This window comes from Choloepus didactylus, chromosome 17 (genome assembly GCF_015220235.1).
Source record: "Choloepus didactylus isolate mChoDid1 chromosome 17, mChoDid1.pri, whole genome shotgun sequence".
Classification (NCBI taxonomy): Eukaryota; Metazoa; Chordata; class Mammalia; order Pilosa; family Megalonychidae; genus Choloepus; species Choloepus didactylus.
The window spans coordinates 42,853,750-43,142,107 of record NC_051323.1 but is presented as its reverse complement, the minus strand read 5'-3'; the positions used below and the strand labels follow the sequence as shown (position 1 = coordinate 43,142,107).

The following is a 288,358-nucleotide window of genomic DNA, read 5'->3' as shown; positions in this document are numbered from 1 at the left end:
AGGTCAGTGACTATGATTTGTCCTGGAAACCTTAATGCGGAGCTCAGCACCTGGCAAATAGAGGCATGGACACTTTGAATAGCATTAATGAATAAATAAATGAAAAAATATGTGCATGACACTGAATGTAGAGAGGAGAAATCAGAGGTGAGGAGCAGGTTCAAATACTTTTATACTGAGATAAATGACATGATAAATGATATGGAGAGAAAGAAATAATAAAAATCAATTCACAGTGTATTATTAAAACTTTAAAGAATGGGGAAACTAAGTCTTTAGAAATAGAGGAGTTATATAAAGGAGCTAGACTGAGGTGGTAAGGGGAGGGACCAACATTCGTTGCAGACATGTTGAGATCATGTTGATCCTGGGACATCTGGATGAACACACAGAGTAGAGAACTAGAGGCAGAGGATGGGAAATCAGGACAGGTCAGAGCTGGAAGTGGGAATGTGGGAGTTTTACAGTAGGTCGTAGTTGCTGTAGGTGTGAATTAGATATCTGAGGGAGATATTGCAGAGAAGATAGAGGAATGATGGAAAAATGTGACTTGGGAAACTATTTTCGTATATGTGGTTAGTACATTAGTCTAATTATGTTTCAGTGACATAGAAAGTTAAATTAGTTATGGTACCACTTCCAATGCCACACATCAGCTCCTAGTCATCACTGTTAAAAACTATTCCTGTTTGAAAGCAAAAATTGAGTTCTTATATGTGGTATAGAGATCCACCCATTCATTCATCCACTCATCCATTGAACCATCCATCTATCCACTGATACAGCTATCCATCCACCTTCCCATTGATCCTTTCATCTACCTACCCACCTACTTACCCATCCATAATCTTTCCAATATTTATGAAATGGCTATTCTAGGATAGGCCAAGGAACAGAGACTTTTAAAGCACTACTGATAAAGCTTAACACAGTTGATATTAAAGTGAAACTCAGAATTTTATTTAGAGCAAAATTGACAAACAGCCTTAAACCCTGAAAGTGATGTTTGAAATTTTTCCTTCTTACTTCTATAGGCCCTGGGCAAATAAAACTGAAGAGGGATTTCAGAGCCTTCAGAGCTCTCAAAATGTTTCATAAACCTCAGTGGTGAGCTTTAGGTACTCCCCTCCTTCTTCTGTCCCTCAGTAATTCCATCCTTCCTTCTTTGTCCCCTGAGTCTTGAACTTGTTCACTTCACTGTCCATGGAAAATATAGTGATCTATCTTTTTAATGTGGGTGGGTGACTGTGGGCAGACTGAGTCCTCTTTGGAAGGAGGAGCTGATTTGTGGGCAGAGTTTTCATTCCAGACCCCGGAAAGGGGAATATGGAAAATGTGTAGCCTATTAATTATGTCTGGAATGGTGAGAAGTCTCTCTATCTCTTTGTTCTTCCTCCTTTCTTTTCTCCTCTCTCTCCTTCTCTTGTCTCTCTTCCCCCATCTCCTACCCTCATTCTGCTGGAGTTAAATCACTGGCCCATTCTAGCTCATTGTACTTAAGCTTCTGGCCAGGTTTAGGGTCATCTATGTCCTCTATTTGGTGGGGTTGAGTGTTGGGCCAGCTCAGTCTTCATCTTACCTGTACCCTTAGCCTGTGTTCTGCCAGAGGTGGAAAAGTCATCTCTTCTCTTTTTACAAGTCATTTAAAGCAACCAACCATGTGGGGCAATTCTGAAAGGCCACATGTACAATAAATCTGCCAATATGTGTGTCCAGGAGCACCAACTCCTCACCATGTCCACCTTCTTTCACTTCTGCTGCAGACTTACAACACCTGCAGTGTGCACAAACCTGCAGTGCCCTTGTGGTAATTTTCCCTTCTGTAGCCATTTTTCCCTCTGGAGCCCTCCTCTTACCAGTTCAGTGTAGCTCATGCCCAAGCACTGGTTTCCAGTGAAACCCCCAAACAAAGCAAAACTTAGAATAAAATCAATAATCCCAGAATTCCATTCTCTGGAGATCCCTTCACAGTTGGCTATCAGCTCATTTAATGTTGTTCTTTAGTTAGGGGGATGCTTACTTACTAAGAGAAGCTTCGAGTGAGATGCTTTCCTTGAAGGGGTACTAGTAAAACAATGAAAGTCAGGCCCTGTGGTTGGCTGGTAAGGAGATAACGTGAGGTAGAGGCTCTTCCCAGAGCCCCTCCAGGCCCTGTGCGATGCCAATTCTGACAAGGCTGGTCTTTGAAAAGTTAGAGTGGTAAAGAGCGTAGACTTAGGAATTGAACATGCCTGGTTTTGATCTGGCTTTGACTTCTCTAAGACAACTTGTTTTATTTCTTTAAGTCTCAGTTTCTGCATTACCAAAATGCAAAATAGTGCTTGTCTCATAGAGTTAATGTGAGGGTTAAATGAGATGGCAACAATAGCTGTTTACCTATGGACACTTAGTGTATACCAGGAACCAGTCTAAGAGATCTCTTCAGGAATTATATAATTTAATTCTTACAGCTGCATTATCTCCATTTGGCAGCTGAGGAAGCTGAGATTCACAGAGGCTAAGTAACTTGCCCACAGTCACAATAATTAACAAGTGACAGAATTGGCTGTGACTCTGACCATATGATTCTGTGACCATGATGTCAACCAGTTTACCAGGCTGACTCCTGAAAAATGAGGCTAAAGCCCTTGGCATGTGGTTAGAACTCAGTAAATGTCAACTATTATGCACACACCCCTTCATGGAGCCTAAATTTATGGATCACTTTTGCTCACTTATTCATTCACTCATCCAGTTACTAGAATATAAGTTCCATGAGGGCAGGGATTTTTGCCTCTTTTATTTACTTCCCAGAACAGTGCTTGGTAAAGAAAGGTGCTTGATAAATTCATAAATGAATGCATCTACACAGTCACTCATTCATCCCTTCACTCTGTCAATAAGGTGTATTGAGCATCTATTATGTGCTAGGCTCTGTACCAGATGCTCAGATATGATACAGACTCTGACCTTGGGGAGCTTATAGTCTGGTGGGGGAAACAGACTTGTGAATCAGTAACTCAATTTCAACATGATGCATGCAAGGGTGCTACACAGTGCTGGGGTGAATGGAGGGGATGGCTCTCTTTTCTTTGGGTTGTTGCCTGCTTTTCATTTTGTGCTACTATCTGATAATCTCTCCAGACTGCAATTACCTGTACATTAGGATTCATTTGCATTCAGCTGGATTAGATACAATTTCCTGCAAAGAGAAGGAGGCAGAAGGGGTGAGGCTAGAAGTGTTTGGCTGTTGCACAACTCTCGCTCTGATGGGAATGGTGCCTCATAGTTGTGCAGTGTTGCAGCCCAGTGACAGCTGCCTTTAATGCTGACTGAATCATTTACCCAGGGCCTGGAAGGGTGCAGATGCTTTAGATAAAGCCTTTGAGGGCACCTCTCAGTGTATTTTCTGAGTCCCAGTGACCTGTGTGTGGACCCAGGGCAAGGTCCGGTAGGTAGTGAACATACTTCACTGATAAAGGAAGTGAGCCTCAGTGGGATCCTGCTGCTGCTTAAGCCTAATTGGACATAGGCCACACTAACATTGCTGACACTTCCAAGGACATAACTATAACCTCCAAGTTTCTCCGTATGCAACCTCAGGCCCCTTTTATGTGCCACATCCCCTCCACTCAGTACCATGTTGGGGTCTAAAAGGGCAGGCTGCAAGTCCAGCTCCTGGCAACCTTGTGGAATTGAAGTCGGCAGGTTTTTGCTTTTATTTATCTTTTTTTTTTTTTTTTAAACGTCTTCTTATGCTTTCCCAGGTCCCTCCTACTGGGGAGGGAGACTTGTGAAACTCATCACCCTGGGATGGCAGGGACGCAATGATGGGGGCCCTGGAGTTTTAGCAGAAGGCTTTGGTAGACAGCAGTGCTTGCCTGCCAAGGGATGGGGTGTGGTTTAAATCTTGCTGTCTAGACTGTGTCCATCCCGTCAGAGTTCGTAGACTGGTCCTGTTTCCAGGCATGAGGAATCTGCCTGATAAGCTCATGCTCCCCTTCTCCAGGATTTCATGACACCACACAGGGATTTGAGGCAAGCCCAGAGTTTGGCAAATGTTTTTCATCTGGCCCACTCCAATAGCAAATTGGTTCCTGACTTTTGTCTTGGGGGACTCAAAAGAACAGGTCAGAGCTTCAGGGTATACTATAAACAACACTGCCTTGGAAAATGAGAAAACTGAGTTCTAGACTTGGCTCTGCTACTCATTGGTCATGCAAGTTCTGGGCAAGTCCATTTTCCTTTCTGGACCACAGTTTCTTCGTCTGTAAGTCCTTATAAACCATCGCTTCTCACTTCTCTTCCTAGAGCTTTTAGGAGGCAGGTATTGAAGACGTATTTGTGTTATAGGAATGTGAAATGTGATTGCTTGTGGTTTCAGCACAGTTTGGCTTGAACATATGGTGCTCTAAATGCAGAAAGGATGTCTTTTAGTTCCTAGAGATCAAGGAATAAGCCCCATCCATGACAAAGCAGACAGTACTAGCAAATACCACCTTGAGTCTTCCTTGGATTAAAAAAGTAAAACCTTTCATTATGTCTGACTCTCTAGGGGGCCTTTCATTATGTCTGACTCTCTAGGGGGCTGTATTAGTTAGAGCAATACTGGCTGCTATAACAAATAAACTCCCAAAGTGTCCAGGACATAAAACATTAGAATTTTATTTCTTGCTCATTAACAGTCAAATGCAGTGTTTAGAGACCCAGGTTTCTTCCATCCTGTGGCTGTACCATCCCCCTCGGGCAGTGGGTCTCAATTCTGGCTGAACATTAGAGTCACTTGAGGAGCTTTAAAAACAGATACGTGGCTTCCATACCAGAGATTTGGATTTAATTGTTCTGTGATGTGGCCCTGGCAGGATTTTTAAAAGCTTTAAGTGATTCTAATGTGCGGCCGAGGTTGAGAACCACTACCATCATGTCTTGGACTCCTCTGCTTTTGGCCATCAGAAGAGGAAAGAAACAGTGAAGATCCTACATCTGCTTCTTAAAATCCCCAGCCCATAGGTGATGGACATCATTTCTGCTTATTTTCTGTTGGCAAGAACTAGTCACATGGGCACCCTGGGTGCAAGATAGGCTGTGAGATGTGGTCTGGATGCGTCGATGTTTCCCAGGAACGGCTCTATACTATAGAAGGGGAACATGCACTTTTGGTAGGTTATCCATCTGTGTCACAGGGGCTGACAGGTTGACTTCCCCTGATCCCAGGAGACCTGACCTGTGACATATAAGCTTGGAGCTACTGTCAGGGGAATCCTTGCTTTATAAGAGGAGCTTGGAGTGAAATGCTCTACCTTGAAGGGCTAATAGCAAACTGAAATTTCAGGCTCTATGGTTAGGTGATGGGGAGATATTTTGAGGTAGAGGCTCTTCTCCTTGTGTGTGTGTTTGGGAGGGAAGAGGTGCATATCTCCTGATTGTCCCGGATTTGGGAGCCATGGTTCCCCTACATTCTGTGTACATTCTCATAGAGCAGTGTGTTTTTTAGTTGTAATGAAGAGTTCAGACTTTGCAGGCAGGTGAACTCGGTTAAAATCCTCACATACTGCTTACTAAACTTGATTTGGGGCATGTTAATTAACATCTTTAACCTTCACTTTTCCTAAATGTAAAATATGTATAATTATGCCTATGTTGAAAGATTTTATAATAACATTACAATAATACCTACCTTGCCTTAAATAAGATAATGTCTATGGTGCTTGAAATGACAGGTGTGAGATCATCGTAGAATCTTCTCTCTCCACCAAAAGAAGGAGGGAAGGGCTTTCGTAGTGGGAGGGAATGAGGAGGTGAGGACGGAGGCCAAGGGGTCCTTACTGGTTGGGACCACACTCTCCTATCAGATTGGAACAATGGGACTGACCTCCTCCAACAGGCTGGGTGCTCTTGGAAAGGTAACTATCAGGAACCTCTGACAGTCCAAGGGATCCAAACAGGATACAAGCTGCCCTCTTTCTCCTCTGCAATTCCCCTTCCCCAACAGTGGAAGCAGACCCTTCTAGGGCCCTGAGCAGGTTGGGTAAGAGACCCCCTTCCAGGAAGAGGAAAGTTTGATGTTTAAATGTTTGATGCCTGGAGGCATCCTGCTGGGCTTGCTGAGGCTGCTCCTGGGGCTGTGGATAAGGGGTGATGGCAGAGATCGCAGGAAGCTTTCCTGTTAGTGCCGGCGAATGCATAGCTGGGCACAGATAACACAGCCTGTCAGTTCCTAGCCTGGAGTTTGACAAGTCTGGTTTCATGTGGCTCAGATTAATTCTGTGTATGTGCATGTGAGTGTGTGTGTAGGGGCAGGGTTTGGCATCGGGAGGAGGAAGAGGCTGAGAAGTAGGTGTGGGAAACTGACAGAGTCCTTTGGGACTTTTCCATTTCTTTTCTCCATGACTCTTTCCTCCTCAGCTACCCAGGACCTTTGGATTCCTCCACAACCAGAAGGGACCAGAAGCGAGATGGGGTTGGGGTCACCCCATGCTCTTCTGGAAGAGCATCTCCTGGGATCTCAAGACAGTAAAGGTGAAGCAGGCATCTGCTCACAGGTCCTGCCTGCCATGAAGCTGACAAGTCTGTCCAATGGCCCAGGCAAGACTACAGCATCATCAATACCACTGAGAACATTACTGCTGACCATATGTTCTACCTTTTGGTATCCTTAAGACTTTGTCTTTTTGTTTCTCCTTGTATGCAAGAGTCTGCATACAAGTCTGGTGTAGTTTCTGTAGTCCCTCACACAAGTTGCTAAAAATATCAAGCACCTAGTGTGTGCAAGGCACTGCACTTGAAACACATTATCATGTGAAGGTTCAAGCTTCACTATGGTCATTCAAGGAATGTATTTGTACCCCATTTTTACAGATGAGAAAATGAGCTGAGAGAAGGTAAGGAATGTGCCCAGGGCCATGTAGCTGGTTAAAAGAGGTGGCACTGAAGTTTCAAAGTTGCCTCCTCCCTGTGCTGATCCCCAGCTGGTTTTCTAAAATATCTTTGTAGATGAACAATGAATTATTATATATAAGACATGAGATGCTATTTTGTGAGGCTGAATTTTACAGTCCTGAATGCAAACATATCACACTCTGTCCTTCAGGAAAAATTATGGTTCTGTAGCAGTAGTTAAAAAAATTAAACCCTAACTTCCCAACATGCCTACTGTGTCTCCTTGGTCTAAGATTGCTGTTCCCAGATGACACCCCATTATTTTGGTACCATCCTTACTTAGCAGGTTTGCTCCACCCTCACCCTCCCTCTGACAACAAATACTGGGCAATTTCACTTCTTTGGTTCTCTGAACTGTGCTCTTAGCCAATTCTAAGATGGGATTCTCAACCTAGGGGATGGGGTGGTGGGAGTATGAGCCTTCTGAGATGGAAGGGTCAGAATTTCTGGAAAGCATGTTGTTTCGGTTTGCTAAAGCTGCCAGGATACAATATACAAGAAATGGATTGGCTTTTACAATGATAATTTACAAATTTACAGTACTAAGGCCATGAATATGTCCAAATTAAGGCATCAACAGGATGAAGAAAGGCCACTGGCATCCCGGGTTCCTCTGTCAGAGAGCAAGGCACATGGCTGGTGTCTGCTGGTCCTTCACTCCTGGGTTTCGTTGCTTTCAGCTCTTGCTTGAGTGGATCTCTCAGCTTCTCCGGGGGATTTCCTCTCAGCTTTTCTGGGTGTTTCTCTCTCTGAACTCTCTGAAGTTTTTCTGTCCTTTATCATTTCATAAAGGAATCCAATAAAGGATTAAGACCTTGAATTTAGTGGGTTACATCTCAATTGAAACAACCTAATCAAAAGGTCCCACCCACGATAGGTCTGCACCCACGGGAATGGATCAAAGGAACATGGCCTTTCCTGGGGCACATAACAGCTTCAAATCAGCACACAAGGTGTATTTTTAAAAAAACATATTCAGTATTATAATTACTTTGACTTGTTATGTCACTATAGTTGTAATAATTTTAAATAATATTAAAGGAATGCATAAAATGCCTATGTTTATCAAAAAGGAACAACCTTTTTTCCAAAGAAATCTCTTAGCCAACTTCTCTTAAAATCCTTTTCTGTTTTTTTTTTAATTAGAGAAGTTCTAAGTTTACGAAATGATCATGCATAAAATACAGGATTCCTGTATACCACCCCAGCACCAACACCTTGCATTGGTGTGGAACATTTGTTACAACTGATGATAGCACTTTAAAAATTAATTGTACTATTTTTTTTAACAGTAATTACCTGTGTTAAAGCTGATGAAAGATTATTACAATAGTTCTATCTATCATCCATTATTTACATTAGGTGTATTTTTTCACATATACCATCCTATTATTACCACCTTGTATTAGTATTGTATATTTGTTATAATTCATGAAAGAACCTTCTAATACCTGTACTATAAACTATAATCCATCATCTACAGTAGGGTTCCCTGTGTTGTTGTTCCAGTCTTGTATTTTATCCTTTAATTTTTTTTCTATTAATATGTACAACCTAAAGTTTTCCCTTTTAATTACATTCACCTCTATATTTCAGTGCTGTTGATTACATTCACAATAATGTGCTACCATCACCACCATCCTTTTCTAAACCTTTGCCATCAGCCTAAATAGAAATTCTGTACAAGTTAAGCATCAACTCCCCATTCTCTAACTCCAGTCTATCTCCTGGTAATCTATATTGTAGTTTCAAACTCTATGAGTTTGCTTATTATAATTAGGTCGTAACAGTGGGATCCTGCATTATCTGTCCTTTTGCATATACTTAATATAATATCCTCAAGGACAAAGTAGGTTGTTGGAATTTTGATTGGGATTGCATTGAATCTGTAAATCAATTTAGGTAGAATTGACATCTTAATGATATTTAGTCTTCCAGTCTGTGAACACAGACTGTCCTTCCATTTATTTAGGTCTTCTTTGATTTCTTTTAGCAATGTTTTGTAGTTTTTTGTGTACAAGTCCGTTATATCCTCAGGTAGGCTTATTCCTAAATATTTGATTCTTTTAGTTGCTATTGTAAATAGAATTTTTTCTTGATTACTCCTCATATTGTTCGTTACTAGTATTAGAAATACCACTGATCTTGTATCCTGCCACTTTGCTGAATTTGTTTATTAGCTCTAGTAGCTTTGTTGTAGATTTTTCAGGACTTTCTATATTCAGAATCATGTCATCTGCAAATAGTGAAAGTTTTACTTCTTCCTTTCCAATTTGGATGTCTTTTTTCACTTTTTCTTGCCTAAGTGCTCTGGCTAGAACTTTTAGTGCAATATTGAATAACAGTGGTGACAGTGGGCATCCTTGTCTTGTTCCAGATCTTGGAGGGAAAGCTTTCAGTCTTTCACCATTGAGTATGATGTTAGCTGTGGGCTTTTCATACATGACTTTTATTATGTTGAGGAAGTTTCTGTCTATCCCTGTCTTTCAAAGTGTTTTTATCAAGAGAGGATGCTGGATTTTGTCAAATGCCTTTTCTGTGTCAGCTGAGATGATCCTTTGGTTTTCCCCTTTGATTTGGTAATGTGGGGTATTACATTAATTGATTTTCTTGTGTCGGACCACCTGTGCATACCTGGGATAAAACTCACTTGATCCTGGTGTATAATTCTTTTAATGTGCAGTTGGATTTAATTTGCAAGTATTTTCTTGAGGATTTTTTCATCTATATTCATAAGAGAAATTGGTCTATAATTTTCTTTTCTTGTAGTATCTTTTTCTGGCTTTAGTATTAGGGAGAAGTTGGCTTCACAGAATGAGTTCAATATTTTGAGTGTTTGAGCAGGACTGGTATTAATTCTTCTTAGAATAATTGGTAGAATTCACCTATGAAGACTTCTGGTTGGGCTTTTCTTTGTTGGGAGGTTTTGGATGACTGGTTCAGTCTCTTTGCCTGTAATTAGTCTGTTGAGGTCTTCTATTTCTTTTAGAGTAAGTGTAGATTGTTCATGTGTTTCTAGGAATTTGCCCATTTCATCTAAGTTGAGTAATTTGTTGCATATGGTTGTCCATAGTATACACTTGATCCTTTTTATTTCTGTGGGGTCAGTAGTAATACGCCCCCCCCCCCATTTCTCATTTTATTTACATTTTCTCTCTTTTTTTTGTCAGTCCAGCTAAGGGTTTGTTGATTTCATTGATCTTCTCAAAGAACCAACTTTTCGTTTTGTTAATTCTCTCTACTTTCTTATTCTCAATTTCATTTATTTCTGCTCCAATCTTTGTTGTTTCTTTCCTTCTGCTTGCTTTGGAGTAGTTTGCTGTTCTTTTTCTAGCTCCTCCAGGCATGCAGTTAGGTCTTTGATTTTACCTCTTTCTTCTTTTTTAATGTAAGGGTTTAGGGCTCTAAATTTCCTCACAGCACTGCTTTTGCTGCATCCCATAAGTTTTAATATGTTGTGTTCTCATTTTCACCCATCTCGAGATATTTACTGACTTCTCTTGTAATTTCTTCTTTGGACAGAGAGATTGTTTAAGATTGTGATGTTTAATTTCCATATATTTGTGAATTTTCCAGTTCTCCACCTGTTATTGATTTCCAGGTTTATTCCATTATGGTCAGAGAAAGTGCTTTTTGTAATTTCAGTCTTTTTAAATTTATTGAGATTTGTTTTGTGACCCAATATGTGGTCTATTCTGGAGAATGAACTAGGAGCACTTGAGAAGAATGTATATCCTGCTGTTTTGGGGTATATCTGTTAGGTCTAGTTCATTTACCATCTTACTCAAGTTCTCTGATTCCTTATTAATCCTCTGTCTAGATGTTCTGTCTATTGATGAGAATGGTGTATTGAAGTCTCCTACTATTATTGTAGAGACATCTATTTCTCCCTTCAGTTCATGCCAGTGTTTGCCTCATATATTTTGGGGTACCATGGCTAGGTGCATCGATATTTATGATTGTTATTTCTTCTTGGTGGATTGTCTCTTTTATTAAAATATAGTGTCCTTTTTTTTCTCTTATAGCGGTTTTGCATTTAAAGTTTATTTTGTCTGATATTAGTATAGCTACCCCAGCTCTTTTTTGGTTGTTGTTTGTGTGGGATATCTTTTTCCAACCTTTCACTTTCAACCTATTTGTGTCTTTGGGTCTAAGGTGAATCTTTTGTCAACAGCGTAAAGATGGATCATACATTTTTTAAAATCCATTCCACCAGTCTGTGTCTTTTGATTGGGGAGTTTAGTTCATTGACTTTCAATATTATTACTGTAATGGCAGTACTTACTGCAACCATTTTATAGGACATATCTAATTTTTCATGTCTCTCTTTTTATCCTTTTAGTTACCCTTGCTGATAATCTTCATTTCTATGCTCTCCTCCAAGCCTCTTTCTCCTGTCTTTTCCTTTCAGCCACAGAACTCCCTTTAGAATTTCTTGTTAGGCAGGTCTCTTGTTGGTGAACTCTCTCAGTTTCTGTTTATCTGTGAATATTTTAAACTTTCCCCATTTTTGAAGGACAGTTTTGCCAGATAAAGAATTCTTGGCTCACAGTTTTTTTTTTTTTTTTTCTTTTTTCTTTCAATACCTTAAATATATGATACCACTGCCTTCTCTCCTCCATGGTTTCTGATGAGAAATCAGCACTTTAGTCTTATTGTGGATCCCTTGTATGTGACATATCACTTTTTTCTTGCTGCTTTCTGGATTCTCTCCTGATCTTTGGCATTTGACATTCTGAATGATATGTATCTTGGAGTAGGTCTATTAGGATTCATTCTGTTTGGAGCACATTGCGCTTTTTGGACATGTGTATTTATGTGTTTCATAATAGTTGGGAAAGTTTCAGCAATTATTTCCTCAAATATTCTTTCTGCACTTTTTCCTCCCTCTTCTCTTTCTGGGGCACCCATGACACATAATGCTTGTGTACTTCATGCTGTCATTCAAATCCCTGAGACCCTGCTCATTTTTTTCCCTTTCTTTTCTTGATCTTTTCTTCCATCTGTAAGGTTTCGATTGTCCTGTTGTCTTCTAGTTCTCTGATTCTTTCTTCTGCCTGTTCAAATCTGCTGTTGTATGCTGCTAGTGTATTTTAAATCTCCTCTATTGTGCCTCTCATCCCATAATTTATTTCTTCTTGTACTTTCAAATTCTTCTTTATGCTCCCACAGGGTCTTCTTAATATCCTTTATCTCTTTAGCTGTATTTTCCTTCGTCTTCTTGAAATGATTTAGGAGATTTGTTTGAACATCTTCAATTGTTCCAAATTCTGTGTCTCCTGTGGAGTTTTAATTTATTCCCTGGACTGGACCATATCTTCCCATTTCTTAGTATGGCTTGTGATTTTTTGCAGATGTTTAGGCATCTGATTATCTTGATGCGTTTACTCTGAAGGTCAGTTTCTCTCTCTTGCCTATGTTTTTATAGTTGATTTATGTTAAGGCTCTTCTTTGATGCTTGGTTCAACTCATTCTAGATCTTTGGAATAGCCCGAGTTTAACTAATCAGATCTTTTCAGCTCTTCTTCATCTATTTCTTGCTCTGGATATGCAGTACAATTTTTAAGATTGCACTTTTTGTGCAATTGTTTCACCTCCAGGAGAAAGCTTCCTTTCCTCTGTTCCTTCTCCAGGAATCTTGATCTCTTCTGTTTGGTTTTGTTTTGTCTCTATAGTTTTTTTATACTCTTTTTGTTGTCTGTAGCTGCTTTTGACTGGAGGGCAACTTCTGGCAGGAGGGTCACCCCAGAGAGGACTTCCCAAGTCATTATTTCCTAGTCAAAATAGAGCCAGGTACACATGGAGGGGTTGCAAACCGGCTCCAGAGTGCCCTGGTTAGAGGATCAGGAAGGATGCCAAAACCTCTTTGATGGCTTCTGAAAGCTGAGATTTCCTTACCTGCCCAGCAAATGTAGCACTTCAGTTAACTGTTCCCCTCAGCCCTGATGGAAGTGCTGCATTTAAAAATCACCACTGCCTCAGCCCCTGTGTAGAGTAGGGTTGAAACAATGACTGCCCGCCTTTGTCCGGGGTGGGTTGAAACAGTAGCTCAGAGCCAGGACCCAGTGATCTGACTTCACTAATCAAAAGCTGTAATTAGTGATCAGCTGTGTCCACCCTGTTCTTGGGGGAAAAAAGACTTTTATGTTCCTTTTCTGTCTCCAGTGAGCTAGCTAGGGACCGGACCCCAAGGTGGCCCACTGTGAGAATGGGGGATGGGCTCTGGCAGCTGCCAAACGGAGAGACCCCACCCCCACCCCCATCTCCACTGTAGTTTATCAGCCTCTTCCTCCTACTCTTGCATGGGTGCTGTGTAGTGTTCTTCTGGCCTCCAGAACCCCAGAACAGTTTACTCAGCACTTCTTCCCTGTTCAGCAGCCATTTTGGTGAAGGACTGAGTCCTGGAGCTCCCTACTCTGCCATATTCCCTGGAAGTGTCCTCTAATTATTTTATATCCTTGATCTTGCTGAGGGTTCCAAGTATCATGGAACAGATTCTCCTTTAATCGTTTTGTAAATTTTTATTCTGTGCAGGTCTGTGTGGGAGGTCTGCCTCTTACTTCCTTTGCTATCCTTATTTCTATATTTTTGATGCCTCCATTAAAAGTGAGGCCGGAGGCTCGGGCAAGATGGCGGCATACAGAGGAGTGGAAGCTAAGTAGTCCCCCTGGAACAACTACAAAAAACCAGAAACAACTAGTAAATAATCCAGAATAACTGCGGGGGGACAAACGAGACCATCCACTCATCACACACCAACCTGAATTGGGAGGACTGCCCAAGAACACAGCATAAAATCTGTAAGTAAAACCTGCGGAAGCAGGTCGGGAGACCCCCTCCCCCATAGCCCAAGCTGCGGAGCCTCATGGTGCCACAGAGAAGCTCTCTCCCAGCAAGCGAATACAGCTCAGCTGAGCTCCAACTGGGGTTTTAAGTAGCGAGTGTGAACTGCTCACTACAGGTACGCAGCCCCAAAAAACAGACAGAGGCTTTGGGTGACGACTGACCTGGGAGAGCCGGAGGGTCGCCTTGACTGGGTCTGAAGGGGACTATCTGTTTCTTTTTTGGCTCAGTGGAGAAAGCCCCAGTCATTTTAAGTTTCCAGGGCTGTGACTCGGGGAAGGGCGGAGACAGCACAAGCAGAGAGAGAGAGACCATTGAAATGCTAATGACCTCCACCTGGGGGGTCTGTCTTCTCTAGGAGGAAAGGGGTGGGGCCCTTTCCATTCAGAACCAGACCCCAGAGCCTGGGGGAACACAGCCATACCTCCTCATACCAGTCAAGAATTATAGGCTAACAGGTGTCACCTGCTGGGCAGAAAAGCACAGTGACCCGAGGTATCAAAGGGTGGAGCAATTTTCTAAGACACACCCACAGGGAAACCAGATACTGAATATTTCTTCCCTCTGGGACCTGAGCCTGTTCTGGTCTGGGAAAACCTGATTTGGATAACCAAGGAAACCATGCCTAGACAACAGAAAATTACAACCTACACTAAGAAAAACAAAGTTATGGCCCAGTCAAAGGAACAAACGTACACTTCAACTGAGATACAGGAATTTAAACAACTAATGCTAAATCAATTCAAAAAGTTTATAGAAGATATTGCAAAAGAGATAGAGGCTGTAAAGGAAGAACTGGACATGTATACGGCAGAAATCAAAAGTTCAAAAAACTTACTAGTAGAATCTATGGAAATGAAAGGCACAACACAAGAGATGAAAGACACAATGGAAACATACAACAGCAGATCTCAAGAGGCAGAAGAAAACACTCAGGAACTGGAGAACAAAACACCTGAAAGCCTACATGCAAAGGAGCAGATGGAGAAAAGAATGAAAAAATATGAGCAACGTCTCCGGGAACTCAAGGATGAAACAAAGTACAATAATGTACGTATCATTGGTGTCCCAGAAGGAGAAGAGAAGGGAAAGGGGTCAGAAGCAATAATAGAGGAAATAATCAATGAAAATTTCCCATCTCTTATGAAAGACATAAAGTTACAGATCCAAGAAGCTCAGCGTACTCCAAACAGAAGAGGTATGAATAGGCCTACGCCAAGACACTTAATAATCAGATTATCAAATGTCAAAGACAAAGAGAGAATCCTGAAAGCAGCAAGAGAAAAGCAATCCATTACATACAAAGGAAGCTTCATAAGACTATGTGCGGATCTCTCAGCAGAAACCATGGAGGCAAGAAGGAAGTGGTGTGATGTATTTAAGATACTGAAAGAGAAAAACCACCAACCAAGAATCCTGTATCCAGCAAAGCTGTCCTTCGAATATGAGGGAGAGTTCAAAATATTTTCTGACAAACAGACAATGAGAGACTTTGTGAACAAGACACCTGCCCTACAGGAAATACTAAAGGGAGCACTACAGGGTGATAGAAGACAGGAGTGTGTGGTTTGGAACACAATTTTGGGAGATGGTAGCACAACAATGTAAGTACACTGAACAAAGGTAACTATGAATACGGTTGGGAGAGAAAGATGGGGAGCATGTGAGACACCACAAGAAAGGAGGAAAGATAACGACTGGGACTGTAACTTGGTGAAATCTAGAGTATTCAACAATTGTGATAAAATGTACAAATATGTTCTTTTACGAGGGAGAACAAGCAAATGTCAACCTTGCAAGGTGTTAAAAATGGGGAGGCACTGGGGGAGGGATGCAATCAGCATAAACTCTAGAGACTGTAACTAATAGAATCATTGTATTATGCTTCCTTTAATGTAACAAAGGTGATATACCAAGGTGAATGCAGATAAGAGGGGGGATAGGGGAGGCATGTTAGACACTTGACATTGGTGGTATTGTCTGATTCTCTATTCTACTTTGATTTAAGGTTATTTTTCCTTTTGCTGCTTCCTAGCTGTCATTTTTTTTGTTTCCTCTTTCTTTTGCCTCTCTGCCTTCTTTGACTCTCCCTCCTGCCTTGTGGAAGAAATGTAGATGCTCTTGCTTAGTATGAACAGAATGTTCAATTAGGATGAACTTAAAAGTTTGGAAATGAACAGGGGTGTTGGTAGCAAGATGTGAGAATAACTAACAGCGCCGAATGGTGTGTGAATGAGGTGGAAAGGGGAAGCTCAGAGTCATATATGTCACCAGAAGGAAAGTTGGAGGTCAAAAGATGGAAATGTATAAAACTGAATCCTATGGTGGGCAATGTCCATGATCAACTGTACAAATACTAGAAATCACTTCATGAACCAGAACAAATGTATGACAATACAATTAAAAGTTAATAATAGAGGGGCATATAGGGAAGAACTATATACCTATTACAAACTATATACTACGGTTAGTAGTATTTCAACATTTTTTCATAAACAGTAACAAACGTACTGTATCAATACTAGGAGTCAACAATTGAGGGGGGTTGGTTAGGGATGGGGAGGTTTAGAGTTTCCTTTTCTTTTTTTCTTTTTTCATCTTTCACTTTATTTCTTGTCTGGAGTAATGAAAAGTTTCTAAAGATTGAACAAAAATTAAGTGTGGTGATGGATGCACAGCTGTATGAGGGTACCCAGGGGCAAGTGATTGTACACTTTGGATCTTTGGATAAATGTATGGTATTTGAACAATCTCAATAAAAATGAAAAAAAAAAAAAAGTGAGGCCAAAATCTCTGTTCTAAAATGCTGTGCATGATGAATCTGAATTTGGCAATCATTCTTCCATTAGGCTGCTTTGTTAAGTGGAGACAGAGGAGACTTGATGGCAAGGGATGTGAGGGCACCCACCATGCCAAACACAAAGCAGAGTTGGTAAGGGCTAAGGGGAGCAGAGCAGGGTGGGTGGGTAAGTGGAAGGAGGGAAGGGTCCCCCAAGGTGATGGAATTGTTGGATGGGGTTTTAACCCTTTGAGCATCTCCTGTGAGCCAACTGGAGTCTTCTAGGGATGGGTATAATCATGGCTTTGGATCCCCATCAGCTTAAATTGCAGCCCACGGGCCTTTGGGAAAGATAAACTGCCCATGTAGAAGGAGCAAGCAGAAGCTTTCTGTATTGCTAACTTTGACCCACGTTGGAACCTCCAAAATATGTCCTCTTCCATGACCCCGATTTGGCCTTTTCTCAGCTCCTTGCTGAGTTACATCATGGTGCCCTACTGAAGCCAAGTATATAGATGGGCTGAGCTGTCTAGACTTAGGCAGTTCTTAAGGGCAGAGTCCAGGGAATAGTGCAGGTTGCTAGACTCCTGGGCCAGCAAATCCCAGATGTTCCCATTGCCAAAAATGCTTCCTGCATTGCAAGGCCTTCTGCCTGTCCCATTAGATGAGGGTCTCAGTTAGCGACATGCTCCAAGAACACTTATAAACTCCTTCAGAACCTCAGTGCTTTTGTCTCTTGGCTCCTTGTGGTGGAAATCAGCCTCATGCGGGGGTTAGGAATCCTGCCATTGGAGTAAGGGCCCCTAAGTTTGAATATCTACAGTTTGAATTACATGTTGTATAACTTTGAGCAAGTGACTTCTATTCTGGGCCTTAGTTTTCCCGGGTGTAATATGGGAATACTAACAACACGATTAAATGCGGTAATCCATGTAAACCAAGTGGTATATAACAGTCTCTCTATAACCATTACTGTTAGGAGGGCTCAGAAAAATACCTTTTGGCAATCAGCAAACAATCTGACATCTTCTTCTGAGACTCACTCTCTCTTCCTTCTTGCCTCCCTACATCGTTTTTCACTGTGGCATGTAAAACTATTGCCAAATTAGTTAGTTACATTGAAAACACTAAACTATTTGAATTCTTAAAAAACTAATATTAAAAAAAAGGTGCCTGTGATATTCACCAACACAAACCAACCAAAACATGAAACAGCAACAACCAAACACACACACACACACACACACACACACACACACACACACACACACGCACGCGCGCACGCGCACTACACAGGTGACTGGGTAGTGGGAGAATCTGGCTTGTGGACAGAATAATCTCCATGTGCATGTGGCTTTAGCACCAAGGGATACTTTCCCATTCAATGGGAGTGCAGATTGTCCTGTCTTGCTTGGAATTGCTTTTCCCCACAAGCAGCCTGGATTGGCAAAGGGCAGTGAGAAGGAGTCCCGCTGAACTGGGCAATCTTGCTTAGAAACCATGTCTGGTTCCCGGTATCTTTGTCCCCCAACCCTGTCTACTGTCTTGTTAATATTTACAGTCCCAGTTTGCTGCTCCAGTTGAAAAAGCCAGAAGTGCTCACAAATTGCCTCGTAAAAGAAACTCAATTTAGAAAGTCTTATTCACTAAGGATTTATGAGCTAGCTCTTCACACTCTGGAAGCCTGGAGTTTTATTTTAACTCAGAGTTAGCTGTGAACCCAAACCAGCTGAATAATTCCACCCTTGAGATAGTAGGCCAGTTGGAGGGAAGAGCTTTTCAGCTGCCAGCAATTTCCCCTTTGGTTTACCGTCTCCAGGAGGGTGTTTGTGTGTGGGAGGTGGGGGCTGTATTGTGTGTGTGTGTGTGTGGTTCTCTCTTTTTTTTTTTTTCCTGTTTATTTATTTATTTATTTATTTTGAGATAAATTCAAAGTTACATGAATAGTTGCAAAAACAATACTAGCCCCATACACAGAATTCCATCATACCCTGACCCCCCTCCCCCGATAGCTCAAGCCACCAACTTTAACATGCTGTCACATCACTATTTCTTTCCCTCCCTCCCGCCCTCCCTATCTATGATCCATCATATATTTCTCTGTCTTCTGAACATATGAGAGTTAGCTGCACACATCCTTGAACATACATTATAATTCACGTATGTACTTCCCATGAACAAGAACATTCTTTTATGTGATTCCATTAAGCACAACTAAGTATAAAAGATTCAGCAATGATACAATGCTTACATTCTATATTTCCTTTTCCTTATGTCTCAACTGTGTCCCTTCGAGCCACCTGTCCTCCACCCTCCAATCCCATCCAAGTTCATCCTTAGCATTCAATTGTCTAGTTAGACTGTCTTTCTTTTTTTTTTTTTCTTTTTTCAATTGTGGAAACATATATACAGCCTAAATCTTCCCATTCCACCCCCTCCCTAGACTTCCATTAGTGGGATTAATCACATTTAGAATGATGTTATGCTCTTTCCCACCATCCATTACTGGAAATTTCCCTTCACCTCAAACAGCAACCCTATACTCATTTCTTAACTCCTCATTGCCCCTTCCCCCATTTCTCTTAACCCAAGCTCTACTTTTCATCTCTATGGTTATACTCTCTGATAATTTCTTTGTGTTTACTGTGGGGCTTAAAATTAACCTCTTAAATCCCTATCAATCTTGTTTTTCTTTGATACCACCTTCACTTCAATAGGGCACATAAACTATGTTCCTATACTCCTTCATTCCCCCACCTTTATATAGTTGTCTAAAATTACATATTTTACATTGAGTTCAAAACCACTGATTTGTCCTTAGAGTTTGTGTATTTTTTATCATGTAGGAAGTAAATAGTGGAGTTATAGTTCAAAAATTATTGACTTCTATTTGTATTCCATTGTGTTTGGAGAATGTCCTTTGAGTATATTCAATTTTTTTTTTTTTTTTTTTTAAATTTCTTGAGGCTTGTTTTATGTCCCAGTTTATGGTCCCTTCTGGAGAAAGATCTGTGATCACTAGAGAAAAATGAGTGTCCTGGTGATTTGGGATGTAAGGTTCTATATATGTCTGTTAAAATTCTCTATATCTCTTTCTCCTTTCTTTGTCTCTCTGTTGGTAGGGCTTCCTTTAGAATCTGAAGTAGGGCAGGTCTTTTATTGGCAAAGTCTCTCAGCATTTGTTTGTCTGTGAAAAATTTAAGCTCTCCCTCAAATTTGAAGGAGAGTTTTGCTGGATAAAGTACTCTTGGCTGGAAATTTTTCTCTCTCAGAATTTTAAATATGTCATGCCACTGCCTTCTCGCCTCCATAGTGGCCACTGAGTAGTCACTACTTAGTCTTATATTGTTTCCTTTGTATGTGGTGAATTGCTTTTCTCTTGCTGCTTTCAGAACTTGCTCCTTCTCTTCAGTATTTGAGAGTCTGATCAGAATATGTCTTGGGGTGGGTTTATTTGGATTTATTCTATTTGGAGTTCGCTGGGCATTTATGCTTCGTGTGTTTATATTGTGTAGAAGGTTGGGGAAGTTTTCCCCAGCAATTTCTTTGAATACTCTTTCTAGGCCTTTACCCTTCTCTTCCCATTCTGGGACACCAATGAGTCTTAAGTTTGGACGTTTTATTTTATCTATCATATCCCTGAGATCCATTTTGATTTTTTTGATTTTTTTCCCCATTCTTTCTTTTGTTCTTTCATTTTCTGTTCTGTGGATTTCTAGGACACTGAGATGTTGTTCAGTTTCCTCTAGTCTTGTATTGTGAATATCCAGAGTCTTTTTAATTTGGCCAACAGTTTCTTTGATTTCCATAAGATCTTCTATTTTTTTTTATTTACTCTTGAAATGTCTTCTTTATGCTCTTCTAGGGTCTTCTTTATGGCACTTATATCCTGGGCCATGGTCCTCTTGATGTCCTTTAAATCCTTTGCCATGTTTTCATCCTTTGATTGTAGTCCTTTAATTAATTTTGCGAGGTATAATGTTTCTTCCAAAATCTTGATTTGTGTGTTTGGAGCTGGAGTCTCCATATCGTCTGGTTTTATCATATGCGTTAAGATTTTCTGTTGTTTTTGGCCTCTTGGCATTTGTTTTGCTTGATAGGGTTCTTTCAAGTTGTATCAAAAAAAAAAAAGGGATATCGATCTAATTTTTCAGAGACACAGTTTGGTGACGTACACTTTCTCTTACTAACCAGCAGATGGCATCTGTGAGTCTTTAATTTGTTAGAATTGCAGCTTGGTCACAGACACTTTCTCTAACCAGCAGATGGCGTTGGTGAGTCACTTATTCCCCTCAAGTCAGTTCTCTCCAACTTTGTGGTATGTGGGGATCTGATTCTTTTGGGGTCCAATTGGTGCACTTAATTTGGGTGTGTTGTTGGTGCTGTCTGCCCCCAATGAGGGGCGTGTGCCTGAGTGCTTAGGGAGGAAGGGCAGGTTTAACAATCGAATCTCCCAGGTGTTCCCGGAGATTTAAGGCTGTTCTCTGCCGCTGACACAAAAGTCCTTGGTATTGGCGTAGGTTCCCTGGGATTTCCGAGCAGTTCCCCGCTCCCTGCTGTGTTTTTCCAGGACCTCTGTTGAGGGGAGGGGGTGGGCCATGTCACCTCACAAGTGAGCGCCGGCCTCCAGGGAAGCCCTGGGCCACCGGGCTGTGTAGGGGCGTTCCCAGCCCGCTTCAAAGATGGTTGAATGGGACGCGTTAACTTCCCCCTTTCCGCACACCTCCGCTCTCCCAGCTGGGGGCCAATCAGCCGTGGGTGTATTCAAGGCCACTGCCCATGGCTGATATTGTGTCGTGTGAGTGATGCTGCAGGAAAGACTCCCTGTCAAGCTGGGTTTCTTGGCTGGGCTCCGCGCTGTGTGCACGGCCCCGGGCAGGAGCAGCCCTGCCCGCCAGGGTGACGGCTACGAGGCTGGGCCTCTTGGCTGGGCTCTACGCCGTGTGCTCGCCCTGGGCAGGAGCAGCCCCGCCCGCTGGGGAGACCGCTGCAAGCCGCGCATCCCCCCTTTGTTTCCCTGGACCCGAGACAATCAGCAGTGGGTGTGGGAAGGGGTATCCTCCACCCCAGACACTGAGGTGTTAGTCCAGACCATTCCCGTCTTATCTGCAGCTGTTCTTCTTTTACATATATATATATATATATATATATATATATATATATATATATATATATATATATTTTTTTTTTTTTTTTTTTTAAGTCCAGCCCACCGTTTCCCCCCAATGCAGCGTGGCCGAGGGATTCAGCCTACTCACTCACTCATTTCAGAATGCAGACTCCTGGTTTCACCAAAAGCACGTTCCCTGTGGCTTTAGCAGAACTTGTCCAGCTGGTGCTACTTTGGAAGTGGTGTTCTGGGTCCTTTCTGGTTTTTTGTCTAGTGTTTTCCACGCTGGTGTTTTTTCCTTTGTCTCACCTAGTCACCATCTTAGGTTCCTCTCCTCTGGTGGTTCTCTTTTCCCAGGGTGCGGCCACCCAGGTATACCCAAAAATAAGGGCTGAGCCAGAAAGCTGTAAGATTCAACTACTTGAAAAGAGATGTTGGGGGTGGGGTGGGACAGACATTTCTCAAATTCAATGCCCAAGGAAATTTACCATAAGATTTGCAGGTAGTGCAAACTCTACACATGGCCCAAGGGATGGTGGAGTAATGAGAAAAGGTCATACTTGAAGAATTAAATACCAGCAGGAGGCAACCTTCCAAGGTGATCTTGAGGCGGGGGCAGAGGAGTAACCACCAGGTGGATGGCATAAAGACTAAGTGTGAGGAGTTCAGAGGAGGCCAGTTCAGGCATGTGGGATGGTCAAGGACAGTTTTATGAAGAGAGAGGATTTTAACTGGGCCTGCAAGCATGGATGTTACTTTGACAGGCAAAGAGGAAAGAGCAGCTCTGCAAGTGAGGAGTATTTAAAATCTTTTGCTTTGGATTTCATGTCTGTCACTGAAGGAAGAATGGTTACAGATTTCAGATCTGTGCTCAGTTTTAGCTGCATGTCCCCATGCCAACTATTTGGGAACATAAGAAAAAAGCTTATCAGAAAGCTGTGTCTACCTCCTCCTCCTTTCTACTCTACCACCTAAAGCCTTAAGAACTAAGTAACCAATGCAGGCCCAAGGGAAAAAGAAAAGTTTCAAGTTATTTATGTATTTAGTATCAAACACTTAACATGTCCCCTGAATTGTGTGTTGGGGGGAGGGGAGGACTTCAGTAATCTTGAAAACATCCATAAATCTGGAAAATCAGATCCAAAGACCTTGGAGGACAAAGGAGAGTAGCTGGCACAAAGCTTGTGAACATTCCCGTGTGGGGGATAGCTTTGTGAAAATTGAGGTTGCTGATGAGGCAAAGCTAGGGAAAGGGGGCATAGGGATGGAGGGAGGGAGAGCTGCTTGAAGCTAGTGCTCTGAACAGTTCCCGAAAACAGAAAGGAGATAGAATTAACAGTCTGTGGCCACTCGGGGTAGAAACAACAGCCTTGCACCTTGAATTTGACCCTGGGATAATGAGAAAAGGCTAAAAGATGTACACTTTGTTCTGTTTAGTAAGTTAGGGAAGAATTTTAGAAAGGTTTCTCTAAAAGCTGGTCAGGCATGGAAAGGGGTAAGCTTTGGTTATTCACAGGGGAGGGGGTAGGGAGCAGACGGGCCTTCCCTGAGGGTTCTCTGTGTTGGGAGCTCTGGACCATTCCACCCTTGCATGACCTCCGCCCTGAGGAGGCACTGCTACTCCATTTTCCTTTGGGGAAATGAGGCTCGGAGAGATTAAGAACTTGCTTTTAGTCACAAAGCTAGTCAGTGGCTGAGGAAGAATTTGAACCCACATCTTAAGCCATTCTGAATCACACCTGCACTTATGCAGAAACCTTGTTTCTCATTAATGTTGTGTAACAGAAGTTTTATTATTCCATTTTATTTGGGTCCTTTGCCAGATTGTCTGAATTAAAACCCTCTGAGGACAGGCACTAGCTTGGTTTAATTTGAAGAATCTGTGCCTTGTGCGGCCAATGTATTCCAGCGATAGAGGGAGGATAAAATGGTGTAATTCATATACGGCACCTTGCACATAATAAAAATTCAATAGTTATTATCTATCATGATGATGATGATGAAGATGATTAAACAGTCTCTGTCCAAAAGAATTTCTTCTGACAGACTATTGATTTCTGTAAGTCAGCCTAATAGGATAGGGACTGTCATCTCTGCATCATTAATTATGAAACATTTATAAAATGAAGATGAGGAAGCAGGCTCTGGAGCCCAGAGCTTAATTCCCGTGTTCTACTGCCTCCTAATGCTGCTATAGGGCTATTGTCGTAAGTATTGTAGGACAATGTATGTTTTGCTGTTTTGTTTTTTGTGTCAATGAGAAGAGGTTCCTCTCCTGTTAGAGCTGAGAGAACTTGATGAATGATCTTGTAGAGATTTTCTTTAGGAGTACACCCGGGCTCTTCTGTTGAGTGACAAGTGTTTTCTTAGCCAGCAACCCAGACCCATCTTCTCTTGACCCACCACCCCTTGGTGCCGAGGGCTGGCCTAACCCTCAGCAACGGGCAGGGTCCTGATAGGGGGGCTGGAGCTGGCGAAGAAATGAGACAGACACCTTGTTGTGTCCGGGTACGAAGATGAAATCTCCGACCAAGCAGAGCATCAGAGCTTTATTTCTATAATTGTCTGTAACATATGCACTAGCATTTAGGCAAGCAATACTAGAATAGTTTGGCTAAATTTCAGACATTATTTATTCTTACACAGTGATCAGTGGGCTAGCAGGGACAGACTCCCTGAAGTGTAGCAAGACACAGTGTTTGGGCACAGGCATAGCAGTTCCTATTATTTAGTACCAAGCAACCTATAACTATTTTTTGTGTTCATGTTTTAGAGTCTGCTAATCATTACCTTCTTGTTTCTTCTAGCTAACTCTTTCAAAGCTTGGGAAGGGGGATTTTGAGCAGAAAGGGTGACCTATTGTTTTCTAAGAAAGGAGCAGGCATTTTCACTACGCTGACGCTAATGCAGGGTAAGCTGCTGGCTCACTAATGTAGCTAGGTGTGGGAGCATTCCACCACCACAGAGCCCAAAAGACGTCAAATGAGAAAAAGAGGCAGTGTGAATATAAGAAACAGCAGCAAGAAACAAATTCCTTTTAGGCAGGAGTCATAGGTGCCACTCGACGCTCAGCCTTGCGGAACGGTTACCACGGCATGTGCTGAAGGCCCAGGGACCGTGCCACTAGGCCTACTGCCGGGTGCTGAGTTGGCTGCCCACACCTTGGTCCCTTTGTGAAGACAAAATACTATGCATGGGGAAGACTCTCTTCGGAGCTGAATGACAGAGAGAGGACAGCATCTTTTGGCCTTTCATAAAATAATGCCAGATGGGAAGTTAATAACCAAATAGATTGTACTGGAAATTATTGCTGGACGACTTCAGAGGACGTACAGAATTTATCCATGGCCTTGTGTGATCAGTAGGTTTTTTGGAGGACATTGGTCCTGACCTGGTGGGGCATGAACTGGTCCTCAAGGCAGATAAAAACCAGACTGTCTAGCTTTGAATCTCTGGTTTACCACTTTGCACCGTATGAACTTTGTAGGTTTCTTCATTTTCCTGTGCCTCAGTGTCCTTGTCTGTAAAATAGGGATAATATTGGTACCTACCTCACAGGCTTATTATGAGGATTGAATGAGTTGGTACATTCAAGTGCTTGAAATAGTTCCTGGTAACAAGTAAGAGCTCAATAGATATTTTTTGTTGAAGACTGGGGAAATTTGGGTAAAGAGAAACCAGATCTCAGAGGCAGGAAAGAGAATTCAGGCCAAATTTATGCTGCCTCCTAGCCAAGGCAGGAGGCCTAACTCATCCTATTTCACTAGTGACACAGTCAAGGGCAAAATGTTTTTCTGTAGACTTCCCTGAGGCGTGAGTGAGTGGCTCCCTGGGTGGCTGCCATCAGGAAAACAGTTTTCTGAAGAGCTTAATTTGCTCTCTGGGAATGTATTTGGACCTTGAGAAATGCTGACCCTGAGGGGGACACTCTTGTTTCTTTTAGAAAACATGGCTTGTTGGAAATTCAGAAGGCCTACCTGCTCCACTTCCCTAAAGGCAAACCAGAGCCCAGCTATTGGTTTATATATGACCTGGGTCCTAGCTGAGATCGCATCTGCCCTTGAGGCAACATCTGGGTTCTTTGCAATACTCAGTAGGCATTTACTGATCATCTTCAGGGTGCCATGATTCTGCCTTTACGGCACTCACAATTTATTGGGTGACATGGACAAGTATAGTGGCAATGACCATGTAGTGTGACAAATACTCTCATGGGGGCAGTGTAGGGCACCATGGGAACAAAGGGGTGGGGCAACTTATCCAGTCCCGGATGGTGAAAGAAGGGATGTGTAAACTAAGCCCTAAAGTATGAGAAGGAGGAATTAGCCTAGAGAAGGTGGGTCAGGGTGAGGGGTCGAGTGAGGGAAGACAAGGGGACAGCTGAGATACTGTGTGTACTGAGGTGCTGACATGGGTCAAGCTTTGAACTGTGTGTGTGTGTGTGTAAAGGGGGGAGAACAATGGGATGGGGTAAGGGCAATTTGGGATAGTAAAGAGAGATCTAACCTGGATTAAGGAGAAGAAGCCAGTTTTTGCAATGTCCTTACTGGCTGACGTGGGCGAGTTACTTTGCCTGTATGGGACTTAATTTCATCCCTAAAATGAAGATTATAATAATATAAACTTGCTTACAAGGCTATTTTATAACAGTATATATGAAAGGGCTTAAAAATGGACAGTGTTACACACATTTAAGAAGTGATCAGTGTCGTCTCATGATTTCATTTGGGAAGTCTGACAGTAACTTCTTTTGAAAATCCATAGTACTAGAGGTACATGAAAGTGAATGATTAGGAATCACCATCATGAACAATATCTCTACTGCTTCCTATCTTATTATTAGAAGGAGAGAAGAGCCTCTGTTTCTGGTGGTGGACATTGTCGGTCTATTAGCAGAGTAAGTAGTTATCTGCTGTCGCCTTCCCCTGCTTCACAGCCACCCCCACCCACTTAAACACACAAGGCAGTGACTGTGAGTATTACAGGGAAGACGGAGGCTGTCTCCCTTACAGAGCATCAATTCTTGCTGTTATTTTTCCGTTACTGGTTTACAGTGATTACTTGATCAGATGGGTCAGACAATGGTAGGAATGTTGTGGATGGGGAATGATGTGATACAGCAGAGGGACGTCTCCCTCAGCAACAAAGTGATGGGGAATAATCCAGACACTAGGGATTAGGTGTGCGAGAGGCAATCTGGTGTAGTCAGAAAAGCCGAGTAGTCTCTGGTCCCAATCCATTTCAAAGTCAATGTGTGACTTCCCTTCTCTAAGCCTTGTTTCCTTATCTTCAAACTGGGGATAATAATAGTACCAATTTCATAGGGCTGCTGTGAGAATTGTTAAAGGATAATTTAAAAAAGAAATAGATAAAATCATGACACACAAATATAAAATGAACAAGTGTCAAAGATAATATTCAGCTCATTAATTAATGAGGGAACTAGTAAGATATTACCGTCAGTTCTAAGAAGAATTCAAATAAGGAATGCCAAAATGAATTTACAAATAGATGCAAACTGTGTCTATCTGCAATGAATGATCAGTTGAATTCCACTGGACACATTTCATTTGCATTTCAGGGGAAAACTTATTTGCATTGTTATCAGGTTTCTCTAAGTTACGGAGTTGCAGTTGTGTATATGTAGAAAAGCTCCGAGACAATGAAGGGCTCCGAGGCCCCATTGAATCATAACCTGGCCTCTGCCTAGTTGATATTGAAGACACCCAGTAAGTTTTCGGTGCATATCACAGTCTTTCTTACAATTTCTTCCCACTAAATTAAATAGAGATAATACCTACAGAGGGCTTGACACAGAGTCAATAAATGCTAGCTATTACAAAAATCACTAGAATTAATATAATAAAAAAAAAAATCTACATTGCTGGCAGTTATCTCTCCAAAGTAAAGTTTGGTCATGATCTCCCCTTCTTGAAAAATTTTGGTGACTCATCATTGTCTCTAAAATAAATTCCACATTTCTTTATAGGCATTTAAGTTTCTCCAACTTGCCCCATCCAAACTAGCCAGTCTGTTTCCCACACATAACTCCCACAAGGTCTGTCATGATGTCTGGAATTCCACCATTAGAAATCAATCATTTCGGTTACTGAAAACTTTTGGGTAAGAGCTCCCTCAGAAAATGCAAATGCCACCAAGGGAGGATTTTGCCCAGCAATTATATGGCAGCAACATAGTTGTCCAGGTAAAACAAGGTACAAGGACAGAGAGATATTACAAGTAGAGACCGGAAAGGCCGTCTTCACTGTTATCTCACCAACCTATTTTGCTTGAATTTTCTTTGTGGTGAGATCATACAGCGTTCACCTGGAAGCCTGTGCACCTGATTCCCATATCCCAGGAGACCAGTCCTACCTTGGGAAGACATGGTGGGAGGGTGGGGGATGTGCGCTCTCCTGCACTCTTTCAGCCTGTAGCATAAGATAGCAAGTGGGTGTCTCACTGTGGGGGTTTGGAGCTGTATGTACCCCAGAAAAACATGTTCTTAAACTAATTCCACTCCTGTGGGTGTGAACCCATTATAAGTAGGACTTCTTGGTGAGGTTACTTCAGTTAAGGTGTGGCCTCCTCAATCAGGATGGGTTTTAATCTTCTTGCTGGGGTCCTTTATCAGCAGAATGAAATTCAGACAGTTTGAGAGAGAAAGCCATAGGAAGCAAGAAGCTGAACATCATCGGAATCTAGAAGAGAAGGGAGAGGCCACCATGTGCATTGCCATGGGACAATGGATCACAAGCAGCCAGCCCCGGAATGCCCATCTTTGGGATAAAGCATCGCCTTGATGATGTCTTGATTTGGACTTTTTCCCAGCCTCAAAACCATGAGCTAACAGTTCTCATTATTTAAGGTGACCCTCTGCATGGTATTGGCTTGAGCAGCCTGGGAAACTAAAACATTCACATAAGCTAAAAACCCGGGAAAGCTGCTTAGATTTGGCTGAGATTTTCCTTGGGAGAGAAAAACTCAGAAATGCTACCTGGTTACCTTTAAGGATTCTTAAGATTATGTTGTTTGCTCTTTGGGGGATAAAATGTGATTTTCTTTATTTATACATTAGAGTTTTATCCAGACATGTTCAATTTAAAGAAGACTTTCATTCATACTACTTTTAAGGGACATTGTAGGGCGTCATTTAGCATAATTACAATAATCCACTCCATCTTAATGCTATTGGTTTTTTTTTTAATTGCAAAATACACATAAAATGTTCGGGTAGTCAAATCCAGGGATTAGCTAATGAAGTTTTCATTTTGGGAAAAGTATTTCTTTTTCAAAATGTGTTGTGTGCCAAACTCTATTACCAAGATTTGCAGGAAGACATTTGGGTAATTTCAGGAGCAATTTCAGAATATGTGCTATCATATGAAATCGTTTGCTGAGTGGAGAGATTTCACTTCCTATTATTATGGTTTATTTATTGGAAGCCAAGTGGATGAGAGTGTTAAGTGGTGTGAATGTAAGGTGAGGCAGTGTGATGCAGTAAAAAAAAAAAAAAAAAAAGTGACCCACTGGATTTGGAGCCTCACAGATCAGGGCTAGCTAGTCACTTACTAGCTCTGTGACATTGGGTAAGTCCCTTAATTTTCTAGACAACAGTTCCCTTATCTGTAAAATAAAGATTGATGACATCTAAGGTTCTTTGTGTGTTAGGATAGTTTTAGCTGCAGTGACCAACTCCACAATTCCAGTGGCTTAACACAATAAAAAAATATATACTTAAAAAATAATACTTTTGGCTGATGTTTTTATTTTCCTTTTTAAATTGAAATATAGCATATGTACTGAGAAATGAACAAATTAAAAACATGTTGCTCTATTAAGTTATCAAAATGTGAACACCTCATGTAATCATTAGCCAGGTCAAGAAATGGAATATTACCAGCACCCTAGGAGCACCTCCCATAACTTCTAAAGTCCTCAAAGTAGCCACCATCCAGACTTTTAATACCATAAATTAGATTTGCTTCTTTGTGTGTGTGTGCATTTTGTTTGTTTGTTTGTTGCAGTTTTATTGAGATATATTCACACATCATACAAACCATTTGAAGTACACAATCACTGACTCACAGTATCATCACATAGTTGTGCATACAACCCCACGATCAATTTTAGAACACTTCATTACTCCAGAAAAAAAATAAAAATAAAAAAGAAAACCCAAATCCTCCCATACCCCGTTTCCTTCCCCTATTATTGACCCATAGTATTGGTGTAGATTTGCTTGTGGTTTACATACATGGAATCAAATAATATGTATACATTTACATATTGATCTTTGGCTCAAGATTGTGTTCATATATATTGTTGCTTGTAGCAGTAATTCAATCATTTTCATTGCTCCATGGCATTCAACTGCATGAGTACACCAAAATTTATCATGTTATTTGATGCATAGACGTTCATACTGTTGTAACTTCATTGCTATTTGCACCCTTTAACATTATAAAATATACCTCCTTGCCTTGTTTAATACTTTTTGGCTTCAATTCCACTTCATATAATATTTAGATGCTTGTGACTTCTTTCTTTTTGTATGCATTTGCCTTATATATTTTTATCCACTCTATTATTTTCAGCTTTTCTGAGAATCTGTATTCAGCATGGGCTTGAATTTTATGTTGTGATCCAATCTGAATATGTTTTTAAGAGGTGAGTTTAGTACATCCACTTGTATTGGTATGACAAATATAATATCACAATCCTCTCTATCTTATATAGCATCTATTAATTTCCTCCTATGACCAGTTGATAGAATTTGTGTATTATCTTATTTTCCCTGTCTCCTGCTGTACCTCCTGATATTGCAATTATATTATCTTTCTTACTGTTCGCCTTTATAGTAATCCATAACATTAGGTCTTTGTTACTTGAATTTTATTTTTAGCTTAAATGACATCCTTTATCCACAGCAGAATCAGTCTGTCTATTCTACCTCTCATTTTCTTCCTTCCTTCCTCTATTAATTTTTGTTAGTTATGATAATTCTACATTGTCAGGACATATAACATTTACATTTTGTTCTGTCAGTTTATGCTCACATTTCCTTTAGTCTTGGGAATAAATTTAAGCAGAGGAGACTGAATTCTACCAGTGCCTTTTGCCATTATTGTTCCAACAATCTCTTAGTTAGGTGGAGCTTGGCTTCTAGTAGATTCTTCAATAAGGGCTCATGCAAATGATCCTATTTATCAGTTTTATTTAAAATCAGTGTTAAGCTAGTGTTTGGGGGAGAAAATAGGAAATAAAGTTCAGACTTTGGTAATGCTTAATTGGTAGCAAATGGAGGAGAAAGTATTTGTGATTTTTTTCCCCCTTGAATAAACTTTTCTTCTGAGATCATCCCAGAACTGGCCTTACAGGAAAGGTGAGGTGACCATATCTCTAAGGTATACTTTTGAGAGGCTCTGGAAAGCCACTTTCAGCTAAAAATGTATCTTCCACTGGCTTTCTTTCAGCCCTGACTTGCCAAAGATAGCAATCCCATGGAGCTTGCTCATGCAGTCCTTTGCCAAAATGCAGATTTTCACATGCACTAAGGACAAGTTTTAATCAGTACTGAGCTGATGATGAGCTGTTCTTTTTCACTTTTGATTCTCACAACAGTTCTTTAAACATGCACTCCCTGAGAATTTTCTAAATTTTCCCCCAAAAGTGAGAGACACATCGATAGGTGACATTAGACTTGGCTGTTAATCCAATGGATTAAAGTATAGCAATAAAGGTGAGGGGTAGAAATTTCTGCCTCTCTGATCTTGTCTGGCTGTGCTTTCAGGGTCAGCCTCTTCCTGCTATGGTGACTGGTTAGAGCCTGAGATCTTGAAGTGGGAGGCATCATTGTGCCTAAAAAGGTCAGAACCCAGTTTTTACCTTCTCTTTTAAAGTTATTTTCTGGCTTAGCCATTTCTCTCATTCCCAGTTGACATGCTTGAGCATCTTTGCTGCAAGGTTTAGAACTGGGAGGGAGGGAGTAAATAGGGGTCCCCATTCTGGCCTTGAATCTTGATCCAACTCATCCTTTAATCAGAACTATGCCCTGGGGTAAAGCATGCTTGTGCAGCTAGGAATAAAATGGCAGCCTGATTCCCATTCTGCTTTTTTCTTTGTGAATACTCTAGAACCTTGCTGAGAGAAGGTAGGGGGTGGTAATTGACAAGGCAAGGTTGAGTCATTCCTTAGTTCCTGGCCACAATACCATCATAATAGCACCAGGCACTCTCATTTTAACTGGTAAAGAAAGTAACCTCACTAGGATATTGTAAAGACCAGGGCAGGGAATACCCTATGGGGATGCAAGAAATCCCACCAGCTGGGAGAGAGGAAGCAGTTTGGGAACAAGGAGCAGTGGACTAGGAGGAGAGCCTTTGGGGAAGATGGATGTGTATGAGGGTGTGGGTGAGGTAGTCAATGGCAGCAAAGAATGCTCTTTTTGAAATCAGAAAATGATCTTGTGAAGATATAAATGTAATGGTGTCTGCAGTCCTTTAGTGCCTACCCACTGCATGCTCGGGGCATGAAGTCCACACTCTTTAGCCAGAAGCCTCTGCCTGACCTTCACCCTGCTTCAGGTCATGGCACATCCCCATTCTACTCAAGGTACAATGATGTTCTTTCATTCCTTAAACTAGTCAAATTCCTTCTTGACTCAGGGCCTCAGTGCATCATATGCCTATTCCCTTTAGAGTGTTTGATTTTGCCTGACAAATACCTACTCATCCCACAAGTCCCCATTTAAATTGTTACTTCTTCAACAGACTGTCACAGGTATACTATATTTCAGCCACAAAACTCGGGTGTACAGCATAGTTTGTTTTTCTACATCTCACCCATCTTACTTTTGAGGCTGTTTTGTCTAATAGTAGGGAAAACCCTAATTTTGTTCATTCCATTAAACCCACCAATTTCCAGGATTTTCTCTACAATTCCAGAATTAAACTTAGTCAATTCAGATATTTGTCCCACCTTTGGGTCTCCATGGGGCTGTCTCTAACTTGTGGGTGTGCCTGCAAGTTGTGAAGGCATTTGGGAGGGCATCAAGTCCTTGGTTCTTGGTCTCTAACCATGAAATATCTGTTTCTGTGACTGCTTTTTGGCTCCTCTCTGGTTATCAGTATCTGTCCTTCTTGCTTCTGTCAAGGTGTGCCCTCTGTCTGGCCATGGAAGGTGGTCATTATTCAGTGTTCTTATACTATCAGTGGCAGGGCCAGCCACGACACAACCTCTGTGAACATGTGGCTTCTCCTAGTCAGAAGATGTCCGCAGGTATTGTACTGGTTTGTATATATTGTGTCCCCCAGAAGAAGCCATGTTCTTTGATGCAGTCTTGTGGGGGCAGACATATTAGTGGGGATTAAGTTGGAACATTTGGATTAGGTTGTTTCCATGGAGGTGTGCCCCACTCAACTGTGGGTGATGACTGACTAGATAGTTTCCATGGAGGTGTGGTCCTGCCCATTCAGCATGGGCCTTGATTAGTTTACTGGAGCACTATATAAGCTCAGACAGAAGGAGCAAGCTTGCTACAGCCAAGAGGGACACTTTGAAGAATACACAGGAGCTGAGAGAGGAACTGCAGTTTGCGGAGACATTTTGGAAATGGCCTTTGAAAGCAGACTTTTGCTCCGGAGAAGCTGAGAGAGGACTAATGCCCCAAGAGCAACTGAGAATGACATTTTGGAGAGAAGCTGAAGCCTAGAGAGGGACATCCTGGGAGAAAGCCATTTTGAAACCAGAACTCTGGAGCAGATGCCAGCCACGTGCCTTCCCAGCTAAAGGTTTTCCGGACACCATTGGCCATCCTCCAGTGAAGGTACCAGATAGTTGATAGATTACCTTGGACACTTTATGGCCTTAATCCTATAACTGTGTAACCAAATAAACCCCCTTTTATAAAAGTGAATCCATTTCTGGTGTTTTGCATTCCAGCAGCATTAGCAAACTAGAATAGGTATGCTGACTTTCTTCCTCATGGCTAACCCCGGGGGACCCTGTACATGGACTCTTCAATCATCCTCTTTTTGAAGAACTGTCATGGAATAATCTGATACTCTGATTCCTTCAAGGTTTTGCTATTGAAACTCAAGGCTAGTTTTGGAACTTGTTTTTTTGGTGTACATAACTCCAAACCAGCATGACATCCTTACTGTAAAAATTATCTTCCTGTTTGAGAGCACTGGACACCTCTGCCTGTATGGGGAGGGTCACAAACAAGAAAATGTGGGATAGGGAAAGATTTTGTTTAAGCAATTAATCCACCACAGAAGCCTCCTTCACTGTCAGGACCAAATTAGGTCCCACTGTTACAGGCTGAAATTGCTTGTTGAAGTGACTGTGTCTCTGTCACTGGAAAGTGTATGTCCCATTAAACTCTGAGCTGCACCAGAAATCTGAGACTATTTCTATCTTTATCATCACCAAAACCCAAGCTTCTAGCATAAGACTTGGCAGAGAGTAGGTGTTCCATAAATTCTTGTTGAATAGTTGGGTAACTGGAGAGAGGGTGTCAGTCTGGCAACAGGAGGGTTTTGGTACTAAAGGGCAGAGGGAGACTGAATAGACAAAGGTGGGAAATGGCTCTAACTAGTTCCTCTTGATTGGAGCAGTGATGCTTGTAGGCCCAGTATAGGCTTGAATGTTTCATTGGTCCAGAATCTTTGTGCCCAGTGACTTCAAGAAGACATTGTATTTGGTTGGAAATGTCAAAGAAAAAAATGCACCAGACAGTGTTAAATAGGCAAAGCTGACTTTATTCAAGTCATTCAAGAGAGAGACTAGAGGACTATTATAATATGTATGGCGAGAGACCAGAAGGCTATCACAGTAGGGGAGTGAGAGAGGGCTCAACTCTGCTGATGCAGAGGGCAGGAGGGATTTTAAGGACTGGGATGAGCTAATGGAAGAGTACTGAAGGGTAAGGACAAGCAATGGGGTGTGTCCCTTACATGATGTTACTTCTTGAGTTTACAGTCAAAGGCAGGTGGAAGATATTCTTTCCGGATTCATAAGTGCCCAGGTGAGGGAGGTCAGGGGCCTGGAGACAAGGAGAAGTTTGTCTAAGGTTTATTCAAGCTAAGGAGAAGTTAAGGCATCTTTGATCAGTATTACAATGGGTGGGGGATTTCTTAACCTATGCTGTTTTCCAGGATTCAAGTAAAATTCAACATTTCAGAATGAATTCTGAGATAGTAGCAATGTGCATGTAATATAGGACAATGTATTGCATGTAATACAGGACAATGTATTGCATCCACCTGGAAGCCTCTTTACTTGGTTTATTCTCCCAACCCTCTTCCTCCCAACCCAAACAGGCTGAGTGTAGTTCTGACTCGCTAAGGAGGGTGCTCTGTGTTGTCATGGTGAGGACGGGGCTTTGTAGATGTCTCTATTCATATGTGCCACACTGGGGTCAAAGGTTCCCTGCAGAACAAACGGGATTGCATGAAGAAAACAAATAAGTTAAAAATAAGCTGGTAATTTGTTTTCTCATTTTATCAGGTTGTCAGGAAATTTGTGTGTCATATGTGTTTTCATAATTCAGAAAGCATATCTGAATCTTTCTTGTCAGAATTGATTATTTTGGGACTTTAAAAGCAATATGCTCAATCAGGGAACAAAACTGTGGAAATTCCTGACTTGAAAACAGATGGTGAGATTTCTTACTCATTTGGTTCTCAGGGAATCCTGGCCCATTGTTGGTGCTACAGAGGGAGCGTTAATGTCATTAGAGTCACTATGTCAATTTATCTTCCATAGAGAAGGACACAAGAGGCAAACTGAAACAGGATTAACTAAATCTCTGCATGACTCAAGGGAAGCTTCAGAGGTTGGAGGGATGGCATTGGCCTTGGAGCTCAGTATTGGAGAAAGCACCTTTGTTAAATGGAATCTGAGAGCAGGAGGGCCTCAGAGACCAGTGACCCAGACTTCTTATTTTACAGGTGAGGAAGTGAGATCCAGGAGGTGAATTGACTCGCTCAAGGTGGCACAGTTAATTACTGGTAGTGCTGTGAGGTGATTACCTAAATCGGTGCTTCTCAAACATTAATTTTCTTACGCATCACCTGGGGACCCTTCTGAAAACACAGATTCTGATTCAGGAGGTCAGAGGCATGGCCAGAGAATCTGTCTTTCTAACATGCCTCCGGTTGATACCGATGCTCCTGGGCCCTGGAGAACACTGTGTGGACAAGGACCTAAGCCTAAACCACTCCTGGTGCCTCCTTTAGAGAGGATTCTGGGTGAAGGCAGGGAAGGACGCTCAGGATCACGGACAGATGCAGTGGACTCTCACTGTGGCATGCTCAGGCAGTTCACTAAGAAGAGGGGTCCTGTAAGGTTAGAGAAGCAAGGTCTGGTTTACAGGGCTCTGACTGGTCAGATCACTTTTCCTTCTTTCATCTTTGACTTTGTCACTGTTTACTTGTTTCTCTTAAGGGAAAGGGTTTGGGGAAGATAGGATACCTGTTAGAGTAAGGAAAAATTATGAAAGACTTGACGAAACAAAACAATAACCACAGAGTTACTGGTTATCCTAGTCTTAGTTTGACAGAGCTGTTGGACCAAAGTCCCACAGACTGGTTGACTTAAACAGCAGGGATTTATTGTCTCACCATTTTGGAGGCCAGAAGTCCAAGATCAGGGTGTTGGCCAAATTGGGCTTTCTCTGAAATCTGTGGTGTTCTGGTGGTGGCTGGTTGGCAGTTGAAAACTCAGTCTCTGCCTCGCCTCATGGCCATCTCCCTCCCTGCCTGTCTGCTCCTGTTTCCAGATTTTCTCTGCTCATAAGGACGTTAGTCATAGTGGATTCAGACTCACCCTGATTCAGTTTGGCCTCACTATAACTAATATGGTCTTTGAAGATCCTATTTACAAATAAATGCACATTCATACTTCCTGGGGTTAGGACTTGAACATGTCTTTGTGAGAGCCGTGATCCAATTCATAACACCTATGGAAAACTGGGTGTGGTTTAGCATACCCTTCTGGATTATCTGATTCTTTAGTGGTCTACGCCTTTCACTGTCTGAGAGCTGTGTGGGTTTTGTTTTGTTTCGTTTTATTTTTAATTTATTAATCTCCTTGAGTTGTAGAAAACTAAGAGTAATGCAAATGATTCTTTTTTCTAGAAATGCAAATAAGGTTTTTCCCATGGGATTCAATTGCTCATTGCCATGTGGATATTGACCACATCTATATATATATGTAAATTCATTTCAGCATTCCTGATTGCCTATATAGGTATGCATTCTTTTAGTTCTCTTTTGAACTAATTGTAATATCTTATTAATTCCCTCATTAATATTAATGAGTTAAATAAAATATTTGGCACATGTTCATTTTATATTTGTAGAAGAGTTATAATTTTAGCTTTTAAAAAAACATCCTTTTAAAATTGCTTTGATTATCTGGTTAAATATCTTCTCCCAAAGAAGTAAGATTGAATTTTCTCTTTAATGTGAGAATTTAGGACCTTAATTTTAGACATTTATGTAACATATAAAGTCATCCTAAGTTGCGGAGTATCACAGATCATGAGCTGCTGAGAAGGTCACTAAAGCTCAGGTAAGTGAAAAGACTTATCCAGGGACATACAGCTAGGCTGTGGCAAGGCAAGGACTGCCACTATTTCTTTGTGTTACTTTTTAGTATCTGTGCAGTTTGATGATCCAGGCTGTCACTATTGCCCCAATCAGGGGGTTGGTCAAAGGTAGGAGGAGAAGTGACCTTTGGGAGGGGGCCTGTTGGAACTGGTGCTCTTTGCCTGTTTGATGGATCCTTCTGGATAGGGTTAAAGGAAAATGTGAAAATTTGTGCCTTGCCATTGCTAGGTTTGTTCTCTTGTTGTCTACCTCAGAACTGTGGCCTATAAAGATACAAAGAGTTTCTCTGCAGCTCACTGAGGGTGAGCATGGCTATGGTGATAATGACGGTGATGACAAGCATTAGAATGAACACTGATTTGGAGTCAGGCTGAACGGAGTTTAAATTCTACTTTGTCATTTACAAATTGTGTACCCTTGGCAGATAATTACTTAATCTGAAACTTAGGTTTTGTTTTTTTGTTGTTGTTTTTTAATCTGTGAAACGGGATGACATCTATCTATTAGAATGATTGTAAGAAATCCATAGATAACATATAAAAAGCACCTAGCACAGTGTAGCTCCTAGTCAGTATTCATCAAATGTTAATTCTTTACCTTCACCTTCCCTTCACTTTTGCCATGAAATGTGTTCATTTGCTTTCAACTCTCTTTACTTAGAAGTTTATTTATACATTTATTGAACACTTATTATGAACTCAGCTTTGTGGTAGGGACAATGGGATATACATAAATGTAAATATTCCCATCTCAGTTTTTAAAGAATGTACAAGCTGGTTAGAAAGAGGGTAATTAATGGACCCTGGAAAAATAAAGACATGAAGGTAATAAGGGTTTAGAGAAATGAGACACCAGTGAAGGTTGGCAGAGGTGATTGTGGGCATGGTGTGAACAAAGGCGAGGTGGTCGGAAGGAGCATCGCGTGGGGAAGGAACTGGCCTGACCAGCTGGGAGGGTGGCGCTGGGGAGCAGTGGAGCACAGATGAGAACGTAGGCAGGTGCTGGCCTGGAGAGGAACTTGGACGCCAAGGAAAGCAGTTAGGACGTGACAGAACAGGGAACAGCAGACCCCTGGTAGGTTTTGAGCAGAGGAATAACATGACGTGCTATGCAAATTCTGGCTGTTGCCTTCTAGAGCTTCTTTCGTGGGGTTTGTTTGTGGCTATTGAGCTTCCTGTATCTCTCCTGGAGGTTAGAGGCATCCCATGCTGCTCTGACCCTGATTCAGGGGCTGCCATGGAGGAATTGTGAAGATGAGGCTGACAATTTAAATGACCTGTGGAGGCAGCTTCTCCAGATTCCTGCACATCATGCTTCCTTCTCTGAGTGTCCGCACTTCTGATTACTTTGAACAGGCAGATGTTATCTGTAATTTTTCATTGTTAAGTCCATTTAATTATCTTTTTGGCTCTCTGGGCCTCAATTTAATGAAAAGGTATAATTCTGATTGCTGGAAAATTGAGCTTTTCTGCTCTAGTCAATATTTTTCATTACCATTGTCATTTCTAGACAAACCTCTTGATAATGGAATTGCATATGAGCCCTTTGTGAGGACTTTGACAAACCTCCATTCAAACCAAAGCAATTTCAGTGGCTCAAGGACTGGCTGCTCTGGGCCTTGGGCAAAAGGGATGGGGACAAGCTTCCTTTTTATTGATGCACCACTGGTGAGGGTTAGTGTCAGTGCAGGTATAGAGGGCAGAGCATCAGAAACAGGAGTATTCACCAGTGACTGAAGCTGGAGTCACTGAGCCTGGAGCAAGGGGAGATAGGAAACATGCAGGAGCCACCAGGGAGGGGAGATGAGAAGCCATTTATGGAGATGAGATACAGAACACAACATATACATTATATTAATGGGAGCATTGCCAGGCCAGCTACCAAGTTTGGGAACTTTGGGTTGGGAATCACAAAGAACAAAAACTAATAGAGCATGTAGGTCACTGGACACCTGGGGCTAAGAAAGGAGATGCCCCAGAGGGTGCAGAAAGAAGGCACACAGAGATGTCAAAGGCAAGCTTCTCTGGTCCTATGTTTTGCTGAGGAACCAATGACCCAGGACCTGTCTCAGTCTCTTCAGATCAGCTCTACTCACTTGAACTCTGGGGCAGGAGCAGCTCCTGGTCACCTCTCTTTTCCTTAAATAGGCAATCACCATCTATTCCTATGATCTGTGGTGGTCACTGAAAAATATCACCAAGGCTTTATAATGCATAAATGTTGTTTGAAAATTAATACTTATTTTCTGGTGATAAAGAATTGTCTTTCTTTAAGTATTGTTCCATCAACTCCAGTCACAAAAGGGCTTAGGTTTCGTAGAGCACTCACATAATTGTCTGCTCCAGTAATAAAGAGGTTATATTCTTTTCTGTTGTGATGGCAACAGAGCAGTTTAGGAATTTCAGCTCCCTTCTGGCCTCTCCATCTGCAGTGTGTTTATTGGGGGAGGAATTCTGGATGTGACTCACTGCCCATTTTCTAAAATTAAATTCCTCTGAAAATTTGCTTCAAATAATTTAGATGAAGGGTCAAAATCCTGTAATAGTAATCAAGTTGATAGTAATAAAGTTTCTCTCTGGTTCTGCCTGGAGGCACTTTTCAACCATTTTCTGGGAGAATCAGGGGATTAGTTGTTTGACTTGGTTCAGGCTTTCAGGCTTTCAAGACTTTCAGTCTTGCTTCCCTTCATTCTTACTTTCCCCTTTCGTTTCCAACTTGTAGGACCAGCCCCTACTTTGGCTTGCCACTCATCCTTCTGACCTGTCTACCCTTACAGAATACACTTGCTCTACAGACAGGTCCTGAAGACACAGGACAGAGTCCTTTTGCAGGGAAAGCAGGTAATTCGGGGTGGCCACTGCTTCTGTATTAGGTTTATTTTTTCTCCAAGTTCTGCAAGAGAATAGGGAGACTACATAATTTATCCAAAATGAAGATACTTTTTGAGAGTGTCTATTAATAATTAGTTATTGATAAATACACCTGAACACAAGAACAAACCAAGGCCATGCCAGGCAAACGGGTGTATGGCCCCCACGCTAGAGGATGAGGCCTTCTTTTGCCCTGGGCTTTTGTATATGCCATTCTGGTAGCCTGGAATGTTCTTCTCACATCTTCCCCTGGTAGCTCCTGTTATCCAATCTTCAGGTCTTGGTCTACATGATGATATGTCTTCTAGGAAGGATTCCTGAACCCCCCTTTTTGGGTTAGATGTCCCATCTTGCTGCTCCCCAGACTCGCCCAACTACATCACAGCTGTCACACCATATTGTAATTTCCTGTTTTAGACTCTCTCTGCCTCAGCAGTATGCATGTGGAGCTCAGATGCTGAGCACTGTTCACCTTGTCTCTGCAGCACTCTTCCTGACTCAGTGATGCAGCTCAGTAGATGTTAATTAAATATGACACTTGTTTTCCTTCCTACTTTCCTTCTTTCCTTCCTTCCTTCTTTCCTTCCTTCCTCTTTCCCTCCCTCCCTCCCTTCCTTCCTTCCTTTCCTCCTTCTTTCCTTCCTTCCATCTTAGATCTATTAGCCTATATTTACTTTGGTTCCTTTTTTTTTTTTAATTTTTAAAGCAGTTTTATTGAGATATATTTACATACTATACAGTCATCCACAGTGTATAATCAATTGTTCACAGTATCGTCATGTAGTTGTGCATTCATCACTACAGTCAGCCCTTGAACACATTCATTACTCCAAAAAGAAGAATAAAAACAAAAATAAAAGTAAAAAAGAACACCCAAAACATCCTATACCTCCCATCCCCTCCTATTATTCATTTACTTTTTGTCCCCATTTTTCTACTCATCTGTCCATACACTGGATAAAAGGTGTGTGAGCTGCAAGGTTTTCACAATCACATGGTCACACTGTATTAGCTATATAGTTATACAATCATCTTCAAGAATCCAGGCTACAGGTTTGCAGTTCAATGGTTTCAAGTATTTACTTCAAGCTGTTCTAATGCACAAAAGACTAAAAAGGGTTATCTATATAGTGCATATGAGTATCCTCCAGAATGACCTCTTGACCCCATTTGAAGTATCATAGCCACTGAAACTTTATTTTATTTCATTTCTCTTCCCCCTTTGGTCAAGAAGACTTTCTCAATCCCATGATGTCAGGTCCAGGCTCATCCCCGGGGACCATGTCCCACATTGCCAGAGAGATTTATTACCCCAGGGAGTCATGTCCCACATAGTGGGGAGGACAGCGAGTCCACCTGCCGAGATGACTTGGAGAGAGAGGCCACATCTGAACAACAAAAGAGGTTCTCCGGGAGTGACTCTTAGGCACAATTATAAGTAGGCTTAGCCTCTTCTTTGCAGCAACAAGCTTCATAAGGGCAAGCCCCAAGATTGAAGGCTCAGCTTACTAAATTGGTAGTCCCCAATGCTTGTGAGAATATCATTAATCCCCCAGGTGGGTTAGTTTAATATTTCCACATTTTCCCCCAGTCCCTCAAAGGGGGCTTTGCAAATACTTTTTTATTCTCTGCCCAAATTACTCTGGGATGTATCGGGGCTTCACACTAACCTGTACAAACCAACTAGGTCTCACTCCCCATTCAAGTTTCCATGTAGTTATGGTAGTTGAATAAACTGACCATACAAGTTATATTATATAGCACACTACAGAAAATACAGATTTTGCACTAAATAAATCTCTCTTCCTTTGGTCTCACACATAAGTTAAAGTTTTAAAACACAGTCAATATCATCCTTTACCCTTTAGTCTGATTTACCTTAGTGATAAACCAAGTTCGTTTCATTCATATCTCTAATTGAAGTCTGATCTCCCTTTCAGCTTCTCTAACTTTAGTTTGGTTTTGACTTCTTATTTATGATACTCTCTGTCCCCTGATTTTACTCCTCTTCCCTTGTACTTTCATCAAATACTCTTCTCTTTTTTCCTCCCTCTTATTGTGTCTTGTGCTAGACACCTCAATCTGTCTTCTCCCTCTTTCCCCATCTTAAAGCAGTGTGTAAGGTGATTGTGTAACTCATTTGGTGACAATGCATCCCAAAAATAAAAGTCTCCATGCTACAAGATTTTTGGAATAAGGGAAATAAAAAGTATAGGCCTTGCCAGCTTACACCTGTTTTGAGGGGTGACAAATTAATTTTAGCATGTGTAAATGTTTGTAAGCCTTCATCTCTGCTATTCTCCCTTTGCAATTTGGTCCTTTTAATGGACTAGGTTTGAAGCATGATGGCTGCTGGGCTGATTTCTATTCCTTACTAAATTTCTTTTTAATCTTCAATCATTCCATATTTGAGAAATGGGTGACACTGCTTCTTCTTGGTCTTCTTGGGAGCCAAGAAACCTAGACCCAAAGAAAGGTATCTTGCTTGCCACAGATATTCCTCAAAAATGATGAGGCTAAGTTGGAAGGAAACTCTTTTGTAGAAATGTAGCTTCTTTCCCTGTGCTGCCTTTTTAATATGCAGTTTTATTGAGATATAGTCACACATCGTATGTTCCATCCAAGGAATACAATCAATGGCTCACAGTATCACCACATAGCTGTGCATTCATCACCACAATCAATTTTAGAACATTTTCGTCTTCTAAATAAAAAAAGAAAAAAGAACACCCAAAGCATCCCACACCCCTTATCCCCCTATTATTTATTTATTTTTATTTAGTTGTCTACATTTTATTACTCATCTGCCCATACACTGGATAAAGGGAGTGTCAATCACAAGGTTTCACAATCAAACGGTCACCCCATAAAAGTTATATAGTTGTACTATTATCATCAAGAATCAAGGCTTCTGGATTACAGTTCAACTGTTTCAGATATTCCTTCTAGCTATTCTAATATACTAGAAACTAAAAAGGAATTTCTATATAATGCATAAGAATAACTCCAGAATGACCTCTTGACTCTATTTGATATCTCTTAGACACTGAAATTTATTTTGTTCCATTTCTTTTTCCCCTTTTGGTCAAGAAGGCATGCTCAATCCCATGATGCCAGGGCCAGGCTCATCCCTGGGAGTCATGTCCTACGTTACCCCAGAGACTTACACCCTGGAGTCATGTCCCATGTAGGGAGGAGGGTAGTGAGTTTATTTGTAGAGTTGGCTTAGAGAGAGAGGCCACATCTGAGCAATAAAAGAGGTTTTCTGGGGGTGACTCTTAGGCGTACTCGTAGGTAGCCTTAGTTTCTCCTTTGCAGGAATAAGTTTCATAAGGGTAAGCTCCCAGATCAAGGGCTTGGCTTATTAAATTGGAGTCCTTAATACTTGAGAGAATATCTGGAGTTCCCCAGTGGGGAAGTTTAATACTTCCACATTTTCCCCCAGTCCCTCAAAGGGACTTTGCAAATACTTTTTCATTTTCCATCCTAAATACTCTGGAATGTATAGGGGCATTTCATTAACTTGTACAGAATAACAGATGTCATTCCCTTTTCTGAGTTCCATGTAATTATGTTGTTTAAGTAAACTGACCTTACAGGTTAAATAAAAAATGTGCTACAGAAAATTTAAATTTTGTACCAAATAAGTGTCTCTTCCTTTGGTCTAACACAGAAGTTGAAATTTTAAAATATAGTCAATATAATCCTTTACCCTGTATTCTGATTTATCTGAGTCCTTACCAAGTCCTTTGTGCTGCCTTTTTTTAAATAACTATATTTTTTAAAATGTAATTTTATTGAGATATATTCACATATACAATTATACAGTCATCCAAAGTGTACAATCAGTTGTTCACAGTATCATCATATAGTTATACATTCATTACCACAATTTTTGAACATTTTCACTACTCCAAGAAATAAAAATGAAAATAAGAGTAAAAATAAAAATAAAAGTATGAAAGAACACCCAAAACATCTCCTACTCCCTGCCCCCCATTATTCATTTACTTTTTATCCCCCTTTTTTCTACTCACCTGTCCATACACTGGATAAGGGAAGTGTGAGCCACAGTGTTTTCACAATCACACAGTCACACCATATAAGCTATATATCCAATCGTCTTCAGGAATCAAGGATATTGGATTGCAGTTCAACAGTTTCAGGTATTTCCTTCCAGCTGTTCTAATACACTAATAACTGAAAAGGGATATCTATATAATGCATAAGAATAACTTCCAGAATGACCTCTTGACTCCATTTGAAATCTCTCAGCCACTGAAACTTTATTTTGTTTCATTTTTCTTCCCCCTTTTTGTCAAGAAGTCTTTCTCAATTCCATGATGCCGTGTCCAGGCTCATCCCTGGGAGTCATGTTCCACATTCCCAGGGAAATTTACACCCCTGGGAGTCATGTCCCAGATAGGGGGGAGGGCGATGAGTTTACTGTGTTGGCTTAGAGAGGCCACATCTGAGCAACAAAGAGGTTCTCTGGGGGTGACTCTTAGGCACCACTGTAAGTAAGCTTAGCTTCTTCTTTGCAGTAACGAGCTTCATAACGACAAGTCCCAAGATTGAGGGCATGGCCTACTACAATGGTAATCCCTAATGCTTGTAAGAATATCAGGAATTCCCCAGGTGGGGAAGTTTAATATTTCCTATCTTTCCCCAGTTCCTCAAGGGGGCTTTGCAAATACATCTTTATTCTCTGCCCATATTACTTTGGGATGTATCGGGGCTTCATGCTAACCTATACACACCAAACAGATCTCACTCTCTGTTCAAGTTTCCATGTAGTTATGGTAGTTGAATAAACTGACCATACAAGTTAAATTATATAGCGCGCTACAGAAAATACAGATTTTGCACCAAATAAACATGTCTTCCCTTGGGCTCACATAGGAGTTGAAGTTTTAAAATACAGTCAATATCATCCTTTACCCTGAGTTCTGATTTACCTGAGTCCTAACCAAGTCTTTTGTGCTGCATTTTTAGGATCCACTTTCTTCCTTAGTATGTGTCCCTATGTTTTGGAAGGTTTTGCTTTTTGTACTTGCTTCAATTCTGAGCCACAGATGAATTTTGTATCTGTGTTCACCCCTGTTATATCTGAGCTTCTTTGCTCCCTCGTATATTTTGTCACGTGTGGCTGTAGTCCAAAACTGAAGGCTAGCCATTGGTGTGCTGGAACCGGCTGGCACTGGCCATGGAGAGCCAGTTCTCTGCATCTCTTCTCAACTATGCACTTGGTGGCGTCACATTGGTTGTTTGAAACTTACCTCAGTGGGAGTCTTTATACTATGGAAGAAGGCAAGTTCAGCAAATGCTACAAATCAGGGTACGTGTGTGTAACAGTGCACCACTGGCTAAGGCATCAAAACTCTAGCTCTTTGCTGTCCAGTATGGTAGTCACTAGCCATATGTGGCTAATTAAATTTAAATTCATTACAATTAAATAAAATTAAAATTCAATTCCTCAGTTTCCCTAGCCACATTTTAGTTGTTCAACAGTCACATGTGGCTAGTGGCTACTTAATTGGTCAGCACAAATATAGAACATTTCCATCATCACACAGGGTTATATTGGACAGCCCTGACTAGCTGCTTTGTTCCAGTTGGACATTTGGTGTCATGATTTGGTCTTAGAATTTAGGATTAGAACTGGGTATTTGTAGTTCCCACAATACATATAAGCCAAAGGTAGCTTAAATCTGCAATCGATATATCAGAGGTCAGACAATGTTTTGTGTAAAGGCCAGACAGTAAATTTTTGGCTTTGCAAGCCTTGTGGTCTCTGTTGTAGCTACTCAACCCTGCCATTGTATTGCAAAAGCAGTCATAGATGAGACATGAAACAACAAACATGTTTGTGTTTAAGTAAAAATTTATTTATAAAAATAGGCAGAGTTGGCCCATGGGCCTTAGTTTGCCAACCCCCAGTCTAGTTCTTTTCATGGATCTTAGAAATATGATATATTTGGAAAACCCATTGTGGGTACATTATGGAGTAACCAAATCCATTCTATTTTTTAAACTTTAATTTGCAAAATTTCAAAGAGACATGAAAGTAAAGAGAATAGTATAGTGAATCCCCATGTACCCATCACCTAGGTTCAACAATTATCAATACAAGGCAAATATTATTTCAACCCCCCCATTATATTTTCAATGTCAACATTCAAACCCATTTCAAAATCACTTAATAAAACAGGATATCTTTTAATCTGTAAAAGCCAAATTTAGATATTTTCAAAAAGCAATCTTATTTTATGCTATTTGATTATCATCAGTGACTCCTGGGAACAGGCATTCTAAACTCACACTCTAAAAGCATCTCTGCTTCTCAAGGTGAATAGGTTTCCTCCTTGGCAGGGTAAGGTAGAATTGCATATCAAGGATTTGCTTAATATACTAAAAATGAAATAGGCAGTTTGTAGCATGCACAGAATGCTTCTGTATTCTCACAGCCCCTGGGCTATTCTTTAACAAGCCCAGTCCCTGTCACCAGGTTAGAGACACAGGCAGTTTACAAGGGTTGTATGAACTCAGCAGCTGTTCAGATGCAGAACCCTCCCTTGTTCTTTCTCCTTTGCCCCACTGTCCTTCCCTCTCCACCCACCCCTCCTTCTGCTGTGAGACGACTCAAGAACAGGCTTTCTTTTGGTAAAAAGAATCAAAGACTCAAAGAAAGTTAGAATGGAAAAGAGCTTTCATAAACATGTAGTTCAGGGTCCACAATTTATAGGAGATGAAGAAAAGGGCTCAGAGAAGGGAAGTGATTTACGCAAGGTCACACAGTGAGATTGTGACAGATCAGGGTCTAGAACTGGGTCTCCTGATTCCTGGGTCAGCATTGGAAAAAAAAAAAGATACAGAGGAGGGAAGGCCTGTACCAAATTAAAAGAGGTCTCTTTCCCCTGTTTGAGTTCTACTTACTTGGGCCCTGCTAACTTACACTTACATTGTTTTCAACAAACTGCTAACTAATCCCCAGCTAAGGCATTAGTTGGTCACAATGGGTAATATTACACCTCTCAGAGAAAATTGTGTAAAAATAGCAGGAGCTTGGGTGTAAAAAGAAATGTCCTGATGCTAAGGAAAGAACGTGGCATTTCAGTCCACCCTTTGTAATCACAGTAACTTTCTCCCCTGCTGGCTCCAGCCCTGCTCTATGAATGGAAAAACTAGCTCCCTCTGCCCACCGTAAACACACACAGATTCTGTCCCATTGACAGAGGGTTCAGAACCTTCTTGCTACTGCAGGATAAGTTCTGTTTCTTAATGAATGGCCCCCTGGACCAGCTGAAGCTTTTGGCTGAAGCCATACTTCAACTCCACCCGGAGAGGCTCCCTCATCTGGGGACTCCCATAACCATTTCACCAGAAAACAAAGCAGTGACTGCCATCAGCGAATTTCACGAGTGATTCACAGCATCTTACATTATTAAAACATAAAGCATTTCATGACATTTTCGTGCTTAAAACCCTTCAAAAGCTTCACATTTTCACTGGGAATAAAAGGCAAGCAGTTTAGGCTATACTCAAAGGCCTGCAGGCTGAGCCCTGCCCACTTCCCCATTCTCTTCTCATATATGCTCCCCTTTGCCATGGTGTCTTTCAGTGGAACTGAAAGCATTTTCCATCTCAGGGACTTTGCACATGTGGTTCCTCTGCCTAGTATACTGTTCTCCTGTTTTTTCAGCTGACTAGTATCTTGTTTGGGCTTGAATGTCACTTCTTCAGAAAAGCCTTCTATGCCAGATATTAAATTAAGCTGCTTTTGTTGGGCCATACCACATGTTCTCTTCCATGGCAGTTATCATTTACATCCTTATTTGTGTTTTTGTTGATATAATATTTTTCTCCCTACCTAGACTGTCAACTCCATGAGGAGAAGGACCCCAATCCATTGCCAAATACCTTAGTCTACCATCATGCCTGGCACATAGAATGTACCCAATAAATGTTAATATATTTTTCTAATTGTTTCATGCATATGTGTGTGTGTGTGTGTGTGTGTGTGTGTGTGTGTGTGTATGTATATATAATCACATGTCTATATATATAATCACATGTCTGTGTATATAACTTTCATCTATCATCTTTCTATCTACCTAAAATTTTTCCTTTTTCCAATCAGATAGCCGACTCTTTATACTGAAGGACTAAGATTTCTGCTTCTCCTTTTTTCACCACAGTGCCTAGTACAGGGCTCAGTCAATAATTGTTGATTGATAAATTTCCTTGTTTACCTGGAGCACTGTTTTCAACAGGAAGAGAGAAGGGGCCTTGGAGATCATGGCCCAGTGAGAGGATATTCCTCTAATTTTGTAGTTTTCCTATGTAAAATATATTATAGTTGTGTAAAGTGATGAGATTATCTGACTCAGCATTTTCTAACTGTATGTTCCATGGTGAAAAAGTGATCCATGGTCAAATAGGAAAACCTGTCTGTGCTGTCCTTCTTTAGGGGAGGTCAAGTTCACATTAGCATTGTTTGCATTGTTTAACCCCCTGTTTGCCTCAGAGACTTTCCAGTAAGAGCTGTCAATTACTTGCCAGAGGACATAGTATGTGAAACCCTTATCTAGCCTAGCTGCTTATTTTACCCCCTCTTCTGTTTTGTTACCTTCTCAGAGAGAGTGGCTAGTTACATTACCTTTAACTTCTCCTGTGGAAATCATACCAGAAAGAATCCCATACAGCAGTCTTTTAACAGTACCACATGTTCTGTGCCAAATTTAACTGTCCACATGTTGCTGTGGTAACAATACAAACAACCAAACGTTAGATAACACAAACCAGTAGGCAGAATTAAAGTCTCTTCATAAACTCATGGTTGCCTTGGAAAAGCTGATTACATTGATGTTATATTAATGTAAGGTCCTGGAGGAATTGTGAAATGGTTAAAGGCAGACTCAGGGATCGGGAAATTTATCAGTGATTTATGCTTTTGAAGTAGATTCATGAGCATTTATATCCATATTGCATGGTTATTGGTCATTTGAGTATATGTCAAAAAGGCTGAAGTCAGACACTGGCTAGTATCTGCTAATTTTGTGCAAGTATGACAATGCTCTGATATTTCTGGTCAAATTTGATAATTGGCTTATATCCTCCTCTGTTATTTAAAGTAGGGGCTCTTATCAAGTCATCTGTTGGCAGTTACCCGAATGGATAATGTCCTGCTGTGTGACACCTGGAGAACATCTTCATTCTGTCTGCAATATTCTTCTCCATCTTGACTGTAAAATACTCAGACTTTAAGACCCAGACCAAACATCTCTTTCTGGTGAAGCTTTGCTTGACTCCTATGTGTCCTCTTCCCATAGGACATTTCACACTGAACTTTGCCTGAATTTCTATTACAGCTCTCGTATCCTCACTTTTTCACAATTTTTCATCATACTAGAGTGTGAATTCTTTAAGGATAATTACAATGTCTTATTTGTCTACTCAGAATCCAGCCCCTCTCCTGGCATGCAGTTGGCATTTTATAATGTTTGTTAAATAGAAAAATGAACCAATCATGTAAGTATATAAGGCCTTAAAAATCAGCAATTAATATTGGGAATATGAACAAAAACAAGTCTCATTGACTACTTTTTAGGCTCAATAAACATCAGTTTGATAAGATAATACACCTCTCAGTAAGGACAATTAACATAATTTAGACTTTTAGGTTTCTAACCAAATGATCAAAACAGGCACACATTACTAATTCACCTTCTAGAAACAAAAAGGTGGTTGTTCCACAGTTTAGCTATGGCAAGGTTTATGTAGAATTTTTTTGCCTAATTAACTCCATCAACCCTCAGAAGTGTAGAAATTGTTTTTTAATTTATGAAAATGGTTTTAAAGTTAAGCAAGAGTTTGGGGTTAGAAAAATAATTCAGACCTTTGCTTTTTCCCTTTTTGCCATCAACTGTGTGTAACTTCATTGAACTTCTGTAAGTCTAATTACAAGTCACTTAATATGGGTAGCTCAGAATAATTAAACAAAAGATGGGTCGGATTAGACAATGGGAATTTATTAGCTAACAGTTTTGAGGCTAAGATATCAAGTCATCACCAAGCCTATGCCTCTTCGCGAACACTTCGGTGTTCTGGGGCTGGCTGCTAGTGATCCTCGGTCCTTGGCTTGTCACATGACAGGGCATATGGCAGTGTCTCCTGGTCTCTCCCTTCTCTTCCAAGTTCTGTTGATGTTCAGCTTCTGGCTGCTCCCTCTGTGGCTTTCTCTGTGTCTGAATTTCATTCCACTTATAAGGACTCCAGTAGTAGGATTAAGACCCATCCTGGGCCACACTTTAACTGAAGTAACCTCATCAAAAGGGCCTACTTACAATGGGTTTAGAAGCAGCTCTCTTTGCTTGAGGAGTACTTGCATGATTCCCAGGGAGTTGTTGAGATTGACTTGACCATGGAGCTCCTTCAGTGAAGGTAGAGTTGAGCCCTCTCCTCAAGTTATGGTTATCTATAATTATCTGCAATGTGGTTCATACTTAGTGCTCACATGCCTCTTTCAACGTCAAGCTCTAGGCTGCTAAGAGCCAGTTGCTGTCAGGGTAGGTGATACGTATGTAGAAGTCCAAGTCTATCAACTTAGTAGATGCCTAAATCTCAAAATGATTCTTGTATTACTTTATGTTTATGTTTTATATAACAGGATACTCCTGATTTCCTTCGTAAATTATTTCTGGAAGTTTGCTGAAAATAACTTGGTGGGAGTGGGGTTAGTGGTAGGAGCTAGCAGTGAAGAGAAGAATCTGTCTCAAGTTGTATGCGTCACCTGCAGTTAATTTTCTTCACCACTAGATGGGGATCTTGTGTTGGTCTGATGAATTGCTCTTGAACAAAGCGTGGCAGAAAGTCTACAATCGGTGGTTAAAGCCAAAGATGATATAGAAATAGAGAAGCTTTTTTGATATTATGAAATAAAATGACTGATGATATTTGAAGTAATGAAAGCCGAGGAATGCTAGTGTCCTCCCTACTCTGTTTGCGTAGACTATGAAAATTGAGAATACCTGACGATCTAGTTAAAAACCTATAGTATTGGGGATGGGAAGAGAGTACTGTTTTAGGAAGCACAACACCCGTGTACTTCTTATTCACCTGTTGCCACCTACTTGTGGTGTATTTGGCAAGTCACTTAACTTCTGGGGACTCAGTTGCTTCATCTGTAAAATGGAAGATATCTAACTTGCCAGAGGCTGGGCCAGTTTTCCTCAAGATCATCTCCCGCTTTAGGTATCTATTTATCAGTAATGGGAAAAAGAGGTTGAAGTTTAGTGTTTCTTTGGAAGAAGAAGAAGGAAGAATCTTGGCTGGTCATTGTTTACTTTTTTCTGATTTTAACTTTTTCTTCTGGCCAGGTGGAACCTTAGTAGAAGAGGCTTCTCTCTTTGGGAGATCCATGGGCATGATGAGTCTTTGCTGCAGTTGGAAATAAAAGAGGGACTGAAAGGGGAAAAGGCCCTAGTGGTGTGATAATGTGTGTCCAGGTGTGTCTACTTAGGTCTAGAACCATAGAAAGGAGGAGACACAGGAAATGTTCATGATTGCTGGGAAATATATTATTATTATTATTATTGATCAGTCAGGGCACTCTTTGTTATCATTGGATCCTCACGGTGACCTGTGGTGATAGTCTTGTTTCCCTATTTTAAATGCTGAGGGATTTAGGGAGGACTTACAATATCTCTCTAGTCAATATTAAGGGCATATTTTCAGTCTCATTATCAATATAATTAACAATGGCATTGTTTTTCTTTTCATGCTTGCTCATGAGGGACACCCTAGCCGTTTTTCCAGAAAATTTTTGGATTACAAATTGATACTATTTCAAATTTCCAGGAGGCTCAAGTCATGTTTTTTCAGTTCTCCATAGGATACCAGGCACAAATGCTGAGTTGCCTTTGGCAGAGAAAACTAACTTCATTCTGTTTGCTATCATCCAGCATTTCCATAATTGAGCCATAGGGAGAGTCTTGCTCAATCTCAGAGTAATTAGTGATTGCCCAGAACTCCTTGAGGGCACTGGATTTTAGCCTTTCTGCTATGAAAACCCAGGGCCATTATTCTAACCGTTGTCTAGATCTTCTTATTGGAGCAGCACAAATAAAATTAAGAGTAGATGAAGATTTGATATTTTAGGAGGGAAAGAAACAGAGAGCTATGGAAGTTTGACAAGATACATAGAGAGAGAAGAGGAATTAGATGAGATGAAGGCAGGGATGTGTCCTATGGGATATATTTCTGAGACTGTCTATTCAGTTCTATCAGGAGTTACTGCCCTTGAGCAACTGAAAGTAGTCAAATATTCTCTCCCTAGGGGCCCTGATAAATTTTGATCATGTTACATTGATTCTGAAAGTCTCTCTTTGGTTTGAGGATGGTCAGTAAAGCTGTGTAGCCTGAGTTCAGAACTAACATGTAACCTAGCTCTGAACTGAGCCTTCAGTACCTTCTGTCTTACAATGTATTTTTAAAAATTTCTCTTGACAAAGTTTTTATTGTTTCATCTTAATATAACTGGAGTCCCACGTGGCTAAGTCTTGCATAGTGTTGGCTTTCTTTTCTGAACCCAACCACAGAGATATCACAGGAAAAGTAAGATTAGTGGACCCCAGCCATTTTTCTTAACTAACACGAAACCGGTGAGGCACCCTCAGGGAGATGAATGTGTTTGGCTGCCACGGTGGGAGGAATGAGGGACTGGAGGGGAAGACGGCCTGGGGCATCTACTGGATTGGCTGGCAGAGAGCTTTCTAGTTGTGTCCTTTTCTCTTCCCCACATTACTCTGGGTGATCCAGTGCCTGTGTCTGTGGGCAGGGTAGCATCAGGGCAGCTTTGCAGCCAATGTGAGAAGCTGGTAGCCACAACACTCGAGCCCCCCAGGCATTGCCTTATCCCTGCCTCCTTCCACAACCCCAAGCATTGAGCTAGGCATTTATAACAGAGGATGTCTTCCCTTATGAGAACAACCCTGGACCTAAGGTGATGAGATGTTCCTTGGAGACCAGGGGATGCTTGATGTGTTGGTTAGGGATCAGGGGATGGATGAGTTAAGATTGCAACCTTGGAGACTTTCTACTTTGAAGATCATCCTCCTTCAACTCACCTAGAGAACAAGCAGGACCTAAGTTTTTGCCCTCTCCCAGGTAGACATTATTTTCAAAAACAGTTGATAGTCCTAAGGGAATAAAAAGTGAGATTACAGGGAAAAATGGTGAGAGATGTGGGGAGTAAATGTTCTATGAAAAAATTCAACAAAATAATCTAAATTGGAGGAAGCAAAATTGATGAAACCCAAAGACCAATCATTTAAAATAAGCACAGTAATTATTCTTAGAGAGATAAAGGAGGATATTGGAAAAATAAAGCAGGAAGAAGCAATATGAAGAAGAAACAATGGAGATACTGAGTTCCTAAATATAATTGCTGAAATAAAGAATTCAGTGGATGGGCTGCATATCAGAATGGATATGGCCAAAGAACACATAAGTGGAGTGAAATACTGAAATAAGGAACTTTCTTGGAAGGCATTGGAAAAGAAGAAAGAGATGAAAAGAACGCAAGTTGAGAGATATGAAGCATTGAAGTTGAAGTGTAAATATCCCTCTAATAGTATAAAAGGAGAGAAGAGATCCTGAATTGAAAGAACCCAATGCTGAATGTGAGAGAGGACTTCACAAAGAGAAATTAAAGGATATTGAAGGAAAACAGACAATTCTAAAAGCTTTCAAAGATCAAAAGCAATTACTCAAAGGGAACGAGAAAATCATATTACCATCATACATTTCAACAACTACACTAGATTTGGGAAAGTAGCAAATTAGTATCTTCAAATTGTTGAAGAAGAACAAAAGACAGTAAAACTAGAACTTTATAATGGGCAAGATTATTATGTAAATGCAAGGATGAAATACAGATATTTTCAGGTATTCAATGTTTCATAATAATTGCTACTAAAGATTTGCTTTGAAAGAACTTTTGAAGGATGTATTGCAGCTAAATTACTACCAAGGATTTGCTTTGAAAAACTCTTGAAGGATGTATCTCAGCTAAAAGTGAAATGAATCTGGAAGGGAGCAATTAAATCCAAAATGATGCAATGACTCCAAGAGGAAGGTCAAATAAAGAAGAAATAAGCACAGAGTGAACATTCTTGTGAGTATACAAAGAGTGGTTTTTTTAACAACTTGACCAGGAAACTAGGCCACAAAGTATGCATCATTGAATTCCAAGGGATCAACCTCATATAGACTAGTTCTCCAACTACAAAGAAACAGTTCAGCAATCAGAAATAATTAAAAGCAATTTATGCATTTATTGGAGTTTCTTAAAGGATGGTACAATGGTGATCCTTTGTACATAAGAGCATGATTTTCTATGGGATATATTCCTAGAAGTAGGAATTCTGAGTCTTACGATATGTGCATCTTTTTTAGATCTAGTGAAATTGATTTCTCAAGTTCCATGAACTACCCTGTTGGGATTTTAATTGGAATTGCATTAACTTTATACATTAATCTGGGGTTGAACTGATATCTTGACAATGTTGAAAGTTCATATTGATAAATACACTGTATCTCTTCACTTATTTAGGTCTTCTTTCAGTAAGTTTTATAGTTTTCTTTGTGAAAGTCTTGCCTTTCTTTTGTTATTTTTACTTCTATGTACCTTACAGGTTTTTTTTTTTTGTTGTTGTTGTTAATATGAGAGCTTTTCCCCTCTACTATCTTTTTGAATTGTTACTTGGATATAGGAACACAATTGGCTTTTTTGGCAGATTTTTTTTTGAATGAGGTATAAATTACATGTAATAAAATACACAGATCTTAAGTGTTCAGTTTGATGAATTTGGTAATTCTTTACACCACACAATACAAGATACAGTTCCTCTTTCCAGTAAATCCCCATCCCTGAGACAACTATTTTAGGTCTTCTGTCACCATAGATTAATTTTGCCTGTTCTTGAACGTCATATAAATGGAGTCACACAGTATTTACTCTTTGTATCTTCTTTTTTCACTTAATATATTTCTGAGATTTATCCACGCTGTGGTATATATGAGTAGTGTTTTTTGGCTGAATAGTATTCCATTATATAAATACACTGCAGTTTATTTATTCATTCACTTTTTGATGAACAATTGGGTTGTTTCCAGATTTTGTTTTTTTAAATAAAGCTGTAATGAGCGTTCTTGTACAAATCTTTTTGTAATGTAGATTTTCTTTTATATTGGGTAAATATTTAGGAGTGGAGTTGTTGAGTTATATTGTAGACACATGTTTGCCTTCCTTTCTTTTATTTGTAGGTTATTTATCCTTTTATTGTTCATACATAGAAGTTCTTTATGTATTCTTGATACTATTCCTTTGTCAGTTAGATGTATTGAGATTATTTTTTTTTCCAGATTGTGGTTTGCCTTTCTATTTTCTTTATGTCTTTTGATGAGCAAAAACTTTTAATTTTAATGAAGTCTAATTTATCAGTATTTTTTATGGTGAGTACTTTCTGTGTCCTAGCTAGGAAATGTTGCCTGACCCCAAGATTGTAAATATAATCTTCTGTGTTTTCATTTAGCAGTTTTTATAGTTTTCAGTAGTTAAATTTAGAAGCTGAAATTTATATTATCGGGGTTTTTATTTTGTTGTGCTTCCATTCACCCTTTCTTTTTTTTTAATCAGAGAAGTTGTAGGTTTAAAGACAAATCATGCAGAAAATACAAAGTACCCATATACTTCTCAACTATTTTTTTCCCTAAGTCTCAAGTTATTTAATCTCTCTTTCCTATCCAACACATCACAAAAACTCAGTGCTTGTTGTTTTTGTTTTTTAAACAAATTAAAAATAGTTGTTTTGTTTCTGCCTTCTTTCACTTAGCATTTAAAGTTATCCGTGTTGTACTTACTTCCTCTTTATGGCTAAATAATATTCCATTGTATGGATATACCACATTTGGTTTATTCATTCATCAGTTGACTGACATTTGGGTTGTTTCCACTTTTTGACTATTATGAATAATGTGCAAGTTACATGTTGTATGTTTTCATTTATATAAGATGTTCTGAATAGGCAAATCCATAGAGACAGAAAATAGATTATTTGTTGCCAGGGTCTGGGGGTGGGGAGGATTGAAACTGACTGCTAATGCATGTGAGGTTTCTGTTAGGATGATGAAAATGTTCTGGAATTAGATAGGTAGTGGGGATGGTTGCACAAATTGTGAATATAAAAAAACTATTGAATTGTACACTTCAACATGGGGAAGGTTTTGTTATGTGAATTATACCTCAATTAATTTACAATGTTAAAAATAGTTGCTTTTAAATGAGTCAATAGTTGATTACATTTACAAGTATATGTAATTGATTTACGTGTTTACCATAATTTCTTATATCCTTCCATTTCCCTCTGGATTTACTTCTTTTCACGGGTGTGGCTGGTCAGCTCTCACAGTTGTCATATTCTGGAAAGTCTTTTCTGTCCTCAAACTTGAACAATGTTGGCAGACAAAGTTCACAGTAGTGCATTCTGGGGGTCTCAGCTGAGTCTTTTGAACTGCTGATTTCTGTTGAGAACCACACCTTGCTAAGGATCCTCCATGTCCACCCCAGAGGGGCCCTGGCTTTCTTCCTGGCTGGGCTGTGCTCTGGCGCTCAGGGAGTCTCAGACATGGGACATGGGCTGGGTTGTTCTTCAAGGCTCCTTTATTTCCTCCTGGTGGTTTCCTCTTCTCGAGCATCCACGCCCCAAGGCCCTAATGCTGCCTGTCTGGCTGCCCCCCCTGGGTCTCACTCCAGGCTCCTCACCACCCTGACTTTCCTCCATCAGACTCCCCCTCCTGTGCCCCATTCACTGTGGGTAAAGCCCTAGGGGGTGTTAGGAGCTCAGCTAAATAAATCACACTGAGTTTGACACCTGTCCCAAGTAAACTCTGCATTTCGACCGGACCAAAACTGGTAATGTTTGGATAGATTTCAACATTCTTTCACACACTTTAACTCACATATCCTTTCCAAAAATAGGGTATTTCCCCTTAATTTACAATTGCAGAAATTGAGATTTTTTGGCATTAAGTGTTGTCTTCAAGGTCACAAAACCAGTGAAGGTTGAAGTTCAAACTTTGGACTTGCTCTTCCCTCCATTATGCATTTCCCCAGAAGGGTGGGTATTCAAATATTGCAGGACACTAGGAGGGAGGAGATTCTAGATTTGGTGTGAGGGTGGTGAGGGAGAGAGGAGAGTGGAGGGAAAGTGAGCTTTAATCTCCTTCAAATTACATCATATGGGGCACTCCCTGGACATACATGCAGCCTGCAGGTCACAGGGACCCGGCTGATTCATCTCCAGCAGGCAGAGTGCACATTAATAATGCATCTCCTTATGACCCGTCCTCTTTGTCATGTGGCAATACAAGCACAGATCTCCTGTTTATTTTTTAAAGGTGAGAAACATTTTGTGAATTCTGCAACATTTTAGTAAAAGCATTTCAGAGTCACTGGCCTTGGTAAGCTTTGGAAATGTTTGGTAGACTTGGAGTAAATGGTGGAATACTAGGAAGCAGAATCCTTGTTGAGTAAACTGCAGAGGTGCACTGGAAGGGTGGAAGGGATTGAGGAAAGAGCTACACTTTGCAACTAGACAAATCCTCAACCATCCTGTCTCAGCATCCACCCCCTTCCCAGATCTTCCCAGTTACATCCCTCTATTCTTTTATTTATAGCCCTGTCACCACCTGTAATTATGCTGCTTCTTTCTTGACTTACTTGTTTATTATCTGTGTTCCCCACCAGAATGCAAGTGCCATCTGGGCAGTGGTCACCTTGTCTAATGTATCCTTGGGGTCTGGCATAAGATCTAGCATGTACGGGAACGCAAGAACTATTGAATGAATGAAGGAAGGAAGGAATCCTGGTTCAGCCACTGGCCCACCCTGATTCCATCTGCCATGGCTCCGGAGAACCACAGCCTGTGCATGTAACCTCCTTCAACACCCTGCAGAAACCACCCCCAGGCCTTGTGGTGTACATGCTGGTGGTGCAGCTTGTCTGCGGGAAACAGTGCAGGCCCTCAGTATTTAGGATGGAGGTTTCAGGGTTTCAGTTATCAAAGTATGTTCAGTGCAGGCTTGGATGGCCTTGGCCCCCTGGATGCCTTGCCTGTGGGGTGGGGCATGGCTGGTGGAGGATCAGAGCAGGGCCCTCCAAAGCAGACTGGCTGCCCAGACTGTCTCACACTGTTTCCTTCCCCACAAGCACCTGTTTGTGAAATGACTGATTGTGGCAGGGAAAAGAGCCCTGCTATGCAGTGATCTTAATCTCTCCAAACTAATGGGCTCTTTTGGGGATGATCAAAACTGCACTTGGATTAAAGGTTATTCCCCTCTTGTGGAAGCACCTTAGAGTTTTCAAACTCCTTATTAACCACATCGGCCCACGGCCAACTTTGGCTCATGAGTTAGGGTTCTCCTGGGTCAGAGCACACTTCACCGACTTGACTCTTTTCTCTCTCCAGCTCTGAACTGGGTTGAGCTCGGCTGCAGAAAGTCAGGGTGGCCCTGGGATGATGATCAGGAGAAAGGGTGTTACAGGGAATTAGTAACAACTCCTCATCTGAGGGCCTGGCTTTGCCGTTGTCCTTATTCCTTTGATTAAATCCACACCATCAAGGAGACTTAGGAGTCCCAGATGTGGGAGTCGGCAGGTGTTGGTCAGATTCTGGTCCTTTCTGTCCTGCTGCAAAGGAGTCTGAGCTGGGTCACTGCCCTCCACCCACACAGATGTTTCCAGTGTCTTTTCTTTTATGTAACTCTAGGAAGGGGACACATTCAGTTGCGAACAGTCCTTAAAGGGACAATCAGGATGGGAACCTGACTTGAACTCTCGATCTCATTCTGCCATTGGTTAGCCTTGTGACCTTATTAGGTCACTTAACTTCGGAATGGTGATTTCTGCTTTTATAACAAAAGAACCATTATCCTCTTCTTCTGACCTCACAGCAGGTTTTGAAGACCTAATGAGCCAATGAAAGTCAAAGTCTTTTGGAAGGTGTGAAGATAACTGGAATGTAAGAGATCATCATCACTGTGGTATGAACCATTTATCATATCCTTTCCAAAATGACAGCTTTGCAGTAGATTAGTTTTGCAGTAGGGAGGATGGAGAGATGATGGTGGAGAAAGAGGCAGAGTGGGAGGTGGGGAAACCTGGGGACCTGGAGACCTGGGTTGGGGAAGGGAACGATGAGGTGGAGGAAGCTGCTAGAGGAATCGAGGATCTGCTGTGTAACACTGGGCTAGGCAGTCTGCACACACTTGCTCAATTAATACTACAGCTTTTCAGGTTTCTTCTGTTTTTTTTGTTTTGTTTTGTTTTTTCTTTTTTGTTTTATTTAACCAACCTTCTTAGAAATAAGGAAAGCAATATGATCTGGTTCCCTGTTCTTCTCTGTCCTTATCCCCTACAATCCTTCCCTACCCCCTTTTCTCTCCTCCAGCCATACTGATTTTGTTTTTCTGGAACAGTCCAGGCTCATCCTGGCCTGAGGACTTTTGTACTTGCTGTTCCCTCTGTCTGGAATACCCTTCCATTATAGCCACATGTTTCACTCTCCACTTCCTTCAGGTCTTCAGGTCAAAAATCACCTTCTCAGTGGGGACTTTACCCCATGGCACTTCATATCCTGCTTCCCTGATATATTTTTTATCCTTAGCACTTATCACTGTCTAGCATATAATGTATCACCCTTATTTAGCTTGTATGTCATCTGTCACGTCTAATAGAATGTGAATTCTGTTTGGGTAGAAATTTTTTCTGATTATTATTACTATATTTCCAGTAACTAGAATAGTGCTTGGCTCATAGTACATACCCAATAAATATTTGTTGAGTGAGTGAACAAATGAATGGAAAACAGAACTGTGTATATAAACATGTGGGCTTCTTCAGTTAGTTTTTTGTTTCTGGAGGTGGCTACTAGTGATGTATTTTATTCCAACACCAAATATTTGCACAATCCCAAATGCTATCCCTCAAGTCTTTTGATTAGACTCCCTCCCACGACTAAGTTGGTTCTGGAATTTTGATCTAAAGCTGTGCACTGAAGTACATAGAAAACTAAGATGCTTTAAACATGCCAGACTTCCAAGGAAGAAAGGTTTGATGCACCAGCCTGATTGATTGACCCACAGCCAATGCTCCATCAGCTGAAGGTGGCTGAAGTTCTTTCTGGGCCATTTCCTGAGGAAACAGTGCCTTGGCTTGTGGTATTGGGGGCCTAAGGCCCAAAGCAGCTCATGCTGCACTAGGAGTAGATGGAGGGGAGAATTTTTTGGGGGCCTCTGCAGAGATGTGGTCTATGCAGGGTTCCTGTCACATCATGGACAAGGCAGTCTATTCTTTTTGGTAGTTTTAAAGAGCTATTCTCTCCTTTCCTCTTTCCTTCCCTCCCTCCCTTCTTCCTTCCTTCCTGCCTTCCTTCCCATTGTGTGTGTGTGTGTGCACACACATGTAGGAGCTGACCTAAATCTGGTTGGAATTAAAAGGTAGATTATTTACAGTTGTCTTGAGGAGATTTAGAGGGGCATGCAAGGGTGGCCATAAAGGCCAGACATTCCATACCTCCTACGGTGATCTCCAGGAAGTCAGTGCACCCCATCTTTTTCCCTCCTGTGGGAGCATTCTGTGAGAATAGAAATTGGAAATCAATACAAACTGAGAGGGAGGAGTTCTCACAGTTCTTTTAAAGTTCATAAGGAAGAAAACCATTACCCACACTGGGTAGTTTCCTCAGGCTGACTCGTCATGATGCTGGCTCTGGTCAAGTCTGTGAGTGGACATGGATGCCTTCCAACCCTTGATTCAAGGAGGGAGTTATAAAGAAGAGCTCTCTGTGAAAGTCACAGTTGAATAGTCCTTGCTTGGTTACTATTAGCCATATGACATTGGAAAAATCACTCCCTTTCTTAGGGCCCTCATTTTTTTTCATCTTTAAATGAGAGCCTTGGATAAAATAAGCTCCTGGTTTCCTGCAGTCCTGAAATTCCGTGACTCTGCAATGGAGAGTTAAGCCAGATTGTCCCAGGGAGTGTATGGTGCTGGGCACAGTTGTCATGCTTCTCAGCTAGCGCTGTCAGGCTTGCAAGGACAGATGAGAATAATACTTCAACTTCTGGGCCACAGTGTCTCCTAATTTGTTGAATATAAGTAAGCAGGGAGTCATATGGTGGCCAGAGTCTCCCCAGGTGTCCTGGGTCCCCTTCACCTTCACTTCCCCTGGCTGCCTGATTTCCATAATAAGAACACATAGCTGTTTGGTAGATTCATTCTTTGAAGCCGGGAACCCTGTGGTACAGCCTGTGTTGTTTATGAAGCAACTTAAAACCTTCCCTGGCCAAAGCACGTCTTTAAGCAACTCATTAATACCTGGCAGTGTAAATGACCCTAGCTAATGATACGTGGGGGAAAAATTGCCTGAACGTTCCCTAAATATAGAGCTGAAAATGTTCTCTGCATCTTATTAAGTGGGAAATATCACTAAAAATAAGCTGACTTTTATGATATTCTTTCCCTTTTGTGTTCATTAGGAATGTCTCAGGGTTCAAGCAATCTTGTGTTTGGAAGAAAACAGGAGAAAAGAAGCAAGAGCACAAGAAAGAAAATGCTTTTACAAACTTAGGGATTTAGTGCATTTTTAAGGCCCATGTATCCCAGGGCAGAATGCTCTGGAGGAGACACAGGTCATAGATAATGCTATTGGAGGGAAATAGACTATGATAAAGACCTTGGGTCGTGAAAAGGATCAAGCTGTCCTTATGTTGTCTGAGATCTGAAATGAGAAGGCTTTGAATACCTTTAAAATATTTTTCTATTATTCATCATTCAAACTAGCTCTTGGGGATCCAAACCAGGGTATATAGCATATTAGGAAACCTAGAACATTAGGGTGTGACCAGAGGGCCCTTCTACTGGGACTGAGCCCATTCAGTGTTTTGAATTGAACTCTGGGTGATGAATTGAAGTTTTGTTTGTTTGTTTGTTTGTTCTTTTGTTTTGTTTTTAAATTCACATACCATACAATCATCCAAAGAGCACAATCAATTGCCCATGGTACCATCATGCAGCTGTGCATCCATTATTCCAGAAAAGAAATGAAAACAATAAAGAAAACTCAAATCCTCCCATACACCTAACCACCCCCCTCCATTATTGACTCATAGTATTTGTATAGTACATTTGCTTTTGTTGAAAGAATGTTAAAATACTAACTGTAGTACATAGTTTGCAATAGGTGTATTTTTCCCCTATATACCCCTCTATTATTAACTTCTAGTTATAGTGTCATACATTTGTTCTAGTTCATGAAAGAGATTTCTAATATTTGTAGAGTTAATCACGGACATTGTCCACCACAAGATTCACTGTTTTATACATTCCTATATTTTAACCTCCAGCTTTCCTTCTGGTGACTTATGTGACTCTAAGCTTCCCCTTTCCACCACATTCACACACCATTCAGCACTGTTAGTTATTCTCACAATAATGTGCTACTGTCACCTCTGTCCATTTCCAAACACTTAAGCTCAACCTAGTTATTCACTCTGTTCATAATAAGCAACCGCTCCCCATTCTTTAGCCTCATTCTGTATCCTGGTAACTTATATTTCATGTCTATGAGTTTACATATTATAATTAGTTCATATCAGTGAGACCATACAATATTTTTCCTTTTGTGTCTGACTTATTTCATGCAATATAGTGCCCTCAAGTCTTCTTTACCAACCTGTTTTTTTGTTTGTTTGTTTGTTTGTTTTGACAATTTTGTTCACCCACCATACATTCTGTCCTAAATAAACAATTGATGGTTCCCTGTATAATCACGTCTTTATGCATTCACCACCATCACCACTATCTATATAAGGACATCTCCATTTCTTCTGCAAAGAAGGAGGAAGAGTCAAAGAAGGTAGAGAGACAAAAGAGAAAGAAAAAGAAAAAGAAAAAGAAAGAAAAAACAATGACAGCTAAAAAGCAACAAAGGGAGAGATAGAATTAAACTAAAGTATAATAAAAGAGTCAGACAATATCACCAGTGCCAAGAGTTCCATACCTCTCCCTTATATCCCCCTCTTATCAGCATTTAGCTTTCGTATACTGCCTTTGTTACATGAAAGGAAGCATAATACAATGTTTCTGTTAATTATAGTCTCTAGTTTGCATTGATTGTATTTTTCCCCAATACCACCCCATTTTAAACACCTTGCAAGGTTGACATTCATTTATTCTCTCTCATGTAAAAACATATTTGTACATTTTATCACAATTGTCGAGCACTCTAGGTTTCACTGAGTTATACAGTTCCAGTCCTTATCTTTCCTCTTTCCTTCTGTTATCCCACATGCTCCTAACTTACCTCTTTAAACCATACTCACAGTCATCTTTGTTCAGTGTACTTACATTGCTGTGCTACCGTCACCTAAAACTGTGTTCCAAACCTCTCATTCCTGTCTTTTCCTATCTGTCTGTAATGCTCCCTTTAGTAGAGCTCCCTTTCCTGTAGAGCTGGTTTCTTGTTCATAAACTCTCTCATTGTCTGTCAGAGAATATTTTAAGCTCTCCCTCATATTTAAAGGACAGTTTTGCTGGATATAGGATTCTTGGTTGGCAGTTTTTCTCTTTCAGTATCTTAAACATATCACCCCACTTCTTTCTTGCCTCCATGGTTTCTACTAAGAAATCCACACATAGTCTTATCAGACTTCCTTTGGATGTGATGGATTGCTTTTCTCTTGCTGCTTTAGGGATTCTCTCTTTGTCTTTGACATTTGATAATTATTATTGATTATTGAATATTGATTATTAAGTGTCTTGGTGTAGGTCTATTCAGATCTTTTCTGTTTGGGGTATGCTGTACTTCTTGAGTCTGTAATTTTATGTCTTTCATAAGAGGTGGGAAATTTTCATTGATTATTTCTTCTTTTATTGCTTCTGCCCCTTTTCCCTTCTCTTCTCCCTCTGGGACACCCAGGCCACATACATTCACACACTTCATGTTGTCATTCAATTCCCTGAGACGTTGCTCATATTTTTCTTTTCTTTTTCCCATCTGTTCTTTTGTGTGTAGGATTTAAGGTGTTTTGTTCTCCAGTTCCTGAGTGTTTTCTTCTGCCTCTTGAACTCTGCTATTGTATGTCTCCATTGTTTTTTTCATCTCTTGTGTTGTGCCTTTCATTTCCATAGATTCTGCCAGTTGGTTTTTTGAACTTTCAATTTCTACTTTATGTTCACCCAGTTTTCTTTATATCCTTATTTCTACTTTATGTTCACCCAGTTTTCTTTATATCCTTCATCTCTGTTGCCATATCTTCCCTGAACTCATTGACTTGGTTTTTGATATAATTTAGCATATTTCAGTGAAAGTCTTTAATTGGTTGTTTCATTAAAGTGAAACAATATCTCAACTCTATCTTAATTGAGGTGTAAGTTTGTTCCTTTGGGCTATATCTTCATTTTTCCTAATGTAATTTGTAGTTTTCTGTTGTCTAGTCATCTGGTTTCCTTGATTACTCCAATCAGATTTTCCCAGACCAGACCAGGTTCAGGTCTCAGAGTGGGGCTGTATTCAGAGTCAAGTTTCGCTGAGGGTGGGTCTTAGAAGATTGACAGACTTTCCTGTGAGGCCTCTAGCTGCTGTGCATTCCCTAACCTGCCCAGCAGGTGGTGCCTGTCAGCTTGTCACTCCCAACTGGTATAAGGAGGTCTGGCCCCTTTAATTCTTAGCTTAGTTTGTTTCTGTTTTGACTGTTTTCCCCCAGGCCCCCGGGGTCTGAGTTCTGAAGGGTGGGCACTAGAGCTGGGCCCCACCTCCTTCCTTTTAGGGAAGATACACCCCCTAGGGAGTTATCTTCTGCATTTGAATAGCTCCTTTGACTCTCTAACTCAGTAACTCCACCCCGGTCTGGGTCAGTGTGCTATTAACTGAAAATGGCCATTCAGGCTGAGAGAGACAAAAAGGGAAAGAAAGCCCCCTTTCAGAGCCAGTCCACAGCCCCCTGGTTTCACCCTTCAGTCAGATAGAGCACCTGGTCCTCTGGGCTCCTTCTCCCAGGGCACTGGTATTCTCTGGCTCTCCAAGGTCAATCTCTAAAAGCCTCTGTATTTTTCCTTTTTTTTTTTAATTAATTTTTTTTTCAATTGATTTTTTTTTTCTGTCAGCCCCACCTTCTCTCCTCTGGGAGTGACCTCAGGGTACTTTGCTGCTTGATAGGGTTTTGTGTTTGTAGCTTGTATTCAGCAGTCCACTGTTGCTAATTAAAATCCCAGTTGGAGCTAGGCTGTGCTATGTTTGCTTGCTCCAAGGATGCTGCTTTCTCCCACAGTGAGGTCATGTGGCTCAGCCTGTCATGGGGGGAGGGGGCTCCCAGTGCAGGTCTGCAGTTTTTACTTACAGATTTTATGCTGCGATGTCAGCCATTCCACCCCATCAAGGTTGGTATGATGTGTGGACAGTCATGGTTGTCTCCCAGCAGTTGTTCCAGATTATTTACTAGTTGTTCCTAGTTGTTTATTAGTTGCTCCAGGTCGACTAACTAAATTCCACACCTCTCTATGCCGCCATCTTGCCCCTCCTCTCTGTTCTTTTGTTTTTAAAATTAAGACAGAGATGGGCAAAACACCAGTCAGAGCCTGCCTGCTTTCCACATTGTCCCTTTCTTTACTCTGCCTTCCTCTTCTTTCTCTTTTCTCCTTATGTTTCCCCTCCTCTGATCCTAGTCCATTTATTTTGTTACTTCTCTTTTCTTTCTTCTCTCTTCTTTATCCTTCTCTTTTCCTACACCCTGCCTCTAACACCTCTATTAGGCAATGTCTGACTACAGTGCTGGCCTCTAGCTCTAAGCAGCTTCTAGGGTTTGTGCTAGGGAGAGGCAGAGCAAGTGAACATAGGGAGAAGGAGCCGGACCTCAGGCTATAGGAAGAGGGAGAAGGGAGAGCGAGGGGGATGAGGACATGAAATGTGAGGTGTGGAGATACCATTAGTATCCAGGCCTTGAACCTCATGGAATTCATCCCATGAGAGGATTTGGGTTGACTCAGGTGGTAGGATGAGGTTACCCATTCAACCTTCCCCCATTCTAGTCCCCCCTCCCGTTTCCTGGCTGGCAGAGCCCTCCTCCCACTCTAGAGGCTGATCCTGGCATGTGCTCACTTCATGACCTGACCGGTGGCCAGGGCAGCAATCTTGGCTCATGGGTAGAAAGGCAGGTCTGCTGGGGGCTTAAGGGAGAAACTTTATTCCCTTCAGAGGAGGTTCATGGAAGGAAAGACTTTTCTTCTTTTTTTCTGGATTTGGTCTTGCCTGCATGTAGCATCTGGAACTGCAATGGAAACCTTGTTGTCATGAGGGAAGACCTTGTTCCAAGGATGGCGGAGCAAAAAGAGGGAAATTCCCTTGGTCCTTGAGATCATCAAGCTGCCGATCAATGCCTGGAACTTCTTATGTTATTGGCTTTGTTGTGTAAGTCATTTTTTGTTTGAGTTTCTGCCTCTTACAGGTGAAAACCTTTTGATGAGAACCAGCAAGCACAACGTCATGTTTGGGCTTTATTTTGTGATGATTCTTTTTTAGTTTCTTTAATGGACTCAGTTATATTTTCAACAAAGTAACAAAACCTCCTGTATCTGGGGACATGTGTTCTTCCTCAAATGTCTCTTACTTTGCAGAAGCTGAAAGTTCATTCCGTGTTTGTGCCTTTATATTTTCCTAATAAAATAAAATACTTTATGAACCTAAAGCTCCTGGCTGTCCCACCAGCTTAAGCCAATCAGTTTCAATGATCTTTCTCTGATTTTTAATGGATATGCTGTATGACACTGGCCTAAGTAAGGCAGAGTGTCACTTCTGGTAAGGTGTACCCCCCTTGGTGGTGAAGTGCAAATGGGCTACTCCTCTTGCTTTCTCCCTCCCTCTGTTCCTCCCAGATGCAGTGTCTGAAGGGTTCTCTGTATCTAACACAGGCAGTCCTGTAATGGAACGACAATCTCTAGTGTACCGCCCATTGCTGCTTTTGTGTGTAGTCAGATAAAAGTTGTTTATCAGTGTGTGTAGCCAGCTCCTCCCTTCACTCTGTCGCCTAAAAACTTCTGGATTTACTCAATCAGTCTCTTTGCTCTGATCCCTCTGAGGAGGATCCTGCCTTGTCTGACGAGTTCTTGGGATTCAGTGAAGAAGAATCTGGAGAAATGGGGAGGGGAGGAACACGACATGAGGGCTGGCTAGGGTGGGGCTGAGGGAGTTTTTGGTGGGTGGAAGTTTGAGGAAAGAGACATAGGAGCAGGTCCAGGGCAATGTCAGGGGGAAGGGAAACACACACAGGGCCAACATTCACCTGGTTTGCACCAGGTGGCTAGATGGATTGCTCACGGTCAGCATCTATTCTGAGAGATGAGCACCTGGGTGGTACCAGTTAATATTTTGACTGTCACCTCTGGAGACATGGGCACTTAAGAAGTGTCTGGGAGATAGTGGCCCTCTTTATTGTGTTTGAGATTTTGAAATAGAAGTTAAAAGAAAACCCAAGTTGTGTTATTTTGAAATTTCTTTTGATTATGTTTTTATACTTGGGCCATCACTCTGGGACCAAACTGCGACTCTGGGAGGCTCAGCTTTCAAAGTTTTGTACATGTAATCACTCGTTAGGGAAAGCGTGACTGATATACTGGACTCCAGTTATTTGCGTTTTCATTCAGGAGGGGAGGAAGTGTTTCTTTCCCTTGAGACTTGTGTAAGGAAACACTGAATTCCGCTACATAAATATGTTTGCTCATTCGGGAAAAGTCTCCTCTCTTACCAGGAAGTGCCGTCAGGACAGACTGATGGAGCAAATGTCTGAGTTTCTCTGGGTGTCTGGTTGTCTCTGAACATATTCTCACAGAGCCACAATCTCTTAGACCAGTGTATCATCCACAGCTATGTCACAAAATAATTAATGCGGCACCATCACATTTTTAAATGTAACTGCTATTTGCTTTTGAGCCCAAATTCAGATCTACATTGCCCTGGGCCACAAATGAGGAAGCAGAGTGACTGCGGAGGGAGCTGAGGCGGCCCAGAGGCAGCGGACTGTGTGGTGGTTGGGGAGGGAAGAGATAAATGAAAATCCTCTACTTTCCTATAGCTCTAGACCAGTGCTGTACAATAGAAATATAAGGTGAGCCACAAATGTGAGTCACGTATGTAATTTTCAGTACCTAGTAGTCACATTAAAAAAGTAAAAGAAACAGGTGAAATTAATTTTCTGTGTATTATGTTTATCTCAATATAGTAAGCATATTTTCATTCTAATATGTAATCCATATGAACATTATTGCACTAAGTATTTGAAATCTCATGTGTATTTTATACTTTATAGCACATCTCAGTTCTGACCAGTCACATTCCAAGTGCTCAATAGCCACATATAAAAGCTAGTGGCTTATGTACTAGACAGCTGTAGCTCTAGACTATTTACAAGGATACTTATTTTATTTTTCACTTGATGCTCACAATATATTGAGATGGACAGAGATGATTGCTTTTTCTTCTAGCCCTATAAGGGTTTTCTTCTTAAAGCTTTTGAGACCAATTTTTGAAATATTTGCCTTAGGGCAAGAAGAGAAAGGACTGGCTTCAACATTGGAAGAGGATACGCTGAGAGAGGAGACTCGGATCTTTATGGAATGACCATGACACTGTTTGGTGAAGGTTTGTGGTTGGTATTTAAGATCCATATTATCTAGATGGGGTCGTTTATGAAGAGAGATGTGGGTAGTATGGTTATTTATCAGGGGCAATATGGTACAATGGAAAAAGTTCTAGACTGCAGGTCAGGAGAGCTGGGCTCTGGTCCAAGCATTGGTCTGGGTGGGGAGAAATAAACTAACATTTACTGAGCCAGTTACAGCATTGGGTGGGCACTTTACTCCCATTTTCTTATCCAATCCTTATAGTCTGCCCAATAGGTAGGTATTATAACCAACCCCCGTTTACAGAGGAAGCAATGGGGCCTAGAGAGGTTGAGTAATTAAACCTGGCTTACTGTGGGGTCAGGATAAATTCTCAGCTCTGCCTGATTCCAGAGCTGCATGTTCTTTATGTTATAATCCTCTGTGCAGGTCAGTTAGTGGGCTGCATCAGTTAGGGTTCAACCAGACAGGCAGAACCAGTCATCTGTGTGTGTGTGCACGTGTGTGTGTATATATTTTTGTTACAGGGAATTGATTGGTTTATGCCATTGTGGGGGCTGATCAAGCAGTCTCTGTAAGGATGTTGTGTCCAGATACTGGAGTTCAAAGTCCGCAGGGCAGGCAGGCAGGGAGGGAAATTCATAAGCATGAGATGGAATCCCATGAATATGGACTGAAACTTGTGTCTGTTGTGCCTGGTCTTGGTGATAAGGTTCCCTGTAGAAGCTGGGGACCTTCCTCATGGAGTTAAACACATACACCTGGCCCAGGGAAGGAGCAGCAATCGCAGGCCCAGCTTTTGTTTCACAACAATGAGCAGCTGAATCCCTAAATCAGCAAAAAAAGTGTGTGCTACAAAATGGCTGCTGCTTCCCTTCTGCCCTCCTATCTAGCTGAGAATCTTTCTTGTGTTCCACTCAAACTGGAAGCATATAAGAAAAGGAATTCTGGGAAATGTAGTTCAGCTTAGCCAAGGTGACATATTACAAAACCATAGGTACTTAATAAATATATGTTGAATTAATGAATGAATAGTATGCTGCTTCTATTGACACTTCCCTGGGAGTTAGAACATCTAGTCCCAGCTCTGCCTCTTACCAGCTGGTCAATCTTGAATAAGTTATTCTTTGAGTCTTGGTTTCCTCATATGTAAACCTCCAAGCATAACTACTAACTGTGCTGCCTAAATGATAGGACTTCTTTGGGGATCAGCTGAAATAATCTAAACAAAAGCACTCTGAATATTATAGACCATAAAACAAACATGCCATAGTATTGTATTACTTTAATTATTGTTGTTGTTAGTAACAGTTCAGGTTCTTTATCTATCACATGGAGTTAATAGTTTCTGGCCAATTTATCTTGCAAGTGTTCCAGGAAGATTAAATTAGATGGAATATGTGGAAGCATTTGTCAGCTATCACACTCTTCAAAGGCAAGATCTAAACATTCAGCCCTCAAATACATTTTCACATTATTTTACTCTGGGTTAAATGACTTAGAGGGTCAAGTGTTTAACTGGAACCGTCGAGGAACCTGGGAGCTGGAGGGCAGTGGCCATTCCTTGGATGGGAGTTGTGGGCAGTGGGTGAAATTTCTGTTTTATAAATCTGGGCTTGCATTTCACAGCAGCCAAACTTGCTCAATAGAATGAAGAAATCCCTGCGGAAGGTCTTGGTAAAGATGACATAAAGGAAGGGGTTGGCACAGGAGTTGATGGGGTAGAACAGGACCAGGAGGATCTTTGAGTTGGACACAGTTATGAGAGGCACATTCAGGGAGGCAGAGATGGCAAAGAAGGAGATGGGTGCCATGCAGAGGAAGTCTGTGAAGATGAGCAAGGCCATGCGCTTGGCAATCTTGGTGTCACTAGAGGAGGACACAATGTTGGGGTTCCTTACTGTGAGGTAGATGTGGGTGTAGCAGCCACAGATGACAACAAAGGCCAGGACATTGAGCACAAGGACAGACATGACATAGAGTTGTGACAAGGGGCTCTCAATGTCCATGGGCAGGCAGATGCTCACCTTCATGTAGCTGCTGATACCAAAGATGGGCAAGAGGGCAACTGCAAAGGCAAAGATCCAGCCCACCAACATGACCTTGACTGCATGGCAGAGCTGTATCTTGCAGTCCAGCTGCATGGCATGGGTGATGGTGTGCCATCTTTCCAGGGTGATGGCTGTCAGAGTGTAGACTGAGAGCTCACTGGCAAAGACAGTGAAAAAGCCGGCAGCATCACAGCCTGCTCCAGTTTGCCAATCAATGGCATAGTTGTGGTACTGGCTTTTGGTGTGGATATCAACTGATGCAATGAGCAGCAGGTAGATGCCCATGCACAGATCAGCAAAGGCCAGGTTGCACATAAGAAACCGGGGGACGGTGAGTTTATATTGGCTGGTACTCAGAATCACCAGCACTATGATGTTCCCAGTGATGGCCAGGATGCTAATAAACCATATCAAGATCCTGAGGACGTTGTACCCCGTGATATCTTCACATGGGTTGAATGCATCAGGTTTAGGGGAGCAGGTCACGTCAACCACTTCATTACATAAATCATAGTCATATTCATTGTACTTGTCAGATCCTGTGCCGTAACTGGACTCATCGTCTTCTTCCAAAGAAACTCTCTGACCCATAGCGTGAGCCATATCATCAACTTTTTGCCTAAAAATAGTTTTGTTGCAAATTGGATGAAGCTCAGAGCTAGAAAAATACAAAAGGAATAGAATCGGCATCTTAGATTCAGAACAGCAAATATGTCACTATCTTTGTGCAAGATAGAAACGGATGGAGTTTCTTCCTGAGGTTTTTTTCCTCCCCTTCTTCTAGCAGCCTGTCTGCCCTTGAAGCTAAGCCCAAGGGTTAATGCTGCTTACTTACTGTAAATGAACAGAATGCCTTGTATATATAATAAATTCCTACAGTGGGATGGCCCACTGGGGAAACCATCTGGCCACAACCTGAATGTGGGGAGGAAGGCGCCTGGGGCTAGCTAAGCCTTGCTGTTAAGTGCTGGTATCACTTCCCCCCTTTCTCTTTCCCCATCTCCATTCCGCTATCTCTGAACATGCCTAGGTAGGACGTACCCTGTTCCTCCACTCTACGCCAACCAGTGGAAGATCAGACTGCTTTCTGACTCAGGGAGATTTTTGCTCTTTTTATGTACGTAACTTAGAGAATCAGAGCCTGTAGTTAGCTCCCAGCCAACTCTTGTCACTTGGAATTGCTGGCTCTTTGGTACCTAGGCTTCTGGAGGCCAGCTAATTTGCCTAAAATGTTATGGAGGGCCTTGTCTTTATTATCTCACTCCCTATGGGCTGCAACAGGCCTCAGGGATACATTTGTCTGCAAGGAAAGCCTGGCTCTCTCATATTAAATAGTTCTCCAGTGGATGCCTCAAAGAGCAAACGCAAGTTGCAAAGGGGCCTAATTTATTCGAGGATTGTAACTCATCCCCTGGAGAACCTGATGTTTCTTGAGTTCATTCTCCTGTCCTGGTTTTGTCTTTAAACCCAATATACAAGAGACCTTGTCAACAGGGTAGAGACACTTTCAGAAGGGATTTGAATTAAAACCAAATGATAAATATTCTAACCAGATGGATGGATAGTGCATGCAGAGAAAGATGGTAATAGATGGTTTTGAAGCAAAGGCTAAAGAAATGGGAACATTTCACACTGGACTCTTTCTGGATGGACAAAAAAGTTACACATACACACATAGACACACCCCTCTTCCTAAGGGTCAAGTTTACAGCAATATTAGGTGATTGTATTTTCTCAAACCTCATAATCTCAGATATGAGTGGAGAAGTGAGTGTTAAAACCATTCAAAGACCCCCTTAAGAAGGAGGGAGGTGTATTGGGGAGTGGAGGAGGTTCAAGATTTCATTTGATATCAAAGGATAAGTGCTTGCTAAGTGTTTCAACACACATGGACTGAACTTTTCACCATCAAAGTCCATGAGAAAGGGCTGTCAAAGTAGTATCCTCTCTTCCCTTCTCCCCTTTCTGGGAAGTGAATTTCCAGAAAATCATTTTCTCTTGGCCCAAGGGACTCTTCTTTGCTGGAAAATGTGTGATCTTTTGTTTTAGAGACTGATATAGCATCTCACATCAGTCATGGGTTGCACTAATGAGACTAAATGATTAGCATACATGTTATTGAAAGTGAATAGGAACCAGAGCTCAGAAAATTTTTTGGTTTAGTCAGAAATCTTACAAGAAAAGGGAGGCAAACTCAGAAACAGGCATGGAGAGGACAAGAGAGCCATTCTATGGACCTCAGTCTAACTCCAAACCCCTAAATCCAGTCATGGATTCGCTACGGCCCAATTCTAGAAACAAGTGAAACCTGGTGTTTTCTGTGATTAATTTCATTGGAATGGGATTTCACATAATCATCCAGAGATGACCTTCACTTCTCAGAATCTGTGAAGATTCTTATTGTTGATATTGCAACAAACATATTTTAAATATTGATTCTTCCCTTTCATGAAATAGAAATCATCTAAGGATATGAGTGGGGAAAAGGTCAACAGTACATGTCTTTGAGAAAGGAACAGAAACAGAAATGGAAACCGCAGGAAAAAAGGCTTGTCTCTGCATTACTTTAACAAATTCTAAGTAAAATAAGGAGTAGGGAATTCATCTAGGGTCAGTTTAGCAATTGGTCCTCTTGGACACCAATTGATCAATAAACAAATGCTTGGGAAGTGGCATAGTAGAGTGGCCCAGAACCAGAGCTTTAGAGACAGACAGGCCAGAGCATTTGAATTGGAGTTGGGGTGGTGGTGGGAAGGTTATTTACTATCTCTCAGCCTCCGATTCTGCATTTGTGAGAGGGGAATAATAATAATAATGATAAAAATGATGATATTACCATTGTACGGATTAAATAATATAAAGATGTAAAGTATTACAGTTCCTGGTAGTGAGTACTCAGCAAATGTCAGCAGTATGAAGGCAGATGATGTTGGTTCTGTATTGAGTTCCTGTTAGGGTCCAGGACCTAAGTGTGTACTTAGATGCATATGCCACACTGCTTCAATTTAAAATCTAGTTGTGGAGAAAAGGCCTAAATATAAGAAACATTAAATAAAATGAGCAAAATAGCAATGCAAGCTGAGCACAGAACTATGATAAGGAAACATCTGGTTCAATGACTAATGAAGGGAACAACTGACTTGGACTATCGACGAGAGTTCAGGAGGGCCATTTGGCCAAAACTTCCTAGTCACAAGGGCCTAACATTTCCACTTTGGACAATATTTACAAATGAGGATTGGAAGAACAATTTCATCCCACAACTTGAAACTTGAATCCCATTACTTAACCACTTCTTCTGTGGGATACAAGGAAATGATACTATTTTAAAAATAAATCCCACAATTATCTTCCGAATAGCACAATTATATTGCCTTGTGTTTGTGTGTGTAAACTTGTTAAATATAAAGATTTAAATTCTACTGTAATTTTGTTACCCTGTTTTGTGTGTCTTCTTGGAAGGGGCATGATCTTTAAATGTCCTGGTGATGAGTTATGACAAGGACCTAGAAAGGGTGAGAGGTGAGTGGCCTGGAGGGATCAGGGAAGGCTCCATGTCATGGGACAACTGAAGGCAGACCCATTTGCATTGTCAGGAGGGGGCAAGACCAGAGGATTCTGGCAACCCAGTGAGATGATAAATTCTGGTAACATGTTGGCACTGGGCCAGATGGCATACCTACTGCTGTCCTTAACAGTGATCTTAACATCCTCTGAGATTTCTCATGAGGGATATTCAGTTCCGGGGATGTAGTGGCAAATTGGTATTTTTCTTGCCCTGGCTGGAATTCTTGTCTGGAATATAAAAGAGGCAAGCCTTCTCCCTTAACCTAGACCCTTAAAAATTCTAGTCATCAGGAAGAAATTCCCTGATCTTTGAGCTAATCTGTGAGGAGTGGATGATCCTGGGTATTTTCCCAATGTGCATGCTAATTCTGAAAAGTATCCCCCTTTTTTTTGCAAATCCTTCCAATGTGTCTGAGTGTGGATTTCCAGTCACTTTGAAAACATTTCAGGGTTTGTACTCTATTTTGTTTGTTTATTTTTGTTTAGCTTTTAGGCAGAGAATATGTCTGCATGTGGAGGTCAATGCTAAAGGCTGAATAATAGAGTGAGATAATGTACAGAGAATCTGTACTAGTACTAGGCTACTGTATAAGACTGGTGATAAAGCATCCTTTGAGTGCAACTGTGTGGTGAGGACTATATCAGTGAGTTCAGAGGAGGGTGGGAGCTTTGAGGAAGTCCTGATGTCCAATAAATTCTTATCTCCAACAGATCTTTAAATGTCAGGAACACGTGTATTCCCCAAAACTTCTCCCTCTCCATTCTCTCTAGGTCCTGTCTGTGATTACCTCAGATCTTTAACCAGTTACCTATCGGGACATGGCTCTGTTTGGATTACTCTCTTTGAATTGTAGTGTGGAAACCTGGCCTTCCTCTAAAACCAAAGAGAAAAGATGTCCCAATCTGTGTCCTTCCCGTAAGTGCTCTGATGGGTTATAGAGGGTTAGAGTGGTTGGGATATCTTTCAGATATGTGCGTCAGTCTCTGGTATAGTATTTATGCTTTCCCCCTCTAAACTCAACTTTGGTGGTGGTAGGCCAGGACATTTATGGGGTACAGACTTTGGGATTTGGAGGGCAAATCCATATGGGTACAAAGGAAAGACGGAGCAATATTATTAAGCACCAACTATGTGTCAGGCACTGTGCTTGGTGGTTTTCATGTTGGATTGTTCGATACCTGATAGGTGTTCCACCATGGGGTAGTCCTTTCTCATGAGCCCACTTTGAAAGAATTAGAAGAGTACGGCTCTCCCTAGCCCATGACCAAACTGACCGTTGATTCAGAATGTGCCCAAGGGCTTTAGTCAGGGTGATCTCTCTGGAGGTGGACTGTTTTCATGCCAGAGATATCCAGGTGTCCTGGGACAATTTCTGCATTGGGGAAATGCCCACATGGGACTCAAGAGAAGGACATAGGAAACTCACATTTGCCGTCTCCAGTTCTCAAAGGCACAGCAGTGGCTGGGGTAGGTAAGGCTGGCCTCCATGAGTGTGACAAACTTTTCCAAACTGGGAAGCTTTTTAAAGTTGTAAGTCGACCTGGCCCTCAGCTTCTTAAGATTTTCTAAGCCATAGCTGGGCAGGGAATGGATCCCTGTTCTTGAAATATCTCTGTAAGGAGAAAAGGTAAACATAACCTGATTACTACGTGCCTGCTTGGTTAACAGGCAAAATAGTAGACATGAGTGAAGAGAGAGATTCAAATTCAACCAACACACCTGGGTCAGATGAATATTCTATCAACAGAACATTTAGTTCTTGTTGGAGCCTTGGTCCTTGTGTTCCTTGTAGGAGGATTTAGGTAACGGCCATCATGAATCCTGGATCTATGTGCATCCTGGCTGATCTAGGGCTTAACTGCTACCAGTGAGTAGAATAACTGTCTCCCCTTCCATGGTGTATCTATTTGTACTCACCAATTTGCATTGGTCTGAGGATTGAGACCATTTTATCCATCATAAAACTAGCTGTTAATATATTTCTAATGAGCTGGGCTGGAATCTGAGGCTAAGTTTTTAAAATGTTGAAGAGAATACACCATGGGGAAAGAGGCATCTGGCAGGCAGGAGAGGCAGCCCCAGCCCAGAGCCTAAACAGCAGTGTAGGCTGGTGGTTATGAGCTTGGTGTCCGCAGCCGGGTGTGCCTATATAGAGATGCACCCCAGCGCCTCCACGTGTAGATTTGTGACCTTAACCAAGTTATGTCACTTCTACGTGTCTGAGTTTCCTCAGCTGTAAAATGGGAGAGATAACAATCTTACCCAGCTCAGAGGGTTACTATGAAATTCCTGGTAAACCGAAAGCACTTAATGACTGGCAGATAGTATTAGTAAACATTATGCAGAGAGGGAGGCAGTTCTCTTGCTTTGTAGGAGAGTCACTGCTTGGGTGAACTATTAGAGGTCTACACGGAGGCCAGCACAGATGGACAGTTGAACCAGGCCCTGTTCCTGGAGGGCTCTGCAGTCCTATCCTTTGTGGCAGCCAGTGCCAGTGAAGTGGATGCTTTGCTGGCGGCTCTGTTGGCAGCAGCAACCCTCAAAACAACTTAGAGCAGCTGGTGAGAATGAGAAGCATGGACCTTTTGGGGCCAGCAGTTTGGCCATGAGTGGGTGCATCTGATGGCAGTGGTAGCAAGTGATGACCAGGACTGATTCATTTCAGCACCCTTGGGGACTTATGGATATACTTGGGGAAGGAGACTCTTTTAAAGTCTGAATTTCCTGTAAGTCAAGATAGTGGGCACTCAGAGCAATGAAACTTGGTTGTGGATATATATTTGCTACCCCATATGTTCCCACAATCTGTTGAAAATTGCATTCTCAGAGCGTTGTTTTCATTGCTCAAAAATCTGCAATGGTTTCCTATTGCCCAGTGAAACCCACCGCCAACTGCTGCCCTAGTTCTCACTTCCCTTTCCTAATCAAACTTCTTATACTTGGTGTCCATATTTGATGTCACCATTTCCTCATCTCATAATCCTATCTGTTTTCTCCCCTACCTGGAGAGAAACAATACTCACTCAGGTCACATCTTAGTTCTAATCTTCTTGATTTCTTATTTGCACTTCACACTTAGAACACTTCTCCTTTTTAAGACACTCTTCTTTCTTGGATCTCATTCTCTCTGATTTCTTCTGACATGACCTTTGACTTCTTATCATTTATCCTTTAAATGTTCTTTAAATATTAAAGTTCCTTTGAACTTAGGTCCTCTTCTCACTCTTATACTTTTCCCAGGTGATCTTACCCATGCCTTTGGTTTCAGATACCGGGTATATGCTGATGGCTTCCGAATGTATATCCCAGTTCAGATCCTACTTCTTAACTTCAGGCCCAGATAATCAGCTGCCCATTGGACCCACCATTTTGATGACTTGCCAGAATCAAGACAATTTACTATCTTCCTTGTAAACATGTTCCTCCTTTTGTTTTCCCCATCCCAGCAAATGATTTCTCCATCTTCTCCTGTTGTTCAAAACCTGGGGATCATCCTTGACTCTTTACCCTCCCTAACTTGGACACCTTATCAGTGTCTTGTCCTTTCATGCCTACCTTTTAAATATGTTTCAAGTCAGACTACCTCTGTCCTTCTCCTCTGCCACCACTTTATCCAGGTCACCATAATCTCTTGCCTAGATAAGCCTCAGAACTGTTCTTTTTCTGTTTTTCTCCCAGCCGTCTTTTTCTCTCTCCAATGCATTCTTCACACTGCAGATTGGTTAAATTTCTAAAATGCCACTCAGATTGTGACTTACTGTTTAAAACCCTTCAATAATTCCCCATTGCATTCAGGCTGAAATACAAAGCGCTGACTGTGGTGTGCTGGTCATTTTCCTGATTACTCTCAGATCCATTCTGAGTCCTCCCTGTGCTCTGCTATGTTTTGCAGAGGGGATGACCCCTGCAGGCCCCATTTCCCAGCTTCCACTTTGTCAATCAGCTTCCAATTGGGTTCAGTGAATGGAAGGCACTGGTGGGGCTCGGAGGGTGGGGGAAGGGAAATATTAAGGCATTTCTCTTCCCTCCTCTGCCTCAGGCAGCTGCTGAATCTCCTCTATGACTCACCTCTATTGGACAAATCTGTTGAGGTTCCAGCTTCTGTCATACTGGAGTATGGGCTCCAGTAAGACATTTCCTTACTTGCCCCTCAAGACTAAGGTTTAACTGTGGTTCCCTGCCATTGCTGATCTCTGGACTGCTGATCCGCTGTTTGATATTTAAGAATATTTATAATTTTACAGCTAATGATTACATACACACACACACATACACACATATCATTAGAGATTATATACATAACCTTATGAATTATAACTTTATAGATATATAAGGTTATATATATAATATAATATATGTAACATATACAAAGATAATCGTTAGCTCTAAAAATGTAAAGTTTCCTAAATTTCAAACATATATATAAATGTATGTATAATGTGCGTGTTTGTGTGTGCATATATATTCCATGCACTTAATTTCTCTTTGTTAGATACCAATTAGATCAAATTTGACAATTCCATTGTTCAATTTCCATATACTTACTGATTTTTTTTGTTGCTTGCTGTATCATTACTGACAGAAGTGAATTAACATCTCTTACTATGATTTTGTATTTGTTTCTTTTTTTTAGTTTAGTCAAATTTTGCTTTATATATTTTTATGACACTTTTAAAGTGCATACAAATTTAGAATTTTTTGTATATTCTTGGTGACTTTCTGTATATCCAGTAATATTTTTCTCCCAACTCTTTGGCAGTTCCTTCTCAGTCTCCTTTGCTCATTGCTCCTCGTCTTACTGATCTTCAAGTGTTGGAGTGCCCGTTAGCTCAGCCTCTATTTTTCTTTTCTCTATTTTATCTTACTCTGTAGAGGAGCTCATCTAGTCTTATGACTTAAACACCATACATATACTGATGGACCACAAATTTTTATCTCCAGGCTGCTCCTCTTTCCTGAACTCCAGACTATTTTACCCAATTGTCTCCTTATAATCTCCACTTGGATATCTAATAGGCAGGTCAAGCTTTGGATATTAAAAGTTGAGCTTCTGATCTGTCCTGAAAACCTGTGCCACCTGCAGCCTTTCCAGTTGTTCATGTAAAAACTTTGAAATCATCCTTGATACCTTTTTTTCCCTTCACTCTATGTCCAAACTCTCATCAAAATGTTTTGGCTCTACCTTCCACATAAATCTGGAATCTAACTACTTCTCAAAATAATGGCTATCACCATGGGATAAAAGGTCCAGTGTTCCAAGGTCTCTGTTCTAGTTCCCTCCTTTGAGTCACAGTTCTTCAGATCTGGGGTCCCTGGAGGTTGGCTCCTGGTCCACGAAGTCCTGTCCCTGTGACGAGTCTGTTCTCAGCTACTAAATGACCCAGCTCTTCTGGCCTGCTCTCCTTCTGCCCTTCCCACTGAATATATAAAAATTCAGTCAATGACTCCTCTGACCAGTTCTGCTATTGACGCTTGCTATGTTCTCTGTGACCAGGTTATCATTTCATCTGGCATTTGGATACATATTTCTTTTTTTTCCCTTAAATGTGGAAGGGAGCAAAGACTGAGGCACTTGCCTGCTTTGTCTAAAATAAAGACTCCCTCCAAGAAATGAGATGAAATGATAAAGTTTTTCACGAACAATTTAAACCAAGGCGATCATTACCGGCCATGAACATTTTCATATTTTTAAAAGCAAGTCAAAAAAAGACTGTGTTCTTTTCTTAATTATGCCCTCCCCCCTTGTGTTTGGAATATAAAAAACAATCACATTAATTGAAGATTTTAAAAAATAAGCACATTTTATATTCCATGGAATACCATTGTATTGCCTCGTATGTTCTGTGGTGTATTAAAGATGACCGCAAATTCTTTGACACTCTTCCCATTAGGCATCTATTTCTCCTCCCCTTGGCTCTAGGCTGAGCCATGATGACTTTGACTAATAAAGTCTTGTGGACGTGATGCTCTGCTCTTCTGGACCTAGTCTTTAAGAGCACTGGCAGCTTTCACCTTGGAAAAACCCAAGCCATGTTGAAAAGGCTCTGGAGGATGAGATGCCACACGGTGGGATGTGTACGTGTGTGTGTATCTGGGGGGTGGGGGTAGGTCAAGGAGCTCCGAGGCAGCAGACATATGAATGAAGAGAACAACTGGGAGAGAACAGCAGCCAGATCTGCTGGCTCTGAGCACACAGATCAGAGACAAACTGTCCAAATTACTGAAACACAAAGTTGTGAGCAAAATGGAATGGTTGTTTCAAGCCATTCAAGTTTTGGGGTAGTTTGTTACCCAGAAATAGAGAATTAAAATGGACTCCCATTGAAGTCTTTATAACTCCGTCACTTTAAACAGTTGTACAGGTCTTTTCCTTGAAAGGCAAGAAGAGCAACACTTATTCTGTACACTTTCTGCCTCTCTCAGCACTTACTATGTTTTGCTTTTGATACTAGCTCTTTGTATTTGCATTTTATCTCTCCTGGAGGGCAGAGGGCTCTGAGCATCCTCAGCAGTGCCTTGCACATTGTAAGCACCCAGATAATTGCTACTTTGTTTGAAGATATGCTGGGGAATGACATTGAAGGGGGATTGGGAAAGGGAATAGGTAGATCACCGTAGCCAACTGTAACATCTTCTGACCTCTAGCAATTATAAAGTGTCTTGTACCATGTGTTATCTCTTCTATTGTTTCATACTCTTTGACTTTTCATGCATGTTTATTTTCTCTCCTCAGCCAGATTTTAGTTGCCCCAAGATCAGGGATAAAGATACTTTTGTATGCTGTGTTGTATATGGCACAAGGCTGGGCTCATGATAGATAGCTGAAATAGATAGCAGAAATGTGTTAGCATCATGGTAAAAATGAGAGGCTGGAGCAAGTCTTGAAGACAGCTGAGTCTAATGGGAGTGAGACATAAGGCAGGCTGAGAGAAAATCTGGATTTAGAGTAGCTCAGCACAATGGTGTTTCTGCATTATGGCAATCCTATGTGCCCCAGAGTATCAAAGGCATCAAGGAAGAGGGCAACCTTCTGCAAAGTTTAGAAGATAGACATGTGTTAGGGAATAAACAGAATAATTTGTTGGATGGATGGATTTGAATGCAATCCAATGTCTAGGAATTATATTGGGAAGCCTGTTTGGGAAGTTTTGGTGCCTTTCTATCTGCCCAGAAATCTGGAGCTAGCTTGTATTTTCAGATTCCTCCTTATCACAGCTACAAAATCCATGTGCTGCTGCCACTTACAGTTGGTGGCTTTGCCACTGTGGAACTAAGGCATCTTTTCAGTATACTGGAATCCAGATCTTCTGCTTGTAGATGTTGAAAGGAGGGAGTCATTGATAAGAGAGAGGTATAAAGTCACTTAGAGTTCAGTACAACGAGCGCCTTTAGCACAAGAGGTTCCTGAGTTATAGACATGAAATGAAAGTCTTTGTAGAGGTGTTACTTACAGTTTCCTTGTGCTGGTTAGATTTGCTTGGAATGTGTCCCACCCAGCTGTGGGTGGTGACTTTGGTGGAATACTCCCATGGAGGTGTGACCCCACCCATTCAGGGTGGGCCTTGATCAGTGGAGCCATATAAAACATGCTGACTCAAAGAGACTGAACGGAGTGCAGCTGTGAGTGACGTTTTGAAGAGGAGCAAGCTTGCTAGAGAGGAACGTCCTGGGAGAAAGCCATTTTGAAACCAGAACTTTGGAGCAGACGCCAGCCACGTGCCTTCCCAGCTAACAGAGGTTTTCCGGACGCCATTTGCCATCCTCCAGTGAAGGTACCTGATTACTGATGTGTTACCTTGGACACTTTATGGCCTTAAGACTGTAACTGTATAGCCAAATAAACCCCCTTTTTATAAAAGCCAATCCATCTCTGGTGTTTTGCATTCCACAGCATTAGCAAACTAGGATCAGACATGGAACCTGTCAAAACTTTTAGATATTGGAATGGCAGGAAAATAATGTTTCTCCAGTATCTCCATGGATTAAGAAAAATTCATAGATGTTTATATCACCATGGACAAAGATGAGATAAATGGATACTTGTTCAGTGTTATTCCCACTTTTTGTCTCTGTCTCCCTAAAACATGCATACATCCTCCACACCAGATATATACACAGACACACACATGCACCTACTGCCTATTCCCTGGCTTTGAGCCTTCCCCATGGTCTGAAAATCTAGTGTTAGATTTTAATTCCATTGTAAAAGCAATCTCCACTGTTAGGATACAAATATCTTTGGAGGAGTAACAAATAAGATATTAGTAGTTACTCACATCTTCATGGAAGCAGGCTATTGAGACTATTGGCTAAAGGTTGGTTTGGAGATAGGCCAAGAACACAAAGCATGGCATAGTGAGGGTATTCAGGTGGGCTATTCTGGGCAGTATTTTGAGGAATAAAGAGAACCAAGGCACAGGATCAGCTCTCTGAGCCTTGAAAGCTAGGCAGAAGAGTTTAGGATTTATATGAGCAGAAGAATGACATGTTGAAAGCTCTATTTTTTTGAAAGGGTGCCTGGCCCTTTATCATGGGACTTGCCCTTATGAAGCTCGCTACTGCAAAGGAGAGGCTAAACTTGCATATAATTGTGCCTAAGAGTCTCCCCCTGAGTGCCTCTTTGTTGCTCAGATGTGGCCAATCTCTCTACCCAAGCCACCTCAGTAGGTGAACTCACTGCCCTCCCCACTACGTGGGACCTGACTCCCAGGGGCGTGAATCTCCTGGGCAATGCAGGATATGACTCCCAGGGATGAATCTGTACCTGGCATCATGGGATTGAGAACATCTTCCTGACCAAAAGGGGGATGCAAAATGAGACAAAATAGTTCCAGTGACTGAGAGATTTCAAATGGAGTCAAGAGGTCACTCTGGTGGACATTCTTATGCACTATATAGATAACACCTCTTAGGTTTTAATGTATTGGAATAGCTAGAAGCAAATACCTGATACTTTCAAACTGCAACCCAGTAGCCTTGACTCTTGAAGACAATTGTATAACAATGTAGCTTACAAGGGGTGACCGTGATTGTGAAAACCTTGTGGCTCATACTCCCTTTATCCAGTGTGTGGATGGATGATTAGAAAAATGGGGGAAAAAACTAAATGAAAAATAGAGTAAGATGGGGGGGGTGATTTGGGTGTTCTTTTTTACTTTTACTTTTTATTCTTATTCAGATTCTTTCTGATGTAAGGAAAATGTTCAGAAATAGATTGTGGTGATGAATGCATAACTATATGATGGTACTGTGAACAGTTGATTGCACACCATGGATGATTGTATGGTAGTGAATATGTTTCAATAAAACTGAATTTAATAAAAAAAAGGGGGGGGTGTGCCTGACACATAATAGATGATCAATAAATATTGTTAAAGGAATTGGCAGGAGAAAGTCTTGAAAGCAGGAAAGGGATGAAGTGAAAATTGCAGTAATTGAAGCATAGGCTGATAAGAACTCCCCTCTCCTTCACATATTCTCACATCACCTGTTAAAAATCACTATATCACATGATTGCAAGGATTTATCGGTCATCTGCTCTGTCTTACCATAACCTCCTGCAGCACTTATTTTACTGGGCTTTAGCATCTGCCTTTCATCAGCAGATGAGATTCTTTAGGGCAGGTACTGTTTTTTTTTTGTTTTGTTTTGTTCCAATATCTCTATCCTTTATCCCTAGCATAGTATCAGACCCATAATAAACTGTTATTAAATGTATGACTTGTAAGACTCAGCATGTTTACTTCATTAGCTGATATTGTTTGCTTCATTACAGATGTCATTCCTGGAGCTGGTGGGTTAGACAAGGGGTGAGGGGTAGTCAGGGGCTGGTGTTTTCAATCCTTGCTTTCCAGGCTGGTGTAATGACTGCAGTCTTTCCCTTTAAACAATCACATTGGTTAACATTCCAACCCATGCTCTATTCTGGCAGTGACTGGGTTTGAGAATTTAAATCCTGAAAAGCACCAACAGGAGACACCCTGGGACACTGGCTGGCACTGAGGAGATTTAGTAATCCTAAATTGTTTCAGCATTGTTAGGATTCTTGGTTTGGAGACACAAGGTAGAAAGGGAGAGGGCAGTTGACAATATAATGCCAAGTCAGGAGAGGCAGGAGTTAAACACCTCTCTGTGCCCCATTTAATAAAGTGTGTTATAGCCAGTACCACAAATTTTATTTGAACAATTTCTATTTTTCCCAGCAAAGACGTTATTACAGGTCAATCATTTCCATAAGTGAGAGCACATTTCTGGTGTATACTACACTGACAGATGGCTAGAAGGCCTCTTTTTTTGTGATCCCAGGTGGGATAAAAAGGCAATTTACTATCTATAGGACTGTGGGTACAGTGGTAATGGAAGAGAATCATTCTTATACAAATAACTCAGTGTTTGAATCTGAACTATCAAATGAATCTGAGTGATGCCAAATCAATTTGATAAACCATCAGAATATGATTGTACTGGCTCCAGCCTGCAAAGGCAATGCATTAAATTTTCCCCACAGGAAACTGTTTCCCAAGGAAACAGCAATTGCTCGATTGCTTAAAAAAACAGAAGAAGAAGAAGAAAGCTTGAGCGATTTCAGAATATCAGGTGAAAACACAGATGGCTGCTGATGTTCAAGGTCAAGACTCATGAGGAGCAAATCAGGAGGCTGGGCCACTCCTCTAAAACTCAATGGAGCTTGTCTGTGTGCCCCTGGCTTTTCTCTACATCTATTTCTCTTTGTGATGATACATCTCACCCTTATACCCTCAGGTGTTCAGGGGCCCCTGTGCGTCACTGAACTTGAAAGTTTGCCTTCATGAAAGGATCCATCATTGGTTTGGGTGCCCTCTCTTTAACTCCTTTCAAATTCCATGCACATATCTATGAGGATAAACGACTGAGCCTATGGGGGAGGAAGATCCATCACAGTTAGTGTGTGGAGGAGATATTTTGGAGACAGGAGGTGGTGTCCTGATTTAACACTACTTCTAGGGCAGTGAGTCTCAAAGAATGCTCTCTGGACCAGCAGCATCGACTTCACCTGGCCATATGTTAGAGATGCAAATTCTCAGGTCCCACTCTAGACCTGGTGAATCAGAAATCCTGGGGACATTCAATCTGTGTTTTCATAAGACCACCAAATGATTTGGATACATCTGCCAGTTGGGAACTACCCTAGAGGACAATTGAAAAATGGCCCTTGGCTGAAGAGAGCCACCTTGCCCAAGCTTTGGCCCCTCCTCAGGGATGGCCCACATTCGATGTCACTCAGTGCAAAGGCACAACAGCCTGGCCCCTTGCCATATTCAGTACAACTCTGAAGGACCCACTTAGCTCTAGAGCTCTCATGGGATCGGCTGAGGCTTCTGCTGCAAATGCATCGCAAATCAATTTCTGTTAAACGCTCCCTGTATCCTCCTAGAGCACTCCCCCATAATCTTTCTGCCCCCTGCCTGCAAATATCCATATAACAGTCTTACTTTTGGGGGTAATCTGACCCAAGTCACAGTCACAACCCTAGCTTTAGCAGCATCTACCCTGGACTGAGCAGTCCTACACACCCCTATTCCTGCCCATTAGCCCCCAGTACCTGAGATGGGCTGGTCCTTTTTACATCTAAACAAGCAGCCCTCGTGCCAGGGGTTAGCTGGAGTTGGCGTATCAGGTTGCACAAGTGGGAGATGGGATAGTCCATAGAATCCCAATTCAGCAAGCAAAGAGGCCGGAAGGACATCTGTGGACAAATATGAAAACCCCAGAAAGGAAGGCTTGATGTTAAGGTTGATCTGTCCTCTTGCCCCTGAGGGGAGGAGAAGGGAACTAGCAGGCATAGGCTGGGCTTAAATCTAGAATCTTGCCCATGTATCCTCCTGAATTGAGATGGAAAGGGCAGAGAAGTACTTCACAATTCCTTTGGATTTTCTGTGAATTGTATTCACTTAATTTTGGCTAGAGATGTTCTTATGTTAGGAGGGATGAAACAATGGGCCTGTAACTCTAGAACACTTGGAGATAGATCCTGAGGCTGCAGAATCAGGATGCTGCATGCTTTTCTTGTCTCATTTACAGCAGGGTTGGTTGGGAGATTGATGTTTTGTGTTCTCCATTATACAGTCTTATGAGACACATTGTGCAGTGCCTCGGCCTGGGACCTGCTTCTGGAAGCTCAGGAGACGTTTTGTGCTGTTTACATGTCATTTACTTGTGTTCTTAGGCTGAGAGGTTGATGTTTACAATTCTTTTCTCCTGACCAATTGCATGAGGCCTTATTGAATCACTTTTTGTCTTAGTTTCCTAGGACTGCTGTAACAAAGGACCACAAGCCAGGTGGCTTAAAACAGAAATTTATTCTCTCGCAGTTCATATGTTAGAAATGTAAAGTCAAGATGTTGGGAGGACCATGCTCCCTCTGAGGTTCTAGGGAAGAATCTGCTTCCCTCCTAGCTTTTGGTGGCTTCTGGCAGACCTTGACATCCCTTGGCTTGTAGCTTTATCACCAATTTCGGCCTCTGTCTTCACACAGTCATCTTCCCTCTGTGTGTCTGTGTCTCTGCGTTCAAATTTTTCTCTTCTTATAAAGTCACCAGTCATATTGGATTTTGGGCCCACCCTACTCCAGTATGATCTTATTTTAACTTGATTACATCTGCAAAGACCCTATTTCCAAATAAGTCCATACTCAAAACAGATTCCGGGTGGACATAAATTTTTAGAGAACACTATTCAACCAAGTACACTTTAAGAGGTTTAATTCAACATATGTAAGTACTTTAGGCAACGTGGTATGGTAGAAACCCATGTAACTAAGGCAGGAGGCCTAGTTTCTTGTCCAAGCTTTGGCACTTACTAGTGTAGTATGATCTCATCAGGTCACTGTCCTACTCCGACCTTAGTTTCTTCAGCTGAATGATGACTGAGTTGGAGATCCTGTCCAATTTGAACATTGTCTAGGATAGACACTGGGTTAAGATGCTATACATTCAATTTTGTAAATGGTACAGGTCACATATGGAAAGCTACCCCATCACAAATATGTTCAGTTATGAACAGAGAGAAATGTCTATTTAAGAACATTCAAAACCTTTAGGACTTTTAGCTAACTGAAATTGACAAATATCCTGGTGATCAATGACATCAAAAGCACTTTCTCTAAGTCCTTATGTCTCCCAAGTATTCTAAGAATAGAAAACATTAGCCGAGCATTAGGAGTTCTAAGTACTTCGTTTACATGTGCATGTTGACTGAACGCCCATCACTCTCCATTCCTTATGCCCATGTCCTGCTTTGTTCCTCAAAGTTGTACATTTATTTGTGTATTTAATTTTTGTCTGACTTCCCCAACAAGAACATAAGATTTACATTAGGAAGAACTTTGTTCCCTGCTCTGTTTCCAGCATTATCAAGTGTATGACACAGGGTTGCTGCTTAATAACTGTTGTTGTTGTTTTGTGTGGGTTTTTTTTTTTTTTTTTGTAGGGGGAAGGTTTCACAAGAGCAAGCTTCAAGATCAAGGGCTTGACTTATTAAGTAGGGGGTTCCTAATATAGCATATATTCTGTCCAAGGTAAACAATCAGTATCTCACATTATCTTCACTTAGTTGTGCAATCATCACTCTGTTTTAGACAATTATCATAACACAAAACATCCCAAAGCTCTTATCAGCCTTAATAAGTCAAGCCCTCAATCTAGAAGCTTGCTCTTGTGCAACTTATGGCTGTAAAAGAAAGGCTAAGCCATCCTATAGTTATGCCTAAGAGACACCTCCAGAGAACGTTTTTTTTTTTGCTCAAATGTGGCCTTTCTCTCTCTCAGCCCAACTCAGCAAATAAATTCATTAAGCTCCCTGCTACAAAACAAAACAAAACAAAACAAAACAAAACAAAAAACACACATAAAACAACAACTATAGAGGCAAAACCAAAACAAGCAGAACAGATCTAAATTCCCAGAAAAGGAACAGAGGACAGGAAGCTCTCTCTTGGAGGTGAAATAATTGCACAGAAAGTACAATCTTAAAAAATAGTACCACATATCCAGGGCAAGCATCAGAAGTAAAAGAACTGAAAAAATTTGATCAAACATGGGCTGTTCTAAGGGTCTAGAATAAGCTGAACTAAGTGCCAAAGAAGAACCTTAACACATAGACAGTCAGCAATAAAAACCCACACAAGAGAGAAAAACTTTCCTTCAGAGTAAATTCATTAAGAAAATCAGATACCTAGATATCAGCAAAAAATTACAAGCCACGTTAAGAAACAGGAAGATATGGTCTGATTAAGGAAACAATTAAAATTTCAGAGGAGACTCAGAATTTGAAACAACTAATCAAAGATATTCAAAGAAATTTCCTATATTAATTCATGGAGATGAAGGAAAATATGGCTAAAGACATAAAGGATATTAAGAAGACACCGTGTGAGCATAAAGAATTTGAAAGTATAAAAAGAAACATAACAAATTATGGGTATGAAAGACCCAATGGAGGAGATTTAAAATACACTAGAGACACACAGCTGCAGATTTGAATAGGCAGAAGGAAAAATCAGCAAACTAGAACAAAGGATAATTGAAGTCTTACAGACAGAAGAACTGATAGAGAAAAGAATGGGAAAAATTGAGCAGGGTCTCAGGGATCTGAATGGCAATATGAAGTGCACAAACATATGACTCATGGGTATCCCAGAAGGAGAAGAAAAGGGAAAAGGGGCAGAAAGAATATATGAGGAAATAATGGCTGAAAATTTCCAAACTTTTATGAAAGATATAAATATACATGTCCAAGAAGTACAATTTACTCCAAATAGAATAAATCCTAAGAGACCTACTCCAAGACACATGCTATTCAGAATGTCAAATGCCAAAGATAAAAACTTTTGTCCATCAAATCAAAGGACTTTGTCACGAAAGTGAAATGACAACCTACTCAATGGAAGGAAATATTTGGAAACCACATATACATATAAGGGTTTAATATACAGAGTATATAAAGAAATCCTACAACTCAATAATAAAAAGACAACCCAATTTAAAAATGGGCAAAAGACTTGAACAGACATTTCTCCATGGAGGCAATACAAATGGCTACAAAGCACATGAAAATATGCTCAACATTACTAGCTTTCAGGGAAATGCAAATCAAAACCACAATGAGATATTAGTTCATATTTATTAGAATGGCTACTATTAAAAAAAACAGAAAACTACAAGTGTTGGAGAAGATATGGAGAAATAGCTGGTGGAAATGTAAAATGGTGCAGCCACTATATAATGTAGTTTGGCAGTTCCTCAGGAAGATGAGTATAGAATTACCATATGATCCAGCAATCCTGCTACTAGGTATATACCCAGAAGAACTGAAAGCAGGGATTTGAACAGGTATTTGCACACTGATGTACATAGCGACATTATTCACAATTGCCGAAAGATGGAAGCAACGCAAGCGTCCATTAACCCATGAATGGATAAACAAAATGTGGTATAGACGTATGTTATATTATTTTGCTGTAAAAAGGAATGAAGTTCTGATGCATGTGACAACATGGATGAACTTGAGGACATTATGTTGAGTGAAATAAGCCAGATACACAAGGACAAATATTGTATGATTCCACTGTTATGAACTAATTATAATAAGCAAACGCAATCAAGTTTGAATCTAGAATATGGGTTACCAGAAAATAGATTGGGGTTAAAGAATGGGGAGTTGATGCTTAACTTATACAGAATTTCTATTTAGGCTGATGGCAAAGGTTTGGGAATGGATGGTGGTGAAGGTAACACATTACTGGGAGTGTAATCAACAGCACTGAACTGTACAGATGAATGTGGTTAAAAGAGGAAATTTTAGGATGTATGTATTACTAGAATAAAAATTAAAAGATAAAATATAGGACTGTACAACACAGTAAACCCTATTGTAGATGAAGGACTATAAGTAATAGTACAGTTATAAGAATGTTCTTTCATAAATTATAACAAATGTATGATATTAATACAAGGTGGTAATAATAAGGTAATATATGGAAAAACATCTAATGTAAATCATAAATGATAGAACTATTTTAATAATCTTTCATTAATTGTAACAGAGGTAACTACTGTTAAAAAATAGTACAATTTATTTTTAAAAGTGCTATCATTTATAGTAACAAATTTTCTACATCAATGCTAGGTGTTGGTGTGGGGTGATATACGGGAATCCTGTGTTTTATGCATGATTGTTTTGTAAATTCACAACTTCCCTAGTAAAAAAAAAGTTGACCTTGATCTCCAGCTATGTCTTAGAAGGTGTGATAGTTCAGTTCATATGTCAACTTGGCTAGGTTATGACGTCCAGTTGTTTGGTCAAGCCAGAAGTGGCCTGATTGTTAATGTGAGGGTATTTCATGGATTTACATTTTTAGTAAGTTAATTGCATCTATAGCTGATTACATCTACAGTCAACAAAGAAGATTGCTTTCAGCAATGAGAGGAGTCTCTCATTCCATCATTTAAAGACTTTAAAGGCAGAACTGATGAGCTCAGCAGTCAGAAAGAACAATTTCTATCTCTACTTCAGTCAGCTAGCTTCTGGGGAATTCACTGAAACCTTCATCAAGTTTCCAACTTGTGGCCTGTCCTAGGAATTCAGACTTGCCCATCCCCACAGTAGCATGAGCGAATTCCTATAATAAATCTCTAAATATTCACACATATATCCTGTGCTCCTGTTTTCTGGAGAACCCTGACTGATCCAGAAGCTTCTCTGAATTGGAGAGAGTTGACCTTAAACATGGAGCTCTTGCACAAGGAAATGGGGAAGCTACTCACAGAATGACTGGTGCAGAGGCTCCCTGGAAAACATCATTAGGCAATTCTTCCAAATTATTGTTGTCACTGAGATTGCTGGGACAGAGTTGAGGAAAGGAAGAAATACAAAGTCACATAAATATCGCTGTTGTAAGAGCCAATTCCCTCTAAGTGGCTTGGAAGAATAGTCAGGGCTACTTACAGCTCATCTAGTTGGGTTCCATTGAATGCACAGTTGTGTATTTCTTGAATCCCATTCTTATTCAGCCATCTGAAATAAAGGGCCCATTAAAAAACCAATAATGTCAGATGCAAACAATACAGGGGTTTCATAATTGGAAGCACTGGGGCAAGATCAGATAGTACAGGGTAGTGGCATAAATAAAACACCAACCTTAAGGCTAGGTGGGGGGGAGACTGATTTATCACTGTAAAACCTTTTGTATCTTTTAAAGTTTGCATTATGTTCATGTATTACCTATTGAAAAAATAAATTTAATTTAATATTCAAAAAGGGACGCAAGCACAGCATCCTGGGTCCTGTAAGGTCTTGGCACATATCATCTGTGTGTAAAAAAGATGCCATGGAGGAGGCAGACCAAGATCTTTCCCCATCCTGAAGGACAGAAGTCATACAATTATTGAACAAGTGCTTATAAAAGAGAGAAAGAACATTGTCACCTTTCTCTAAGGCCTTGAGCCTTTCACCCATGCTCTTCCACAGCAGCAGGCCTAGCTGTCATCAAAAAGTGATCTAATTAAGCTGTCAGACAACCTGAACATCTCCTATGACCCGTAGAGGCCTGGTTATTGAAGGTTTGTAGAGGTGGCTCTGGGTTAGGGCAGAAAGGAAGAGAAACCAGTTACAGAAAGCGTGGGTTGTGGTGTGAATGGGCACAGGAGGAGGCACTGGGGTGGGGATAGAGCAGTCAAGTCATCCTGACTGTGCTAAGAAGGTCAATGTGCAGGTTTATTTGGACAGGGGAGCCCAAGGACATCTTTGGATTACAACTCCACATTGCTCTACTCCTGGGTGCATCTGCAAACAAAAACAGAAATCCAAGGTTGGGAGAGCTTAGTCCCAAGAGCCTCTGACTGCCTGCTCTTGTTTTGCAGCCAGGTCTTTGTCCCCGTCAGGTTCAGTGAGTTTACAAAAAGCTGTTCAAAAAGCTGACCCAGAGAAGATCCTATGTTTTCAGGACTCCAACTATTTCCAGGGCAGCAATGGGTAGCTAGGAAAAGGTTAAAATCACAGAACAACTGCACTTCTTTTTCCTCCTCCAGAAAACCCATTAGCTAAAAAATCCAGAGAGGAGCAAGGTAAAGCTTTTAAACATTGGCAAACAATTAGTGGGTTCTGATAACCAAGAAGTGGCTAGGTCCCCCTTCCCATTCTGCCCCCACCTGCTACAAGAAGGCCTCTCCCAGGCACAGCTGGCCCCTTGGCTTATTTGTTTGCCTGTCCCAGGGTGGTGAGAGTTGCTGAGCAACCGCAGCTAACCCTAGAGGTTTTCGATCAAACATAGGGGGCTGCAGACTTTTTCTGTAGAGGAACAGACAGTAAATATTTTAGGTTTTGTGGGCCAAGAGGCAAAATTGAGGACACAATGTAGGCACTTCAGATAACAAGAGATAAACACATTTCCATTAATTTTTATTTGAAAGTTAATAATAAAAATTGGAGCACAGTTTATTTTTTGTAATACAGCTCTATCAGTGAGAAGAATGTCATTCTTTTTGGGGAGGATAATGTTTTGCTTAATTTAAAGTTAGTGTTTGCTATCACCAAATTGTTTTGCATCTGCTCATTTGTAGAATCAACTTAGCTTATGGCCAGATTTGGTCCCACAAACTGACCCTTAACCCAAGGGTGTGCAAATACATACAAGCTCCATCTATTTTTCTGTAGACTAGATAATTAATACTTCCTGCACATGTATGTGCTGCACATAGGTGTCTCTATGATTAAATAAATAAAATACAGACTGATTTAAAAGAATTATTTTATTCAGATTGGTCTTTTATTTTAATGAATTTTCTTAATCAACAGATCCTATCAGGTGGGGTGGAATTTTTTGATGTTAAAATGACTCATCACACAAAAACCAAATTATCTGCAGGGCTCCCTGCCCTAGGTTTACCTTAGGCAGTGCTCTCAAACAACTATCAAAGCTTCAGCTAAGGAACAACGGGGATCCTGGGCTCTCCTTAACCATTTTGTGTTCCTGGGGACAAAACCAATGTGTTTACTCAGCAGAGGTTCAGGAGCCTGAAAAAGCCCAGTCTGCTGTCATCCTAGAGAGTGTAGATGTTGGGAGAAGCTGGCCCATTAAAGCTCTGGGAGGGGCAGGCAGCGTGGCAGAAGCAGACTGGGGATGGGAGGAAACATACATGAAGTGAGTCTCTCCTGTGGACAGGGAGTGTGCTGGGAGCTGTCACTCATGTAACCCCATTTTATTTCTTCTAAATTAGGCCATTCTGATGGCCGGGCCCCAGCTGGTGCTTTCCTGGATCCTCTGCCTGCAGGGGCAGGGTGAGGTGGGGGAGGGCTCAGAAACCTCCACAGGATGGGCTTTTAGTGCTCATTTCCCTCTGAGTCATCAGTCAAGTGTCTCATAATCCTTCATTGTTGGACTGTTTTAAATAATCATTTGAATTAATTAATTTATTTTTAGAACATGGCCTCAGGATTTTGAAAAATGCCAATGGATAGAAAGCTTTTTCAATCATCAATGCCATTTTGTCCTACTTTTCTCCTGAGTGCCTTTCGATGTCCCTTTTGGGAGAAAGTGCCCCTCCAGCAGATAGAGCACCCAAATGAAGAGCAGCTGGAGGCTTAAGCTGTGTTGAGTATAAATCTTCTGGTTCTATGATCTATGGATTAAGGGCCATCAGAGGTAATAAAAATGGATGTTGTTTTCATAAATGTGAATTTACCTTTTAGTGACACGTTTGAGAAGTGTTGACTGTTAAAAGAAAACTTTCCTCGGAGAGGATCTAAGATGGTGGCATAGAGAGGAGTGGAAGCTAAGTAGTCCCCCTGGAACAACTAAAAAAACCAGAAACAACTAGTAAACAATCTGGAATAACTACAGGGGGACAAATGTGACCGTTCACTCATCATACACCAACCTAAATTGGGAGGAATGCCCGAGATCACAGCATAAAATCTATAAGTAAAAACTGCGGATCCAAATCGGGAGACTCCTCCCCCGCAGCCTGAGCTGCAAAGCCTCGTGGTGCCAGAGAGAAGCTTTCTCCCAGCAAGCTAATATAGCTCAGCTGAGCTCCAACTGGGGTTTTAATTAGCAAGTGTGAACTGCTCGCTACGAGGTGCGAATCCCCAACAAGCAGACAGAGGCTTTGGGTGATGACTGACCTTGGAGGGCCGGAGGGTCTCCTCAGACTAGCTCTGAAGGGGACTCTCTGTTCCTTTTCGATTCAGTGGAGAAAGCCTCAGCCATTTTCAGTCCCCAGTTCTGTGACCCAGACAAGGGTATAGCACAGGCAGAGAGAGACCGTTGAAATGCTAGTGACCTCAAAGTAGGGGGTCTATCTTCTCTAACAGGAAAGGGGTGGGGCCCAGCTCTACTACCTGCCTTTCATTCAGAACTTGGCGAAAAAGAGCCACACCTCCTTACACCAGCCAAGAATTATAGGCTAACAGGCGCCACCTGCTGGGCAGAAAAGCACAGTGACTGGAGGCATCAGAGGGTGTACCAATTTTCTAAGACACACCCTCAGGTAACCGGATACTGAATATTTCTTCGTTCTGGAACCTTAGCCCATTCTGGTCTGAGGAGGCCTGATTGGGGTAACCAAGGAAACCATGCCTAGACAACAGAAAACTACAACCTACACCAAGAAAAATGAGGTTATGGCCCGGTCAGGTGAACAAACTTGCACTTCAACTATGATGTAGGGATTGAAACAACTAATAATAAGTCAATTAAAAAAGACCAAAGAGCTGAACCGTATAATGAAAACATAGGATGTACATAAGGTAGAAATTGAAAGTTCAAAAAACCAACTGGCGGAATCTATGGAAATGAAAGGCACAGCACAAGAGATGAAAGACACAATGGAGACATCCAACAGCAGATCTCAAGAGGCAGAAGAAAACACTCAGGAATTGGAGAACAAGACACCTGAAAGCCTACATACCAAAGAACAGATAGAGAAAAGAATGGAAAAATACGAGCAACGTCTCCAGGAACTTAAAGAGAAAATGAAAAGCAAGAATTTACGTGTCATTGGTGTCCCAGAAGGAGAAGAGAAGGGAAAAGGGGCAGAAGCAATAATAGAGGAAATAATCAATGCAAATTTCCCATCTCTTATGAAAGACGTAAAATTACGGATCCAAGAAGCACAGCGTACCCCAAACAGAATAGATCTGAATAGGCCAACACCAAGACACTTACTAATCAGATTATCAAACATCAAAGATAAAGAGAGAATCCTGAAAGCAGCAAGAGAAAAGCAATCTATCACTTACAAAAGAAGCTTGATAAGACTATGTGTGGATTTCTCAATAGAAACCAGGGAGGCAAGAAGGAAGTGGGGTGATATATTTAAGATACTGAAAGAGAAAAACCACTGACCAAGAATCCTACGTGCGGAAAAACTATCCTTCAGATATGAGGGAAAGCTTAAAATATTCTCTGATAAACAGACAATGACAGAGTTTGTGAACAAGATACCTGCTCTACAGGAAACACTAAAGGAAGCACTGCAAACAGAAAGGAAAAGACAGGAATGAGAGGTTTGGAAAACAATTTTGGGAGATAGTAGCACAGCAATGTAAGTGCACTGAACAAAGATGACTTTGAATATGGTTGAAAGAGGAAGGCTGGGATAATGTGGGGCACCAGAACAAAAGACAAACGATAGAGACTGGGACTGTATAAGTCAGGGAAACCTAGGGTGCTCAATGATTGTAATAAAAGGTACAAATATGTTTTTCCATGAGGTAAAACAAGTGAATGTCAACATTGCAAGGTGTTAAAAATAGGGTGGGATTGGGGGGAAAATATAATCAATGCAAACTAGAGACTATAATTAACAGAAACATTGTATTATGCTTAATATAACAAAGGCAATATACCAAAGCTAAATGCATATGGGGGGGGAGCATAGGGGAAGGGTATGGGACTCTTGACTTGGGTGATATTGTCTGACTCTTTATTCTACTTTAGTTTAATGTTATCTTTCCTTTTGTTGCCTTCCAACTATCAAGTTTTTTTGTTTGTTTGTTTTTCCCTCTTTCTCTTGCCTTTTTCTTTTGCCTCTCTGCCTTCTTTGACTCTTCCTCCATCTTTGTGGAAGAAATGTCCTCATGTAGAGAGTGGCGATGGTGCTCAATACATAAATACGTGACTATGCCAGGAACCAATGATTGTTTACTTAGGATGGAATATGTAGTGTTCGAACAAAAACATCTTAAAAGAAATGGGTTGATGAAGAAACCTTGAGGGCACTATATTGAGTAAAATAAGACAGACACATAAAGGGAAATATTGCAGGGTCTCACTGATATGAACTAATTATAATATGTAAACTCATAGACATGAAATATAAGTTACCAGGATACAGAATGAGGCTAAAGAATGGGGAGAGGTTGCTTATTATGAGCAGAATGTTCAACTAGGGTGAACTTAAATATTTGCAAATGGACGGGTGATGGTAGCATGTAATGAGAATAACTAACAGTGTTAAAAGGTGTGTGAATTTCGTGGAAAGGCTAAGCTCAGAGTTATGCATGTCACCAGAAGAAAAGTTGGAGGTTAAAAGATGGGAATGTATACAACAGTGAATCTTGTGGTGGACAATGTCCGTGATTAACTATACAAATATTAGAAATCTCTCTCATGAACTAGAACAAATGTATGTCACTATAACTAGAAGTTAATAATAGAGAGGGATATAGGGAAAAAATACATACCTATTGCAAACTATATACTACAGTTAGTAGTATTTTAACATTCTTTCATCAACAGTAACAAATGTACTATACCAAAACTATGAATCAATAAGGGGGGGGGAGCGGCGGTTAGGGGTATGGGAGGATGTGAGTTTCCTTTTTTTTGTCTGTTGCTTTTCTGGAGTAGTGAAAATGTTCTAAAAATTGAAAAAAAAATAATGATGGATGCACAGCTGTATGGTGGTGCTGTGGGCAATTGATTGTACACTTTGGATCTTTGGATAGTTGTATGGTATCTGAGCAGTCTCAGTAAAAAAATATATATATATATATAATAGATTGGACTGATGAATGCACAACTATATGATGGTACTGTGAACAGCTGATTGTACACCATGGATGATTGTATGGTATACGAATATATCTCAGTAAAAATGAATTAAAAAAAAAAAAAGAAAACTATCCTCTCCTGGGAAGTATTTTCCTAAATTCTGGAGAATCAAATAGCCCATGAACAGAAATCAGTGAAAAGTGGATGGGGTCTGCACATTTCTTTTGTATGTCTGGCTTTGCAAGGCTACCCCAGCAGTTTTTATTTCCTCAAGGATTTTGCCGCCAGGTGGGAGAGTTGAGTCTAGGTAGATCAGGATGCCTTTCCTAAGTCTTATGGGCAAAAACGATATGTCATTGTGCAAGCTGTGAGAATGATATTAGCATACTTCCTCTTAATTACATATTTTCCATAAAAATGAATATTTTATTATTAATAAATTTATCACATTATAACATTATTTTAAAATAAATATGTTTAAAAATGACATGTACATTTAGATCAAGATTTAAAGAAACACAACCAACCAGGTACAGCAGATTACATTTATCACTGAGCTTCTCCCTCCATGATGTAACCCAGAAATCATTTTACTGTTGCCTTCATTTTACAACCCGGGAGGCCAGTGCTACTCAAATACCCACTATTTCCCAAAAGCAACCTGTATATTTTATACCATCATGACTTTGTTTATTCTGTTCCCTCTGCTTGCCCTCTGCCAATTCTCTGGCTAAACCCCACTCATCTTTTAAAGCCCATCTTAAACACAACCTCCTTTTCTCAGCCTCCCTTTAACCCTCACACTGCAGGCCAGTCAGAATATATTCTTTCTTATTTACTCTTAGAATAATTGCTTACTCTTTTGTTTTGCATACATTTCATTCTGCTTGCATTTTTATTAGTTTATTTGTTCTACTTTCCCTTTCTTTTATCCTTCCCATACCACCATCACCTCATTTCAACAGCCGCCTCAGGTACACATTACAAGGATCATGAGCTTTTTGAGGGAAAGGAAAAGGCATCACCTATAATCTTTTTCCTGATGCTATGTGCTTTCAATACATGCCTTTGCTTCTATTTTATTTTTGCCTTCACATATCCAATTCCTTTGCTAGTCTGTTTTCAAAGCTTTCATTGTTCTAACTAATTAATTTACACAAAATACCTTAGCTTTACTCATCAAAGTGTTTCTCATCTATGTCTACTATTTTGTCTTCTCTATCACTCCCTTTTTTTGAAAAGCTGGACCTCTGAATCATAATGCTTTGAAAAGGGCTGAAATTATTTCTAGGCTGGAAGGAACTTACCTTTTGGACATACTATTAAGTTTTAAAAAACACATACTGGTATATATATTTTTAAAACACAATACTTTATAAAATAGATAAAATACTTTCCTTACAGATGTAATTGCGATTACTAGGCCCCCAAATGTTATTCTGTGTCTCTGACTTTCCTGATCTCACAGACACTTGGGTAGCCTGTAGTCCTCTATTCCTGGCTGTCCTGGGGAGGGTAAACTGCCCTGTTGGCTACTGGCGCAAAAGATTAGAAAGTAGTTTATTAACGACACAGAGTGTACTGTAAAACTTTCCTGAAAGTCAGAGGGAGTAACTCTAGCTCATTAAAAAAGTGATTGTTCCAAGAAAATGAGACGTCATCTTATGCTCTCCTTGGGCTGGAACAGGAGCTGGCTGGCATGGTTGTGAGAGAATAGCCATATCTTCCTGATTCTGCCTCCTTCCCAGTCTTTTTCTATGGGCAACAGAAGCCTTGCCAGGCAATAACTAGTTCTGTTGATGCATGAGTTATTCTGTCTTTGGAACAGATGTTGCATCACAGGAGACTATCATTCAAAGAGCAATTTTATACCACATTTTATTTATCCACTCATCTGTTGAAGGACATTTGGGTTGTTTCCATCTCTTGGCAATTGTGAATAATGCTGCTATGAACATTGGCGTGCAGATATCTGTTCGTGTCACTGCTTTCCGATCTTCCGGGTATATACCGAGGAGTGCAATCGCTGGATCGAATGGTAGCTCTATATCTAGTTTTCTAAGGAACTGCCAGACTGACTTCCAGAGTGGCTGAACCATTATACAGTCCCACCAACAATGAATAAGAGTTCCAATTTCTCCACATCCCCTCCAGCATTTGTAGTTTCCTGTTTGTTTAATGGCAGCCATTCTAACCGGTGTTAGATGGTATCTCATTGTGGTCTTAATTTGCATCTCTCTAATAGCTAGTGAAGCTGAACATTTTTTCATGTGTTTCTTGGTCATTTGTATTTCCTCTTCAGAGAACTGTCTTTTCATATCTTTTGCCCATTTTATAATTGGGCTGTCTGTACTATTGTCATTGAGTTGTAGGATTTCTTTGTATATGCAAGATATCAGTCTTTTGTCAGATACATGGTTTCCAAAAATTTTTTCCCATTGAGTTGGCTGCCTCTTTACCTTTTTGAGAAATTCCTTTGAGGTGCAGAAACTTCTAAGCTTGAGGAGTTCCCATTTATCTATTTTCTCTTTTGTTGCTTGTGCTTTGGGTGTAAAGTCTAGGAAGTGGCCTCCTAATACAAGGTCTTGAAGATGTTTTCCTACATTATCTTCTAGGAGTTTAATGGTACTTTCTTTTATATTGAGATCTTTGGTCCATTTTGAGTTAATTTTTGTGTAGGGGGTGAGGTAGGGGTCCTCTTTCATTCTTTTGGATATGGATATCCAACTCTCCCAGCCCCATTTGTTGAAAAGACCATTATGGCTCAGTTCGGTGACTTTGGGGGCCTTATCAAAGATCAGTCGGCCATAGATCTGAGGGTTCAAAGAGCAATTTTAAATACTTGAATCGCACCACAGAATCATAAATTATTAACATGACTCCATGTTGCGATTCTGAAATGTAAAGATGGGAAATGAGAGGAGAGAAAAACAGAACCAGAGAGTGATTTAAATGGTGAAATGCCAAAGTTACCGAAACAAAAAAGGATCATTCAATTATGAGAACAAGATCATTAAATGAAAACTCAAATGTTACTAGGTTGGATTTTTTTTCCTTACTTACAGAATTATACTTTCGAAACTCAGTCCCATGAAAGAATTTCTTTCAACGGCATGGATGTTTATGTTATCTTGAATGTCTCTAGAAAAAAGTACAGACAAATTAGATATTTATGTCAGCCTCACCATTTAGCCTTCCCGCATTTAGATTACTTGGCATGATGTGGTCCTTAGCTGAGGTAATGTTTTAATACAATGATTATTCTGAAAGCTGATGAGCTCAACATTTCAGAAACAATGGCTTCTAATTAATCTCTAGTATATCAGTTTTCCTTGAAAATGGAATTGCAGACATGCAGTGTGTTTTCTCTCTGAAGGCTTCTTAGCTAATCCCACAGTATAAAGGTTCTCTCTAACATATTACTTTAATATCCTTGCCTGTACCCTTGGTGTCTGCTTAATGTGACAAAGACACTTGAGTCAACCTTTTACCCCATGCCAAATATCTCTACTTTCCTTAGTTGGGTCTTCATTTTCCTCCTATCCCTATACCCTTCTTAAAACTAGTTTTCTTCCTTCCTTGGGTCCCAAAACAATTTTATCATTAATGTTTTTTTTTTTTCTTTCTGAATGAAAGAATGGAGAAAGTCTTATTTTTCTGTTTGTCTTCCTCATCTTCCCTTCAAGTTTCCTTGTCAGGTGTGACCCAACATCTAACTAGAGAAGTTCTCTGATCAAAACAATTTGAGAAATTTAGGGAAGAGTCTCTGCCTTTCTCTTTCTCTCCTCCCTCCCTCTCTAGCTCCTTATACCCCTTCCCCACTCTTTTTTTGGTTCTGTCCAGATTCCTACACTTTCACCATTGAAAATAAACTTGCTGTTACACATTGTCCTTCTCCTCCTCCTTCAAAATACAGATACCTTGGAAAAAGACAAATACATCATATCACAACACTTCAGTGTGAATTAGTTTGTCATATATTTCCTTTATGTCTCAGGCAGCATGAAAGTTCTGGAAGGAAGAGGAGACAATGGTAGAAGACAGGTGGGTTGCAAAGGGGCAGCTATATAAAGCATCAAATATTGAAAAATTCTGATGTTGTCACAAGCTGGCTCCATTGACAACATTCTTATTGAGGAGACTGTTGACTGCTCTAACCGGAGATTAGCTGCCTGCAAGTAAAACCAAGGATGCTTGCCACTTACCTCCCTATATCTGCTCACCTGCTACCCAGAGCAACACATTTGAAGGACAGGGACTACACAGTGCATATCAGAGGCCGAAAGGCTGTTGGGAAAAAGAGTTACTGAGTACAGAGTTGGTAACCACTCAATAAAGAAACTTACAGTAGAACCTTTTGGAGAGATTGAATCTTGTGAACAGCTGGCAAGTGCTTAATACCTGTGTTGGATATTAACCTACAGAGAGAGACAAAATGAGAGTGAGGAGAAAAAATGAAGCTGGCTATTTTAACAATTGTTAGAGTATGATCTTTCCAAAATCAAAATATCAACTTTGAGCTATCAGAAAAGCCTACCAGAAAATCCCATAATACATGTGAACATGTTTATGATTTCTATTTTAAGGTTCCAGCCAGGGCCTAGTAAGCATTGATTCCTTAGAGAAAAGAAACTTATACTTCAAGCATAGTGGGGCTAGTATGCCACAATGCACTTATGTTCAAAGAAGAAAATAAGATACCATGATGCAAAAACTACTTAGACGTAGAAAATAGAATTTCCCTCTATTTATGTCCTATTTCCAGCCTCCTAATTCTCTTTGAAGAACTGCCCCTTCCCCACTCCAACTGATTCTGCTGGGAGTCAAGCATGAGATCCCATGCCCTTTGATTCCAGGGTGCACATGTGACCTAAGCTGGGTCATTCTGACTTTCTCCTAAGAACTGATTGGAGGTTGGTTAGAGCTGAGTCTTTGGGTGCCATCAACCTTAAGAGATGGTCCATACTTCCAGAGCTATCCTGGATATCTCCCAATCCTGCTTGTCTTGACCTGGCTTCCCCAGGAGGGAGAACCTGAAATGAATGAGTTAGAGGGTTGGGACAAGGAGAGTGAAACAAGGGAGGAGGAAAGCTAATCAATACAAGGATGAGTTATTAAGTTGACCATCTCTACTGGTGACAAGTCCTTAATCCCAAGGACTTGTCTGAGGAGATTTATAAAATGAACCTCAGAACTGTTGGTCTGGGGCTATTAGGTAGAAGCATTTCTCCATAGACTTCCATTTCCTATTGGTCAAAGTTGTCCTCACAGTTTAACTCTTCTGGGCTGCACATTTGTGAGGGCCCAGTGAGTATCTGCTGGGCCTCTTATACAGTGGAGATAGAGAAGCCCCAGGGCAGGAAGTGAGAGTTGGATGAGGACCGGCTAAGCATTGTCCACTTGCACCTGCATTAGTTTGGTTGAAATATGTGTGGACCTGGCTGCCGCAGCAATAAAAATATTTCCAAGTGGCACATGAGACATACCTAACACACCAGTCTTCGGCATTTCCCTCACTCCTGTGTGTTGCTAAGAATCTTTCCATTATCTCCCCACTCCTATCTCCCTTTTCTGTGTCACTTGCCTAAACCAGAGTTGGTTTTAGGTTGCTTGCAACCTAAAGAAGCCTCACTGATACACCCATCATTATGAAGGACCATGAGTCTTTTGGGGTTTATGACTCTGGAGTAGATTTTGGTGTCTTGTCCTCTGCTTTTATATTCAGAGTCAGTGAATCCTGCCTATAGGCTCTCAGATGTTTTGTTCCCTCTTGGTCCCAATGATGCAATATATGCTCCATCTTGGTCAATTCTTTTGTCTACTTCATTAGCTCTATTTTTATTTTTATTTGGGGGGGGGGAGGATTTGTTGTGTTGTTTTTTCACTTAAAATTTACACATAAAAAAATTAACTTTGGTATAGAGGTCTATGGGTTAAGATAAATGCATATCGTTGAGTAACTACCACCATAATCAAGATACTGAATAGTTCTGTCCTTCTCCCAAATTCCCTTGTACTGCACTCTGGTAGTTCACCTCTTCCTCTCTCTTCTATCCCTAGCAACTACTGATCTGTTTTCTGTTCCTATAATTTTGCCTTTCCCTGAATGTCATATATGTGGAAACATACAGCATGCAACTTTTTGAGTCTGGCTTCTTTTGCTAAGCATAATGCATTTAACATCATTTCATGTTGTGTGTATCACTAGCTCATTCCTTTTTATTGCTGAGTAGTATTCCATTTTATGGAAGTACCACAGTTTGTTTATCCAATCAACAGTTGAAGGACATCTGGGTTGTTTCCAGGTTTTGTGATTATAAGAAAAAGCCTGCTTTAATAATTTGTGCACAGGTTTTTGGTTTTGTGTGTGTGTGTGTGTGTGTGTGTGTGTGCGCGTGTATATGTTTCTGTGAACATAAGTTTTTATTTCTCTTAGATAAATATTGAGGAGAAAGATTGTTGGGTTATATGGTATTGTATGTTTACCTGTATAAGAAATGCCAAAAATATATTTTCCAAAGTGGCTGTACCATTTCGCATTCCCACAAGCAATTTAAGATCATTTCAGTTGTTCTGAATCCTTTGGTTATTTTAAAAAATATATTCTTTGAATATAAAAGTAAAACATTTATTATGGAACTTGTGGAAAAATATTGCAAACATCTCCAGAAGAAAATAAAAATCACCTATTGTTTCACTACCCAGTGCCAGCTTCTGTTAACCTTTGGAGTTTGAAGCATCTACCAAAACAAATAGCTTGTACATTTGCTCTCCATAACCTCTGATATTCTACTCATTCTCAACAGAAACACTGCTATAACCTTAAATACCCACTAGCCTGACACAATTCTATCCCACATTTGCTATTTAATCATATCTAGCCTTCTATTATTTTTAGATATCTTCCCATGTGTCTATGTTGTATCCCTTAATAAGATATCAAAGCAGGGGGCATATTTAATACTCTCTGACAATCCCATGCCACTGTGTGAAGGTTTGGAATGCAAAATATGCTCATAAAATAACTGGTTGGATGGTTCTAAAATTTTTCTTGCTCTTGTTGCCAAGAATGTCTCAAAACCCTTTTTTAGTTAATTTACTTGAAGGGTATCACTGCTAACTGGGGTAAATAGTCCTAAACAGTGGCAGGGAGGTCTGGAGTCCAGTAATCAGGAGAACATTCATGCTAAGTCTGGCACCAAAAAGACACAAGCCATTTCATCTCTCCAGAATGGACAGGATGCAGACTGCGTGAACATCAAGGTAGACATTATATCAGACACCTGGTATGCCCTGCCACAAATCCTCTTGGTTCATCATTTACTCCAGCTGTTACCATGGCAACCAGCTGCATACCAATTTAACTTGTCAGACACTTGCCTTATCTGCATCCAGTGTCTCTCATTTTCTGTCCTGGGCTTCTCTCTCACCTTTGAGCGGGGACACCTGTAAGAACAGGCTCCACCATTCTGAAGCATTTCCAAATCTGGAAGCATGAGGGAGTTAACACCCCACTGGGCAACTCTTGAATAGTGGTGAACTCCCCTATTCCAATCCTTGGGGAACAATTCTGAGCTATATTTTGCCTGACACTTTAGAAGAGCTCTAGCACAATAGAGCCCCAATTTCCTGGTGACAATCAGCTTGAAAATACTTCCTTGATTTGACTTTCCTGTTTTCTCTCTTCCTAGACAAAAATTTTCCTTTGGGTTTGGATGCAAAAAATAAACTAATTGCATGCAAGTCCTTGCTTAGACATTTCTTGGAGAACCTAGACTAGGACAGATGCCAATTTGAACTGAATTTCACATTTTACATGGACTCATTGATGGTTGCTGTCTGCCTAGCCCCAGCCGTTTTCTCTTCCTTTTTCCACAGCCACATTTCTGGGAAGAGTTGTCTGCACATGGCATATTAATTTTCTCATATCCTATTCATCTTCAACCTGCTGCGATCCGATTTCCTCCCACACCTCTCCACTAAAATTGCTTTTATCATGTCAAAAACCCATCTACCTGCTAACCACCAAATCTAATGAACACTTTTAATTTTAATTCTCATTTTATTAGAACTTTCAGGAACATTCAGTACTGTTTGCCTGTCTCTCTGTCTTCTATTGGTTTCTGTCATATTGTACTCTTCTGGTTTTTTCCCTCCTCTTTTGTTACTCCCTTTGGCTTTCTTTGTTGACTCCCCCTCCTCTACCTGTACCCTGGGCCTTTTTTCTCTATAATCTTGACATGTCTATCCCATGACTTACGATACCATTAATATGCTGACACCTCCCAGGTTTGTATTTACCTTCTAAGCTCTAATCTTACATCTCTAATTAAAGCTTACCTGACACATCCTTCTGGATGTCTCATTGGCACAGCAAATTAGACTTTTCCCAGCACTACCACCTCCATCAAACTGCTCCTCCTCAATTCTTCCCCATGAATAGCACCATCATCAATTGTTTGCTAGAAATGTGATAGTCATCCTTGAATTCTTCTCCCTCACCCTCCAATATCCAGTCTGCCTCAAAGTCCTCTTTGAGTCCATTTCCAAAATATTTGATTCTACCCAGTTTCTCCCATCTCCACTGACACTATTCTACAATAAGGCACTGTCATTTTTCCTCTGGATTTCTGCAGTACTCTAAGTGTCCTCTATGCATTTAATCTTGCCCTCTTCCAATCAGTTCTCCAGACAGCACACAGAGCATTCTTTTTTAAAAATGTAAATCAGATTGTTTTACTTCTCTGCTTTCAATGCTTTAGTTCTTTCCCATAGTGCTCAGAGAATATTTATACTCCTCACTGCCTGTTCTTCCACCATCATGTCATCCCATTCCCTCAGTGCACTTCACCCCCAGTGGCTTTCGCTTCCTCTCTCAGAAACACTACATTCTTTCTTGCCTCCCGGCATTTGCACGTGCTCCACCTGGAAGTCTCACCTTCCAATTCTCATCTGGCCAACTTCTGCTCATCCTTCAGGGTTCAATTACAAATGTCATTTCTTTAGAAAGGAGCTCCCTGACTACAAATCTAAATTAGGGCCCCCGATTTATTCCCAGTAACCATAGCCTTTCTAGCACTTTTCCATTTTAGCACTCATCAAAATTCAGAACTATACATCATTTTGCATTGATTTATTCAAGGTCTGTCTCTTCAAACAGACTGTGAATGCTATAAAGGTAGAATCTTGTTTTTCCTAAAAAACCAACATTGGTACAGTGTTTGGCACATAATATATGCTTGGTGTTTATTAAACTCTTTATGGTAGCGATGTGTTTGTTATGTGCTGTCAAGAGGTGAACATATAAGGAGTTGTTCATCACACCTAACTGATTTGACATTATATGGGTAGCAAGCTGGCCATGTTGTGTAGTGAATCAGTAAGAATTTTATGTACTTGGGAAGGGAATAATTCATGATTGCTCAGTAAGAATGGTACAAGTACATTTTTTAATACCAATGTCATAAGCTTCCATAATGACTCTACTTATGGGATATCTATAGATATCTATGGATGTGCATTGAAATCTTTGGTATTTTTAGAAAAGCAAACACACTGCAAAAATGGTTAAAATTATTTCAGTAGTGCTGAGTTTAAGACACTTCAAAAGATCTAGTGACCATCTAGTGAGATGGATTATTGGTGATAATTCTGTAGCTAAAACTCTATATAACCCCAAGATAACTCAGGAAATGGAGTTTGGATGAACACTTAGTTTTCAATTCATTTTTCCCCTTTGATCAATAAATTCATGTCTGATGGAGGCTGGAAGTGGGTAATCAACTAGATGCTCTATGTCTCAATGGGTTTCCTTTGGTCAAATAACTGTTTGCTGCAAAATTATTTTGATTCACTCAAATGGGGTTTATCTTCAAATACAGGCAAAGGCCTGAGGGTAAAATGTCAGCAAATTTAAGTTCTGCAAATGGATGCTTTAAAGAAAGGTAACTGGCTCACATTTCTCCCCTCCCAACAGCCAGCTTCGCATTCTGAGCTGGTGTTAACACCTGTCATGCCTGACTCCCTAGTCTTCAGGTTGCAATAATGAAAGCGGGCACTTCCCCGGTCAGGATGAACCAAGTGGAGTCCCTGCAACTGCCGGGAACGGTTAATGTCTTTCCCGCTATGTCTTCCCACCTGAAAGGATGATACACTTGCCTTTCTTTAGCAGGTGACCCTGCAGTGCTAAGGTTCATTGTCAGAAACATCATTAGTGCTTTCATCACCCTTCAGTAGTGCTGGTGGGTCCTTGTTTTTTTGTAAGGTAACAGTTGTGTGTGTTGCGCTGGTTTAAATGTTTTCCTTCAAATACAACCTCCCCCCATTCAAGAGAGGAAGCCAAAAGCAGTGCACTGTCTCAGGGAGTCTGCAGGTGAATTGAGGAAACCAAGACTAGTATAGATGAAACATGCAGAGAATGACCTAGCGCTAAACTGTATTCTATTGACTGTGAGTATCTTAAATGTTCAGAGAAAGGGAGAGTAATGTGGGCTAGAGTAGCCAGGGAGGACTTCTTGTAGAAAAGTTGCAAACCAGGTATCTCAGGGAATGTTAAGCCTTCTGGCCTGAACTAAGAGAAGTGAGTGTGTCTAGTTGGACCACGGAAGGGATATGGGAAGGTGGGGAGAAGAGACAGAACTGAATATGGGGGAGGAGGCAATATCTCAAGAAGTAAAGCCAAGTAGAGAAGTGTGGACTTGATGGGAATCAGAAGGGAAAGCAAGATGCAGGGGCTCCCTGAGCAGAAATGGCCCATGTTCTCATCAGCCCATCGCTTCATGATTTCCTGGTGATGATCAGGTTAAGCCAGTGGATGAGTACCAACAGTGAATACTCAACTCACTGGACTGAGGAGAATAAAATAATTAAGGCGGAAGGACAAGACATTCCTCTCCCTCACACATGCCAACTAAGAATATAATTCTGTCTCTCTATTCCACCCCAAATCCATGTTGGCAGAGAATGATCAATTCTGAGACTGTATGAACCAGTTCTCTTTATGTCTGCCTCAGTTCAAACTAAAAGTTCATGCCATGGTTTGAATGGCCCATTGAGATGCATTAGTTAAATTTTATTTAGGGAGAGGATGCTGTTAGTGGTCTGTCCAGTTTAGGTGTCTGTCATTTTTGCCAAAGCATATTTGCTAGTAGCCAAGGCTCAGGGTTTAAGCTCCTTTCTCTAATTTCTAATGGGTTTCCAATGATACAGAATTAATTTGCTTGCACTTCAGCCATTTTTTTTTTTTTTTTTTTACATTTAAAGTACGTTTTTTTTTTTTAGTCTCCTAGATGAAGTTGACTCATTTCTCCACTCCACTTTGGGAGAAATTAGGCCAATGATGAAAAAGAAGAGATAGAGTAGATTATGTCTAGTTACATATATGAAAAGACCCCTTACTTTATGAAACTCACTGATATTGAGGTTTTCATTAACTACAGATCCTCATTAAGGTTTTCATTAACTACAGATCCTCATTAACTGAGGATTTGCATCTCCACATACACCATTATAAAGGGTGTGAACTTGCCTTCTGAATCATTAAATAAAGATTTGGCAAGGTATAGAAACAGATTTTTGGAGCTAGATGGGAGAGTATGTAGGAAGCTGTAATACAATGAAAAGATGCTGGATTTAAGTGCCTACCTCTTACTAGCTGGATGACACAGAGCAGATCACATACCTTGTCAGAAACTCAGTTTCTCTCTCTGTAAAATGTTTTTTAGGTTAAGAATTACATGAGACAATAGTGAGAGCCTTCCAATCTGGGATTATTTAACTCTACTATTCAGTTCAAATTTGCCTCAGTTGCCGTGGATACCAGACTCCTTAACAATCAGAACAGATTTAATGAACCCAAGGACAGCATTTTGAAGAGCTCAGCCTCAACCACCTGGCTGCGGATTCTGTTTTGACCTAGTATCTTGGTTTAGCAATGGGATGCTGGCTATATGCTGTGACATGGAGGATAGCAGAGTTTCAAAAGTAACAGTTCTGGCACCAGAGGATCTGGGTTCAAATCCTGAAGGTAACCACTTTTTAGATATGTGGCCTTAAGAGGTTAGTTTAAGTCTCTAGGACTTGGGTCCTTCATCATTAACCCAGGGAAATGGTAAGATTTCCCTCATAGCAAACTGAGATAATGCTCATAAAATACTTAGCACGATGCCTAGGCACTGTAATTCTCTTGTCATGTTCCAGCCTTGGGTTCCAGTTATCATAAATGAAACCCTTCCTGGTTTCCTGGTTCTGCTAGGACCTGGGCCATGTCTTGCTTTCTCCCAGTTCTCTTGGGTACTGAAATGCTGCTTCCTTGTCCAGGCCCCTGTTGTCTTCTGTGGGACCTTCATGATCCCTAAGTAGGTCGGTCTGTTATCTGCTGCCCAGTGTTCCTTGTGCCCTGTTGCAACCTCTGGAAGTTAGCGCAGAACTTTCCAGATTCCTTCTGCCCCTTTCTCTAATTTCCTCCTGTTTCCTGCTGATAAAACCTGCCTGGATCACCCTTCTCTCCTGTCTGAGACTGTTTAGTCTCTGGGTCCTGACCTTTTCTAGTCTGGACCATCTTATCACCTAGAGGTTGGTCACCTCATGGAAAATTATTGGAAAGTGTTGACAAAATTAAAGATGACTTATGCATTGTTTACAAGAAGACGAGTGATCCAAATTTGTTGACTTTTTATCTTATGGCAAGTGCCTGTAGAACTAACACTACAAAGCAGATATTTTCAAATTAGATGCATTTAATTTGAATCTTTAATGGAAAGGCAATGTATCAGTAACAAGAGGGAATGCAAATGCATTTGAAAGAAACTTATGCTATGAAGAGAACATTTCAAAAAAAAAAACTGTTTGGAAATGGTTAATTTATTGCTGAAAATGCTGCATGTCATCATTTATGAAAACTCTCATATTGCATATTTTAAAAACAGGGAAATACAATTTTCTAAGTTGTTTAAGTCTTTTCACTGGGTTTTGAACACTTTCATTAAAAATAGAAAAATGCAACATCGTTCAGGTAGGTTGTAAGAACATCTGATTAATATTAGGGAAGAACATTTACTAGTGGAATTTCAAAAAAATATTTGCATAAAAGACGTATAGGATTGAACACTAAGTATGACAGCTTGGGGAGTGCATCTCTGTGGTTCTTCCTGCCTATTTTTGTGAAGTTTTGTTTGACAGCCCTTCAAATCTAGTATTGAAATGAGCTTTGAATTGCTTTAAGCAGTGTTAAATTAAGGGTTAAAAGGTAATGAAGCACATCCTATGACTCTGCTTTCTCTAAAATATATTAATAATATATTTAGCGAGAGCAAAATAGGTTTTTAGTGCCACTTAAAATAGTATATAATAAAACAAGATGAAGATGCAAAAGTACAAAAGCATGTATATATTTCATCCTTTAAAATATTATTTTTGCATGTTTTGTAGTGCACACAATTAGTACTAGAGTAGCATCTGTATCTATTTTATTAATAAATAAATTTATTTTGTCACTTATGCTCAAATGGTTTTCCTAATGATGTGAAGAACCAAGACCATACTGTCCGTGCTTGGGGTATTTTGCTTGGGAAGAGAAGCCTACAATTCTGAAGGGCCGCCAGGTGGAAATGGTAATAGATTTGTTTTGTGCTGCTGGGAAAGCAGGTATAGGATTAATAATAATAATGGTCAACATTTATTGAACACTTCCTATATACCAGGCACCACACCAAGCACTTAACATTGATTATTTTATTTATTCCTCTCCACTACATTGGTAGACAGGCATCATTACCATCCTCATGTGAGAGTTGAGGAGGCTCAGGCTGAGAGAGGTTGATAATTTTTTCAAAGCCACATGCAAGGAAGGGCAGAACTGGTGGTTGCACCCAGATCTTTTTCTGCCTCTACAGTTTGTGCTCTTGCCATTATCTGACTTACCATAGCAACTGATTCCAGTTCATGATGGGAGTTGCTCAACAGAGGGATGTGTTGTACCATGTGTTTGCTACCTCTGGAAATGTGCCCAAGTAACTGTTCAAAATGGTTTCTTTGACCTCTTAAATGTCTTGCAACTTAGAAACTTTCAGTGTTTCTCTACAATCACTACATCCACAGGATGTTTATACTCTGTTTACAAATGAAAGGCTACAATGGGCCCAATAAGTTTGGAAAATGCTGGGTTAATAAAGCTAAGCAGTGTCTTTCCCACATGCTTCTCAGTCTTTACCATATAATATTCATTATAAATGCCCAAGAGAAGGAAAAAGTATGCAGGCTTTTCCCAAACCTGTTTAGTCTTGGACTTCCTCTTTTTCGTAAAACATTTCCTGACTTTGGTGTTTCGTAGTTCAACCTGGGAACATTTATGTCTTAGTTTGCCAGGCCGCTATGATAAATACAACACAATGGGTTGGCTTAAACAATAGAAATTTATTGGCTTGTGGTTTTGAGGCTAGAAGTCCAGTACCTAGATATCAGCAAAGCTTGTTTTCTCCCTGAAGACTGTGGCATTCTGGTGTTGGCTTGCTGGCAATCTTCGGGGTTCCTTGGCTTTCCCCTCACATGGCAATGCCCTCACTTTTCTTTTCTGGGTTACTGCTGACTTCCTCCTACATCCTGTGACCTTCTTCTTGGGAGGCCTCCAGTAATTCCAATTAAGTCCCACCCTCATTCAGTTGGGCCCCATCTTAACTAAAAATAGCATCTTTAAGAGGTCCTATTTACAATGGGTTCACCCCAACTGGAGCGCAGACCAAGATTAAGGACAAGCTTTCTCTGGAGTACACAGAACCTTATTTATGCTAATTTTGTTTATTGTATGCTAATTCTCTGAAAGATCTTCTACTACTTAGGAAGGTGGTTGGCAAACTCTCTTAGGTAGAGTATTCTATAGTCAGCACCCTCCATCCTTCTACTATGATGTGAATCAGAAAGTCTATGGTACAGAAAATCAGAACTGCACAGATGACAGGGCAGGCTGTGTCAAGTGAACTTTTTGTGCACTTTCTATTTACAACTTCCAGCAGTCGATTAGGATGACTCCCTCTAGATTGTAACCGGGAGAGAGAGTTGGCCTAACTCATATAGAATTGTACAGAAAATCAGTCCTGGGATCAGATTCCTACTCCTAGCCCAACAATTAACCTCTACATAAACCATATTGGGGTAAGAAAGAAATCACGTTCACTAATAGAAAAGTGAATCAAAAGAAAACTGACCTGAGAAGAAATGTATAAAAGTTTGTGGCAGGTTATGTTGCATCTCTCGCTTTCTGATGTTACTTGTCCTTTCAATTTGGACCCTGGTCTAGTACACCTTTGTGGCTAGGGCAGAATGCCCATGAAACAGAATGTCAAAGTTGGAGTTTTCCCTGACACTAAGGTTGATGCTATATTCCAAAGGAAGTGTGTTACTATCAACAGAAATTACAAAGAGTTTCCTGAAAAATAGTTCTTACCCAGATAACCACATTGGGTGTAGAAAAGGTATGGAAAGTCAGATTTGGGGACAGATCTTGTGAGAAGCATTTTTGGAGACAGCTGTGCATTTGCCGTTTCTGTTCCCCCACCAATGAGAATGGTGGAGGGGCTTTTAAGAAGGCCATATGGAGAGTTTCACAGATGACCCTCCTACTGGGGGTTCATAGAAGACCAGTGTCTGACTCGTGCCTGATTGAGAAGATGGCAAAAATGGCCTATGGCAACAGACCAGGGCATGGCCATCAGAGAGGCCCCTGAACTTCTTGGTACCTATTACACAGGTCAAAATTCTAACCAGATTACTCTCCTAAGAAGAGAAGGCTGGCAAATAACCATGCCTTGTGGTCCTGTAGCATGTACGACTGACAAAGTTATTTCATATTCTCTTGTTTGCCAAGGAGCTTCTAAGTGGTCATAATATGATTCCCATTGACAGATAAGGGAGGCAAGGTTCAAAGAGGGTAAGGGACTCACCCAAATTTCTGAGCTTGAGCTACTTGCCAATTACCTTACCATATACCAGGCACCATGGTAAATGCTTTACCTATATTAAATTCATTTAAGCCTGTCTACAACCCAGTGAAGTAGGTACTATTATTAGCTCCTTTTTACAGATAAGGAAACTGAAGCTTAGGGTGTTTACATTAACTTGTCTGCTTAGAACGAGGAAGAAACAGAATCTAAACCCAAGCACTCTGACTTCCAAGCTAGTATATAACCTGCTTCCCAATGATATTCTTTCCATTGTACCACATTGGCTATGTAAGGACCTTTTAAAACCTAAAATCTTTCTGATTGCCAAGTGGCAGTCTTTTGGATGCTAATATAAGAATAACTTTAATCAAACTACCAGTTTGTGGCAAGCAGTTACTTTTAAATTACATAGGGGAGTTTTAAAACAGTTAATATTTTAAATGGTTTGCACACCCTTTCCCACAACTCATTTCTAAACTTAATTATTTAGAAAGCTCTTTCTTAGCTACACTTCACCTTAGCTGAGTAGATGATCACACATTCCAAATGGCAAACATATGAACATATTTGCCATTTGGTGTCAGTGTTATGCTCAGAACACTGAGAACCTTTATGTTGGCTTCACTCACACCCTGTGTCACCCCAAGTGTGATACGCTGGAAAGCTGGATAAACGTGGTTGGAGTTAGATATTGCTGGCTTCAATTGTCAGTTCTATCAATTACATAATCTCTGCATTTCAAATTCCTCATCTGTAAATTGGGGAAAATACCTGCTTCACTGTTTTGGAAGACTAGAAGTTTAAATGTGCTATGTGAACAAAAGAGCTAGTTCAGGGTCTGCCATATAGTAGATGTTCAACAAGTACCAATTTTCCTGTCCCTTCTGCCTCAAGATCATTTCTTAAGATTTTGTGAGCTGGGCCAATTCAGCAAGTACCTCTGAACCTCAGGTTTCCCTTCTGTAAAATAGAACCGTCAGTAAATATCTCACAGGGCTTTGGTAAGGCTAAGTGAATTAATACAAAGTGAAAGTGCTTTCTAAATTAAGGTTCTTGTTACTCAGCCCCCTTTCATCCAGCAGTGCCTTGTACAGTTAGCCATCCTTGCACTTGCCTGCTGCTTTTAACTTCCCAAGTGCTCGCACACCTCCTGATAAATCTCTTCTTGTCTCGTTTTGTCTTGTCTTGTCCCATTCCATCCCTTTCCTTTTCTTCTTGACAACAGCATTTTGAAGGGGATAGGCCCGTTCTTTTTCTCTACTTTTTACCTGAGACCCAAAAGGGTCGTTTTTCCTGCTTGCAAGTTCTCACAACCAGGACCAGGCTGAAACCTGGATCTTGTAACTCTTCCCTGAAGAGAAGAGCTTTCCCTAGTGTCTGTCTGAGTGACTGTGTCCACGTGGCTCTTGTGGTTTGGCCATGTCCACAGAGAAAGTGCTGGGTACATTTTGTGAGGGTGGCTGCCTTGTTGCTTCCTTTGCACGGCTCCCAAACATCCTGCTTTCTCTTCCCAGCACTGCTATCTCTGCATCCCAAACTTGTGAAGGCGGAGCTCACCGCCTCTCGAACTAGACATTATTTGTGGAATGTTTGCTGTGGGCGAGCTCATGATTAAACTGCAACACTACATTTCTGCAATGTCTGTGGAAGATGAAAATATTCTTCCTTAGAGCATTTGTCACTTCAATGTTAGCACTCTGTAACGCCCCAAGATATTTCTCTAAAAACAGCAGCTGCTCTGCTCTCACCATCCAAACAGAAAGGTTCAAATGCAGGCCCACATTCTCCTTAAGGGCCTACTGTGTGCAGGCCCTACACTGGATGGGGGCACGGAGATGAACTGGACAGAGTCTGTTGCTTTGGGTTGGATGTTGATGGAATCTGGTGGTGACATCTCCCTGCCCTGACCCCCCTGCACTGCTTCCCAGCCCTGAGTCAGCTGATCTAGCTGGCTGGGGTGTTCTCTATGCTGGATTCCCCCCACAGCCATACCCTTGGGGAAGACAGTGTCCCTTTTCAGTGGACAAATCAAGGGTTTGGAAGGAACTGGGCCACTCAGCTGGAACATGCCTGTTGTGAGAGCTTGTAGTCTAAGAACACATGCTGTGAAAGACAAAGCAGATGAGATGAAAGAGAGTAGCAGGGGCAAAAACTGGTTCCCTCAAGATGTATTATGGAGTAAGATGGGAACTAGATGCAGGAGAGGCCTGGATCACAGCCAGAATCCTCTAAAAGAAAAAAACACGTCACCAAACACCTCCTTTGTGCCATGTACTAGGGACACAAATGAAGAAAATATGGTCTCCACTCTGCACTAGAACAGAATCTGGTAACCAGGGTGTGGTGGTTTGAAGCTGTAGTACCCTAGAAAAACATGTGTTAAAATCTAATCCATTCCTATGGATGTGAACCCATTGTAAGTAGAACCTTTTGATAAGACTATATGAGTTAGGGCGTGACCTACCTCGTTCAGGATGGGTCTTAATCCTATTACTGGAATCCTTTATAAATGGAGTGGAGAGAGAGCAAGAGAGCATGTGTGTCATGGAAGCAAGAAGCTGAAATCAGTGAAATGCAGAAGAGAAGGGAGAGACAAGCAGATGCCATCTTGTACCTTGCCATGTGGCAAAGGAGCCAAGGATCACTGGCAGCCTGTCTACAGGAAGAAAGTGTTTCCTTGATGATGCCTTGATTTGGACATTTGCTTGGTCTCAAAACTGTAAGCTAAGAAATTCTCGTTGTTCAAGCAGAACCATTTCATGGTATTGCTTTGAGCAGCCTAGGAAATTAAAACACAGGGTTTGCCCAGGGGATGCCCCTCTTCCTCCCTAGCTCGTCTCTGTCCCCACCCACTTTCCTGCCCAGCCTCCTCTGCCTGTTCCTGCTTTCAGGGGCTGCCGCAGCCCTATGAGGTGATGGCTGATGGTTCCTGTGTTAGCGCTGATTCCTTAATACGTGGCCTTTCCCAGGGATAATGGCAACCCTAGAAGAGTCTGTATGGGCAAAAACAGCCCCTTGAACCCCAACCTGAAGGCTGCAGTGGTGGAATAAGTGGCAGCAGTTTGTTTTTTATGGAACAGGGCTTTGCCTGGTGCCCCTTCAGGTTCCATCGTCCAAGCTATCCCTCGTTCTGCCTGGGCCTGAGGCAGACTCTATCTGTGACTTGTCCCTCCCGGGCCAGCTCCAATGGCCGGTGGATGAGGTCTGTCTCCAAAACCTCACCCACACTCCCGGTGCCTCCCAGGCTCTGCTGAGGTTGTCTGTATTCATTTGTGAGGGGCTGAAGAAGCAGGGATGCTTCCTGTGACTGTCTTTTAGATCCAGGAGTTGAGCTTCTGCTGTATTTAATCTAGGCATAATTTGTGGCTGGTTTAAGTTTTTTAATGCACCCACAGGTTTTAGCATTTAAAGAGTCTGCTTGAGTCCTGGGGAAGAGAAGCCTGCTCTGGGAAATAAAACAGTCTGCAAGATGCTCGATTTTTTTTTTTTTTCTTACCTTGCAGAGGGACATTCTCCTTCCATACAAAGTCCTTCATAGCTGGGCCTGAGTATGCTGAACTCAGGACAGGCAGCAGCTGGGAGCTTTGGATTCCTGAGAATCACAGTTCAGAAACCAAGCCCTGGAGGGCTAGAAGAGATCTTAGAGGATGTAGACTACATTTTCCTCTGCTGACTCGCCTCTTGAAGCATCTTTCATGATTTCCATTTGCAGATGAAGACACTGAGATCTAAAGTGACAAATATATCCCTCTCTGGGCGATACTAGCAAAGAGGAAGAAATCAGGACTGAGGCTCACTCATCTGACTGGAGACTGGCTCCTCTCTGAACCCCCTCTCTCTGTCCCTCTATCTGATTCATGGTGATGAAAGAGACAGGACTTATTTTCAAATTAATGAGGTAAGGATATACCACCCTCACAGAAAGGCACATCCTGTGCGAATATAATTGTCCAGAATCTGCAAATGAGTGGAGCAGCTGGTTACCTATGTGCTTTTTGAGTGGCTCCTGTAGGATTTTTCTCTCCCTCTCAAAGTCCCAATGCCTGAGAGTCCATCATAATCAATTCTTGGGTTTAGCATTGTCTTCTCAGGCTCCTCTTTTAGAAATGCAAATTCCACTGGAAAAGACATATAAGGACCTGAACATACTGAAATGAATTAGTTAATCAAATACTTTTCTTAATGATGGAAAGGACTTGGGCTTCTTGCAGGGGAAAGCACACTGAATAGGGTGGCAAGATCAGTAGCACAGAAGCTTCACCATCTTCAGGATCTAGCCCTTCAGACACGAGGACGACTTTGCCCTCCTAGAGCAGACATGCTCAGGCTGCTATCACTTCCAGCACATCAAAGTTCCAGAAGGAAAATCTAGCCATATTTTCTGAGTCGAACCTGGCAGGCGAAGTTGGTGCTGCCAGACAGATCACTAATAAAAGAAGCAACTGCATAATCTCCATTGTGCCCAAATAGCCTTGTAGTCATAGCAACATCCTTAGATACTTACAACACTGACAGTCAGGGAGATGGCTAATAATTTCTTCCTAATAATTACAGCCCCTCTGGAAGATGACTGCATTCTGGCCCAGACTGAATTTTTGATGTGTGGTCTGCAGTGGGAGGTTCTTAGGGGAGGCACTGGGGAGAGGGAGGCTTTGGGGGTGATGGGAGGCAAGGGGGCCAGAATCACTGCAGTGTCTTGGATTCACTTCTGACCCAGATGTGAATGGCATGCCAGTGATTCTTTGTTTGAAATGCATCCACCATTGAATCATGCCTTTCTGTTTCCCTCTGGTGCCACCTTTGTTGTATCCCTGAACCATGGAAATTGCCTCCTAACAGGTCTTCCTTGAGTGTAGTCTGTACCCTGCTATTGGTCAATGTATAGTCCAAAGTTGTCATTGTGTAGCTCTGCTGCTCAAGAATCTTTTATAGCTTACTCTTTTCTACTACATTGGTCCTAAACTCCCCTGGTTTACTTTTTTCCCAATCTCACCCAACCCAGTCCATCCACCTCCTTACCATTGTACATCCCTCTTTTTAGTTGGGACCCAGTTCCCTCCCCTTGCCCCCACCAGCTCTATGATCCTTTCCCATTTTATGACTTTGCTCACTTCTTTCTTTCACAAGAAATTCCCTGCCTTAATTTCCTTCTTTACAAATCATATTAGTCCCTCAACTTCCAGCTAAGTTCACTGCCCCCTTCTCTCAAGAAGCCTTCCCTGACTAGTCCCGCACAAGGCACTGGGTTATTCCTCTTATCCATCAGCAGTGCCACAGCTCTGTAGATGTATCGCTATAAAGATTAAGCTCCTTGACATGAAGTGCTGTCTGGAGATGTCTAAACCATTACTGTCTCCTCTCCCTGCTTTATTTTTCTTCACAGCACTTATCACCACCTGATATTATCCAGTACTGTTGGTCTCTCTTAGAGTGTAAGCTTCACGAGGGCAGAGGTTTCGTCTTCCTCATCATTTGTTGTATATGCAACAGCTGCAACAAAGCCCTGTATGTACTATGTCCTCAGAAAATAATTGTTGAATGGTCGACTGAATGAATGAGATTTTACTGACTGACCAATTCACATCCAAAATGATGAGGGGAAAATGGGGAGGCACCAATCCTTTATACCATGTGCAACTTCTAAAAATAAGCCCTAATATGGTTCTTTCTCCAGTCACTATAGAGAGGTGAGCATGACAGAGCACCAGAAGTATCAGAGTAATCCAGTCTATAGTGACACATTCCCATCAGAAGAGCCCTATAATCTGGGACTCTAGACAAATTAGTTTATTTATACAACATGTATATAGTTTTAGTGCCCTGCCCACCACACAGGTTGCTGTGATGTTCAAATGCAATAAAATGTTAAAAAGTGTTAAATTACAAATCAAAATAAAAATGGTAACCATATCAGCCAGCTATCAATTTGAAGAACTGGAGTTAATTTGCATGGGGAGGTAGAGGGAGATGGTGGACCAATAGTATTGAAAATAAACATTAAAAGGCAAGGTTAGGAGTCCTCCAACAGAACTTTGCAGGATAATGTAGTTTACTTATTAGAAGGAGTGTTCTGGAAATGTCAAAGTTTCAGTAAGAAGGATGCCTCTGTCCTTTGAAAAACACAATTGATATATTTCCACCTTCAGTTGCTGGATTCTGGCCAAAACAATCAATTAAAGAGGACTTGAAACTTTAGGCATAATGAAAGGGGAAAGAAATATAATCATGTCCATCACCACAACTGTGATCATCATTATCATATCAGAAACATTTATTGTACCCCTTATGACATACCAAAGGCTTTACAATCAGTATCTCATTTAATCCTTACAACAGGCTTTAAGGTAGGTGTTATTATCATTTTTATTTTCACAGAGTTGAGAACTGAGGTTCCTTGCATGGGCTCCCTCAGCTAGCAAATGTCAGGGTCTAAAGTTTAATAACTGCTAACTTTTATTGTGAATTTTCTAAATATCAGGCCTTATTTATTCAAAGCACTTCATTTGTATTGACCCACTTAATAAAATCCTGTGATGTTGGTAATGTTATTGCTCCTATGTTTCAGAAAGGGAAACTGAGACTTAGGGAAGTTAAGTCGATTACTCAAGGTCACATAGCTAAGAAGGCGAGGCGTTAGGACCTGAGCACAGGCACTAGAGCCTCTGTGCTTCCTCTCCACTCCTAACCCTGCCTTCTTTTTTTCTTTGAATGAACTGTATGTTTAGAGCAGTTTTAGGTTTACAGGAAAATTGTACGGGAAGTAGAGAGTCCCCATATACTCAAATCCCGCCCCTCCGTCCCCCGCACACACCCAGTCACACACACAATTTCCCTTATTATTAACATCTTGCATTAGTGGGGGTTTGTTATAACAGATGAACAAATACTGATACATTATTACAAATATTGATACATTATTAGTAACTAAAGTCCACAGTTTACATCAGGGTTCACTGTGTATATAGTTCTGTGGTTAACCCTTTCTTTAATGCTTATTTTCAAATATGAGCACTCCACAATCTCCCTTCTGTCCCTATCCAAATTAATTCCAGTCCCTTTGCTATGCTTTCTCCAGCAAATAATTCAGCTTTTTATAATCAGAAAAGCTACTTTCATTCCTCTCACCAAACCAGATGAAAGAAAGGAGTCCAGGAAAGAGAGAGACAGACTTAGGGAAGTGCTGAGGAGAAAATAGCTTGAATTGCTGAGGGGAATCTCAGTGACAGAATCTCCTGGACATGTCCCCAGCTGGAGAAAGCAGATGGCATGGCTGCCATTAGCAGGCATCCTAAGAAAGTCTAACAGGCTCACGTGTGAGCAGAAGATGGTTGCTGGGAGTGGGGGGGGGAGCTGGGGGCAGGGGGTAGGTGGCCACTCTGCTGTGTGAAAGGTTTGCGAAGATGGAATTATGGTTTATTGAGTAGCAAAGAACAACATCCAACTGCCTGAGAATTACAGTGACAGGATGCAAAGGCAAGAAAATATTGTATAAACCTGATTTACAGATCAATAGATAATCTTTCATACACAAAAGGTCAGCTCCAGGAAGGCAGAGCAGTAAAGAAAGAAATAGTGCCTGCAAATATAATATTGACTTAAAAAAATCTACCCAGATGAATCCTTTGATGCATATTCTTCTAGTTAAACTCCATTTCTTTATTCATGAATTTTTTTTTCCCAAGCACTTCAGGTTCCTCAGTGAAGTGTGAAGGCAGAGATGAAGAGTGCTGATTTCTAGTTATCTCAAATTCTGTGCCATCAAGTGATCAGCATGAAATGGAATCAAAGCTGAGAACTACAGAACAATATTTTTAAGTATGTGTGTGTAGCAATTAGGATGCTCAAGTCAAAAAGCAACTCACCCCTAGCCCTTGTAATTTCCTGCTTTGGTGGCTGTGATGATAAACATTTATCTTGGCTTAAAAGAAAAAAAGCAACAACTCAATCCTACTGGTTCCCTCTGGATCCCTCCACCCATTTTGTGCTTTTGTTTGCCTTGAAGCAAATAGTCCATCATCCCAAAGAATATCTGAAATTGTTGCCATCTACCTATAGCTGCTAGTAATTCATGAAGCTGTTTACGGCCGCTGCTCAGGAACCAATAAGCATGGAAGGAGGTGAAAGTTTAATTGGGCTTTGTTTCCATGAAATAATCCTCCAGATTAGAGGACAACTGCAAATTTAGCCATAGGGCCATATTCTGATCCTTGAATGGATGTAGTGCTGGTCAAAGTGCCGCAGGGGCCACTGAGTTGCTCTGGTTCCCAAGGTGAGGATGTGCACGTGCTGAGGAAGTGTGGGCAGCCGAGCAGGGCCCACTCTGGGCAAGAAGTCACAAGGTTTAAGATGGACAACTCTAGGCTCAACTTCCTGAGGGGGATATGCGTAGATGTGAAAGGATTTTGCAGACAAAATTATATATAAATACATAAATATAACCTATTATTTCAAGGAGGATCCTTTGATAATGGCATAAATCCCTTAAAACTGCTTACTAATCCTTTTTATTCTCCAATTAGAAAGAAGCTTTTAAATATCTAATAATAGTAACATCCTCTCAGAAAAGAACATGGCTGGAATCTGTCTCCTCAAGCTTCTTTGTGAATATGATAGGGGGTGCAAGGAGGGACTGAGGACTACTCAACGTGAGAAAAGGACATAAAGGGGAGGCTGGACTTGATGACAGATGACAGATCTTAGCTTCTTCCAGAGGCAAAGCCATGGCTGTGTCCTCTCTATTCAGCCAAAGGTCTCCCACTTCCAAACTTGGGCTGTGCCTTTCATGCCTATATCATCACAGGTTTCTCCCCCACCCTCATGCCCCAGAAGGAGGGGTAAGGGGCTTATTCATAAGCATGGAGGCTACTGGCCACAGGGCCTGGTTCAAATTCTAGATCCCTTGATTTCAAAGTTTGCAATGATTCCTCATTCACCTGCTCCCAATCCAACATTCTCAGACATGCCATTGTTATCATGGACAACAGAATAAGAGGTTATAGCTCTAACTTTTGAACAGGACCAGCTACACTGTTTGCAGGGCACAGTGTTAAAATGATAATACAGGGCTCCTTGTTCAAAAATTTTTAAACATTTCCAGATGGCAACAGCAGAGAATTTGAGTTCAGTGTGGGGTCCTTCTGTGTGCAGGGCCCTGTGCGACTGCACAGGTTGCATGCCCACAAGGCTAGCCCTGCCCCTGAGCTTAACTCGGGACTGGACATCCTCATTTCTTTCTCAGTCCCTTCTGGGGCTCCCATCAGAGTCACCAGAGTGGAGGAAGCACAGTTCTTCTGCTCATGGGAGCAGGCCCAGGGGATGGAGCTCAAACACCAGAAATCTCTCTGCTGATAAAATACCTTGTCTGTTATTAACAAAAACTTACAAAATAAAATACCGTAATCTGTCAAAGTAAAAACATGCACATATGCAGAACAAGGGAAGCAGTGTCTCTGAGGTCAAGGTCACAATCTAAATGCTAGCAGAAATTTTGGCTGTATCTCATTAACACTAAATTATGACTGAGTTCTGCAAGAGTGTTTGAGTCCCATTAATGCAAATGGCATTCCTTATGATGTCTGTGTTTGCAAATGAAAACAAAATGTGATTATATTAGTGGAATTCGCTCATTAAACTAAAATTCACCAAGTGTCTCCCCCACCTGTGTGTCTGCTCCCATCCTTGGTAAAAGGCAAGCACTCCCCAGGGTGGCAAGTGGGCACAAATACACAATTTGATCATAGATGGGGCAACAGAAGACATGAGATCTTACAGATATCGGAGGTTGGGAAGGTTCTGGAAGGCTTCAGAGTCAATGTGCAGCAGGTTGTTGGCCTTTTCAATTCTACTGTAAAAGAGAAGGAACATGCAAGTGATCGCAACAGTAAGGAACACTGTAGCATTTTTCATGTTTATCCAAAGTGTGCATCACCAGTAAATCATACATCCCTCCATCCTTCCACCCATCCATTCGTTGTTTCAACCGATATTGAGCACACACGCATGCAGTGCCTGGCACTATACTAAACTGTGCAAACCCTGTCCCATTTAGCTCTCATCACCAAAGTTCTGCTGTGGCCTGGCCAGCTGAGGCAAGCAAAGCACCAGCCGGGTTGGGAGTGAGGGGAGCAGTGGTGTCATTTTCACGCTGATAAAATGAGTTTTTATCTGGAGACAAGAAAGAAGGGGAAGAGAAACAACACAAGTGGGTGAAACGTAGATGAAAGAGAAAGGAAAAGGTGAAGGGCAAGATTGTGAATGTAATTAACACCACTTAAGTGTATACTTGAGAGTGGATAAAATGGGAAATTTTATGTTGTATATGTATTATAAGAATAAAAAGAAATTTTAAAAAGGGAGAATGGAGGGAAAGGGAGTGAAAATGCAAAGGAAAACAATGGTTGGAGGAAGAACAGTCAACACCTCTTTGGTTTTAACAATGAAATTCCAGCAGAGGGTAGCTGGGAATGGGACAGCGATGCCCTCGGACGGTAGCCTGAGACTGCTCCCTCACAGCTGCTGGGCAGTGGCAGCTTCTGCTTCGCATTGGCCTGCCTGTGCTGTGCCCTGATCAGTGGTTTGGAGGTGAGCATGTTCACTTACGGCTTCCAACAGAGAGAGCCTGTGCTTTCCCTGACTCGCTGGGTTAGTGTGTATTTGCAGGGATGCTCTGTGTTAATTGATTCCTTCCGGTTTCATTAGCTTTTATGTTGCAGTAAGCTGTAGCTACCCAGATCCAAGTACCATGTAATTAATCATTTCAAGTCCAGTTGTGCTGCCCAGGGGTGAGAGCACCTCTTCATGGAGAGAGGAGATGAAAGTGCCCTCCCATTTGCCTCCCATTAGAGAACCACATTGAAGGATGCCTGCTTCTTGCTGCCCAGAGGCTGGCTGCCCTTAGGTTCATTTCTTTGATTCCCTTGTGGGTTCTGAGGCTCCAGTCAGGCAATGGGAAGCCAAGCAGGTAGAGAAGAAAGGGATCAGCATGAGCAGAGGCTTTGTAACAACAGAGAAGAATCAGGGTGGGAGGAAGGAAGAGGGCGGGGAGAATCTGCGAAAATGGACAGACTGAATGTCATTTCTAAAAAGTTCCCCCCAAAATATATATGCATCTCTCTCCTGTTGATGCTTGGTAAATGCAGAAAAAGCTTGGTAAAAACAGAATCTTTACTTTTAAATAGATGCAAAAGTGCATTGGTTTAAGAGTCAAAGATTTATGTTCAAGGTTTGTCCTGGCATGTATTTGGCTGGGTGACTTTAGAAAGACTTACAACTTCTCTGTGACTTTCATTTGTCATATGTAAAATTAGGAGGTGGTTTATCAGCTTTCCTAAATACTTTGCTTGGGAATTTTGTGGGATGTTAAGAAACAACGACGACAACAACCTTTTCAAGTGACATTATTTGAGGAAACAATACAATATCCTTCTTGGCATATTACAGGTTCTGAGTAATTTTTTTAGAGTAAAGGAATCTGTCTAATTTTATTTGCCCAATTTTTCATATCCTTACTTGACCATAGCATCTTTTTATTTTTTCAACACTTAATAATTTCCTGAGTGGCTGGTAAACCACAGAATATACTTTGGAAAATGTTGGATCAGGCAGTCTCTAAAGTCTCTTCCATCCTTAACTTAATTCAGTGATTCCATGGATTAATTTATGAAAATTATGGATTTGTATGAACAGAAGTGGTTCTAGTGGTGTAAGAACTGATGTGTAAATAAAACTGGAGTGTCTGTAAAAGAAAGTAAATTTGGTTGGAGCAGTAGAGGAACCGAGGATTGTTATGACATACTCTATGCCGGTTGATTTACATTTATCCTCTACTTCACAGTAATCCTGGGAGATAAATAATTTTATTATTCCAGTTTACAAATGAGAAAACTAAGCCTCAGAATAGTTATGTGTCTTGGCCAAGCTTTCATGGTGAGTGTATGGCACAGGCTATATTCAAACTAGGACTATCCAAATCCAATTACGTCATGAGGGACTTATTCTGGGCTTTGAAGATGGAATCACTTCGGATGTGGGGACAAAGTAGAGGTACTCGCTCAGAGTCATGGGGCAAGCTTCTTGGGTTTACTCTGCAAAAAATTCTGAGGAGAAGCAGGATGAGGCTAGGCTCTGGGTTAGCGCCTGGAGTAACAGGGAGAGAGACCTATGACAGTGTCTTTTGACTGACTTTGACTACTTCTAATGAAGGTCTGGGGATCTGAGGACAGAGCAGGGCTGGAGCCTCCCAAGACAATTAGAGGACTTCGAGGCTGCTGCCAAGAACAGTTGTGAACAGGTTTCTTGCTTACATTTCATGTAACTTGGGCAGGTTGGAGAACACATCTGCTCCTATTACTTCCAAGGCATCATTCTGAGAGATCTCTCTGCAGAGAAAAGAAATATAATTCAAGTCAGTTTGGCTACACTCCATAAAAAAATTTAGTACTTAACATAGCTGATTGCTGAGGAGGATTCATGAGGCACAGGAAACTCTGTCCCTGCCCGCAAAGAAGTCAGCTGTAGTAATGAGACCTAATTAATATATTAGATGCCAATAGTTACAAAGAATGGGAGAGTAAGTCCAAAGCAATGGGTCAATTTAGAGATTATCTAGTCTATAGATGTCGAAACTGAGGCTGGGAGAGGGAAAGAGACTTGCTCAAAGATATTTAGAGCATACACAGGATGAGAACAGACTTTAAGTTCCTTAGACCAGAGGTTGGCAAAATTGTTCTGTAAAGGGCCAGGTAGTATATATTTTGGGCTCTGCAGGCCATATGTTTTCTGTTGCAATTACTCAGCTTTGCTGTTGGAGTGCAATAGCAGCCATAGATAATAGGTAAAAGAAGTGTGTGGCTGGGTTTCACTAAAACTTTGCTTACAGTAGCAGGTGGCAGGCGTGTTTGGCCTATGGGCTATACTTTGACCTCCCCTGCCTTAGACTATGAAGTCAAGGGCTTCTCTCTGCTAATCTGGCTTTGGGAGATGAGAACCTAAAGTCAGTCTCTCTTAGGTAAACATAGATATAAACCCCCTTTCCCTCCATGTCATTACCCAAGTTGGGTAATAACATTATTGCCAGGCCTTTGACATTTATGAGGTCTTGGCCTAAAATACCCAGAAAAGATACTTCTGGTCCCAACATTTTCCCCTCCTGGAGTCATTTGAGTACAGTAGAGAATGAAGTCCAGTATGCAGAGGCCCAGAGCTTGTGAAGAGAGGGGGTGACTTAATCAGTTAATGTTTATAAAGTGGCTCACAGATGAGACGTGGAATTATTAGGCCTCCTCAGAAAGACCCTCATGCAATTTTAATGCAGCAGCTGAGAGTGTCTCAGGAAATCTCACGGACAGCATGCCTTCAAATTGGCTGAGGCAGAAGCATTGTCCCCTGGCCTAGAATCCAGCTGAAGATCTCTAGAAAGGCTTGTGATCAAGGGGAAGGGCTGGAGGGCAGGGAAAGGAGGGGGTTTCGGGGTGGGGGTGAATGTGAGCATCCGCTATCTCAGTGAGAGGGCTTGTCAACTCACAGGTTGCAGGGCCTTTTCTCACAAAACCCTGTGGGTTAGAAAACATCTTGTGGGAGAAAAGCTCCTCTTATTCTATGACAGTATCTCTCATGATTCATTTGGTAAGTTTAAGAGTTCACAATTTTCACGGTTGAAAGTGGACAAAAGTATTGTGCGTGCGTGTTTCTGGTTTTTTACAGAACCCACTAACCATTGGCCATTTATTTTGTTCCTGTCATGCAGCTGCTGGGAGGTACAGGAATGCGATGTAGGGGAAGGACCTGGAAGCAGCAGCAGCAGCAGCAGCTATTTGTGCATTAAAAGAGTTCAGTGAAAGAGTTCACAGGTGGAGAATAAGGCAGGGAGGAAAGGACTAGAAGACAGGGAGGATTTAATTGTAAATTAGGACCTATCCTCTAAAAGCTATTTCCAGGTTCACTAAGAGTAACCAGTAGGAATTGGTCACCATCCTTGCTAGCATCTTAGCCTGATATTGCCTGAAAGGTAGACATTTCTCCTTACCTGAATTCATGTTCTTAGGTTTTCCTTATCTGGGGTAATTTTTTTAAATCAAAGAGAACTGGATGATCATTAAGGTCTCCTTTAGTAGGTTTAATTTTTCAAAAGTAAAAACTAAACCTACTAAACAGTTTGAGGCAACAGATAAAGGGTATATGAGAGAGGGTTGTGACAAGTATTAAAAAGTCACAATATTTCAAATGTTAAATGTGTGACTAGGGAATTGTGGGATACCTTACATTTGATTAGCACTTGATAATTGACAAGTGTTTTTTCCATGAATAGTTGTCCCCATGTTAGAGCAGCCAGTACTATTTTCAGTGAGGTTAACAGGTTAGCAGACTTAGCTAAGGTAATATCCAATTACGTGGATCCTTCAACTGGTCTTTGAAGGGAGGATGTGGAATCTTTGTATCCAGAGAATTTACATAATTAAGAAACCATTTTTTGTCCCCAAAGAGTCAGTTGAGATGGTAATTTTCTTTGCAGTTGTGGTATTCTTTATAATTGCCACAATTCAAGGTTGGCGTTGTTCCTTGGAGGCAACAGATAAAGGGTATGTGAGAGAGGGTTGTTCTAGAGATGTTGTAGATCAATGGTTCTCAAAGTGTGGCCTAGGCGTCTGCAAAGTCAAAACAATTTTTGTAATAATACTAGGATATCATTTGTCTTTTTTATTCTTATTTTATGAGTGTACATTGAAGTCCAGAGGTTACCCAATGTGTGATATTGCAAGAGATAGAATACAGAAACAGATATGAAAATCCATCTGTTTTCTATTAATCGAAATGTTAAAAAGTTGTGCAAATATGTAAAACAATGGCACTCTTTTCACTAATATTTTTTGAAAAGATGTTATCTTGCCTAACAACTCTTATTCATGCTAACACATAAGGAGTTATGATTGTTATTTTTAAATGGACTAATGAATCTATAAAATATTTCTCAGTTTTATTTTCTAGTATGGTAAAGGTCAGTAGGTATAGCCCATATGAATAAAATCTCTTTGGAGTCTCTGATACTTTATAATAGTGTAAAGGGACCCTGAGGCCAAAAACTTTGGGAATCATCCAAGGTAAATATTGATTGCTGCTCTTCTTGGGTGAGGGATTGATTCTGGAAGACTTGATTATTTCCAGAGACGAGGCTCCCCTCATCTCCTAGGACAGTGCTTCTTAAACTTTAATGCACATAGGAATTACCTGGGGATCTTGTTAAAATGCAGATTCTGATTGGGAATGTTTTGAGTGGGACCTGAGGTTCTGCCTTTCTGACAGCTCAGGTGATGGTGATGGTTCTGGCCTTGAAACTGCACTCTGGATCTCAAGGTTCTCGAGGGTAATGGTTAGAACATCCCACCACATCTTCCTCCCCAATGCGCACACATGGGTGGAGGTGAAAAGCTTACTAGAGGATACAAGCTAAACCAGCTTTCTTATAAAGACCCTGCCTCCTTTCTGGAAAGCCTCCCCTTACTCTCATCATTGAGGGTTTCTTGTCTACTAGGTTCTCACAAAACTTTCTTTATTTACCAGCTGAGGCTATTACAACACTATTTTGTCATTGCTTCCTTCCATGTCTAATTTCCCAACCTGAGTTTGAGCTCCTGGATGGTATCTTATTCATCTTTATATCTCCAGCCTCTAGTGGTACTTGGCATATAGTAGATGGCCAATAAATGTTTAGTGGATGGGTGAATGGATGGATAGGCAGGTGAATAGATAAAGAAATGAAGGAAAAGATGTCTTCAGAAATGGCATCTGAAAAATTGTGAAGGAGCTGAAGTTTGCCTGCAGATTCTTTTACCACTTTTTCCTTAGCAACACACCCAAGTCTGGTAAATGATGGACAGGGCTAGGGACAAACGTTTAGAAGCTCACCTATAAGTTAGCCTCTTATCCCAGAGATTTTTACTAATATACAACATGCTAGGCATATGTACATGCATTTGTTCTGCTATACTAACAGTGACCTGAGCTTCTGAGGCTTTTATTTCTGTCTCTCTGGGTTGTAGCATTTTCCAGCCTTTCTCTGGCTTCCAGATAAGGTCCTTGAATTGACAAAACACCCATGGAAGAGGAGACAGAGATAACTGGTCCTATAGGGGCTCTTTAAGCTTTTGACTGAGGGTCTGAGATTCCATCTTTCATGAAGAAAGGGGAGGTGTGCATGCATGAGTGGTTGGGGGTTACTAGGACATTCTCTCTGGAGTGAGTTTCAGAGCCACAATCAAATTCGCACTCTCAGGTTTGCATTCTTCGGCCACTGGGGTGGCAAGTACACTTGAGGGAGGAGTGGAGCGGGGTGCAGGGTGGGAGGGTACTTTAGGGAGTGAGTGAGCATTGAGAATTCAGCCAAGTTTAAACTATCATACAGTGATATTATTTGTCCACCATTACAGCTGAGATATTCACAAAATGCTGGGACTGTTTAATTTAGAGCAGAGTTTCTACAGTTTTATACTCTAAGGAATAACTGAAGAGTTGTGACCAATGCTTAACAGGCCTCACTAGCATTTTGAAGACATCTCTGATTTAGAGAACAGGATATAATATGAAATCAAGAACTTATAGAAACTGTCTCTTTGCTTCCTTCTTATATAGGAGCTACTGAATCTCTTTCTCCATAGAGCTCCATTTTCCTCCAACACATCCACTCCTCCTAACCGAGCATATTTTGGGAATATTTGCAATATTTGCCAAATCAGAGTTCTTCAATTGATTTTTAATAACCTCAGTCAAAACTAAGTTAGCTATTTTCCCTGCATCCCTGCGGCCTATGAGCCCCTCACTTCTGCCCCATCAGCACTCTTCACACATAGTCCTGCATTTACATTCTGGTTTGTCTCCCACTCTAGGCAGAGAACTTCTGGAAGACAGGACATTGCCTTTTATCTGAGTATTCCAGCTCATAGCCAAATGTTTATTGAATGAATGAATTATCTTTGAAAGATTATAAAAGATTTTCCACCTTTGCTTTTGCACAATAAAGCTGCACCTTGAAAACTTGTGGATAAACAGAGTATTTGCAAATTAAATTGTGTGTAAGCACAGGAGGGAAGCTTCTTGTTTAGCAGAACTTTGGAGTGAATCTTTAAAGACTGAAGAATTAATTCAACAAATATGCAACAAATTTTGATTAAGCAGCTTCCATGTTTCAGGTACTGGGTTCAGTGCTAGGAATCTGGAAATGAATAAACAGAGCCCTGGGTTTTTTCAACCATCTCTGATTCAGCAAGTCTAGTATTCTAGGTTTTCATTAACTGGGTTCTGTCTTTATTTGATGGGCTACATTTGAGTTACCGAAAAAAAATAAAATAGACTATTGGTACATTGTATTTGAACATGTAATTACCTATGCATACATACAAAATTATTTATAAATATATACACATATCCACACACATATACATGTATACCTACACACACACATATGATGTAGTTTCTGTACTTCTACCATGCATACCCTCCCAACTCTTCTGGGAATCTACTATCCAGAGTAAGTAAATATAGGACAGGAGAGGTGAAGAATCCCATGAAGATGCATTCTGGAGAAGTTCATAAAGCTCTCCACAGATACATTCCCACACTCATTTAGAATTTCCTTAAGCTTAGATTCAGAGATTTTACAATAGAGACCTGAGTTTGAATCCTGCTTCCATTTCTTACTAGCTGTGTAACTGGGCAAGTTACAGAGTTTCTCTGAGCTCAGTTTCCTTGTCTGAGAGTAATAAATAGCTCACAGGGTTATCAGAGGGATTAAATAAGATGGTGTGTGTGAAAGTATAATTCTTGTACAAATAGTAAACTTAAATATCACCCTGTTTGCCTGACAATCTGCCTTTCTCTCTTTGTGGACTTTAGGACTGAATTCCTCCACAGTTGGGAAATACTGGGATAGTCAACTACTGTCCTGGGCAAGCAGTGCTAGCAAATGTCCTAGGAATGGCTCTCTAAGCTTTATGTAGAGAAATCCAGGTTATTCCCATACGGCCATCATCAGATCATTTAAATTGTTAACCCAGGCTATAGCATTATCCCAAACTCCAGCCTCGTTGTGCCCGTAAACCACAGTGAGACCGGCTGCCTGGTCCACTGGGCACACAAGAGAGATTAGGTAGAAGTACAAAGCTGATTTTATGTATTGTCCCCACCACTGACATCATAGCTTAAAAAGCATGCTGTTTCCTTAGGGAGACGGCAAATCCAGGGTGGGACACAAGGTCAGAGTGTGGTAAGGACGTAACAGAGGGCTCCTCACATCCCTGAAGGATGGCAGCAGGGAGATGTTTTCCTTTACTGACATGGGCCCAAGACTGTCCTGCCTTTCCAGATTTGCTTCCTTCTCACAGGGAGTTTTTGCCAAAGATGCCCTGAAGGTGTCCCCTCAAATGAGACAGAGGTGAAAGCCCCCTCAGTTGCCCAGTCTAATTCAGACTTTGAGTGTGACACTTTCAAATTAACAACAAACTGTTCTGTCCAGTTTTAATTTTATCTTAATTTAAAATGTTAATGTTAAATATATAATGTTTTGGTATAATATATTTTCCTAGCTTCCCTCAGCAAATGAGGAAATGGACTAAAAATCACAGTCACAGTAGCTAACATTATTAAGTGCTTATTATGTGCCAGGCAATTAGTATGTGTTTCACATTTGTTGAATCCTTTCATCCTCACAACATCCCTTTGAAGTAAGTGCCATCCTTAGCCTTTTAGAGAAGAGGAAACAGAGGCACAGAGAGGCTAATTAATTTCCCCAATACCACAGTGGTAGTAAGTGAAACAGGCCTAGGGTATGAACACAGCATGCATAGCATGTCGAAAGGACAGCAGAAACCAAACAGGCCATACTTCCAGTGACTTTAAAAACTATTTCCACTTTAGAAAAGTCTGTTGCTGTGATTGTTTAAATTTCTAATATGGTAGAAAACTTCTTGGGAGCACTGTGCCTAGAAAACCACCCTCTTCCTCCATAATGCATGGCACTTGATTTCTTTCAAGGTATTCTCTATCAAGATACAAATTCCCCTTCCAGAGACAAATCAAAGTTCCAAGTTGCAGTTCACTCAATAAATGTTCTTTTTGGATATTTTCTATACAAGTAGAAAGCATGTAAGACAGTAAAAAGCAGTGCTCCCACTTTCCGAAAATTGGCAATTCAGTTGGATAACAGTCAGGCATGAGAAGTTGGGAGTGCAAGTCCACAGGAGAGAAGAGGAGGAGAGTGTGGGATGAGGGCGATATGTCTGGCGCAGACCCGGGTGAACTGTAGGTACTCGAGAGGTTTTATTTTGTCCCATACATCATATTTTCTCCTTCACACTCTCTCTAAATGTCAGAATACTACAGGTTCTGCCTTGGCTTCCCTCAAGCTTTCCCTGTTGAAGTCCCCATCATCTCATCCACAGACTCCATTAGTTAGGACCTCTCTGCTCATCACTCACTCATCATCAGAACTAGCTTTCCCCTTGGACCTAAGTCCCAAGTTGTCAACTGCCTGAAAAATATTCTACCCTGTGTGTTCTGTGGGCCCTTCATGGGCAATTAGTCTAGAGCAGACTTGTTGTTTTCCTCTCCTAATTCTCCTCCCATTTCAAATACTAACCCCAGCCAGCAACTTCTGACATTGCCATTAGTTCATTGGACCAATCTGAGTTTTCAATCCTGGGTCATCTCTGACTTCACCTCACCATTTAATGTCCAAACAGATCCTAAATTCTCTCAATCAGTTTTTAAAGTATTTTTTTGCAGAAGTCTCTTCATTTCTCATCATCATTATTGTAATTATGGCTCCTGGTGATTTCCACTAGACCAGCAGTTTCTACAGTGCAGTGGTGATTCAGGAGTGAGTTGATTTGGGTACTAAGTCATCTTTTTTCAGACAATTAAACAGTGTATCAATGGTTTACTTCAAAACCAGTTGGAGTATATTCAAGGTTATGCATAGACTATGTAGACAAGTAAGAATGGAATGGGGAGTGGAGAAAAGGGTAGAGAAAAGGGTGGAGTGGATGCTGGCGGCCTGAGTTAATCTCTGCCTGGATACTGGAACGTAGTTAGGCCTTATGCTTGGGAGCTATGAGTAGGACTGCTATTTAAGAAAGAAAATGTAGTTGAAAGAGGCTGATAAAGGACCTAATGGAGAAGCCAAGATAACGGCGAGTAGCTCTAATGGCTCCGTGCCCAGCACTGCCCGCGGTCAGAGGCAACACAGAGCTCGAAAGGCACCGGGGCCCCCGGATTGGGAGCCCCTGGCCCTGTCAGACAGCATATGACACCTTAAATCTGAAGTGTTTTATTTGCTTATAGAAGATCCTTTGGGATCTTGTAAAACCTTAAAGATTTGTCTCTTCTCACTGCCTGAATTGCAGTCTCTCTCCAATTCTCTCTTCAACCTGCTCCGTCCTCTCCTCTGTTTCATGTATATTGTGGTCATCACAGTCTTCCATGATCCCCCTTTATATCTCAGAGCTCAGGGCCAGCCGGCAGAATTGGACGCAGCTGATCCCCCGCTCCTGGCTTCACCTGGCTTCTAGCACCCATGCTTGCCCGCTTCTGGCTCCCATGGCTGGATGCACCTTCTCACTCTCTTCTTCAGGGTCCTGCCTCCTCCTCCCCTCCCCAGCCAGTTACCATAGAAAGGCCCACCTCAGCCCTGGGACCGCTCCTCTTTTCTGGCTGCCCTCTCCCTTGGCGATCTCATCCAGCCTCAAGGCTTTAGAAGATCATCTAGAAGCCAGACACAATTCCACTGATAGGAAATGTCTAGAATAGGCCGGAGCATGGAAACAAGAAGCAGTGTAATGGGTGCCAGGGACTGGGGGAGGAGGGTGGGGAGTGCCTGCTATCAAGTACAGGGCTTCTTTTTGGGGGTGGCGATGATATTTTGGAATTAGTGACGATGGTTGCACAGCCCTGTGAAAATACTAAAAACCACTGAATTTTACACTTGAAAAAGGTGAATTTTATCGTAGGTGGATTATATCTCAATTTTAAAAAATCTAGGAAAAAAAGAGGATGATAAGAAGTGAAGGAGGGATAAAGAGCAGAAGGGAGAGGCAAAGAAATTTTCCAGAGGTAGATACAGATGAGAGTGAGAAGCTAGGAAAGGCAGAAAATTCCTGTATTGCTCTGTGTATACCAGCAGAATTTGTTGAGCTCTAAGTGATCAAAGAGGAGGGACTGGGAAGGGAATAAGGAAGTAGACGCTGCATGTTGGGGAAAAAAGGAAATGGAGGTTGATTGGGTCATTTGGTTTTCTGGTCTGCCCCCTTTAGCAGAGGCTGTAGCAAGGCAGGTAGTGAGGTCGAAGAGACTTCTGACACATGTGGCAGGGACAAGTATAAATTCAGGACACTTGTTAACTTTGAACCATGTAAGTCAGGGCTGCAGGAAATAACGATGGTGATAATAATTAACTCTTATTAGGCATTTGCTAATTTTGCACAGTGCTAAATGCTTTACATGGGTAATCTCACTAATAGCCTTGTCTTATTAGGGCACTGCTGACTTATATTTGTCTCAGTTCATGTACACATTTGAGTTTTAGTGTGAGCCTGAAAGCCAGACAGGCTTGGATTCAAATTCTAGCTATATCATTACCTAGTTGTGTGATCTTGGACAGGTCAATTAACCACCCTGAGACTTAGTTTATTTTAGTGTAGATAATGATACTGACCTCCTATGGCTTTTTTGTGAAGATAATGAATGGCATGGCAGAGATTTTTAGCTGTGTGCCCAAATCTATTTGGGCTAAACTACATTTCCTGTCCAATCTTGCTGTTTGTTGTAGCATTGTGAGAAGATTCCTCACATGGAATGTCAGCAGAAGGGATGTGTGCTGCTCCAGGCCTGGCCCACAGCCCCCACCTTGAGTGTTGTCCTTGCTCTGTCTCCCTTCCAGCTGAGTCAGCTGGAGGCGACACGGCAACCTTGGAAGTCACAACTGAAGATGGCAAAGCTGCCATTGCCTTGGGATCCTAAACAGCAGTGCTGAGGAGCACCACTCTGGACTACTATGTGAGAGACAAAGAAACTTCTTGTTCTCAAAGTCCCTGACCTTTTGGAGTTTGCTGTTACTGTCTATCCTACTCTAATACCTAAGCCTAGTACCCTGCAAGGTACGTAGAGCTTGCTTAACAAATGCTTCTCCTGTCAGGGCAGGATATGAGTTCCTCATCTATCATCTAGTGAAAACTGGGTACAGACAATAAATGATAAGTAGGAGTGTTGCTTGGCCAAATTAGAGGGAAACAAACAAACAAAAAATCCTCCTAAAACTAAGTCTATATTTGACCTCATTTAGCCAGAGACCTTTCTTCCTTAGTGACACAGAATTTACCATCTGAGGGCTGAATTGCTTGGTCTCTCACAGTGAATACACCAGGTGGCTGCCCCATATTGACTTATGGGCCCTGGAAATTTTTTCTCCCTTTATAATTATTTTGTGGGGAAAAAAAAAAAAAACCAGCATCTCAGAGAGAACAACTTTTTAGCAATGGGGACTACTAAATCCATGAGCATACACACCCTAGGATGGTGTTCAGGTTAAGAATTTGAACTCCCAGCTCTGTAAGTCCCAGCAGTGCAGAGCTGCCCAAGGCAAGGACCCTTGCGTGAGAAACAAGGGAGTGCTTCATCACTTGGCAAATCACTGGAGTTCTCTGAGAATCATTTTTCTTTGTGAAATTTTGCTAAGACCCTCTGTCTCTCAGTACATTTTATAGTCAATCCTCTACAGTGGACCAGGCTGTTGGGGATTAGATGAATAGTGCATCTTCATGCTCTAGGGAAAGAAAGCACACAGTGTTATGCAAAGCTCATGAGGCTTAACTAGTACTTTTATCACTTCACTGGAGTCAGGAGACCTAGGTTCTCATCCTGACTTTGCCACCAATTAACTGCTCTCCTTAAGTCAAATCAGTTACCTTCTCTGGGCCTTTATTTCTCATCTATACTGTTGATCCAGCTAATATCCAGTGCCCCTTCTAGCCCTAGAATTCTGTGATTTCAATTATTTCTGTGATTCTGTTACTAAAAGGCAGCCAGCCACATCATCGGCAAAGTCTATGACTGCCAGCTTCCATTTCTAACAAGCTGTAAGGCACTGCACTTATTTTCTTGGGAGCATCTCTGTGGGCAGACCTATGAGGGAGAAGCAGCAGGGTAGCTAGCAGAGCCGTTCCTTCTGAGCCTGGGATAAGGTGAGAAAGAATCCCTTAGCCTGAGCCATTAGTCTCCTGAAGACAGTGTTTGTTTTACTGTTGGCTTAGAGAGGGCTCCATTGACACACACACATCCCCCACCCCCCAAACCAGCGTTGATTGCCTCCTTGTCAGATATTCTGAGCCTCTTTTCCAAAGAAGGAAGCAAGCATTTGTGTGTGTGTGTGTGTATGGGGGTGGGGTGGATGCCAGTTGCTGCAGGCTGTGCTAACCACTTCTGTCACCTTGCAGCACCCCAAAAGGTTTCTCAAAATTCTCCCTGGGTAATTTTGTGTCCTTTTTTCACCCTCCTGCACCTGTAATATAATACTCCCTCCCCCAGCTGGCTTTCATCTTCTTTCCAGCCTCTGCTTTCATTCTGTAATTCATAATTACTTTATCTTTTTTGCCCCTCCATTTTCCACCTCATTAACTCTTATTCTTGACACTCAAGTGGCTCCTTTATAGGCTGCAGTGAAAGAACAACAAGGAGCTCACATGTAGCCACTTCTGAATTTGAATTGCCTTGATTGTCTTATTTTCCTTTTAGGAATGCTTGAGCATAGTATCCTTGTAAGCACCCTGCATGCAAAGCTGTTATCCCTCCTACCCTTTGCAACCATTCAAAAGTTTACGGGCCTGTTTTCACTGACCCCATATTTAATCCATTTTATATCTGTTTCTGATCAGATTTCCCCATCCCACACCCAAATGATAGTGAAAAGCATGACTCCAGCACCTCCTTTGCCTCACGCTGGTCCTGAGAGTATCTACATTTTTACAGTGAGGGAATCCGCATGGTCAGGAAAAAGGAATCAAGTTCTTAAGGAGGTCCCTATTATCCGAGACTTTGCCAGTGCCTGGAGCAAAATGTCATCATTCTAGACAGGGATGAGGAGAGCAGATTCCCTTTCTGGTGAGTCTTTGCACTCAGTCGGTTAATGTCGCCCAAGATGTTGGGAATCATCAGCCGAGTTCAGTATATGTTTCTGTGCCTCTGTTTAAACAAAAGCTTCGAGAGTAGTAAAACAAATAATGATGGAATCGTTCCTGTTGGAAAAGAGGGTGTGGGCTCTGGGGGGCAGAAGAGAACCAGTTCCCCGTCCTCACTTAAGCAGCTTCAGAGGGCTCTTCTGTATTCCTATGGATGTGTGTAATCTGATTTTGAAATACACATTTGTCCCTTACTAAAATAACTTCAGGTAATGGAGGATTCTGTTGAGAAGCTATTTTTTAGGAAAAGGTTTTTTTTTGTTTTTTTTTTTCTTTTGCCAATGCCCCTGAAATTAGAATTTCAGAATGGAGATAAGGGATTTTAGTAGCTATCTTCTAGATTTAATTTCTTAAACATGTCCCCCTCTCCTACTTTTTTGAATGGATAAAATAACAAAGGCACAAGAAGCTAAAAGTATATGGCTAATTAACACCGGATCTGGTTGAGGTTGAGGTGTTCTTTACCTATGAGGGTGGGGCACATTTCCATTAAGCTGCTCAAGCTCCGTGGGACCAGTGGGTCAAGGCTAACTGGCTTTCGGGGAAGGCGCAGCAGCATTCTGGGCCAGGCAACAGAGCAAACATTGTAGACGCAGTCAAGTACTTACTAGTGGTGTGAAGTTGGCAAAATTACTTAAACTCTGTGAGCCTCAGTTTCTTCATTTCTGAAATGGGGATAATAGTATTTACCTTGCAAATCTTTTTGAGGATTATATATTAAATAATTACATGTCAAGGATCTGAAACTTAGTGCTAAAGAAATGATATTTATTATCATTTTTGTTGCTATTTTCCACTGGAGTCTAGTCTAATGACTAAACCATAAGCCCCTTAGGGTCAGGACTTTGCTGAGTGTGATTCAAGGTGTATTCATGGCTGGTCGCCCATGTCTCTAGAAGGTACTCCACAAATGTGGATTGAATGGACAGGTGGATATTTTCTGCAGGACTTGAAGTCCTAAAGAAACAAACACTTTGCCCTCACATGTGAGGGGCACAGCACTAAAGAATCCCCACTCCCCTTTGAAGGCCCAACCTTTACCATTCTCTTTAGGAAAGTCTCCCCTAATTCTCCAGAGTTAAGAAACTCCCCTCCACCCCAAGCTTCCATAGCATAGCAGGACTAACAAACAGGCTGTACTTCTGTCATTTGGCCCTGAAAGCTGGAGATATTGCTCACTCTGAAGGCACGAGGCACTTTGCATCACACATAGCGCTTCTCAGTTTTTACTGATTTGGATCAAATGGGTCTTAACAATGCTTCAGTGTTTATTGGCAAAAATCTCAAATACTTTTGCCATCATCTGTTTCAGACATATTCAAGATAATACAGTTCTGCCTTCAAAGAGCTTCTAATCTAATAGGAAATTGCATTGTCTTCTTCTCCAAAGCATAGTGACCAAAGAGATTCACTTTCAAGGATTTTCACAATCTGCCTGGAACATAGAAGGTGCTCAAGAAGTGTTGTGGATAGTCTAAATGAGTGAAAAAAGGAAAAGCTACTACCTTCTCATTTTTTTCAGTGAAGAGTGCTAAAGCACAGAAAAGTCAGGTGATTTTCTCAAGGCCAGCAAGTTAAAGATAGTGAGAAGGAGCAGCAGAACCTTGGTCTTGCAAGTCCCAAGCACAGTATATAGTGTCCCAGTGTTATAGATCTCATACCTAACTTTAAGCTATGAGTAGCCACCCCCTTCCTGCTTATCTAAAATAATTTTTCTTTGCTTCACTATCTTTTCTAAAAATATAAGCATTTGGAGGAAAAGAAAAACATTCTGACCAAATGTGTCTTTGGTAGAAATTTTGGGACCACTTTGTTACATCAAATCCTGATTTAGATTGCAGAATTCATTTGAATGTATTAGTTTTACAATTTTTATATCTAATTATGTTTCTCTCTGTCATCAACCACAAGAAGTTTCCCCCCACCCCCGTTCTAGGAACATTGTGTCTTTAAATGTAAGAAAGGAATTACCATAGCAACAGTGCTTTCCAATTAGACTGCAATTGCTGACAATATGGTTAGACAAGGAGTGACTAAGTCCCTTGATATGTAAAGAGAGCTGGGGAGGTGCAGGGACAATGAGGAAACAAGTAAACTATGGGAAAATCTCTCCCCGATGTTGCGTGAGATTCCTTTATTACTTGCTGCTTGTCTGACCTAAAGATATGTTGTACAGTAGCAACAGTTGCCAACAGGAACCCGAGGATGAAGGCTGAGAGATGTTCAGCTGTTAATTTTTCTTTCTCCTGGTCCCCAAACACTTTACAGAACTAAAGATGGAAAATCAGCAATTTGAAAGTGAGAATAAATAGTCGTTGAAAGGGGAGCTAATGAAGAGGCAAACACAAGGGAGCTGTTTTCAGCTCAGACAGGGAGCAAGGATATTGGAGAGGACCTGGGACGGTCCACAACCAAGCTTGCCTGGGCTGCGTGCCAGCCAGAGAGTGCCTAGAGGCATCATGGGAGAATGTGTGAAAAAATAAGGTGATAGCGTAGCCTCGTGCCCTGCATCACCCAGACTCTTTCCAATGTCTTCTTACTCCTGACTCTTGCTCTGCTAGTCTCCACCCTAAGGAAGGAAAATTATTGTACACTAAAAGATCAGTGTCTGACTGAATAAGCCTGATTCTCTCTGGGTGAGAGTGGGGGTGTGGGGGCTTCCGTTTTAATAGGGAGCAAAACTTTAAAGCATTGCCACGAATATTAGGCATAAAGGGGCAGGCAGGAGCCATTGGAGCCATTGGGCCTTTCTGGAGCCCCTGAAATCACATCGGTGACCTACCCTGATTTCACCGCAGGCTGGCTTGGTTTAGGTGGGCTTCAGGTCCTCACCACTCAAGGAAAAAATGAAATGAGGTGATTGTACTGATGGCCGTGTTGTAGGCACCTCTCAGACACAATGCAAATAACAATGGAAAGCAAACCCAAAGCCAAGCTCTCTGCAAGCATTAGTGTTGAGGAGACAAGACCCAGAGTCTGGAGGGCTCAAATGTTTTATATCCAGTAGGGGAGTGTAAACTGACTGACTTTCTGACTGACACTCCCTCCCTTCCTCCCTCCCTGTCCCCTTCTCCAGCTATTCTCTGCCTGAAGACTGAGTGGGAGGAGGCCAGTTCTAATGTGGGTTGAGACCTTGGATTATCAGAGTATCCCTGACCCGTAACAAGATCCTAAGCAGTTAAGGAAAGTCAGACCTGCTAGGCTGGTGGTAACCTCCCCAATCACTCTCCTCTGTCAGAGAGGGAGTTCCCCAAGACACCTTCAGAGCGTCAGTGGGAGTCAATACCTGGCATCTCATTTTGGTTTTCCTGCTTGTTCATCAGTGATGTGACCTGAAACGAGACTCTGGTTCTTCAAATCTCATGTATAAAGTGGGTAAACAACTCTCTCTTATTTATTTCATACAATCAAAATAAAAATGAAATGATCTCTGTGAAATCATTTGGTAAACTGTAAAGCTTTAAACACATTTTTGGAATGATTGGAATGATTATTATCACTCCTGTAATTACCATTTTTTTTCCTTTGGTGATACCCTCACTCTCTGCCCCAGTCTGCACTCCCTTTCCTCCTTTCCATCATGCCTTTCTGCCAGACACTCAGGTTTGAAATGAAGCTCATAACCAACTTGATAAATTCACTGCCAGAGCTACTATGATAGACCCAGAATTTTTCTCCCCCAGGGGATAGATAGAGGGTGATATTCATCACATAAAATGGTGCTAACACAGGTTGAATTTAGGTTGAATTTAGGTTTAGACATTAGGGATGAACCAAAGGTGTATTTTATTTTTAAATTCTGTGTGTGTGTGTTTGTTTGTGTGTGTGTGTGTGTGTGTGTGTGTGTGTGTGTGTGTGTGTGTGTGTGAGGACCCCTTCTCATGCCCCTCACCCAGTGGTGCAGATGGGGCCACTTCCTCTACTCACTCAGGTGGCTTCCCACCTGTCACATTTGACAGCTTTTGATATCTTTAAGCATCAATGCTGGTCTTTATGGGCTTTATAATTTATATAAAGCATTGCTCTTCTAGAACATGGAATGGATTTGTTAAAGATAAACTATATACTTTAATGCCACTGCAAAGGCAAATCACGGCAAATTATAGGTGAGGAGAGGGGGCCAGAAATGCTAACAATGCTCCAAGGAAGTCCCTGGATGCCACTTGCTCCTGTTGGCATGATTTCCTCAAGCGCTTTGTTTGACTTCACATTGCCTTTCATTTTCAAAGGGTCTTGCCAGTGACAGAAGGGACCAAGGACAATGAGCATTTTCAGGGTCATCCGAGGGGCAAAGCTGTAGAGTGTAACTCCTTGATTGTATCCTTCTCCTTGCCTCCCACCAGTGAAGTGTTTCAAATTTCAGAAGACTTCATGATGATGCCTATCTTGGCTGAAACTACTGTCCCCACCCCTACCCCAGTGGCACTTAAGTTTCTGGATCCATCCTGATTCCTAGTCCCCTGTTAAGATTTTTCTGACTGAGAGTCCATTATAGCACAGAATTACAGAACCAAAGAATAACTCCTAATGAGCGAAGGAACCTGAAGGGTCATTTATTTCAACTCTCTCAGGAAATTAAGGCCACGAGAGGGCCACTGGCCCCAAACTACTCAAGACATTCACGGCACTGGTTGGTTTATATGTCCCTATTTCCAGGCAACAACTTTGCATTTTAATAAAGGACTGCAGTCCTTAAACCAGGGTAAGATGAGAATTTCAAGCACTCTGTCAGGCCAGCAGGAGAGACCTTTGTGCATGTAGGACTTTAGGTTTTCCTTGGATCACAAAACATAGAACGTGATACCTTCTGTTTCAGGTGCACATCACCAGCAAATTCAAGTATGTAGGTTTTGTTTGAAAAGTTGAGCATTACCTCCCTCTTTCTTCTCTACTACCTACCATTATCAATATGTGGATAGGTATATATAGATACCCTACCGGCTAGGTCTAATAAAAAGAAAGGTAGATGCATTTTAGATTCAAACAAGCACATTATTTCATATTTTAACATTTCTGAAATCAAGAATCATACAATTGGAGAAACTAAGATGGCAGCTAGGTGAGACAGGGCAAAAAAAGACCTCCATGGAAAACACTAGATAAAAACCAGAAAGTGACTCAGAATACTGGTTACAGCAATGTGCCAGATGGACGAGGTCTCCTAGTTCCACAGGGGCCATATGCTTGGTGAAACCGGAAGTCTGCATTCTGAAATGAATGAGTAAGCTGGCTGGAAGACCCGCAGCCGCGTGGCTGTCTGGGGAAGCTAGGGTTTGGCGTTTGGAGACCAACGGGCTCTTTTTTTTTTTAAAAAAAAGGGAAAAACCCAGGAGAGGCTGCAGCTGCGATAGTGGGAACCACGCAGTAAAACCCAGCAAGAGGGGGCTGGGCCAGCCTCTCGGTGTCTGGCCTGGAAGATAGCCCGCTGCAGATACCCTTGGGGCTGGGGGAACAGAGGGGAGAGCCGGAAGCAGAAAGAAACCCCGCAGCTAGCAGATGGCTCCCCAAAGGGCTGGGTAAACTCCTGTCCGGGGCTGTACCCACAGCCCAGAGCCCCGCCAGTTGTCCTGGAGCTGGGAAGGAGGAACTGTGCGAGGAGGGGGGTGTGGAGATGCCCCTAAGCCATCTTTGCATCAGGCTGAAAGCACCCTGGCACGGCACGGCGGCTCAGGGCTTCCCTTGAGGGATGGCGTGCACTGGTGACGTAGCACGGCATTGCCTCGGCAGAGGTCCTGGAGGATCGCGGCTGGGCGGGGGGACCTGCTTGGAGAACCCAGGGACACTATGCCAAGTCCGGTGGTTTGTTGGACAGTGAGAGAGAGGGTCTGGGGCCGAAATGAAATGAAGGCTTAGACTCATGCAGCGGCCTTGAATCTCCAGGAACCTGGGGATTTGAATATTAAAGCTCCCTGGCCACCTGTACACACGCCCCACATTCAGGGCGGATGACTCCAGCAACACACGCAAACTGAGTTCTCCAACTGAACCCCACAAGAATCATTTCCCCATACACCATGGGGACAAGGTGGAGAACTGACTTGAGGGGTATAGATGACTCACAGACGCCATCTGCTGGTTAGTTAGAGAAAGTGTACGCCACCAAACTGTGTTTCTGAAAAATTAGATAGGTATTTTTGTTTTACAACTTGAAAGAACCCTATCAAGCAAAGCAAATGCCAAGAGGCCAAAAACAGCAGAAAATCTTAATGCATATGATAAAACCAGACGATATGGAGAATCCAACTCCAAACACACAAATCAAAATATCTGAAGAGACACAGTACCTCGCACAATTAATCAAAGAACTACAATCGAGGAATGAAAAGATGGCAAAGGATTTAAAGGACATCAAGAAGACCATGGCCCAGGATATAAGTGATATAAAGAAGACCCTACAAGAGCATAAAGAAGACATTGCAAGAGTAAATAAAAAAATAGAAGATCTTATGGAAATAAAAGAAACTGTTGGCCAAATTAAAAGACTCTGGATATTCACAATACAAGACTAGAGGAAGCTGAACAATGTCTCAGTGTCCTGGAAGTCCAGAGAACAGAAAATGAAAGAACAAAAGAAAGAATGGAGAAAAAAATCAAAAAAATCAAAATGGATCTCAGGGATATGATAGATAAAATAAAATGTCCAAACTTAAGACTCATTGGTGTCCCAGAAGGGGAAGGGAAGGGTAAAGGTCTAGAAAGAGTATTCAAAGAAATTGTTGGAGAAAACTTCCCCAACCTTCTACACAATATAAATACACAAAGCATAAATGCCCAGTGAACTCCAAATACAATAAATCCAAATAAACCCACTCCGAGAAATATTCTGATCAGACTCTCAAATACTGAAGAGAAGGAGCAAGTTCTGAAAGCAGTAAGAGAAAAGCAATTCACCACATACAAAGGAAACAACATAAGACTAAGTAGTCACTCAGCGGCCACCATGGAGGCGAGAAGGCAGTGGCATGACATATTTAAAATTCTGAGTGAGAAAAATTTCCAACCAAGAATACTTTATCCAGCAAAACTCTCCTTCAAATCTGAGGGAGAGCTTAAATTTTTCACAGACAAACAAATGCTGAGAGAGTTTGCCAATAAAAGACCTGCCCTACTTCAGATACTAAAGGGAGCCCTACCAACAGAGACGCAAAGAAAGGAGAAAGAGATATAGAGCATTTTAACGGACATATATAGTACCTTACATCCCAAATCACCAGGACACTCATTTATCTCCAGTGATCAGAGATTTTTCTCCAGAAGGGACCATAAGCTGGGACATAAAACAAGCCTCAAGAAATTAAAAAAAAAAAAATTGAATATACTCAAAGTACATTCACCAACCACAATGGAATACAAGTAGAAGTCAATAATTTTTGAACTGTAACTCCACTATTTACTTCCTACATGATATAAAATACACAAACTCTAATGACAAATCAGTGGTTTTGAACTCAATGTAAAATATGTAATTTTAGACAACTATATAAAGGTGGGGGAATGAAGGAGTATAGGAACATAATTTATGTGTCCTATTGAAGTGAAAGTGGTATCAAAGAAAAACAAGATTGATATGGATTTAAGAGGTTAATTTTAAGCCCCACAGTAAACACAAAGAAATCATCACAGAATATAACCATAGAGACAAAAAGTAGAGTTTGGCTTAAGAGAAATGGGGGAAGGGGCAATGGGGAGTTAAGAAATGAGTGTAGGGTTGCTGTTTGAGGTGAAGGGAAATTTCTAGTAATGGATGGTGGGAAAGAGCATTACAACATTCTAAATGTGATTAATCCCACTAATGGAAGGCTAGGGAGGAAGTGGAATGGGAAGATTCAGGCTGTATATATGGTTCCACAATTGAAAAAAAAAAAAAAGACAGTCTAAATAGATGACAATTGAATGCCAAGGATGAACTTGGATGGGATTGGAGGATAGAGGACAGGTGGCTCAAAGGGACACAGTTGAGACATAAGGAAAAGGAAATATAGAATGTAAGCTTCGTATCATTGTTGAATCTCTTGTACTTCTTAGCTGCGCTTAATGGGATTGCACGAAAGAATGTTCTTGTTCATGGGAAGTGTGTACATGAATTATAGTGTATGTTCAAGGATGTGTGCAGCTAGCTCTCATATGTTCAGAAGACAGAGCAGTAGATGATGGATGATAGATAGGGAGGGAAAGAAATAGCTATGTGACAGCATGTTAAAGTTGGTGGATTGAGCTACTGGGGGAGGGGAGTCAGGGTATGATGGAATTCTGTGTATGGGGTTAGTGTAGTTTTTGCAACTGTTCCTATAACTTTGAATTTATTTCAAAATAAAAAAAAAGAATCATACAATTTATAGTAGCATGTTTTCCTTCTCTAAACCTTATTATTAAATTGACGGTGTTCTTTGTAATCAGTGGCATTTTAGAATGGAGGAAACTTGGTATATATATATAGATACATGCCTATTTGAACACTTACTTAAACATATCTGCACTGTATATGAATGTCGATGTGTATGTACATATTTTGCTAATATATCTAATTAGTGCTATCCAAAATGTGGTCTTTGGACTGCCAGCATCAGCATCACTTTTTAGATATTCTTGCTCCCCCACCCCAAACTTACGAACCAGAATCTCTGGGGGTGGGACCCAGGAATCATTGCCTGAACAAGCTGTCCTGATGATTCTTATGTATGCTCAATTTTGAAAAGTACTGATGTCAGTGTAAAAGATTGAGGTGGACGATACTCTGGAGTTTGGCCTAACAGAATTGTTACTGGGAAGATTATCCATATCAGAGAGGCAGTTAAGGACTAAGACTGCTGGCTCCAGCTAAACTGCCTGGTCTCTAATCCCAGCTCTTTCATATATAAACTATATAATCTTAGTCCAGTAATAATCTATGTGTGCCTCAGTTTCATTGTCGAGAAAGTTTACCTCATAGGGTTGTTGTGTATGAGTAAACTCTGTAAGTAGAGCACTTAGATGAGTGCCTAAAATGTATGTATTATTGTTACCAATAATAGCCAGTGGTAAGGAAAACTGATTGATTCATTGGTCTACTCTGCAGGGTTGTTGTAGGGTTATGATTTTTGTATGAATAATACCCGGCCTGGCACAGTATAAGGGCTCAATGAATGATAGTTTTCATCTCTCTATCTGGCCTATTTAAGCAAGAGGAGCTGATAGGGGCAAGAAAAATGAGCAGAAAGAATAAACCAAACTGCAATGCAGGAAAAAAGTATGTATATATGTTTTACCTTTTTATTTGGAAATAAGTTCAAACCGAGAGAAATGTTGTAAGAACAATACAAGGACCATTTGTATGCCCTATATCCAGATTCAACTATTATAAATATTTTTCACTAATTGTTTTCTTGTTTGTGTTCTCTATCCCCCCTCCCTTTCTCTCTGTCTCTGTGTGTGTGTGTGTGTTTGTGTGTGTATGCATATGTATGTATTTTATATGTACATATCTGTATACATACATACACACACACTTTCTGGCATAATAAGATGATGAGATAATCCAGGGTCATAAAAATAGGTTTATTTTGTACTGTGTTCAAGGTTGTAGTATGTATGAAACAACAGATAATTTATAATGGTTCTCATATCACAAATGTGATACTAAAAGTTTAAACAGCAGGTAATATCAGACAGAAGGGAAAAAGTGGATAAGACAGTGTTCCATTTTGGTTTCTACTGTGACTCTAATCTTCGGATTGTCTATTTTAGGCAAGCCTCTAAGCCTTGATTTCAGGCACCAGAATATTAGATGTAGGTGGGTCTTGGCTTCCTATTGTGAAAAGAGGAGTATGAACTTTAAAATTCATTTTAAAATTAAAACATATATGAGCTCTTATGAGATTCTACATCCTGGATTTAGTGAGTCTTCTCTGTTATGGACATTAGCCAACATTTTTAGTCAATGAGGTTAATTGTTGTCCATATGTCCCAGCTGAACCATGTCCAGGAATTGTGATGAGAGCAACAGTTGCTGATATTTTGCTGCACAAGGCATTTACTTTCTTCTTATTCTGGGGTCTGAAAATTATTGCTTCCAAGAAAGGATTAGGTCTGTTATTTTTGGTTTTTCTGTTTCATCGTCTCTAGTCATCCTTTTTTTATATATTCACTGTTTGTTTGTTTCTTATATCTTCACTCTACACTTAAACACTGTATCATGTTATGTTAAAGCTTTGAATGTCTCCCAAAGCTTTACTCACATTTGAGGCTGGGACAGATTCTTTCCCTATGAATTATCAAGGCTGGCTAAAATTTCAGAAACTTCTGAGGATATTTGTACATTATTTTACTTTCATACTTCAGCTTCTCAAAATCTAGTAGAATGCTGGAACTTCACATTCTTTCATCTTTCTGGGGGTTTGAAAACTTATGCTTACTGCTTCTCTCCATCAAATACAAAGACTTCATAAATAGAACATACTTGGAGCTTTGGAAAGGGAAAGATGGAAAAGGCTTTGTGCTGGAGATGGATGGCCAACTTTAGAAAAAGGGCAGCCATATGCCAAACACTCCTGTTGGGGATTGAATCATGTCCTCCACAAAAGGCATGTCACGTTCCAATCCTGGTCCTGTGGGTGTGAACCCATTTATAAATAGGACCATTGAAGATGTTATTAGTTGGGATGTGCCCAAACTGAATGCCCAAACTGAATCCAATATGACTGAAGTCCTTATAAGAAAAGGAAATTGGACACAGAAGGAAGCCACAGGGAGCAGCCAGAAGTTGGAAGTCAACGGGACCTGGAAGATAAAGGAGATAATGCTGGCAGGTGCATGGCCATGTGACAGAGAAGTCAAGGAGCAAAGATCATCAATAGCCAGCCCCAGAATACTATAGTTTTTGGGAGAAAGTATCACCTTGCTGATGCCTTGATATTGGACTTCTTCTAGTCTCAAAACTGTGGGCCAATCAATACCTATTGTTTAAGCCAACCCATTGTATGGTATTTGTTTTAGCAGCTAGGAAACTAAAACAACTCCTTTGTCCAATCTTTGAACCAACATCTCTTCATTGGTGCCTATCTGTAAACTGGTAAAGCCATGTCACATGCTAGATAGAGCAAATGGTCAGGAGTCAGAAGAATCAGGTTTTAGTCCTACCTTTTCTATAAACTAGCCTGGTGGCCTATGGATTACTAATTTAAGTAGGCTCTGAGTGTTATCTTGATTTACATGATGATGAGAACACCTATTTCATCACTTTTCTAGGCTGAAATGATGTAAGGATCACATTAGTAATTTGTCCTCTGTGAATAAATGAACAGTAGGTAGGAAAATGCTTTGAAAAGTTAACTGTGTTTTTACAAAGGTCAAGTATTTAACTAATGTATACATAATGTTATTTGGCCAAGATGCTGCTAAGGTATGAATTTCTCAGTTTGTGACCAGACTTAGTTCTCATACTTGGATCTATTTTCCCAACTCCATCTTCTCACCCTATAGTTTAGGGGTATTTCTCTGTCCTTTGTTTTTGATTCCCAACAAATATCATGTGTGAATGATAGGATTTCTTTGTGTAGTATCAGATGATAGGCATATCCTTTGGTATTTAGATATTATTTATATGGTATGTTTGCCATATATATATATATATATATATATATATATTTATATATATATATATATGTCCCTCTATAATCTGTCTATCATCTATCTATCCAAGTCAGGGTTGGAACTTGGGAAAACTGAACTTTGGTGTCCTCAGCATCTTGTTTCTGTAACTTCTGCCTTCTTTCTATCATTTCTTCTTTCTCTAAATGCTCAGTACCATCAGGCAGCTACACTGTGTTGAGATAGAAGACAATCTCAGCTTCCACTAAGGTGCTGGTTACCTTCTTCTAGCATCTTCCTATTTTCAAAGAAGAGCCAGGAGAGGGTGATACACAATGACAATGAATGAAACAGTAATGGTGCAAGTTCTGGGTGATAGGAAAGTCTGAGATGAGGTACAGGGCCCCTTCACCTATGGCTGCAAACACATAGAAATTCTGGATAAATATTTCAAATATTTTAAAAACACTTAGCTAACCTAGAAGCCATGAACCCAACTCCACTCCTGTGGTGGTTTGAGGCTCTGTGTACCCAAGAAAAGCATATTCTTAAAGTTAGTCCATTCTTGTGGGTGTACACCCATTGTAAGTAGGATCTTTTGATGAGGCTACTTCAGTTAAGGTGTGACCCACCTCATTCACGATGGGTCTTAATCCTATTACTGGCATCCTTTATAAGAGAATGAAATTCATACAAAGAGACAGAAAGTCATGGAAGCAAGAACCTGAAAGCAACAAAACCCAGGAAAGAAGGGAGAAACCAGCAGATGCCACTATGTGCATTGCCATGTGACAGAGGAGCCAAGGACCAAGAACCAAGGATCAGTGCAACCCAGGAGAGAAGGAAGAGACCAGCAGAGACTGCCATGTGCCTTGCCACATGGCAGAGGAGTCAAGGATCTCTGGCAGCTGGTCTGCAGGAAGAAAGCACTACTTTGATGATGCCTTAATTTGGATATTTTTCTCAGCCTCAAAACTGTGAGCTAATACATTCCATTGTTAAGCAAACCCAATTCATGGTATCTGCTTTCAGTAGCTGCATAGCAAACTAAAACAACCCCCAACTTGGCCAGACTGCTGAGTAGACACTGAAGCCAAAAGATTAAGGAAATTTTTTTCCTTAATGGCTGGATCTTGGAGTTTCAAAACTTGCTTAGGGAGATGAGTCCAGGTTGCAGACCCATTTGTCTGAGACGAGACAGAGCCAAACTACTTACATAAAATCAGATTGGGAAAGATTATCCCATCAGTGAAATGGGGACTCTAAAATTCTACTTACTGAACAGGTGCAACATCAAACATCCCAGGACCCTGGATGGACATAGTCACCTGCAACTATGTACACCAGACCAGTGACATACGGTTATGATGAGTATGAATTCACACCATCCACTGGGGTCAGTGACCTCAAGCCAAGAGATCAATAGAAGGATCATTCCAGAACTGGGGAAAATGAAAGTGCTCAATAGAGGTAAATAAGAAACTACAGGATGTTTTCAAAACCTAGACACCTAAGATTCATACTGAACACACCCACCCCTACTATGATGGGCTCAGCATAAATGTGTCAAATCAAACAAGGAAATACCACACTAGAGAGAGCATTTATACCTCAATACTTGGTGATTAAGACAAGACTGCAGGAGACTTTGAAATAAATATTTTTTTAAATGTTCAAAGACATAAAGGAAGACATAGAAATCATTAGATAAAAACAGTGAAGTGTGAAAAAGGAAACATTTGAAAAGGAATTAATGAGAAATTCTAATGTAAAAAATATAGTTAAAGAAACTTAAAACTCAATATATGGATTAAACTATAAAGTAGATAATAAAAAACAAAATGAGTGAATTGGACACCAGATGAGGCAATCATTCATAATACAAACTCAGAGATAAAAGTGTGTAAAATGTGAAAGACAAGTGAAGAGGCAGAGAGGATAGAATATGAATTTTCAACATAGGTTTAATAGAAGGTCCAGAAGGAGAGAAGAATGAGGAAGAGGGTAGAGATGAAAATAAAAGCTCTTTTACTTTCTGTTTGTTTCAGAATTGAGGCAAGGCAGCTCCAGTTTCAGGAAACCACTAAGCCAAAGCAGGAAAAATAAAAATAAGTCAACAACTAATAGGGAAACTATAAATAAGGAGAAAAAATGCAAAAGCTATCAGAGAGAAAGGACAATTTACCAAAACTCAGACTGACAGCAGATATCACAAAAACAACAATAGATGCCAGAGGATAATGGAGTTAGCTACCAGCTGAAAATTAGGATCAACCCAGATTTCTAAATTCACCTGAAAAATTATTAATAATTCAGGGGCAGGGAAGTCATTTTAAGACATTCAAAAACTGAAGGGAATTTACCACCCATAAATGTTAACTGAATGGACAATTAATTTTCTTCAACAAAAAGGAAATTGAACCTAGAGGAAATAAGAAATAAGTAGAGTTTAAAAAGCAATAATAAGCATAATCCTTCACAAAAATGATAGTAATTCTAAATAATTATTCAATTAAAAATAATACAAATTTGGAGGAATTTATAAATAAGCTACAATTAAAGTACCGGAAAAATGACATGGAAAACGGGGAGGGGGAGCAGAGTAATGTTGATTAATTTGGGGGACTGGTAAATATGTTTTTAAAAATTATAAGGTAAGTATTAAGTAATAGGAATAGATATATAACTGCCTATACAATAGAAAGGGGAAAAGGGGAACTAAAGCAATTTTAATGGTGACATTTCACCCTTCCAAGTATGGTGGACAGGAAAGGTTTTATTGTGTGTGTGTGTGCATGTGTGCACGTACGCATGTGCTGGATGCTGGATGTCTTCTGATGGATCAAAGATCAATTCTATTTCCATCAGGTCCCATAATATCCTAACTCTAAATATAAAGCAAAGTTTTAACACATCCTGAGTCCCCGAATGGCATTTTTTCCAGGTTCCTCTGTTATAGTAAGTACAATCTTATATGATGTTGTGATCAACAGGGAAACCAGGCTGCAGGTGCCTCTAGGGACCCTTGGCTTCCTTGTTTTATGGTCAGTTTCTAAAGGAGCTCAAGGTCTTCTTTTTTCTTGTGTTGCCTGGCTTGTGTTCTGGAGACATGACATATTTTACATTAGTTTCCCTCTAAAGATCTTCAATGTTCATTGACTATCGCGATAACATTTCGCTTTTAGAGAGGCCTCTACCTACAGTCCTTTCCAGTCTCAGCCTTAACAGAGAAGGACATAGAGCAACACAAAAAGAAAAACTATGCTCCACTTTCTCATTTTCCTTTCCAAACTGGTTAACAAATATTTACTTTCCTCGTAGGAGTGTCTCCTCAGTGTATTTTGCATTATGCAAGGCTGATGACATGAGTTCTTTGCAGACTCACACTTTTTCCCTAACTGACATTTGATCCCTTCCATTTATCACAGTCAGGAATGAGTTCTGGTTTCCTTTGACTAGACATTCTTACCCATGTCTTTTAACACATTAATGACCATCTGTATCATCTAAAATATTTTTTTCAGTATTCTAAGTGAAAAAATATGTAAGTGAAAAAAGTAGGTTACAAAAGAGCATGCATAATATAATCACATTTTTATTTTGTTTTTAGCATGTGCATGCAAGCAGAGAAAAAAATGTGGAAGGCTGTTCACCAAAAGATTAACAGTGAGTATCTCATGAAATTATCGTCCTTTATAACTTTTGGCATTGTTTGATTGTTTTTATCTACAACAAGCATGTGTTACTTTTATGATCAGAAAAAATCCTATCTTAATTGTGAAAAACAAAACCAAGTTCATTTCTATCAGGGACGGCTTTCCTAGCTCCGCAGCTTAGGAGAGTCAATAGGTTGTCAAAGGAAGATATAGGATAAATATGAGAACTACTTGAGAAACAAACTTGCTGCCTACTTTTTTTTTTCCTATTCAATTGCAGATAGGTTTATTTTAGGAAAAGGCCCAGTGCTGTACTGCAGAGGTGGCCATGGAGATACGGAGTCTTGGTAAAACCAGCATGGCATTGTGAATATCTTGTGGATTACTGTAGCTCATACCAGGGGAGAAACCTTCTTAGAGAGACACTCTGATCTCCCTTACCCTGCTCTAATTTTTCTCCCCCACTACCTCCAGAACTTATTATTTTACTCTCTATATTAAGTAACTTGATTTTTAAAGGTCTATTGTTCATTGACTGCCTCCAGGTCCTAGAATATAAGCTCCATGAGGCCCAGGATCTCTGTCTGCTTTGATTAATGCTGTCTCTCCAGCTTCCAGCACAGAGGCTGGCGCACAGTAGGTGCTCAGTAAATATTTGTTGGATGAAGGAATGGTTGCTAAATGGTTATATATAAATGGAGAGAGGAGGGGCAGCAGCACAGCAGCCAGGCGAATGGCAGAAGAGGAGATGGAAAGGTAAGAAAGAGAATAAGCATGAATGTGGGGTATGAAGAGTCAGATCTGGTTGTCAGGGAGGGTCCTTGGAGGAGAGTAGCAGCAAACGAAGTTGGATGATTAGGCTGGCAATAGATAATAAAAGTGGCTTGAGAATCAAAATCACTGCATCTAGAGGATGTGCTGGGAGCAGTACAGGATTCCATAACTCTGCATTAACTCAGGGCCCCAGCATTGATGCAGAGGGGGCATAGTTTCTCAACTTGATTTACCTTAAAAGAGAAGTGGACACTGGAAAAAAATCCAGAATAGGCCTGGACTGGATGGTCTTTCTCATTGTCTGCCAGTACTACCTGAGTCAAACATTCAGAACTTGTAGGGATTGCATTTAGAATCATTTTCAATTCAAACTACTTGACAAAGTGATGCAGCTATACTCATGCAAAACCAGAACACTTAAGGAGATACAGACCTTTTTCTTTGGCTTCTCTGAAACTCTAATTAAATGAAATGGATCTGTACCTCGTGCTTAGCTCTTATTTTTCATACAAGGCTTTTGTGAGGCACGCCGTGAATATGTATTTAAGCATTTTGGTGATGTTCATTAATGATGAGTATGGGTAGAAATGGAATTCACTCAGTATAAAATGTTTGCATGCTAGAATGAGCGTGCCTTTTGTTTCTGAAAAGAGATAGCATGCCTTTTTGCTTAGTCCAGCTTGGCAGGTGACACGTCAGGAAGCTCTTCATGCCATACAGAAATCCTAAATTACACTAGACGATGGAAATTTTAATTAGGATGGGAGAGCTGAGACCTTGTCTCCTTTCCAGAAATGTGTATATCTGCTGTAAGATTTCCAAGCTGCATAAATAATTATTTCACTCCTCATGTTATCTTTGATTGATGGCCCTTGAGGAATTGATTTTTTAAAAATATTTCTCCATTATTCTGAGGAAGGCCCAAGATGGGGGTCATTGGGAAACCTTGCAATGAAATACTCTAGAATTGCAAGGGAATCTGAGGAGCTGTAACCAGGCAATGCATTGTTTCTTGGAGATTTTCCCCTTAATATCTGTGCCAGTTTGGATATATTATGTCCCCCAAGAAAAAGCTATGATCTTTCAATCCAGTCTCATGGGATATTGGGATTGGGTTGTTTCTATGGAGATGTGACCCACCCATCAATGACACCTTTGGTTCTCTGGAGTCTTATAAAAGCTCAGACAGAAGGAGCTCACTGCTGCTGCAGCTGAGACAGACATTTTGAAGATGGCCATTGGAAGCTGAGACAGACATTTTGGAGAATGCCATTTTTGAAATGCAACCTGGGAGCAAGCAGATGCCAGCCACATGCCTTCCCAGCTAACAGAGGTTTTCCAGATGCCAATGGCCATCCTCCAGTGAAAGTACCTGATTGTTGATGCCTTGTCTTGGACACTTTATGGCCTTGGGACTGTGACTTTGTGACCAAGTAAACCCCCTTTATAAAAGCCAATCCATTTCTGGTGTTTTATACAGCAGCAGCATTAGCAAACCAGAACAACATCCTCTCATGAAGGGTAGGGTGTAGACTCTCTGGCCTCAGAAAGGCTTCCTTCCTATCTCCTCATGGGACATTTAACTTTAATGATTGAAGAAGAAGAAAACTTACTAGAAGAATGGTGTGATAAGAATAGCTTAAAGTACCTTAACAGCCACCCTCTTCCTGCCCCACCATCCCAACCCCCAAAAGCCATGTGCATAGCCAGTCATTTGGGAAATATTTCAAGAGATACAGTCAGGGCAAGTGTACATTCTTCTGTAACATATTTTATACTGTTCTTTTGAAACTTTACCTTCCCAAATTTTGCCCACTGACCTGGTTCTGGGACATTTAGCATGTGGCTCAAAAGTGGTCATTCACCTCTGCCTTTAAGAAGTATTTGGCATGAGAACAAGACCAGAGTAGAAGTAGATGGGGAAGGAGGAGATTTTTGGATGCTGAAGAAGGGGTGGTGGAACAAGAGGAGAGAAACATTGCAGCCTGAAAATAGGACTATCGGAGCTGTGTGGTAATCCTTACAATGGGGCAGGGGAAATTTGACAAAGGCAGGTGTCAAAATTCATCAGTGCCTTTGATAAAGATCTAAAAATTCATCATCATGAACATTTTCTCCTGTATGAGGATGGTCACAATACCTCCTTATATGCTGCATCTTTTGAAGTTAAGTCTTTCAAAGGACATAGTTGTTTTGCTTTTAATCAAACATTAGTGAATGCTGAAGCAGCAATTTCCTTTTTTCACAGCTTCAGAGGTGGAATATTAAGCCCTAAAGAGCCAAATGTATCTGTAAGATTGGTCATCCCTAGACTCCAGGGGCAGGAGGAGGTTAGGACCAAAGGGACAGAAATAGCGAGGGAGGCCTGAAGAGGTGGCATATTGAGTACAATTAAATCCTGCAATTTGCATTGTTTAAGTAGGGGGTTGCCAAGAGGCAGTGAATAGTGACAGGGTTTGTATTACCCATGAACTCACTGACCTGATTTTTATAACTATGATTGACAACAGTTTTTGAAGAAAGGCAGAACAGAGTAGATCCTAGAGCATTTTAAAAATCATACCAAGGGCCTTCCCAGATTTCTACAACTGAGAAAACTAGGCTTGAGAATAGTGAGCATTTGCTTCTGTTCCTCCAGAGATCAGAAAAATGCTATTGTTCTCTGGACAGGAAACAAATATTTCCCTTTTTCACTTCATTTCTGCCCAAGTTTAGGTTGGATTTAGGAATTTTACTCTGTCCTCAGCAAGGAAAAGAACTTCTTAGAGTCAAGGGCTCTGGTTGCGTGAAACCATCTCATGTATGATTCATCACTTCTCCTGTGCATACTTCCAGCTGAGGCGGACTGGGGTGTGGTGGGATAGAGGAGCATGTTTATTATTTATTCAGTGAATTTAATTGGTTAAAACAGAGAAATTGGACAAATAGGGTCCTGGGATGAATTTTACATGTGCCTCGATTTGACTATGTAATTGGGCTGAGTCAAATGGGCACATATAAATCTCTCATTTCCTTTGGTTCTACATAAGCCCAGCCGAGGGGACAACTATTCTATGAAGAGCTGACCTCCTTAACACCAGCTCCCCTAAACCAATGACACTAAGCAGTTTTAGATGTAGTTTGAGTCTTTTCTACTCAGAGCACTACACTACAAGAACATAGATGGACACACTCCCAGCACCTTGTCTAGAGGATCATGGGTGGGGCAAAACAGGGGTCAAAAGCCTGATGAATTCAGTTACAGTCATCCCAGTGCATGGAGCTGCTTTTCTTCTTTTCTTATATGAACTTTCAGAGCTCAGTGGGAGCTGACTGTGTGTAATATGATCAAAGAGCAGGGCTAAGGACTGTGGGAGACTGAAAACCTCTTTAGAGGGACCTCAGACCCCATTATGACTTAGAATCTATTTCATTAGTAATGGCCACCAGGAACACATTCTCCTTTCCCCTTTTATTATGGAAATCTTACCATCTCCACACACTTTCTCTGGCATCTCTGCCTCACAGGGATCTAACTCCCACCTCTCTGAACTGTTTCAGTACTTAGCATCTGGACAGCGGCATATAAAGGTTGCTTATGTTCCGGTTTGTGTTCTCCTGTTTCAAATGAATTCCTGATTCCTTTATTTCTATAACAACATGATAAACTCTTGGATGGTTAGAAATACATCCTGTCTTTTCTTTTAGCTTCTAATAAGGAAGGCTCACTGAGAGATGAGTGGATAGATTGATTGATAAAAGGAACTTAGGAACCACAAGAATGAAATAGAGTTTAACTGAGGTGCTGTTCTTTCTGATTATACAAAGTCATGAACAGGTGGGGGAGACTCACACTTCCAGTTGTTGAGGAGCAACTATTCTGTGTATTGCTGTTTCCTTCAGGAACCCTTCTGCCCTCCCACCTTCCCTCATTCCTTCTGTAAACTACACTGAATATTGGAGGCATAACCTTGTTCAAGAATGTGCAAAATAGAAACACGGTAATGAACTCTTGTTGCTGCTATAAACTTGATGAGTGGCTTGCGGAGGAAAAACATTAAATGGCAGTCTCAGTCCAGTGATTAGCTCTGCGGCATTCCTCTCTTGGAACTCATGCACACCAGCATAGTTCTCCTTCCACTCTAGGTTTCCTGTGAGCTCCACCGGGTATGTCAGGAATGCTTGTGGGCCTCAGATGGAGGGGGGAAGGGGTAAAAAGTCTCTTCACTTCTTTCCAACATTCTCACTGCCATCCTCCATTCTCCCTCCTCCAACCTACCCCACTCACAACTGTAGCTCTGTTTGATCTGGAATGAGTCACCTTGACCTCACTTTCCCTCTGACCTTTGCTCCACCCAGACTGCTAGGACACAAATTCTTATATCCAGTCACTTGCTTCTTGCCTGAGATCCAAATTCCCACTACAAGCAGGTAAGCCAAGCTCAATTTTCCCACAAGAACCGTACAATGGGTGTGCTCCTGAAACAGTTGTATGTGAATTGTATTTTTCCAATGTCCAGCTGTGTTTCCAGAGCAACAACAGAGGAGCCTTCTGGAACTGAGACAGTACTTTCAGAAGTGACTAGTTGTACTAAAAACTGAGAACCATTTTAACTACTAAATCTGATCTGACAAGGATAAAGAAAATAAGAAAACTGTTTTTCCTACAATCTATCACTTGGTTAATAGCAAATGGAGCCCATGTTTATGCATATATTCTGTGCTTTTCTCTAACTGTTTCCTTTGTGTTTTATTGACAACTACATTCAAGCAAGGGCTGTATTCCATTTCTCTTTGCTCCCACATCACACAGCTCCTAACACAGGACTAGTAATTTGTAGACCTTGTTATTCCATGTGGACCTTGGAACAGCAGCATCAGCTTAACCTGAAAGCTGGTTAGCACTGTAGATTCTCAGACCCCATCAAGAACTACTTAATCAGACTCCTCATATTAGTAAGATACCCAGGTAATTTGTATACACATTAAGATTTGAGATGCTTTGATGAGGAGACATTGAGCAGGAACTCATGGACTGCACATTGAGTTTAGCTAAAGGAGAACCTCTCTTGCAGAAATGAAATCCTGTAACTTGGCTAAGAAGTTCTGATTGAATCAACAAGCTACGAGAATATTAACTCCAAAGGAAGACAGAGAGGGACAGGAAAAATCAGGAATAAAGCCAATAAATGTAGTTAACTCAGAAAATAACTTTTCTTTAAAATGATGTTTGCTGGGATGGCTTGGACTAGTTTTTAATATTGGATACCTCCAATTGGAACATGTCCCCTTTGGCATGGAAAAGGCTGGCTTTGTCCTTGGACTTTCATTGTTTGGATCAGATACCAGCCCACTTCTAGGACACCCATCTTTCTCACTGCCAAGTAATCAAGACTGAATGGGAAGTGTGAGAAATGCTGAGCAAAAACAACTGTGTGTGAAGGTTATACAGTTGGTATTAATAAAAGGGTTACTCTGTTTTCTGCTTGGACACTGCTACTATCCTATGCTAATATGACAGTAAGGCTCTCAAGATCTAATTTATATTTAATAATGGAGAGGTAGAATGGCAAAAAGCAAAGCATCATATGGAGAAATTTCATGAGATGTGGCACCAGAGGATTCCTGCCTCCATGACTTCCTGGCTATTGATTTCAGGCCAGTAACCAAACTTCTCTGAGCTTCATTTCCTCATCTGTGAGATGGGCACAACACTTGCCCCAGCTAACTCTCAAGGATCAGTGTGAGATATTAAATGATCTAATGGGTAGATGAGACATTTTGAACATGGTATAAAAGGAAACAAATGCAAAGATATCTAACTACTACCATTACTACTACAACGATGACTATAAATAAAAAGGAGAGAACTCTGTGAATTTGCAGTTATGTTTATCCAACTTTTCTTCATTAGATGGGAAGGCTATCACCCTCCCATAGCATATATTATCTGGACTGCCCTTGTTGCATTCACTGACATTAAAGCATAACAGATTACTGCATGAGCTCTGGAGTCAGAAGGGTTGGGCTCACATCCTGGCTCTACCACTTATTAATTGTGTGACCTTGAGCAAGTCACTTAACTCCCTTGGTTTCAATCTCCTGTCATAAAACAGAGATAATAATATTGTCATTATAGTAATTAAATAAATTTCATGGAAAGTGTCTAGCAAAATGATCACACAACAAATGCCAGCTGTAGTTGTGTTGTTGTTAACCAATATGAGAACTCCTTGAGTGCAGGGACTGACTTCAATTTTATTGCCCATAACATCCAGCATTGACAGGTACACTAGCTTCATCACATCATTCCCTCATCTAATTATCACATATTTTGTGACTCAAGAAGAATTTGTTGAATTATTGATTGTTGGATGGATTATGCTTCTGAGTTTACTTGGTCCCTCATAGAGTTGCTCACAAATAGATAGAACAAACATACACTAGCCAGAAGGAGATATCCCAGGTTTGAGGGAAACTCATTAGCACTACAAGCCTTATCCTCACAGGTGTACAGGGAGTGATGGAAATCGCAATCATTTACTCTGTGAACCCTGATTATATTCTTGCTAAATCACTTGATGGATTATCTGGTGTCATCCATCAGCCTGAGCTTGTCTTAAGTATTTGACCGAAGTCTATAAAACTCCTTTTAAAAAGCCCAAACCAGTGATCACCAATTTGGCTTCATTTCCTTGCAGTTAGTGTGGAACTTACTCTCTAGGTAGGATGTTTTGATTGTTGTGGTTGTTAGGGGACTTGGTTCTGCAGTGAAGCAGCATCCTTTTCCCCCCAAAACAAATGTCTGCCTTCCTAAATGAAAAGTCACATCTTAACCAACTTAACTTGATTGGACTGAGCCATTTATATGCACATGTGAAGAGAAGCAGTAAAGGAAATTTATGTTTGGGGAGAGGGACACATTTTAGACAAATATATGAAGACTGGTACCTCCCTTTTAACATTCAATAAAGAAAAAAAATCAGCAGCCTGAGTTCTCCGCTTGGTCAGTCAGGCATTGAGGGAGCCCATCCTAAATAGATGGCATCTCAAAAGTGCTTAATGTCAGCGTGATTACAGGAAGACCATCCTTCCCTCAAATTTAAGTTCATGTGCACATGTACTTTGCAGCCTAAACAACTAAGTCAATCAAGACATAGCTTTTCATGTATTAAAGCCAATCTCCTTAAGCACTTGTGTCACATTGCCTAAATACCGCCACTAGCAATTCAATTTTTTGGATTTGGTATTATCTGCTTCATGCCTTTTAAAGATACAGATTGTCTTAGGGGAGCCAACACATGAACTCCTTAGAATTTTGGTGTCACTAAGTTCTTCAGATGCTGTTATTCTTACTGGGAAGGAAGAACTAAGGAAAAAAGCTTAAAAAACATATCGAGAGCCTAATTTGAGGAAGGGGTTCTGAAAGGTTGGGAAAGGAACCAAGAGGTAGAGATGACAGATTCACAAACAATGCCTGCCATTAGCCTTCCAAAGTTCCCAGCCCTGTGCTAGGCGCTTTTGTAGAATACGAGAAGAGAGAAAGGCAAGGTCAGCAGTCAGTGTGTGGTGGAGCTGAGACAACCTGAATGGGGAGCAGAGCAAATGTGCTCTCTTTATTACTCATACCTTGCACTTGTATGAACTTTTAACTTTTCAAAGCACGCTCACATCCAAGCGTAAATCACATGTTTATAAAACACTTGGCATCAACAAGTGCTATGTCTATGCCCAAGCTTTCTCAGAATCTCAGAGACACTGGGATAGCTAACTTCCACTTTATTCATTTAGGTTTTTCTGGCATTTATCCTTAACTCTTATGCTTTCCTCCCTGCCTGTTTAACTTCTGGAATGGTCTGAACTATAAGGACACATCCCTGGTCATTTGATTTCCATGTAGACTATCTAGAGTGGATCTGAACACCACAGGAGAAGTTTGTCAAATGTAAGACTCAGGTAGTTTATTTGTTAGGGGGTGGGCAGGCAAATGGGGCCATATCGTATTTGAGTCTTTTACTGTTTAAAGCATCTTATTAAGTCATAATCAGCCCAGAGGGATGTGGTTGTGATGGGCATGGGCTAAATGAGGAAATAAAAATAAACAGTTTGTGCATCGAGGGAAGCCTATGTTTAGATTGCATCTTTTTATTTTTAATACAATTCTATTAAAACAAAAACAAATACTAGCAAGAGTCCCAGAGCAGAGCCACAGGGATCCCTTTAACTTGACTATTTTGCTGCCTTAATTGTATCTTTTCTGGGCGGACACGAACATTGAGTTACTGGCAGGGAGAAAAAGGGCTAGTTCATTTTCTGCTATATCTGTAAGCCACGACAACCATAATATATTTCACGGTCTCTCCTACAGCTTGCCTTGTCAAGAAAGGTCAGCAGGGCAAGTGTGGCTGAAGCAGAAATCTTTAAAGATAGAGAAGATTCCTTCTCTTGGCTGTTGATTAGAAAATGGAAGACGATTGTGTTTGACGGCAAGTCAGAAAAGCCTTGTTTGAGTAACTTCTGTCAAGCCTCGCCCCCTAGAGGTCTTAGTGCTGAGTGAGAGGTGCCAAAACAGAAGTCACCAGCACCATGAATGCATTGGAGCCTTGAGTGGCCTAAAGGGTGGAGGATCTTAGCAATGGGTGATGTCAGTGAAGGCATAACTGCTTTCCCAAGCAAGGGAGTATCTATGATGTATCGTTATGACCAGAAGCTTGCTGGTTCTCAGTGTTGCTTTCACCTCTATTCCTCCTTGTATTCTCTTCCTTGTAATCCCTTAGAGCAAAGGAAACCCCACATTATGCTTGTGGATAAAGCATAAGAGACTGAGGTGTGGAGTGTTACAGAGAAGAGAGTTGGGGGCATCCATGAAATCTCTCTATCTCAGGAACTCTGTTTTCCCTATCAGCCTCACACATCCCCGCATGAAAAAAAAAAATGAAATAAAAACAAAAGCAAAACTAAACAAACTAGCAAGAAACTTAGCATATAAATATATAGCTTAATAAATTATTCTCTTCTTGAGGCAGGCAGCTATCAGATTTTGTAGAGTTTATTTTAAGGACCCACCTAGAAACAGTTGAAAATAAGAAGACTTAATGGAAGCACTAAAACCCCATCAACCCAAAAAGTAACAAGAAAACTTCTTGTGTTCTCAGTTGAAGCAATAAATACAACAAAAATACTTATTTTCAGAATATTTATGGAGAAGAGGAAATGAGATAAGGACTTTTACCTTCTAGACACTAACTCATGTTTGACCTGGGTCAATAATGACAACTTAATTGGCCCAACTCTCACATTTCCCAACTGCTGACTAAGTTAATTTGCAATTTAACAGGCAGCTCAGTTTGCAAACTCTTGGACTAAAGCCAATCTCAGCAGGCATCCTACCCAGAAATGAGTTGGCACACTAGAACATAAAGGCAGAAAGTTCCAAGGAGAGGTTTCCTCTGCTCTATGACTGTCCCAGTAGAAAATGACTCTTTGTTCTGGCTTGTGGAGGTTCTCAATGTGTAGGCCCAGTAATCCTCTCTTATAATTATAAATGACACCAAAGGAAGAGTTCACAACCTGATTCCTCCCTCTTAGTTCCTCTTTTACTCCAATAAAAGAATTTTGTAAAATGGTAGATGCCAAGTAAAAGGCAGCCTTGGGTTGTAGAAGGGACCAGACTGTCTTGGGTTCAAATCCTAGCTTTCCCACTTATGAACCCTCTGACACTGGTTGGTTGCTTGTCAGAATCCCTGTTTGTAAAGCAATCCTCTTAGTACCCAACTCAGGAATTTTGTGCAGATTAACTGAGATATGATATTTAAAACGCCTGGCCTATAATAGGCTCACAATGCATATTGCTTTATTAAAATTGTCTTCATTGAACATATAACAAAAGGCTCTCATTTTGACTATTTGATGAGTTTTTATGATTCTATACACTCTTAAATCAACATCACAATCAAGATACAGATCATCTCCTCTTCCCTAAAAAGTTCCATTGAGCCCTTTTCCAGAAAATCCTTACCATCACTCTCAGCAGAGATTAGATTTTCTTTTTAAGACTTTCATATAAATAGAACTGCATGGTATACTTTTGTGTTTGGCTTCTTTGCTTAGCATAATGATTTTGAGATTTGTCCATGTTTTTGTGTATATTTATAGTTTTTTGCTTAGTATTAGTATTCTATTACTGATACTAGTATTATTACTGATTACTGATTAGTATTCTATTGTATGGATATACCACAATTTGTTTACCCATTCATCTGATGATGGATATTCAGATTGTTGCCAGTTTTGGCTATTACGAATACAGCTGCTATGAACATTTTTAAATATGTCTTTGTGGGGACATATGCTTTCATTTCTCTTGGGTAAAGGCTTTATAAGAAACTCTCAAACCATTTTCCAAAAGGGTTGTACCATTTTATATTCTTACCAGAAATGTATGAGAGTTCCAGTTTCTCTACATCCTCAATACCTAGTTTTTTATTTTAGCCATTCTAGTGGTTTTGTAATGGTATTTAATTATGGTTTTAAATCACATTTCCCTAATGACTACAGATGCTAAGTCTCTTTTCATGTACTGTACTTAATTTTCCATTTTTATATCTTCTTTTGAAATGTCTGTTCAGATCTTTTGCCCATTTTTCATTGAATTGTTTATGAACTAATTTTTCACTTCAAAGAATTCTTTTTATATTCTTGATACAAGTCCTTGGTGTATGTATGGTGTATATTTTCTTGTAGGTTGGGGCTTGGTTTTTTATTTTCTTAATGGTGTCTTATGGAGAGTAAAGTATTTTTATTTTGTTCAAGTCCAAAATATCATTTTTCTTTGGTGCTTTTTGGGTCCAAATTAAAAAAAAATTCTTCCTATCCCAAGGTTGTGAAGATTTTCTCTGTGTTTTCTTCTAGAAATTTTAAAGTTTAACTTTTACATTTAAGTCTGTGATCCATTTACAGTAAAATTTTGTGCATGGTATAAGATAAGGGTTAAGGTTTACTTTTTTTTCCCATGTAAATACCTGAGTAAATGCTGAATAAATGATTCAGCAGCATTATGGGAAAAAAACTGTTATTTCCCTATTGAATTCTATAAAACAAACTCTTTGAGGGTGTAGAGAATGAGGGAACATTGCTCAACTCATTTTGTAACACCGTTAAGACAAAACCAAAGAAATTACAAGAAAAGATATCTACAGACTAATATCCCTATACTTGTAGACACAAAAGTCCTTAACAAAATATTAGCAAATAAAAATCCATACATGTGTTTCTCTATAAGAAACCAGAGTCATCTTTAAAAAATGCCAATCAGACAGTATCACTCAGTTGCTCAGACTGTCTCATTTGGGGAGTTCCAGTCATCAAGATGGTAGAATAAGCAACTCCATGGATCTGTTCCCCCACAGAAACTTTAAGTAAAAAATAAGAGCTAGCAGAACCATCCTCCTCAAAGCTTCAGAAAATAGTTAAAAGATTGCAGTAGGGAGGCGGGGCAAGATGGCAGACTGGTGAGCTGTATGTTTTAGTTACTCCTCCAGGAAAGTAGGTAGAAAGCCAGGAACTGCGTGGACTGGACACCACAGAGCAATCTGACTTTGAGCATACTTCATACAACACTCATGAAAACGTCGAACTGCTGAGATCAGCGAAATCTGTAAGTTTTTGCGGCCAGGGGACCCGCGCCCCTCCCTGCCAGGCTCAGTCCCGTGGGAGGAGGGGCTGTCAGCTCCGGGAAGGAGAAGGGAGAACTGCAGTGGCAGCCCTTGTCGGAAACTCATTCTGCTGATCCAAACTCCAACCACAGATAGACTGAGACCAGACACCAGAGAATCTGAGAGCAGCCAGCCCAGCAGAGAGGAGACAGGCATAGAAAAAAAACAACACGAAAAACTCCAAAATAAAAGTGGAGGATTTTTGGAGTTCTGGTGAACATAAGAAGGGGAAGGGCAGAGCTCAGGCCCTGAGGCGCATATGCAAATCCCGAAGAAAAGCTGATCTCTCTGCCCTGTGGACCTTTCCTTAATGGTCCTGGTTGCTTTGTCTCTTAGCATTTCAATAAGCCATTAGATCTCTGAGGAGGGCCTTTTTTTTTTTTTTTTTTAAATCCTTTTTTCCTTTTCTAAAACAATTACTCTAAGAAGCCCAATACAGAAAGCTTCAAAGACTTGCAATTTGGGCAGGTCAAGTCAAGAGCAGAACTAAGAGAGCTCTGAGACAAAAGGCAATAATCCAGTGGCTGAGAAAATTCACTAAACACCACAATTTCCCAAGAAAAGGGGGGTGTCCGCCCACAGCCATCATCCTGGTGGACAGGAAACACTCCTGCCCATCGCCAGCCCCATAGCCCAGAGCTGCCCCAGACAACCCAGTGTGACGGAAGTGCTTCAAATAACAGGCACACACCACAAAACTGGGCGTGGACATTAGCCTTCCCTGCAACCTCAGCTGATTGTCCCAGAGTTGGGAAGGTGGAGCAGTGTGAATTAACAAAGCCCCATTCAGCCATCATTTCAGCAGACTGGGAGCCTCCCTACACAGCCCAGCAGCCCAGAACTGCCCTGGGGGGACGGCACTCACCTGTGACATAGCACAGTCATCCCTCAACAGAGGACCCGGGGTGCACAGCCTGGAAGAGGGGCCCACTTGCAAGTCTCAGGAGCCATACAACAATACCAAGGACTTGTGGGTCAGTGGCAGAGACAAACTGTGGCAGGACCGAACTGAAGGATTAGACTATTGCAGCAGCTTTAAAACTCTAGGATCATCAGGGAGATTTGATTGTTAGGGCCACCCCCCCACCCTTACTGCCCAGAAACACGCCCCATATACAGGGCAGGCAACACCAACTACACACGCAAGCTTGGTACACCAATTGGACCCCACAAGACTCACTCCCCCACTCACCAAAAAGGCTAAGCAGGGGAGAACTGGCTTGTGGAGAACAGGTGGCTCGTGGATGCCACCTGCTGGTTAGTTAGAGAAAGTGTACTCCACGAAGCTGTAGATCTGATAAATTAGAGATAAGGACTTCAATTGGTCTACAAATCCTAAAAGAACCCTATCAAGTTCAGCAAATGCCACGAGGCCAAAAACAACAGAAAATTATAAAGCATATGAAAAAAACAGACGATATGGATAACCCAAGCCCAAGCACCCAAATCAAAAGATCAGAAGAGACACAGCACCTAGAGCAGGTACTCAAAGAACTAAAGATGAACAATGAGACCATAGTACGGGTTACAAAGGAGATCAAGAAGACCCTAGAAGAGCATAGAGAAGACATTGCAAGACTAAATAAAAAAATGGATGATCTTATGGAAATTAAAGAAACTGTTGACCAAATTAAAAAGATTCTGGACACTCATAGTACAAGACTAGAGGAAGTTGAACAACAAATCAGTGACCTGGAAGATGACAGAATGGAAAATGAAAGCATAAAAGAAAGAATGGGGAAAAAAAATTGAAAAAATCGAAATGGACCTCAGGGATATGATAGATAATATGAAACGTCCAAATATAAGACTCATTGGTGTCCCACAAGGGGAAGAAAAGGGTAAAGGTCTAGGAAGAGTATTCAAAGAAATTGTTGGGGAAAACTTCCCAAATCTTCTAAACAACATAAATACACAAATCATAAATGCTCAGCGAACTCCAAATAGAATAAATCCAAATAAACCCACTCCGAGACATATACTGATCACACTGTCAAACACAGAAGAGAAGGAGCAAGTTCTGAAAGCAGCAAGAGAAAAGCAATTCACCACATACAAAGGAAACAGCATAAGACTAAGTAGTGACTACTCAGCAGCCACCATGGAGGCGAGAAGGCAGTGGCACGATATATTTAAAATTCTGAGTGAGAAAAATTTCCAGCCAAGAATACTTTATCAAGCAAAGCTCTCCTTCAAATTTGAGGGAGAGCTTAAATTTTTCACAGACAAACAAATGCTGAGAGAATTTGCTAACAAGAGACCTGCCCTACTGGAGATACTAAAGGGAGCCCTACAGACAGAGAAACAAAGAAAGGACAGAGAGACTTGGAGAACGGTTCAGTACTAAAGAGATTCAGTATGGGTACAATAAAGGATATTAATAGACAGAGGGGAAAAATATGACAAACATAAACCAAAGGATAAGATGGCTGATTCACGAAATGCCTTCACGGTTATAATGTTGAATGTAAATGGATTAAACTCCCCAATTAAAAGATATAGATTCGCAGAATGGATCAAAAAAAAATGAACCATCAATATGTTGCATACAAGAGACTCATCTTAGACACAGGGACACAAAGAAACTGAAAGTGAAAGGATGGAAAAAAATATTTCATGCAAGCTACAGCCAAAAGAAAGCAGGTGTAGCAATATTAATCTCAGATAAAATAGACTTCAAATGCAGGGATGTTTTGAGAGACAAAGAAGGCCACTACATACTAATAAAAGGGACAATTCAGCAAGAAGAAATAACAATCGTAAATGTCTATGCACCCAATCAAGGTGCCACAAAATACATGAGAGAAACACTGGCAAAACTAAAGGAAGCAATTGATATTTCCACAATCATTGTGGGAGACTTCAACACATCACTCTCTCCTATAGATAGATCAACCAGACAGAAGACCAATAAGGAAATTGAAAACCTAAACAATCTGATAAATGAATTAGATTTAACAGACATATACAGGACATTACATCCCAAATCACCAGGATACACATACTTTTCTAGTGCTCACGGAACTTTCTCCAGAATAGATCATATGCTGGGACATAAAACAAGCCTCAATAAATTTAAAAAGATTGAAATTATTCAAAGCACATTCTCTGACCACAATGGAATACAATTAGAAGTCAATAACCATCAGAGACTTAGAAAATTCACAAATACCTGGAGGTTAAACAACACACTGCTAAACAATCAGTGGGTTAAAGAAGAAATAGCAAGAGAAATTGCTAAATATATAGAGACGAATGGAAATGAGAACACAACATACCAAAACCTATGGGATGCAGCAAAAGCAGTGCTAAGGGGGAAATTTATACCACTGAACGCATATATTAAAAAGGAAGAAAGAGCCAAAATCAAAGAACTAATGGATCAACTGAAGAAGCTAGAAAATGAACAGCAAACCAATCCTAAACCAAGTACAAGAAAAGAAATAACAAGGATTAAAGCAGAAATAAATGACATAGAGAACAAAAAAACAATAGAGAGGATAAATATCACCAAAAGTTGGTTCTTTGAGAAGATCAACAAGATTGACAAGCCCCTAGCTAGACTGACAAAATCAAAAAGAGAGAAGACCCATATAAACAAAATAATGAATGAAAAAGGTGACATAACTGCAGATCCTGAAGAAATTAAAAAAATTATAAGAGGATATTATGAACAACTGTATGGCAACAAACTGGATAATGTAGAGGAAATGGACAATTTCCTGGAAACATATGAACAACCTAGACTGACCAGAGAAGAAATAGAAGACCTCAACCAACCCATCACAAGCAAAGAGATCCAATCAGTCATCAAAAATCTTCCCACAAATAAATGCCCAGGGCCAGATGGCTTCACAGGGGAATTCTACCAAACTTTCCAGAAAGAACTGACACCAATCTTACTGAAACTCTTTCAAAACATTGAAGAAAATGGAACACTACCTAACTCATTTTATGAAGCTAACATCAATCTAATACCAAAACCAGGCAAAGATGCTACAAAAAAGGAAAACTACCGGCCAATCTCCCTAATGAATATAGATGCAAAAATCCTCAACAAAATACTTGCAAATCGAATCCAAAGACACATTAAAAGAATCATACACCATGACCAAGTGGGGTTCATTCCAGGCATGCAAGGATGGTTCAACATAAGAAAATCAATCAATGTATTACAACACATTAACAAGTCAAAAGGGAAAAATCAATTGATCATCTCAATAGATGCTGAAAAAGCATTTGACAAAATCCAACATCCGTTTTTGATAAAAACACTTCAAAAGGTAGGAATTGAAGGAAACTTCCTCAACATGATAAAGAGCATATATGAAAAACCCACAGCCAGCATAGTACTCAATGGTGAGAGACTGAAAGCCTTCCCTCTAAGATCAGGAACAAGACAAGGATGCCCGCTGTCACCACTGTTATTCAACATTGTGCTGGAAGTGCTAGCCAGGGCAATCCGGCAAGACAAAGAAATAAAAGGCATCCAAATTGGAAAAGAAGAAGTAAAACTGTCATTGTTTGCAGATGATATGATCTTATATCTAGAAAACCCTGAGAAATCGACGATACAGCTACTAGAGCTAATAAACAAATTTAGCAAAGTAGCGGGATACAAGATTAATGCACATAAGTCAGTAATGTTTCTATATGCTAGAAATGAACAAACTGAAGAGACACTCAAGAAAAAGATACCATTTTCAATAGCAACTAAAAAAATCAAGTACCTAGGAATAAACTTAACCAAAGATGTAAAAGACCTATACAAAGAAAACTACATAACTCTACTAAAAGAAATAGAAGGGGACGTTAAAAGATGGAAAAATACTCCATGTTCATGGATAGGAAGGCTAAATGTCATTAAGATGTCAATTCTACCCAAACTCATCTACAGATTCAATGCAATCCCAATCAAAATTCCAACAACCTACTTTGCAGACTTGGAAAAGCTAGTTATCAAATTTATTTGGAAAGGGAAGATGCCTCGAATTGCTAAAGACACTCTAAAAAAGAAAAACGAAGTGGGAGGACTTACACTCCCTGACTTTGAAGCTTATTATAAAGCCACAGTTGCCAAAACAGCATGGTACTGGCACAAAGATAGACATATAGATCAATGGAATCGAATTGAGAATTCAGAGATAGACCCTCAGATCTATGGCCGACTGATCTTTGATAAGGCCCCCAAAGTCACTGAACTGAGTCATAATGGTCTTTTCAACAAATGGGGCTGGGAGAGTTGGATATCCATATCCAAAAGAATGAAAGAGGACCCCTACCTCACCCCCTACACAAAAATTAACTCAAAATGGACCAAAGATCTCAATATAAAAGAAAGTACCATAAAACTCCTAGAAGATAATGTAGGAAAACATCTTCAAGACCTTGTATTAGGCGGCCACTTCCTAGACTTTACACCCAAAGCACAAGCAACAAAAGAGAAAATAGATAAATGGGAACTCCTCAAGCTTAGAAGTTTCTGCACCTCAAAGGAATTTCTCAAAAAGGTAAAGAGGCAGCCAACTCAATGGGAAAAAATTTTTGGAAACCATGTGTCTGACAAAAGAGTGATATCTTGCATATATAAAGAAATCCTACAACTCAATGACAATAGTACAGACAGCCCAATTATAAAATGGGCAAAAGATATGAAAAGACAGTTCTCTGAAGAGGAAATACAAATGGCCAAGAAACACATGAAAAAATGTTCAGCTTCACTAGCTATTAGAGAGATGCAAATTAAGACCACAATGAGATACCATCTAACACCGGTTAGAATGGCTGCCATTAAACAAACAGGAAACTACAAATGCTGGAGGGGATGTGGAGAAATTGGAACTCTTATTCATTGTTGGTGGGACTGTATAATGGTTCAGCCACTCTGGAAGTCAGTCTGGCAGTTCCTTAGGAAACTAGATATAGAGTTACCATTCGATCCAGCGATTGCACTTCTCGGTATATACCCGGAAGGTCGGAAAGCAGTGACACGAACAGATATCTGCACGCCAATGTTCATAACAGCATTATTCACAATTGCCAAGAGATGGAAGCAACCCAAATGTCCTCCAACAGATGAGTGGATAAATAAAATGTGGTATATACACACGATGGAATACTACGCGGCAGTAAGAAGGAACGATCTCGTGAAACATATGACAACATGGATGAACCTTGAAGACATAATGCTGAGCGAAATAAGCCAGGCACAAAAAGAGAAATATTATATGCTACCACTAATGTGAACTTTGAAAAAGGAAAACAAATGGTTTATAATGTAGAATGTAGGGGAACTAGCAGTAGAGAGCAATTAAGGAAGGGGGAACAATAATCCAAGAAGAACAGATAAGCTATTTAACCTTCTGAGGATGCCCAGGAATGACTATGGTCTGTTAATTTCTGATGGATATAGTAGGAACAAGTTCACAGAAATGTTGCTATATTAGGTAACTTTCTTGGGGTAAAGTAGGAACATGTTGGAAGTTAAGCAGTTATCTTAGGTTAGTTGTCTTTTTCTTACTCCCTTGTTATGGTCTCTTTGAAATGTTCTTTTATTGTATGTTTGTTTTCTTTTTAACTTTTTTTTCATACAGTTGATTTAAAAAAGAAGGGAAAGTTAAAAAAAAAAAAAAAAGGAAAACAAGGAAAAAAAAAGATGTAGTGCCCCCTTGAGGAGCCTGTGGAGAATGCAGGGGTATTCGCCTACCCCACCTCCATGGTTGCTAACATGACCACAGACATAGGGGACTGGTGGTTTGATGGGTTGAGCCCTCTACCATAAGTTTTACCCTTGGGAAGACGGTTGCTGCAAAGGAGAGGCTAGGCCTCCCTATGGTTGTGCCTAAGAGCCTCCTCCCGAATGCCTCTTTGTTGCTCAGATGTGGCCCTCTCTCTCTGGCTAAGCCAACTTGAAAGGTGAAATCACTGCCCTCCCCCCTACGTGGGATCAGACACCCAGGGGAGTGAATCTCCCTGGCAACGTGGAATATGACTCCCGGGGAGGAATGTAGACCCGGCATCGTGGGACGGAGAACATCTTCTTGACCAAAAGGGGGATGTGAAAGGAAATGAAATAAGCTTCAGTGGCAGAGAGATTCCAAAACGAGCCGAGAGGTCACTCTGGTGGGCACTCTTACACACACTTTAGACAACCCTTTTTAGGTTCTAAAGAATTGGGGTAGCTGGTGGTGGATACCTGAAACTATCAAACTACAACCCAGAACCCATGAATCTCGGAGACAGTTGTATAAAAATGTAGCTTATGAGGGGTGACAATGGGATTGGGAAAACCATAAGGACCACACTCCACTTTGTCTAGTTTATGGATGGATGAGTAGAAAAATAGGGGAAGGAAACAAACAGACAAAGGTACCCAGTGTTCTTTTTTACTTCAATTGCTCTTTTTCACTCTAATTATTATTCTTGTTACTTTTGTGTGTGTGCTAATGAAGGTGTCAGGGATTGATTTAGGTGATGAATGTACAACTATGTAATGGTACTGTAAACAATCGAAAGTACGTTTTGTTTTGCATGACTGCGTGGTATGTGAATATATCTCAATAAAATGAAGATTAAAAAAAAAAAAAAAGATTGCAGTAACAGGGAAGGAACCAAATCAAGAAAATTGCAACCTAAAATGGTAGGATCTCATGGTGCCTTTGCTGGCCCCACCCCCTTCCCCTCATCAGTATGGCAGAGAGCTGGCCCATGTTTCTGGTGTGAGTCTCTGGTCCTGGTTCCTTGTGCATCTGTGCCAATCTGGTGATAGCCTGAAGGAGTGATCCAAGGCACTCATTACAGGTGTTGCCATCTGAGAACTTGTCCTGTGAGTAAAAGGCAAATTGAAGCTGCCTGGGGCAAAGGTTTTCTGACTGTGAGACATACAGTGCTGTACTCAGGATCGTGAGGAAACATTGTTTCCTAGGGAAAAGGAGACTTCTGTGTCCATGTAAATGGGAGAAATCCTAGGGTCATGTACACATGCCCAGGTCAAGGCATATGCACAAAAGACCAGGGAGAACCCTATTCTTTTGTCTTGGGCTATTCTCTAAACTCATTGTTAGGACAGCAAGCTCTGAATGAGAGCACAGGCAATCTGCAAAGACTGAGAAAGATTATTTATTTATTTATCTATTTATTTATTTAAGGAAGTATCTGTCATAGTACTAGCTGGATATAAGCTTTAGACTCCTCAGTGTCTATTTTTCAGAGATAACACATTAAAATATCACAATGTCCAGGTTGCAAAAAATGTTTACCAAGCCTACAAGAAAATGGGCAATAATGGCTTGTGCAAAGGAGAAAGATAAAGAATTAGAAACCATCACTGAGTAAGACCAGACCTGGACATACCATACAAAGACTTTTAAAAAATGGCCCTAAATATGCTCAAAGAGCTAAAGGAAAACATGGACAAAGAACTAAAGGAAATCAGGAAAATAGACAAACCAAAGAATATGTCAATAAAGAGCTAAAAATAATGAAAATGAACCAAAGAAAGCTGAAGACCATAGTCACAAAAATAAAAATAAAAAAAAAAATTCCTGGAGGGGTTCAACAGCAGGTTGCAGCTGCAAAAGAAGGAATTAGTAAACTTGAAGATAAGGCAACTGAAATTATTCAGTCTAGGAGCAAAAATACAAAAGAATGAAGGAAAGTGAACTGAGCCTGAGAGGCCTGTGGGACACCATTGAGTGAACCAATATATACTTTGTGGGAGTTCCAGAAGGAGAAGAAAGAAAGGACCAGAAAGAATATTCAAAGACATAATAGCCAAAACATTTCCAAATTTAATGAAAGGCATGAATATACACATCCAAGAAGCTCAATGATCTCCCAATAGGATAAAAACCAAATAGACCCACAGAATGACATACCATAATCAAACTGTTGAATGTCAAAGATCAAGAGAAAATTCTGAAAACAGTAATAGAGTAGCAATGTTTCATGTACAAGGGAGCGTCAATAAAACTAAGTGACACTTTCTCATGGAAAACCATGGAGACAAAGAAGGCAGTGGGATGTTACATTTACAGTGCTGGAATTAAAAAATTGCCAATGAGTTTTTCTCTACTGGCAAAATTGTTTTTCAAAAATGAGGGAGAGATCATGACATTCCCAGGAAAAGAAATGCTGAGGCAGTTAGTCCCTACTATACCAGCCCTACAAGAAATGCTAAACAGAGTTCTTCAGGTTGAAAGGAAAAGGCACTAGAAAATAGACGGAGGACACATGAAGAAATAAAGGTCTCTGGTAAAGATAACAACATGGGTAAATATAAATGTCAGTGCCATTGTATTTTTGGTTTGTAACTCCACTCTTTACTTCCTAAAGGATCTAAAATGCAAACGCATTAAAGGTAATGATAAATCAATGGTTTTGGACTTACAATGTAATTGGTGACAAGAACTCCATAAAAGTAGGCAGATGGACTGTTTTGAGAACATAGTGTGTATATGCTATTGAAGCAAAGCTGCTTTCAAAGCAAATGAGTTTGTTATAGATTTAGGAGATTAAGTTTAAACTCCATGGTAACCACAAAGAAAATATTGAAAGATATGAGAAGGGATTCTAAAGTGTTCACTACAAAAATGGGTAAAGGACTTGAACAGACATTTCTCCAAAGAAGATATACAAATGGCCAATAAGCAATGAAAAGATGCTCAAAAACATTAGTCAGTAGAGAAACGCAAATCAAAACCACAATGAGATACTACCTCACACCCACTAGAAAGGCTATTATTAAAAAAACAGAAAACAAAAACAGTGTTGGTGAGGCTGTGGAGAACTTGGAACCTTAGTACATTGTTGGGGAGAATGTTAAATGGTGCAGCCACTATGGAAAACAGTTTGGTTCTCAAAAAGTTAAGCATAGAACTTTCATGTGACCTGGTGATCCCATTTCTAGGTATATACCGCAAAGAATTGAAAGCAGTGACTCAGATGGATATTTTTACACTGATGTTCATAGCAGCACTATTCACAACAGCCAAAAGGTGGAAGCACCCAAATGCCCATGAGGAGATCGATGGAAAAACAAAATGTGTTACATATATACAATGGAATATTATTCAGCCTTTGAAAGGGATGGTGTTCTGACACATGTTACAACATGGATGAACCTTGAAGACATAGTGTGACTGTAATACGTCAGACGCAAGGGAACAGCTATTGTAAGATTCCACCTATATGAAATAGCTAGAATATACAATTTCACAGAGACAGAAAGTAGAGTACAGGTTACCAGGGGCAGGGGGTGGGGAATAAGGGAGAGTAAATGGATAATGGGTGTGGGGTTTCTGTTTAGGGTGATGGAAAAGTTCTGGTAAAGTTGGTGGTGAAGGTAGCACAACATATTGAGTTGATTTACCCCATTGACTTGAATGCTTGGGAGTGGTTGGGATGGGAAAGTTCATGTTGTATATATGTTTCCACAATTTAGAGAAAAAGCGAGAAAGACAACAACAAGTAAAGGCAATACATGATCCTGAACTGGATGTAAAAAACAGAGGAGAAAATGCCCAAAGGGACATTATTGGGACGTATGGAAAAAATTGCAGTATGGACTATAAAGCTTTAAACCAATGTTAAATTTCTTGAACTTATAACTCCACTTAAGGTGAATATCCATATTCTTAGGAAATGTACATGGAAGTATTAAGTGTTCAAGGAGAATGATGTATACAACCTACTCTAAAATGTTTAAAAAATCCATAAATAGAATGATAGATGGATAGATAGAATGATAGAGCAAATGTGGTAAAAGGTTAACAGTTGGTGGATCTAGGTATCTGGGTGGGTGGTGTGTTGGAGTTTTCATGTATGGGGTTTGTATTATGTTTGCAACTGTTCTATATGTTTGAAATTATTTTAAAATAAAAAATAAAAAGTTTGATTTCTATCACACTAACTATGACACCCAAACTTGTCAGTATGGCCTATAAACTACTACCCGACCTTGCCCCTCACTTCTTTGCTTACCTTATCTCTTACCACCCTCCTCTTTGTTTATTCTGCTCTATCCATGTCATGTGCACACACTATACCTGTTGTTGAAAGTTGTTTTTGTGAATTGGATTCAGACTTAAGTATCATCTACCTCAGTGCCTTTCAACCCTGGATATGCTTCAGAATCATCTGAGGAACCTTTAAGAATGACCAATTCCTGGATCCCACCCTAGACAAATGGAATCAGAATTGATATTGGAAATGATATTCAGGTCTGCGGATTATTTGAAAAGCTCCCAGGAATCTGAGATGATAACCACTGTGATGGTTAGGTTCATGTGTCAACTTGGCCAGGTGATAGTACCCAGCTGTCTGGTCAAGCAAGCACTGGCCTAACAATTGCTGCCAGGACACTTGTGGCTGGTTAATAAACCAACAGGCTGGTTTATTAAATCATCAGTCAATTGACTGCAGCTGTGACTGATGACTCACCGAAGGGCGTGTCTTCCACAATAAGAGAATGCAATGGCTGGATTTAATCCAATTAATCAGTTGAAGACTTATAAGGGAGACAGATAGAGGACATTCACTTCTTCTTCAGCTGCCCAGTGAAGTGTTTCCTGAGGCGTTTGTCAAAGTTGCCGGTTCATTTCCTGAGTTCATCGAACACGTTCGTGGAAGATCCCAGTTCATTTCCTGAGGAGTTCGTCAAAGTTGCCGGTTCGTTTCCTGAGGAGTTCATCGAACATCTTCCTTGGAGTTGACAGTTTGCTGACTGCCCTACAGAATTTGGACTCGTGCATACCCACAGTTGCATGAGTCACTTTTATAAATTTTATAGTCATAGATAACTCTCATTGATTCTGTTTCCCTAGAGAACCCTAACTAATACAACCACTGAACCTCAACATCCTTGTTACACCCAGGGATTCAGGCTTTCCCTGCCATCTCCTCCCCTCTTCCCATTCAGAGCTCTAACTAGTCCAACACTGACCTCTAGATCTTTACCAGGAATCTGTGGAACCACCAACCTATCCTTTTTGCTTTATTTCAGTAAGTGGGACTCAAGGCTCCTTTGCTCATTAACTCTCAGGATCACAGAAGGTTGGGGTAGGAAGGAACTTAAGTCAGTTAACCAAGGAAGTGCTGAAGATTCCAAAAGCAAACTGTACTCAAAATTTTCCAGTGCTGTTGCCATTAGAGTTTTAGTTACCTGTTTTACTTCCTTTCTTTTCTCTGTGCTGAGAGGGCCTGAAGAACTGAGAATTGGGATGACCCTCAACTTTTTAATGTGCTTCCAACAGTTCTCATTCAATAAATCAAGTTAACTTTTCTTCCCCAGTCATTTGGGGGTGGAGGCTAGGGTGTCAGACTAGTGTTCTCATTTTTATGTGCAAATAAATCACTTGATTATATTTTTTGTCCTTATGTTATCATGAATATTTCAAATGAATTTTATATGGTTCATATTTATGGTTTGGGAGCTATTTCACATTTTGGCTCATTGCCGCCCCATCTGCATATACCATATCTCAGCTGATGTTGATTGGTTTCATTTACATATTCATCATGCTTCTATTTTCAAAGGTATTTTGTTATAAACTGGTTTTTCTTCCCTCTCCAATGTTATAATAGCACATAGATATGTTTTTAAATTGCTCTCATTTCCATATATAATTTTTCTGGTTACCATAAATCACCACATTGTCACCTACTCCCCCCACCTTATTCAGTGTGATCTTCACACTTTATACCAAGCTGACATATGGCTCCAAAGTAATTAAAGAGAATGTAAACAGTTTACAGTGCACTTTGCAAAGCCACTTCACATTGCAGAGAGCTTAATGATTTCCTTTCCCCCAAGTTAGTCCCAAACCAATGAAGAGTGGGGAAGTTTGGAGAAGTGACACTGCTTAAAGCTAAGGTGTGAATAGTGGTCATTCCATTTCTAATGGAGAAATTCTTGTTCCACGTTCTACCAAAAATATTCCTTCACCTGTTGACTTCTAATAGAGGAAGAGTGGGCTGGTTTAATGAAAGAGACATAACCATTGGCAAGGGTTGAAGCAGGGTTACTGGAATCTTTCCATCATTCTCACAGGAACAAGAGGGAAAGACCAAGCTCATTAAATGCCCATGTTATGCCACGTTCTGAGATAGGGTATATAAGGGCCTTGGCAACCCTATGAGATAGGCCTTATTATCAACATCTTATAGATGAGGGATATGATATTAGGAGAAGTTAAAACACTTGTCCAGAGTGGGAGAAAATCCAAGGAGAGAAGGAAATAAAGATGTGTGCACTCAGAATTTCTGCAAACTAGTCTTGTTCCATTCAAATGAGAAACATTCCAAACTGGAATATCTTTTGCTTTCCTGCTCTGTACACTTGGATGAGGAATTTGATCTTTCTAAGCCTGTTTCCTCATCTATAAAATGGCACTAATGATGCCATCTACCTCCAGTATGACTGGGAGGATGACAGAAGATGATGAATGTAATAGGCTTCAATCAGGGTTTCGCACACAGCAAGTCCTCAATAAATGTTAACCACAACGATAATAATTGTGATGAGGAGAGTAATAATAATAAAGCCTTCTGTCAATATAACTCTTAGTCATCCTGCAAGTCTCAGTTACATTCCATAAACCTTCCCCAACCACCCAGGCCACAGAGGCCTTTCGCTTGTGGATGACAATGTTGGACTCATTTTCTTTTTAGTCATAATTGATTGCTCAATTTCCAGAATCTAGCCTCCTTTTATTCTAACAACAGCCTCAATTTCTTTTTGTGAATCTTCCCTTCCCCACTCCAAATCTATGTGTTTGGAGCAAGTGTTTGTTTTTCTAACTTTAAGGATGAAGTCCATTACTGAGGCCAAAGCCAATTTGAGCATCACATTCTTTTAGCTGCAGTGGTTGGTTCAGGATGGGTTGTATGTTCTAAGCTAGTCAGACTGAATCTTAAGGCTTTGATGAGCTTGAGAAGAAAAAGGTGAGCCCTTTCCTTCTAGAATAGATACGAAAGTGTGACGCTAGGACTGCTGCTGCCATCTTGCACTGTGGAGTTTGAGGGGCGGGGGGTGGGAGGACCAAAACTAACATAATGGAAGACTGATCTGAGAGAGGGAGAAAGACCAAGTCCTAAAGACATTAAGACTTCAGTGGACCTGATTCTAAAGCCATTCTTCCCCTCCAGCCATCAAGTTAAATAAGCCACTAAATTCCCTTCTTTCCCTTAAGCCTGTTAGAGGTTCTCTTCTTTTGCCTCTTACAACAGAGTCCTAACAAATATAATGTCTGCGTCACTTATTTTGCATTTACTATCATGTGCATTTTTGTCTTGGGTTGGATTTTAAACTGTAACTATATAGTATGACTAAATCAGAGTAGATCCTCAGCCAGTATTTATGTACTGATCAACTCCTATATTATTTATCATTACCAATCATGTTATTTAGTTATTTTCTTTTCATAATTGGATATCTTATCTTACTAATTATATTTGTTCCTTCAGTCATTTTTATTCATTCATGTATCAGGTATTTATTGAATGTGGATGATGTGCCGAACTCTGTGTGAGGTACCAGGATTGAAGACTGAACAAAAATGTTGTCCTTGTGATCATGGAACTTACAGTCTAATAGGGGAGTTAGAAATTAATTAAATAATCACAAAAATAATGAATAGTTGCTAAAATGAAAGTCACCACATAGGGACTAGTGGTGATACAAAAGTTTAGAGGGTTTTGAGTCAGGGAGAGCTTTCCTGAGGAAGTGACACTGGGGTAGGAATCTGAAGGATGGGAGGGGCCAACTAAATGAAAGGTGCAGAGTGAAAGGTGTTCTAGGCAGAAGGCACAGCATGACCAAGGCTCCATGGTGGGTGGTAACAACGTCCATTATATACCTGAAGGAGGGCCAGTGGAACATAGGGGAAAATGGAAGAGATCCTGCTATGCAGAGCACCTACCCATACTAAGAAGTTTCTTTTTATGTGAAGAACAATGGTAAGGCATATAGTATTTGTGTGTGTGTGTGGGGGGGGCATATGTGGGAGGAGACGTGATCTGATCTGAATTTGGAAAATGTCATCCTAGCTGCTATGCTGAGAATGATGAAGAGTGAGGAGAGAGCTTGTTGATGGATGAGGGTACACTAGGTAGAAGGCTGTTGCAGTAGCCCAGGGAAAGATTATGGTCACTGGAGGAGATAAGAGGACAGATCAGAGATATAGTGAGGAGGTTACAGAGAACAGGACTTGGTTGTTTAATATAAAGTTGAGTTATACTCTGCTCCTTCCCTCAAAGAGTTTACAATCAAGAAATCTGGTAAAATCTGTAAATTCTTAATACAACCTGATAAATGTGCTATGAATGCTATGAATATAGGATTATTGATTGGAAATGTTAGGTTTCTGGAAAGATTCTATGGAGGAGTAAACATTTTACCTGAACCTAGAGGACAAGCAGGATTCTACCTAGTGGAATTTAAGACAGAGGGATAAGATTCTACACAAGAACCTTATGAAAATATATTTCATTCATTCATTCATTTGTTCATTCACATGTAACTATTTTTTGATCCTTCTGTGAGCCAGGCATTATCCAAGAAACCAGCCATTACATTCTAAATAAGCAATATAATATCTGTTAGTGACAGTTTTGGGGGAATGGCAAATTGTTCATCCTTGTGAGAGTATGAGGTACACAGTGCATACAGTGGGGGACTAGCAGGAATAAAGGGCTTTAATTTCTGTGTCAGGGACTTAAGACTTAAATCTGTAGGAATGAGGGTCCTTAGAGGTTGTTCTACATTGAATTTGAGAAATGCAGGTCTGGCAGCAGCTTGGAGAGGAGACTGGAGCTTAGACAGAAGTGGGCACCTCAGGCAGCAGGCTGTGGAGTGCTGACCTTTGGACCTGGTAGTGGCAGTAGGAGTGGAGAGGAGGGCTGGATTTGGAAGGGGAATCAATAAGACTGGAAAGGCCCCTGGATGTAGGAGCTAGAGAAGGCAGGTGAGTCAAGGGAGACTTTGAATTTTCCTGCTTAGGAATCTGGGTGATGGTGATATTATTCACTGGGTAATATTGGAAGTTCTAGATATGTTGAATTTGAGTTAATTGACGTTCATTAAGATGTTGATGTTTAGGTGTGTCTCCATTTCAAAATAAGAATTATGGCCTCAGAAGAGAAGTCAGGGTTGCAGAAAAAAGGCTTAGAAGCCCTGATATAAGGACGTTCTTTGATGAGTGATGGTTTGGAGGTGGAGCTGTAAAAAAGTAAGATGGCCAGATGGAGTCCTGGACAATCTGAATTTTAAAGGGTAGTTTAGGAACAAGAAAGATGAAGAGAGCTGTCTCTAGAGCAGTTTGGGAGGTTAAGAGGAGGCAGGAAGTGTGGTGTCCCAGAAGTTAAAAGAGGAAAGGTGAGAAGAAAGGCCATGAAATCAAAGGCAATATGTAAGTAAAGTACTAAGGAGACAAAGTGGAAGGCGTTAGATACGGCACTCATGGTATCATTGGGACCTTGATAGAACGGTAGTGTTGAAGAATTTGTGGCCGAATAGCAGGCATGCAGGCCGAGGAGTGATTGAAAGGAAAAGTCAGGGAGGCGGTAGACACAGGCTGCTCTTTCAACAGAGTGGTAGTGATGGGAACCAGAGAGGGTAGTAGCATGGAAGGCAGGCAGAGTTGATAGAGAAAGACTATTTTCTTTTTAATAAGGATGGGTGAAACTTGGCCATGTGTGCATAATGGATGAACGAATTTTGTGATTTGTGGAGAGGGAGATATTGAAAAGAAAGTCAATATGTACTAAGGTCAGAAAACGGTAAAAACTGGAACAAGAACATAAGAGGAAGGGATAGGTCTGGAAAGGAGATGAGAACTCTTCAGTGGCCAAAAATTAGTAGGTGAGAAAATGGATAAAGGTGAGCGTGGAGACTGAAGTGCACAAGCAGCCTCCTCAGAGCTCAATTCAGTGCAGGACCCTCTGCTAGGGGACATTGTTGAAACCTTAGAACATAGAAGGAATTGAAAAAAAAATCTCTGATTTTATTTTTGGCATCTCACTGTGTCAGTACAGGCTGATTGATAGACACGAGGTAGAAATGGACAATTTCCATCTGAGGAAGTTGAGGAATTACCGAGCCGGCTGCTCTGTCACTGGGATGATTACTCTGCCAGTTCAGCTCCCTCATTCATATCCCCACAGGAAGGTCTTGTCTAAGGCTGATGAGACCCCAATTAGGGGTCAGTCACACTTGCTGATTAAATTGGATTAAGGTGGATTCTTTGTGATATCCGAGATTCCTTCTTTAGGATATATTCCTGTGCAATTATAGGGCTGTCTGGGAGTGGTGGTGGTGGTGCCCAATAGTTTTCAAGTCTATCCTAACTCCAGGCAGGACAATGGTTAATCCACTCAGGAATTCACCTTGAGCCAAAAGTTTTCCAAATTGTTTGCCCCCCTGATTCCCCTGGTCAGCTCTCCTCAGGTGAATGCCCCACTTCCTAATAATCCCTGTGAGTGTTGAGTGTCCCCAAGAAGGTGAAAAACCTGCAAGACTGTAGGTCCTAATGTGTGCTCTCATTCAACTAGGGTACACTTGCATGTAGAAATTAGAGGCCATGTGAGCCAGCTCTCCCTTTTAAACTCTTCCCTTAATACACAGATGAAGAAACTGAGGCTCTAAAAGATAAGGTTTAACAAGGCTACTGAGTAAGTTTATATTAGAACTAACATCAAACCCAGGACTCTGACCTACTCTCCTCAAAGCCAATGGCTTAATTACCAAAACACACTGCCATTCTCTCTGTTTTGTTTTCCTTTTATTAATGGATTTCTTTCCTGCTACCTCAGATCTCAGTAACTAATCTTCTTAAAGGGGGTGATAAATCAGGAGGAAAATATGAATGGCTTCAAGGAGAAACACACATAACCTGGAGAGTTGCTTCCCTCATGTAATGAAAAAATAATCCCCCTCTGCCTAATCCTCTGTCTCTTGCTGTACTCAGGGCATTAAGTGCTGAATCCTGGCTGGGCCACTGCAGTACAGAACATAACTCCCAGGCCCAAAAGGTCCAGAAGGCAGAAGCAAGAGCCATCAAAGGGGGCGTAGGGTACCCTAAGTGTGGAGTTTACTTGGCTCTGTTTTCTACGACTGCACCCCACTTTGAGCAAATCCTATCTGGGGAAGCCCCTATAATAAACCAGCCCAATAAGAAGTGAATGTTTCCAAGGAAATCCCCCTCAGTGCTTTCCTAACACCTATAAACTTTACTAAAACCTTTACATGTTTATGTAGCAATTACCACTTCTCAGCATGACTTGGGAACAAGAAGTGCAGAGAATCTCTGAAGTACAAATGATAGGGCCTGCTGTCAAAGAAATAGTAGCAAACATCTCTGAAAGAGAGTGAATATCATCAGAAAAAAATAGGCCTTGGTTTATAGAAATTCTGCTCAGAGAAACTTTATGGGCAAACTCATGAAAAAGTGAAAATTGCTTGGACTGACCTTTTGCTCATTCCAATGGCCACGCTCTAAAAGATTCCACACTATTGCTTAGGAACTATGCTAAGGAAACAAGGTAGGAAGAGGATCAGAAAGTTTTCTGGTGTGTCTGCCTGGCTTCTAAGCACAGTGCATCATGCTAGGTGTGACTCTGGGGTGCTGCCCGTAGCCAACTTGCCACCTTCACCCATGGCATTGTCAGGTACATACATTTTCTCCAGGTCCCCAAATCCAGAAAATGCTCCTTTTGGGATGACTCGCAGTTTGGTGAGTACAAACCTCCTGAAAAGAAAGTGGACATAAAATATCACAACTTATCCATTAATTGGTAAGTAATTGAGTCCCTAATGTGTGTGCTGCAAACAGCCAACATATCTTAAGCACTTGCCATAATAGGGATGGTGTAAATGTTTTTACATTTTCTCTCTTCATCCTCACCACAAAGTAGTGATGTTGGCACTATCATTATCTTCATTTTGCATGAGAGGAACCTGGGGTTCAGGGAGGTTGAGGAATTTGCCCAGGGTCACATGGCTGGTAAAAGGCAGAGCTGGGATATGAACCTATTCTCCACCACTGCTCTGTGCTTCCTCTTGTAGCCCTGTGTGAGGAGGCCTGTGTGTGAGATAAGGAGAGGAAAAGGCACTGAGCTTTCACTCTGTGCCAGGCACACAACAGATCAATATCAGTTAATTCTCACTATGGCCCTCATCGTACTGAGGAGGAAATGGAAACTTAGATAAAACCAGTTGTTTGAGGTACTACAGCTAGTTAGGTGGTAGAGCCAGGATTCTACCCAATTTTGTCTGTTTTCAAAGCCTATGTTTTCTCCAGTTTATCCAAGGAGCCTGTGATCCATTTGGGAAAGCCAGATCTATGCACATAAGAAGACAGCTCAGAAGCCAAAACAAAGTTCGTTAAGTGCTATGTGAGAAGTTTAAGGGAATGGGGAGACCTGAGAAGATGTCTTGGAAAATAAGGGACTTTTACTACTCTTAGAAGGATGGTGAAAGTAAAGTTGGCAAGTGGTGGCAGTTGTATCTTCCAGTTCCTTTGTACAATTAGGTCTGAAGTTAGGGGAAGTATCCTCCTTGTGCCTTATTGTCACTTGTAGACTAGCCTTCCTCCCTTCTACTTAATCCACACCCCCCACCCCGATATGAACTCTCTTAGATGCAATAATCTATCCATCCTTAGCCACTCCTCTTATTTCTTGGGGGAGTAAGGGAGCTAGCTCCTGGACCTCAATCACTCTCATGACACTTCAGCTATCATAATTCTTGGTGATTTCAATATCTATATAGATAGTCCCTCCAATATCTTGACCTCTGAGAAACTTGGTCTCTTCTTTGCCATTGACCTTGTCCTCCCCATCAATTAACCACCCACTCCTTTGGTCACAGCCTCATCTTGTCACCAATAACCAATCTCCATCCACAATATCATTTCATGAATCCCACTTTCCAATCACTGCTTCCTATCTTGTCAGCTAGTACCCCAACTCCCAAACTACTTCTACACACCAGGATCTTCAACCCCACCATATTTTCTCCATTCTAAAATCTTCATTTCCTTCCTTTCATAGTTTATATTCCATGGTCCATCATTAAAATCTCTTGACTTGCATATACACTTGGCTCCCTTGCCCCTGGCTCACTTTGTCATACTCACTTGGAAAAAAAAACAACTCTAGTTAAATCCTTCTCTCTGCCTACTCTTTACCTGTATATGCACAGATAATACAGCTGGAGACTCCTGACTGGTCTCAAAATCATAAGCAGTAGCTTTAGATAGGTCCTTAATGCAACCTGGCAAGAATACTATATGTCCTCGTACACTACATCTCCCATTTTCATTGATAATCTTCAGGGATGTTTGCATTGTTATTATCCCCATTTTGCATAAGAAGAAACTGGGGTTCAGGGAGGTTAAGAAACTTCCCCAGGGTCATACAGCTGGCAGAACTATGGTATGAACCTTGCCTGTCCTCACTACTCTGTGCTGCCTCCTGTAGCTCTGTGTGAGGCCCCTTCTCTTCACTACTCCAACTTCTAATACCTCTTCCCTATTGCCACTCTCAGGTGACTAGCTTCTTATTCCAAAGAGAAAGTGAAACCAATAGAAGAGAATTTCCACATGCCCGCACCACCACAGCCATCAACTCCACCCGCGTCTGTGTGCAGACTCTCTCTTCCCTCCTCTTCTCTGGGTGAACTGTCCGTGCTCCTAAGGCCTGCCCCTCCACATGTGCACCAGATCCCTTCCCTTCTCTTCTAGTGGGGGTAACCACTAGAGCAATCCTCCTCTTTCTTTCATACAGCATCTTTTTTCCTTTCTCTGCTGGATTCTTCTTGTCAATATATAAACTTGCCATCATTTCTTCCATCTAAAAAATCTTCTCATAACCTCACAGCCACCTCCAGCTTTTGCCATCTTTTTTCTGCTCCCATTTAGAACAAAATTGCTTGAAATATTTGTCTCTTCCCTGCCTCAAAATTCCTGCCAGTGGCTCCCCAACTCACTCCAGTAAATACTCAAAATTTTTTTACAATGGCTTATAGGGTCCTACAAGATTTCCCTACTCCCTCTTCACTTAGACCTCTACCCTCCTTTTTGACAACTCTCCCCTTTGTTCACCCCACTTTTGGCACAGTCACCTCTTGCTATTCCATGAACATAATAAGTTCCTTCTTGCCTAAAGTTTCTGTATTTGCAGGTCTCCTTCCTGGAACATTCCTCTCCTAGATATCCTCATGGTTTTCTCCCTTAGCCCTCTTGTTTGCTCAAATGTTACTTTCTTAGTGAGGCTTTCCCCAGCCACCCTATTTAAAATGACAATCTTCCAAACCTGGCATCTGGACCCCTTTACTGCTTAGTTGTTTTCTCCATAACACTTATCACCATCCTACACGCTATGCAGTTTATGTATGTTTGTATATATGTATATATGTATGTATTTACTTAGCTTTTCTTCATGATTAGAATGGAAGTTCATCAAGGCAGGAATTTCTGTCTAGTTTGTTTACTGCTCAAACCAAATACCTAGAATAGTGCCTGCTTGATTTGTGCTCAGTAAACACTGAATGATTGAATGAATTGCAGTTGGGCAGTCTGAGAGTTTTGGGCTTGAGTGGGATGGAATTACAAGTGACCTTTCGGGAATCTCTAAAATGAGATACTGTTCTTTCCTCTTGCTTTCCTCCCTCTGGCCTTCTCTTGCTTTGTAATGGATTATTATGAATTTGGTTTTCTTTCCACTTTAATCCTTTCTTCAGCAGGCGGTCTATGAGCAGGAATTAAATCATTAAACACTGGGAGCTTGTGGATATTTTCACATACCCTCATTGCTTTAATCATCTAACTGTTGTTGTTAGTGGAAATTCCTGTTTTAGGTGAAGCTATTACTCAGGTCTTTAACTTTGTTTGCATTGTCTAACATGTGCTCTATGATGAGGAATCTGGGAGAGAATCTGTTTTTGCTCTGGAGGAGTCTACATACATGTTGGGAAGGCAAAACCAGAAATTCTGGGACCACCAGAAAACAGTTGTGAGATACACTTGGTGGAATCTCTGTAAACGTTATACAAGGATTGAAATGAGAAAGATCTCAAAGTATGTAAATCTATGACAGGAAGATTGGAGGGAGGGGGTGAATTTTGTGCATGGGCCTCAAAACTGCCATCAAGTCATATTAAAAGCATTGTCTCTATGAAACCATTTTAAATGAAAGGAGATGTAATTTAGGATTGGGTGTATTGGATCTGGAAGAGAATCTACTACTAGAATAATCATCTGACAAGGAATCAAGGTTCGTTCACCTTCCTTTAATTGTATTCACTTAACCTTAGTTAACATGTACTGGTTCCTTTTCTTCCTATTTATCACAAGGTGGAAGAATGATGAAAACAAATCAATAACAGCAAATAATAAAATTGTTTAAACTACTGAAATAGATTAAAATTTGTGAGTGAGTTGAAAAATTGAAGTCTAATGCTAAATAATGAGATGTAGAGAGAGTGGGATCTTGGGTAATTGACTCTTCTATTTAATGACAAGTCAACAAGTTAGCCCTTTTTGATTCAACCCTAGTAGCAGGCACATTTTTCTAAAATTTTCAAGGCCTAGACTTGTATTGAGTGGTTAAACTTATTAACATAATTAAATCTTTTTCAAAGATTGAAACTCTTGACTTCCATTTCCTGAACTACTATAGGCTAAATAACCTGAAGATATTTCCAGTTAAAATCATCTGGGAATCTTCTATAACATATAACAAACATTATTTTAAAGGCATACCTGAGCTTGCAAGAAAGTATGAGAAGTCCCTGGGGACCCAAAGTAAAGCGACTGAACACCAGATGGGCCCCTAAGCTGCAACTGCAAACCAGAATTTTAAGAGGGTAAACTGAAGCTGAGGTGTCCTGAGAGGAAGTTTATGGACTTGGTTGCCAAAGGATTTGTGTTTTGATGCCAAATTGGCACATGTGATAGGAGATGGAGGATGGAAAGCAAGGATCCATGTCTGTCTGCCAATCTATGTATCTTTTCTATATTAATCACATGCATTTTAGAAAGAGAGGTGCAGAAAGGGAAGGAGAGGCATTTTTCAATAAAATAATATCCAGAAATTTTCTATAAATTATGAAAGAACTGAATCCTCAGATTCAGAAGTCTCAACAAGTCCTGGGGAGGAAAATAAAAATAAATCCACTGCAAGATACCTGTGAACTAAAACTGTAGAACCATAAAAGAAAAAGCTTTAAATGCAGACAGGGTTTTCCCCTTCTGTTTGCTGTTTCCTCTCCTTTCCTCTGTTCCCTCACTTTCTGCTGAAGACAAATTATCTTCAAAGGAATAATAATTAGAAACTTTATAAAAATATCCTCAAAATTATTAGAGAAAATAACTGCTAATTTAGAGCTTTATACTCAAAAATTATTATTTAAATGTGAGTATAAAATAAAGACATTTATAGACAAATTAAATTGCCACTAACATACTGTTACAAAGTAACTACTTTAGGGAATAAAAAAATTGAATCCAGGAGGAAGGCATGGGAAACATGAAGGAATTTTTAACAAATTGGTAAACATATGGATAATTTAATGGCATCAATAATATAAAACTACAGTAATAATCACTAATTGGGGGAGGGGGCTTATAAACAAGGTAAAGTGAAATATCAGATAACAGTATATATGATAAAATAGCGATCATAGTGAAAACATTTCAAGATATCTATATTGTTTGGGAAGAAATATTAATTAATTTTAGATTTTGTTACATCATGTATACATATTGCAAGTTAAAGAAAATCACAAAGAGAGTAGAAATGGAACACTTACAAAACAGTAAAAATAGAAATAAAAGTAAAAAGAAAACTCAGTTATCACAACAAAAGGTACAAACGGAGACAAAAGGCATAGAATAAGTGAATAAATAGAAAGCTCAAAATATGGCAGAAACAAATATGTCATTAATAACAATGAACTAAACCAAACAACACTATGCCAAAACAAAATAACAATTGCCCATTGTTGAAAGTGGAACAAACTCCTTCATGAAAAGACAGATATTGTCAAATTGGATATTAAAATCAAATCCAAGGCTATGCTATTTACAAGAGACATAACCCAAACATAAATTTATAGACCAACTGTTAGAGAATGGAAAGAGCCACCTCATACAAATAGCAACCCAAATGAAAGTGGTGAAGCTAAGATAATATCAATAAAAATAGACATCAAGGTAAAAAAGCATTAGTAGTGATAAAGTGGGTTACTACATAATGAGAAAGAGAATAATTAACCATAAATTCTAAGTTTTTACAAGTAATAACATTCTCAAACTATATAAAGTAAATGTGAGCAAAAAACAAGGAGAAAATGACAAATTCACAATAACAGATATTTTAACACATCTCTCAAAAACTGATAGATACAGAGGAAAAATATTAGTAGGTAAATAGAATATTTAAAATACAATTAACTTGATCTAATGGAAAATATGTATGGAACTCAGCATCCAATTCAATAAGGAACATCAAACAAATTGACCAAGAACTAGGTCACAAAGCAAATTGGTATCAAAGCATAGTCTTTGGCAAGGATATAATTAAATTACTTAGAAAACAGTGATAAAAGATAATTAACAACCCCTACACATCTGTCTGGAAAACCAAAACCAAACAACACTACACCAAAACAAAACAAAAATCACCCACCTAAATTATAAATTGGTCAAAGAAGAAATTACAATAAAACTTTGGAATTCTTAAGGATTGAACTACTATCAAATGAAAAACAGCATATCAAATATGTGGAATACAGCTAAACTGTCTCTGTAAGTGTACAGAGAAATTTGTGGCTTTAAATTCTTATACTAGAAAATAAAAAAATATAAAAATTAATGAGCTATAGCTGCTGCCATCTGATCCAGCAATCCCACTACTAACTATATCCTCAGAGGAACTGAAAGCAAGGGCTTGAACAGACATTTGCACACTGATGTTCATAGCAGCATTATTCACAGTTGCCAAAAATTAGAGGCAACCCAAGTGTCCGTCAACCTATAGTGGATAAAGAAAATGTGATATGTACATATGATAGAATAATATTCAGCTTTAAGAAGGAATAAAGTTCTGAAATATGTGACAAGATGGATGAATCTTGAAGACATTGTGTTGAGTGAAATAAGCCAGACACAAAAGGACAAATACTGCCTAATCTCACTGATATGAACTAATCAAAATGAGCAAACTCATGGGGTTAGTATCTATAGTATAGGTTACAAGGAGCTAGAACAAGAGTAGAGAACAGGGAACTGATGCTTACTTTATGCAGAATGTTTAATAAGGTTGATTATAAATGTTTGGAAAGGGTTAGAGGGGATGGTACATTATTGTAATTAACAGCACTGAACTATGTGTATGATTGTGGTTCAAAAGGGAAGGTTAGGGTCATATATGTACAAGAAAGAAAACTAGAGGATGAAACATGAGACTGTATAACACAGTGAATCCTATTGTGGATGACGAATGTGGTTAGTAGTACAAATATAAGAAAGTTCTTCTGTGAACTAGAACAAATGTACATCACTATTAAAAGGTGTTAATAATGGAGTAGTATGGGGAAAAATACACCTAATGTAAACTATGGACTATAGATAGTTAACAGTAATATATTAATATTCATTCATCAAGTATAACAAAGATACCACACCAATGCTAAGTGTCAATGACAGGGGGGTATAAAGAGTATTGGGTTTTAATTTTTTTTGTTTGAAGCAGTGAAAATGTTATAAAATTGATTGTGGTGATGAATGCACTACTCTATGATTATACTGAGAGTCGTTGATTGTACATCTTGGATGGAGTGTGTGGTGTGTGAATAAAACCATTTTTTTAAAAATTAATGAGCTAAGCTTCCAACACAAGAGATTAGTAAAACAACAGAATTGTGGAAACAGAAAATTATAAGTCCAATATTTCTTTATTCCATTTCTGGCTAAAAAGTAAACTGAAGACCCAAAAGCAGTTTCATAAGAAACAATGAAAGAATGATAGACTGTTCATAGAGATGTTTTAAAAAGATAAGCACTTAGATATTAAAACTTGATGGAGAGATAAAGAAAGGGTAATAGAGGTTACAGTCCTTAAAGTTTAAGTTTAATCTATACTAATTTGGTATTTCAACATATAAAGTTCATTTTCTGCCTAAGTCTACTACATAGATGGGAAAGAGCTTTCCTGTAACATCAAACGTTTTATTACAATAGCTCCAAAAAATCTTGACTGATAACTTGAAGACTAAAAATGATTGTTTTAGAAAATGCATTTATTTGAATATTTGTGAAGAAAACTGTGTTTATTACTTAAAGTTCTAAATTCTGCTTTAAAAACCGATCTGATTACTAACGCAAAAGAAGTGTATAGATTTCCTTTCAATCAGGAATATAGTTAAAGTTATTCTTCTTGGTCAATCTTCATTTTAGAAATAAAGTAAAAGAGAATCTAAAAGATTAACTATAAAATACATCGCAAAATTTAATTTCCCTTGATAGCCTAAAGGGAATAGAGGGAAAGAAATAATAAGACAAGAGCAGAAATAAATTAAAATTAACAATAGAGGGAACCAACAAATCAAAGCTATTTCTTTGGAAAGAGTTAATAGAATAGAAAGAAAATTCATATATATTGAGCTAGGAAAAATAGAAAATAAAATAATAAAACAATGAGAGGCATGAAAATGGTATCTAGCTATAGATATAACAGGTTTTAAATTATTGAACCCTAAGAACAATTTTATAACATTAGATTTGAAAAATTAGACAATATGGGTAATTTCATACAAGGATATGAAACATATCAAACATAGAAACCTACTTGACTCATGAAGATATAGAAAAATTGAATAGATCTATAACCATTAAAAAATTGGTTTGGTAGTTTAAAATCTATACACCAAAAAAATAAAGTCAGCATCATGTGCTTTTAGAAGTAAACTCTACCTCTATAAATGACAAGAAAATCCCACTCTTACACAAGGTATTCTGGAGACTAGCAAAGAAGGAATGCTGTCCAACACATTTCATGTGCTTAGTATAATCTCAGTAACAAAACCAGAGAAAGATAATAAATGAGGAAACATTTTAGGCCAATCCCCCTTAGTAATGTAAATGGAAAAATCAGAAATAATATGTGGAAATATGTACTTGGTAGAGTCTAAACAAATAGTACATTATGACTAATTGGAGTTTATTCCAGGAATTCAAGGATAGTTAAACAGAAAAATCTATTAAAGAAATTTTCCATGTGAAGAAATTAAAAGCAATAAAACACACGATTCTCTGAAAAAAACAGAAAATATATTTGATAAAAACCCATTCATGATAAAATCTCTTAACAAACTAGGAAAAGGAGTAATATCCTTACTTTCCTAAGGCATATAATCTAACATCCTACAGCAAATGTCATGCTCTATGGTGAAATATTAGACACATTCCATTTAAAATCAGGAATGAGGCAAGGATGCCTGCTATTACCTCTTCTATTCAGAATTGTACTGCATGCCCTAGACTGCACAGTAAGACAAGAAAAAGAAAATGTAAGGATTATTAATGAAAGATTGTTATTATCCATCAACAATATGATGGTCTACCCAAAGAGAATCTCTAATTAATCAAAGAGATCTCTACTAGCACTAATAAAGTCCAGTAAGGTAGCTGGGAGTGAGTGTACAAAAATAATTTGCATTCTTACACACTAATCTCCCTTCTCATGTTATTTTTTGAAGTATGTCAATTACAACAGTCACAAAATTTATACAGTATCAAGAAATTAATCTAAGAAAAAGAAGTCATTATTTATGGAGAATAACAAAAAACTTAATTGAATGACACTTTACAAAACCTGAACAAATATATATTTTTTAAAAACCTGAACAAATATGCATAAATAGTACATCTATAAATGAGAAGTCCCCATTTTATGAAGGTATCAGTTTAATCTACATTAATATATAAATTCAATGCAAGAAACAATAGTTTTTTGTTTTTTTGGGGGGAGGTGTGTGTGGAAATTGAATATTTATGTAGAAGAGGGAGGGGCCAAGAATAGCCAAATAATTCTGAGAAAGTAAAACAAGATTGGGACATTGTCATATCAGTCAATATGATTTTTATCAAGTGATAATGATTAAAATGCTGTGGTATTGGCATAGGGATTGAAAAATAAACCAGTGGAAGATAATATGGAGCCCAGAAACAGTTCTACAAACAAAAGGAAATAACAAATGGCAGGGTAGCATTAAAAATCAATGAAGGAAGACGTGGGCTAATCAATAAGGGTTGCTGAAACTACTGATTATCTTTGTGAAAAAATAGCATAAGATCTTTGCTTATTACGAGATTAAAATCTCAATTCTAGGTTTAATAAAGACTTAAATGGGAAAAATCAAAACTTTAAAACTGTTAAATAAAATATAAATTTCTGTTCAGAAGACTTTTCTAAAAAAGATAAAAAAACTGCTCACCACAATTGAAAAGCTGATGAATTAAGTTACATTAAAATTAGTAAAACAAAGATACATAAACTAATTGAGAAGATAAGCTATAGACTGGGAAAAGACTTTTGCAGAACATACAACTAACAAAGTCTTAGCATCCAGGTTATAAAGAACTTTACAAAAGAGTAAGAGAAACACAAACAATCCAGTAGAAAAATTGGCAAAAGATATGAACAGGCAATTCATGGAAGAGAAAATGCAAATGGCCAATAAGCGTATGAAAAGATGCTCAAATTCACTAGCGTTCAGGAAACTGCAAATTTAAACAATCAGTAGATACCATGACACATCATTACCTTGACAAACATTTAAAAGGAAATCTTACAATATCAGTGCTGGTTACGATATGGAACAATAGGATATTTTCTACCCTCTTGATGGAAGGGTAGTTTGGTACAAATGCTTTTGAGAGGTATTTGGTAATTTGTATTGAAGATGTAAATGACCTTGGACCCAGTAATTCCACGTCTCTCTGTGGCATATGTGTACATGGACACAGGTAAAAGAGTAATCATTGCAGTATCATTTGTAATAGCAAAAAAACAAACAAACCTGGAAACAACCTAAATGCCAATAAACAAGAGAATGAATAAATAATAATGAACTGCAGTATATTGACATGATGGCATATTATAGAGCAGTGAAAAGGAATGAACTAGATAGAGCTGTGTGCAACAATCTAGAAATGCCCAAAAGCATAATGTTGAGCAAAAAAATGTTCATGAGATATTTGTAAAATGTGTATAGTATATTTTATAGGCATTAATATACTGTAATAGTGCAGTATATTATTTAGAGACTCATCTATGTTAAAGGGAAGGAAACATTCCTGGAAGTGATCATCTCCAAAATCAGCATAGCACTTACCTCTGTATCTAAAAGATTATATATATTTTAAAAATATCTGAACAATATGACTAAATGTTAACTCTGGTAAAACTAAATGGTGTTTATTATTTTATTCTCTACACTTTATGCTTGAAATATTTCATAATTAATTTTTCAAGACTGAAATTTTCCCCAGGCCATACCCCAAACTTCGTTTTTTTTTAACAGAAAGAGTTTTCAGAGAGAATCATTGAAAAGTTGTTGTCAGATGGCACCTTAATCTCACTCTACATGGGAATTGAAAATACCTGTATGATTTCTGTAAAGATGCTCAATTCATCAAAAAGGCTCTGAAATGAAAATTTTCTTCACTATGTTATAAAGTATCTAGCACCTAGTATCTTTTCTATGATAAATGAGATGGGTGTTTTTGTTGTTGTTCATTTCATTTCGTTTCATTTTTATTCTCTGAAATTTGGACGCTTTAGGATTCCCTTGAACTCTGTCTCTGTTAGAAGCAATTTATATCTTGGGCAGTCCATTCACCCTTGGCCAAATTTAATTTCTGATTTTGGCTAAAGAAGTGGTTTAAAAGATCCCATAAAAAGCTTTCTAGCAACTTGGGAAAAAGCCAATATCCTTTTTAAGAAAGCTACCTTTTTATGATGGCCCAAGTGTAAATGACACTGAGCCCAATGTTCTTTGAAATTCCCACAAGTTTAAAAATTAAAGTGAGAACACCTTGGCAAAGGATATACAAAAAGAAATATGCTTCACGCTCTTTAGTTCAAAACCTTACCTTAATTAACTTCCTGAGAATGTGTTTAGGAAAACTATCCAAAGAAGTAGACTGAACTAAATAAGCAAATTATTCAGAAAAATAAAGGGTCTAAATACCTTTAATGGCTATTTACCATGACCTAGGAGGTGACTACTCCACTATCAAAAGCATTTGGGCATCTAATCTGTAACATTTTTCATGTTGCTACACGAGGGTCTGGAAGCCAGGTGGGCAGGATATAGCAGTTGTTAGGTAGGAAGAGGTGGCTTCCATATGTAACTTGATCTTAAACTTTGTTTTGTTTTGTTTTTTTTACTTCTCTGCATTTTGAGATAGGTCCTAGCTGCCTAGAATAATACAATAGAGGCAGTTTCCCACACTCTGTCAGTGCTGTAACTCTGTTATCAGGCTCAGTACAATCCTGGGAAGTTGGTTCTGCCAGCACATCCCACCATCCACCGTCAGACTGGGTGAGCAAATGCAAAGGACTCATTGGGAGTTGCGAAGTCTCCCAGTGAGGATTTATTGGGAGAGAATTGTCAGTGTTCTCTGCATGCCTCTTCCATGGTGTGTGTGTGTGTGTGTGTGTGTGTGTGTGTGTGTGTGTGTGTGTGTGTAGTAACGTTAGGGGATGCTTGTCTTCACCCCAAGCCAAATGTGGGAGATATTGAGAGAAACAAGCACATGTTTTCTGCAGTTTGGGAGATAGAGGGATTGGGCCATGACTCAGGCCTGACCTCTAAAGGTGAGAAGTGGCCAGCTGCTTCAAGTGAGGGGTGCAGTTCTGTAGACAACCAGGCAAATGTGTGGGTTTCTCATAAGCTAGACATGGACCCAGCAGACGGGAGCTGGACTGCTCATCCTGAAAAAGATGGACTTCCCTGTAGTGAACTGACCCCCAAAGAAAGAACTGCGGGAAGCCAGTGGAGAAGTTGCTCTCACTAAGAACTGCAGATGGAGGTCTCCAGGGGAAGGAAACCTGAAGGGCTGGGGCAGCTCCCATGAAAATAAAAGTTAACATTTGGATATCTGCCAGAGCCAGAGCATCCTGAAGCCAGAAGGCCACTGTCCCTTTGTATTAGATCCAGCTCCTTTTCCTCTCTTCTCTCTCCCTCCTGCACTCAATCTAGGCAGGGCCAGAAACAGCAGCAGCTGGGGGAGGAGGTGGAATAAGCATGAGAGAAGAAACTCTTCCTCCCTTGCCAGCTCTACCTATCTCCCTTTCTGAGCCTGCAGCAGGCCCGGCTGTGTGAGTACAGCAACTGTAAATAGGAGGAAATAGTGGAGCTTTGATAAAAGAGAGTACTGGACTTCTGCTACCTTTATGACTCCAGAAAAGCTATGGGCCTGCCCAAAATTCCACCTGAGGTGGGGAGAAGTGAGTCAGCAGAGTGGGTTTGCCTGGCAGTGGTGGTAAAGAAGAAAGTTGCTTTTTGTTTGCACCCTACTCAATCCATCTTGATGAATATATTTAGCTTTCTGAGATGGTGAAAACCTTCTCCAAGTTATCCTTTGTCACCCTTTACTGAAGGGAGAAAAAGTATTACACACTTGAATGGGAGGAGTGGAAAGGAATGGAAAGCATTCTTGTGCCTATTCCCCCTTCCATATCTTCTCTAGCCCTTGTTATATGAACTGTTAATGATCAGTTTAGGACCAAGAGCTTGGTCTGCCTTTACCTCGGCACAGTTTAGGATAGCCAAGAAACACTTTCAAGTCAGGAGCCTAGCTGTAGGGAGTGTCTCCATAATACCAGAAAGGCTGGCTGAATGGGGGATATCCAATTGTCTCGATGTACAGTTTCCACTAGATGATTTATTCAGCTAAATTTCCAGATATTCTGTCTCATGTAGATACTGCTACAGGCCATCGTTTCACTCAGCTCACAATGCCAGGATGTTTTTAGGGGGTAGACTATTAACACTTGTAAGTTAGAAACTCAGGCGGCAGACCCCACTCCCAGCCTAGCTCTAAACAACACAGTCCTGTCCCCTGTGTCACTGTGATTTCCCCTCAACAACCTTTCCGGAGTAGCAATTCTTCACTTTTTTCATCTCCCGGTGAACAAGTGCTTTCTAAGAGCTGTTTGAATCTGCTTTCCTTTCATTTCCATTTATGCACCTTATCTCAGCATCTGTGCTGGGCTGCTAAAAGGGACATAGGGACCACTGCTGACTGTACATCACTCCTGACTTTATCTCTTCCTTTGGACAACCTTTGCGTCAAGGTTATGGAGGCTGTTCTTCATCCCCATCTCTTGTTTGCATTGTATGCCTATGGAATTGTCATCTATACCACATTCACTTTCATCTTCCGGCTTGAGTCTGAGTCATATAACTGATTTTATAAAAATTTATAAAAATTCTGGATTGAGGAGCAACATGGTGAAGAGAAAAGGTCACTGAGGTAAAAAATCGGAGGTCCTGGGCTCTATTCTGGGTTCTGCTACTAGGGATGTAAGTGACTAGGCAAAGTCAAGTCACCTGCTAGACCTCCGTTTTCTCATCTGTAAACTCAGGGTTTGGACCAGATGATCTCTAAGGTCCTGTATACATTTTATTAAGTGGCTATATAGTGGAATTCCCTTCAAATACTCTCCCACTTCAGTCTTATTCTTTTTAACGTAAAAGAGAGAATTTTATAAGTGCGCAACACAGAATGAAGCCCATCATTGGCATAGCCTTTCTTTTCCTCTTGTCAAGGTCACTGTCCCTTGACCTTGCCCCTTCCTTCCCATCTCTTTAGCCATCCCCCAAGTGAGACCATGATCCCCTCGCATCTGGAGACTTGGCTGTGACCTACCAACAGTTTCTACTCTGGTCTCCACTGCCCAATCTCTCCCACCGATTGTGACCCGCGTGCTCCTCCTGGACCACTGCTTGCCACGTCACTCTCCCAAGTCAAAAGCAAAACAACACAAAAAATAAAAATACAAAAGGCAAACAAAATAAAAACATGCAAAACCCCCTTCAATTGCTCACCATTGCTTTTAGGAATCTTAACTCGTTTGGCAGCCACTTGGGGCACTCCACACTTGGCCTCCATTTCCTTTAAAATTTCCACTACTTTCTGCAGGTAAACTAAATTGTAGCTGGGCCCTCACCATGTTTGGGCTTGTGCTGTATTTGCTTGCGTCTGTGTCCTGTCTCTCCCTCTAAGCACATGTGGTGCTCCACAGAACAGGAAGCAAGCCACTTGTCGAATTCCATAGCACCCAGTCAGTGCTTGCAGGTTGCAAATATGAATAAATATTAGTAGAATGATGTTTATACTGGCAGTAGCTCTAAGTTTAAGGCATTTAAGCATCTTGTACTCTAAATCACACAGTTTTTCAGACTTTTTAAAATTATTCCATTCATTCAGTTTTGTTCAAAACAGCACAGAGGGCATATATGAATGTTGAAAAAGGAATCTAGCTTTCTAAGAATTTAATACAAAGTTAGTGAAGATTATAGAAAAGATTCCTTAAGATATGGGAGAGCAGTTGGTATAGTGTAAAAACTGTAAATTATTGGCCCATTGATGGAATCCATCTTGAGATATGTTTTGTTCAGCCCACACAGTTTAAAGAAATTTCACTTGGTTGCCAGGATTTAAAATTGTGAAAGTTCATCTAAAAATCCAAATCTCTGGCTTCTGTTGAAGATTTAGAAGACACTGGGTGCCATTGCTACGTAACCACAATTGGCTGCAGTTGAGTGATGCTTGCATCTTGGACGTGGCCTGAGTGCCATTTGGTCACAGTCCTTGCAGTGCTGTTCTGCCTTGTGCCTTAACAATTGGAGTTTGGAATTTCTGGTATCTGAAAAGCTACAGTCTGAATGGGCTTGAACCCTCTAGAACCCAGTGGTTTTCAACTCTGCCTGCATATTAGAATCATCTGGGTAAGTTTTTACATACCGAAACTGGCAGAGCCTCACTCCTGATGGTGGGGTCAGGCACCCTTAGAGCCTCAGCCAACCTTATTTTAAAAGCTCCCCATATTGTGAATATGAAGGTTGGGAATCCTTACTTTAGAAGGAGGGAACAAAGAACCAGCAGCAACTGATGTGGCCACTCTCTCCCTAAGCACACTCGGCAGGTGAACTCACTGCTCCCCCCATGTGGGACATGACTCCCAGGAGTGTAAATCTCCCTGGCAACATGGGACATGACTTCCAGGGATGAGCCCGGACCCGGCATCGTGGGATTGAGAACATCTTGACCAAAAGGGGGAAGCAAAATGAAACAAAATAAAGTTTCAGCGGCTGAGAGATTTCAAATGGTCATTTTGAAGGGTGAAGGGTATTCTTATGCACTATATAGATATCCCTGTGTTGTTTGTTTTTTTGTGTTGGAATAGCTAGAAGAAAATACCTGAAATGGCTGAACTGCAACCCAGTAGCCTTGACTCTTGAAGACAATTTTATAACAATGTAGATTATAAGGGGTGACTGTGAGATTATGAAAACCTGCTGGCTCGCACTCCCTTTATCCAGTGTATGAACAGATGAGAAGAAAAACGGGGACAAAAAGTAATTGAAAAATAGGGTGGGATGGGGGGATGGGATGTTTTAAGTGTTCTTTTTTACTTTTATTTTTATTCTTATTTTTTGAAGTAATGAAAGTGTTCAAAAATTGATTGTGGTGATGAAGCACAACTATATGATGATACTGTGAACAGTTGATTGTACACTGTGGATGGTTGTATGGTATGTGAATATATCTCAACAGAACTGAATTAAAAAACAACGAACCAGCAGTAAGCTGGGTTTGATCTGTGGGTAGTAGGGAGTTGATAACTACCTGTTGGCAGGATGGGAATGGTATTTGCAAAACTGCACTGGACCCAAATCTCTCCCTTTTAATGCCTGAGGCATAATCCAAGCAGGTCCTTGTAGCCTGGGAGGGGTGGGATGCCTTAAATTAACACATTATCATGGATCATTAGAATAACTATACAAAGAAATAGAAACTGTATACATTCCTTTAGAGACCCCTTCTTTGCTCAATGGAACTTAAGCTTTTGGGTCCCTGGGCTCTCTTGGGGTGGGGCGACTCTACTTGCAGAAGGTGTATGGCACAGTGAATAAGAGTAGCATACAGCATAGTGAATAAGGGAAGCGTTAGATGGAAGCGAGACAGGTAAGCCAGAGAGGGGAGCCCTAGATAAAGGACCAGAAACAGATATTGAAAGACAGTCAGGGAGCATCTATTTGTTCTTTTGACAAATTTTATCATGTTCCTACTTATATGCCTGGCACTGTTCTAGGCCCTGAATACATAGTGGTAAAAAACAAAAAGTATTTCTCTAACAGATCTTATGCTCTCACCAGGGAAATGAGCAATGAGAAATAGTTTGAAATAAGCAAGTATAGTCATGGCATAATTACTTGGAATGAAAGCGGGTCATTCATGTGTAAAGTAACAGGGATTAAGAAGAAACACTCCTGAAAATATTACATACATACATATGCATGGATACCTACACAGCTATATAGCTGCATAGGTAGATGAAGAGAGAGGGAGAGAAGGAGGGGAAGGAGGGAAGGAGAGAGAGAGAGAGAGAGAGAGAGAGAGAGAGAGAGAGAGAGAGAGCGCACGCAAGCTACCATGAAGAGTTGTTGATTTACACATTGTTTATTGAGCCACCACTACATGACACATTATCTAAGTTCTGGGAAAAACAGTCTTGAGCAAGATACATTTCCTGCCCTACCAATTTCAGTTTTATTGGGGAAGACATATATAATCTAACAATTATAGTACAAAGTTTGTGGTGATGATGATGACAATCCTATTTAGCACTTATTTAGTGCGCACCGTGTCAGGCACTGTGCTAAATAATTCATTTGCATTATCTAATAAAATCCCCAAAACTACCTTACGAAGTGGATAATATTCTTGTGTCCACTTCTACGTGAGGGGATTGAGATTCAGTGTGGTTCAGTAACTTGACCAGGGACTCAGTTGTGGCAGATCTGGTTTGTAAACCCAAGCCTGTCTGATGCCGAGCCTCAGGAGCACTGTTCCCTGCTGCCTTCAGATCTATTGTATATGTATAGCTGAGGGATAAGACAAAGGGACCCAGGGCTGGTAATTCTCTAATAGGGGAAGTTGGGTGAATGGTAGCTAAACGGGTTTGGAGCTTAGACATTGCTTTTAAAAACAGGACCAAATAAGCTTATTCAAAGTAGGATAACAATCAGTTGAGGTTGTGCAAGGAATGTGGGAAAAACAGTTGCCTGAAGAAGGTAAAAGGACAGATTTTACCAACCTAAAATTCCTCTGAGGGCCAGTCTTATAAAATTAATTCAGAATGGGTCGTTGTTATTCTGGATTCTGAATCTTAGTCTGGATTTGATTCAGGGTCCTCCTTACTCTTACTCTGTCTGAATAAACGGAATTCCACCCAATGACTTGCTGTGCTCTTAGACAGTATCTGATAAAATGATAAACAGATTATGCCTCTGAAGGAGTTCTCTTGTTCCCCTTAGTTAATGCGCACCTGATTTAACTGATTTTTATTGAAACATTTAGCTCGAGATGCAATAGTGAAAGGCGTCTCAATATAAAGGTCAGCTTGGGGCTACTTCTGCTGAGATATAGGAGGATTAACTGAGGATAAACTTCCTTCTAGAATCTATGAGCTCTGCTGACTCTGAGAGTCACCATAAATAAAGTCATAAGAAAAGCTGATCACTGTTCCATGAACCAAAGATAAATTTAGGTTTTTCTTAATGCACTTAAAACTAATTTCCGTTTTCTATTCAGAAGTTTCACACATTAAATCAGAAAGCATATGTGTTGAATAATTATCTTTTACTGACTGTGTAAAATGTAAATGTTGAATGTTCAAGTGAACTCTGTTGGAGACAAGAAAAAATGCATAAAACTACTTTAAATAGATTCAGAAGAAAACCAACAAGACTTAGTGCTCAGAATGTAACCCTGTATCCAGATTGACTTCTAAGGTAATAAATATGGTACTTTTGATAGGACTTTGAAGAATGATTTGTTTAATCTTTGGAGCAGTAATCTGATGACATATGTGCCTAATCCTTAAGAACAAACATATATTTTGACAGAAGGAACGATACCTTGAAAAATTTAATTTCCTCTGTGGGGATGGAAAGAAAGCATTTTTTAACATTATTTTTTTCAAATATGGACCAGAGATTTTACCAGAAACCAAGTTAAATAAATTTTCTTTGTGTCAAGAAGAACATAAAAAAATATCTAGCACACATTATGCCTCTCTAGATACTGCTAGCACAGAGCAAGTTCCCGAATCAATAGTGCACAAGCTGCGATAGAAACACAATATCTGTCTTTTATAATAGTTAATTGATGGAAATAAATAACACAACCAAAGAAAGACAAAGGCTTTTTAGTTTAAAAAATACCAAAATCTGAAAATGATCGTCAATTGAGTAATTGTGGCAAAGAAATGGCTGGTGCAGACTGCATTGCAACAACAATGAAACAGTATTGATACCTTGCATTGGACAAAGAAAGACGTGTCTCCAATTTCCAGAAAACAGGGCTAGGTGCTTCTCTCAGAATGAGGTCTGTACCTTGACTTTTGGCATTTCCTATTTTGAAAACACTCCTTGGTTTAAGAAAAGAAAGTTCCTGTTAAACTGGCTCTTTGCACTAACGTTAAGTCTGAAAGGTGGTGGCCAGGAGCTGTGTCACCTCTGGGGATGTAGATCTGCATGGTCCTCAGTTGGCCTTTCTAATTCTGAATTGTGCAAAGCACACAGATTCCAATCAGTTTCTCCTTATTTAAAAGTCATGGGGACCCTGACCACTTGAAAGGGGCTTAGCCCTGGGTAAGCAGAGGAAAGATTAGGGGAATGAGCTAACATTTAATGAGGGCTTACTATGTGCAGCCACTGTTCAAGGCTGTTTACCACATGAACTCACTTTTAGTTGTTACTGCAGTGTAAAAAAGTACGTCTTTTTTTTTTGAAACTTAACATACAGTAAAATTGTCTGTGTGTGTGTAGAAAGTGCTATGAATTTTAACACGTATAGATTTTTGTCACATATAGAACAGTTCTATCTCCACAAAACTCCCTTGTGCTGCCCTTTTGAAGTCATCCTTCCCTCACTTTTCTTAACAAATCTTTTTTTTTTATTAGAGAAGTTGTAGGTTTACAGAAAAAGCATGCATAACATATATAAAATAGAGTTCCCATATACTACCCTATTTTTTGATGGCTTGCATTAGTGTGGTACATTTGTTATACTTCATGAAAGAACGTTTTTATAATTGTACCACTGTAACCACTGACTACAGCAGTTTTACCTGTTATTGTAATGGTTACTTTAGTCTATTTCCTTTTTACTAAGTGATTTGTAATACTGCTTGGTAACAACTCCAACTCCTCTTGGTTAAATCCCATTAAAAGCCCTAAACTCTTTAGACTTGGGGAGACAGATTTGAGCTTTTTCTTTTCTCTTGTCTCCTTACTGGCTGCCATGTAATAAAACTCTTTCTTTTCTCAAATTCCTGGTGTCCCAGCATTGATTTCTGTGTGCTTCGGGCAACATGCCCTTCCTCAGTAACACTATTAACTAGAGTCCATCAGTTACCATGAGGGTTTTAGTGTTTGTGTTGTACAGTCCAATGTGTGTGTTGGTTTTTTTTTTTTTTTCTAGTTTAATCCTTGGCAACCCAATTGATCTGTCCTTCATCTCTACTTTTACCTTTTCTTAAATGTAACATAAATAGTATCCTCTAGTAACCTTTTGAGACTGGCTTATTTCAATCAGTAAAGCACATTTAAGATTCATCCATTTTGTTGAGTATGTCAATAGTTTGTTCCTTTTTCTTGCTGAGTAATATTCCTTGTAAGGATGTTCCACAGTTTGTTACCCATTCACCTGTTGAAGGACATTTGGGTTGTTTCCAGTTTGGGGTGATTATGAATACAGCTAGCATAAACATTCATGTGCAGGTTTTTACATGAATATACATTTTCATTTTTTAGGGTAAATACCTAGGAGTGAAATTGCCAAGTCATGTAGTAAATATGAGTTTTTAAAATGGCCAAATTGTTTTCCAGAGTGCCTATACCATTTTGCATTCTCACCAGCCATGTTTGAGAGTTCCAGGAACTTCACATCTTTGCAACACTTGGTAATATCAGTTTTGCTTTGTTTTTGTTTTTAAGCTGTTCTGATAGGTGTGCAATTGTATAACATCATGATTTTAATTAGTATTTCTTTAATAGCTTGTGCTGTTGAGGATTTTTCATGTGCCTATTTGCTTTTCTTATATCCTCTTTGGTGAAGTATCTGTTCAAGTTTTCACCCTGTTTTAAAAATTCATTCTTTGTTTACTTTCTGTTGAGTTTTGAGGATTTTTATATATTCTGGATGTAGGTCCTTTGTGAGATATGTGACTTACAAATATTTTCTCCAAGTCTGTAGTTTATCCTTCTAATCTCTTAGCAGCATCTTGTACAGAATAAAACTTTTTAATTTTGATGAAATCCAATTTATCATTTTTTTTTCCTTTTATGAATTGTGCTTTTGACATCACATCTAAAATCTTTTTGCCTAACTCAAAATCATGGAGATTTTCTCCAATGTTTTCTGCCAAGTTTTATAGTTTTGTGTTTTACATTTAGATTTTTGATCCATTTTGAGATTTTTTTTACATATATTCCAATACTATTTGTTTAAAAAGACTATCCTTTCTCCATTGAATTGACTTTGCTTCTTATCCAAAGCCATAGTTGTGTGGGTCTATTTCTGGAATCCCTATTCTTTTACATTGATCTATATGTCTATGCATTTGCAATTTACCATGTTTTCTTGATTAATGTAATTGTACAGACAGTCTTGAAATCAAGAATTGTGTTCTCTTTGTCCTTTCTCAAATTCATTTTGACTACTTTAATTTTGTTCCTTTTCTATATACATTTTAGAATCAGCTTGTCTGTGTGTAAAGTAAATCCTGCTGGGATTTCGATTGGGATAGTGTTAAGAGAGAGATCAATTTGGAGAGGACTGACAACTTAACTATATTGAATTTTTCAATTCATGAATACAATAAAGTATTGTTTAGTCTTCTTTGATTTCTTCCATCAACATTTTGTAGTTTTCAGGATACAGAGCTGTTCATGTTTTGTTAGATTTATATCTAAGTATTTCTAAGCAATTGCAAATGGTATTGAATTTTATTTTTGATTTCTAATTGTTCATTGCTAGTATATGGAGATACAAAGGATTTTTACATGTTTACATTATATCATGAAACTTTGCTAAACTAACTTATGAGTTCTAGGAGCTTTTTATGGAGCTTTCCATGGCTCTTCTGCAGACAATTTTGTCGTCTATAAATATGGGCAGTTTTATTTCTTCTTTTCTGGTCCATATATTTTATTTCTCTTTCTTGACTTATTGCATTGATTAAGGATTCCAGTACTACATTGACTAGGAGTGGTGAGAGCGGACAGTCTTGCTTTGTAACATTGCGTCCTTTACAATTAAGTACGATGCTGCTGTTGATAGTTTGTAAATAACCTTTATCAGGTTAAGGGTATTTCCTTCTGCGTTTAGTTTGCTTAGTGTTTTTACCATGAGTGGACTTTGGATTTTTCTCAAATGCTTTTTTTTTTGGCGCCAATTAATATAGTGTGATTTTTCTTCTTTAGTCTTTTAATTTTTTAATTGCATTTTTATTGAGATATATTTGCATAACATACAATCGTTCAAGGTGTACAATCAGTTGTTCATAGTTGTGCATTGCTCACCACAATAAATCTTTGAACATTTTCAGTTATAGTCATGGATTACATTGTTTGATTTTTGAATATTCAGCAGCTTTGCATTCTTGGGATAAATCCCACTAGGTCATTGTGCATATTTCTTTTTGTCTATTGCTGAAATTTTTTTTTTTTTTGAGAAGGTGATATTTATTTATTTATTTATTTTATTTTTTTACAAAAGTAACATATGTTTATTGTAGGCATTTATAAAATGTAGAAGAAGAAAATTAAAATCACTGTATTACTACTGCTTAGAATAACCACTCTTAGCATTTTGCAGTATGCATACATATAATCTTTTTATAAAAGTGAGATCAGACTGTACAGTTGTGTAACTTGCTTTTTATCATTTAATGTATTGTGAACATTTCTTCGACTCATTAAATATTCTTCCACAACTCCTTTTTTATGGCTGCATGGTGTCGCTATATGAAAATCCCCGCATTTCTTTTTTTTTCCTTTATTATTTTTTTAAATCTTCATTTTATTGAGATATATTCACATACCACGTAGTCATACAAAACAAATCGTACATTCAATTGTTCACAGTACCATTACATAGTTGTACATTCATCACCTAAATCAATCCCTGACACCTTCATTAGCACACACACAAAAATAACAAGAATAATAATTAAAGTGAAAAAGAGCAATTAAAGTAAAAAAGAACACTGGGTAACTTTGTCTGTTTGTTTGTTTGTTTGTTTCCTTCCCCTATTTTTCTATTCATCCATCCATAAACTAGACAAAGGGGAGTGTGGTCCTTATGGCTTTCCCAATCCCATTGTCACCCCTCATAAGCTACATTTTTATACAATTGTCTTTGAGATTCATGGGTTCTGGGTTGTAGTTTGATAGTTTCATGTATCTACCACCAGCTACCCCAATTCTTTAGAACCTAAAAAGGGTTGTCTATATTGTGCGTAAGAGTGCCCACCAGAGTGACCTCTCGGCTCCTTTTGGAATCTCTCTGCTACTGAAGCTTATTTCATTTCCTTTCACATCCCCCTTTTGGTCAAGAAGATGTTCTCCGTCCCACGATGCCAGGTCTACATTCCTCCCTGGGAGTCATATTCCACGTTGCCAGGGAGATTCACTCCTCTGGGTGTCTGATCCCACATAGGGGGGAGGGCAGTGATTTCACCCTTCAAGTTGGCTTAGGTAGAGAGAGAGGGCCACATCTGAGCTGAATTTTATTTGCTAGTATTTTGTTGAGGAGTTTTCATCTATGTTCATAAGAGATATTGGTCCATGATTTTCTTGTGTTGTACTATCCCTGTCTGGTTTTGATCTCAGGGTATTGCTGGCTTCATATATGAACTTGGAAATGTTAATTAGATCCTGTTGATTGATGTATTTTGAAGCAATATTGTTAGGTGCATTTACATTTAGAATTTTTAAATCTTCTTGACCCTTGTCATTATGTAATATCCCTCTTTATTCCTGGTAATTTTCTTTTATCTGAAGTATACTTTATCTGAAGTATACTTTATCTCCAGCTTTCTTTTGATTAGTGTTTCCATGATATACCTTTCTCCATCTTTTTACTTTCAACCTTCATGTATTATTATATTTAAGTTAATTTATTTTAGATAACATAGAGCTGGATCTTTTAGTTTAACTGGTGTGTTTAGAAAATTTATAGCTAAGGTAATTATTAACATGGTTAGATTTAAGTCTACCATTTTCTTATTTGTTTTCTGTTCCCTCTATTTTTCTCCCTAATCCTTCCTCCTTTTGAGTTATTTGAATATTTGGATTTTTTTTTCAAACTGTTTGTGAGTATATCACTTTGTATATACTCCTGGATAGTTTGCTTTAGGGATTTAAACATACTTACTTGAAATTTCAGATTTTGCTTAGAGTTAATATTTTATGACTTCAAATGTAATGTAGAAACTTTACCGCACTTTAACCTACTTCATATTGTAATTACATCTACATATATTGAGAACTTCATCAGAGAAGGTTATAATTTTGCTTTCAACCATCATACAAATTCAAAGAACTTAACATCTTAAACTAGGAAAATAAAAGCAAACTAAACCCATAGCAAGCAGATTGAATGGAATAATAAAGAATAGAATGGAAATAAATGAAATAGAGAAAAGAAAAACAATAGAGAAGATCAACAAAACCAAAAGTGTGTTCTTTGAAAAGATCAATAAAATTTACAAACTGACCCCAAAAATTGACTCAAATTACTAAAATCAGGAATAAAAGATGGGACATTACTGCTGCCATTATAGAATTCAAAAGATTATAAGGGAATATTGCAAACAAATTAGATAACCTAGATGAAATTGAAAAAATCCCCAAAAGACATAAACTACTAAAAATAAACACTCAAGAAGAAACAGAGAAAAAATGAATAGACATGTAATAAGTAAAGAGATTGAATTAGTAATAAAAAAACTCCCCACAAACTAAAGTCCAGGACCAGATGGCTTCAGTGGTAAATTATGCCAAATGTTCCAAGAAAAATTAACATCAGTACTTCAGAAAATCTTCCGAAGAATGAATGATGAAGGAACACTTACAACTCATTCTATGAGGCCAGCACATCATTTGTTTCAAGAATGTTAGTTCTTAATTCTTAAAGCACGGTTGTAATAAAGTCTTTGATAATGATAATTTCATCTTGTGTTGGCTCTTGTCCTTGTAGAGTGAGATTTTCCTGACTCCCATCTGCCAACTAGTTTTGGATTGTATCTGGACATTTTGAATATTGTTATAAAACTCAGTATTTTGTTTAAATGTTAATAAGAATTTTTTTTTTTTTTTTTTTTAGCTGACAGTCAACCTGGTTCAGGCCACAAGTTCAGACTGCATCTGAGGACTGTGGTTGCAATTTCAGTTCTGCTTTCAATGCATTTGTAGTGCTATTTGGATTGGTCCTATTGTGTGTTGACCTATTGTATGTTGCCCAGTAATCTCCCCTGTGGCTCAGTTCCCAAAGCCTTTGTTCTCTTGATCTCCCTTTTTCCCATTCTCTCTCCAACACTTTCTGTTTCCCTGGGACCTCTGGTGAGAAAGTTGTGGCTCTAGTTTCCCCACTTTGCTGTTTCCTGCAAGAGCACCTGTATCTGAGACCGGTGTCAAGGGGACAGAGAGAAGAAAAGAGCAAAGGGAATTTGGTTTCTGCTCTTGGATTCACTGCTCCCTCCGAATTTTAGGTTTCTGCCTGGTTGCTACTGCCATAGTACTGGGGTGGAAAGTAGGGACAGAAAAAAACCTCAAGGGATTTCTCCTCTCTCTCTGGCCCATAGACACCTCCCTTCCCTTCTTAGACCAAAAAGAAAGGGCTTCTCTTGGAGCAACTCCTACCTACATACTTATGAGTTCCAGGCTGACTTTGAGTCCAGACTGGATGATGCTAGAGTAGGAAAATGCTAGTATAGGGAAACTTATATTTCTGATCTCCTTCGTCAATCTGCCTGATAACATCTACTTTTCAGAGTCATCAGATAGCTTATCCATGTGCTGTACGGGCTTTATAGTTGCATTCTGTGGTAGAGACAGGCTTAAATGTGTTTATTTGGTTAACTCTAGATATTCTTGGCTTTTGTTCCCAAAAGTAAGCTTAATTATTACCATTTTTTTGTGATGGAGAAAATGAGTCTCTTTAGAGCAAAGTGACTTGCTGGAGGCCACATATCTAGGAAGTGATGGACTCTGATTTGAATCCACACCTGCCTAACTTCCGAATCTGTATATAATCAAGGGCATTTGATACTGTGTTTTTTCAATTCTTATCAATCTTATATTAATATCTATCAGTAAAATCACATCTCCTCACTCACCTACTTAAATATTTATTGAACATACGTAATGTGCTTACAATCTCCTAACTTCCTTGCCCTCTAGCTCCCCCTCTCTCAGCCCATGTTCCTCCAATTCTTTCTCCCTTTTCTATTTCCTATCTTCCTTCATTAAGTAAATATTTATTTAGCTTGTGTGACTTTTTTCTGTTTGCTTCTCCAGATCTATTCTTCAGCTTTCTCTGTCCTGCTGCGTACCCAGGAGGCTGACTGTCACAGGTGGAGTCACCTGTTCTCCTTTACCCTTTCTCTAGATTTCTTTATCTACAGAAGCAGTAGTCCGTTTCTTGTTGTCTGCTGTGGGGACCTCTCTCATCTTGGCTTTGGGCCTCCTTTGCATGTTTCCTTTGCATGAGTAGTACAGCTAACTTCCAGTGGGTCAAAGGGAGGCACTGAGGCAGGCTACTGGAAGGTGGAAGGATTGAAAGATAGGGTTATTTATCTCTCCTCCCTGCTTCTCCATGCTGGGCTGTGGTTTTGGCAGGAAATAACAAAACTTGCCTGACAATCCTTCATCTAAAGCTCTCGCTAGGCAAAATTATCCCTCACCTCTTAGCAAAAGGGTCATAATGGCTTCCTTCCATTGCTAGTCTGTGAGGACATCACCATCTCTTGTTGCTTCCCTTGACCTGGCTCATCCCTCTGTAAACAGTCCCTTAATTAAACTCTCCCCCCTTAAACCTTTTGACAGTTGCCATCTGTTTCTTGCTGGGCTCTCTGCTGTACAGCTCTTTGAGGAAAAAAAGAGGTTTAAAATATGGTCCTTGCCCACGAAGAGAGGTGCACTGTATACACTAGTGATGAGAAGGTTATGCAAATGCAAATCATGTACACATGGAACATTATGGGTTTTCAGAGGAAAGAAAGTATTTTCAGCTGGATGGTCAGGGGCAGATGCTAGCATTAGGAGGAATTTGGACTGGATTATGAGGAACAGATATCATCTTGGGAGATATTGGAGAGAGATGTTCCTAATAGAGAGAAATGCATGAACAAAGGAATAGGAGTTTAAAAACCATAGACTGGATTCTGGAGTGTCAAGCAGTCTGACAGGGCTGTCTGTAGCATTGACATTAGGCAGTAGATAGCATTTTCTCAGTTTTAATTGTAGAGGAACAATAAATAATATTAATCAGTTGTGTGTGTGTATATGCATGTGTTTTCCTGAAAATAATCTATTTAACTCAGAGAGTGGCTGACAGTTAAGACACCTCCCCCACCCCCCCAAAAAATTCCCCTCATTCTTAAATTCTGCATTAATATAATAATGTTAAAAAGAAGATATTGGAAAGGGGGAGTGAGATTGCAGGTCTAGTTTTCTGGCCTCCCTAGATTAGAAAAATCAGCATCTGGAGAGATAGAAAAAGTGAACGGGCATATATTATGCCCCCATCCCCTGGAGTACGTCCCTGGTGGGAAGGAGAAGAATGTGAAAGACTTCCCTTTGAATACTGAGGGATCAGAGGGAAAGTAAAAATGTGCTCTGCTTTCTGTCTGAACTACTGGAGGATGATGCAGACATGTCTTACAATACAAGGACTTGGGGCAGTCTTTGGAGATGATGAAGAGATTGGCTTCCAGGCTCTGGAAGACTTCTTTTGGCCTTGCAGAGGGCCTGGAAGATAGCAAAGGAAGCATGCAAAGGAGGCCCAAGGCCAAGATGAGAGAGGCCCCCACAGCAGACAACAAGAAATAGACTACTACTTCTATGGATAAAGTCAGTATGGTTGACTTTGGATGAATTACTAGTATGAGAGAGCTAATAGCAACCAAGTGAAGTCCCCGCCCCCCTCGCCACCACACACACACACACATGCACACACTGCCCCCACTCAAGGGAGAACAGTACATTGCCTGACTGAAAAATCAACCTGGAAAATATATATCTGAGAAAGAGCTGACATGGCATGAAGTAAGGACAGAGAACAAAATCAAGAAGCAGATGACCCTCTTTTGCCACTGCCTTGGGGTAGTTATACTAGCCCCTGAAGCTTAAAATTAACCCCGGGGAGGAGGTGGAAGAGAGGAAACTAGAGAAGACATTTAAGTTTGAACTGAATGTGACTAAATTTTAAAATCTAATTGACTGATAAATTGCTTGATTGGGCTAGATTAGTGTTTTTGCTCTCAGATGGAAGTGGTCATAACAGAGAAAAAAATTAGTTTCAAGAACAAAAGGAAGTCTTATATTCGTGCATCTGGATTTTTTGAGTGCTTATAAATATGAGTTCATGACAGCTAAAATTTTCTTCCTTAGGTTTTCTTAATATTTGCTACCTACTACTACATATCTATGCTATCAATCATTCATCCAACAAACTTTTACAGAAGTGCATATTTTGCCAAATTCAGACTGCTAATAGGGATGCTGAATAGAATACAGATCACCGAAATACAGTTTTTAGTATACGTATGTTCCAAATATTTCACTGGACATACTTATACTAAAAATTATTTGTTGTTTATCTGAAATTCAAATTAAACCAGCTGTCCTGTACTTTTATTTGTTAAATTTAACAACCTTAATTATTAAGTACTGAAAATACAAAGAAGACAAGTTTCTGTGCCCTTAAGGAACTTACAGATTAGTGAAGGAAACATACCTAAAAAATAATTATAGGATCTAAGATGGCAGCATAGAGAGGAGTGGAAGCAAGTTAGTCCCCCTGGAACAACTAATAGACAACCAGGAACAACTAGTAAATAATCTGGAATAACTGCAGGGGGACAAACATGACTGTCCACTGATCATACACCAACCTGAATTGGGAAGAATGCCCAAGATCGCAGCATTAAATCTGTAAGTAAAAACTGCAGATCCAAGATGGGCGCCCTCTCCCCCCGCAGCCTGAGCTGCAAAACCTTGTGGTGCTAGAGAGAAGCTCTCTCTCAGCAAGCAAATATAGCTGAGCTCCAACTTGGGTTTTAATTAACAAGTGTGGACTGCTCACTATGAGCTACGAATCCCCAACAAGCAGACAGAGGCTTTGGGTGACGACTGACCTTGGAGAACCAGAGGGTGGCCACGGACAGGCCTTGAAGGGGGCTTTCTGTTTCTGTTTCAGCTCAGTGGAGAAAGCCTCAGCCATTTTCAGTTCCCAGCGCTCTGACCCAGACAAGGGTGAAGATAGCATAGGCAGAGTCTATTCAAATGTCAGTGACCTCTCCTTAGGGGGTTTATCTTCCCTAAGTGGAAAGGGGTGGGACCCAACTCTACTACCCACCTTCCATTCAGAATCAGAGCCCAGAGCCTGGGGGAAAACAGCCACGGACAACACCTCCTTATACCAGTTACAGGCTGACAGGCACCATCTGCTGGGTAGAAAAGCACAGTGACCTGAGGCATCACAAGGTGTACCAATTTTCTAAGACACACCCTCAGGGAAACTGGATACTGAATATTTCTTCCTTCTGGAGCCTGAGCCCATTCTGGTGTGGGAAATCCTGATTGGGGTAACCAAGAAAACCATGCCTCAACAATAGAAAACTACAACCTACACTATGAAAAACGAAGTTATGGCCCAGTCAGAGGAACAAATTTACACTTCAACTGGGATATAGGAATTGAAACAACTAATAATAAGTCAATTCAAAAAGTTTAGGGAAGATATGGTGAAAGAGATGAACAGTATAATGGAAATACTGGACGTACATAAGGTAGAAACTGAAAGTTCAAAAAACCAACTGGCAGAATCTATGGAAATGAAAGGCACAAAACAAGAGATGAAAGACACAATGGAAACATACAATAGCAGATCTCAAGAGGCAGAAGACAACACTCAGGAACTGGAGAAAAAGGCACCTGAAATCCTACACACAAAAGAACAGATAGAGAAAAGAATGGAAAAATATGAGCAAGTCTTTGGGAACTTAAGGACAAAATGAAAAGCAAGAATGTATGTGTCATTCATGTCCCAGAAGGAGAAGGGAAAAGAGGCAGAAGCAATAATAGAGGAAATAATCAATGAAAATTTCCCATCTCTTATGAAAGACATAAAATTAGGGATCCAAGAAGCTCAGCATACCCCAAACAGAATAGATCTAAATTGGCCTATGCCAAGACACTTAATAATAAGATTATCAAACATCAAAGATAAAGAGAGAATCCTGAAAGCAGCAAGAGAAAAGCGATCCATCACATTCAAAGGAAGCTTGATAAGACTATGTATGGATTTCTCAGTAGAAACCATGGAGGCAAGAAGGAAATGGGGTGATATATTTAAGATACTGAAAGAGAAAAACCACCAACCAAGAATCCTATATCTGACAAAACTATCTTTCAAACATGAGGGAGAGCTTAAAATGCTCTCTGACAAACAGACAATGACAGAGTTTGTGAACAAGATGCCTGCTCTACAGGAAACACTAAAGGAAGCACTGCAGACAGAAACGAAAAGACAGGAGTAAGAGGTTTGGAAAACAATTTTGGGAGATAGTAGCACAGCAATATAAGTACACTGAACAAAGATGACTGTGAGAATGGTTGAAAGAGGAAGGCTGGGATCATGTGGGACACCAGAACAAAAGACGAAGGGCAAAGACTGGAACTGTGTAACTCAGGGAAACCTAGGGTGCTTAACGATTGTAATAAAAGGTACAAATATGTTTTTACATGAGGAAGAACAAATGAATGTCAACATTGCAAGGTGTTAAAATTAGAGTGGGATTGGGGGAAAATAGAATCAATGTAAACTAGAGACAATAATTTACGGAAAAAGTGTATTATGCTTCCTTTAATATAACAAAGGCAATATACCAAAGCTAAATGCATATGGTGGGTTGGGGAATAGGGAAAGGGTATGGGACTCCTGGCATTGGTGATGTTGTCTGTCTCTTTAGTCTACTTCAGGTCAATGCTATCTTTCCTTTTGTTGCCATCTAGCTTTGAAGTTTTTGTTTTGTTTTGTTTTTTCTCTCTCTCTCTTTTCTTTTTCTTCAGTCTCTTTGCCTTCTTTGACTCTTCCTCCTTCTTTGTGGAAGAAATGGAGATGTCCTTATATAGAGAATGGCGATGGTGCTGAATACATAAATACATGGCTATACAGGGAACCAACAATTGTTTACTTAGGACGGAATGTATGGTGTGTGAACAAAACCATCTTAAAAGAAATGGGTTGATAAAGAAATCTTGAGGGCACTATATTGAGCAAACTTAAACATTTGGAAATGGACAGGGGTGATGGTAGCATGTTGTGAGAATAACTAGCCGTGCAGAAAGGTTTGTGAAAGTGATGGAAAGGGTAAGCTCAGAGTCACGTATGTCACCAGAAGGAAAGTTGGAGGTTAAAAGATGGGAATGTATAAAGCAGTGAATCTTGTGGTGGACAATGTCCACGATTAACTATACAAATTTTAGAAATCTCTCTCACGAACTAGAACAAATGTATGACACTATAACTAGAAGTTAACACTAGAGAGGCATATAGGAAAAAAATATATACCTATTGCAAACTGTGTACTGCAGTTAGTAGTATTTTAACATTCTTTCATTCACAAGTAACAAATTTACTATACCAAAACTATAAATCAATAATGGAGGGGGGCATGGTTAGGGGTATGGGAGGATTTGCGTTTCCCTTTTTTGTCTTTATTTCTTTTCTGGAGTAATGAAAATGTTTTAAAAATTGAAAAAAAAATTAATTGTGTTGATCGATGCACAGCTTTATGATGGTACCATGGGCAATTGATTGTGCACTTTGAATCTTTGGATAGGTGTATGGTATGTGAACAATCTCAATTAAAAATATATATGTATATATAAATATTATTATAAAGGAACATGATGAATGCAGTGATAGAAGTAAGAACAGGATAAAAACTGAAGATGAGACACCTGATTCAGTCTTGGAGGATAGGTGGAGGGAGACAGAAATGGTTCCCTTGAGTAGAATTTAACCAGATAAAGGAGAGGAGTAGAAAAAGACATTTCAGGCAAAGGGAACCATTTTGGAGAGGTGGGAGTCAGTACAGCATCCTCACTGATAGACAAGTACCAGATCTTGGAAGACTTATATACCAGATTACAGAGATTGAATGGAGATGAAGGCCTGCACTGGAGTTGAGACAGAAAGGTAGATGGGATTAATAGAGGGGGATAACCTTTTATATATATAATTATTATGCTGCACTGTGTTGCATATTTAATATAATATATATTGCATCTATATATTATAACAATATATATGAGGTAGAACTAGCAGGACTTCATGATGTATTTGAAGATGGAAAGTGTGGGAGAAAAGAGAATCATAGAAATGCATCATTATATGTGAGGCGCCTCTTTGAGAGCTATGGTAGAGGTCCAAACGGCAGTTGGTTCTACAAATCCAACCGAGGGGAGCAAAATAGACTAGAGAGGCATATTTGTAAATATCAATAATAAAAATAATGGTAATATCTAACTCTTACATAGAGCTTACTATGTGACAGGACTTGTTCTAAGTCTTTTATATATATTAACTCACATAATCTTCACAATAACCCTATTAGGTAGGTGCTATTATTATCCCAACTTTTTTGATGAGGAAGCTGAGGCACAGTGAGTTAAAGTAAGTTGCTTCAAGTCACAAAGCTAGAAAGTGGTATGCCAAGAATGAAATCCAGGGAACCCTGGCTCTAGCATCCAGGTCCTTAACTGCTTTGCTTTTCTGCATGTAGATGTTAATTGACAATACAAGAGAAGGTGGGTTACACTCTGTGACAGATAGTCAGCACTGGCTACTAGAAAGCCAGAAATCTGTAACCCCTTTCTCCCTTGATTTCTTTAATTTCAGGGACTGAAAACTAAAATGCTCAGCCACTAGCTATCCATGTAGCTAAAAGTGGTCATGTAAAACATTTCTGGTGGAAGTCCTTGAAGGATTCCCATTCTGAAAAAAATGTAAAAGCTCAAGAATGGAAGCCCTTCATGCTTTTCCATTCTTCCTGCTTGGACAAGATGCATGGATGCAGCAGCTACGTTGTCATCCTGAAGATGGAAGGCAAATGCTAAGTAAAGATGAGCAGGGAAGAGGACAGATCCAGATCCCTCATGACAGCCTTGAGCAGCTAGTCCACTACCGCTGTCCACTACCACTGGACTTCTGTTCTTTAAGCCTAATGAACTGTCAGTCTAAGCCACTGTTCTTCCAGGTTTCTGTTGCTTGCATGTGAATGCAATTCCGGTTGATATATTGGTAGGGTCTTCATAGTGAAAGAACCAGCACTTAAGGAGAGGCACAGGAAGGAGAGCCAGGGAAGGAGTTTGAGAAGGAGTGATCCAAGAGTTTTGGGAAGAACTGGAAGGTGAAGTGTTAAGAAAGCAAAGGGAATAGGGAATTTTTAGAAGATGAGTCATCAAAAATGGCAAATACATCAAAGAGATATGGTAAGATGAGTGAAAAGTAGCCATTGGATTTAATCATTGGGAGATTGTTGGTAACCTTATTAGGGGCAATTTCTGTGAACCATTAGGGGAAACATTCAGATTGTACTGAATTGAGAAATGATTTAGAGGAGTTGAGAAAGTAAAGAGAACAAGTGTAAAATAATCTTCCAAAACTTTTGGATGAACTGGGGAAAGAGAGGTTGGAGGGTAGCTAAAGGGAGAGGGAGAGTCAGAGAAACACTCCTCCTCCCCACCCCCAGTTGTGAGAGATTAAAATACGTTTATAGGCCAGGGAGGAACATGTATAGAGGAGGTGGGGGAGTCTGATAAAGACACATCCCAGCAGAAGTGGGAGGGAATGGGGCAAAGGACATTAGAAGAGAGGCTGATGTTGAGTAAGAGTGAGGGAGTCTTGCCCACTGAGACTAAGAAGATGAAATACAGAAGGGTGAGACTGTAGTTAATTCTAATGACAAGAGAGCAAGAAATTGAAGGAGAGAGATTATACCAGACATGCTCAATATTCTAAATTACACAGGAGGCAAGGCCATTTGCTTCAAGTGTAGGGGGTGGGGTTAAGAAGGGAGAATGAAGAAAGTGGTGAAGCTCTGGATTTGGGATTCAGGGAATGGACATAAAGGCCTACCAAAAACAGCTAAGCATGATGTTAGCACAGAGCAGCTCCTACAGACCAGGATGTTGGCTTTGCTGTCAGTAGCCATTTGCCCATGTGTGTAGTTACCTGGGCACAGGAGGGAAGAAGTTAGATTATGACAGTGATTTAATGCCTTCCTCCTTCATGGGCTGTTCTTTGTTTGGTCCTTTGAAGGTTTGGGAATAGGATAGGGTTGCAAAGAACCAAGAATTCTGATGACAGAATATGGTAGAAGTTCAACAAGGGAATCCAAGTCTGGATAGAAAAGGAAGTGAGGCCAAGGGGCAGGTGACTGTCTGGAAGGAAAGGAAGGGATCATGGTGTGGGAGTTTGGCCAGGAAATAAAAAAGTGAGGAGTGTGGTGGTAACAAGGATGTGAGAGCTGATAGGACAGGAGGTTGTGGGTCACAGAATAGGCACACCCTGCCTGCCTCCCTCGGCCGTCCAGACTCCCTGGTGGCCCTGCTCACTCTCCAGACCTTGGAGCGTGACAGCGAGCCATGGCACTTTTTGGCATTCCTCCCATCTGTCCGTCTAACCTGGGCTTAGACGGAGCATTTATTTAAGAATCAAATTGTGTGGTGGAAGAAAAAAGGTGGGGGGGGGGGGGAGGACCTTAAAGGCCCACTGCAATGGGCTAGTTCTGGGCAGTAAATACAATGAAGATGTACCCTGAGAGTGTTTGCCTAAGTGGAGTCAAGTGAAAGCCTTTAGAGTTATGATGGTCCAGCAAATAGGAGGTCATTTGTTGGATGGGCCAACTACATGGGCACTGAAATCTAGAATGATGTGTAATCTAGTACAGCCCATAATCTTGTATCAAGTTGTATCTCTTGTAATAGAGAGAGTATTATAGATTTATTACTTCAAATACAACATATAAATATTTCACAAAAATCACCATGATTTTCAGCATCTCTGCTACCTAAACAGTTTGACAACCACTGACGTAATGGTATAGTGAGAGGAAGAATGGAAAGGCATTCTTTCTAAAGCTTTCATTCTGGATCAGTGTTTCTTGTCCAGTTTTTCATTATTGCTTTCCTAAGGATTCTTCTGAGACATTTTTTCCCTAATACCCCCCCATGAAATTTAATACTACAAATATACTGTGTATCTGTTTATGTACTGTAAGTATGTCATATATACGTCTATGCTTTATACATAAAAGAAGTAAAATTTCACCTCCCCCACCTCCCTGACTATCCAAGAACCATTTTTTTTTTTTTCCAAGAAACAATTTGTGCCCCCTTGGGGCACTATTGCCCTATTGAGAATGCATAAATATGTTTGAACTTTGCTCGAGAGAAAATGGGAGCCACTGAGGATTTCAAGAATTGGATTGATATTGAAATGTTGGCTTGGAGGTGACCCAAAATATGTTCCTCTGATAATCTGTCAGCTCCTTATCTTCTGCAGAGATTAAAGAATCATAAGTCAACTCAGGCCCACTTCAAAAAGCAGGATTCACAGATCTCTCACAACAGGGTCACGACCATATTTAGAAATAAAATAAGGCCTGCTTCAGGTACCAGACAGGCCCCCTTTTGCCCACCTTTTCCAAACCCAGAATGCAAGGGCATTTGCATTGCAGAGCCCCTTGTGGCTAGAAGCAGGTCTTAAGCGTGTACCTATGGTCAGGGACTGGGCAGGAGCTGACGTCTCGGGACACAGGGCACATTCTGAGATGGCATACCACAGAGCTAGCTGACTGTCCTCCTCTCATGGCTGGCTCATTAGGAGAGTGTGCTCTTGCCCTTGGCTTGTTAGCTGGAGCACAGTGGAGGGTGGCAGGAGTCTCCAAACCAGTGTATCTGGCTCTCTGGGTTTTATGAAAATAATAACCTGCAAAAGGGATCAGAGTTTCTCTCTCATGATGTTATAGACCAGGAATAAGCCCAGGCTTACCACTCCTTTGTCTGGGATGAAATTTGGAATAAAGACAGCTGAGCTTATTGAAGGGTGAGTAGGGGAGACCAACAACTGCCTTGTTTACTTTTCATATGGGCTGAATGGCCATTGCTTTTCCCCATAGCCCAAATGCCATGGATTTCATGATTCAGGTAGGCTATGTTTTTCTCACCCTCAAAATGAAGTTGAAAGCACTCACCACTATCATGACAATTTCAGTTTGTAAAAGCTGGGGGGAGGTAATAGTATCAGGAATCATGCCAGAGAGGAGAACAGGAAAGGTCATTCTTTAGCAAACCCTCATGGAGAGGAAGATTAGAGCAGATTTAGTCTTTGCCAAATGCTGACCCTGAGCCCAAAGACCCCCTCAGAGGACAGAATGGTCCTTGAAGCTGGGAAGTTGCTTTTCTCCAGTGTCCCAGCAGGCTGATCAAATCAACAGGCTCACCTTGACTTTCCAGGCACCCATGGCCATTTTCTTCCAGTACACACAGTGAATTGCTATATGTTGGTAAGGAACAGGTGGTGCTATGCAGAGGCTACCTGAGCCAAAACATTCTGAAAACATTGAAAAAGAGTCTAAGGGCAGAAACAAGGAGTGCAGAAGATTCCTTTGTCTGATCAGAGTTCAAAACAATTCACCATGGAAGTTGTTCTAAAAGCCATTCTACTTCCATTTTCTTTCACTTCCCAACAAAGAGAAAAAGGAAAGGTTTCCTAAAGAGAAAACATTTCCATTCAGCTTTTCCTTTGTCTTCTAGTCAAGCTGTAACCTTGAGAGAAGTAGGTTGATTTGCAAAGCTAACAAGGGGAAAATGGTTTGCAGGGAGATACAGTGTTCCAAAGGGCACCTGGCATGGCAGAACAAGATGGGAAGATGCCAAGAATGTGAAGAGGACCAGAGTTGCTTTAGTTGGGTCTCTCCTTTTGTTCTTGTCTATCTCCAACTGCTTCCTCACTTATGAAGGGTAGTGGGAGCAGGGAGCAGCTACCCCCTGGGACAGTCCAAGCTGTGCCCAGCTCTGCTTGGCTCTTCTCAGTATGATCAGGGGAGAGAAATGGACCGCACCCATGGTTAGAGGAAACCAGCCTCCCTGAAACTACTTAGGGCACGTGGAGGATGAGAAGGATTTGGCAATGAAGACTCAAGACTTAAGGGTCAGTGAATCCAGGTAAGAGATAGAAATATCTGTTTTGGGTAGAAAAAGAAAAATCCATAGTTATTTGGATTTGGAGGAAGGGGTTTTCAAACTGTCAATCCGAAACATAGTGAGGGCAAGGGGTGAGGATTTGGGGCCAAACACACTTCATACTTCTTAAAGAAACAAAATGAAGTACTAAGATTGAGTGTATTTTTGCCAATGTAACCTAGTTTGTCTCAATATCAGGATCAGGCTTGAAGGGCAGGCACCCTAATGAGATGAGGGGTGCAGGGGCAGTTTCCTTCTCTTTGCTTTCATGTGCTCGGGGAAGGTTTGATTGTATTTATATTGTCTCAACTGTGTTGTGCTGGCAAAATCTCCTCCTCAGCTTCCCCCCAACTCCTAGCAGCTGCCAGCCCAGTTTCTCCTAAGAGTACTCTTCAGCAGATGCCCTGATTTCCTAAATTCAAGGGAAAAGTTGCAGCTCCATGAAAGCCCACTTTACGTCACTCATGCTTTAGAAGACCAGTCACCTCCTCTTTTCTGCTTAAAAAAAAAAAAAGTTTGGAAATTAAATTTCAAAGCCAAGAGGCTGAAAAAAAAAAAAATGGAAAAGATTAATGAGAAAAAACAACCAAAAGTTTCTTTGCTTTCTGGGGAAGATCAGGCTGTGTATGCCAACTTTCATCAATGTGCCTGTTGGTTCCCACTCTCCAAATGTCCCATCTCAGTCTCAACACTGATACATTCAGTGTTCCAGGACAAAGCGCCACTGTCCTTGTGAGCTGCGGTCCTCTGCCAGCCAGCCAGGAGCCGCCGGACTCAAGGCCACCGGGCAGACAAACAAAGCTCTGTGAGGCCGTGCCTGGGATGCACTGGCCTCGATCCACCAGGGCGGGGCTGACTGGACTGTCTCGGGAGTGAGGAACACTGCCTCAGACAGAAGAGTTTCTTGGCAGGCTGAAGGTGGCCCCCTAATCAGCAAGGTAGGCCTTACCCCACACATGAACTGCATGGCCTTATGCACATCACTCACCCTCTCCGGATCGCTTTCCTCCTCTGTAGAATAGGTGTACAACCATCCTCTCTGCCTCTGACCAGGTTATTAGGAAAGCCAATTGGGACAATATAGGTAACTATTAAATACTATCCAGGTGTTTGTAGGGACATTTTCCTGGTGTGATTTCAGAAGTGTGAAGACAAGGATCTCTGCCTACACTCCTTTCCTTTTTGAACCCTAGTGCCTGAAATACCTTTAAAAGGAATCAAGGCATGATGTTTAACAGAGAGATACTGCTTGAAGTGCAAATACCTCAGAGAGGAGATGTGCAATGGGAGATTTACACAGAGGGGTGAGTGACTGAATCAGAGATATCTGTCCCCTGGAGCCAGGTTGATGGGGGAAGGAGAGAGTGTGTGCACGCATGTGTTCCCGCAGTCTGTTGGCAGATGAAGGTGTGGGTGCCTGGGGATGGAAAAAGACAGGGAAGACAGGATTCCCAGGATAAACGACACCATTTTTACAATTTGGCTGAGACTCATCCTGCCACTCAGAGCTTTTCTTCAGAGGTACAGATGGAAATCACTTAAAAAAGAAAAAGGACATATTTTACCTCATCCTTCTCTTCAGGAGCTTTTACATCATGTAAAGATACATCTTATTAAACTCCACTCAAACCCATTGGCATGGAGCAACATTTCTGACAAGAACTCATGCACTTGGCTGTTACCCACATTTTTCTCATTAAGACTCTCCCAGAGAAATAGCCTCAGGGTAGTTAATTCTCTGAGATATTCGTTGCCTGATGGTCTTGCATCCCCTCAATTCTATAGCTTCCTAATCCATGTGCCAACTCATCCTGGTGGCTGCGTATGTGACAGCAGGGCCTGCCACATCTCTCTCTAACAGCCGTGTGGGGCTTGGGGCAGCCTCTCGCTGTAGCAGCCCTGTCATTGACCGCAGTGGGCCTACCTCCATTATCCTACTCTGTGTGGGCCACCATTTGAAAAAAAAGTGGGAAAGCAACACTCAAATCCATTTTCTACAATGTCTAAAGAAAACTCTAAAATACAAATCCTATCCCATCACTAGCTTTTCATGGCTCCTTATTGCCTGGAGAATAAAGTTCAAACTCCCCAGCAGGGTGGCTGTGAACAAGTCCTATCATGATCTGGCTCCACTTCACCTCTCATTCTCATTTCCTGTTAGGCCCATATTCCTGCCTTCTGATCTCCTCAAACTCTTACTGTTTCTTGAATGCACCATGCCGTTCTCAGCTCTGCTTTTTGCACATGCTGTTCCCTCTGCTTGAATTGCCCTTTCTTCCTAGTTCTCATGGGCATTTCCTCCCTTCCTTGAAAATTCATCGCCAATATCACCTCCTCTGGGAAAACGCCTCTGTCATCACTGGCACTGCCGAGCCCTTGTGTTCTGGAGCTTTCATGTTGCCTTGTATGTACCCATCTCACAGCCCTTAGCTCGCTCCTGTGATGATTCGCTGACCTGACTCTTTTTCTTCATTGTAATTAGCCCCACAAGGGCAGGGCCCATATTTCATTCATCTTGCATCTGGAAAAGAGTAGGTGCCTAATAAGTACTTATTGGAAGCTACTGGACCCATCTGGGATGGTAGAAGAGAAAATATTTGGTTATAAAATGAAAACAGATTGACAATGGATAATCACAAAACTAATATTAATAATCATTACCTTTTATTAGGAATTGACTGTGTGACAAGGACTATATGGGATGCTTTGTGTACATACTTTATAACCCTCTTGATAACCATACAAAGCAAGAACTACTGTGCCCCATTTTACAGATGAGGAAAATGAGGTTGAGAGAAGCTAGGTGACTTTCCCAAGTTTATACAATTGTTGAACAGCAGAGATGGGTTCCAAGTAAAGTATTTCTGACTCCAAAGCCAAAACTTGTTCTTTTCCCTGACCATGGTTTGGAAATGCACTAAGTTTTGAGTGTACAATCCTTACCTGCACACAGCAATACTATCCTTGCCTGGGGATGTTTGCCTTCCAAGTTTTTACATGCCCTTTGTCTCTTACCCCTTGCCCTGCCCTGCTCTGACCAACTAAACCTAGCTTGTGATCTGGCTACTTTGGATCTGGCTACTTTGGATCTGGCTATAAAACAGCTAAGCCTGGGGGTTTTCAGAAATGGAAAGAGAAAGGAGCAAGCCACATGGCAGAAGGAGAGTCAAGAGACCTGCACAACTAGCTTTTTTTTTTTTTCCAAATTTCAAACATATACAAAAGTAGAGGGAATGTACCCATGTACCCATTACTCAGCTTCACCCATTTTCAACACATGGCCAATCTAGTTTCATTTCTAACAGGAGTTGGCAAACTTTTTCTGTAAAGAGCCAGATAGTGTATGTTTTTGGCTATGTTGACTGCATTTGCTCTTTGTTGCATAGTCATCTTCTTTTTTTAAACAATCCTTTAAAAGTGCAAAAACCATTCTTAATTTGACAATACAAAGGAATGAAGTTCTGATACGTGCCACAACATGCGAAAACCTTGAAAACACCATACCAAGTAAAAGAACTCAGTCACAAAATATAGGGTGTGCTTTTGACAACCCTGGGACTGGGCTGGGACGGAGGGGTAAACTGTGGAAGCCTGAAGGTGATGGTAACCGTGATGGTGAGACTGGGGATGAGCAGATTGACTCTAGAGATAGTTAAAGGGGTCAAAATTTTAGGTGCCTAATTAGACAGGGGAGAAAGCAGAAGGCACTGAAGAGTCATTCATGCATTCATTCTGAAAACATTTATAAGCAAACATGTGCCAGGAGGGGAACAAAGGGCAGTTAGGATCAAACTCCTGCCACTGTGGTGCTCATGGCCCCAAAGAGGGGAAGAACATTAAACTCACCTGCTGTGTTTAAAATGTCAGAGGGGGTGTATTTACAAAGTATGAGGGGAGAGCAGAGGAAAAAGCAAAAGTGGCTGGCATTCTGGGGGTAAGTTGGGGGAAGATGTGCAGGGAACATCTTGGAAAGCACCACAGATAAAGAAGAATATATTTGGGGTATATATAAAAGGATGAGTAGAAATTCTGGATCCAACAAAGAGGGTGAATGTGTGTTGTGTTTAGCCAAGGGTAGAAGTGGAGAGGTTTTGCTGGAGTTGGGGATGGCGGGCAGCTTGGTATCCCAGGATCCGAGTGCACATGGGGTTGGAGTAGGGGTCCGGGAAGAGTGGAGGCGTGGCCCGGGAGGGGAGCTGGCATGAGGCGTCCTTTCATGTCCATCTGCAAAGCATGAACTTTATTCTCTAATAGATGGGGGTGTCATTTATGACTTTTGCGGGGAGACTGCCATGGCCAGATTTATGCTTTTTCAGAAAGATAACTCTGGCCACAGCCTTGAGGTACATTAGGGTGGGCAGAGCCCAGCTAGCGAGAAAACCAATCTGAGGTCAGGCACTCGAGGAGCTAGTGGTTTGTTCTCTTCATAGAAAGGAGCTGGGAGTTGTGGTGAAACAGAGAAAAGTCACTTTAAGATACACAGAGTAGAGATAATAAGACCTGGTCAAATATAGAGACAACCAGCTGCCATGGAATGCTTCCTGCACCTATAATAACCCTACACAGCTCAGTCACCACTTGTAAGAAGCCTCCTCCAACCTCTCAGAAATGAATGGCTTTCTCCTTCACACCATCATGGCAGGGAGATGGGGAACAACATTGGGAAAATAAAAATAAATTTTCCAATTAAAAGGATAATATGTCCTCCAGTAAAAAGATTAGATTCTTTCCACTTCTCCTACAAAATCAAGAAAACTCCATTTAGATGGGACCAGAGTTAAAGAGTAAGAAAAAGATATTGTCCAGGATGGGTCCATGGGCTGTACAGGCGCAGGTCACGTGGGAGTGCCCCCCCGCCCCCCGCCCCGGGACTCCTTCAGGACAGCTGCGGTGGAGGCCAAGAAGAGTGCACTTGGGAGCAGCTTTGTATGCTGATGTTTTGCAAACTGAGTCACTCAAGATCTCTCATGTTTACATGTGGTCTACACTCTATATTGGATTTCATCATTGCCCAGTAACAACCGCCAACATTACATAGTGCTTACTTCATGCCAAGCATGGTTTTAAGTGCTTTACGTCTATTAACTCGTCTAAACTTCCACAGTCCATGGGGTAAAAACAATTTCCATTCTTATTTATAGGTGAGAAAACTGAAGCACAGAGTGGATAGGTTCTGAGAAGTGGCAGACTCAAGATTCAAACATAGTCAGTCTGCGCCCACTGCCTGCTCCCTTCAACATGTAATATACTGCCTCTGCTCATTAAATTCCTCGGTAAAATTTCGCATGAAGAACACATGTTTTGAAATTCACTTATTTGTAGACTGTGGAAAGGAGGGTGTAAGACATTTACCAATATTCCACAAAAGTGGATTAGCTGGCACAGTTTAAGGAAAGTGGAATAGATGGAAGTGCAACATCTAGTCAATGGTGAGTTGACTAGTAGTTTTCACCCTTACTAGGTTTTCAGTTCCTTAAGGATCAGGGGTCCTATTTCCTGTCTCCCTTATGATAGTGGGTGCCGTTCTTTGCATAAAGCAGGTACTCACAAATGCCTATTGGTCAATCTCCCACCCCACCTTCCACCCCCCAATTTAGCAATCCTGCACAGTTTCTAATCATATCCAGGGCTTGGCAGTCAGTAAGCTGCAGTGGGCTTCCCTTCCATGGTGGTTTGGCATTGGTGCTGGGAAATGGCTGCCTGGCCAGGGACCTTTCTAGCTGCCTTGCAGCCAGGTGGGACTGTTTGGAATTCTGGCAATGGAATTGTATATCCACCTGGAAAGGGACTTTGCTCAAAGGAGAAATACATTTATGTCATGTTAAGCCACTGTGATTTGGGGGATGCTGGTTCCTGCAGTGTGCTTACCTTTATGGGCACATAAAGCTTGGCCAGAAGCAGAAGCCCCCTGGGGCTTTGTCCTGATTAGTACAATTGTCACCACCTTGTCCTTGCCAAGCCGTTAGGACACGTGAGAGCCCACGTTCTGAATGTTAGAGAGCACAGCAGCCTGGGAACACTCCTCTGACAAAAGGCCATTATATAACCAACCATTATTTCATTCCTTCCCAGCACCTGTTCTGCCTCCTGTTCTATTTTGGCTGGCTCTGTGAGGGAAACAGGTGAGGGAAATTTTTGTTTTAATCCACTGTCCATTCTTCTCCCCAGGTGTTTTCGGCTTTAAAATGTTTTTGGTCTTTGAATTCAGACCGATCATAGTTTTTGCTGAAAGAATAATCATCTAGTTGCAGCTCAGCTGGTCACTCCGTTTCTCTGGCCAGCCAGAAAAGTATTATTATTAGACAATCTCTCCTCTCTCTGGGGGGAAAGAGCAGTGATTTCTTCCTCTGTTCAGGTCTCAAAGGAAGGTGAAAAATACACCTTTTCTGCTGGCTTTTGTGTCTGAACACCCTGGACAGTGCAGGAGGGTGCAATCATTGCCCAGGATGCCGGGTTTATTGATGGAGATCACACATGATAAGGCCTCTTCTGACACGGCTTTGCAGCTGGCACTTGCCCGGCTCCTCAGCAAGGGTCCATTGTGAGCTTTCACACAAAGCTCCGGGAAGCATAATGGGAGTGTGGAAGGAAAGTCTCCATATTCTTAATATACTCCTGCTGACAAAGAGCTATTCCAGCTCTGCTTGTGATTTTCCCCTCCCTCCCTTGCTTCCTATCTCTGTCTCTCTGTCTCTCTGTCTCTCTCATTATTCCTTAAACAGTACTCTTATGGGGCGAATTGTGTCCCCTCAAAAGTTACGTTGAAGTCCTAATCCCAGAAACTGGGTCTATAAAGATGTGATTAGTTAAAATGAGTCTAGACAGGATTAGGGTCTACCCTAAAATGACTGGTGTCCATATAAGAGAAGATGTGGACATAGAGACAGACACAAAGGGGAGACGGCTGCTTGATGATGGAGGCGGTACTGGAAGGGCTATGGCTGCAAGCCAAGCAAAGCCAGGGATTGCTGGCCACCGCTTGAAGGGGTCTCCCCAGCAGGTTCCACAAGAGAGCATGACTCTGCCAACACATTGATTTCAGACTTCGGGCCTCCAGATGTGTGAGCCACCTGGTTTGTGGTCCTTTGTTATAGCCCTAGGAAACTAAGGCAAGTACAAGTACATTGTCTTTACAAAGTGATGCCACAGGAATCATCCCAAGGCGTTCTCACAACAGCTGGGTGGAGCAAGTCGGACAGGCAATTTAGCCCCAGTTTATAGAACAGGAAACTGATGAAAGAAATTTACTCAAGGTAATACAACTTTCAGGTGAATAGGATTTCCCACCTGGTTATTTGCATGAAATTCCTTTAATTAGTTCTCACGTTCCACAAGGAGAAAATTCACATCCTAATCCTTACATTTCCATTCATAAAACTGCAAATAGGTATGTGTTTTATAAGAAGTTGAAGCTGATAAAATACATGCAAAAAGTATTTATGGATATGAAATAACAATGTCTGGGATTTGCTTTAATACAGTAGAGGAAGTTTGGTGGGAAGGTGGGAGACAGATAAAACAAGACAGCCATTTATAGATAATTTTTGAAGCTGGGTCTTGGGTACACTGAGATTTTGATGTTACTTTCTGCCCACTTTTAAAATATTTTCAGATTTACATAACAAAATGCTGAACATATAAAGATGGAATCAGTTGCCCTAGGTGGAGGAGACCCTGTCTTGGGAATCTTCAAGCAGAAGTTGCAGAGCCCTTGGTGAGAGCATGTTAGAGAGAGCTCCGGAGGACAGCATCCCTGCAACCTCTAGAACCAAATGCTGACTGACTGCCATTTTATTTTTATTCTGGAGAGTGAATCTTCCTAATATTTAAATCAGTGAAAGGGATGGTAAGTCCTTCTTGCCTCCATAAGCTTTTGTTGTTGCAAAGAGGGCTTTATTTAATCTTTAAATTCCACCAAGTTGTTTTGACAAGCTTCATGCTGTGTATTTGAAAGAGGCATTAATGCAAAATGGGCCATTATGGATCTAGGAGTGAGAACTTTTATTCCTGAGGTAAGTCCAATGCCCTATTGAGAGAAAGCAATGGGAGAGGAAAACTAAAGCCCCCAGGAATGTGAAAGAGAAAGGAAAGGGGCCAGTTAGGAACCAGGTTTGGGCAGCAGGAAGGGCTCTGAGTGCTGTGGCCTGAGAGTTGAAGACAGGGAACACTGAGTGAAGGGTGCTCTTCACCACCAGCCTTAACTAACAGTACCTGAGTAGATGCCAATGCCTCCAGACCTGAGGGGTTCCAAACTCCCAGAGCCTCTTCTGTGTGGACAGAGCTAAGTCATTTTTAACACATTGTTTATCCTGCTAGCAAAACATGGGCTTGGAAATCTCTGTTGCACCTGGCCTTAAGCATCTCCGTGCAAGACTGGTAGGCACAGGACGGAGAGGCTGAGCCCCCTAGAAGGCCAAATTCTGAGCACCTGCAGGTTGTTCTCTCATCACCAGAATTTTAAAAGTATGATTATTTATGAAAACAAATCACCCAGCAACACCTTGTCTTATTTTCTGGGAAGCTGTGGATTTACACAGGCAGGGAGAGAGCTGATGTTAGCTCAGCAGGTTAGGAGACGAGGTTCAAAGTGAAAACCATTCAAGCCTTTTCTTTGTTTTCCTTTTGCCCAAATGCGATTTTTCCCCCTTTAACGCAGGAATGACTAGATAGGGCTTGTGAAAGCAGGGTTTTGTTTGGTACTTTGTTTCTTCTCCAAACAATTATTTTTAATAGAATTTAATAGTCCCATTAGTGAGATGACTCCTTGCTTTCCTATTTTTTGATAGTGACATTCTGTGGAATGTCTCTGAACGAAAACTCCAAAACTCCACGATAAAGTGCCCCAGGACACTCTGAGGGAGTCTCGGAGCCTAGGGACATAGACCCCTGACATGGATGCCACAAGATCGACAGTAAACTCTGCTTCCCCTTTGGTTACACACAAAGCTCCTTACATGTTGTCACACCCACCATCTTCTGTCATCTTCAATAACTGTGAGTTGTGTCAAGTGAACCTCCTTTAGGACAAGAGTAATTAGGCTTAGCGAGGCAAATGGTTGGTCTTGGGTGGCAGAGTTAGTCAGGTGTCCATTTCTCCAGATCCCACATCACACCAGCACAGCACACAGCAATTCCAATTGGCATGACGGTCACGCTCGTGTACCTCTCTCACTGCAATTATTTTCTCCAGCAAATCCATCTTCTTACTTCCCTCCTTGGTTACCAGAGGGTGATTCAAAGATCACTGTGCAAATGAATGACTGGAACCCCTGCATCACCACTTCACCAGCACAACCACCTGCACCTACTGAAGCTTTGCTGAGTTTCTCATCACAGGGGTAGGTGTTATCTAAATTCTAAACACGGTGATTGGAGAATAATCCATTCTGCATATGGGGAGCCTCTGTGGACTCTAAGTCCATTCCAGACACTAACAGTATTCTCCTAATGCATTGCTTTAACATAATATGTCAGAACCTGCCTGCTATATTTTCCTTTGTCCATAAGCAAGGGTCTCACCTTTGGGAAAGTGCTTCAGAAAAAAAAAAAAAAAAAAAAAGAATGAGTGAGAAAGATTGCCTGTTAACTTGGAGCCCCTGGTTCAAACTTTGGCCCCAATACTTAACAGCTGCATGATCTTGATGATCTTGGGTGAGTTATTCTTGCTGAGCCTCAGTTTCCACAATTACTAAAATGAAAGGAGTGTAAGAACCCCCATGGGGTTACTGTGGTGTTCAAAAGGGGTAGTGCCTGTGATAATACCTTGTACAGTATAATAGTTATTAGCAACAATCACAGTAATTTTTATTTCAGAGAAGTAAGAAGTTGGGGTATCTTCTTTTTCATTCTGCCTTTGGTAAACTGAGGTATCCTGAATTAATATAATAGCAGAAATTGTTGGGGAAGGGGTGTTTAAAACACATCAGCCTTAGAGCTCAATATTGCTACAATGATCATAAAAGTCTTTGTGTTAAAAACAATTTGACATGAGAGAATAAGGATCGTTTGAAAGGTAAGATGATGTACAGAGAAAGCATCATTGCCAAATGCTAAAATACAAAGGACTGGAGTTTGGCTTAAGTCATTTGGTTGAAAAGTTTGCTTGGCTGCATTCCTGCTCTTAGAGAATGAATAAGCCCAGTTTTAGGGAACAAGATGCACATGGAAGGCAGTTGGCTGCCCCAAGCCCTAGGGTGATGTGTGGAGAACCCCTGGCTTAAATAAAGAAGGTAGAGTGAAAGACTCGGCCACAGCACGACCCTGCACAGGGTCCCACAGGAGACCTGGTGGGATGGGAGAAGAGAGAGATTGTTGCAGCTGGATGTACATCCTTAATACCTCTAAACATGTTTTGAACACCAACTCTGAACCCAGCATTTTATACCTGCGGAACACGTCAAGCTCAGGTGATATTTAGTATTTCATACTAATGTCAAACAGGTGAATTACTCATTTGCTCAGCACATATTTATTGAGCATCTTCAATGTGCCAGGCACTGTTGTGAGCTCTGTGGGTAAAGAGCAGAACAGGGCAGGTGTGGTCCTGAGCTTTACCAACTGTGCTATCCAGTGGAGCAATAATTGTAGTTTGGGATACAAGCTTGAGTGACAACAAACACGGGACTTGGTTGAGAAGAGGAGAGAACATATGGAGAATCTTCTCTAGGAGGTGGCTCACTTTAGGGAATTGTTAGTGTCAGAGCTGGGATGTGAACCCAGAGGGCATGTGCATTCCAGTAGGATGTGCTGCCAGAGATATAGCCCCTTAGTCATGCTGTATTGCTTCAGTGAAAGGGTAATGGCATCATGTTCTCATGATCTTCTAGTCTTGTTGCATCATCAGTAAGAATCAGCTTTTAGCCCCAAGGTTTCTTCACTCATTTGACTGATTTATGGAGTGCCTGCTCTATGCCAGTCATGACGGTATGTGCCGGGGGTAAAGACAATGAATAAAAATACAGTTACTTCTCTCAAGGACCTCAATCTAGGGGTAAGAGAGGTGACTGCAATTTGGTGTGATAAGTGCAACGACACAGGCCCAAAGGTGGTTATAGGAACCCAGGACAAACGGCAGCAAGCTGAGCCTGTGGGACCTTGAAGGCTTCTGAGGGGAGATGAATCTATGCAAATCCTGTTGGTGAGTTTGTGTTAGATTAAAACAGGTAATCATGGCTGTGGAGGGAGGAAAGAGAAAAATTTTGGTAGGGGGAGCATCTTATACCAAAACCTGCAAATAAGAGAAAACTTCGCATTTTCTGGGAGTTGTAGCCAAATCATTGTGAGGAGAGCAGAGAGGTGGAACGTGGTGAGAACTAAGTTTGGATATATGCGTAAGAGTCAAGCCAGGAAGGCTCTTAGTAAGCCATAATGGGGAATCTGGACTTAATCCCAAAGGACAAAGGAAAAAGGGAAGCCTGGGAGGTTTTAAGCAGGGTATCTAAATGATCAAACTTGAGTTTAGGAAGTTCTCTCTGCTGCTGGGTGGAATGGGTGGGAGGGATGAGCATGAGGCAAGGAGATATTTTAGCAGATTCTGAAAAACATGTTACCTGGAAGCAAAATGGTGTGAGGTAAAGAGCAAGGGCTTCAGAATTAGATAGATCAATGTCTCGTTCTTTGCTATGCTACTTATAAATGATGCATCCTTCGTGCCTCAGTTTTCCCATCTGTACAGTGAGGATAAAGATAGTAGTACCTAATAGGATAGTGTGAGGATTAAAAGACATAATGTAAAGGCATGTAAAGTTCTTGGCAAGGTTCCTAACACATAATAAGTCCTTGATAAATGATAGTTGAAAAGTAAGCTAGATTTCTTTATAACCTACAGTTCTGTCAGTAGTAGCTATTTATACACCCAGATTTTCCTCTCATAGTTTTTTGATTAATGCTCTTGGTTCATGATTCTGGCCTTCTTCCTCAAATATCTGCTTCATTGACTTAGCTTAGAAGCTGAAAAGCAAACAAGGGAACAATTGCTTTCACCCTATTCTTCCTGTGGAGATTTTGATAAGAGTGGAAGCATTTGCAGCTCAGCTAGCTCTAAGAGGAAGAAAAACACATAAGAAAGGGGTGCTTGGAAGAGGGGAGCTGTTGGCAACACAGCCAAGGAGTGAGGCTGGCTGAAAGGAACTTAGCTGGGGAAAAGATGCTTTCTGCCACTCCACAGTCCAGTCAGTGAGCTCAGTCCGGAAGGGAGCACAGCACTAGTTGCACCTGTGAGACAGTGGCTCCTGTGCCCCAGCAGTGGGGGTGGACAGAGTCAGCTTACATGAAGTGGCTTCCTGGGCAGGAGACATCTGTGAGAAGGACCTGATAAGGATGCTTCTTGACACATGTGATCCACCCCAGGGACTTCCAGTGTAACTCCAGGACCCTTTAAGGGCTAAGTGAGGACTGACATTACTGGGAAGTGGGCAAGAAGCCAGGGACTTTTATAATTTATCATTACCACAATGCTGTTTGTTTTTAATTTGATGGTAGAGTTTGAGGAAATTTAGGTTACAAAAATTTGAATATGTTCCATAAGTGAATAATACTATGGCCAAACCTTGGTTTTGGTGGGTGCTGTCATTGTTTTGTTGTCCCAAATACCCCTTTTCTAGAAACTCCTATGCTGGGAACCTAAAATATGTCTATAATTTCTTTTTCAAACCCATCAATTTTATTTACCTCATGCCTGCAAAATTTCATTCTTTTTTTTTTTTTTAAACAATGGTAGATTTTAAATTGCTGTTTTGTTTTGTTTTTCATTTGACCAAATCTGTTAGCACTCAATTATCTTACGTGATTCTTGCACAAATATTATACAAACATTCATGATAGATTGCCACAGAAATGCAAGGTAACATACATCCCTCTTGGACAGTCTCCCTTTGCAGCTGTTATGACTGGAAGGGCCCATTTCCAACATAAAACAAGTGGCCAGAACTGGCAAAATGGAGCAAAGAGCCCAGACCCAGAGTTTGTGTCCCATTTTACAACTCACAGCTGTATAAACCAGCATATTGCTCAACTTCTCAGTTTCCCCATTTGCACAAAAGGGATAATATTATTCCCTACATCATAGAGCCAGGGGAGGATGAAGTGAGATAATGTGATCACAGCACTTGGCACTCACTGTCAGACACATAGTGAGAGCTCAGCCACAGCAACTGTTTAATGAAGATGGAAAAGATTGCAAACTTCGACCCCAAGTACAGAATTTCATCTTCTAAGTCAGGACCATAGTGAAATTTATTATGAATTAAAATTTGGGGAAATGCATTGTGGCCTCCTGTGAATGATACTAATGAATTCTGGTTTCTGTACTTGGAGAAGGTGGCCTTTTGTAGATAAATGACACCTTAAAATAAGTCGGGGGAGAATCTGACACTTTGAATTGTATCCTTGGAAAGTGCTAGAATTTGTTGGGTTTAAGTATCACTTGATAGCATTGTAGCATTCCAGCAATCCCTAGAATCTCTAGAATCCAGACATAGGATAGGCTTGGAGTTAGACTTTCTGGGATCAAATACTGGCCCACTGACCCACCAGTTTTACTTTGGACAAATTACACAACCTCCTTGAGCCTTACTTCTGTGCAAAGAGACCCTAATGCCCCTTGCCTTGCAGGGGTGTTTTAAAAGGGTTTATCAGAGTGGCTGACCTATAGTAGGTGCTCAATAAATCTTGGTTTCCTTCCTCCCTTGCTTCCACATTTAAAGTTCTAAACTGACATTATATTCAGTATAAATTAATCAGGTATTAAGATATGAGGACAAAATGCTTTGTAATGTATTATGAGGACACTGGTTGAATAGGGTTTCTCTTCTTGGCATTAAAATTTACCAGGAATTAGAAGATCCTTTTGAGACTTTCAGATGGTAAGCAATAATGAACCAAATCATTCTAATTTTATGTGGTGGTCGGTTTGAAGGAAGAATTGCAAAGTATTTGACAATTTATCTCAGGTAATATGTGATTGGTAAAGTTCTTGTTGGGGAGTAAGTTGCTACTATATATTGAGTGGGTGTATGTGTAGATGCTATGCTAAGTGATTTATATGAGCTACCTTACATTGTCTTAACAACAACCTGTTTTCATCATTTATAAAGGTAAAGATGGAAAAGATTGCCTCTGGGCAAATCATTTAACCTCTCTGACTTTAGTTTTCTCATCAGTGCAGAATAATCCATACAGAATAATCCCTCCACCTTACCCACTGTGAGAACCAAATGAGATGATGCCTGTCAAAGCATGTTATAAAGTGCTTTATATATGTTAACTATTGTTATGAATTAAAAGAACTGTAGTCCCTTCCACTTTCAAAACTAGACTATAAACTTGTCAGGAGCAGAAATATTGCCAGCTTTGATATTTCTAAAGTCCCTAGCTCTGGGCGTCTCTACAGTTGAGAGCAGTACAGGAAGGGGACTAATCATTTATTGGGTGTATTCTATATTTCAGATATTCACATACTTGACTGAGGTTCTGGGGATCCATTGTAGACTCATATAATTTATGACTTCCTTTGCCCTCCAGTTGTTACTTTGAATGCCTTGGTTTCTATGAAAAAAGTAGCTCACGGCAGAGCTACCTGCATTGTAACGTAAACTCCAACATTGGAGCTCATCTTAGGATGACATAACCACCACATCAAAGTTCCCAGAAATTTCATTTTTAACAGCAAAAAGACTTTTTTTCCTTAAGAAAAACATCCTTAAAATAGTACCTCTTCTTCACCACATCCTTTTGTGATCTGTGTCTCTGTTGTTTTCAGGACAAAAATGAACATTCTCTCTCTTGAACATGATGGTTTTCCAGTTATTTATTTACTTATTTGAAAAAATTGTTATCCAAAGCACTTCAATCTACTTTTGTATTTTCCCTCCCCAATGCCCGTTCAGTCAGGTGACCCGCGTGCCACTGCAAATTGCTTATAACCTAAAGAATCAGAAGCCCTTGCTGTAGCCTATTTTCTTTTATCCTCTTTTTGGTGCTTTCAAAATCATGGCACTGATGGTAAGAGAAGTGAACTTTTTTCATTCTCAGCTTTAGGATAAAATACACTTTGCCCTAAAGCATGCTCTGAGCATTTTTCTTTGTACCTTCAAGATGGAAAGAAAGAGCTGAAAACAGACTGCGGGACCCACACAAGCATCTTCTTGGCCTACATGGGAATGAGCTTGTCTTGTACTGATTTTTGCTGACAGAACTGTCATCTCCCTAATATGGAGAGGAGGAGGATTCTGCATTTTCTCCAGGAATGGATCCACAGGATTATGTGCAGTAGTGAGCCGGCCTCCGTTGTTATGGCAGCAGAGGCCCTCTTTGACTTGTCTCTCTCTCTCTCTCAGCCCTCATTACCCAAAGATCTGATTGCTTCTCCCTTGGAAATGTCTCTTGGATTCACCCTTCTTTCTCCATTTCTAGTTTTATTTTGACAAGAATCTTGATGGCCTCGTGACTATGTAACTGTATCAGACCTACTTTGTTTCTCTTTCCCCAATTTGTCCCGGACACTTAACATTCAAGCTAATTCTCCAAAAACGTGACTTTGTAGAGTCCAAAGGTTCCAGGGCCTACAATGGCTTGCCTATTACATTGAATCTAAAACCCCCTGCCTCACTTTAAAAGTCCCTCCTGGTGAAGAAGGTCTTATTTCTGTGAAAGTTTCAGGTCCCAAATCCTGGGTTCCATTCTTGGCCTTGCCAAATCCTGGCTCTGGGACTCTGGAAAAGTCACTTCACCTCTCTGGATCTCAACTTCTACATTTATAAAATGAAGAATAGAGTAGATATTTTGGGGTCTGCCTAGCCCACTATAATCCTCTTCTTCAAAAGAGGGAGAATGGATACATCCAGAAACTGTGTTATTTCATTAATCCTCTTTACTCCTAGGGCGGACACCTGAGCCAAGATCAGGACCTCTTTCCTGGGAGTTTGAACTGTGGACTTAGAGGCATTAGTCACTTTCCTTTGGTGGATTGAGTCAGAACAGTGAATGTGGGGTAGCTAGGGGGGATAATATCTTCTGCCAGGTACTTTGAGAAGCCTTAATATGAAATGTAAAGAGAAGTGGCCTGCAGGAGGGAAAAATAAGCAGATATGCAGAGAAACAGAGACAAAAGATGTCTCTTTGATTAGAGGGAGCTAAAGACTCAAGAGAGTTGCTTCCTTGGTTTCCAAAATCTAAATTCCTGGCCCAGCTCCAGTTTACCCTGAGGCCTAATTACAACTCCAGCTCTTGGAGACTGCTCTCCTTGTAGCCTTAAAGAAAAAAAAAAAAAAGCCTCCTGTTGACATAAGCTGGTCTGAGTGTGTTGCTGCTTCCTACAATCAAATGAGCTGTCACTGATAAAAATGCCTGACACTAGATGGTTTGTAATAAAAGGTCCTTCTTGATGATCTGTAGGAGGTAGCTTTTAGTGTTTAATTTTAATTTCTAAGCAATTGTACTGTTCCAAGCCTTAGCCCAGAAATGTTCCAAAGAATATCCTGCTCAGTGTAGAAGGAGGCTTTCATAACCTGTATCCCCTTGAAAGAACAACCTAATTGTGAAGCACCTAGTTTCTTCCTTATGGCGCTGTGTTGGGGTCCCAAGGAAACAGCTCCCTCTGTCTTCACTCCATCATGAACAGTGTTCTGTGGTTGGAAGTGATGCTTCCCCTTGCTGTATCCTGGAGACTATTCTTTTCCACACTAAGGTGGTATACAAACCAAGGTTGTGGTGTACACACAAACCTTTCAAGGCTGACACTGCTTTTCATCACTAGTGCCTTTCTGTTCAATTTCAAGCAATTCAAGAAATATATTCTAAATGTTCTGAGGGCTCCAAGTATGTTCTGAGGTCTCTAAGTTAAAGTGGTAGGAGCTTACAGTCTAGTCAGAGAGATGAAGCTGGTGAACAAAAAATCTCCAAGAGGAAGACAGGAAGTCTAACACATACCTGTATCCTTCATGTTAACTACCAATGTCTCATCCAAAGTAAACATTTATGAATAATTGTAAAGATTTTTTGACTGAAGGACTGAGGGAGCAATATGAAATGATAGAAATATGAGCATTATTCTGTGGTGCCTTCCTCTGACGGAAGCTTGGAGAGGCGAGAACTCAACACAGGCTTGGGCTATCAGGAGAGCTGATGGGCCTGACAGAGGACCGCTTTGGATAAGGTGAGGGGGAGAGGAGGACATATTGGTAAAGTGAGTTAATAACATGAGAAACAATAAGGAAGGGAGAGTGCGGTCTATTCTACTAACCCACACTTCTCTTTTTAGCGTCAGATTGAGAGAACAAAAGAATTCAGCAGTTAAGCTGTAACAGGAGAAAATGAAGTCACACTCAAGCTCAAATGAAATCACAGTCAAAGTTATGGAATATGCAGCATGAAGGAATCTGCCAACCTGCGCTGCCGTCCCACCAGTGACGTCCAAGTCCTGAGGCCATGGCCAGAGTAAGAAATGCAGTGGAAGTTCTGGGTATAAGTCAGAAATGAGGGCAGCCTCTCTAACAGGAGAAAAACACTCAGAGAATATTTTTAAAACAATTTAGAAATGGAAATTGTCTGTTTAAGATCTAACAAAATGAACAGACAATGGTTTGGAAAGAGATGTCTAAGAGGGCTAAGTGTTTCTTGAACAATAATGAAAACAATAATGTTCATGATGATATAAAGCAGTGTTTTCAACCTTTTTTTCCTCATATCACCCACCACTAAGGAGCCTTTTCAGGCATTGTTTTCCTACCTCCCTTGCCCATGAAAGTTTAATACCACAGAAATATTGTATGCCATTTATGTCCTGTGGTCCTTTGGAGGGCCACGGATCATTGAAGTAACTGAGAGTTTTGACATCCCCCTATAATCAATTTTTTACTTCTAGGGGGACAATATTGACCCTATTGAGGATATATTTGAATATCCTGTGAGGCCCATCAGCCATTTATCAGTACATGAAACTGTCCATATAAGGCACCATGTTGGCTCCATAAATGTATATTTTTCTTCTTTTTTCTCCCTCCCTCCCTCCCTTCTTTCCTTTTCACCACATTTTGATTTGAGATAACAAAAATCCAGGCAACAAGGAGTTTAAGTGACATACTTGCCTGAGTCATAGAGAGTCTGTCTCCCCCCATTATACCTCTAGATTCTGCTTGAAAGGACTCATGCCCTCCAAGCAAGGTTCTTGGGGCTGGGGAGGGGGAGGCTGTAAATATATTTTTTATTATCTGCCCAAATTACTCCGGGATGTGTCACTATTTCACTCCAGCCTATACTAACCTACCGTATCTCACTTCCTATTCAAAGTTCCATGCAATTGTGGTGTTTGAACAAATTGACTGTAGAGTTGTACCGTTTAGAAAATTTAGATCCTGTACCAAATAGATATCTCTTCCCTTGGTCTCATATGGAGGTTGAAGTTTTAAAACACAATCAGTTTCAACCTTTACCCTTTGGCCTGGCTTGCCCTGGTCTTAACCAGACCTGCTTCATTCATATCATTAATTGAAGTCTGGGCTCTTTTTCAGCTTTTTTTTTTTTTTTTGACAGTGCTTTGCTCTTTTTTTTCTTTTTTTTTAAAGCAGTTTTATTGAAATGTATTCACATAGCATTTAATCCATCAAAAATGTATAATCAGTGGCTTTAGTGTATTCACCGTGTTGTGCTTTCATCACCATATTCAATTTTAGAACATTTTCATTACTCCAAAAAGAAAAACCCCATACCTCTTAGCAGTCACCTCTCAATCCCTCTATCCTTCCCCAGCCCTACATAACCATGAATCTACTTGTGTCTCTATAGATTTATTTATATTTTCATTTTATATGAATGGACTCATGCAGTATGTAGTACTTGTATCTGGTTTCTTTCACCTTTTAAGTTACTATTATTTTTTAAATCAGAGAAATTGTAAGTTTACGGAAAAGTCCTTTGAAAAAATACAGCATTCCCTTATACCCCCTATTGTTGACACTTTGCATTAGTGTGGTACCTTTGTTACAACTGATGAAAGAATATGAAAATAGTACTATTAATTATAGTCCAAAGATTACATTAGTTGGGTATTTTTCCCATATACCACCCTATTATTAACACCTAGTATTAGTGTTGTGCATTTGTTATAATTCATGAAAGAACATTCTTACACTCGTACTATTAAACCCATCTGTTGTCCATAACAGTGTTCACTGTGTTATACAGTCCCATGTTTTATCCTCTAGCTTTCCCTCTAGGAACATATTCGACCACATTCACACACATAATTCAGTGCTGTTAATTGCACTGATAATAATGTGCTACCATCATCACTCACTATCCATTTCCAAACATTCATAACCAACCTAATTAGAAATTCTGCACTAATTTAGCATCATCTCCCTATTCTCTAACCCCATTTTAGCTCCTGGTAACCTATTCAAGATTCTAACTCTATGAGTTTGCTTGTTATAATTAGCTCATATCAGTGAGATCATAACAGTGTTTGCCCTTTTGTGTCTTCTTTATTTCACTCAACATAATGTTATCAAGGTTCATCCATTCACGTGTATCAGGACTTCATTCTTTTTTACAGCTGAATAATATGCTGTCATATGTATATACCATGTTTTGTTTATCCATTATCAGTTGATGGACACATGGGTTGCTTACATCTTTTGGCAATTGTGAATAATGCCGCATTAACATTGGTTTGCAAATATCTGTTTGAGTCCCTGCTTTCAATTCTTCTGGGTGTATACCTAGTAGAGGAATTTCTGGGTCATCTAGTAGTTCTATACTTAGCTTCCTGAGGAACAGCCCAACTGTTTTCCATAGCAGTTGCACCATTTTACATTGCCACCTGCAATCAATGAGTAATCCTATTTCCCCACATCCTCTCCAATACTTGTAGTTTTCTGTTTTTTTAATAGTGGCCACTCTAGTGGATGTGAAATGATATCTCATTATGGTTTTGATTTGCATTTCCTTAACAGTTAGTGATTGTTGAGGGCATCTTTTCATGTGCTTTTTAGCCATTTGTATTTCCTCTTTGGAGAGATGTCTATTCAGAGTCTTTTGCCCATTTTTAATCGGGGGTTGTCTTTTTATTGTTGAAGTTGTAGAATTTTCTTTATATATTCTGGATATTACACCCTTACTGGATATGTGGTTTCCAAATATTTTCTCCCATTGAGTAAGCTGTCTTTTACTTTTGTGGTAAAGTCCTTTGATGTACAAAGTTTTAACTTTCGAAGAGGTTCCATTTATCTATTTTTTTCTTTTCACTGCTTTTGCCTGGAGGACAAATTCTGGGAGCAGTGTCACCCCAGAGAGGGCTTTCCCAAGTCAGTATTTCCTAGCCAAACTAGTGCCAGGGACCCATGAACGGGGTCCGGGCCAGTTTCAAAGAGGCCTGAGAGAGGGTCAGGAAAGACACCAGAAAGCCTTTTTGATGGCTCCATGAAGCTGCACTTTCCTGGCTTGCCCAGCAGATGGCCCTCTTCTGTGAATTGTTTGCCACAACCCTAAGGAGACCCTGCATCTTTAAACCCCCACCACCTTCACCTCTGTTGGGGGCAGGGTGAAACAATGGCCGCTGTGGTCCCTGCCGAGGGTGGGCTAAAACAGTGGTTCAGAGCCAGGGCCTAGCAATCTAAATTTGCTGATCAAAAGCCATGATCAGTACTCAGCTCCTATGATTTGTTTACATTCTCTCCCTCACTCAGTGTACCATTTTCCTTACATTTTTCAGTTCTGGAACTGTCCTATCTTATAGCAGTTCAGTTTAAGCCTCCTCCCCCTTTTTTTTTCTGTGAGACTTTTCTGCCTGTGGTTTTCCCCCTGGAGAGTTTCCACCCCAGGAGCCAGGTAGGGTCAACCCAGTGTCACTTTGGAAAAGTCTGTTTTGCGTTTAGATAGTCCAGCCAACTGAAACTGGATTGAGTGAGGGCCCAGCAGTTCTTGCACAGCCTTTCTAATCATGGTCCCCACCCCACCCTTGGGGGCCCTGTAGTACGCAGCACCCCTCAGTGGCTTGTGTTCCTTCCTGGGTCTCTGCAGACTTAGGTCTTTGTGCCTGGATATGCGTGGAGTCCTAACTTCTGCTGTACAGTTTCTGCAGTGGGAGAGTCAGGCCACTGCCTTTGTGCAATGCCCAAACTGCACAGGACAGATCAAGGGAGTGGGGAATGGGAATGGACAAGTGGTCTGGGACAGAATTTTACTACCTGATATTTTTCTGTTTCTTTGATTCAGCATTTGTGGGGTCTGTGCCGGTTTGAATGTATTATGTCTCCCAAAACGCCATTATCTTTAATGCAGTCGTGTGTGTGTGTAGACATATTAGTGTCGATTAGATTATAATTCTTTGAGTGTTTCCATGGAGATGCGACCCACCCAACTGTGGGTGATAAGTTTGATTGGATAATTTCAATGGAGGTGTGGCCCTGCCCCTTCAGCATGGGCCTTGATTAGTTTAGTAGAGCACTATATAAGATCAACAGAAGGAGGAGCTACAGCCAAGAGGGACACTTTGAAGAACACACAGGAGCTGAGAGAGGAGTTGCAGCTTACAGAGATATTTTGGAGATGGCCTTTGAAAGCAAACTTCTGCTCCAGAGAAGCTAAGAGAGGACAAATGCCCCAAGAGCAACTAAGAATGACATTTTTGAGGAGCTGCAAACTAGAGAGGAACTCTAGTCCTGGGAGAAAGCCATTCTGAAACCAGAATTCTGGAGCAGACGCCAGCCACATGCCTTCCCAGCTAACAGAGGTTTTCCAGATGCCATTGGCCATCCTCCAGTGAAGGTACCTGATTGTTGATGCCTTACCTTGGACACTTTATGGCCTTAAGACTATAACTTTGTACCCAAATAAACCCCCTTTATAAAAGCCAATCCATTTCTGGTGTTTTGTGAAAAAGCAGCATTAGCAAACCAGAATAGGGTCCTTCTCCAGTTTCTACTGTCCTCCAGAGTTCTAAACAAGTGAGATTTGTCCTTTTATTCACTAAATCTCTGGAGAGGCTCTCTCAGGGGATGTCTTCTGTCACCATGTTGATGATGTCACTCTCTCGGAGTCTTTGCTCTTAATGTTCCCTCTTCTGGAACACTCTTTCCCCAAATGGCCTCATGTTTCCAGTCCTTCACATTCTTCAGGTCTTTGTTTACTTCTCTGAATGGCTCCCTGGCCAGTGTATCTCCCACCTCTGACCCTCCCTATTCCCTTTCTCTGTTTTATTTTTCTTAGTAGAACACATAACCATCTAGCATATTAGGGATCTTATTCTTCACATTTAGTATCAGTCATCTCTTACGGAATTAAGATCCACGAGACCTATCATCTCTTCATTTAGTCTGTTTGATTCCCTTCCATGTGTCCAGCACATAGAACAATATCTGGCACATAGCAGGCAATCAATAATATGCGTTAAATGAATGAATGAATTGATGCCAGCCAATCTTTGCTTTCTTTTTTCCTTAGGAAATTAAGTTCAACTACCTGAGGAATTTTAAGACCATCATCCTATAGGTCAGCCACGGTGATAAGCTCTTTTAAAAGAGTAGTATTGTTTGTAAAATCCTTTACCTTAGGGTATTCCCAGAAATGAGAACCCTGGCACACCTCCAAGTCTCTGCCCAAGATGATCTGGTAGACTCTGCTGAGTCCAAACTGCAGGAAATCTGACAGATGTAGAAGCTGGGTATTTTACGATGTTTACGTTAAGGAGATTGGGAATAGGTTTACAATCTCAAACTTGCTACAGGGGGAAGAATCCTTCTTTCCTTTTTCCCTCTATTTCCTTAAAATTGTACTATATTTCCTATGTTTTAAATTCTTATTTAACTTGTGTGACAAACTCTTCCTCCACTGCCGACAATGCCTTGGAATGGTTAAGACAATGTCTTGGGGCCACGCTGCCTGAGATCAAATCCTGGATTTGCAGAAGCACTTTGTGTCTCAGTTGCTTTATCTGAAAATGAGGATATGGTGGGGCCTGCCCTGACAGTTGATCTGAGGAATAAATAAGATGCTACAGAGAAGCACTGAGTGTCATTCCTGACAAATGGTTTGTACTCAATACATGTTAGCTCAATTATTTGTCTGTACTGTTATTGTGATGTCTGGAGCTTCAGTTCTGCTTCCATTTTGTTATCTGTCCTTATAAAAAGTCACTTCACTTCAGTTTCCTCCATGGCCAGGAGGATCTGGACTCTGACCATTCCATGTTCTGGCCTTGATTAGCTGGTTCTAAATGGAAAACCCTAGCCTTCCTGCTGTTCCCATCACAACCATCCTGTCAGTCCAGAAAAGCTCAATTCAATTCAATTCAATTCATTAATTCAATTTAGTGCAAGTCATTCATTTCGTTTATTCAAAAATGTCTCCTGAGGTTTAAGACATGCATAGTACTTGCTGGTCAGAGAGAAACCAGGCATGATCATCCTTGTTTTTGCACTTGAATGCTTCCTATAGCTTGATATCTTTCTAAGTGGAGAGAAAATAAGAAAGACTCGATCCCCTTAGGGTTTAAAGGACTTTTTCTTTAAACAATCTTGAGGAAAACAACATCTAGCCATTGCTGGGAAATTCATTTCTGATGTCTAAGTGTTTCTAATTATTCCCAGATTGAGGGAGGAGTTCCTAAAAGCTGGCAAACCTTCCCTGGAGGCTGCAGCAGACAAGCTACTCAACTTTGGTGAAAACAAGAGGGTAGCTGTCTCGGGGTTCAAACAACAGTAAAATAAATAAAGCCCAATTATGATTCTAGGGAGGTAGACTTGCTTTTCTATTTAGTCAAAAGGAATTGCTTTCCCCTGTAGTGTCACTTACACCATAATGATTATTGGAAAAAAGACAACTTAACAGAGCAATGTAAAAACAAAGCCATTAGACAGGTTGCAGATCAGTAGCTGATCTTGACTGTTCACCTGAAGGCAGAAATCTAAAAATACAATAAATGGGGTATCAGGATATTTGAAATACTTTCTTGGTATTTGTTTATACTCATTAAATTTTTTATTTCTTAAAAAAAGGCAAGTTAAATCCAAGTTGATTCTGGGAAAAGTTATCAAGATCCAATTGAGGCCTATTTGCTTACTGTGCAAAAGACTCAATTAACCCAATGTTTAAGTAAGTTTCTCTGAAGGAATTCTTTATTTCAGAAATGTGTGGCTTCAGATCTAAAGATCTTCTGGGCATAATATGTTTGCAGCCACTCCCTGCTCCAGGCGATTGAATAAATGAATAAAATAAGTGAATAAAAATCAATTCTATTCTGAAAGACTTCTGGTGACTTAAGTCATTTTTATCACTCAGTTGAAAACTAAGGCAGGGTCTAATCTTTTCTACACTCAGTCAGAGATTCTTAAAGCTGTCCATCGCACCACACTAAGTTTCTCCAAGCCACACCTTAGTTCTTTTTACCCAAAACTTCATGGATGATTAAAAGAGAACTGGGTTTTCTCCTTCTAGATAATCTTTCTTGGATTTGAAAATCTGGAATGGAAGTGCTCTAAATTCCCCGACTTCCACCCCAGTGCTGTACTCAGCATATTTCTAGAAATGAAATTGATAATTCAGAGGCAATAATATTTCCTTCTGTAGCTAAAACTATTTCCTTCCTTTGCTGTGGTTTGCTGAGGTCCAGGTACTCTTTCCGCCTATGATGACCGTAGATTCAACCTGTTTTTATATCCAGCACATGCCTCACCTTTTTGAGGAAGTGTTTTATGGTTATTCTGAAGTTTAGTCTCTTTTCAAAGAACTTCTGCAGAACTCAAACCTTGCTCTGCTTATCCCATCTTTATGATATTATCATATGGTACCTTGAAGAGCTCTCTCTCTCTTTTTCTGTGTGAGTGTATGTGTGTTTGCCTACTCACTTCAGCCACATTAAAAGAAATATATCTTTTGCTCTGATATTCCAGCAAATGGCTATGCACACAGTAAGTAATCAGGTCATAGATGATGTGCTGCTTTGTTTCATAACAATGATTTGCTATGGAGATGTTCAACTTAGGATTTTTTTTTTCAAGTATAGAAGTACATGTAATTTTAAAATGTTAGCAAAGAAACCTGAAATTTTAAGTTACTTGGTCATGAAATGTAAATGTCAAAATAATTATTGAAAGAGAAGACAGATAATATCAAATATTAGTTCTACAAATCTAAAAACTAAGATTATTTACCCAGGCACTGAGATTTAGGAAAAGAAGAGGAGGTAACAAAGATGTGCTAAATTTCTCCTTTTATGAAGGGTAATGAGTAGATCCAATTTCTTTCTTTTTCCTAATTTAAAAATACTTTTATTAGAGAAGTTGTGGTTTACAAAACAATCATGCATAAAATACAGGATTCCCATATACCATCACACCACCAACACCTTGCATTGGTGTGGAATATTTGTTACAATTGAAGACAGCACTTTTTAATAATTGTACTATTTTTTTAACAGTAGTTACCTTTGTTACAGTTGATGAAAAATTATGAAAATTGTACCATTATCTATCATCCACAATTTACATTAGGTGTATTCCATATACCGCCCTATTATTAACACCTTCTATTAGTATTGTACATGTTATAGTTCATGAAAGAACATTCTTGTACTATAAACTGTAGTACATGTCTATAAGGTGTTCACTGTGTTGTATGGTCCTATGTTTTATCTTTTAATTTTTATTCTAGTAATACATACATCCTAAAGTTTACCCTTTAACCACATTCACCTGTATAGTTCAGTGCTGTTGATGACACTCACAATAATGTGCTACCATCATCATCATCTATTTCCAAACATTTACAATCAACCTGAATAGAAATTCTGTACAAATTAAACATCTGCTCCCCATTTTATAACCCCTCTCTATCTCCTGGTAACCTATATTCTAGATTCTAACTCCATGAGTTTGCTGATTTTAATTAATTCATATCAGTGAACTCATACAACACTTGTCCTTTTGTATCTGGCCTTTTTCACTCAACAAAATGTCCTCAAGGTTCATTCACATTGTCACATGCATTGAGATTTCATTTCTTTTTATGACTGAATAATAGTCCATTGTATGTATAACTCACATCTGTTTATCCATTCATCAGTTGATGGACACATGGGTTGCTTCCAATTTTTGGCAACTGTGAATAATGCTGCAATGGACATTGGTGTGCCCTGTTCAAGTCCCTATTTTCAGTTCTTCTGGGTATATACTTGGTAGCAAAATTGACAGATCATATGGTAATTCTGTACTTAGCTTCCTGAGGTACTGTCAAATTGTGTTCCACATCAGCTGCACCATTTTACATTGCCACCAGCAATGAATGAGTGTTCCTATTTCTCCACATCTTCTCCAACACTTACAGTTTTCTGTTTTATCAGTAGTGGCCATTCTAGTGGGAGTAAAATGCTATCTCATTGTGGTTTTGATTTGTGGTTCCCTAACGGATGACGTTGAACATCTTTTCAAGTGTTTTTTAGCCATTTGTATTTCCTCTATGGAGAAATGTCTACTCAAGACTTTTACTCATTTTTAAATTGGGTTGTATTTTTATTGTTGAGTTGTAGGATTTCTTTATATATTCTGGATATTACACCATTATTAGATATGTGGTTTCCAAATATTTTCTCCCAATCAGTCAGCTGCATTTTCACTTTTATGACAAAGTACTTTGAGGCACAAAAGTTTTTAATTTTAAGCAGGTCTCATTTATCCATTTTTTCTTTCATTGCTTCTGCTTCGGGTGTAAAGTTTAAGAAACCATTGCCTACCACAAGATCTTGAAGATGCTTCCCTACATTTTCTTCTAGGAGTTTTATAGTCCTAGTTCTTATATTTGGGTCTTTGACCCATTTTGAGTTAATTGTTCTGTAAGGTGTGAGACAGTGGTTTTCCTTCATTCTTTTGGATATGGATATCCAGTTTTCCCAGCACCATTTATTGAAGAGACTATTCTGTCCCAGTTGAATGGACTTAGCAGCTTTGTTAAATATCAATTTGCCAGAGATGTGGGGGGCTATTTCTGAACTCTCAATTCAATTCCATTGGTTATATTTCTATCCTTATGTGAGTCCCATGCCATTTTGACCAGTGTAACTTTGTAATATGCTTTAAAGTCAGGAAATGTGAGTCCTCCAACTTTGTTCTTCTTTTTTAAGATGTGTTTGGCTATTTGGGGCCCTTTACCCTTCTGAATAAATTTGATTATTGGCTTTGACCATTCTGCAAAGTAGGCTATTGGAATTTTGATTGGGATTACATTGAATATGTATTCAATTTGGGTAAAATTGACACCTTAGCAATATTTACTCTTCTAGTCCATGAATGTGGAATGTTCTTCCATTTATTTATGTCTCCTTTGTTTTCTTTTAGCAATATTTTGTAGTTCTCTGTGTATAAACCCTTTACATTCTTGGTTAAATTTATTCCTAAATATTAGAGTCTTTAGTTGCTATTTTAAATGGATTTTTTTTCTTGATTTCCTCCTCAGATTGCTTGTTATTAGTGTAAAGAAACACTACTATTTTTGTGTGTTGATCTTGTACTCCCCCCACCCCCCCCCCCCCCCAATTTGCTGAACTTGTTTATTACCTCTAGTAGCTTTGTTGTGGATATTTTTGGATTATCTCTATATAGGATATGTCATCTGCAAATAGGGAAAGTTTTACTTCTTTCTTTACAGTATAGATGCCTTTGTTTCTTTTTTAACCTAATTGCTCTAGCTAGAACTTCTAGCACAGTGTAGAATAACAGTAGTGACAGTGGGCATCCTTGTCTTGTTCCAGATCTTTCACCATGTCAGTCTTTCACCACTGAGTATGATGTTAGCTGTGGGTTTTTCATATATGCTTTTTATCATGTTGAGGCAGTTTCCTTCTATTCCTATCTTTTGAAGTGCTTTTATCAAGAAAGGATGCTGGATTTTGTCAAATGCCATTTCTGTATCAATCATTATGATTATGTTTTTTCTCTTTCAATTTGTTATGTGGTTGGTGTATTAAATTAATTGATTTTCTTGTGTTGAACCACTTTGGCATACGTGGGATAAAACCCACTTGATCATAGTGTATAATTCTTTTACTGTGCTGTTGGATTCAATTTGTAAATATTTGGTTGAAGATTTTTGCATCTGTATTCATAAGAGAAATTGTTTTGAATTTTTCTTTTCTTTCAGTTTCTTCATCTGGCTTTGGTATTTGGATGATGTTGACCTCGTAGAATGAATCGGGTAGTGTCCCCTCCTCTTCAATATTTTGGAAGAGTTTGTGCAGGATTGGTATTAAGTGTTCTCAGAATGATGGGTAGAATTCACTTGTGAAGCCATCTGGTCCTGGGCTTTTCTTTGTGGGGAGGTTTTTGATGACTGATTCAATCACTTTATTTGTAATTGGTCTTTTGAAGTTTTCTATTTCTTCTATAGTCAGTGTAGGTTGTTTGTTGTGGTTTCTAGGAATTTGTCTATTAAATCTAGATTGTCTAATTTGTTGGCATACAGTTCTCATAGAATCCTTTTATGATCTTTTAATTTCTGTGTAGCCAGTAGTAATGTCCCCCTCTCATTTCTGTTTTCATTTATTTGCATCTTCTCTCTTTTTCTCTTTGTCAAACTAAGGGTTTCTCAATTTTGTTGATCTTCTCAAAGAACCAACTTTTGGTTTTGTTGATTCTCTCCATTTTTTTTATTCTCAATTTCATTTATTTCTTCACTAATATTTGTTATTTACTTCCTTCTGCTTGCTTTTGGATTAGTTTGCTTGAACTCAGGATTCTGATATTAATTTTGGCTTGTTTTCCATTTGGTACAACTGCATGTTCTCTCTTGCTGAAATTACATCAGTCAAATGGTCAGGACTCTAAATACAGAGGGAGAAGGTCATTTTGTCTCTGTCCTGCCCATATCTAACAAAATGAAGCAGCTACGCAAAGTGTCCTTTCAGTTGTAATTCCATTTCCACATGTTTTGTTCACCGTATCAAAGTGCCTAAGAAACAGTTACGCCTGCCAAGAAGAGCAGTTAGTGGCCTTATTTTGTAGGTGATAGAGCCATTACCATTCAGCAGACCAATATTTAGGACAGGCATGCTGAATTATTTAAAGCTAATAATGCACACAACAAACATTAAAGTAAAGAATGGGATGAATAACTTCATTGTGATAACATATATTTTCTCCTGTCTGGACCAACTGTTCTTTATTCAAGGGCACTTCAGGAACCTCAGAAATGTTTATCCTGGGTGCCTTACTGCTTTGCTCTTTCCAGCCACAACTCACTCCTCTCTGCTTTGCCCATCAAGAGTATAGTTGTGGGATTTTAATGCTTGGCTCATAATATCTGGAAGGTACTTGCTTGGGTATGAGGGGATAAGATAAGAAAGAGGTGTTACCTATATTTTGTGGGAGGAGGAACTTTTATCACAAAGCCTGCCATAGAGTCTTGGGAATAGCTGGCTTCATGTTTTTGGCTTTGGAAAACAGAAATGAAAGACAATACTTATAATTCCCTGCATAACCTTGGACAGGTCATTTCATCTCACTGAGCCCACATAGAGTAGTAAAAAATCCTCTTTTGGATTGCGCATCCTATCTTTCTCAACACTTCAGTTCCTATGGGTATAGACTGAGGCCCATTTGCTGAACCATATTCTTGGTTATCTAAATCTCACTAAATCATATTTTCCTAAAGTATGTTCTGCAGAACTCTTATGGGATGCACAAAGTTGGACTGCCTCTTAGAGCCTTTGATATGCCTTGTGCATTGTGAATTTCCAGAATGGGGGTATAGCATGAAGCATGCTCCGGACTGATTTGGCCATGAAATCCTTTTAAAAATTTACTTGTTGTGGTGTGTCTTATGTGACTAGGATTGTGAAGAACACACTTTGAAAAATGCTAGAGTAAATGTCCTGCCTTTAAAGCTTAAGGTAGTTATCCTCCAAGAGGATTTCATATTTCAACTATAGAGTATTAGAAATGAGGAACATGGAACCTTTAAACTCCAAGGATTAACTTATTAATGGTGGTTTGTGACAAGAAGCAAAGGAGATATTTGGGGGCAGCTGAGCCAACTTGGTGCCTATCAAATGTTATCACATAGGGAGCTACTCAGGTTTTGGAGCAGCCTTGGCCCAAAATATGTCACATCCAAACTGAGAGAACAGGTGTACAACTCCCCAAATCTAGGAAGAAATCTTAGAAAAGAGGCTGTGAGGTGATGATTGTTCAATAAGAATCTTTTTTAACCCTATGGAGCTTTTGAGGCATCATCAAGTTTCATCTAATTCAATGAGGACCATTTAGAGAGTACATACAGAGATTCTCTAGCCTCTATCAAGTACTCCATATTCACATGGCAGCTACCTTATGCTAAGTCTCTATACCTGCAGAAGATCAGCTACTCAACATGTTGAGAGTTAATTATTTCAGGGGCACAGTCTGCATAGGAAACACATAAAGGGCAATAGAGAGTTGAAGCCAGCCCCAACAGCCTCCTCCATAAGCATACAAATGGCCCAAACAGCTCCTTAACACAGACAGCTTCTGATTATTTCACAATTTATCACTGGAAATGTCATTGACATTTACTTCCAGGCCTTCTTCAACTCTTCAAGCCTCCTCATTCCTTTACCCATTCTCCCTCCTTCTCTCACCTCCTCATTATGCAACTTCTGGGTGTTAGAGAGAGGCAAAGTTCTAGCCCTGAGAGCTTACTATATTTGGGAGACAAGATGGTATGTAAGTGTATTATAGATGACTTTGGCATTGTACATATGTAAGTGCCCAGGCTCAGATGACGAGTTTAGACTGTTTGCTTCAGGAGTTCAGAAAAGAGGGAAGTCCCCTCTCTCTTTTTCACGGTTAGGGTAAGACTGGGTATAATTTACATCAGGTATATAAGGAATCTCAATTTCATTTCTGACACTGATAAGCTGAGTGACGCTGGGCTAGTTCTTTCTTTGATTTCATCTTCCTTACTTCCAAAATGGAGACAGTAATAACTACAGTGCAAGATTGCTGACTAAGCTGAGTGACGTTGGGCTAGTTCTTTCTTTGATTTCATCTTCCTTATTTCCAAAATGGAGACAGTAATAACTACAGTGCAAGATTGCTGAGTTGAGTGAAATGTTATAAGTAAAGCATACAGCATGGTGACATGATAGGACTTGGTAGATATGTGTTACATTTTGTCTTTCCTTCTGGTGATTATTTGCTTGAGGGGACTTTCATTTATTCACTTATTTATTTCAGTTCATATGTGTACTGAATATCTTCTCTGTGCCAGGAATGATTCTGCATGCTGGAATAACAGTGAACAAAATAGGCAAAAATCTTTGCCATCATAAAATGTTAGCTCTATTTTTGCAGGGGTTGGTGGTGGGTGGTGGTGGGGTAGGCGGCAGCTATAGATAAATAAATAACTTTCCAAATACAGTAAATTTAAGAAACATTCGAAAGGGTGATATTCTAGAGCAATGGGGAAGGCTGCTACTGGGGATTGATCAGGGGTGACCTCTCTGAGGAGGTGGCATTTAAGTAGAGACCAGACAGATGAGAAGCCATGTGAAGAGTAGAATAAATTTTATTCTAATTGAAATTCTAAGTAACTGTGTCATGCTCTTTTTAAAAGTCTCTGTGACTACTGTGTGGGGAATGGATTGTAGATTCAAGTGGAATGGAAGCAATGGGGGTTATCCTAGTAGTCCAGGCAAGAGATTATGGTGGCTTGAGCTAGGGTGGTGGTAGAGGAGATGGGGAGAAATGGAGACTTTTGAGCTATGTTTTGATGATCAAATCCCCCGCGCTTGGTGATGGATGGTATTTGAATGGTGAAGGGTTGGTGATATGTGATATGTGCATTTGAGTGCTAAAGAAGACTGGGAAAAGAGGTTCTGTGGGCTTGGGGGCTTGTGATTAAGTATGCTGTTTTCTGCTTGTTGGTTTCAAGATGCCAGTAAGATATCCAAATGGAGAGATCAAGGTTTCAGTTATATGTATGTGTCTAGGGCTCAACAAAGAAGTCAGATATGGCACATGCTGATGTGGGTGGCATTTAAAGCTGTGGAATTGGATGAGATAACCCAGGGAGAGGGTTCAGATGCATGAAAGAAGAGTCAGCATCAAACCTGGGGCATTCCAACATCTAGATTGGGTAGCAGTGGAGAACTCAGCAGAGAAGAACCAAAGTTTGACCTGAGATGTAGAAGAAGACTAGTGTAGTGTTACAGAAGCTGAAAGTCAAAAGAGAAAAGTGTTTTAAGCAGGAGGATGGTCAGCTGCATGGAGTGTTCCTGAGAGGTGTGACATGTGGATAGAGACATAAATATTGAATCCGGCATCTAAATTATGGTCATTTTTCTCCCTCTCTTAAAAAATAAAACCCTTTTTTTTATAGTAACATATATACAACTCAGAAATTCCCATCTTAAACATTTCAGGTGTACAATTCATTGTATTAGTTACGTTCAAAATATTGTGCCCCCATCACTAATATCAATAACCCCAACTTTTTTCCATCACCTCAAACATAAACCCATTAAACAATGATTATCACTTCCCCCCACTCATGTCCTGTCACTCCCTGCCCCCTGATAACCTGTAATCTACTTTTTGTTTCTGTGAATTTGCTTATTATAGGTATTTCATATAAGTGAGATCATACATTAATCTTTTTGTATCTGGCTTGTTCCACTCAAAATGAGTCTTCAAGGTTCATTGATGTTGCATAGATCAGGACTTCATTCCTTTTTAAGGCTGAAAACTGTTCCATTGTGTGTACATATCACATTTTGTTTAGTTATTCATCTGCTGATGGACATTGGGTCACTTCCATCTTTTTTGGCTTTTGTGAACAATGTTGCTGTGAGCACTGGTGTACAAATATCTGTTGGAGTCCCTGGTTTCATTTCTTTTGGGTATATTCTCAGAAGTGGGATTGCTGGGTCATGTGGTGATTCTATGTCCAACTTTCTGAGAAGCTGCCAAATTAATTTCCACAGTGGCTGCACCATTTTACAATACCTCCAACAGTGTGTAACTGTTCCAATTTGTCAGCATCCTCACCGACACATTATTTTCTAGTTTTTTTTTTTTTTTTTTTTTGTAATAGCCACCTTAGTGGGTGTGAAGTGGTATCTCATTGTGGTTTGATTTGCATTTCCCTGATGACCAATAATGTGAAGCATCTTTTCATATACTTATTTTCCATTTGTATATCTTTGGAGAAAGGTCTATTCAAGGCTATTGCTTATTTTAAAAATTGGGTTATTTGTCTTTTTTTTGTTAAAGTGGGCATTCTTTTTTTTAAAATTAAACTTTTATTTGAAAAATAATATAATCAGAGGTGGAATGGGCTTCTCCTCTGTGAAAGTAACTAGAAAGGGGCCAGAGGACACCAGGGACCATGGTTTTGGGGTATGACCAGCCACAGAGGGTCCCCTACAGTACATGGAGGGGACACTGACAAAAATGGAGGAGAGATGGCAGCCAGAAGGATGTGGTGAGTGTGTTCCCATCAGATGGCCTCTGGCTGGCAGCAACAAAACTGCCTCCAGACAAGGGAGTGAGCAGCAGCTCTCCACTCCCTTGCACACACCTTGACAGTTTGCCGGGGGGTGAACCTCCACAGTCAGACAGTGAGGAGCGCCCGTGAGGGAACCCAGCAGGCAGGGTTTGCTGTCCCCCACAGAAGTCCAGGGGTTGCAGTGTGAGAAGCAGGAAAGGGAGAGGCTCCACACTGGTGATCAGGAACCCCTCCCACACCCCAGAGACTCATGTGGCAAGGCAGGCAGAGAACCAGCAGGCAGGGCCCATGTTCCATCTGCAAGGTGCCCTTGATTGGACTCCCTGCCTACCTACTTGGGGCGCATTGTAGCCCCAGGACAGGCATTCCCCAGAGAATATGGAGAACTGGTGCATTGAGTGGTTCCCCACCTGGTTTGTACTCTGCCTACAGTGCAGCAAAAATGCAGGGAAGACTTACTTGAGAGCTCCACCTGCTGCTAGGTTAGAGAAACTGTACTCCAGCACGCTATGCCTCAAGAATGCCACCTGCTGGTAGGTTAGGGAAACTGCACTCCAGCAAGCTGTGCCTCAGCACCTTCTGATGGTAGGATTGGGAAACTACACTCCAGCAAACCAAATTATATATAAATGCTCAAATAATTCTGCACTTCCCAAAATAACCCTATCAAGACAAGCAAATGCCCCAAAGCCAACAAAAAATTACAAAGCACTTGAAGGATCTAGAAGATATGGACAAACCAAATGAACAAATTAAAAAACCATGAGGGACACAAAATTTGGAGCAATTAATTAAAGTACAAACAAATCTCCAAAAAAACTTCAACAAGATGGCTAAAGACATGAATAAAATCAAGAAGATTCTACAAGAGCATAAAGATGAATTTGAAAGAGGAAATTAAAAAATGTCAGACCTTATGGAAATAAAAGATACTGTGACTCAAATTAAAAATATACTAGAGACACACAATAGCAGATTTGAAGAGGCAAAAGAAAGGATAAGGGAACTTGAGGACAGAGTAAATGAATGTGAATACACAAAAGAACAGATGGGAAAAAACTGAAAAATTTGAAAAGGATCTCAGAGAAATCATGGACAACATGAAGTGAGCAAATATAAGAATTATTGGTATCCCAGAAGAAGAAGAGAATGGTAAAGGGCTAGGAAGAGTGTTTCAAGACATTGTTGAGGAAAACTTCCCAAACCTTCTAAAGGACATAAATGTGTGGATCAAAGATGCCCAGCAAACGCCAAATAAAATAAATCCAAATAAACCTACTCCAGGACATACAGTGATTAGATTGTCAAATGCTGAAGAGAAGGGGAAACTACTGAAGGTAGCAAGAGAGAGTCAATTCACCACATACAAGGGAAACAACATAAGACTAAGTACTAACTCCTCAGTGGGCACCATGGAGGCAAGAAGGCAGTGGTATGACACATTTAAGATTCCAAAAGAGAAAAACTGCCAGCAAGAATTCTTTATCCAACAAAGTTCTCCAGCAGAGTTGAAGGAGAGTTTAAAAGTTTCACAGACAAACAAACACTGACAGAATTTGTTAACAAGATACCTGCCCTGCAAGAAATACTAAAGGGAGCTCTACCAGCTGAGAAACAAAAAGAAAGGAGAGAGAGTCTGGAGAAGAGCACATGACTGAAGAGTTATTAGTAAGGGTAACTTAAAGGAAAAGAAAGAGAGAGGGTAAAAAAAAATAGATCTAATAACTAAAAACCAAAGGATAAAATGGCTGGTTTAAGAACTCCCTTCATAGTAATAACTTCAAATGTGAATGGATTAAACTTTCCAAGAAAAGGCAGACTTGTAGAATGGATTAAAAAATATGACCCATTGATATGCTGTTTACAAGAGACTCATCTTAGACCCTGTGACACAAAGAGACTGAAAGTGAAATGATGGAAAGAATATTCTATGCAAACTGCAATCCAAAGAAAGCTGGGGTATGTGCTTGCTTTGGTGGCACATAAACTAAAATTGGAACAATACAGAGAGATTAGCATGGACCTTGTGCAAGGATGATATGCAAATTCTTGAAGTGTTCCATATTAAAAAAAAAAAGCTGGGGTAGCTATAATAATAATATTGGACAAAATAGACTTTAAATGCAAATATGTCATAAAAGACAAAGAAGGACACTGTATATTAATAAAAGTGAAAATTTACCAAGAAGAAATAATTATAAATGTTTATGCACCTAGTCAAAGAGCTCCAAAGTATATGAGACATGCATTGGCTAAACTGAAGGGAACAATAAATGTGTCTACAATATTTAGTGGGAGACTTCAATACATCACTCTCTTCTATAGAGAGAACAACTAGACAGAGGACCAATAAGGAAATTGAGAACCTAAACAGTATGATATAAATGATTTAGATTTAACAGACATGTATAGATTGTTACATCCCGAAGTACCATTCTTCTCCAGTGCCCATGGAATGTTTTCCAGGATCGGTCATATGCTGGGGCACAAAACAAGTCTTAATAAATTAAAAAGATTGAAATTATTCAAAGCACACTCTGACCACAATGGAATGCAACTAGAAATCAACAACCACCTAAGAACCAGATCTTTCACAAATATATGGAGGTTAAACAACACACTCCTAAATAACCAGTGGGTCAAAGAAGAAATTGCAAGAGAAATTAGTAAATATAGAGATGAATGAAAATGAGAACAGAACATATCAAAACTGGTGCGATGCAATGAAGGCAGTGCTGAGAGGGAGATTTACAGCTCTAAATGCTTATATCAAAAAGCAGGAAAGAGCTAAAAGTAAAGACCTAACTGAACAACTGAAGAGGCTACAGAATGATCAGGAAACTAACCCTAAAGCATGTAGATGAAATGAAATAACAAAGATTAAAGCAGAAATCAATGAGCTGGAGAACCTAAAAACAATAGAGAGAATAAGTAAAACCAAAAGTTGGCTCCTTGAGAAGGTCAACAAGATTGACAGACCCTTAGCTAGACTAACAAAGTCAAAAAGAGAGAAGACCCAAATAAACAGAATCAGAAATGAGAAGGGGATAATTACCACAGATCCCAAAGAAGTTAAAAAAAAAAAAATCATAAGAGGATACTATGAACAACTGTATGGAAATAAGCTAGACAATTAGAGGAAATGGACAATTTCTTGGAAACACACTGTGCCAGTTTGAATACATTGTGTCCCCCAAACACCATAATCTTTGATGTAATCTTGTGTGGGCAGACGTTATCAGTGTTGATTAGATTGTAATTCTTTGAGTGTTTTTTTGGAATGTGCCCTACCCAGCTGTGGGTGATGACTCTAATTGGATAATTTCCATGGAGTGTTGGCCCGCCCATTGGGTGGGCCTTTATCAGTGGAGCCATATAAATGAGCTGATGGGCAGAGGGAACTAAGTGCAGCTGTGAGTGACATTTTGAAGAGGAGCCACAGCCAAAAGGGACACTTTGAAGAAAGCACAGGGGTTACAGATGAGGGACAGTTACGGCTGTTGAAAGCAGACTCTTGCTCCGGAGAAGCTGAGAGAGGACAAATATCCCAAGTCCAACTAAGAGTGACATTTTTGAGGAACTGCAGCCTAGAGAGGAACGTCCTGGGAGAAAGCCATTTTGAAACCAGAACTTTGGAGCAGACACCAGCCACATGCCTTCCCAGCTAACAGAAGTTTTCTGGACACCATTGGCCATCCTCCAGTGAAGGTACCTGATTGCTGATGTGTTACCTTGGACACTTTATGGCCTTAAGACTGTAACTGTGTAACAAAATAAACCTCCTTTTATAAAAGCCAATCCATTTCTGGTGTTTTGCATTCTGGCAGCATTAGCAAACTAGAACACAGATGAACATCCTAGACTGACCCAAGAAGAAATAGAAAACCTCAATAAACCAAACGCAAAAAAAGAGTTCCAGTCAGTCATCAAAAGCTACTTATAAATAAAATCCCAGGGCCAGATGGCTTTACAGGGGAATTTTACCAAACTTTCCAAAAAGAATTGACACCATTCCTTCTCAAATTCTTTCAAAAAATTAAAGAAAAAAGAACATTACCTAACTCATTTTATGAAGTTAATATCACTCTGATACCAAAACCAGATAAAGACACTCAAAAAAGGAAAACTATAGGCCAATCTCCCTAATGCATATAGATGCAAAAATCCTGAACAAAATACTTGCAAATTGAATCCAAAGGCACAATAAAAGAATTATACACCATGACCAAGTGGGGTTCATTCCTGGCATGCAAGGATGGTTCAACATAAGAAAATTAATTAATGTAATTCAACACATTAACAAATAAAAAGGGAAAAATCAAATGATCATCTCAATAGATGCTGAAAAAGCATTTGATAAAATTCAACATCCTGTTTTGATAAAAACTCTTCAAATGTTAGGAATTGAAGGAACCTTCTTCAATATGATAAAAGGCATATATGAAAAACCCACAGCCAGCATAATACTCAATGGTGAGAGGCTGAAAGCCTTCCCCCTGCAATCAGGATTGAGACAAGGATGCGCACTGTCACCTCTATTATTCAACATTGTGCTGGAAGTTCTAGCCAGAGCAATTTGCCAAAGGTATCCAAATTGGAAAGGAAGAAGTAAAACTGTCATTATTTGCAGATGATATGATCTTAAATTTGAAAAATCCTGAGAATTCAGCCACAAAGCTACTTGAACTAATAAACAAATTCAGCAGAGTGGTGAGAAATAAGATAAATGCACATAAGTTGGTAATGTTCCTATACACTAGTAATGACCTAATTGAAAACGCAATCAAACAACAACAACAAAAAAATCCATTCACAATAGCATCTAAAAATATCAAGTACCTAGGAATAAACTTAACCAAGGATGTAAAAGACCTCTACAAAGAAAATTACAAAATTTTACTAAAAGAAATAAAAAATGACCTAAATAGGTGGAAAAATATTCCATACTCATGGATAGGAAGTCTAAACATTTTTAAAATGTCAATTCTAACCAAACTGATCTACCAATTCAACACAATTCCAATCAAAATTCCAGCAACCTACTTTGCAGAGCTGGAAAAGCTATCAAATGTATTGGGAAGGGAAAGGGGACATGAATTGCCAAAATCATCCTAAAAAAGAAGAACAAAGTAGGGGGACTTATACTTCCAGACTTTGAAGTCTGCTATAAAGCTTCAGTGGTCCAAAGAACATGGTATTGGCATAAAGATAGACATTGCTCAATGGAATTGAATTGAGAGTTCAGAAATAGACTTCCAGATATACAGTCTGACTGATTTTTGGTAAGACCCCCAAATCCACTGAACTGGGGACAGAATAGTCTCTTCCACAAATGGGGCTGGGAGAACTGGATAGCCATAACAAAAAGAATGAAAGAGGACCCTTACCTCACACCCTATATAAAAATGAACTCAAAATGGACAAAAGACCTCAATATAAGAGACACTACCATAAAACTCCTAGAAGATAATGTAGAGAAACATCTTCAATACTTAGTATTAGAAAGTCACTTCTTAGACCTTATACCCAAAGCACAATCAATGAAAGAAAAAATAAATAAATGTAAACTCCTCAAAATCAAAAGCTTCTGTACCTCAAAGGAATTTGTCAATAAGTTGAAGAGGCAGCCAATGCAATGAGAGAAAATATTTGGAAACCATATATTTCCAAATATAAGAGACTGATATCTTGCATATATAAAGAAATCCTACAACTCAACAATAATAGTACAAACAGACCAACTATAAAATGCTCAAAAGATATGAAAAGACATTTCTCTGAAGAGGAAATACAAATGGCTGAAAAACACATTAAAAAATGTTCATCTTCACTAGTTATTAGGGAGATGCAGATCAAGACCACAATGAGATATCACCTCACACCAATAAAAATGGCTGCCATCAAACAAACAGGAAACTGCCAATGCTGAAGAGGATGTGGAAAACTGGAACTCTTATTCATTGCTGGATGGACTGTATAATGGTTCAGCCACCCTGGAAGACAGTTTGGCGGTTTCTCAGAAAACTAGATATTGAATTACCCTATGATCTGGCAATTCAACTTCCCGATATATACCTAGATTTGAAGGCAGTGAGATGAACAGACATTTGGACACTGATGTTCATAGCAGCATTCCTCACAATTGCAAAGAGATGAAAACAATCCAAGTGTCTTCAACAGATGAGTGTATAAACAAAGTGTGGTATATACATACAATGGAATACTATGCAGCAGTAAGAAGCAACAAGGTTCTGAAACATATGGCAACATGGATGAACCTTGAAGATGTAATTCTGAGTGAAATGTCAGACACAAAACGAGAGATATTGTATGTTACCACTTCTATGAACTATCTGAATAATGTAAAGTCAATGCCTTATAATATAAGAATATTGGGAGCCTAGTGATAGACAGTAGCTAGTGAGGGGGAATGATAATCTAATATGTTCGGTTATGTTAATGGTGGTGAATTCAAAGGTATGGTAAATGATAGGGGTAATGATTGTTTGTTAATGGGATTGTAAGTATCAGAGTTGTACTGAAGGTGAATAGGATTGAAACGGGTTGTTTAAAGGCAAGTTTCCCACAGATCAGCACCACAAATATAAATAGGTGCTTGCATGATATACTTCTAAGGTATGACACTAGCACAGATAGTTGGCAACAGAAGGGTATATGGGAAAAATCTACATAATGCATACTGGAGACTATAATTAATAGGAATACCATACTAGTATTATACAAATACTAGGGACAAATAATTAAGGGCTGACAAGAGCTATGAGATGTTTTAGGTCATGAGAATTGTTTAAAATGGAGAGTGGTGAGGATTGTACAACTAAGTGATGATAATGTGAGATATGGATGGATTATTGTGGACATAACATATGCTATGTGAACTTGGGAACCCCCTACTTTATAAGTCACACCCTCGATATTGAGACTTGCTCAGGTGAAACTTATGGTTGTAAATGGAGGCTAAGTCCACCTATAAGTATGCCTAGGAGTCACCTACAGAGCAGCTCTTTTGTTGCTCAAATGTGGACTTTCTCTCTCTAAGTCTAACTCCACAAATAAATTCATCATCCTCCCACTGACATAGGACAGGACTCCCAAGATGAATGAGCCTTCCTGGCAATGTGGGACATGGATTCTGCAAATGAGCCTGACCCTGGCATCGAGGGATTGAGAATGCCTTTTTGACCAAAAGGGGGAAAAGAGGCAACAAAATAAGGTTTTAATGGTTAGGAGAATTAAAATGGAGTCAAGAGGCTGTCCTGGAGGTTACTACTATGCAAGCTTCACCAAATATGCCAGATGACCACAATATGATAAGCCCAAGTCAACAGTAGTCCAGAAAACCTTAATGAATACCCAGATCCCTATCTGAGACTATAAAAGTTTCGCTAAGTTTATTCAGCAGAAACTTAAAACCTCCAGAGAGCTCCTATGCCAGCTAAGTCCCCAAACCCAGAGGCTGTAGCCTCCTCAAGAATGCCAACTAGATGTGTCCCCTTTGCTCATAAAGTTGACACCCCTTTTCAACATGAACAGGTTAGGGTGGTCACTGCCTAGACATCCCTGAAGATCAGGTAAGTGATTAAACTAGAGGAAGGGGTAGCAATAGACAAGATGGAATTTAACAAAGGATTATGAATACTTAATCTTTATATAATTTTCTTTTTCTTAGTTGCTAGGGTATTTGAATAACCAGAATGAAAGAATTGAAATGGTGGAACTGTAACACATAGCATCCCTTGAAATATGTTCTATAGTACTTGTTAAATTGTAATTTGAAAGCTATACCTTTTTGTATATATGTTATATTTCACAATAAGGAAATAACTGAAACTGTGGTATTATAACTCATAACAACTTTGGAAATTTCCTGTATATCTACTTGTTAAATCATACTTTGAAAGACATTACCTTTTTTGTATATATATTTCATAATAAGGAAATAACTGAAATTATGGAAATGTAACCTATAATATTCTTTGAAATTTGCTCTTTAACTACTTGTTAAATTGTACTTGGAAAGTTATCACATCTTTGTATATATGTTATATTCCACAATAAAAATATGATTAAAAAATAATATAACCACATTATATAACATACTGAAAATAAGGAGAAATTTATTGTTACCTGTGACAAGAGAATTTTCAGTGGAAAGATGGGGACAGAAGCCATATTGGAGAGAGTTTAATAATGAATAGGGATCCCTGGGTAGAGATGGCATATTAATCAACTGTTTTATTTACTCCTGAAACCCCAATGAGTAAAGGAATTTTTTAAGGGCATAAAGTCACAAGGACAGACAAAAGAGGAAAGGAGCAAGAGCAGTAAAATTTTAGGATTGGAAAGAAGCTTGATAAATGTGATTCTGGAACTAGTATTGCCAGCATCTCCTGGGAGCTGGTTAGAAATGCAGAATCCCAGGCCCCACTCCAGGCTTACTGAATTTTCACAATATATCCTTCTGATTTGCATGCAAATCAAAATTTGAGAAGTGCTTATTTGGCAGACTCTAGAAAACACAATTCCTCAAACACTCCAAAATTGGAGGCTCAGGGTGTCTCTGGAAGTGGCAGGGTTGGTGGCAGGAGGAGAAGGTATAGGGTGAGGTGGCTAAAATAAAGAGGATTGGTGGAAATTTAAGAGGCATCCAGGCTTCCTACTTTGAGCAGTCAGGTGAGTGCCCTTCCCCACCCTAGCAAAACACCAGAGGTTTATTCTTTAGAGAGTAAAACAGAGTTTTGGGATAGGAGGACATCAGGCACTTCTTTTGTTGCTCATTTCCACTTTCTGTGTCCTACTTTATTGTCCAATGCAGAGGATTCATTTTCTTGCATTTTCACTATTTGAAAACTTCTAGTCAAACTTAAATATTTTGACATCTGTCACTTAAACCGTATTATTAATTTGCTGGAATCATTTATCATTCTGTTTTATTTCACGTCTGTGTTCTTCCTGTAAAATAAAGCACGGTCCTTTCTTCAAGGAATTTCTGGCCTTTTAAAGAATGAGGTATTTTTGGAAGTGGACTTGCCCAGCTCCTGAAGTCAACCCTGGGTATCAGCAGATGCTGGTTGTTAGGGCTTCACCCTCCAGGTAGGAGTTGGGAAGCATCTTCTCCAGAGAATTTGTTCAACCCAAGAGACAAGACCCAAAGATAATGACATCAGAGATTCCACAATTAAATGGTCCAGCTCCTTCTTTTCTTTATGGAAACTGAAGTTCCTATACTTTCTGTCACTATTACTTTTGCTCTTCTTCTTCCAGAATCTTAGCTTTCTGCTTCCAGAGATACTCTGTAATTTTCCTATTGGGCAATCAGAGCTGTGTGTTCTCTTTCCTCTTGTCTCTAGTACTTGTTTGGGGCAATTGGATACCATTCCAAGACTGTATGTTCTTACTGAAGGAGCTCATCCGATTTTCCAAATCAGGGGCATGATAAGTAATTTTGCTACTGTGTGGAACATTCTAGATAACCTCTTTGCTCTTCACCATAATTCTCATATTTGCTTCTGTTGCCTTTTAGTTTGTTTAAAACAATGTTTCTTGTTGCATTTTCTGCTACCACCTTCCCCTGCTACATTTACAGAAATGCTACACTGCTTGGCCACAAAACAAACACCAATCAAATAAAGGTCTCCCTTCCTACTCTGACCAGAAATTAGCCTTGATGGCAGTGGCATATGTGAGAGGCTAACTAGTCGGTACTTGCTCAGGCTGTGATCAGATGATGGAGGGTCACCATTCTTTTGTTTTTCTATTCTAAAGCATAGCCCTACAAAACAGTTTGAAATTTAGGAGAAAGGGAAATTGCCTGTAAGTCCGCAAGCATTCAGTAGATCTTTACTGTTTCCTTTATGCCAAAGTAGAAATTTTTAAGATGTGTCATTTTCAGAAGAGGCATCTGAGCTTTGTGAAAGTTAAATCTGTGGGATTACCAGAGTTCAGAGATTACACACAGCTGCTTTGTTGGGAAGCTGGCACACACAGCTCATTGACAGGTAAACCCCTTTACTCCCGCCATCTCCAATATACACAGAAACAGTGTTCATGACCACAAGCAGCTTTAGGAAAAATTATGAGGTTGACAAAGAAAATAGCACAGCCTAAGCTTCCCCCTTTGTTGTTCATTTCTACCGTCTGTGCTATCCTCTTTTATCCTGACTCAAAGGATCCAGTCTCTTGCATCTTCACAATTTGAAACTTCTAGTGAAACGTAAATATTTTGACACGTACCACTTAAACACTATTATTAATTTGCTGGGATCATTTGCCTTTCTATTTTATTTCAGGTCTGTGTTATCCCTGTAAAATAAAGCAAGATCCTAATGTAAAGGAATTTCTGGCCTTTTAAAGAATGGGGTATTTTTGAAAGTAGACTTGCCCAGCTCCTGAAAGCAGGGTGGTCAGAAGGGCAGACCTAGGTGGGACAGGCAGACACCCATTTTCTCATGAACATTCGCTGGGCATCGGGCCAGCCCACATCTTCTCATTGGATTTCAATGTGCGTCCCTGTTTCTTCCAGTTCTCACAATCCATGATTCCAGGCTGCATAAAGTGATATGCAGCTAACTGTCAAATGAGTGGTTTTGACCGTGGCTACTCTTGGTACCAAGGGGATTTCGGTTGTTTTGGGTAAGAGTGAGGGAAATCATTATTGTCATTACTTGTCTAGTGTTATTCTCTTTTATGAACTCCATGAGAGTAGAGACTGTCTCTCATCTATTGATTATTCTCTCTCAAGAACCTACTGTAGTGCCTTGCACAAATATGATCAATACATATTTGTTGCTGAAGGAAAACTTCATGAAAAATGAGGGTATTTACTTTGGTCTCAAAAGAGGAATAATACTGGACTAGGAGGATATATTTCAGGTAGGAGAAAACATTTGGGTAGGAAAATATAAGACTTCTTTGGAAGACAGTATAGAAAATAGCACATGGAGCAAAGTGTTGAGAGGGTGTAAAGAAGAGACAGGAGGAGTTAATTTGAGGCCAAAACGTGGAGGACCTTAATGCCAAACTTATGACTTTGGATTTTTGTCTGGAATCTAGGTTTTGGACTCCATAGAGGAAACAGACCAGAGTAAGTGTAGGGAGCTGGGAAGGGAGAAGACTGAGGGCACGGAGACCAGTCCAGAGGCTGTAAACAGAAGTTCACCTATGAGGTGACAAGGAAAAGCAAGAGTAGATGTAAGAAGCTCCATCTTGGGATCTTATCTTCTGAACCAAAATTTAGTACTCTTTCTTGGAAGGGGCAGAATATTTTAAATTGAGGCCACTCCTGAAAATCTGCTCAGGGCTGCGGTCCTTCCATATAAGAGGCCTTCCTTTCCCATGTCTTTCCAATTCCTAAATGATTCTGAAGGAATGAAAGGCTCAGTGACCTCCTGTCAAGCTTTGTTTATTTAGTTACAAAGTCATTATTGGAGCTAGGGAATCTCACAGATTCTTTGCTTAAAAATCCTCACTAAATTGAAAATAACAAGAGAGACATGTTTGGGGGTGGGGTGGTGACTGCTGCATTTCAAAATAACAGAACTGTCTATTAAACCCAAGGGAGGTACCCCCAGCCCCTGCCCAGGTAAGCCCCCCACTCATCTTCTGCCCCCAAATCCCACAACTGAGTTTGGAGAGGGAAGTTTGCTGTCTGGAGAAGTTTATAAAATCAAAGCATTTTAGAATTGGAAGAAACCTCAGTATCGTTTTACCTCAGACTTTCTTTTAAGTACTAATGAATTTTCCGTCCATAATCCTGAATTAGTTGATCTTTCCATTTTATTGAAACTCAGCTGAACTTTTCGGGTCCCTGTTTCTTAGAGGTTTTCATTGAGCTTGGCATTGGGAAGATATGAAAATTGACTCCTGCTGGATATTTCCTACCATTTGTGTTTGTTTTTTTAAATGTATTTATTTATTGTGAACTTTAACATGTATACATAACGGTGATAACTTTCAAGGTACAATTTAACAAGTAGTTAGAGAAAAAAACTTCAAAGAATGTCATGGGTCACAGTTCCACAACTTCAGCTATTTCTATCACTGTAAAATATAGCATACATATAGAAAGGTGCTAACTTTCGATGTACAGCTCAACAAGCAGTCATATAGGTAATTTCCAAAATTGTTATGGGTTACAGTTCAGTTTCACTTCTTTCCTTGTTATGCAAGATAGAGTATATACAGAAAAGTGAAGATTTTCAAAGCACAATTCAACAAAAAACTATAGAGCAAATTTCAAAAGATGTCATAGGGTACATTTCCAGTTCCACCACATCATTTACTTCCTTCCAGTTCTAAAATACATATACTTATATGAAGTTTCAGTATTCATGGACCTTTGTTAAATCTTATCTTGTTTGTTACTACCCCTTCCTCTTACTCTTTTTCTCCATCTTCAGAGATACCATTTCTTTTTGACACGGGATTCTGTCAGCTCTTGCTGAAAAAGGTCTGAAAGAAAGAGAGATAGTGGACTCAAGCTACTCCTAGGACTAAAATACAATTGAGTTCAAGTCCACGGCAAGGGTTTGGTTGCTTTATTCAAATATTTTTTGCCCAACCCTTGAAGATTTTCAGATCACGTGGCATATTCCATATGAAAGAACAAGGTAATGGCATGTTCAGGTCAGAGATACAAAACATGCTCGGAGATACTTCAGGGAGAGGTCAGATTAAGAACAAACATCCAAATCTCATTATAATCAGATCCTAGACAATTAAAAATAATGACTCTCTTTCCTAACTGCCCTTGTGGGATACATAAGCTAGAATCTAGTCTATATAAAGCTAATGGGAGGGTCTAAATCTTACATCTTAAAAAAAGTCTAGTTCAATCAGCCACAGTGACTAGATGACCCAATTAGTGGCTTTGGAGAGGGGTAAGCAAAAGTCACATGAAGTTCCCATTTGCCACCAAGATGTCCTGCTTCTGAAGCCTAGGATTCCTTGGTAGAGGTCTTGGGTAGAGAAGGAAAGATGCACCTTTAGGTAAACAAGGGGGTTTTATCATCATCAAGCAAGTGCACTTCTGTGCTATCACAGCCCCACTCTTCAATTGCTGATAATGACTCTGCAAATTATAGCTCTTAGTCAATTTTCAGGGTAGAGTTCATCTTTTACTTTAGGATTCTTTCCCCGCAATGTAATTTCCACTTTTTCCCTTTCAAGGTACTGCATTCTCCAGCTGTTTCTTTAGTCATTTTTCTGACTCCTCTGCAGGGAATAGAAACCTCTTTTCCGCCCAGCCCAATTAAATTCCACATGTTGGGCACAGACATATTTCTCACTAAAGTAGGTCCAGGTATTTTTATGTATTAGTGTGAAACTGTATTGTTAGAAATATCTAAACAAGGCAGTCAGTGTTCGGGGACATGGGCACCTATGGCAATCTGCACAGCAGGGTGTTTGGTTGATATCCAGACAGAACTACAACAATCAAAGCATAATTGGAGAAGGCAGGAAACCTCACATTCAGGGTTTGGGGTCAAACCATAATTGGCAAAAATCGTTTCTTTGAACATTTATTTCTGCCTTATAGTTTAAAGTGCTTTAGTTTACTGTTGCACGCATTCATCCTTTCAATATTCTTGTTAGAGTATTAGAATAGAGAGGCAGGTGTTATTACTTAAGTCAAGAGAATTAAGGGACATGCCCAGAGTATAGAATATTCACTTTTAACTTAGGAGACCTTGTTTCTAGTTTCTGTATCTCTCTATCTGAATAATTTAATGGATTCTGGAATGACATATAGGCATTTTCTTAAAACAAACACATTAAAAAAAAAGAAAAGAAAGCAAGAAAACTATCAAACCCTATAGTAGTTCACCATGGGAGAGAGCAATAATCATCTTATAAGAATCTTTTCTTCAATACTGAGGAGCAGAATAAATAAACAGATGTAATTCCCCCTGATTTATTGACTCATTTGTTTGACATGTAATTGAGGCCCAGAATATACATAGCATTGAACCAAGCACAATAAGGAGTACAAAGGAAATTTTCACTGCAGTTGAGGAAATAAGAAACACACGAAAAATTAAATACAAAACAAGATTGAAGTATGAAATGAAGGGCATAGGGGTTCAGATGAAGGCAAGATTAAGTAAAGATGGATGATTAGAGAAGACTTCATGATAGAGGCAACTTTGTATACATAGGCTAGGTTTAAAGAGACAGATAGTGCAAACAAGAGCCATTACATAAAAACAAAGAGAGGTAGAAGGGCACAGAATGTTCTTGAGAGCAAGTCCAATATCAGCCTTCTGGAGTAGATGGCTTCTGCTGGGGAAGGGTGATAGCTAAAGTCAGAAAGATGAGCCATTGAATGATTTTGAACTGCCAAATCATAACTGGGTGGCAGTGGTGTTTTATGAATAATGGAGCAGTGGTGTGGAGGCTGGTTTGGAGTAAAAAGGGATTGGTATGGGAAGGGGATAAATTAGGATGCGATTATGTAATCCATGCTTTAGAAGGTCAGAGGCCAGAGGTGATGGCAATGGAAAGAGAGAATTATTGCTAGCAGAAGTATGAAGGGAGAGTTTGTAAAACTGATTAGATATGAGAGATCAGGGAATTATGAAACCTACTGATGAGGTCTGTTTCCATATGTTATTGAACATTGAATTGAGAGACAAGAGGGCTGGGCTGAGGTTCAGACTTCACATGGAATTTGTTTTTGTGGCTGTGGTTGGATAGACCAGCCTTTCAACCAGCAGAATATTAATCTTGGAAGATGCTCTTAGGAAAAAATGGTTCCGCAATTAGACATGTTTGCAAATATCACAAATTCTCTCTCCCTTTTGGAGATTCACATAACAGTATAGCAAAGGTACCCCTCTTTGTACCTAATACTGCTACATTCCTAAGGAAAGACTAAACTAGACATACTTTAAAGCTACTAACTAAACAATAATCTATGGCTATGGGGGATGGAAAGTGATCTGAACCAAGACAACAAAACAAGGGATATAAGGTAAAGGAAAGGTAGAAGAAGGAAAGAAAGAGGGAAAAAGATAATTAGAAGAAACTAAATTGTGCTTGTTCATGTTGAGTGCTAGTCAAATGAAATTATAATTGAAATATAGGAACTTGCAGTGAGGAGAGGAGACAACACAGCCAAGCTCTATATAATATGATCCCAGTGGACATCTTCCTAAGCCGAGAATGACCATAAAGGGACCCTTCATTCCTCTTAAAATGAGGATTGTCTGACCCTGCTGGAGAAAAAGATGGTTATATCCTTAATGTCACTTAGAATTAAAATTTCACATATAGAATGGGTGTGGAATTTTAAGTCTGAAAAGAATAAAGCAAGATCAGAGTGTCCTTTTTAGATTTATTGACTTCCTCCCCTGCCCTCCAGGTAAAGCTGGGTTTCTGGTATAAGTCAGAAATCAAAATTCCTTTGACTGTGGTCAGAATGAAACCTGAGCTCTTGGCAAATATGGACAGCCTTAAGGAATATATTTTACAGAAATGTAAGTGTGCAGAGAGCAAGTGATCCATCCACTGGGAAGAGGAGGAGATTATTCTCAAGCATGTGGGAGGCTGCACACTACCTCAGAGCTGTAAAAATCTTTACATCTGTTTTTGTTTGTTTGTTTCCAGAGCATTCGCATACCTATTGATTCATGTGAACATCATGAAAGCTCTCTGTGGTAAGTGGGTTTTAGTTTAATTTTATACAGATAACAACAACAACCACAAAAATAACCTGAGAGGCACTGTGCTAGGTATTTTACATGTTTTGTCTCATTTAATCCTCATAGCAATTCCATGAGTTACACACACATTTTAATTTACATTAAAGCCCAGATGACAGTGTTAAATAAGCAGCACAGCCCAGGTTTGAATTCAGGTATTTTGGTCCTAGAGGCTACATGCTACCGTCTCTGCTTGTCAGAACTGGTTAAGGGCAGTCTTGTGAAAATTAACTCAGAATCCCCCACCACCTCTGATCCTGCCTACCTAGGTTAGTACTTTCTCCATGGTGCCATGTTTCCTCATGCTTCCTAAACCTCACTTAAGCCAGTATTATTTAACCTACTCCCTCAACTATAGTCTTAATTAGAGGTGGGCAAACTATGGCCTGTGGGTTAAATCTGGCTTGCCCCCTGTTTTTCTTTTGGCCCACCAGCTGACAATTTTTTTTTTTTAATTTACCTTGTTAAGTGGTTGAAAAAAAAAATCTAAAGAAGAATAATGTTCTGTAATAAGAAAATTACATGAAATTCAAATTTCTGTGTCCGTATATAAAGTTTTATAGGAACACAGCCATGTCCATTCATTTACATATTGCCTTTGACTGCTTTTGCATCACTACTGCAGAGCTGAGTAGCTGCAACAGACACTATGGCTTGCAAAGCCTGAAACATTTACTAACTGGCCTTTAGAGAGAAAATTTGCCCACCCCAGCCCAAACTCTAAAGAACAACTTTTTTTTAGAGGAAGAAATGAAAGGGATCAGAAGACTTTCATTGTATTCACTGTGGAGAGGAGATAATAAGGCTCAAGTTTGAATCCCAGCTCTGCCACACAGAAGCTGCAGAGGTGTTTCTGCCCAAGTTATTTAGCTTCTCTGTACTTTGGTTTGCCTCATGTGAAAAATGGAGCAATAATATCAAATTCACAGGGCTATTGTGAGGTTTTAATGAAGATGTATGTATAAAACACAGTGGAGACCCCTCAGTAAATAGCGTCTACCTGCTCACTGATGGTGCTTCTGTGTTCGTTTGTTGTTAATGTCTGCATGTGCAGATCATAGGGAATTAAAAACCTCTGGTGATAGCTGGCAGATATATGAAATGAAACGGCTGAAAGGTGGAGGGACTGATAGTATAAAAATGTACATGGTGAAATGTAGAAGTCGTTTGCTCCCAGGTGAACTCAAGTAACAATGAAAGCTTTGACATATTGATGGATTAAGCAATCGCAGTCGATGAGGCCCAGCTAGCTAGTCCATACACCTACACCTGATGTCATCATTATTAAAGTCATTATAGAAATGCCAAAGACTGCAATGTGAATTAACAATACTTAGTTGAATGAACCATTTCATCTCTTTTCCCAATGTCCCAGATGCCCTGATCCAGTCCTTTTAAAGAAGAAAGAAAAAATCAATTATATAAATGTTCTTTCATTCTAACAAGAGCTGAGTTCTAGTTCACTTGGCGTTTTATCTGTTCTTCAGTGATTGACAAAGTGACCTCAGAATTACCCTCAAATGCATTCTCTTTTCATCTGACAGCCAAAGCAAATTTTCTCTTCTTTTCTTCAATACACCTTGCCAAGAAGATTACAAAGCTGAGCTCTAGACCTGTCTAATGCAGATCCTACTAAAGACTCTTTAGATCCTGCTAAAGAGCCTTTGTCAAGAGTGTGAAATTTGTTTCTGGTGTTCTGTCCAATGCATTCTCCCCCACAATCTCTTTACCGAATATATGCATACTTCATGCTCTCTTTCCTTGGCTACAAAACACTCTTGGGTAGAGATGTGCAGTAGCCATTTATGTCTTTGTGTGAATTTTTAAAAAAATCATAGTACTGCCCCTCCTATACTCACTGATACAAAAACACTCTCTGGGGTTTTGGGTTTGGGGATGGATTTTCTTTCTTATTTCCTCCCTCCCTTCTATCCCATACTCCCTTCCTTTTTTCTTTCTTTCTTCCTTCCTGCTTTAATCCAGAATGGAAACATCTCTCTCTGGTAAAGAGATTTCAGAAAGCAGACAGCCTAGTGTGGAAGGGATTTGGGAGATAGAATATTACTCTAACATTATATCTTGTTAGGGACTGTTTGCTCTGGCAACTGGATGGAACTGCCTGGTCCACAGGAAAACACTGGAAAAAATAGAGAAGGACCAGGAGAGGCGGTAAGGGGGTGGTGGTATCTATCTCTTTAAGTCTTCACAACAATTCAGTCAAGCAGATTCTATTAAACCTGATTTATAAGTGACTAACCTGAGGCTTGGAAGGGATTAAGTAATTGTTCCAAGTCACTTAGGAGCAAGTGACCTCTTATAAGAGCTCGGATACATTGGCCCTCTCCTGTGTTTATAATGGCCTTATAAATCCAACTGTCTTTGTACGTAGGCACATTCTTCAGCATAATCAGGAATAACTGTCTCATCTGAGGCAGTAGAGCCAAAACACAGAACTGATCAGTTATTTTCCCTGCTGAAACTGTGGCCTCTTAACAGGAACTAAGGACTTGTGGTATCAAGGGAGAAACTGGTAAGAAGAGACAACCAAGTCAGGGAATCATTTGTATCTGAGTGAGAATCTGAAACCCAACACCCATATGTATGAGTGCAGAGATGGCGATCAGCCAAGAGAAAAGATGACCTCTCTGTAGTGAAATAACAGTCACCAAGAGCTTTAGAGAAAAAGCTGAAATGTGCCTCCAGAATCGGGACTTCTGTTTAAAATCCTTGGAATAAAAACATTGAGGATCTACAATCGCTGAGTCACAGTATGCCAGTTCCCAGAGGAAGCAGTACCTGAACGCAAGAGCCACAATGCCACAGATCTGCCCTAATACAAATGTGGAGGTTTGGGGAAAGAAAAGTAGGCTGCAACTCAAAGGTCTTATTTCTAGTTTCAGCTCTGCCAGAACTCATTGTGAGAGTCTGGGCAATTCCCGTTACAGTACTTTGATGGCCCCAGGTTCCTCACTTGCAAAATGAAGAGAGAGAATGAGGTGATGTCTAAGTTCTCTTCCAACTTTAAGAGTCTATCTACTTCCTATTACAATAATTCAGTAAAGCTCTCAAGTCAGCTGTATGAAAGGTTTGTTCTTTACTTCTCCCTTCCTCCCTGCCTCCCTTTTTTCCCTTCTTCCTTGGTTTCTTCATAGTCCTCCCCCTCATCCCTCCTTTAACCTCCAGGGAGCAGATACTCATGCTGGAACTATTTGCTAGGCCTCCAAAGCCGCAATGGTTCTGGAAATCTCTCCCCTTAAATTCAGTGCCCTCAGGAGAGGAACACTGAGCATTCCTTTCAGATCAAGGCCTTCTTTCTGCTTCCAATTCTAGATCTTCTAAATTTCTGCTTTGCCTTAGTTTTACTTTTCTGGTTCCACCAAAAGGTGCATGGAACCCAAGAGGAAATGTGTTGGAAAGACTTAAAAAGTCTGCCTTTTGGATTTGGATTCAGGTTTCCACACTGCCCTTCTCTTAGGAATGCTGAGAAAAACTCTCACCTAAGATCCTCGGCAGCCACAGAGCCGGAATCCTGGGCTGGGTAAGTTTGTTTTATTCAAGACTTCGGTGAGGTCAGAAATATTTCAGCCTAACAGATATCAGCCTAATGTGAAAATAATAATAGGACCCCAGTACAAAAGCTGCACACACAGCTGTTCCCTTGCCCTGTTACTCACAGTTCAACCGCATTCCTGGGGAGGTCGGACGGAATCTCTGTCACCTGGCTGCCTTGGCAGAGGAGCACCTTGTTAGAGCAGTGACAAATCCGATGATGACATCCTGAGGCCAAGCTCAGGACTGCCAGCAAGGAGACCAGGAGGAGGGCCATGCTCACTTATCTATCCACCTGCTTTCTTCCTGCACCCACAGAGAAAAAACCTCTGCATATGTCAGAGGCTGCACACAGTGCCCTTTTGAAAAGATAGCTGCCTTAGGAGTTGATAGGGACACATGCCCCACCAAGGGATGATTCTTTTTTGGTCCGCTTCCAGACAAAGAGCGAAATTTCTGTGCACTCACAGTGATTTCCGGGAGGTGGGTGGGCAAGGACAGTTACTCCCTTATCCTTGGCGATTGGGTTTCTTACACCCTGACCCGAGGCAGACAGCAAATAGAACCTGGTGCTTGTCTGGAATCATTTGCATATTCCTGTGCAGACTTGTTCCTGCTGGACACTGTTCTCTTCTCAACAGAGTGACATGATTGCCTTTCTCCAAAAAAGACAGACCCGTGATGTGACAACTCACAAAGAGAGAGAGGCAGCTGACCTGGGTTCAGTCTTTGTCTTCAACTTCTTCCTCTAGCCCTCCTGATACTAATCCAGAACTTCTAGGTTGCAGTCAATGATTCTGTTTCTTGCTGTAATTAAAAACCAAAAATAGCATTGCTCAAAAGACAGGCAGCTGGATTAGCAAGCCCCAGGCAGTTCTATGTAAGTGGGAGGCACTTCTGATGAGGTTGTCCCCAGAGATAATTGGTTAATATGAGTGATCTCAGGAATGGCTGTATTTCCAGTGGGGATTTAGTAGAGGCCAGCACATCCACCCCCTAAGAAGTATTGTTTCTGGCTACTCTCATTTCCAGGCTTTGAAGATCATCCTTGCCTTTTGCCAGTGAGCACAAATGAATTTATTTAATCTATACCTTTAACTTAGTTTAAAATGTTCCCTGCAGGTGACAGCCCTGGCATTCCCATCTCCTTGATGGTGAGTGATCTGAGGAAAGTTTGCAACACTCTCGGTAAGTGGCTTTCTACTTTCAACTGCAATATCTATGAAGATAAAAAGATTGAATATTCTCTAAGATCCTGTCTACAGTTTATCTTGAAAAATTAGTTTCAACATCATCTTTAGGAAATGAAGTATGTAAATTGAGTTACATGAAAATCGTAAATATACATGTATGCACCACAACACACACAGATACACTCACATTCCAAAGGAATGATAACTTATATTGAAGGGATTAAATTATCCTTAGGGGGAAAACAGAAGCAAGTAACTTTTGGATGAAGTTGCTAAATGTTCTCTATCTTCTGGGAGCTAACATGAACCGTCAAATTAGTTCACTACACAACTGATCCATGTAATCATAGACTCTCAAATACGGAAATGACTTAAAGGCCATCTAATCTAATCAGCCACATAATGCTTAAATTCACTTCTAAATATTAATTTTAAAGGGTTTTCTCACCTATGCTTGAATACCTTTAGTGACAAGAAACTCATTACCAGCTGAACCTCCCACCTGGCTCCCTGGCCTATAAAGCCACTTAGATTTTGGAGAGCTCCAACTATAACTAGATTAGCCGGTATATTCTGAGCAGAAATCTTCTTAAAATTGAGATTTGAATTTTAAAAACTATGTCATATTCACAACTTACAGATAATATATGTGACATAAATGAAAGACTTAAACATAATAATAATATGAACAGTTGTGGACTGAAGAAACAGGGTGTAACCAGTGCTGTTGGATCTACCTAGTTGTTCCCCTCTTATCCCCTCTTGTGTTTCTACTCCCAGAGGTGGTCATTAGTCTGAATTTTGTGTTTATTATTCCTTTGTATTTTAACCAAAAAATGTTACCACCAATGTAGATATCTCTAAGCAATTTATTATCTAATTTTGCTTGATTGTGAATGTTATAAAAATTGTATCCCTCTTTAGGTCGTCTTTTGCTACTTGCTTTTGGGCAGTAGAGTATTAACTCAGCATGTCTGAGTTGTCCAAACCCTGCACATTCCAAAGAATATTCTGGTCCTTGACTGGCTTCTGGGGGATAAACTCTAAGCCCTTGGAATATCCTGCCTTATAAGAGTGTTGGTTTACCTGGGGTCTTGGGCCACTCTAGACAATTTACAATAACAGTGTGATTTATGATGGGGGTCTTGGGCCCTGCACTATCAGTTTGACACTCAGAGGAGCTGGAGTCTAACTGGACCTAAGGTCAGCCATGCAGGAGCTCTGTTCCTATGTGACTGACCTGCAACAAAATCCCTGGTCAACACGGCTCAGGTGAGCTTCCCTGGTTGATAACACTTTATGCTTCTATTTTCTTTTTATTGATCAACTTTGCCAAGTTTTTGATACCAATTGAAAGCAGTGGATTCTCTGCCTGATGCACTCAAATGACCAATTCCTCAGACACCAGGGTTATGTTAATAGATAGAACATAATTTATATACTTGTCTTGTTTCTCTTTTAAAGTCCCTTTTGTTGGAGATGAAGTTCCGACTTATAGCTGACCACATATATTTTTAGAGAAGCATTAGAACAAAGTAGTATAACTGACAAGTAAATTTGGTTGTGTCCATGTTCTGTAACCTTTTTCTAAGAATAAATAAAACCATGACTAACAACATCATACTGTTGTCTAACACCATACAGATTGGTATTGTTTAACTGGTGTCCGTCTGGCAACAGTGCCAGGCGGAACCCCATTCCAAGTTCGGGACTCTCATTGTGGAAAGAATTCAAAGATGAGAGGAGCCGGTAGGAATAAGCAGTAAAGTTTATTTAAAAAAGAGAGAAAGAAGATGCATTAAAGAGATAACATGGGCATCTTCAAGGGAGAAGCATGCACTGAGTAGGAGTGGGTTGGCTTGTTATACAGGAAAATTTTACAGAGATTTTCTTATCTCGACTTTGAACACTGGATGTCTTTGTTCAGTAGGAGATAGTTATGAAGTGATTAGAACTTGTGATCTGCCCTTGCATAACTAAGATTTGCCTTGGACAGATGTTTAACAACCTTTATGACCCCATGAATTTTGGGCCCAAATTTGCTTTGGGCCCATGATTTTATAGTTTTGGGAGGCGTCAAGGGCTTTAGGGGAAATTTTTGCACCATGAAGTCTGCAGTGGAAGCTTTGCAGGGAGGCGTCAAGGGCTTTAGGGGAAATTTTTGCACCATGAAGTCTGCAGTGGAAGCTTTGCAGGTTTGCGTTAACCCTTTGAAGCTGAATAGAAGACTGGGCACCACAGCCTTGATGCCCTATTCTATCCTGCCTCAGTATCAGGATATAACATGGACAGTGAGAAGTCTTTAGGAATTTTATACAATCTTTAAATATAAAAATAACATTTCACTCATACAAATTTAGCTAACAGAAGGACAGAAAATCCCTTTTAATTATTGTAATACTTCCCAAACACTTCCTAGGTAATATGTTAAACTATTTTAGCACCTTACTTGTACAATGTGGAAAAACACATCCTTTGCAACAGTTTTCCTTTAAAAGTGAGATCTGTCTTCTGAAATAAAGGATGATAAGGTCAAAATAAACATCAACAAAAATATTATTCTGATAAAATCTTTGTCTTCTAGACAGAGTATTCAGATGGTTAAGAAAAACTTTTTATAAACTTTCATTAAGAGCAGACCAACAATCCGCATTAGTTTAACAGAGAGAAAATTAAACTCCGGTTTTGAATGAATACACAGTTTGACACAAAAGCTCTTTAAAAGAATATTATAAACAGGTCTATCAAGTTTTGGTCTGCCAGTATTCACTTGCACAAACCTTTTACAATTTTACATATCCATTCAGATCTTGTCTTACATATTAAAACTAGCCATTTGACTTTAGGACAAACCATACTCCCTTAGACAACCTTATCAAATTTTAGTCAGCATTGACTACAATAAACAAAATTCACCTTCATAAGCCTTTTACAAGAACAAACAAACTTCACTTTAATCAGAAAATATGATCATCTTAGCATGGAGGATAATAAAAGCACTATCCATCCCACCTACAGTCTTTATTTATCCAGACTGCATACAACTAGAAATAAATTTGATAACAAATTTACAAAGCTGTTTGAACATGAATGCTATCCTCCAATAACAGTATTCATGAAGGGGAGAAGAGGCAGAGATACTGTAAAATAATGAAAGAAGAAAAAATGTATGCTTGGGTTTGGAATGCAGTCTGGCATTTATATACTTCATACTCACAACACACAAATGATTACTTCATCTCTTTTATGAGGTCTTCCCCTAGGTCATTCTTTATCTATCTGGCTTTTTTTTTTTTTTTTTCCTCTGAATTCCTCCAGCATTTTTACTCCCTTATTAAGATAACTGGCAGGTACTTAAATACTACTATCTTATAGCATGCCCAGGTACAAGTACATTCCAACTAGAATATAAACTCCTTGAAGCCAAGAATTATGTCTTCCCCATTCATGACAGCACTTTCTAGCCTGATCATGTAATATGCTCATGAAAAATATACTGACTGACATTAAAAAAGCCACTTCAAATCCAAATTCTTTCACATACTGGGGTAACAAATGGCAAAGTAATTAAGAAGCCAGATTCTTTGAAATCCAGGTAATTAAGGTTACAATAATCTCATTTATATTTTTCACTCAACTCATCTGACTCCTTAAATAGGATATATTTAAAGCATCAGCATGGCCTCAATTTTATTATATTTTATGTAAATGTCATCATTACAAGGTACATTGCTCAGTTTATGCAACATGTCTAGTTAAGGCTACCTTTTAAGAGGACTTTTAAGAATGTACTTATCTTCTCTTTCAACCCTATTTGAACACATGAAAGTTACACAAACTTCCTATAACTCTCCATATTCACCCAGGCTTTGTCCTGCACATTCTTGGGTACAAAACAATACCCCTTTCTTTAACAAAGTACATCTTGTTTACTTTACATACCTGTATACCTTAAGTTACCAAAAAGATCTTTGATACTATCTTTAAACCTCCCAAAAGCATAATTATTTTTTAAATAGTTTGACAAATAATTTAATTTCATTAAACACAAACATATTTTTCACTATGCTCCTTTTTCGATTGTAGGTTAAAGAAATGTCTTTATTTTCATAATATCCTAAAATTACGAACAACCTCAAAAGCATCAAGCTCTGGAAAATATGCAACAATTGTTTAATATGTCCCAAGCATAATTCCAGGGAACTTTTCCATAGCTTTCAAGGATATTTTTTTCTTACTTACTGAAATTTGGCAGTTAGATCTTATTCAATTACCCCTATCCCAAGGCTATTCATTTTTTAATAATGATTTGTTTACTGTGGTTACCTTTGCAAAGGTTTTATTGGAAAAAGTAATTTTAACTTGGTAAATTCTCTCAGATAATGGTCTACTTTACAACATTTCCTCTGTGCCTGCCATTTCTAATCTCCAGGCCCAGTAGAAAGAATTCTAAACCAAGTCTACCCTCCCCCATCTTTCAACACCCAACGCTTCCCCCATAGCTGCGTTAGCTGGTTAGACCCTAGAGGCAGGGATAGGTGAGACAGAAAGAATGAGGCCTTGTTTTAAAAGTTTTAAAAGAGGATGGTGGGGTTTAAGAACCCTAAGGAGGCCTTCGTGTTGGTGACAGTTCCTATGCCCTTCTTTTAATTGTTTCCAGTTATTAGATCTATTTTGCCTAAAGTCTAAAACTGGAGAAGTTTTTACCTTTTTCTGAGGCAGCCCTCTGGCAGCCCTCTGTGCCTTAGGGAAATTCCAGGGGCCATTTTTTTCTAATGTCCAGGTTTGTTTACAGTAATTACGAAAACTAAGGCTCTGAACCCTGGTGCCTAGAGGGTTTTTTCTTTTTTCTTTTACTCTGGGACACCAGGAGTACATATATATATATGCTTTTTTATCTTTAAGCAATTCAAATAGAGCTCTTTAAGAACTTTTTGTTAATTTGCTATTACCATTTGGAGATATGCAAATATACATTGAACAAGCAGACAGACACAAATAGAAAGTTAGCCACACAAATAAAAACAAACACAGAAATATACTTTTGAGAGGGACAAATAAAGGATTGAATATACATCATCTCATCTCATTTCTGCTCTCTTTTGCAGAACAACTCTAACTGTAATAGAGTATCCTTTTCTATAGAACCATATTCAGGCCATTTCTTTCTTGATTTTAAATCATATTGAGGATAGACTGTGTTTAGAAATAAACTATTTTTGGTGTTTTTTCATAGGCTCATACCTAAAATCTTTCCAATTTTTCAAAATATAGCACAAAGGGCTATATTCAGGAATGCTATTAGAATTAAAATTTCTCATTTTAAAGAATTTCCACAATCAGGAACCAATTAGGAACACTTGAACAATACAAATGCAGTAATACACCAACTTAACAAATTTAAACAGACACTTAGCACTTATTATGTATTTACGTATAGACCAAACTTACCGATTAACAATTAAACAGGCATTAAACACTATACCTAAGTAACACACCAAGTAACAGTTAAACAGGCATCGTACACTTACTTAATTTCATTAAATACCAATTAATTATTGGATTACTTGTTTTTTAGGAATATACTCAATAGACAAACTTTAGTCAGGGCCTTGAACCCTGTATAGTATGGTACCCAAAAAACAGAAAGAGGTAGAGGCCAAAGCAAAGGGGGATTGTTCTGGAAGCAGGACTGGGACTCAAAGCCCGGTTCAGGGAGCTTGAATTGCCATATTGGCTTCCTGACCAACCTTTACCTTGATGACCCACTCACCCAGTCCAGTCTGATGTCCGTACTTAGAACAGTTTCTCTCTTTGAGGCTTTTTAAGGCGCCAAGCATCCAGAGTGCCAGCAGAACAGAGAAAAACCTGGTTGCCGAGCTTCTAGACTATAAAGTCTAGTGGCCGCAAGAGGCTCGATTACCTGTTTACCTGTCCCACTGGGACTCCAGAGCTTTGGTCAGTGGACTCCTTCTTAGGAACTTTGGTCCCATCTGGGGGTAGCCAAATTGATACTGATCAAACGCAGTGGATTCTCTGCTGGTGGGCCTAAAGATATGTCTCCTGCTTTGTACCTCACAATAAATTCTTTCTCTCTTTGAGACCCTGATGTCTCAGGAATTGGTCATTTGAGTGCATCAGGCAGAGAAACCACCACTTTTGATAGGTATCATTTTCTCTATTTCATTTGCCCTTTCAAGGAATCAACTTTTGCCTTTGCTGACCCTATTATATTTTATTTTCTCTTTCCATAAATTTTGCTCTTATTTTTTCCTTCATATTCCTCTTGTTCTATTTTTCTTTTATTAATCTTTTAAATTGGATAATAATTGCTAGTTCATTAGTTTTCCATTTCTTTCATTTATAACATATACACTTAAACTATAAATTTCCCCCTAATCTCCACTTTAGCTTTATTCCACAAATATTGAAAGGTGAAAATTTCATTATAGTTTCATTCTAAGTAGTTCTCAGTTTTTCATTATGATTTCTTTTTTGGCTCATAGGTTCTTTTTTTTTTTCTTTTTTTTTCTCTTCTTTTTGGCGCAAACGTAGTCCCCCACTACCACAAATTATGCAGTTGAGTTTCCCACATTTGGGGAAATTGCGTGGGTCAGCACATCCGGAGTGCAATGGATAAGCCTTGCCCTGGAAAAACCACCTTTGTGATCATGGTATCTCCCCTGCCAGGTAACTATTCATAGGTTATTGAAATGTATGCTTTTGAAATTTACAAACTACAGAGCTATTTAAATTTATCTTTTTGTTATTGACTTCTAATTTAATTGCATAATGGTCAGAGAATGTGGTTTGTATTGATTCTATTTTTTTCCAAACACATTGAGATATGTTTTATGACTTAGTACACAGCCAATTTTTGTAAATACTTAACATGAGCTTGAGAAGAATCTATATTCTCTATTTACTAGGTGCCAGATTCTGTATTTGCCACCTAAATGCAGCTTATTATTTTCCTAAAATCCACTATATATTTATCTAGAATTAACAAGGGATTTCTGTTGAAATTGCACACTATCATAGTGACAAAAGTTCTCCTTATAGTCCTGTCACTTTTCTTTATATATTTAAAGGCCTTTTTATTTGGGGCATACAAATTTAGAATGGCGAATACTTTCCTGGAGAATTGAAACTTCTGTCATTTTGTTGTATCTCAGTCTGTGCACTATAATAATGCTTTTTTACCTTAAAATCTATTTTACCTGCTATTAATATAGATATACCACCTTTTTATTTGGTAAGTATTTTCCTAGTACATATTTTTCTACCTTTGGGCTTTCAACCTTTCTGTGTCCTTTTGTTTTAGTCAGGTCTATTATAACCACTTAACAATTGGATTTTGTGTTTTAATCCATTTGGAGAAACTTTCTTTTAACAGGTGAACTTAGTCATTTACCTTTATTGTAGTTATTGATCTATGTGGATGCTTTTTTTCTATCATATAACTTTCTTTTTATTTGTTCTAATTTTACATGGCCCATTTTTCTCATTTCTTGATTTTTGTTTAATTTTTTGAATGTTTGTGTGTTGTATGTTTGTTTCCTTTATTACTTTGTTTTATTACCCCATTTTGTTCCCTCTACTGTTTTGGATCTTATATACTGTACACATAAAGTTTAAATTTTTTTACCTCACATGCTAATAAAGTTTATATCAGTCTTTTGTATCAGTCTTTTATGTATCAGTCTTTTAAATCCCATCCTGCAAAATACATAGACATTAACATTTAAAGCCTATTCATTGCCTAGATAGCATGCATTTACTGTTGACCAGTATTTTAGTTGTTATTATACTTACCCTCATTATTTTATACACTCAATATTTGCTTAGGTCCTCTGCCACTTTGGGTCATGTCACTGGAGTTTCTAGGAGTTTGTTTTATTCTCATCAGTCTTTGGGGATACTGTATTTGTAAGCATTGACAAGCATTGCTTATGATCAAATACAATGTCTTCCCAATGATAAGCCTTCAAATATTTGAAAACAATTATTTTCAATGATGTGCTGGTAAATGTTAAATGGCTCTCCAAAATAAAAAATAAATAAATAAATAAGTAAATAAATAATAACTTCTTGATTTGTAGCATTTGTTGATATCCATAGTGTAAATACTCCCACCATAGCTTATTTCAAGCTACCAACATGTTGTCAACCAAATTTATGATTTTTTGGATGTTTTTTTAAATTTTGCATTTCATAAATTTTCTAGTTTCACATTCTCACAGGACCAAGGATAAATTTTCTAAAAAATATATCCATCTGTTGTCCTGAGCTGGTATGAAGCAGTTCCAGCAACAACTGGATATTTTGTACCTAGACTTTTCTAGGTATCCCAATCCCATCAGTCATTCCTTATCTGGCATAGCTTTGTAAGTGCTGTGGTTTGTCTGGATCCCTATTTTAGAAAACTCTTCAAGCTGGTTTGCTTTACCTCAGAGGCTGGAGCCTAAAATGTTGTTCTGGGTTGTTTCGCTCCATCATGAGTTCTATGAGCTCTATGAGCTCTATGAGAGTGTGTATGTATGTATGTATATGTAAGTGTGTGTGTGTGTGTGTGTGTGTGTGTGTGTGTGTGTGTGTGTGTATTGCCTGCTCTCAGAAGTAGTTATCTGTGGTTGCAGTCTTCTCCCGGAGTAAAAAGAAATGTTGCTCATACTCATAACAGAGAATTGGGCATAGCAATTGGTACAACGATGTTTGGCACTGGTATTGGATATAGAAGGATTAAAGGGAAGAAGATGTGGAAAATGAGGCTCTAATAGCCCTCAGGAGATCAGAGATGATAAACCTAAAATAAATGCCTTAATATTGAGTGTGCAGTCCTGAAAAACAATGTGGCATACAGATCTTACTCTTCCCCTGTAAATCTACCACCTGCCCTTCTTCATCCCTTTTGCCTAGTCACTAGCTTTCTTTGCCTTCCCTCCCATTTGTTCTATTTCAAAAGAGTTTTCTTTGGGGGTCATTTTCCATTTCTCTCTTATAGCAGAGGACTCCTTTGACTTGACACTGTCTTCAGGTTGCTTGGCCTTCCATGTAGAATTCCTAGAGATTAAGAACTCTGCACAATTCGGGTGATGGGGCTTATGATGATCATGGTGGTTGTCTGCCTGTCTCTTGGGAATTCTACTAGAAGGTCAAGGTCCTATTTAGCTTCATGATTCCATAACTTAAAGTTTCTCAAATCTTATCACCAAAGAAGAGATGGTAGCATATCTCTGCCCCTCTGGGCTGGAGGACTAATTACAGTTTCTTCAGGGACTTTTTGTCTAAGGACTTTGATGGTCACACAGAACTAATACGTAATTATTCACCAAGGAAAGTTTGTCATGGGTCAGAAATTTGAAGTGGCTTATAAATAAATCTGAAAAATTAATTTCTGAGCCAATTCTCTTTTCTTTTCAGGGCAGTCATGTGAAGATAAGTTCTCTGGGAAACACCTGTGTTTCTATTTGGTCAGGAAAAAAGCTCTTGTAATAATGGAGAAAGTAGCCATATAAATTATAAAATCTTACAAAAAGGACCGTAAAATGAGTTGAGGTAGAAACATTTGTATTAGGGACTGTTCTACCAAAAGGAACTAGATCTAAAGACTACAAAATGACACTGTTTCCTCTCATATAATGAATCAGTTAGCTTTCGATACTTAACAGAAAATCCCCAAACATTGAATTGTATAAAACAACCATTTGTTTCATTCAGATTGTGTGGGACAGCAGTTTGGGCTGAGTTCAGTTGAATAGTTCTGCAATTGGCTGGGTTCACTTATGTGACTGTGGTTAGCTACTGGGTCATTTGGAGGCCACCTGATCCAAGACAGCTTCAGCTGGGACAGGTTTTCTCTGTTCCACGTAATCTCTCATCCTTCAGCAGGTTAGCTTGGATCTGTTCATATGGTGGCACTCCAAGAGGCTAAGAACTAGCATATTCTATCGTCTATTGTGTTCTTTGGTCATGCCAAGTCACAAAGCCAGACCATATTCAAGGACTGGAGAAACAGATTCTACCTCTTGGTGGGAGGAATATAAAGTCACATTGCAAAGCGGAGTGCACACATGGAGGGAAATAATTACAGTGATTTTTGCCAACAATTTGCCACAGGTACCTAAGCATTTAGAGGCCATTTTTGTCCATGTTGGGTAATTTTTCCTTTTTTTCTTATTATTTTCCATAGTACAAGTTAGGCCAACTAATAGAGACGGTGAAAATGATAAGGTTGAAGATTCATTTACAGCCTTTAGTGGTTTGTTCAATTACTAACTAGGCATGTTGTTCCTCCAACAGGGAAAAATAATGTAGGTTAATATTTCTAAATTATAATATTATAAAATGTCCAAAGACATTTATTCTCCTTCCAGGAATTTCTAATTTTGTAGGTTTATATTTGATTAAACAACAACAACAAATTCCTTTTCTTTTTTTTTCCACATTATCCTCCTGTAGTTTCAATTGTTCATGTGAAACTAATATATAGCCTTGTTATAATATTATTGGCCTTTGTGAGTATACTATGAGACTTTATGAAAGGAATAAAAGTTCTTTGTCATATGATAAGAGCCTAAAAGTATAGCTTCTGAATTTTCACTAAAACATGATAATCTCTGGACAATAAATCTTTCAAGTAGCACCCCTGAATTCACATTATCATCAATATTAAAATATTAATTATAATTCCTAATTATAGTTAATTATACTTCTTAATATACTTTTTTCTCATATTAGGCTTTATATGAATATCTCATTGCTCTATTGTATAATTTTGATGAGAATTAGGGATTATTCAAGCATACCACCTGGCCTGATGGGTCCTGCCATGTCTTTTGCACAATGAGGCAGGACAGCCACATAGGCTGTAGAGTTAATGGTCCCCTTAGGCTGAACAGTGCACAACCTGCACAGCTGCACCTGGCAACCTCGCACTGGGCTCAGAATGGGCATGCGTGATGTGTGGTGGGCCCTGGTGGAGGGTGAGTTCACGGGGTCCTGGGAATGGAGGCTGAGGAGAGGCACTTGAGGAGAACTCAGAGTGTTGGGGAGGTGGTCCTTTAGGATGCCATGTGGTCAGTCATCTGTGCCACCTATTCATAAGGTCAGCAAAGGGAGGAGCAGTGGACTAGAGTAGGGAGATCTGGCCTCTGGACATAGCTTTACCAGTACTGTGGGATCTTGGGAGATTTTTCATCATCTGGAAGTCAGTTTCTTCTCCCCTAAAATGGGGATGTAAACAACTTATAGAGTTCTTGTGAAGACAAAATGAGATGATACATGTGAAAGCATTGTGAGAGAGCATAAAAGTATGGCATACATGCATAATATTCTTCTCCTATAGCTATTGTAATGAAAGGGAAAAGTAAATTGCTTTTCACAGGAAGAACAAGTTTTTTTTGATGAAATTTTCCCAGTTTGTTTATGTCCTGAAGTGGACAACTTTGGCCATGTGAGTGTTCTGACCTCCGTGCCACTGACCCTGCCTGAGCTGGTCACTACAATCACCACTGGCACCGTATCCCCCACCCTCCTTCTGGAAAAACCTTTGGAACCTTCTCCCACTCAGGACTTCGGGAGTTCAAGGCCGACTTGCTGTGTGCAGAGTTGTCCTTGACCACTTGGGATAACAAATTAAGTGCACAGGCTAATTTACATCAACAAAAATGCTACAATGAAGACTAACAATAGGTGCAAAAAAGGATGTTTATAAGCATGATGGGTAATTTGGTGCTGCTTTTGAGTAAACAAAGTGGATTTTTAAATTCTTGCGTTTGTTTAATTTCTCATGGGGAGACAGAATGTCTCAGGCTCCTTAAAAACAAAATGGAGTGAATTAAAATCATGTTTGGGTCACAGCAAATGATCTTTGGGTAACTGTTTTGATTCCCAACATTTCTAGGTTTCAGAGTCAGCAGAAGCTGAAAGGGCACTTGATCAGGTTTTGGGATGGATATGAAGACGCCAGGCAGGAGCCTGTGGAAAGGGCGCTATGTCTGTCATTAGATTTAATCTTGGAATGTTTCATAAAAAATTCAATGCAAAGAATGTCCTCAGAAACACTTGAACTTGTATAAAGCCAATACTATACAAATCTAGAGTTGTATCTACCAAAGAAGAAGTTTAACTTTAGGAGTTGGTGAGTACAGAAGTCGAGGATCCTGCCCCTTCCCCTGAGGAAAAGAAAATTAGCTATGACAACATGACTGAAACATATGACATTCTTTGCTTCACAGAAACATAATCAAGAATTAAAATACAATTTTATGCTTGGTTACAAACTATGTATGCTGTAGTGCCTTAGGAAACATTGGCTTTAAAAAAAGCTGAGTCTCAATAGCAGTGAAGAGGAGGAGATTTGGCAATTACCTAGACCAATCAAACCCCCAGTTAAACAAAATATTTTAAATATGCACATACACATATTCAAAACATAATAGCATCTCACGGGGAGGGTCCTTGTCTATGAAGGCAGTGCCAGTTTTCAGCAAGACACCACTGCAAGCTGAAAATCCAAGGCTATTTTCTGTTTTAACGTTTTGGAATGAAGAAAAATAATACTGAAGAAAAATTATTTATGAATATGCCTAAAGAAAAAAGAAGCAGTGAAATTTCACTGCCTTCAAAGAATAATTTACTTTGAATACCTACGGGGCCTTTCTCCTTTGCCTCACAACAAACTCCCCTTCCCTGTGGATGGTATCTTGGCCTTTGCTGGGGCAGGGGAAGGAGAGCTGGCCGGTCCTGGCTCATCAGCGTTCCCTGGGCTTGGGAGGGGACTGATTAATTGACTGGGAATGTATTGAAGGGCTGCTTTGTGTCCTGCACTACTAGGTGCTGTAGGCAAAAACAAAATATGAAATGGGGATTTTGCTCTTAAGGGATTTACCGACTCACAGGAGAGCCGAGAGCAAGGCATAGAAAAATAGGGACCCATGTATAAGATTTGTAGCCCTGGTGACCCTGGAAGGCAGTGGCCCCTCTTATTTGTGTTTACCAGATGGTCCTGCTGAATCATTCCAACCTCATCATGGCCAAATTACCTGCATCAATGTTATATTTTTAGTTTTGTGATGCTGATTTAGCCAGAAATAGCCCAGTTTTAATGCCAGTTTTTAGAGGGAGTTTTTTAGAGAAACCGTTTAATTTATCATGTAAACCAGGACAATTTTGAGTGTGAAAGCAGACTCTTAATAATGATGATGGGACAAGGGGAGGACAC

The 288,358-nt window shown here is 40.1% G+C and overlaps 1 protein-coding gene and 2 non-coding genes across 4 annotated transcripts; 1 reads left to right on the top strand and 2 right to left on the bottom strand.

Moving 5' to 3' along the window:
* Nucleotides 1-70,386: 70,386 nt before the first annotated feature.
* On the bottom strand, nucleotides 70,387-274,217 carry FSHR (follicle stimulating hormone receptor). Of its 2 annotated transcripts, XM_037806961.1 has the most exons (10): nucleotides 274,066-274,217; nucleotides 184,033-184,104; nucleotides 125,761-125,835; nucleotides 123,228-123,302; nucleotides 101,870-101,941; nucleotides 100,587-100,664; nucleotides 91,475-91,543; nucleotides 91,294-91,368; nucleotides 75,918-76,103; nucleotides 70,387-71,581 (listed from the first exon to the last, which is right to left on the bottom strand). In XM_037806961.1, exons 1-10 carry the CDS (start codon nucleotides 274,215-274,217, stop codon nucleotides 70,387-70,389), a joined length of 2,049 nt encoding a protein of 682 aa, XP_037662889.1. The 2 variants fall into 2 exon arrangements, with proteins under 2 accessions (XP_037662889.1, XP_037662890.1); XM_037806962.1 differs by lacking the exon at nucleotides 100,587-100,664.
* On the top strand, nucleotides 256,633-256,738 carry LOC119513004. The gene has a single exon (XR_005212514.1). It is a non-coding gene; the product is annotated as a U6 spliceosomal RNA (small nuclear RNA).
* A 7,456-nt stretch (nucleotides 274,218-281,673) lies between the features above and the next one.
* Nucleotides 281,674-281,831, bottom strand: LOC119513005. Its single transcript, XR_005212515.1, has one exon. It is a non-coding gene; the product is annotated as a U1 spliceosomal RNA (small nuclear RNA).
* Between the last annotated feature and the right edge of the window lie 6,527 nt (nucleotides 281,832-288,358).

Excerpts from the sequence above, each read along its gene's own strand:
- FSHR (XM_037806961.1), bottom strand. The coding sequence starts at position 274,217 with ATGGCCCTCCTCCTGGTCTCCTTGCTGGCAGTCCTGAGCTTGGCCTCA. Across the intron at positions 123,303-125,760 it reads CTGCCCAAGTTACATGAAAT|TAGAATTGAAAAGGCCAACA; the intron begins GTAAGCAAGAAA and ends TCTCTTTTACAG. Across the intron at positions 101,942-123,227 it reads CTTCCCAACCTCCGATATCT|GTTAATATCCAACACAGGTA; the intron begins GTAAGATCTCAT and ends CTCTCTCTGTAG.